The 288,358-nt window shown below is 41.6% G+C and overlaps 1 protein-coding gene, 1 pseudogene and 2 gene segments (V, D, J or C); 1 reads left to right on the top strand and 3 right to left on the bottom strand.

The window, feature by feature from the left end:
- Positions 1 to 18,862: 18,862 nt before the first annotated feature.
- LOC142189604 (uncharacterized) lies at positions 18,863 to 63,768 on the bottom strand. Its single transcript, XM_075262212.1, has 13 exons — positions 63,617 to 63,768; positions 63,397 to 63,508; positions 63,074 to 63,280; positions 57,927 to 58,049; positions 56,352 to 56,466; positions 45,132 to 45,431; positions 43,864 to 44,181; positions 42,999 to 43,319; positions 42,275 to 42,592; positions 23,036 to 23,332; positions 21,891 to 22,211; positions 21,168 to 21,500; positions 18,863 to 19,476 (listed from the first exon to the last, which is right to left on the bottom strand). The coding sequence occupies exons 1-13, from the start codon at positions 63,766 to 63,768 to the stop codon at positions 19,085 to 19,087; spliced, it is 3,309 nt and encodes a 1,102-aa protein (XP_075118313.1). The 3' UTR covers positions 18,863 to 19,084.
- Positions 63,769 to 84,372: 20,604 nt separating this feature from the next.
- Positions 84,373 to 255,133, bottom strand: LOC142206783 (Ig gamma-2 chain C region-like). The segment is given in 5 exon segments: positions 84,373 to 84,770; positions 84,930 to 85,250; positions 86,333 to 86,650; positions 87,648 to 87,947; positions 255,040 to 255,133. Coding segments are annotated over 5 exon segments (1,353 nt in total).
- LOC142190971 (small nucleolar RNA SNORA17) lies at positions 228,621 to 228,779 on the top strand (annotated as a pseudogene).
- On the bottom strand, positions 239,837 to 253,789 carry LOC142208548 (immunoglobulin heavy constant mu-like). The segment is given in 5 exon segments: positions 239,837 to 240,395; positions 241,024 to 241,347; positions 242,001 to 242,333; positions 243,438 to 243,743; positions 253,744 to 253,789. Coding segments are annotated over 5 exon segments (1,392 nt in total).
- Positions 255,134 to 288,358: the final 33,225 nt, after the last annotated feature.

Below are 288,358 nucleotides of genomic sequence, written 5' to 3'. Positions count from 1 at the left end.
TTTCTGCAGTGTTTTCTGCGGTCTTTCTATTTCATTATACCTATATAGAAAATGCCAGTGTTTCTGTAGGTATAAATGACATGCTGCGATTTGCAAAAAACAAAAGATTTTTTTCTGCAATGTGTGGATGGGATTAGCTAGAATCCTCTTTGCAAGTACTGTACATTGCAGTGTTTTTTGCTGCAGAGTTTCCACCATTTTCACAGCGTGGGGCCCCCACCCTAGAGGGATTTCTTCATCTCCTAATGCATGTTTTTCACAGGATAAGTCACCAGTCACCTGGGCTCTGCACATGCCAGCTGTTGTGTGTGCTTCCTGGCACTGATGGTGCTACAGTGGACAGGGAGTGGGTGCAGTTGACTGGCGCTGCAGTTCCCTGGAGCCACCATTATGCAGTGAATGGGGCTGAAGTTCTGCTCCTGTTACTTGAATAGGAGCAGACTGCACATGCCAGGAAGGTGCTGGAACAGTTGATGTGTGCTGGGGTCTGCGTGTCAAACCCCCACAGATCAGATATTAATGAGCTATCCTGTGGATAGGTAATCAGTACCAAACATTCATTAGGGTTTGGAAAGCCCCTTTAATAAACATGCAGTCATGGTGAATACAATGCATGGTAACACATTTATACTGACACCTCCATTGGCTGTGGCCAGAAATAGTGAAGATGGACAATCCATACACCATAGTAAATTTGACACGTTAGTCTGTTCCCCTTCTAATTAATACAAATTAGGTAAGGATAGGCCATTGTAGGTCAGATGTACATAGCCCCACTATGTATACTATAGCAGCATGATACAAAACTGTGCAGCAGCTCATCTCACAGAGGCAATATTCACACCAGAATTCAGAATGGGGATCAGAAGCTAGTGTGTTGCAGATGCCTTCAAAAGAGCTGGATGAAAAAAAGCAGTACCCTGTGCGTCCTTTAAAACGCAGGGCTCCCTGATAAAACCCATGGACCCCATGGGGTGCTTTTGGTGTCTGTCATTTGACAGTCCTGCTACATCTGTACCTTTTTTGTTCTGCTCCTACAATGGTTGTTTTGGGGGCACTGTGATTGTGGAGAATTGAGAGTAGTCCTAAATGCAGGAGAAACTATCATTGTTATGGGGTGGGCAGTACTAGGTCTTTTAACCACATGACTCAGAGAAACTTGGATTTTATTTTCAGCTTCCTTTAATGTCATTTACTTTGTGTTGTTCCTTCCCTTTCCCACTAACACCACCCAAACAGCCGAGCAGCAGTATCTAAGGTACAGGGCACACTCCAGGGAAGGCTGCTCTTCCATGCTGTTGCTGCTACTTTCCTCCAGACTCTAGCCCATGGCCTGCTGTTGTTTGGACTACAAATTTATTGCCAGCTTTGAAGTGACTGGTAGCGGGTACACTAGACCCCGCATGGGGGGTGATGCTAGCTTCCACCTTGCTGCTACTTGCCCTGCTCCAGCCCCTGTCGTGCTAGCTGCTGCTGTCTTTGAAGTTTGACTCCCCTATTACTCTTGCTGGCTCCGATGAATTGTCTGCACTGCACATGTAAATTATTAGTACATGTTCAGTGCAAATGTTAAAAACTTTAAGCTGAACAGTGCAAAAAATAATATGCTGCACCATATGATTTATATCATATAATGTGGTCTCAGTGTGGATTTTGTATTAGATGGTAACCAAGGACAGCAAAGTTACTGAATGCCTTTTCTGAACGGTTACCTAGCTGCTCCCCCCTCTACTGGTTGCTATAATGTGTATTATTTAAGCTAGGTTCACACTAGCATCAGATTTCCTGCCTTCAGGTCTGCATCTGGATCCGAAAGATGGAAACCTTGTCTGCTTAAAAATTGATGATCCACAGAAATCTGCTCACCCCATAGACTATAATGGGCTTCGCCGGGTTTCCCCCAATTTTATATTCCTTGCAGGAGACGAGCAAACACTAGTGTGAACCTAGCTTCAGTGTATGTGTGTTTTTTTTCCCTTCCCCTGGTATGTCAGGTGCAATTAACCCTGTCATACAATAGTGCCAGCTATTGATATCCAAACTAGAGCCAGCAGTGTTCATGCCTATATTATAGTGTGAGTGAGCTAGATCATTACCAGTGTAATGGAGGCTACCATGTGAATGAATGCAGTAGTAGTGGCACAGGGCCTGTAGAACAGCTTACAAATGGAAAGTAGTTCCTGAAATTATTCTGAGATGTCTACTACAATGCAGATTAAATAGTGCCTGGCACACCGTCCCTATAAAAGACACACTGGAGCAGACAAGCTAATACCGTCTAACCTTAAGACAGCGCAAAGTTAGACAAGGCATTCTTAAATGGTGCCGGATTCCCTAAACTTTCTAATGCAGTTTGGAATTCTGGCATAGTTTTAGACCTTGTAGTCTAACCTTACACCACTTATTTGTTGGCTTCGTTTCTGACAAATTTATGCCGTATTGTCCAGAATTGTGGTGTATTGGCTGTTGCAGTTTTACATGTTAAGCTCTACTCATTTTTTTTTTTTTTTTAAATCCCCTCCTTCCTGTCAGATGAAGTGCAGAAACTGTTAGAAAGTGTCCAAATGTAGCATCTACGTCAGCTTTATGGTGCAAATTAGGTATCTGGAAAGCAGACAGCTTTAAGCTATACTGGTACAGACAATAATTTCAGTAGTACAGTCATTATGTATTAATACATCAATATCACTGGACTCTAGGCATGGTACCCCAGAAAGGGGAGCTATATATGCTAGTAGAAATATAAGTACAGTCAGTACATGGCTTAAGGCTCGTTCCACTATGCCAAAAGTATATTAATAAGTCAAAAAGAGTACACTGTAAATTACAGTACCTATAACTGTCTACGGGGTAAACAATCTCAGACAAGTCTTAACAATACTCAGTACACGTATATGCCCTGCACTGTAAAAAAAAAAGTAAAAAGTAAAGTTGTAGTATAGTTATAGTATAGTTATATCAGTATAGTTTTGGCATGTGGTAAGAAACCAGAGTACTTCAAGGAAACCCACATTGAGAAAAGACAGAAACTCCATGACCATGGGTAGATTCAAACCCAGGACCCCACTGCGCTGTATAGCGATAGTGCTAAGCACTGAGCCACCATGCTGCCCAGGATTTATTAGTATAGGTATACCCAGCTCTGTTCTTTGAGTGCCTTCTGTGTAAAAGCGCATTGCAACTGTTTGTCATTTGGTAGAAACTTACAGTATATCAATTTTATAGTCTTTTTGTGTACTCCACTAAATGTATAGACTTGTACATGTTACACTTACAACTTTCTGTATCAAAACTTGATACATTTTTTTTTTAATGCCACTAAACTAGATATATAAAGTGTGCTTAAGTCATAAACACATAGTATTCAGCATTTTACACTCATACAGTATTTAGCCTGGCTTATTGAACTTGTTACTGTGTGTACTGTAGCTGTATAGTCTACTGGTAAACCTATTGGTGCAGTGAGTCTATGGAAATTGGAATAAACAATCTATATGAACCTCATTTCTTCCATCTTGCTTTAGTATGAGCCGGGTCTATGTTATACAGGTACTTCTTCATAAATCTGTTGACACGTAGTTTATGAACATAGCATACCATAAATCATTTCCATTATATATCCAATGCACCCCAATGTCATATAACATATAGTACTTTGAAAAGCAATACAAATAGGAGCTTAGTCATTGAGAAGGACAGCTGAAATAGATGCAATTTCTGAGAAACAGATAATAAAGAACTCATGAGGATGTACAGTCAAGTTCAATGGAGCAAATATCAAAATACTCACAATAAGAAAAACATCACAATCCCATACCCAAGGGCAGCTTTCAGTTATGTGTCAACCTGTGAGCTGGTCCTAAAAGAATGAGTAACTTGCAAGAACTAAGCGGACACAAACACATTCAGAGACTGCATTTCCTGTCTTGTTTATTTGTTTGTAAGTAAATGCAACTTCCCAGAAAAATCATCCAGATTGTAGAACATGACTCAGTTCCACACTATGCTATCATTCTGGAGTAAAGCGTCCCACTGGTTCAGGTTTCCTTGGAATGACATCTAGGCCTTTAATGTTTTCTTAAACAAATGTTTAATATCAAAAGTTCAAGCTACAAAGCATTTTTTTTCAGTCAAGTGTGAAAAGGAATGGGAAATATAAAGGAAGCTCTTAGACAATTCCCACTTCTGACTTTGGCTCCAAAAAACATAGCAAAACCTGCAATAAAAAATGCTCCGTTTCCGCAAAATGGGGCCTTAGTCTAAAGCTCTAGTTAAAAGGAAGGTATCAAAAAGTGACATTTTATTTTAATCAGATTTCTATTCTAAACATGTTTCATTTAAATAGTTTACCATTTTTTGTTACTTTTCACATCCCTTGAAATATTCCAGTTTTCACATTAGTCACTAGAGCAGACATTACATTATAACACATATTGGTTTTTGCAGAACCACTTTGGCGGCTTTGATGTATAGATTGAGATAGAATGAGCAGGGTTATCATTAGAGGGTGGATTTATTAAAGGGGCTCTATCAGCATGATTTTGCTGATAGAGCCCCACATATGCGTGAATAGCCTTTAAAAAGGCTATTCAGGCACCGTAAATGTTATATTAAACTACCCCCCCGTTTTAAAATAAAACCCTACTTACGCATCGTGCACGCTGGGCGGGCATTCAGGGTGCGCCTTCTTCTTCATCCACGCCTCTTCTTCCTCTGATGTCCTCCGGTCCCGTCCTCCTCCGGCGCTCGCGAACTGACACTGATAAAAAAAAATGGCCTGGGCGCCTGTGCAGTAGCTGTAGTAGAAGCCGCATGCTACTGTGCATGCGCCCAGGCCATTTTTTTATATCAGTGTCAGTTCGCGAGCGCCGGAGGATGACGAGACCGGAGGACATCAGAGGAAGAGGAGGCGTGCATGAAGATCAAGACACTCCCTGAATGCCGACCCAGGGTGCACGATCCGTAAGTAGATAACATTCTTTTTTAGGGTTTTATTTTAAAACTGGGGGGTAGTTTAATATAACATTTACGGTGCCTGAATAGCCTTTTTAAAGGCTATTCACGCATATGTGGGGGCTCTATCAGCATGATTTTGTTGATAGAGCCCCTTTAAAGGGCATCTCTCACCAGAACCCATCATATCAGCATGAATGTAATGGTGCTTTCCCCTTGCAGATCAGTGCCTCCATTGCTGAAATATCTCAAATTTTTGTTAATATGCAAACAGGCTCTTTCAAACAATTTAAGCATTGCAGTTGCCGCAAAGAGCTAAGCAACACCATGCATACTTATGAAAATGGCGAGTCATCGATTAACAATAGGAAAATACCATTTGATTCCACCCATCCTAAACTATCTATCCGGGGAGTTGGGTTAGTATGCTGGGTTCTGATGGCAAACTCCGTTAAATGACAACTCTGTTGCATTGCTGGATACCTAGATAAATCATGATACTGAGGGTGCCCATATGCAGATATTTCCCTAATAGCCATTGTCTAGCAGTGCAATGTCCTTTCATGTAGTCTGCCAATGCATGGCATTTTCCCACTAATTTTATCCTAATTTAGTCTGATTCCATGTCACCTAAAAGCTGTATCATTTCTCCAAAAAACCTGGAAAAAGGCGCCTGGACCCTGGACCCTGGACCCTGGTGCTAAAGTTCAACTTGGGCCCTCCAGTGCAACTTCCCCTCACACGGTTCAGTCACTTCACATTGGTACATTTTGGCAACATTTATATTTCCCTTTCTTTCTCTATATGGGTCTAGATAACTATAAGGACTTTATGTCGCAGCCTCCCCCACATAATCCCTCTTTAACTATATGCTGCTAGGGAACTGCTATTTTGCCAATTAAGGGTTAGTTTTCTCTTTTCTGACAGTGGAAGGCTGTGTAAGCTTCTCACTCCAGTGCACCAGAGGGCAAGGATTACACATTTACGACGCCCAGACTGCCAGCCATCAAAAGAAATCAGAAATCAGATCAAAGAAGTTTAACCAGCCCTAGTGTGGCGGACATAACCCCATTTTTTATGAGCACTGTCACATCTGAGACTACTGTTACCCCTACAGTTATTCAAGTGCATATGGGCTTCTTATGGTTCCAAATTAACCCTCTGCACCTCCTCAAGTTACACCCCTAACATGTGGGTACTGTGGGGGCCATTATGTTTCATGTGGATGTCATTATGTTTCAGGTAGGGGTGCTGTGGGGGCCATTAAATAACTGTTATGATTTATTTACAAGACATTATGAGTACTTGGTTGGGCAGTACTTTGCTTGAAAAGGTTCAGAAGCACTGTTCTAGGGTATACTAATCTTTTATTAATCCATTAATGTGTGTATGCTTCTGCATTTTACTGGGCAAACACAGAACAGTTATGATTTTATCTCTATGAAGTTTATCTCTATGATGCTCACAAAAGATTATATAATTTGTTATTGTGCTAGATTTTATGGTAGCCAATAATCTGTTGAAATCTTGGTGAAATCACTGGTGTCCTGGCATGCGGCAAAATATGTGCCCAGTTAACTCTTAACCTTTTATACAGGTCTTTCTCTTCATTCAAAAGCACAGTAATCCAGTTTTATATATTTATTGTACATTGATAGATTTAATTTAATATGATCCATAAAACTAAGAAAAAATCTACCAAAATCATTAATAAATTCAGCAGTAATGTCATGCTATGGGCACGTTTTTATTACTAGATATCAGTATACAGTATTGTTGGATTTTCTATAGGGTGTGTGCAGATTTCATTTCAAGCACTAAACCACAGACTCTTCTAGTTCCTCTTTTAGGTTAACACATCTAAAGAAAAAAAAAACTGCGAAAATGCTTAGTGTTTTTTTCTGCAGTGTTTTCATTCAGTTTTTGCTGCATTTTCACTCTCATTATTAAATATATAGGAAAAAGCTTGTGATTCTGCAGTTAAGGGGGTGTTCACACTATTGTTGGATTTCTATTTTGATAGGGCCCATTACAAAAAAATCCTAAAAACCACAGGCACCTATCAGGGTTTTTTTTGTATGTGCAGGTTTAAGGGCTGTAACATTTTTCTCATAAGTCTCATTCAACTAATTTTTGCGTCTTTTTTTCGGGGACAAAGGGCTTTATTGTTATGTTGTTTTTATTATCGAATGTCTTTTAATTTTTTTTACATCCGGAAAATATAAACATTATAGGAGGGAAACTGTGTCTGGTTTTCACTTTTTTCTTTTACTTTAATAACACAAAGTGTTACTGGAAAACTGTATAAAATAGTTTTTCCTCTAAGTTATGGTAATTTTTATTCTGTATGGTGTAATCGGGGGTGGGGCTATAACCTTTAATAACGGCATTTTATTGGCGTATTATTTTATTTATTTTTTTTAATTATTTTATTTACATTTTTTAAAAAACTTTTTTATTATTATTTTTTTTTCAGACTGTGTCCCCATAAGGTCATAAGAGACCTTTGGGGACATCTGATCACTTTTTTTTGTTAGGGAGGCTGATTTCTACTGTAACTGGGGCTGGTACATTTAGCCTCAGTTGCAGGAGGAATACTTAGACTTACAGAGCTGATCTGGATCCTGTAGCTCTGTATACACAGCAATTGAGAAGGCAGGGAAGGTAATAAACCTTCCCTGCCTTCTCTCTGGGAGCTCCAGCTGAAGTTACAGCCGGCTCCCGGTATTAGTATCAGCTGGCTACTAGTGACAGGACATCCTGTCAGAACAAGGCAACCACTTTCCGGATGTAAATACTCTATGGGCAGTCCGGAAGTGGTTAATAGGCTCTAACTGATGTTAATGTGCCCATTTTTTTTAACTGGTCCATCTAATAGTTCAGTTACAAATCTGACACATTAACATCAGTTAAAGTCCATTATGTCCAATTTTACACTATTCTTTTTTGTTTATTTTTTGTTGTGCATGCTCAGAAAAAAACGAGCAGTAATAATGAATGACTATTTGTTATCATCCGCCGTATGTCCATTAGCCAAAAACATTAAAGGGGTATTCCCAACTCGTCCGCTCACCAACTTGCAGGCTGTATGCTCTGTTAACTTCCTGGTTTTCTCAGTAAATTGGGGAGCGGGGTTTCACTTGCTATCTCACAGACAAAGCCAGCTTTGCTATCTCTCTTCATAGCTGTACATGTTTTCAGTTAGTAATGAGGGATGGCTGTAAATAAATTAGCACAGTATCACTGGAAGATGCACAATATGAAGCTGATGTAGCAGAGCTGGATTTGTTAGGTGATGAGAATCCCAAACTAACATGCTGTAGGATCAAGAGGCAGCTTGCAATAAACTCACTTTTAGGTCTGTGTTTAATGGACACCCTGTCTCAGCCCTTATCTGCAAAATTCAATTAGCCGACTGATAACTGGAAGATCCGTAGATAAACAGCTCAGAAATACAAGCTGCTCCGAGAACTCATTAGCCTTATATTGTATTCTTTTTTTTATCATTGGGGAATTATTGGTAAAATATACATTTCACTAAAAGAATTAAAATGAATTAAACACGATGGGGCAGATTTATTAAGACTGGTGTTTAATAAAGGGCCCGAGGTGCAAGGCTTATCTGGTTTATTAAAGACTTGTGAGTTATTTATAATAATTCACTATTATAACTTTCTACATTTACTATAATCCACTAATTTGTAAATACTATAAATAGGATATTCACCTCATATAATTGCTAGTCAAAACCTGCCTGAAAAGGATGATTAAAAATAACTACTGTATACACTATTAAAAAATGATATATATTAGACTAAGGTTATGTGATGACAGGGAAAGTGCCTGGTCTGCTAATAATTGGATTATTGCCAAGTAAAGGTATACAGTATTATATCACCCCTATTGGCAACCAGCTATCAAGCAACTTCTTCTTTAGTATAACTCTACGCGTTTCTACAGGCTCATCAGTGGCATTGGAAGTTGCCTGTTCTTCTTCTAAAGCGGGCTCCATATTTAAAGTGCCGACATCAACCGGAATAGTACGACTGATGTGGGCAAGTTGTTAATTAAAAGTTTTACGAGTTTTCATTTTACTTTTTGCATCATTGTTTAATACTTTCCAGACACTCTACCTCAGATCTTTCAATATGAATTTTTATTGGCTGTTTCTGTTTAAAATGTGCCCTGCTCACGTGATGGACACACAGGCGCTCCCTGTTTAGAAGACGAAAGCCCTAATAGCTGTGGTTTGGGTGCGGGAAATATTCAGTAATGTGTAAGGTTTAAAGAGGATCTGTCACCAAATAGAAAATGCTAAATAAAATACATGAATTGATTCTTGCCATTTCCCTGATCAATTTGGAGTTTTTCTTTTTAAAATCCGTTCACTCATTCAGAAGATATGGCCAAAGGAAGATTATATGTAAAAACGCAGCTATACATGTTAAAGAGTAAATAGAATACAGCAGAATAGATACAGTAGACCCTTCATCAAGGAAAGCAGACCCCCCCAAAAAAGAATTGCCCCCCCAAGAGAATCACACATTGGGAGCTATCTGTACAAGATGGCACTAGTGAGAGAATTCTCCACAACAATAAGGTTGACTACCGGTAGTGTTGGTTTCTCACTCACAGATCGGGTAGTCCCGCTGGCATGACTACGTTGTGGCTATCTCCGGTCACCATAGGGAGCCAACTGCTACACTTGGCTGCAGTAGAGGGCTGCTGCAATGGCAAGGGGCCTGAGACAGGAGTTACACAGATCTGTGTATGAGAACCCATCCTCCATTAGCACTTGCCAGCTCTAAGTTGTTTTGAGTGTAAGGGGGTCTGGTGAGTGGATTGTTGTTCATGGAAAAAAATTAAGACATGCCTTAAAAATAAGCCCTAACCTATCCTTCAGAGCATAAAATAATACAAGATCCTGTCTTATTTTTGGAGAAACATGGTAGTAAAATGCATGGAGAAATTTCGGTTTATAAATATACAGACACACTCAAATAGTTAGAGAAATATATGTTTATTAAAGAAATCTTTAACTGCATTTACTATTCATAATATATCATAAGTCACACAATAACAAATGCATCCTGTCCAGAAACCTTGGAGTATGAAGACATGTATTGTATGGTAGCTGGTCATAAGTATGAAGGATACCTGATGAAAAGCTTGTCTCACTTTACCTGGAGAGAAAAGCATCTGTAAATCAGTATGTAACCATGATACATTGCAGAGGTGATCATAAAATATTATGTCCTGGGAGTAATATCACAATCCCCTAAGGACTAAGGGGGCGTTCACACTACCGTCAGTGTCCGACAGGTAGTGTCCGCTCCTAGTGTCCGTTCAAAATCTGGCACGGACATTAGGAGTGGACACTAGCTGTGTCCGTGACACTTGTCATTCATTTAAATGGCGATCGGGTGCGTTCTTTTGCACTCCGTGCCCTTCCTTCACTGTCCGCATGTAAAGATGTCCGACTTTTCAAGCGGACAGAAAAAACCTACATGTCGGGTTTTTCTGTCCGCTTGAAGAGTCGGACATCTTTACAAGTGGACAGTGAAGGAAGGACACAGAGTGCAAAAGAACGCACCCGATCGCCATTTAAATGAATGACAAGTGTCACGGACACAGCTAGTGTCCGCTCCTAATGTCCGTGCCAGATTTTGGGCGGACACTACCTGTCGGACACTGACGGTAGTGTGAACGCCCCCTAACACTAGAGATGGGCAAACCTCTTTTGTCATAAACTGGATTTGAGCAAAATATTCTAAATTGTTTCGTTTTTAATGAAACCGAATAGACCCAAAAGAAGAAACCTCTGCAGATTTTCTGTGAAAAGCTCTGATGTAAAACTGTGATGTGTTGCTGCTGTGCTTTTCCCGCTGCGCTTTTTTGCTGCAGCCCTCTACATGGGTCCTTAGCCTGAAGATCAAGCTTGACAGTTATTTTTCCACAAGAAGAAAATTCCGCTAGAGGAAAGTTGAGTATTTGATTTCCATTGAAAAGTATGGAGGCTGATTTCAGGCAGAATTAAGAGCTGATTTTTAGACAAAATTTGCCTCAAATTCAGCACCAATTTCCCCTGTGTGAACAGCTACAGATATGATTCTTAGCTTTAAAATAAGATCCCTAATGTCTCTGGTTAGAGCTGTTTAAAGGGATCCTATCATGCAAACGCTTTTTTTTCTGAGTAAAACGTCGGTATAGCCTTAAGAAAGGCTATTCTTCTCTATCTTTCGTTGTCTTCTCCGCACCGCCGTTCGCCTGAAATCCCGTTTTTTGTCAGTATGCAAATGAGTTCTCTTGCAGCACTGGGGGTGGGTCCCAGCACTCAAAAATAAATACCCGCTTACAATACTTACTTGCAGTATTGTAAGTGGCCATTTTCTCGTGGCCTGTGGGCATGCGCAGTCTGCTCTGCCCGAGGCCTAGAAGTCTGAAACCTGCGCCGGATGAAGAGGACGTTGCTGACGAAGATGGAGGCGGCACTGGAGAGAGTTCTCTCGCAGCATTGGGGACGCCCCCCAGTGCTGTTTGAGTGCTGGAGCCCGCCCCCAGTGCTGCAAGAGAACTCATTTACATCGCAACAAAAACTGGGATTTCAGGCGAACGGCGGCGCGCAGAAGACAATGAAAGGTAAGAGAAGAATAGCCTTTCTTAAGGCTATTCTGACGTGTTACTTAGACAAAAAAAAGCGTTTGTATGATAGGATCCCTTTAAAGTGGCAATGTCCCTGTTCGGGGGCTGAACTGTAAGGGACTTTGCTCAAGCCCTAAGCAGATTTCATCCAGAACTGTAGGGGGGGGGGGGGGGGGGGGCTTAGTGGAGTCTGTGGTCATGAAATAACCCCAAGAGATCATGCTTTTAGCATTTCTCTGAGAGTACGCACAGAGTACAAAATCTGGATCATGTATTACTTACATTTACTGGACTCTATATAGTGATCCATGGTGATTGGGGTCCCTCCATGCAGCTCTACTGTATTAGTGCTCTATTATATACAGCACAGAACAGTGAAGTCAGGGAGACAGGAACTCTTAGCATCATAGATCACTTTGAGGCAGGAAGTCCAGATCTCTGAGCCAAATTCAGGCTGGGAAATATAGGTAGATTTGCTGGTAGACTAGTTTTGCAGGGGTGTCTTTTTTAGTGCGAGTACGTTAAGAATTGCAATGACATTTTTGGGTTAGAAAAATTTCCACTTGGAGGAACATTGTACTGGACAGACTGTAAGGTTGAGAAAAACTTAAAGAGCTGGGTTATGTCTGGTATTAATTTAAGGTAATAAAGTTAAACTGCAGATACAACCTATGGAAAGGAAGGTTTCCTTTTTTGTGATCTTTGTGTCTCTCCAGCCTAAAAAGGTTTCAGAGAGGGATTTCTGCAGGTTAGGTTCTCCAGAGCTACTGATATCTGAAGTAGTAGCACAAAGAGGGCCGCCATAGTCGCCGGGTGGCTGCTGTTTTATATAGCAGGCACCTGGCGCTAATGCCCGCAATTGGTGCCTGCACTGATCACAGGCATTGCATTAACCCCTTTGACGCCTCTGTCAAAGCTGACCGAAGTGCCATTTTACCAACAGTACATGGGTGCCACCATTTTTCCGGGGATTGGCTCTTTACTATGACAGCAGGAAGTCTTATGCAGCCTGCAATAGAAATGCCGTATTTGCAATGCATTATCATTGTAATACATTGCATTAGTGATCGCATTAGTGATCACACCACCTGGGTATCAAGACTCCTGGGAGGGCAAAAAAAATATAGGTTCAAATCACCCCTCCGTTCCCTAGAGCACATATAAAATCTTGTGTGTATAGCACTGATCAATATTTTAAAACATAACATTTAATACACACCCCCAAAAACCTATTAAAAGGTACAGTAGTGAAAATACAAACAAAACATGCTCCAAAATAACAGCAACAGCTTGAGAATAAATAACAAGGATTATATTGGTTTGATCTTACCCATTCAGATGTAAGTAGCCGAGGTCCCAGGGCACCTATAAAGTTCCTATAGTAGCTTGGGCAACTTTCCCTACGGCCCCAAAAGACTCCTGCCCTCACAAGGGCAGTCCCAAGCTGAGCCCTTAAACTATATACCCTGTCAGTTCCTACGCATTTCAAGGTACTGGGCACCTCTCATCAGGGGACCTATCTTAGCTATCCTTCATAGATATTCATTCAGGGCTGTAGTTAGTTAATTAGCCCCCGTAGAGTAGGTCAGAACGTGATAGCACTCTTGCTACTCCTGATCGGAACTCTGCCCAGGAGACATTCAGTGGAATGTTACCCCACCCGACCTGTAGCCTAGCATCCTCACTCTAAACGGCAGTGGCAGAGGGCTGAGTCTCACTACGTCCTAAATAAGGACCTAACTTCTCCCTCCAGCTCGCTCACCTGTTGGGGTAAATGGGGGCACATCGGTGCTCACCCTGGAAGACGCCAAACACACCTGTTCTCCCGTATGGCACCATATTTCAGATCATGTCATGGTGACAGTCGTGCTCCAACGGTCGTGAGATTCTTTAGTTCTCGCGCATGCGCTTGGGGTTACTCAGATCACATCACAGGTGCGCATGCCGCAAGACCAGGTCTCGCTTGTAAGACACTTTGCATGTGTACTTCACTGCAGGTGAGAAACCCGCATACACTCCAGCAGCACTTCCCTGCCGCGAGAGACTCCTCCCAAAGGGCTGGCATTGGGCGGCGCAGCTTCAAATGCAGCGACCCACCACCAATATGCCCTCCCCTCTCAGGATAGGATGCATAATCCATCCCTTACTGATACTGGATGTTGCATCCTTCACTTCTAAGTACATCCTAGTCCTCCTATGGTAAGATCAATAAGATGTTAAGATGTCCCTAACTGTATCAACACATATTAAACTCTGTACATTCCTTCCATGTTATCTATTAGTAAAGTCAATTGTCAACAGAAATTATTCTGCTCATTTTACCCCTCTGGGGCCAATGTACCAAGTCTGTATATCCATTGTGTCTCACGCTGTAATGTCAACTTGTTCCAGTCACCTCCTCTGCTAGGGTATTTTACCACATCAATACCCATAAAGCACAAGTGATTGACATTGCCTCTGTGGTGTGTGTTAACATGACTGGCTACTGCTGTATCTCTCTCGTTTCTTACGTCATTGAGGTTTTCTCCCACCCTTCTCCTAAGCTCTCTGTTACTTTTTCCCCACATTCTCCAGTACACATTTACATGGGTAACCTATGGAGTTTGAAAGAGGGAGAGTCAAAAACGAGAATCAAAAAATTCCTGCAGCAGGAAGGGGTTAAAACGGTTGTCCTGTAGGCACAGTAATGCTCACTCATGACATATGAGGAGTCCCAACTCCAGTGTGAGTTATGACATGTTTAATAAGATATCACCATCATATTTTCTGGTAAAGCCCCAGATCTCGTTATTTTTTCTAATTTTAGGTCCTCATAAAATGAAGATATATTGCGGTTATGTATAAATAAGTTCCCTATGAGTATCTATATGGAAACGAGTGGTGAACATCACAGGCTTTAGAAGAATATGGTTGTGCTGTTCAGTGGTTTCTTACCTTGAATATAGTTACAGTGATACTATAAACCAGACTCAGGACAAACAAGGACATAAATGTTGCAGAAATCTTCCATGGATTCTCTATGTCCTCTGATTCTTCTTCATCTACACTGATTTTGATTCCTATAGCTTCACAGCCAATTAAAAGAAGAATACATATGTTAACCAATGGTATATATTCCTAGAACATACTTATAGAAACTATATTTACTACATTCTGTAACCTGCTATATCTATAACTAGGCAATGTATGTACAATCAAAAAACAAAAAAAACAAAACACAGCTCACCGATTATCAAGACAAGATGAAATCCATGCATGAAAAAAGTGCAGGACAAAAGACTGGTGAAAACTTCAATAAATAGCGATAAAAAAATATCAGCACTAGTATATAAAAATAAAATTAAAATTTTAATCATATGAAAATTTAAAAAACACACTGTAACAAACCATGGGTACAGTGGTCAATGGTGTAGCAAGCCTACGCATTTCAATGGACCCCGTAGGCTGTAAAGGGGTCCTTGGAGTCTCCATAAGTTGCCAGGCAGGTTTCATAGTCAAAGAACCGCAGACACTTACTTTTATTAACAAAACATTAAAATGGACACAAGTTTGCATCATGTAGGATGGCTGCATGGGTTGCATTAATGGTAATATGATGTGGACTTTTTAACATTTTGATAATAAAAGTAAGTTGTATGGATCCTTCCTGTATTGGATTTTCTGTTCCCTGGATACATGTAGTTTCTGATTAATATAGTGAGTTTTATCATGGGGAACAAGGGAACAAGGTAAGCATATCCATAGTATCAGTGGGAGAACAGAGGTCTCTAGTAGAGATGAGTGAGTAGTATTCGATCGAGTAGGTATTCGATCAAATACTACAGTATTCGAAATACTCGTACTCGATCGAGTACCGCTCGCTATTCGAATGGAAAAATTCGATGCAGAATCAGCGTTGATTGGCCGAATGCTATACAGTCGGCCAATCAATGCTGGTTCTTCTCCTACCTTTAGAAGTCTTCTCTGCGCAGCGTCTCCGTGGTGTCTTCCGGCTCTGAATTCACTCTGCCAGGCATCGGGCCTGGGCAGAGCCGACTGCGCATGCCTGTGCTACAAGAAAATGGCCGCTTTGACTGTAAGCGGCCATTTTCTTGTAGTGCGGACATGTGCAGTCGGCTCTGCCCAGGTCCGATGCCTGGCAGAGTGAATTCAGAGCTGGAAGACGCCGCGGGGACGCTGCACGGAGAAGACTTCTCGGAGAATCCAGCCCGACCCTCACTCGTGGACTTGGTAAGTTCAATTTGATCGAATGTTGCCTACCCCTGAAACGAGCATTTTTCCCCCATAGAGTATAATAGGATTCGATATTTGATTCGAGTAGTCTAATATTGAGGGGCTACTCGAAACGAATACCGAAAATCGAATATTTCAATGTTCGCTCATCTCTAGTCTCTAGTAATCCACATGCACAACTTTAGCTTCCGTTACAAAGGTAAACACACATGACTGAAGCTAGCCTCCATCATGTTGTTTACATCAGTGTCAATGGGTATGGACACAGAATCAGTCTGTGTCTGTTCTCTGCAACAGTGTAATGTCTGTTTCTGTCATTCTATGATGGAAGACAGCAATGGACATTAACAACGGTAGTGTGAACCCAGCCTAAGGGTTCCTTCACTTGAGTTAATATTAGATTCCTATCACACAGATATTACATCTCATGTTACTTTATCTTATGGTGGTTCTGTGTGGTATGTGCAGATTTCCTAAAAGTGTCCGACATGTTTTTATGTGATGTTTTAGTACACCCAGTTTCTGTTATCTTTTAGTTTTATAAATCTTTTCTAATAAACATGTTAAAGCTTTTTCCAACACTAAGAATATGGCCATGTGTATTAGAAATGATGCAGAAACGCTGCAGGAAAAATGCTGCATTTTATATGACCTGCAAAGTGGATGGGATTCTGCATCATTCCATCCACACATTTATTTCATTCCATTTATTTCGAAAACTTTTTAGACTCATACACACAGCAGAAGCCAGCAAATTGCAGCATGTCAATTATACCTACGGAAACGCTGGTGTTTTCTATATATGAATAATAGAAGCAGAAAGTCATCAGGACTTTCCGTGAAAAGCACTGTGGAAAAATCCATGATGTGTTTCTGGTACAGTCTTTTCTGCAGCATTTTTTTTTCTGCAGTCCACTGTGTGGGGGCTAAGGCCCGTTTCACATCTGCATTCGGGTTCCCACTTGGGGACCCCCGAACTGAAACCTGTATGCATTAAAAAGCAGATACTTGGGAAACCTGCTGATCCGTTAGACTATGATGGGATCCGTGTGGTTTCCGCTCAGTTTCCGCACAAAACATGCGGAGAGAAAAGTTCTGCAAGCAGCACTTTCATCTCTGCATGTTTCATGTGTAAACAAAGCGGAAACCAACACGGACCTCATTATAGTCTATGGGGTCTGCAGGTTTAGGTAACCGCTTTTTAATGCGTATAGGATTCCGTTCGGGGGTCCCCAAGCGGACTCCCCAAACGGAAACCCGAACGCAGATGTGAAACGGGCCTTAGCTTAAAGCAGTTCAGATGCTTCTCAGTATAGCCTTTGTGTGCTGCCATACTTCTTTCATCAGATTGTAAGTGTATGAAGCCTTCTCCTCATAAATCATATGGATTCTGATGGAAAAAACCTTGCCTCAGGATTAAATCAGAGGTACGATAGAGGGTATAAGCTATATTATACTGTATATAAATTGAACTGTAATACTGCTGTGTGTCTTTATAGTAGATGTTCTATTTGGACTTGCTGGCCATAATATACTATGGAATGTCTCCTAAATCAATTCCTTAACACTCCAGGAATGGACTGCTCTGAAAACTGTAGTTCATTATGATTCCCTGACATCTATCAACAGAGTACATGGGGATTTAAACTGGATTTCTGCAATAATTGGCAAACTTCTCCTGCTATTTATTGTAATACTAAGAATGTGATCTTTAGGCTAGTTTGTCCACTACTGGTGTAGGCCTATTACAGCCATTCTCATCCCCCTCGGCTGCTGCCGACTGCCTCTATTATTGTTACACTGAAGAACTCATCCTGGATCAAAAGCCAACATGACATCTCAGTTGTGTTTTATTTCAGGTTACTGTACTTATCTGCCTATTTTCCCTTAGTTAAATATGAGTTATTGGACTTTTTGGCTTAAATAGGGGAAACATTGAAGAACATACAAGGTGTTGGAATTTTGTACAAATTCTCATGTCATGGCATTAAGCGTACCCATGTCATCGCTGAGACCTAATCACAGGCTTCAATATTGACCCTAGGTGCGTGACATCACAGAAGAGCGCCAGGCTCCGACTCTGGAACTCTTCTGAGCTTTAGACCCCAGACTATAAAAATTTACTTCAAATTATGTTGCAGTCATTTTAGTTCACCCAAGACGAATCTAAAATTGTTTGATTTTGGAACAAAAACTAATACTTTGTTGCAAGTAGATTCACCCAAGACTATTCACAGTGTGACTCTAATGTATATGACACCAAATGCTTGTGTATGAGAAGGTCATTCTCATGCTCTGTATTTTTAGGTCATTTATATGTTTATACTTAGATTATACAGTTAGATTGCTATTGCCATATATCTCTTTGTGGTTTTATCTTTATTTATAGCTGCTGTCTTCCTCTAGCTGTCTGAATATGTACGACTATTGAATACCGCCAGAGGGTAAAATATATTCTTCTTTAGAGACGTAAGAATGTGCTAGGACTTCATTATTAGATTGTGTACAAATATCTGCTTTGTACAGAATAACACAGAATTCACCAGAGAAAATATATACTATGGAAAGAAAGCCTACAGTATGTGGCCAAACATAATGCTTAAAGATAGTATACTATGTCAGAGTCATTAAGATAAGGGCATCATGGACTCCATATATCTAACTCTTCTGTTCAGCCCCTGTGTCACTTTAGGGATCTATTTACTAGGTATATTTGTCCCCACTAGTATAACATGTCTGAAAACAGGCTTTAACCTGCACTTTAAGACTCTGCATACACTGCACTGTATCTTCTTAGACTGTCCAATGGACAGTGGTATAAATGATTCAATAATGTAAAAGAACTGGAAGTGTCCTGGCTTTTTCCACACAATTGTCACCTCTCTATGGTTTTAACTTGGGTGCATTGTTTATGACCATCCCTGCAGTTATTGAAATGCAATGTTCCATGGGATAAACACTTAGTACTAGTCACCGTCTCTAAAATTTGTCTTTATAGGATTTATTGCAACATGAATTATTGTACAAAACAACCCACATACCATGGTAGAAGCACAACTACACAAATGGAGGTACAACCAACACAAGCAAGTCAATACAAAAGGATAAGGGGAGACATCCATTCATTCATCTATATAAAAAGACTGTTGAGCTTTAGTTCTTCTAAGTTACGTTTTGTTTATCAGTTCAGGTTTCCAGCCATTTATATCTCATACAGCAGGGGAGAAGAAGAATGGAGGATGCTACGAGTAACATTTTAAGAACAAGACAAGGTAGTATCAGACATGGAGACAACCATATTGATCACTGTTGGTTTACCAGCAGATTTGTCAATGGATTTGGTGATAAACTTCATTGGGAAAGTGTCATGTCCAACCACACAGCTATATCTCCTTCCATTCTCCCAGGAACTGCATGGAATGGTAAGTTTGCTCATAATGAAATAGGTGTATCTGTTGGTTTCAAGCTTTGGTTTGCTGCTGACAAAGTTTTCTTTGTAGACTTCCATGCCATCATCTGTCCATCCCACGTAGATATTTATTGGATTAAAGTTGGAGATAATGCATCCCACAGTGCAAGTCTCCTTCTGAGCTATTTCCTCCTCAGATGGTGGTATCATGTTAATCACAGGTTTGGACATCTTTGCAACTGTGTAGAACATATACATATTTATTTAGTCATATTAATACTAATCTATTAATCTTACTCATTTATTACATTTCACTAAATTGACTGTACATGTATATTATATAAAGTAAACTATTTGTGATTATAGAAATGAGCAGTGTTAGGACCTATTCACACGGAGTAAACGCGACACGCAATGTGCCGCGTTTAGAGGACGTTAGCGCCCCGATTTTGATGGAGCATGTTTGCGGTCATGTTAACGCGGCGCTAACGCGACCGCAAACATGCATCGTCAAAATCGCGGTGCAAACGTCCCGTAAACGCGGCGCATTGCATGCCCGTTTACTCTGTGTGAATAGGCCCTTAAAGCCTTGCTGCTCCACTTACATAGCAGATGGTCTACAATCCAGAAATATTATTACCAGGTATATGGTCATCTAGAGAGTACTATATTTATATAAGAGAATCACAAGTAAGACTAGAGACGAGATGGAGATAATGTTTGACGCAGACCTTTCCTTCACCCCTCATATTGAATCACTCGCACGTTCATGTCACCTCCACCTCAAAAACATCTTCAGAATATGTCCTTTCCTTACCAGAGATACACTAAAGACACTTATTGTCTCTCTGATTCATTCTCGCCTTGACTACTGTAATTCCTTACTAATCGGTCTTCCCCTCACTAAACTCTCCCCTCTACAATCTATTCTGAATGCAGCGGCCAGGCTCATCTATCAGGCTAGACGCTACAGCGATGCCTCTGGTCTGTGCCAGTCACTACATTGGTTGCCTATTCATTATAGAATAAAATATAAAGTTATCACTCTCATCCACAAGGCTCTCCATAATGCTGCACCTCCCTACATATCCTCTCTCATCTCTGTCTACTGCCCAGCCCGTGCTCTCCGTTCACTCAATGACCTAACACTTACATCCTCAATTATCAGAACCTCCCATGCTCGTATACAAGACTTCTCCCGAGCTGCACCACTTCTCTGGAATACTCTACCCCGGACAATCAGATTAACTCCCAATTTCTACAGCTTCAAACGCAAACTAAAGACGCATCTTTTCAGACAAGCCTATCACAATTCCTAATCTCAACCCTTCCGTACTACGATTAGAATCCATAAATTTTAACCCTCCTCTGTCCCCGCTCCCACACTACCCCACTTGATATGGTGCCTTTTCAGCCTAACTTATCTGTTCAAGCTCCATCCACATGTTAAAGGTCACCACTAGTGACGGTTCATACAGTATTATTTGTGTAATGACAGTCACCTCTATTACAGAATTGTCTGAATACTGTATAAGCAATGCCGCCCCTGCTACCTCTTGTGTCACCCCCTCATAGATTGTAAGCTCTCTTGAGCAGGGCCCTCAGTCCCATTGTGTGAAATGAAGTTCTTTGTTATGTATCTGTCTGTATCTGAACCCTACAAATTGTACAGTGCTGTGGAATATGTTGGCGCTATATAAATAAAATGTATTATTATTATTATTATTATTATTATTATTATTAAGGCAGCAGCTAGCAGAATCCAGAGCTCTGGTCGGCCATGGAAAGGAGTAAAATACACAGGTCTTTCCTTTTGTAACACATCACTAACTGACAATGGTCATTGCTGAATGGGCTTTTGACTGAATTTCGCTAAGCCCCATGGCTGTATTGACATCCCAGAATATATCAATAATCAACAATCTCTCACCATTTTCCTTCTTCATTCTCTTAATAATTGGTGTTTGGAGGTCTTTGTAACTAAACACACAGGTAAATTCTGTCTGTCTGTTCCAATCGTCTGGAGTAACAGTGAGGACAGAGGTTATACTGCACGTTCCATTGTCGTGCAGTTCTGGATTTTCATTTTGAACATTGAGTGCATCAGAGTGTGTTCCAGGAACATTCCACTTAAATGAATAGTTTTCATTGGGATCTTTAAGGTTGTAGGCCACACATAGGATACGTGCCGTATTAAAGACATAGAGATCTTCAATAGAGGGTGGCACCATAAACACATTAATTCCCAAGCAGTTCAAGCTATCTATTAAAGAAAAGAAAATATACATTATTACAATGGTATAAATTGACATTACTCCCCTAACCGTATAAACAGCTATGTGTTTGCTGTAAACTGACATAATATACTTTTTATATAAAGTTGTATTGAGAAACATAGCTGACTACACTTTTCAATACAGTTGTGTCATCTTGAAATATCCCCAACACAAACATATACCAACATGTAATTCATCTACTGTATGCTTGTTCATTTATTTCTTCAGACTTTGAATGAAATAAAATGAATCTATTTCTCCTATAACTTCTGGAGTTGTAGACAACATATTCTAAAGCCCAGAGCAGCTATCCAAGTGAATATACTTGTGCCCAATTGTTTAGGCAACAGAAGGGCAATATTTCAGTCGTTCATTACCTGAGCATTTCTTAATTGTGCCCTCGGCGGTTTTTTTTGTTATGGGGTCTGTCACATGACATTTCACAGTAGCACCATTGTTCCACTGAAACAGACTAATGGTTATTGTGCTTTTCATAGCAAAAAAGTGGTTCTGGGATTTTCCAAAGTCAACTTCATCTTTTGGGGAAGTCCTTTCCTGACCATTGATATACCATTTTATTGTGGCACCTTGGGAGGTTAGATTATACGCCTGGCAAGTGATTTCTAGTTCGCCATTGCTTTCAGGACAGGTCCCCTGCCAAATCTCGACAGATGGCTTCTCCGGGGGAGCGTCACAACCTGAGGGATAGAAGAAACACATTTATTTCTTGTTTGAGCTACACAATCTAATAAGTGACACATTTACAAATGCACATGCTAAGGCCTTATTCACATAATTTTTTTGTTTTTCACGTGCCAAATGTCCATGAAAAATTGCCATTTTTAATGACCTTCAAAAGAGATTGTCATCCAAGCCATTTCCCCATTGGGGGAGATTTGTATTATACTTTGTACGTCATTTTTCTGGCATTCAAGACATTTAAAAAAGTCAATAATTATTGCACAAACCAAGTTTTTGTACAAAAATTATTTTTTTCAACATTTTCCTGAAAGCCGACGTGATGAAGGGAGTGGCTTGGACATAGCCAATAGCCTGGCACATTTATGATAATTTATGCCAATTTACCGGCAAAAATGATCTCTGAAATCTACAACAGCTACAAGTTTAGCATAGATTTTAGTTCAGTTGCACAGCCTGGCAGAGGGTACACCTAATTCATGGGGCATTGAAAACATCAGTCTTCATAAATCTGTTCCACTGAATAATCTCTAGAATAGTCTCTTTTTTTTTTTTTAAAGATATGTGAATACATCTATACACTGTCAAATTTTTAAAATTGCCTCATACGGCTCTTTTCCCCTCCTGTGTGAATAAGGCCTGAGGCTTCATGTCAGTGCACAGTAGCTTTCCAATGTTCTGCCATGTGCTCCATATTCTGAGCATATTCATTTAGAAGCCATGCTGCTACAGAAGAATACTTAATTATCTACATCATCTGATGGTGCACACTGCATTCTTTTTCTGTTATCCCACCAAATGTATTATGTGAACTGTTACCCACCTTTGGGAACAATTTTCGTAATGCTGATGGACTTAGATATAGCACTACACTGGTAGGTCTTACTGTTAACGTTGCCATTATTGTCAGTGGCTTGACTAACAACAGTATATGGAGGACTGCCAGGTATAATGCTGATGAAGTTATTTACGTCAGACAGTTTGTCTCCATCAGTTGTGCTCCAAGAGATCGATACAATGTTAGGGTAATAGCCTCTTATCAGACATGCCAAAATAGCATTAGTGTTACTTATTTGACCAGTTGGAATCAATGGGAAGACTTCAGGGATAATTGGTTCAACTGCAAGAGAGAAAAACAATTGAAGTCATAAAGTGTGATTAAAATATGTACAAAAGTTATATAAACAAAACAAACTATTATTAATTTAGTTTTACCTATGTAGTTTCAAGATATGTTCTACACTTCTAAATGGATTATTTCCAATTTTCAGTTGGGCTGTTTCACTCCAGTCCACTTCAGTCCAGTCAACCCAATGTTAGGGTGCATTCACACTGAGTAAACGCTAGCTTATTCTGAACGTAAAACACGTTCAGAATAAGCGGCGTCTAAAGCAGCTCCATTCATTTCTATGGGAGCGGGGATACGAGCGCTCCCCATAGAAATGAATGGGTTGCTTCTTTCACTCCGTGCAGTCCCATTGAAGTGAATGGGGAGTGCCGGCGTATACGGCAAGCTCTGCTCATGCCGGAGCGTACACGCCGGCACTTCCCATTCACTTCAATGGGACTGCACGGAGTGAAAGAAGCAACCCATTCATTTCTATGGGGAGCGCTCGTATCCCCGCTCCCATAGAAATGAATGGAGCTGCTTTAGACGCCGCTTATTCTGAACGTGTTTTACGTTCAGAATAAGCTAGCGTTTACTCAGTGTGAATGCACCCTTATGAGTTTTGGATAAAACTGAAATCCAAAGGAAATCCATATACAATCTCCCTGCTGATAGTGTTTTTGTTCAGTTTAGAATCCAGGACCCCAGTGCCGTAAGGTGCCAGTGCTAACCAGTGTATCATTGTACTCATACAGGGGGTTCAAATTTTAAATTGGCATTTGACAAAAAGTGCTGTTGAAAAAATTCAATAGAAAAACATCACAGTTTTTTTCCGCATCACTATTCACAGAAAGTCCACAGAGTTTTCCTCTGCGGATTCTCTGTTCCTATTATACCTATATGTAAAACACCAGCATTTCCACAGGTATAATTGGTATGCTGCGATTTCCAAAATAGCAACATTTTTTGAAATCGCAGCTTTTCTGCAATGAGTGGATGGGATTAGCCAGAATCGCATCCACTTTACAGCTACCTTAACATGCCACCTTTTTTTTTGCCATGGCGTTTTTGTGATGTAGGGCATTGGCATCAATGTTTCTATCAACAGAATTTGACAATGCAAATACCACTAAGGGCCCCTTCACACGGCGTAAGCGCTCAGTCAGCTTTACGCACGCTCCCATTGAAGTGAATGGGAAGTGTTTAGGAGCGCTCGCGTTGATGGTTCAGAATTAGCCGAGCGCTTACGCCGTGTGAAGGGGCCCTAAGGCTGAATTCACACCTGCGCTCGTTGCCCGTTTGGGCAATCCATCTATCATTCTGCTTAAAAAATGCAAGAGAAAAGTCCTGCAAGTAGGATTTTTATCTCTGCATTTTTCTTGCAGAAATCCAGCAGACCCCATTATAGTCTATAGGTCCCTGGGTAACCGCTTTTTTAAGCATATTAGGTTTTTGTTTTTGGGATCTGCTTGGGAAAAGCTGAACGCAGGTGTGAACCTAGTGTAAGGCTGGGTTCACACTAGCGTCGGTGTTTGACAGCTAGTGTCTGCAGCTAGTGTCCGCACAAGATTTTAGCATCAGACACTAGCTGTGTCCGTTTACAATTTCCATTATTTTAAATGGGATATTATGTAATGTCCTTTAGTGTCCGTGGGTGACCTTAAGTGTCCGTTTACCAAGATGTCCGATTTTTCAAGCGGACAGCTAAATCCTACATAGTTGGAAAGAATAGAGACTGACTCATGTAGGCTGACTAATTATAGCTCTGTTATAAACTATCCTTATGCATTTGTTAATGCACTTGTTCTTATGTATTCATATGATGATTATACCTTTTCATTCTGTTTTTTTTTTTTATTTACAAAACAACAATTCATTGAAACAGAAAGTGTCTAAAATACATAGAACATGAGTTGTGAAACACATACACACATTTTTTGTTGAAAATTACCTGAGAATTCTGTTGCATTTTTATCACTTTATCACCCCCATTGTGTGACAATGTTAGTATTTTCTGAGCCGCATTCACTGACAACTACAATTTTTATGCAGGCATAAGTAAAATGTCTTCATATTTGATTCTTTTTTTAACATAAGTGTCTGGGAGCAGCTTATGGTTCACTCCCTACTGCCAACACATTTGCCAAATGAAGTACTGGATAGTCGAGAGGAATATCTGTTAGGACCCATGTAACACATTGAAATCAATGGGTTAAAAAGCCTTCCATTGATTTCAATGTGTAGCGCGCGTAAGACGGAACCCATTGAAGTCAATGGGATTCTGTTTTGAAGCGCTGATTCTGACACGAGTTTACGTGTCAGAATCAACGTCGTGTTACATCGTGTGCACAGGCCCTAACAGATATTCCTCTCGACTATAAAGGAGTATTAAACTATATACAGACCGATAAGGGGGCATTATACTGTGTGTGGGCACTCAAGGACTGGGTGGGAATGGGCAGGGTTAGTAGTATAATTTACCAAAAATCAACGCCGTGTTACATTGTGTGCATGGGCCCTTAGTCAAAAAACAGTTTAACTGGCAGACATCTAAAGTGTATGGCCAGAAAAAAAGCTGTGTAGATTTCAAAGAATGTTGATAGTCTTGAATTTCAGGCGCTGTAATGCTTTCCTGGATGGCATGTTCCTATTTCAAATCTATCTACCTCTTCAGGACACAACTCTCCATTGAATACAACAGTGGTGGAGCAGAGATCTGTCTCTCTGTGTCTGCTCTACCATATACCCTTCTGACTGTGGTTTGGAGCAGGCAGGTGTAGTAATGCAGTGATGTCATTGTGCCTATTGTACCAAACTAGAGACAGGACAATGCAAACGAGAGCTATAGATAACTATATAGGAACAAGGGCTAGGTGAGTATATTTTCTTTCTGTTATATCTTCAGTGTAGGAACCACTGAAGAACAATATATTCTATAGGAGCCAAAACGGGGCATTATACTGTGTGGAGGGGTACCTATATGCCATTGTACTGTGTGAGGACACAAAGGGAGCATTATCCTGTGTGGGAGAGACTAAGGGAGTATTAAACTATGTAAAGCCAATAAGGGGGCATTATACTGTGGGTGGGCACTCAAGGACTGAGTGGGAATGGGCAGGGTTAGCAGTATAATTTACCAAAAAATATTTCCTTCTTTGTGTTCCTAGAATAATTCTTAAAAAGTGGGATCATATGGGGCTCATTTACAAAATCTACTTTGGGCCCAAATATATGTTAAAACAGTTCTCAAATAAAAGATGAATTCTCTTCTATTTACAAAAGGAATTGATTTCATGAGACGAACCCTTCTACATTGTCACATTATTATATTAAATATTATGGCCAAGATATAATAACTAAGATAATGTTTTAAGAGTAGATTGCCACAAACATAATTTTTGGAACTAAATTTGCAGCATTCACATAGAGCTGTTACTGTATAGACATTATAGTATAGTATACTGTAAAGGCATGATAGCCCCACAACAATTTTTGTGTTAAATGCATAGAATCTCCACACATGACACAAGCTTAAAGAGGACCTTTTACCTCCTGGGGCATATGCGGAGTAATACACCGCTAGAAAGCTGACAGTGCACTGAATTCAGCGCACTATCGGTTTTCCCTTTTTGTGCCCCTGGTGAAGAATTATCCATGCCAGTATCGTAGCTCTTCACAGTCAGAAGGGCGTTTCTGACAGTCTGTCGTGAATGCCCTTCTTCACAGCAGCGTCTATTGCGCTGCACTGTGAGGGGGGTCGTTCCTCAGCCATGCCGCTGAACATTGAAGAATGCCTCCCTCCCCTCCTGATAGTATTCGTCCATAGGGGGGGCATTCCTTACCACTCAACGTTATGGCTGGGAGGTAAGGAACGACCCCTCTCATAGTGCAGCACAATAGACTCTACTGTGAGGAAGGGCGTTCCTAACAGACTGTCAGAAACGCCCTTCTGACGGTGAAGAGCTACGGTACCTGCACCAATAGCTCTTCCCCGGGGGCATAGAACGGGAAAGCTGAATTCAGCTCACTGTCGGCTTTCTAGCGGTGTATTACTCAGCATGTGCCCCAGGAGGTAAAAGGTCCTCTTTAAGCAACCTTTACAATGGCATATGCATAGATATTCATTTTTACTACTCCCGAAATTTATATCATTTTTATCAATTACCCTATAGCATCTGTAAACTACCGTATGAACAAAAACATTGTCAGGCTGGAAAAACTTAACAAGGTAGTAGTACAGCCATTTGTGACCCTTACATTCTCAGAAATGATCCTTGCCATCAGTTCTATAGTTTAATCTAGAGTTACTGATCCATTATACTCTTTGCCCACTGCAGTATTTTCCTTGAATGCAGGGAAAGGGGTGCGCGAACCATACTTTCTAGGCATGTTTCTCATGCCGATATAATTTATATGCACTTATTACAATACTTTTAGCATTTCACTATTTCACTGTACAGTAGATCAATGAAGTTATGATCTGATCTGAATAGCATCATGGTCTGAATAATAATCATGCCAGTATCATCAAAATACGTGCATGTCTCTTGGGGATTTGGGGGCCACAATTTCTATAAGGTCTTTTGAAGAGCAGTCTGCATTAAAACAGCTCCCCAGTTCAGATACCATTAGTAGAGATAATCCAGATAGATTAACCAATTACCAAAAATCGTGTGCAAAAATATGTGCTAACCATCTATTGTGGGTGGCTCAATCCCACATGCAGTTTTTTGTGCAGAGTGTTGTGAATGCTAAAATCATTTGTAGAGAATATTCTAATGCTACCTATTTATATTTAGCATATCAATCCCAAATTTATCTACTAGGTATTAACTATTAGGTAGGTACTGTATTTGTGCTACCAGAGGTCCAAATCATACTAAGAATAGATGCCACTAGACCTTAGCACTAAAGCTACAATAAAAGCCATGACAGAAATCTTGTTTGTGCTAGTCATTCATATTCGGTAGGTCAGTTAAAGAACCTTTCTGGATAGACAATCAAATTGAAATCTGTGGGATTATGACACCCAGGTCCCCTGTAGATCACCTGTCCCAAGCGGCTCTCAGTAATGACGCTTAGTGCTAGCCGCACTGCTCACCTTATGTACAAACTGTAGCTGCGAGTGTATGTACTGCAGTGCTGGCCCATTGAAATATATAAACATTTCCAAGAGCCAAGCTTTTTCGGTACAGGTGATCGGTGGGACCCCCATAGATCTAATATTGATATGCCATCAATACTACAAACTAGATGATATTTTTACGTTTGCAAGCCAGTTACTCCATATTAGCTAGCTACTATATAGTTACTACGGTAGCTTAGGTTCAATGGATACTAGGACAAGATAACCCTAAATCTCACTTGCACTGCTTACATTCAGAAGATCAATTACGCAGGATCATTAGCTAGCTATTACATGCCCACTAGCTACATAAATACTAGCATAGGTCCAATGAATTCTAGGATAGGATGGCCCGAATCCTTACCACTTAAGAAAAAGCATTAGGCAGATATCTGACCTGTGCTGTTTATATTCAGTACATTGATTGTCCAGGCTCAATAACTAGCTATAACATGCCAGCAAACTACTATATCATTACTAGCATAGGTCCAATGAATACTAGGACAAGATGGGTTTAATCCTCACCACTAAAGCTAAAACTATGGTCAGATATCTTACCTGTACTGTTTATATTCAATAAATGAATAATCCAGATTTAGTAACTATATTACATGCCAGCAAACACCTATATCATTATTAGCTCACGAGGGCCCTAATCCTCACCACTAAAGTTAAGGCCATAGACAGATATCTGGCCTATGCTAGCTATTCACACTGAGTAAAAGTTTTACCCAAGCTGGCTAGCTATTGCATACCAGCTAGCTACTATATACTTACTAGTATATATCCAACACATACTACTATACAGGGAAATAGTCCAGCCCTAACCTTTAACATTAAAGCTGAAAGCATTGACAGAAATGCTGCCTGTGCTAAGCTATTATTTTCAATAGATATTGTAAATGACTCAAATTCACAAGCTAGCTAATATATACCAGTTAGCTACAATACTGTATATATTCTAGTATAGGTCCATTGGAAACTTGGAAGGGTCAGCTCTGTTCCTGACCACCAAAGCTAAAACCATGGGTAGAGACCTGGCCTGTGCTAACCATTGGCATTCAGTAGATCTTACAGCTAGCTATGGCATACTGACCAGCTACTATGTAATGGCTAGTGAAACTAAATGCTCAGCTTTGTAACATTGATCTGTTCCATTTACTATTACTAGGTCTTATTCGGGTACACATTGGCATTGCCAAGATAAATAGCTTAAAATTGTACTGAAGTGCAGTCTGTTATCCCCAAGATGTGACATATCAACTACAAGTCTCCACACCCAAAGAACCCTACATTTCTGTATGCTATATCTGTATGTTATATTGCAGCATTCACTAGCAATGTTTCCATACAGCTTGTATATAGTTATTTATATATGGTTTCTTATAGTATATAGTAGTTATCAGAATCAATAGTTCTTCACAGAGCAATTGTAAATATGAGAATAATACATCCTGATTCCTCAGTTTTCATCCCGGGGCATATGGAGTTTTCTCTGTCAGGTTGTGTATGAATAATAGTGTACAATACTATTCTAATGGTATGAAAGGAGAGCCATTGCTTTCTCAGGAAAATATCTATGTACAGTTTATATAGCACAATATGGAGCCTGTATAGAAACACATTGAGGTCGTATGGCTCCATTGGAGGGAGCTGTATAACCTCTATGTACTGAAAAATCTACATAACTATTTCCAACCACAACATATAGATTTTATATATGTATCCCTTAGTACTACTCCTAGACTATTACAGGTAACTACTATAACACTGTTCTATATGGAAGCAGATTGTAACTACTCAACTAACAGAATTTCATTGTGTTTCAATGGCCTATTATATAGGTCCTGCTTCATATAGAGTCATAACAGAGCACTTGTAGAAGTGTATGGGGTCTTTACTGTACATCCATATGTCTGATTTTATAAGTAGCCCCATTAGATGTGGTATATACAGAACTATTAGCCCCTAGTCATATAACAAACTGTGATTTCGGTATCGGTTTCTTTCCCATCAGAGAATACCTCCTGATTTCTAGATATTATACATTAGATGTATAAACTATTAGTAGTTTATTGTGGAGCTATGTATAGAACTAATTCTTATTTTGCCACTTACCTGTTAAAATTCTAAAGATCTATGTTATTTAGTGGTTGATAACCTGGATATTGAATATTTTAACTCTCTATGCCAGACTGTTCCTTTAGAAAAACCTTTATAGAGACATCTGTAAAACTGGGTCAGACCAATATGATTTTCCCCTTTCTCAGGATTCATAAGCAATATTATAAACATACTAAATATGCAGATGTACTTACCTGAAAGTAAAATGTCACTTTCCTAAAACATGACCAATAGCAAAGTTCCTTGACCAGTTAAAATACATGAAGAGCAAAATCTGCAAAGGAAATATATTTCTTATACTATCATTGTGTGGCTGTATATCTAATATTTCGGGCAAGTCTCACCTCTGGTTTGTAGAAGTTTCCACAAGCCCGGTTCCAGACACGTTGTGATAATGCTTTTCAATTCATATGCAGTTCACATGCTACAGTATGTTGTGTGCTGTCTGCTGTTAAGAACATCTTTTGGAGATCTGAGGTGGAATTATGCCTACAGGTTGGCATAGGTCTAAGTCTATTTTTGGGAATGCTGGTGGGAGGGGGGATGTTGTATAGCATCTGTAAGTTGTTCTTGTTACTATATGGGCCTGTGGTTTATGTGGTGCTCCACATGTGTAGTCTGGGTATCTGTACAAGTTGAGGTATAACTGCTCCAGACATGTTCCTACCAAAATAAAACATGCCCACTTCCTTATTTCTATCTGATCATCAATATCAGAACTTATTTGTGGCAAAATGCTGTCATTTCACAACTATTCTACTGAACACCTGCATTTCCAAGATGAAACATGTTCCTTTGGCAATACAGCATATACCTGGCTAGAGTATTGGATAGACAATCACTGCCACCTTGTTTTTATATCTTTCATATTACAGATGGAAAGTCACCATGGGATTTGTTGGGCTAACAATATTTCACCCTTCTTTGGTCATATACTAGTGTAAGCCGATGGCTGGTCAGGTAATGGAGGGGGTGTACATCTCACCCAGACTACTCAGGTCGGTGAGATGAGAAAACTCCAGGAATGTTTGTTCTCAGCAGACAACTTTCGCCTGCTGAGCATTTTGGTAAATGCTCAGTACTGGGCTGGATTTTTAGGAATAGCAGGTAGGTTGGTAGTGGGACCTGTCATTCCACCCCCACTTTGGGGATGTTCCAGCAGCAACTCAGCTGCAGAGAGTCTCCTCGTCAAGGAGGCCTATGAAGCTAGCTCCAGCAGCAACACTTTGGCAGAGCTTGGCTGGAGAGCTGACAGAGAGGTCATATTTTTGGAGCTGTGTCCTGAATGATTCTACTTGCTTTTTGGATTGCTGTTATTCTAGGTGAGGTAACCTATTCTATGTTTAGTTAGAGCCTAGATGGGCAGGTATTTATTTTTGTATTGTTTCCTTTTGTTGCTGCACTATATTTTCGAGTGAAAATAAACTCTACCTTTGTTTTGGACTAAAAGAAACTGGACTTGTGTGTCTATGCCACCCCACCTAGCAACACCAGACCTTGACACTAGAAAATATAAAAATGAATCCTTATATGTGTACCTATATAATACTAAATGTACCTCTACACTGTTTCTGAATTTTATTTTTCCACCTAATCACTGAGTTGACATCTATTCTATCTAGTTCCCATGCATGCTTATTTTAATGGGGAAGGGGTTATAAGCTGCTGACATACACCTCTCTCAGTTTCCCTCCATCATGGACAAAGATTTCAGTATTTGTAAATCTAATTTGCCATCAGGAGAGAGTTTGGTGAACCCCATAAACATTAGTCAGCCTGTTCTCCTAAAAGCTGTCGGTTTGGCCAACTCTAATCTGTATGGGAAGCTTTACAATTACCAATTTTCACTGGAAATTTTGAGATCTAATGAATCTAAAGAGATGGAATATAGAAGTTCTCCCATCTCCATAGAATGTCCCTCACTCCTTCCTAAAGCCATCCAAACTACGGTAAACAATGACTTTGGAATAAATGCACAAAACACTTTATTTTGGGTGTCAAAATGGCCACAGCTTTAGTAAACTCACAGAAGTAAAATAATGACAGAAGGAGTCAGGTGAAGTGCTAGACCACTGGGATTCACGAATACTGTGAGATCCCCAGTTGTCTGACATACAGCACCTGGCCAGACAGCAATAAATAAATAAAGGGGGCGGCACGCTCCGGCTTGCAATTCTAGCAGAGCCAGTACACTTTAAGGGCACCAACGACCCTGTGCTTAACCACTGTGCCCGCCCCTGGATGGCGTTACTATTATGCCTGTTCACCACCATGAGGTTTACTCCTCTATTAGTTAAAATAAGTCCACAATAACTTGCCTGCAACTTCCAGCTGACTCCTCAACCGCCACCGAAGAGGACATTTGACACCTCATAACCTCCTCCCTACCTACAGTAACACACTAGGTACTATATAATCCTAAGTCTGAATATACACACATATATACTCCCAAGGCTGAATATACAAACATATATACTCCCAAGATTGGATATAGACACATGTACTCTTAAAGCTGATCCAGTCTGTATAAATCTATCAACTACTGCACAAAGAAGAAACTGCAGGAGTTATTGGTTCCCCCATCCCAAAGTCATGTCCCCCTTTGCTGATGGCTCCGGGGGTGTCTGAAAAGCCATCAATTTCTTAATCACATATAAATACATGACAAAAATCCTTCTCCATTTGAGGGACAACACGGTGGCTCAGTGGTTAGCCTTGCAGTTTTGGAGTCCTGGGTTCAAATCCTGCCAGGAACCACATCTGCAAGGAGTTTGTGTGTTCTCCCTGTGCATGGATTTCCTCCCATTCTACAAAGACATACTGATAGGATGAAAAAAAAAAGTACATTGTGATCCCTATATGGGGCTCACAATCTACATAAAAAAAAATCAAAAAAAATCCTTCTCCATTCTTTGCTCAGTTTGGCTGTGTGTTTACCTCTACAACAGGGGTCGTGAACCTTTTTGGCTGAGAGAGCCATGAACGCCACATATTTTAAAATGTAATTCTGTGAGAGCCATAATAGCAAAAATGTAATTAGTATGAAGTGGGAGCGTTACCTGTATTCAGGCACTCTCTGACTGATGTGGCTGCTAATTCCTGCCAGTGATGCTAGGCTGGGATGAGGAAAATACCAGCTGACAATGCGGAAACTTCCTGTACCTGCTGGTGAGCTCGCCTCTGGTCTGTGCTTAAAGAGGACCTTTCACTTCCTGGGGCACATGCAGTTTTATACATGCTAGAAAACGAACAGTGCGTTGAATTCAGTGCACTATCGGCTTTCACTTTCTGTGCCCTCGGGGAAGAACCGGTATAGTAGCTTTTCACTGTCAGAAGGGCGTTTCTGACAGTCAGTCAGGAACGTCCTTCCTCACAGCAGGGTCTATAGCGCTGTACTGTGAAAGGGGTCGTTGCTTACTGCTCAGCGATGACACTGAGTGATGAGGAATGCCCCTCAGTACTCATCTATGGATGAGCACTATCAGGAGGGGAGGGGGCGTTCCTCACCGCTCTCACAGTACAATGGTATAGGCGCTGCTGTGAGGAAGGGCGTTCCTGACTGACTGTCAGAAATGCCCTTCTAACAGTGAAGAGCTACGGTACCGGCACCAATAGCTCTTCACTGGGAGCACAGAACGGGAAAGTCGGTTTTCTAGTAGTGTATTAAACTGCATATGCCCCAGATGGTGAAAGGCCCTCTTTAAAAGGACCAGATAACGCCTCCAAAACATTGCTATTTTCTCTGTTTTTAAAATCCCGTGTCAATGGGTCAATTGGAATAGTGAACCTGGGTAAAGGACAATGTTATTTTTATTTTCACCCTCAGCTACTCAGACAACTCAGAAAACTTAACTATTAACGTGATCATATAGGTATCATATATAACCTGTGATAATTCTTGCTAACTCTTCTTTTATTTTTAGTTTTTTTTTATACTTGATTAATATTTATTTCTACACAATTATAATGGTTATAACATGCAATAAAGCATTACAATCCATGCGGTTAGAAAAAGCAATTTCATCAGTTACATTAGTAAAGCCCCTGCAAAAGGCCATTTGTAGGTTAGTCTTCTTGGAATCATCCTTGATAGACTAGATACATATAATCATTTTAGTATAGGTCCATACTATTTTGATATTTTTGGGATCAGCTTCTGTAGGTCCTCACTGTGTTACAGAATCCAGGACTGTTACAAAGTGCTCCTCATGTTTGTCAAACTGGAGAACTCTGGATATGAACCATTTAACCTGTGAAAAGAGTTGATTTATAGTCAGAGGCCAGACATTTAGTAGGTGCAGGTTTATTCTCCAACCACAAAGTAAAAGGAGGCAAAATTTACTTACAACATGAAATGTCATATTAAAAAAAAACTTAGATAAATTGGAGCAAATTTATTAAGACTGGCATATTGTATGTCAGTCTTAATAAACAAGAGTTTGTAGCCTCTTCATAAATCTCTCGGTCTCTGCGCCAGAGTGGAAATCTATGGCAAATAGGATCTGGCATAGATTCCCAATGTAACTCCTGCCAAAAAACTGACATAAGATATAATAAATCTGTCACACTGAGGTGAAGACACCTCAGCCCTTTCCGATCCCTACACCAAACTACCCACATCCGGAGAATATTCTACCTGGTACCTCGGGTCGATCAAAACTGTTACAATCTAAAGTGAGGTTTATTACCTCATACAATTACAGGTGGTATCAATTGAGATGGGCCTTGTCTAAACATTGGAGTACACCTACCCATGATGCAGTCTTGAAATGTAGGTGGAAAAAACCTAAAAGATCTGTTAGTACGGAGTCACTTCCAAAAGGCCTCTTCCACCATGTTATTTGGATCACAGGGACCAATAAATGGATGTCATCCCCCATCAACCACTCTTTCACTTGTCAGACTACAGGAGTAATATACTTCACTACTTGTCCATGTGACCTGGTCTATATTGGTCTCACATCCAAAGAACTACAAAGACATGTACGAGAACATATACTTGGTATCCTTAATGCCACAGTAGTAGATGTTGATAACCTGAAAACCATTCCAAAGCATTTCAGATTAGTACATGTTAGTGATCCTTCGGTGTTTAGAGTGCGGCCATTGACTGTGTAAAAATGGGCAGGAGCGGGGGGAATTAGAAAAAGATATTATCGCAGAAGGAGCACAGGTTGATACATACGCAAATACAGTGACTCCTTTTGCTCTCAACAAAACATTTAGTTATGTTCCTTTTCTATAAGACACCTTCTCCATACTTTCCTTACTTTAATATTCCCTCTTGATTATAATTTTTTTCATTTCAGTGCCCTATTGGTATTTCTATTTTCTCTGTGAGCTGTGCTTCCACAATAGGCAAATATCTATAGCCTTCTGTGAACCTACATTCCATATATAACCAAAAGTGGAAAGCAGAAATCCAGCAGATTTTTTTAAAAATTTTTATGGAAACAGTAATGCCAATAATGTTTCTTTATATTTTTTAACACTTCTTAAAGGGGCTCTATCAGCAAAATCATGCTGCTAGAGCCCCACATATGCGTGAATAGCCTTTAAAATGGCTATTCAGGCACCATAAAAGTTATATTAAACTACCCCCGAGTTTTAAAATAAAACCCTAGAAAAGAATGTTATCTACTTACGCATCGTGCACGCTGGGCGGGCATTCAGGGTGTGCCGTCTTCTTCATCCATGCCTCTTCTTCCTCCAATGTCCTCCGGTCCCGTCCTCCGGCGCTCGCGAACTGACTGATAAAAAAAAAAAATGGCCTGGGCGCCTGCGCAGTAGCCGTAGTAGAAGCCACATGCTACTGCGTAAGCGCCCAGGCCATTTTTTTTTATATCAGTGTCAGTTAGTGAGCGCCGGAGGAGGACAGGACCGGAGGACATCGGAGGAAGAAAAGGCGTGGATGAAGAAGACACACCCTGAATGCCCGCCCAGCGTGCATGATTTTGCTGATAGAGCCCCTTTAAACTTTTTTTTTACGCTATTTTAGTCCCATTAAGGATCTTGATTGTGCTATGTCCAGATAACTAGTATAATAGAATGCAATTCTTCTGCATTGCTGTGCATTATGCTGGTCAGTGTAATGCTGATAGCTATTCTACTGTGCTCTACCTCTGCCATAGCCTTATGGGTGTGCTTAGATGGGGTGAGCCCCTCCCTCTATATAACATCTCTATTGCCACAGTCGCTAATTCCAATAGTTTAAAATTGGTTAAACTACCAGGATATACACTCACCGGCCACTTTATTAGGTACACCTGTCCAACTGCTTGTTAACACTTAATTTCTAATCAGCCAATCACATGGCGGCAACTCAGTGCATTTAGGCATGTAGACATGGTCAAGACAATCTCCTGCAGTTCAAACCGAGCATCAGTATGGGGAAGAAAGGTGATTTGAGTGCCTTTGAACGTGGCATGGTTGTTGGTGCCAGAAGGGCTAGTCTGAGTATTTCAGAAACTGCTGATCTACTGGGATTTTCACTCACAACCATCTCTAGGGTTTACAGAGAATGGTCCAAAAAAGAAAAAACATCCAGTGAGCGGCAGTTCTGTGGGCGGAAATGCGTTGTTGATGCCAGAGGTCAGAGGAGAATGGCCAGACTGGTTCGAGCTGATAGAAAGGCAACAGTGACTCAAATAGCCACCCGTTACAACCAAGGTAGCCAGAAGAGCATCTCTGAACGCACAGTACGTCGAACTTTGAGGCAGATGGGCTACAGCAGCAGAAGACCACACCGGGTGCCACTCCTTTCAGCTAAGACCAGGAAACTGAGGCTACAATTTGCACAAGCTCATCGAAATTGGACAATTGAAGATTGGAAAAACGTTGCCTGGTCTGATGAGTCTCGATTTCTGCTGCGACATTCGGATGGTAGGGTCAGAATTTGGCGTCAACAACATGAAAGCATGGATCCATCCTGCCTTGTATCAACGGTTCAGGCTGGTGGTGGTGGTGTCATGGTGTGGGGAATATTTTCTTGGCACTCTTTGGGCCCCTTGGTACCAATTGAGCATCGTTGCAACGCCAAAGCCTACCTGAGTATTGTTGCTGACCATGTCCATCCCTTTATGACCACAATGTACCCAACATCTGATGGCTACTTTCAGCAGGATAATGCGCCATGTCATAAAGCTGGAATCATCTCAGACTGGTTTCTTGAACATGACAATGAGTTCACTGTACTCCAATGGCCTCCACAGTCACCAGATCTCAATCCAATAGAGCATCTTTGGGATGTGGTGGAACGGGAGATTCGCATCATGGATGTGCAGCCGACAAATCTACGGCAACTGTGTGATGCCATCATGTCAATATGGACCAAAATCTCTGAGGAATGCTTCCAGCACCTTGTTGAATCTATGCCACGAAGAATTGAGGCAGTTCTGAAGGCAAAAGGGGGTCCAACCCGTTACTAGCATGGTGTACCTAATAAAGTGGCCGGTGAGTGTAAGTGCCAGTGTAAAATATCTGCTGCTGGTGGCACAAGCTTTTGAGCCATCATCGCTCCGTGCATGTACAGTAAGTTGTTGTAAGTATCAAACGTGTATACTGTATGTTAGTAAAAGATAAGTCCTGTCTAACCCCTTTTCCTGATTCCTAAATTTCACTTACCTTCACAATTGTAATAGTTGCACTATAGAAGAAACTAAAAAGGAATAAGGTGATAAATGTGACTGCTGTGGTCCAGAGACTGTCATCATCATCCTCCTCACTGCTGCAGTCCCAGACTATGTATTCTGGTAAGAAAGAGATTGGTATCAATTATTAAAGCAGAATTAGTGTATATTATTACCAGTATATGTGCTAAGTATTGCAAAGCATTGTCCTATGATGAGCAATGTACAATATTAAAGGGGGTCCATGTAATCTGTCAATGAAATTGTCAATTTAAATAATCTCTTAAAGGGATTCTATCATTGGCTATAGTGATTTTAACTAAGCATATATTTGCATAACCTTTAGAAAGGGTATTCCGCACATACCTTTCATTCATTAATCCTTCCAGCCATTTTAGAATTATCCCGCTTTTATTGATATGCTAATGAGCCACCTCGGAGCACTGGAAGTCACTGTGATTCTGCTAGTGTGCTATGTGTAAACAGGGGGAGGTGAGAGCAGGGAATCATCATCAGCAGCAGTAGCAGCAGCCTTCCCTTCTCCCCCCCCCCCCCCACCTGTTTACATATATCACACAGTGTTTAGTGAGCATCCAGTGCTCTGAGGTGGCTGATTAACTTATCAATAAAAGCGGATAATTCTAAAATGGCTGAAACGGAATACCCTTTCTAAAGGCTGTGCAAATATATGCTTAGTTAAAAATCACTATAGAATGATAGAGCCCCTTTAAAGGTAGTCTGTCACCAGAACCCGCAATAACAACCCAGCCCTTCACATATACATGTTAGAGTCACCTGAATCAAACAGTGCTTTCCTCTGGTGAATCAGTGACTCTGATGCAAAGATATCTCTGTTTCTGGCAATATGCAGATGATCTCTTTGAAACAATGAGGATATTACTGTTTCTCCTATTTTTCCACAGTAAAATACTGTACTGTGCTGTTTTCTATATATGACAGTTTCCATATGTTTCATGGACATGTCCAATTTCAGGTATTCTGTAACATTGTTTCCTTATTGAATTAAGTGATGTATGTGTGATGTATTCTTTATGAAAATATGGTCAGAAACGCATGTTCTAGTAGGCCATTTCTGACACATTTTTTTGCCTTGGGTTTGGAAGGGGATAGCATTTTCATTGCTGAAATAAACGATAGCAGATTGTAAATGGGATTTCATAAAATACTACAGAACTATTTTTACAACTGCACATGACATAAAACCACCTTTAGGCTAAGGCCCCACGGGCCGTAATCGCAGCGTTGCGGAAAGAACCGAGGCATGAACGCATTGCGGTTCTTTCCGCAGCGCTTTTAAGAGAAAGTTCACAGAGTTTTCCTCTGCAGACTTTCTATTAACATTATATCTACGGGAAAGCCGCCGGCGTTTCCGTAGATATAATTGACATGCTGCGATTTGCAAAGCTGCAACGGCTTTGCAAATCGCAGTGTGTCCGCACTGCATTTTTTTCCGCAAAGTGGGCATGGGAGTCACATGAATCCCATCCACTTTGCCTGCACTGTACAACACCGTGATTTTTCCCGCAGCGTCTCCTCTGTGGGCAAATTGCGGCGTTTACGTCCCGTGGGGCCTTGGCCTTAGGGTCCATTCACACAGAGTAAATGAGCGCTCATTTTGGCAAAATACACGTGTAAAGAATACACGTGTAAAAGTAAGACTGCCATTGACTTCAATGACATTGTTTTACATGTGTAAAAAAAAAAACACGTCAAAAAACACGTTGGGTTTTTTACACCTGTAAAAAATGCCATTGAAGTCAATGGGAGTCTTATTTTTACATGTGTATTCTTTACACGTGTATTTTGCCAAAATGAGCGCGTGTTTACTCCGTGGGACGTTAAGGTTAAGGCCCCGCATTGTGGAAAAACAATGTTTTTGGCTGTTTTGCAGAAAAAAGAACTGCACAAAAGATGTGTTTTTGAAAAATGGTGCATGATAAATTTAACTGTGGAATCTCACCTATCTATTTAAAATGCAAGAAAAAAACGCTGAGAAAAACACTGAAAGAACGCTGCAGAAAAAAACGCAATACGATTTTACTGCATGTTTTTCTGCTGCAAATTTAGCTGTGTTTCACAAGGTAGCAGCAGAGAAAAATACAGTAAAAATACATTGTGGTTTTTTTTCTGCAACTTGTTTCATTGCATTTTGTCTGTTTTTCTTCACTTATTAAATCTATAGGGAAAACGCTTACATTCTCGCAGGTAAAATTGACACACTAGATTTATCAAAAACGCATTCCCTTCCTGCAGTGTTTTTTTCTGCAATGTGTGGATGCGAATGTTACTGTAATACTCAGCGTGATTTTCTGCTTCAACAGGAGTGGGAGCAATTTAGGAAGCCCTAAGAATTATCCCTGTAATAATACTACTGGAGTTTTTGTTGTAGCTCTTTGATCCAATGCAAAAAATGCATCCAGCATAAAGGATTTTACATTACATTTCCCATTACTTTTGATTTCACTTCTGATTGGAAAAAACTACATAAAAACTGGTGTGGACAGAGGAAACCTGACTGTACCTCCATATCTGCTGTATGTGAAAATGAGAACCCAACTTTAACTTTTTTTTTTTTACCATGGACAATAAGCTTTAGCAGCCCCTTATCTCCTTTCTACTGTTCAAATAAATATGTAGAGCCTATTTTTTAAAAAATTGCAGATGTTGTTGCTGGTGGGATTTGAGCTCAGGACTCCAATGCTGCAAGGCTGCAGTGCTAACCACTGAGCCACCGTGTTACCCCTATAGGTAGAGCCTATATGTACGATGGGACTAGCTAATCCAAGTATGCACATTTAGAAGACCTTCTAGGGAGGTATCTAGCTAGTGAAAAAACTAAGTGACAAATTTGTTTTTGTCCATGTATATAGTCATTTTAAAAGTAAATTTTTTTATCCCACCATTGTGCCTAACCAGATCTCATAACATATATCCTATGACTATGTGATCAGAGATTAGATATTGCATGATTGGTAGATTAATGTTATCACAAACAACCAAGGGCATCCATTTCTGCCATGTATCTTCCTTTGTATTCCTTCTCTTGTGTTCTTGCAACATTACAGTGCAGACAAAAGCAACAGAGAGGAAACACACACTATACTATACAGTTATCTAAGATTGGTGTGTATATAGTGTGTCGAGGTCAGTGTAAGGATTGTGCACCAGAGTGTCTGTCTATTGGGTCCTAAACATTGAACTAATGATGAGCTAACAATACTCTTGCTAATGTCAGTATATAATATAACTGGCTTTAAGAGCACATTGTACACATAAGCAAGCAGGTTTGGTTTTCTAATAATATGAACGTTTACAAATATTCCATAGAAACATAAAGGTGCCCAGAAATCATTATTAAAAAGTAACAAACCCTGCAAAGAGCATTTGATGGCATGACGACACCGTAGAGCATAAAAGACTCCGCTATATGCCTGTCTATATTCTGTATTTGCTTGCTACAAAATGTCCCCATATAGACCTTGTCTCAATAACTTATCCCAGTGACTACAGTTTTTTTTGTCAGTTTTGCCTTTTCATAAGACATTTTTTTTTTTAGATATTTGCACACAAGATTAGTATTTGCTTGAGACTCCAGATAACAAGACAATAGACAGTTTTAGTTTAGTGATATATTTCTTAACAAGAGTTTATTGAGATACAAGCACGCATGACATAAGTGACATAAGTGACAAAATCTAGTGTTCCACACACCAGACACACGAGAAGGGATACATAGTAGATATACATGACATACATTGGTTACAAATAATGGTAATGAGTAATATTAGTACAATGCAGTTATTATACTGTATGTATATGAGATAATACATTCTATGGAATGGATGGATCTTCTGCCTGGTATAAGTAAATGGAGATAACTACACTGACCTAACATCATCATCACCATAATGATCAACTATTATTGGCTGATGTTCCACACATCAAACTGATGGAAAACTCTGGTTGACAGATACTGAATAAAATATGGGGGCAAACGAGACGATAAGCATTTGTGGCTACTTCAGGATATGGACAGGTTGAAAAATCATGAAAATCATTTACCCTTAGATCGCTTTATGTCTTTAGACGTAATCTTGCTGTGAACTGCATTGCATGTAAAAGTCGCTCCTCTAATCCAATCAGATTTCTCAACTGTGAGTATACTAAACATATAATAGGTTTCATCATCTAGTGGGACAGCTGCAGTGTTTGTATAGTATTCTTCATCCAGGACAACACCATTCTTCATCCACTGCACATGGATAGGTTTAGGCTTGAACCCTTTTATTAAGCTGACTATACCGACAAAGTCTTGGTTACTAAGTTCCTCAGCAGATGGTGGGAAGATATTAACTGATGGATGTATGCTTTGATCTAAAGGGAAACAAAGATGCAACATATGAAACAGAGCTATTTCTATGTTTTATGGTCTAAAAACCAGTAACCTTGCTCCGATACCTGCACAAAGCATGCCTAGAAATCCCCATAGAACTCAATGAATCAGATTATTGCTGCCTATGGCCATGAGACTGCTGTAAGGCATATCACTAAATGCTGATATCAGAATAGAGGAGCAGCTCAGGCATGATGGCAGCCCACATAAATACGTGCATATATATGAAACAGATTAGATATTGACAAAAGTCATTTATTTCTATAACTGCTTTTAATAAATCTAAAAATTAGCAATACATTACCTTCAAGCCCAGACCTGGTTAAAGCAATGACTTCATGGTCTATATTAACTGCAGCTTAAAGTTGCAGAAACAAATATTCTTACCTTCTGAATATTTTATTGTCTTTTCTATTGGCGTTGAAAGGTCTTCGTATTGGACAGAGCATGTGAACTCTTTGCCAGTTTTCCAATCGGATAGACTTAGCTTCAATACACTTCTGACAGTGAAGCCCCCAGTATGATCTCTTTCAGGTTCTAAAGTAAATACTAGAGGTTTTTTGCCATCCTCTCGGGTCCAATTGATTGTTAAAGAATATGGAGATTCTACTTGAGACACTTGACAGACAAGTTTTGGTTGATTGGTGATTAAGATGTCTTTAGGGGAAGGAGGAAGGATTGTGACCTTTGGAATCATATTTCCTGGGGCTATAAGTCAAATTTAACAAGATATAAAGGATTAGTAAGTGATACATAGTTATTAGTTATTATTATATAACACAACATCCTATAATAAAGATATCTTTAAGTGAATCATTATTATATGAATGGTATTATACAGCAAGTCACAGCCACTTTTTTAAAAAATGACTAAGGGCAGGATTGTTGACTTGTTCTACAACGATGATATGTTGTACGGACACACATAAGAGCTGCGGCCAATAACTGACCTCAGCCCATTCTATACAAGCCAGTGGTCAAATGCACATGTATGGCATGTCATCAAGACCAGCAGAGACTGGAGCGGTTTCACTAGGTCAGTGTAAGTTATTTAATTTTATTTGACCACATTATTAACCTTTTGTAACATAAAAATAAAATCCTGGACAACTGCTATAAGAGCTTGAGATGTGCCCTTGCCTACAACATAGAACTTTTTTAACAATATTATTATACGAGTGTAATGTCATCATTCGCATCGTGATACAATTTTTACAATGTGACTGCTTTCTATTACAAAGGCCATTCTCACCTGGACACTTTTGTATAGAGCTTTCAGTTTTGGTTTTGCTTGCTGGATGATTCACTTTACATGTGTAGATATCACCAGCATACCAGTCTTCCTTTGGAACACTGACTTCACTACGAGATCCATAGGTGCCATCATTTTCTCTATAAGCAGGGGTGTTTTTGGGGATAATAGATGTCGGTTCTCCATTCAGCAGCCATTGTACATTAATCTCTTTAGGAGTATATTCGCTGATAAGACATACCAGGTCGACAGAACCACTTTCACCGCATGAAGCCTGCATGACTGATACTTTGGGTTCAATTGCTTTGACTTCACATGCTAAAGAGATTAAAAAAATTATGAAACTTCAATATCTATTGAGTTTTATGTAATATTGTGTGCTAAGTGTGATGTACTGTAATCTTATGCATTATATCCATTGTTTACTAATATCTAACTGGGTGAAATAGTAGGAGGTCGTATGGCACTCACTATTTACATTCAAGGATGGTTTTACTCACCAAGCAGCCAAGCAATTGCCTGGGACCCCAATGATCACACATGCTATCCCAGTGATCACATACCAACTAGCAGTCTTTTTTAATTGGCTGTTACCATTTGGATTGTTTCAACAGGTAGCGGCAGATGTGAATTATTACTGACATCTCCTCTCGCCTGGTTCCTCCTCTTCAGCCCAAAATCCCCCCACACATGACCACCTGGTGCTGTCAGTCAGCATCTGGATGTAATGTGCAGTATTGAAGTATGGGGCCACTAAGGGGATATTTTACTGTGCGTGGGGGCACTAATGGAGGGAGTATATTGTGTAAGGGCACCAAGGGAGCAATATTGGGAGGGGCATTTGTTTGTATTACAGCATGTCTGTCAAAATTTGACTGCTAAAAGTATATTCCAAAGACTAAGCTGCAAAGAGGAACAAACTACAGAATCACAGAAGAGACTGTCAGCCAAATGGAAACTGTATGAGGACAGCTGAAAATTAAGGAAAGAAATTTCGTGCATATTGCACTTCAGTATGGCTTGTTCTTTATTTGTCTGAAATATGATGTCACAGAGCAGCAACTTATCTTCTGCTCTCTTTGACCCTAGGAAGACTCTAGAAAGTCTAATAAATGCAATAAAATAAAAAAAAATTAATAAAAAATTAATATTAAAAATTCAAATCGACCCCTTTCCCTAGAACACATATAAAAGTACTTAAATACTGGTTTCGGAGGTGGGATTCAAAAACGAGAATGTCAAGGGGGTTAAGAAATATGTGATATTACCTTCAACCTCTTTGTCCACTTTAGTACCAGATGGTGTGTGATTTACATTGCACACATATTTTTTATTACTTGTCCATTCAGATGCAGGGATAGTCAGTAGACTCGCAGAGAGGTAGGTGCCCTGTCTTCCGAGTACTGCTGGGAAGGTCCTAATTTCACTTGTGATAGAACCTGAATTCCATGTTACGTCTATAGGAGTAGGTGTGTAGCCAGTAGACAAACACCCAATGGATACTGTATCAGACTGCAACGAATCACAGCAAGGAACGAGAGGGAAGACTGAAGGACCACTTATACTTTCTGTAAATGAAAAACAGATAAGCATCAAAGTAAAATTTTTCAGCAGAAAAATCAGAACATACAGAATTAGTACAGTAATTCATTGAAGCAATACAGCACAGATCAATAGATAGTTCCTGTGAGCGCCAATATAAAATCTGTAAGAGGGCTCACATTATTGATACTCCTGGTCTCCCCATGTGAGGCTGAAAGACTCCCTTATAATCCAGGGCGTAGGCTCTACCGCAGCTTCGGTACCCCCTATACTTGCACCTTTGTTTCTTAGAGTTATTATGTGTATACTTATATCAATATGGAAAAATGAACAGTCTTTATACTATGGAAAATATATTTACAAAGCATATTTCAAAGTTGTAATTTAACATTTACCATGGATTAGGAATTAGGGAATAGTATTATGTGGGATCCCCTAATATGACATTAACCAAATCACTTCTGATACAAGTAGATAGTAGCTACAAGTAAGGCTACATTCATATCTATGGTGGAGTCTCTATAGGAGACTCCGATGCAAAGTCCTCCTGAAATCTGTACCGAGCACTTTCCTCCGCTGATTTCATTCTTAAAACGAGAGACACCCAATGGACCCCATTATAGTGAATCGGGTCTACTGGGCTTTGTGTCTAACTACTATTAGGGCCCCTTCACATGGAGCATACGCTCGCTGATTCTGAACGTGTAACACGTTCCGTATCAGTGGCGTTAATAACAGATCCTATTGCTTTCTATGGAAGTCGGCATACGTGCGCTCCCCATAGAAATGAATGGGATGCTTTTTTCCCTATTGCTTTCAATGTGATACGCGCGTATCAGAATCAGCGAGTGTATACTCCGTGTGAAGGGGCCCTTACAGCGTTCCAAGTTTCTGATGCTAGTGTGATCCTTGTGTCACTGGGGTGGCGTGGCGGAGGAAATATTCTTCTCTTCACACGTCATTTTGCTGATTCTGTGCTGTTAACCTAATAGGTATTTTAAAAGTAAACTTGACCTTCTCTGAACTAAGCTGCCCTTAAATGGAACAGCATGTTTTCAGTAAGTTTAGTACAATTTCCCATTCCTCTTATCTCTTTTTGTGAAGTATTTTCAAAACTTCAACGTCTGGAGTCTAAAGTCCTCTTCAGATAGCTGTATTATACCTGTATCATAAAGACTGTATTATGGCTGATACCCAGACTACAGTAGTTGCATACTGGACCACTAGAGTACAGCTACATCAGGTCCTCAGACTCTTTGTTGGGATATAATTTGTGTTTGTACTACAGTCCTCATAATGTAGCCTTATTACACCATTTTTTAATAAGCCCTAAAACACATTGGGGCAAATTTATTATGCCCTTTTTCACCAGTTATCTCGAATGAAAGACATAAAAATAGTTTCCATTTTTTTTATAACTCTGGTTTCATGCAAAACAATTTTGTGGCACTTAAATTTTTTTTATATTTTAGGCCAGGACACTACATGGCGTAGACAAACGAAAAAAATGCAGCGTTTTACAGTCACTGTGTAATGGATGAGATTCTAGTGAATCCCATCTCCACAGTGCGAAAAAAAATACTAGCTGTGAACATGCTACAATTTCCAAAATCGTTGTGGTTTAGGAATTCGCAGCATGTCAATTATACCTATGGAAACGCCGGTGGTTTCCTGATAGATATGATTCAGGCAGAAAGTCTGCAGAGGTTTACTGTATTATGAGCAGGTGTATATTTTAGTGCAGGCCCACGCGGTGCACCCTCTGCTAATGCGGAAGATATGAAGACTGGCGTTGAAAAGATCAGTCTTCATAAATTTCCCCCACATTTTCTTATTCCCACAGGTATAGATATTTAAGTGTTTTAGACAATTACATTGTCAATAGCTTTTTTCTTTATTAGTTTTTTCTGTATGAAAACTAAGAAAAATCACAATTATACCCCATACACAAGTGAGTTATTTGGTAAAAAAAATATATTGTTTTACCCAGTTTATATAGAAATCAAGGCAGTGTTTAGGATGTCTTTCTTCCATACAAGGCTAAAGACAACTTTAGAATTCTGTTGCTTTCCATTTCTAATAGAGTAGTGCATTGTGGGAAGACAGATGACAGCCACACAGATCTGTGTAAGGGCGTGCATACCATGGATTCAGTACATGTGGAGATAAAGTGCCCACCCTCATTGGCCACATTACTTATTTCCATAGGTGGTATGAACCTATTCATCATGTAAAGGGATTCTCTGTAGAATGTTAGAAACAGGGGTAGGATCATGGAAAAGAAATATAGGTAACCATTCCCCAGAATCTACCATCACACTGCAGGACACTAGATAAAAATTATGTTATATGTGATCAACGTAATGTTAGACTAACACCAGGACAGGAGACTGGAATGCTGTTTTAGGCTAAGGGCCATCATGGCGGGAATTAGCAAAAAAAAAAAAAGCACTGCGGTAAAAAAAGTAGTGGAAATAAATTGCGTTTTTTTCCCGCAGTGTTTTTCACAGAAAGTCCATAGGGTTTTCCTCTGCGGACTTTGTGCTTCAATTATAGGGAAACCACTGGTATTTCACTTGGTATAATTGACATGCTGTGATTTCCAAAAACGTGTCAGTTTTGGACATTGCAGCATTTCTCATCGTGTGATGAATTTTTAACGAATGTCAAAGGGCAGCATTAAAGTTAATGCCAGTGAATCTGACATTGGCTATCAAAATATATGTCATGTCCTATTTTTGACCATTTTTTCGAATCCTGCCATACACTCAAATGTAAGGAGGACCCATATGAAAACTTCTGCCCCTTGGCTGCAAGATGGCCATGAAAAATGGATATTTTTCACTGCCATTTCAAAACTCCGTCATCTGAATGTAGTCTAATTCCTAACAATGGGGTCCACAAAACAGAGAGAAAACCTTTGCTCTGACTATAGTTAATAGAAGAGGGTTTCAAGTAGAAATTTCCTACTTCCATATTTACCAATGCCCTTTTCAGAAACAGTTAACTCATAAGGGGTTTGAAAGGATACCTGCCTATCATACCACAGTAATCGTAATGGTATAAAGATATATGTACATAAGAAAACACACACCATTACATTCTCATACAGGATTCAACAAATTCTGGATTTGCTGTACAGTTCACGCATTGCAATACAAAGGGTGAAATTGTTGTAGAATTTTCAGTGTAATTCACTACAAGAAACTGCAGATAATAAATGAAGATTTTCCTGCCAACTTTAGGACATATTTTGCAGACAATCCTAGTTTCCAAAGTGTCACTTATATTACCGTATATACTCGAGTATAAGCCGACCCAAATATAAGCCGACCCCCCCTAATTTTACCACAAAAAACTGGGAAAACATATTGACTCAAGTATAAGCCGAGGGGGGAAATGCAGCAGCTACTGGAAAATTTCAAAAATTAAAATGATCGGATTTTTTGGGTGCAGTAGTTGCTGGGTGCTGGGGAAGGGGAGGGGGTGTTTTGGTTGTCTGTCTGCCCCTTCCCTGAGCTTAAGGACTGGGATTTTTCTCCCCCCCCCACTTGGAATTCAGTCTGGCTGACTATAGGGTATCTGCAGTGCTCCTATTAACCCCTTTCTGACGGAACAGGAGCACTGTAGATATCCTATATTCAGTACAACGGGCACTTTCAGGCGCAGGGATACCTAATGTCCATACCTAATGTCCTAATGCGTATGTGTTTCATAGTAATTTTCTTCTTTTGTAAGTGTTCTAGGGAAAGAAGTGATTTAGAACTTATTTTTATTTATTTTTTTTGCACTATTTTATGGGAGATTCTATACATTAATATTGTGGCTGGTCATAGACCCCCCCCTCCTTATTTTGCTGACTCGAGTATAAGCCGAGGGGGGCTTTTTCAGCACAAAAACGGCTGAAAAATTCGGGTTATACTTGAGTATATACGGGGTACTTATAATATTTTTCTCTATATCTAAACGCACTGTTAACATTTCCAGCAGGCTTTCTATTTTTAGGCTAAAGCTCCACGTAGCAGGCCACCGCAAAAAAAGCACTATAGTGCTTTCTGCTTCCTTTATATCTATAGGGAAACTGCCAGCGCTTTCATAGATATAATTGACATTCCCTAGGCTAAAACCCCATGATGTTGAAATGCAGTGGTTTTTTGTTGTTGCAGATTTTGCTGTGTTTTTTGGAGCCAAAGTCAGGAGTGGCTTGAAAAGGAATGGAAAATATAAAGGAAGCTCTTAGAAATTTCCTTCCTTTCTGTTAAATCCACTCCAGACTTTGATTTGCAAAAACAGAAAAAATGCAGTAAAAAAACACTGCTATTCCGCAATATGGAGCCTTAGCCTTATGCTCCATTTAAGAGCAGAAAATAGGAAATTGAAAGACAAATGTGAACAGAGCCCTAACCTAACTGCCTTATATAATTTTTTTCATACAAAGTCAATAATTCCCTGTACTTTAATAGACATTCACATCTAAATATAAATCTAATATATAATGCTGGGTAGAGGTTCTGGTGCTTTTATGCTGATACTTCATACTGTGCTTTCATACTTACATACTACCCATACTACCCACACTACTTACATACAATCCATTTCTAAGTGGCGACCGGCTGAAGATATGACGACCACCTCAGATCTGACAGCTGAAATCTTAGCCAGTCAGGACAGGCAGCCATTTTACAGGCTTCTGGAGACTAAAATATATTAGCAACCCACCAACCCCTTGTTGAAGTTGTCCTTACATATTACATACATTTTTGCAGATCCCTCCATCTTTCTCTAGATCAGCAGACATTCTTTTTTTATGTACATTGTGAGCCCCACATAGAAATCACAATGTACTTTTTTTTTTCCTATCAGTATGTCTTTTTGTATGTCATGCAAACACGGGGAGAACATACAAACTCTTTGCAGATGTTTTTTTGCCCTTGGCGGGATTTGAACACCAGGACCCCAGCACTGCAAGGCTGCCAGTGCTAAACACTGAGCCACCGTGTGGCCCCCAATCAGCAGACATTCTCATATGTATGGGTGCTTGTTGAAAGTTTGGGGAGATCACTGTTTAGCTGACACTTATTTCACAATGCTGCTATATCCATGTACTTATATATAAGATCTCCTTTACACAACCATATTTTGATCCACAATTGCGGATCACAGTACAGACATTACATTGGCAAATGCACACAGCTGTAGTTTTTCTGCCTCTGTGTATAGGTCATAATAAAAAGCTGCAAAACATGGAGAAGGTCCTATACTTGTCCATATTTGCAGCTTGTTCCATTCCCTTCAATAGGTGGGTTAGTGAAAAACACAGATGACATATGGATACCAACCCGAGGGTCACCTGTGTCATCTTCACTGACTTCTACACCGAACCTAGTCATGTGAAGGAGGGCTTAAGCTATACATTTCCCTAATGGCCATTGTCTAGCAGTGCAATGTCCTTTCATGTAGTCTTGCAATGCATGGCATTTTCCCACTAATTTTCTCCTAATTTAATCTGATACCATGTCACCTAAAAGCTGGATCATTTCTCCAAATACTTGTACCCAGGCATACACAGATAGAAGGCATTATGCCAACTTGGGACAGTGTTGGGAATATCTCTGTAAAGCGCATCAGTATATGGTGGTGCTATATAAATTAGCAAAATAATAATAATGTCATGTTCATTCCTTACTATTATTTCTGTATGGTTTCACTGCATTGCTTACTTATAGCAAGGCTCAGTGGCTCTGTGTCTCTGTCCAGGCATGGTGTACATGCAGTTTACCCCAGATCTTCTATGTAGCCCTACAGAGCAATACATCATATTGCTTTAGACCTACAAAGCTTGGAAGTAAACTAACCCTAGCGATAGGTAGCCTCAAAAACCAAATATTTCCCCACTCCATTGTCCTAGGTTTGTAGAGTGGAAATAACCCCTGCTTTTCTGCTATATTGTTCTAGCCCAGTGATGGCGAACCTATGGCATGCGTGCCAGAGAGGGCACGCAGAGCCCTCCATGCTGGCACGCGTGCGGTCGCCCGGATCGCTCACCAACAGGGAATCCGGTACAGGATTCCCCGTTGATGAGCGATCACTGCCTTCAGTTGTATGTGCAAATGCACATACAGCTGAAAGCTGTCAGGGTAGGCCGCGGATCGCGCGACCGCGGCCTACACTGGCTGCAGAGTTTGACCTCTGCCCCGACGCGGGCGCGATGACGTCATCAGCGCCGCCAGTGACAAGAAGGTGGATGCCGGCGGCTCTTCAGGGGTGAGTATGAGAGTGGCTCACTGTGTATATGATGTTGGGGGGAGCGCTTATAATACTTGGTGGGGTGTATGATACTGGGGGGGAGTGTATAATACTGGGGGGGCTTATAATACTGGGTGGGGTGTATAATACTGGGGGGAGTGTATAATACTGGGGGGAGTGTATAATACTGAGGGGGCTTATAATACTGGGGGGAGTGTATAATACTGGGGGGGCTTATAATACTGGGTGGGGTGTATAATACTGGGGGAGTGTATAATACTGGGGGGAGTGTATAATACTGAGGGGGCTTATAATACTGGGGGGAGTGTATAATACTGGGGGGGGCTTATAATACTGGGGTGGCTTATAATACTGGGGGGTGTACTAAAGAGCATATAATACTGGGGGGGGCCTATTTATAAGCACACAATACTGTGTGTGGATGCCACTGTGGAGCATATAATCCTGTGGGGGGGGGACACCTACTGCGGAGCATATAACACTGGGGGGCTACTGTGGTACTGTGGAGAATATAATATTGTGTGGTGGGCCCACTGCAGAGCATATAATACTGTCTGGGGTCCCCTCACTATTTATATCACACAGTATCTGTTTTATAGCAGACGTGATATTAGTACAGGATGTAAGAATATTACACGGTAACTATAAAACAGATCCTGTGCGATGTAAATAGTGAAAATTAATTGTTCAAAGTACCAAATGCCGAGACCTTTACATTTCAGTACAACGTTGTTTGTATTATTGAAAGCTCTGTAAAGCCCCACATGACTGTAATTTTTGGTCAGTAACTGTCCGCAATTGTGGATCCGCATAGTATTAAGTCTATATTGTCGTGTTGGCACTCCGCGAAAATTTTGTGGGTTTTGGGTTGCAGTTTGGGCACTCGGTCTCTAAAAGGTTCGCCATCACTGTTCTAGCCTAATAGAGAGTAGAATTAACCCCGCTATTTAAGATAACTTTGAAAAGTAAACTTTCCCTACTACGTTTCTCTAGACCTGTAGAATGGATTTAGCTCCTGCTATTAAAGTTAGCATTAACAAGCTAAACCTTCCCCAATACATTGCTCTAGGCTTCTACACTGGAATTAACCCCTGCTATTACATTTAGCCTGGGAAAGCTAATCCTTCCCTATTACACTGATCTGAGTAAGCGGAATTAACCCCTGCTATTGAAGATAGCTTTATAAGGCTAGACTTTCTACCTTATGTTGCTCTAGACCTGCAGAGTGGATTTAACCCCTGATATTAAAGTTAGCTTAAAAAAAAGATAAACCTTCCCCAATATGCTTCCCTACTACATTTCTCTAGGCGTGCTGAGATTGGAATTAACCCCTGCTATTAAATTTAGCCTTAAAAAGCTAAACCTTCCCTTCTACATTGTTTTGGGCTTTCAGGGAGTGGAATTAACCCCTGCTATTAAAGTTAGCCAAAAAAGCTAAACCTTCTCTATTACATTGCTCTAGGCGTACTGAGATTGGATTTAACCCCCGCCATTAAAGTTAGCCTTAAAAAGCTAAACCTTCCTTTCTACATTGTTTTGGGCTTGCAGAGAGTAGAATTAATTTCTGTTATTAAAATTAGCCTTACATAGCTAGACCTACCCCGCAACATTGATCTAGGCTTATTCTAGCTACAGATTCTCAGATATCTTAAGGCTAGGTTTCCACCATCAGGTTTTGTTCAGGTTCTTGTAAAGTCAAAACCAGAAGTGGGTTGAATAAAGTAGCACCTTTCCTATATCTGAATCTGAACAAAACCTGACTGGAAAACCAGCCTTAGCTCACACATTGCATTTTTGTGGAAGCATTGATACAGTTTTTTAAACCAAAGCCAGAAAATTCACAAAAAATGGGAAGGACTTATATTTCTTCCTGTTGGTTCCATTTCTAACTTTGGTTTTTTAAAAAGGTGCGATAAAGAAGGTGTAAGAGACATAGCTTTGCACAGGTAAGCCATTCCCAAACTTGCAGTGCACACAATGTATACCTATTCTTTAAAGCATTCTTACAAAGCTAAATATGCTGCCCAATGTCTTCTGGTATGCTGGATTCGCTTGATTTTACTCCTGTTATTTCGCATAACTTTACAAAGTCAGATATTTCTCCATTATGTTTAGCTGGTATTTTAAGAGGGACTCCTAGCATAACAGTTATCTATGATTATATTACATTATTTTAGTACAGTATGCTGCTAGGAAGCAGGGACTCCTAACAGCATAGGTGAAACTTGATTATTTGAATTAGGTGAAAATTTGGTGAAATAGGTTTAGACCAACTGGTGGCTTTCCCATTGCAATCTACAGTACTAGCATTGTAAAAGAGATTTCACCAAATCTCTTCCACATGGCGTAAAAAAAACCATGGGCAACGAGACCTGCTCTTTGTCTTTTAACCCTTCCGCCTGTCAATACTGCAGGTTTTCCCGGTAGCTTTTAATCTTTGCAATGGAAAAATGCCATGGCAAAACCACTTATTTTGGGCAATTTTGGGGCACCAGCTGTCTGAAAAACACACTGCTGATAGGAACATGTGACCCCAGCCTTATGTAGTCTTGTAAAGCTGAGATTTTTTTTGTAACACTGCCCAGACTACAAGGCAGTCTTGTAACACATGATATTTGCCCCTGCTATTCCATGTAACTTTATGAAGCTTTACATTTTCCCACTACTTTGCTCTAGGCTTGTAGAGCCTGGAATAAATCCCCGATAGTTTAGGTAGCTTTTTGGGCATTTCGAGATTTTCCCTATTACCTCTCTGCAGAATTGCCATGAATGAAGGTTGCGTCTGGTACCTCCTGTACCGTTACAATCCTCACTATATTGGAAAGGCTTACAGCCTGAAACTATCCTCAGCTATTTCATGGAGCCTTGCATAGCCTGATATTTTTCACGTTGCCTTTGCTGGGCATTTTTCTACTATAGCTCTCTAGACTTCCAGAGCTTGAAGGTAACCAATGCTTTTTTGGATAGCCTTGCAAAGCTTGGCATTCTCTCCAGTGCCATGTCCAAACTTGTAATGAACGAAACATGGCTCTGTTATTTATGTAGCCTCACAAAGCCAAGCATGTTTCATTGCACCTATCTCCAAACCTACAGTGCTTTAACCCTAATCTGCCCTACAGGTCTGTTGTTGCTGCTATTCTAGATTTCCTTGCAAAGCTGATCATTTTCTTCAGTAACTCTCTCCGGGATTGCAGAGCTTGACTTTTACCCTGCTTTTTTATGTATCCTTATGACGTCAAGCACACAAGACATCTGTGTAAACATCTGTATGTTTCCATGTAGAATTAAAAGTTGGGTATTTTTTTTATTAATATTTCCATACAGAGTTGCACAGCTTGTGTTTTTTCCCTGCTATTTTTTGAATATTTCCTCTAGTGCCTTTCTCTAACCTTGCATTGCGCTAGCTATGCACCTGCTCTTTTATGTATAGTAGACTTATAAAGCTAAGCTTACAGCTGATCGGTCTAGGTTTATGGGTATGTTACACTGTGCTGTCAACTTGCAAATTGTATCAAAATCCCACCATTTTACTTTAAATTGGTGGTATTTACAGAAAAAAAGCATGTTAATAGACCCTGAAATGTACTCCTCTACATTCAGCAGTACCTTAGCCCAAGATTGTACAGCTTTAACATTTATTATAAAGCTGTAAAATTGCTTATCTCTCTAGGCTTGTAGTAGTTACAGTATATTACTTTACTTCCAAATACAAGTACAAGCATATACATCCATATACCTCTGTACCTGATTCATTGATAGCAATGAAAGGTACTGCATTTTGTCATTTACCTCTGGGCTTTATCCATTTTTTCTTATACAACCTACCAAAGTTGGCTGTATCTATACATGAGCTAGAAGAGCAAAATTACCTCTATATGTCTATACCCAACGCAGCAAGCATGGACAGCTTAGTCCTTCACCTTTATCCATCATTGCTCAGCTTGTATGCAGCCGTCCAGACTGCTAGTACACCTGCCAATAGCTAGCATGTTGTAAAGCTGGATACCCTATATTTCACCCAGACATTTCCAGTGACATTTCTAATATGGTTTTCACTGGGACCTCCCATTTACAAAGCCATGCTTCTGTATTATACTTCCTTAATGATTATATATTGAGGACTAGCATGTATGTAAAATAACAATATCCATAAAATAATGGCAGTGCTAGTACTGCACACCCACAATATCCAGCAATATTATGTGAATGAATTATGTTGCATATTCTATTGCTATACATCAATCAAAAAATTAATACTCAAGGTACAATTTAGCCATATACTACAATGTGAGTGAACATATGTAACTATACAACCATGATGTCTAGATACCTACCTGTACTGATAATTTACTTTACTTCTAACTGCGCTTTATTCCCATACTGGGATCTGTTTTTCCAAAAAAAAAAAAAAAAAAGGCAGTGAATATAGTTTTCAGATATAATTGTTTTCAGATATAATTGACTAAATCACAGAATGTAATCTAATTTGACTTCTAAGAATGAGCAAATCTATTCAAGCATACAATTCGCTGGCCTGTAGATAACCTAGTATCAACCATGGAAGATATAAACAAGACAAAAAACGGAAAAAAAAACATATCACATACCTTATACTAAGATATTTACAACCGCCATACTGTTTAGTTTAATCATGTAACTAATGTTCAGTCGCCAGGTACCTTCTCTTCTTAGAGTACATTCACAGATGGCAGATTTGTTGCTAAAATTTCCATGATGTTTCCTCATCTCTCTTTGAGGCTTGCATAAAGTCACAGACATATCAAAGAAATATCCCTATTCACATGTATGAAACAGATTTTTAGATTGCAAGAAATGTGACTTCTGTTAACATATCCTTTACTGAAGATGGCCATTATAGTGTATTTCAAATGAAATGGACCTTCCCCCCACATGCACTCCCATTACTATGAATACTACGGTATGTTGTCTCTCCTGTCTGCATAGTCATCACTTGCTAGCATTTACCAGTAGTAAAATAGGCAGAAAGACGTCTAAGGACTGTTCTAGTTTGGACAACAGATTGTAACTTCATCAAGTCTGAACACTTGAAAGCATGAAATCTTACCTCTACAGACAACTCACTCACAGCTGACTTGGTCCTATGAATCCACCAACTCAAGGAAACAGAGCTATACCATTGCCAGTAATGTAATATCCTGTTTAGTTTTTTTCATACCATTCCTAAGAAACACAAACTCATTTCTTGTGAACAGCTCATTAGAATATCGGTGCTGACTATGTTTGATATATACATATAGCTATGTTTGATCATTGTTTCAAGTTCTAAGACTGGGGGAGTATGTGAGACAGATGAAGACAGTTTCACTCTTCACATATTGCAAGCTGCAAAACGGTTGCAGAAAATTTGCAACCATAAGGTCGGGGTCGCACGTTGCGGAAACGCTGTGCCAAAAAAGACCGTGCTTTACAGTACCTGCAAAGCAGATGGAATTCTGGCTAGTCCCATGTGCACGATGCAGAAAAAATAAACTGCAGTGGAAAAAACACTCTTTCAAAAACACCTATGTTTTTGAAAATTGCAGCTTGTTAAATACATCTGTGGAATCACTGGTGTTTTCCGTATAATAGAGGCAGAAAGTCCACAGAAGAAGACTCTGTAGACTATCTTTGAAAATCGCTGCAGAAAAAGAACACAGTTTTCTCCTCAGTGTTTTTTGGCTGCGGCTTACCATGTGGGGCCTGAATCTCAAGCAGCTTTTCCGCAAAGTGGGGTCTTAGACTAAAGGTATTATCAAATAGGACAAATAGTGGACAAGTACAGTTTAGGTCACGCCCTGTCCTGTCTGAGTACCATCCATTTTTAGTTTTAAATCCACATTAGCAGTTTTATCACAGGTATATTGTGGTAGCAAGATTTGTCTGTGATGCTGCTGGTTATTCATATGAATTGCTAGATGGTCCCTGTTTTCATTTGCAGGTCAGGAGCCGCCTTGAAAGTCATATGAATAGCCAGAATTTTTCATCTCTGCACACCCCTCAGCTTTACCACAGTGAATTGTTTAATAACATTGATCCAGTGGGGAGGCAGCTGACAAGTTTTATGCTCTCATTATCTCAGAAAACTTGGTGGTACAAATGTACTACACTACTTTCTGAAGTACTGAAACAGCATACAACTTGTCTTCTGCCTTCATAATGGATCAATGTTTTTACCCTTCAATGTGATCGTATCACTCTTGATCACATTGACAGCAAATCACTTCATTGCTTACTTTCAATGTGACGAGAGTAACCACAGTCACAGAGAGTTCAGACACTATTATGTTGCTTAAGAATCCATTTGGGATGAGACAGGAATCGTTCTCATCTCCAGGTCCTTTGTTTTGTTTGTTGTGCTGCATGAATAGAAACCAACTTCAATGAACTCTGGTTTCTAATCTGGTTCGGGGGACCTGGAGATGAGACTGGATTCTGTCTCATCTCAAAGGCTTGTGTGCCTGAATGAACTAATGAAGGGACTCCTAAGCTATATAAGAGTCCTTGCTATGTGACCAGGTTACTCCTGGACAGAGTGAACGTAATCCACCGAATTGACCTATAAAAAAGGGGGTCATACACTGCAGATGGGATTTAAGGAAAAGGGGTTCATACACTGTGGGGGGTATAAAAGGGGTCTCAAACTGTGTAGGTCATAAATAGGGGGATCATATGCTTTGAGGGAGGGGTAAAAAAGTGAGTCATATACTGTACTGTGTGGAGTCCACAAAAAGGGTCAGATAATGTGTGGGGGACAAAAAAAGGAGTGATATATTGTGGGAGGCATAAGAATAAGGTCATATACTGTGGGAGGTCATAAACTGCAAGGTCATATACTAAGGGGGGAGGGGCAAAAATGTATTGTGTGGTGGGCCAAAAAAAAGGAATTGTATATTGTGTGGAGGTGATTTTTTTCTGCCAATAGAGAGTGTGTCCTAATTAGAGGGGCCTTATCATGCTAGCAAAGGTAGCTGGGCCTCCACACAATATACAATTCCTTTTTTTATCTGACAGCCAGGCTCCCGCTGTAACAGCAGGGATGGTGATTGCACCGATCCCCGCTGTTTAACCCTTAAGGTGCCGTGATCAATAGCAATCACGGCACCCTAAGTGTTTGCCAGCTATAGTGGATGCCGGCAGTGGCATCAGGAGCCCGTGTTAGCTGTAACTTACAGCTAACACGCTGCTCCTTAATCCTCCATCGGAGCGCGCTCCGATAGAGGATTTAACCCCTTGCATGCCGGCATCAAACATGACGCCAGCATGCAAAAGGTTTAGTTGTCTTGCTGTCGGCACCCCCCGTGGCGAGATCGGGGGATGCCGGCATCTATAAATTGCAGCCGGGGGTCTGCCTAGTGACCCCCAGGCTGCTAAGACCACCTGTTACCTGGTTGATCCTGCAGGGACGAGAGGAGGCTAGTCTATGCGTCTGCATAGCTAGCTTCCTCTATAGACTGCAATACACGTGTATTGCAGTCTATAGTTAGTATAGAACCAGCGATCCTCTCTGATCACTGGTTCTAGTGTCCTTATAGGACAAAAAAAAAGTTTTTAAAAAAATAAAGTGTGTAAAAAAAAAAATTAACATAGTTATAAAGCCCCAAAATGAATTACATAAAAAAAAATAAAAAATGAATTACATAAAAAAAAATAAAAAAATAAGAACAATACATATTTGGTATTGCTGCGTCGGTAACAACCTGTACAATAAAAGTGAAACAATATTTAATCTGCTCGGTGAACGTCGGGAAAAAAAAGGGGAAAAAACGCCAGAAATAAAATTTTTTGCACATTTTGCCTCACAAAAAAATGCTAAAAAAAGTCATAAAAAAAGCCATACATCCCCAAAACAGTACCAGTGAAAAGCACAGGTTGTCCTGCAAAAAATATGCTCTCAACCAACTCTGTGAACCGAAAAATAAAAACATTACACATCTCAGAAGATGGTGATGAAAAAATCATTGATTTATGTCCCCAAATGTGTTTTTGTTCTGCAGAATGACTAACGCATAAAAATATAATATAAATGAGGTATCACCGTAACCGTACCAATCGGCAAAATAAAAGTAACATGTTACTTATGCTGTACGCTGCACCGCGAAAAAAAATGAAAAGGTAAAAGCTATGCCAGAATTGCTGGGTTTTTTTTTAATCCACCAAGAAAGAGTTAATAAAAATTATTCTATAAGTTGTAGGCACCCAAAAATGGTGGCATTACAAAATACATCTCATCCCACAAACAACAAGCCCTTATATGGCCACGTCACCAGAAAATTAAGAAATATATAGCATCTAGCAATGTGAAGACAAAAAACCCCAAATCACTAAATCATTAGAACGTAACTGGCTGCGGCAGGAAGGGAATATATAAACTGTGCGAGTGTATATCAGGGGACACCCCAGATTTACAGCTTATGAGGGAAAATACACCAGAAGTGACCCCCCCCCCCCAATCATAGGAGCTACTGGGATATAGTAGGGAATGTGGTGTTTGCAATGCCCTCCGCACAGCTTATATATTCCCTCTTCACCATCCACTGTTTGTTCCCGCCTGCAATACTAATGCTCACTACACCCTCTGGTAAATTCTTTCAGGAGTGCAGTTTTCAAAATAGGTATATCTTTGGGAACTCCACTTTTCTGGTACCTTACAGGCTCATGACAAACATGACATGGCATCCAGATTCCAAACATCTAAATCTCCAAAAGCCAAATAGTGCTCTTTCAATTCCAAGATCCACCATGTTCCTATACAGCAGATTATGGCCACATATGGGGTATCGCCGCTTTCATGAGCAATTGTTTAACAAACTGTGGGGTTTTTTTTCTCCTTTAACCCCTTGTGAAACTGAAAACTTTGGGAATAAAGGGACATTTCAGTAATTTTCGCTTACACATCCCAAGGTTAGTAAAATCTGTGAAACGGCTATAGGGTCAAAATGCTCACTATATCACTTGACAAATTCTGTGAGGGGTGTAGTTTCCAAAATGGGGTCACTTTTGGGGGGTTTCCATTGTTTTGGAACTCTAGGGGCACTGCAAATGAGACATGGCGCCTGCAAACTATTCTAGCAAAATCTGCTTTTCAAACATCCAGTGTCGATCCTTCCCTTCCATGCATTGCCGTGTGCCCAAAAATCAGTTTACACCCACATGTGGAGTATTTCTGTGCACGGGAGAAATTGTATAACAAACTGTCACATGCATTTTCTCCTTTAACCCTTTATGAATGTGTTAATTTTAGGTCTAAATGAATGTATTAGTGAAAAAAAAATGAAATGTCTAAATTTCACCTCCATATTATTTTTATTCTTATGAAATGCTGAAAGAGTTAACGAACATCCCAAATGCTGTTTTGAATAATTTGAGGGGTGCAGTTTTGAAAATGGGGTGATTGGGGGGGGGGGTTTTCTATAATATTGGCCTTTATAATTCCTTTCAGAACTGAAGTCGTCCCTAAAAAATTGGTTTGGAGAATTTTCTTGTAAATCGGGAAAATCACTGTTACACTTGTAAGCCTTGTAACATCCAAAATAAATGAAAAAACAATCAAAAGATGATGCCAATAAGACAATCAAAAGATGATGCCAATATAAAGCAGAGATATGGTAGATACTATTTATTCATGTATTTGGGCGGTATGGCTATCTGCCTGAAAAGCAGAGAATTTCACATTTTGAAAATTGGTATTTTTTCCAAATTTCCATCAAATTTCCTATTTTTTTTTTATAAGTAAATACAAAAATATTGATCAATGTTTACCACTAACATGAAGTATAATGTGTTACGAGAAAACAATCTCAAAATCACTTCTGTAAGTTAAAGCGTCTCAAAGTTATTGCCATTTAAAGTGACACATCAGTTTTGAAAAAAGAGGCCTGGTCCTTAAGGCACTTTTGGGCTGTGTCCTTAAGGGGTTAATGCGTTTGGTATTCCATTCGGGGGTCCCCAAGCGGACTGAACGTAGATGTGAACCGGGCCTTAGACATTGTTGTCATATGGTATCTATTATATTTTTTAGATTATCTATTATATAGTATTATCACTTTTTGAATTGTCACTTTTCACTTGTACTTGCACTTTTTAGTTTACTTGTTCATTCATGACACTATTCTTCCCATTATTCTTCCTCCTCCCTTTTTTTTAATTGGTAACATATACATATACACATGATGAGGCTTTATTGCGTACATTTATACACTATGTTAGATGTTCTATGTTATATGTCCTAGAGGTAGCAGATATTGATGGACACACATATGGTGCGCAAGTTGGAGGTCTTTATTTTTGTACTTGCCTGATTGTGATTTTGTTGTGATTCATAAATACATGCTGCATAGAATATGCTGATTTAAAAAGTACAAATCTGATGATGTTTGTATGTCTGTTTGGTTCATTGCTTGGTGGAACTTATTTTGTGACATTGATGCTATTATAATTATCAGTATTAGGCCGGTTACTACATACATGGTTCTATTTATTGTTCAGATAGTCCTTTTTACCACTATCTTTTTTTCATTATATTTCTTGGACACAAGGTTTTTCTCACTATGTCTGTTTGTTAAAACTGATATAATCCACGGGGGATTTGTACACATGTCGGTGTACCCCCCTCTTCCCTTTTTCTTTTCCCATCTTCTCCATTGTTATGGAGATAGGATATATTTTATACCTTTTTCTGATTTATAATGTTTCATGTATATTGCCTGTCATTGATATTTATGTATTGATGTATTAGTAAAGTTTTGTAATTTGCTATTATATTTTGCACTTGGTGAGTCTTTTTCGCAGTTTGATTGCTTGAAAGACCTCTGGATGGAGAGACCACTCCTCTGGAAATGTGAAGCCTCGATTTAATTGATTCGCTATCACATTCAGCAATCCTTTGATATGTACAGCAGAGAGATGAGTTAGATTCTTCTCTGTAAAGACGGGAATCCAGCATACACCAGGCGATAATTCAATAAAAACTTTCAATCTTTATTCTTCAGTTCATATGAAATAGTCCATGATGAAGGAACATAGTTCCGAAACGCGTAGCGGTTGGTAGTACGCCTTGCCTTGCCATCTCTCCCTATGGATATGAGGACTATTTTATATGAACTGAAGAATTAAGATTGAAAGTTTTTATTGAATCATCGCCTGGTGTATGCTGGATTCCCATCTTTACAGTATTATTCTACCGGTTCAGTCCACCGGTTCCGTGCATCCTGGGCCATTTCATGGATGAAAAGATAAGGGTGAGCTGAATAGTATTTTGGTTTTTTGATAGATTCTTCTCTGCCCATCTCAAGATCTTCCCCATTTCATTTAGAAGGGGTTATGACCGAGTTCCACCCTGCTTTTTCAAGTAGAGGAAAGTTGTCATGTTGTCCGATCTCACTTGGACTGCTTTGTCTTTCAGCTGGTTGGCAAAGTGAAGAAGTGCTAAACATACCACTCGAGTTCTCTCCCATTGGATGAAAATTCCAAGACCCTTGGGCAGGAAAATTGTTCCTGTTGTTCCCAACCTGAGAGTGATGTGTCTATAGTTAACAGGGTCCAAGGAGGTTGGACTGTGAACTTTCCATCTCTTAACTGAATCCACCATCTGAGGTACAATTGGGCCCATGGGACAGGAAGAATCTTCTGTCTAACCCAATGGTCCTGTGATTTTAGGCTGAAAAAACTTCTCTCTGTAAGGGCCGAAAATGCCACAGCACCCACGGAACTACATCTTCTGCTGCCAACATCAGTCACAACACCTTCAATCCTGTTCCTGATGGTGATAGGACGAGGAACTAATTGGAACTTCACAGCTGCAACCATTCTTTCCCTTCTAGAGAGATGGAGAAAGATCCTCATTATGCCTGAATCAAGATGAACCCTACAAATTTCTTCAGAGTTGTTGGGTATGTTTCAGATTTCTCACATTTTGTTATCTAACCCAATTGTTGTAGGAAATTTACCGTGGTGGATAACTTCTGTAGTGCTGAATTGAAGGTGTCTTAGCTGACCTTCTACATCTGCTGCTATTCTTACATACTTTTTGTAAGCAGGAAGAATAGGGAGATGAAGGTAGGTGTCCTTCAGGTCCATAGAGGCAATGAAATCTGCATGTTGGAGGATTGAAATCACAGATCTCACCGTTTCCATACAGAATATTCTTTTTGTGATGGCTTTGTTGAGGTATTGCAGGTCTATTATCCTCTATTCTCCTGAAGTTTTGGTACCAGAAAGACTGTAGAATAAATTCCAGACCCTTGATGATGCAGCGGAACCTCCTCCAAGACATTCTTCTTAACATAGTCCAACACTGAGGTTTCTAGAACCTTTTGACAGACAGCAGGGAGGTGAGTGGTATGTTTAAAGGGATCCTATCTTTCAAACACTTTTTTTCTAACTCGTCGGAATAGCCTTAAGAAAGGCCATTCGTCTCCTACCTTTCATTGTCTTCTCCGCGCCGCCTTCACTTGAAATTCCGTTTTTTCTCAGTATGAAAATGGCCACTTACAATACTGTGAAAGCGGCCATTTTTCTTGTGGCTGTGAGCATGCGCAGTCGGCTTGCCCTTGGCCCGAGGCCTAGAAGTTAGAAGACACCACCGGAAGAAGACGTGGTAAAGACTTAATTCCAGAAGAAGATGGAGGCGTGCTGGAGAATTCTCTGGCAGCATTGGGGATGCTGCGAGAGAACTCATTTACATACCAACAAAAACCAGGATTTTAGGTGAACGGCAGTGCGGAGAAGACAACGAAATGGAGGAGACGAATAGCCTTTCTTAAAGGGGGTTGTCCCATCACAAGGATCCTATCTATACTGCTAGTTTATGTGGATTTAAGACTTTTCCTAAATGCATTGCTTTATCAAAACTGCTTTCTTTGTCTGCTATCTTAATTTATTCACTTCATTGTTTACACTCTGTTTCTATGGCGCTTGGGATTATCTGCTCATTTGTGAAGTGATGTAGCTGCCTGCTCTCAGGGTGGAGGGAGGGGCTGGGAGCAGCTCTGAGCTGTTTGAGAAGCTCCATTACTTAAATGACACAGATAGGAGAGGTGAGAGCTCTGGGATTTCTGAGCTCTTATCAGTCGGTTTAATTGAATTTGGCTGATAAGGGCTGAAATAGGGAGTCCGTTACCTCTGTATGTAATGCAAACTGACTCAAATCCAGCTCTGCTACATCAGCTTCACACTGTGATAATTCATTTACAACCAATCCCGTGCAAGTGAAATCCCGTGCAAGTGAAACCCCGCCCACCTATGTGCCGAGAGAATCAGGAAGTGAAGCGAGCACAACAGCCTGCAGGTTAGTGAACAAGCGTCATGGGAATACCCCTTTAAGGCTATTCTGACGTGTTAGAAAACAAAGTGTTTGAAAGATAGGATCCCTTTAAATCTGTCCTGGGGAGGCACAGATAAATCTATGCCTTATGTTGATCGAATTATGTCTAGGACCTAGGTATCTGATATATTTTTTTTCCAGAACTCTAGAAATAAAAAGAAAGACATCCCCCCACTGGAATTTAATTTCTTGGAGTAGGCTGGAGGTGATAGTCAGAAATCTGGCTTTCTGACTTTTTTGTCATCTTGAGAAAAACACTGGTTGGGATTTCCTTCATAATCTTATCAAGCTCTTGACCAATCTACGTGCCCGATTTATAGGGTAACCTAACCTTCAAATATTGAATTTGAAGGCATTATAATTTATCAGCCATCCAGGGTTTTAACAATAAGGGGCATCCGGCAACCGTAGTTAAAGCCATAGACTTAGCCAACATCTTTACCTGGTGAAGAGAGGCTTTGTTAAAGAAGTCCACTTCAAGGGATATACCCTTCAAAGAGGGAAACAAGTTGTCCTGTGATAATCACTGAATCAATTTCTGTTCTTTAAGGGATATTCCCATGAACATAATCATATCTATATTTGAAGATAATTAAATGTTAAACATTTTTGCAAATATAAGTAGTTAAAAATTCTGCAGAGTTTTAAAGATTTTCTCCAACTATTTTAGTGGCGAAAGTCTGATGTTTTGATCGTTTGCCAATGGATACGACCACAAATACAGAAACTTTCTATGGTCTGGGTCTTGTCAGGAACCCAGCTATGATGTCCTTATTGTAGCTGGGTTGTCAGGCAGGGACACTACATGTATGAGAAGATAACCTGGCCACAATAAGGAAATCATCGTGGATTTTCTGACGTTAGAAAGTTCCTGCATTCATGATCGTATCCACTGGCATCCAATTAAGACAACAAGACTTTGACCACAAGATATTTAGAGAAAATCTTTAAAACTCTGCTAAATGTTTAATTAATTATATGTGCAAAAATGTTTAACTTTTTATTATTGTAAGCTGATGGCTGGTCAGGTAATGGAGGGGGTGTACATCTCACCCAGACTACTCAGGTGGGTGACATGAGAAAACTCCAGGAATGTTTGTTCTCAGCAGACAACTTTCGTCTGCTGAGCATTTTGGTAAATGCTCAGTATTGGGCTGGATTTTTAGGAATGGCAGGTAGGTTGGAAATGGGACCTGTCATTCCACTGGGGAAGAGTTTGGCTGGAGAGTGAAAGGGAGAGGTCATATTTTTGGACCTGTGTCCTGAATGACTCAACTGGCTTTCGATTTCTGTGATTCTAGGTGAAGTAACCTATTCTGTGTTTAGTTAGAGCCTAGCCGGGAAGGTATTTATTTTTGTTTTGTTTCCTTTTGTTTCTGCACTACCTTTTTGAGTGAAAATAAATCTATACCTTTGTTTTGGACTAAAGAAACTGGACTTGTGTGTCTATGCCACCCCACCTAGCAACCCCAGACCCTGACATTATCTACAAATTTAAAAATTATCTTCATGGGAATACCCCTTTAAGAAAGAGAGATCAGAGCACAGTTTCCTAGCTACTTCACTTGTAGCAATACCAATGGAGCATTGTACTGAGGAAGCTGTATACACTCTTCTCAAGGAGTCCTTATGATCTTGAAGATTGGATCCGCCATCAGAGGGAAGTGTCTGCCTATATTACTTGGTGATCGCAATATCAACTTTTGGTGAAGGGCCCCAAGTCCCAAACTGGTCTTCAGAAATTGGGAAAAGAGTTTTAAACCTCCTGAATTTTGCTGGAATTGGTTTCAGGTGCCATGTTGCATTGGCAGAGCCGCTAAGGTATCAGCACAATGGAAAATCCCAATGAATGACCTCATTTTAGAAATTAGACCACTCAAAGACTATATTGAAGGGTATAGTCAGCATTTTGAAACCACAGCTGTTGCTTTAGCCACAATTTTTTTCAGTTTTAAAGGGAGTTAAAGGATAAAATGTATCCCACAATTTGTTACTCAATTTCTCCAATGTTGCTCCTTCACTTTCTGCGTCTTATCGTGTGCTCAAACACGTAAGCTGACGTACAGCAAGTACTTTTATTCATTTTCCAGATACAAACCCCTTCCTTTTAAGGGGGAGGTCTTTGGAGCTATAAAAGTCTGGCCGCCAATCTGTTCCACCACAGCAAATTTCCCCCAGCTGCAAGCACAGGATCAGGGGAGCCATAACCCACAGAATGGCAGTTTTCTATATATAATAACCCACTCCCCGGGACACCACCCAGCAGGATCCCAAAGACCAGCTAGACCAAAACAGCAGTTAACCCTAGGGAAAACTAACCACCATGTTTCCCCACCCCCCGAAAATTTAAACCAACTCCAAGGACCCCTCCACCCTTCCAATTAAAAATAACCTGTATACGGTATGGCCCATATATATATTAAGACCAGTATACAGCCCTGAGAAATTACATAGAAATGATTAACTTTAACCTATCCCCGGCATGACCAGTATTAGCACAGTGATGGAGGAAATATACAGGGATTATCAGTGCAGTCTCCATTAAAATCACCACACTGTATATCTGATATCAGCCTGTCCCTCTCTCATCACAAATTATCCATTACATGTGTCCTCTCAGCTCTACCATACAGAGCCCCTCAGTCTCCAGGACTCATGAACAGTCTGTATTATATAGTAGTAATCTATGATATCAGCTATGTCTGCAGTGTGTGAGGTAAATACATGAGGAGACTCTGTGACTGTATACTGTTTATCCTGAGGTAATACTGCAGTATATATGATATATCAGCCATGTGTGAGGTAAATACATGAGGGGACTCAGTGACCAGGGTCGGTTTTAGACAAAGTGAGGCTCTGGGCAAAATTAACCCCTTCCCGCTGATGGCATGTTTGCGGGACAAATTTTTCTTCATGATGTTACCATCAGGAGTAGTTTTTCTTTATGAGTAATAGTTCCTGCTTACAAATAGCCCCCCCTTCAATAAGTATTATTTTCCTCAGCTTCTTTATTAATAGTCCCTCTTTATTAACTATAAATCCCCAGGTGGCCTTACAATTATTAGTTCCTAGTTCCTCCTTATAAATAGCCCCCCTTATATACACTGCTCAAAAAAATAAAGGGAACACTCAAATAACACCTCCTAGAGCTGAATGAATGAAATATTCTCATTGAATACTTTGTTCTGTATACAGTTGAATGTGATGACAGCAAAATCACAAAAAAATCATCAATGGAAATCAAATTTATTAACCAATGGAGGCCTGGATTTGGAGTCACCCCCAAAATTAAAGTGGAACAACACACTACAGGCTGATCCAACTTTGATGAAATGTCCATAAAACATATTGAAATGAGGCTCAGTAGTGTGTGGCCTCCACGTGCCTGTATGACCTCTCTACAACTCCTGGGCATGCTCCTGATGAGGTTGCAGATGGTCTCCTGAGGGATCGACTCCCAGACCTGGACTAAAGCATCTGCCAACTCCTGGACAGTCTGTGAGGCAATGTGACGTTGGTGGATGGAGCGAGACATGATGTCCCAGATGTGCTCAATCGGATTCAGGTCTGGGGAATGTGCGGGTGTTAGGATTGTGCAGTAACTGCGGCTATGACATGGGCGTCGCCGCCTGTTCCTCTGCACAATCCAGGGCTGCAAGGGTTAATCTGCCTTGCAGCAGCCGGGCGTGGTCGACTGGGTGATCGACATAGGAGTCGACCAATAGACGCTCGGATTGGGCAGCTGGGCTATTTGCTGGTGACCGCCCCTTGCCTATATAAGGGGGCTGGTCTGGACGCCCGGTGCTCTATGATCACATTTGAAACCTGAAATGATGTGTGTGTGCATGTATGGGTTCCAGCCTGTAAAACTGAATTGACCCTAGCTAGTAAATGACCCCTGAGATAGTAATGCCACTGTTAGTCAGGCAGCATGTTGCCTTGTATGTGTGTGGTGCAACTTTGTAGGGGCAGCTAGCAATACTTCCCAGACAGGGTGACTGGGAGTGGGCTTGGCAGTAGTTGCCTGGGTGGTTGGGTAGAACTGCACACAGGGTTTACTTGGTCTCTGGCTAGTCCTGGAGTTCAGGCTAGCCAGTTTATTTATTTGTGCGGCTGCTCTGACTGCACAGGGCTCTGTGAATTGCAACAGAGCACACCTGGTCATTTAATTTAGCTGCAGTGACAGGAACTGTTAGCCTTTGTTCACACCAGGTTGGTTAGTAGTCAGTGGCCCAGAGGGCTCCGTGGGGTTTTCATTTAAGTTTTTTTTAATAAACCCTGCTGACCATAACAGTGGGCCAGTCCATAGTTTCAATGCCAATGGCGCCAGTGGCGAAGTTGCCAATCCTGGTGTTCTGTAGCAAATGCCAAGCGTCCTGCATGGTGTTGGGCTGTGAGCACAATCACCATCTGTGGACGTCGGGCCCTCATACCATCCTTATGGAGTTGGTTTCTAACTGTTTGTGCAGACACTTGCATTTTTTTTTATTTTTTTTTAAATGTAGATTGTGAGCCCCACATAGAGCTCACAATGTACATTTTTCCCTATCAGTATGTCTTTGGAATATGGGATGGAAATCCACGCAAACACAGGGAGAACATACAAACTCCTTGCAGATGGTTTTTTTTTTTGCCTTTGGCGGGATTTGAACACCGGGACTCCAGCGCTGCAAGGCTGCAGTGCTAACCACTGAGCCACCGTGTGGCCCCCAAGAGACACTTGCATTTGAGGCCTGCTGGAGGTCATTTTGCAGGGCTCTCTTGCTCAGTTCTCCTTGCAGAGGTAGCAGTCCTACTGCTGGGTTGTTGCCCTCCTACGGCCCCCTCTCTGTCTCCTGGGGTACTGGCCTGTCTCCTGGTAGCGCCTCCAGCCTCTGGTCACAACGCTGACAGACACAGCAAACCTTCTTGCCACAGCTCTCATTAATGTGCCATCCTGGATGAGCTGCATTACTTGAGCCACTTGTGTGGGTTGTAGAGTCCGTCTCACGCTACCATGAGTGTGAAAGCACAACCAACATTCAAAAGTGACCAAAACATCAGCCAGAAAGCATTAGTATTGAGATGTTGTCTATGGTCCCCACCGGAAGAACCACTCCTTTATTGAGTGTGTCTCGATTATCCTATCCTATCCTACTAATCCTACTAATATTATTGTGAAAGTTTGTGTGTTTGCATGTGTGTGTTTGTTCCTCAATCATGCAAAAATGGCAGAACGGATTTGAATGAAATTTGGCACATAGATAGATTGTAACCTCGATTAAAACATAGGCTACTTTTTATCCCGGTAAATGACATGACTTCATGACTATTATGAATTTATGTTCACATACTATATTACACTGCTCTTATCTCAGCTTCTGAGAAAGCCAGGGCTGTTATCTCTCTGTGTAGACATATGCTAACCCTGGTTTGTGTTCTTGCATTTGCATATTATCTGATCTGCTCCAGGCGCTGCTGACACACTGACATGGGCAAACACCTTTAATCCAAATTGGCAGTTTGCCAACTTTCAACATGCTTGGAAAAAGAATATCTAATTTGTAGCAAACAACGAGAGCTATGAAGTTAGTTCTCCTCAAGCGGAGCTGAGGGGGTTCATTGACGCCAAGAACACACTCATTATATGGTGTCCCAGCAAAGCTGCTGAGATGCTGGAACAATCACAGGCACAGCTCAAGGAATGAGTTCAGTGGCAGGCTGCCGAAACGCCGGAGCAAGCAGATCATCAATACCAACAACACGCTCATTATTTGACGTTCCAGCGAGGTGCTGAGATGCTGGAAAAATCACAGGCACAGTGCAAGAAACAAGTTCAGCGGCAGGCCAGCTTGAGAGCTTCCAAAACGCCGGAGCATGCGGATCGTCAACACCATCAACATGTTCATTATATGGTGTCCCAGCGAGCTGCTGAGATATGGGAACAATCGAGGGCACAGCGCAAGGAACGAGTTCAGCAGCAGGCCAGCTTGACAGCTGTCAAAACACTGGAGCAGGCGGATCATCAACACCAACAACACGCTCATTATATGGCGTCCCAGAGAGCTGCTATGATACCGGAACAATCACAGGCACAGTGCGAGGAACGAGTTCAGCAGCAGGACAGCTTGAGAGCTGCTGAAACGCCAGAGCAGGCAAACCATCAATGGCAGCAATTTGCTGAATATAGGCGGACAGAGGCTAGTTGCCAATAATTTCCATCTGATGTCTATTACATTTGTACAACAGCATGTGAAATTGATTGTCAATCAGTGTTTCTTGAAGTTAGATTGTGTTGCTTAAGTGTTCCCTTTATTTTTTGAGCAGTGTATTTCAGCTTTTTATGGTTGTGATAATTCCCTGTTTTTTTCCCATAAACAAAATATACTTACAGTAACACAATTGTGTAATATCATGTTTAAAAAGACCGGATAATGCCTCCAAAACTTTTATCAAAAGGTTACTCGGAATAGTGAATCTGGTTAAAGGACAATGTTATTTTCACTTTCATTCTCTCCTACTCGGACAGAAAAAAACACAAATGAACTACTGGTTACCGTTAACTTGATCATAAGGGATCATATATAACCTGTGATAATTCTTGATAACTTTTGTTTTGTTTTTAGTTTTTTATACCAGATTAATATTTATTTATACACAATTATAATGGGTCATATATACAATAAAGAGTTACAATCCATGCATATAAGAAAAAACAATTTCTTAAATTTGTAAAACCCATCCAAAAGGCCATCTATTTGACAAAGACCATCCCTATACTGTATATTCTGATCATGGTCATCTCAAAAAGTTTTACATAGTTGCTCATTTCTTGTTTTTATAAACTCAGTAAATAACAAAAGTGCTATTTTGTAGGTTAGTTTTCTGGCCTCATCCGTGATAGACTAGATACATATATTCATTTTAGTATAGGTCCATACTAATGTATATGAGAGTGATTTTGATATTTTTTGGGATCAGCTTCTGTAGGTCCTCACTGTGTTACAGAATCCAGGACTGTTACAAAGTGCTCCTCATGTTTGTCAAACTGGAGAACTCTGGATATGAACCATGTAACCTGTGAAAAGAGTTGATTTATAGTCAGAGGCCAAACATTTAGTAGGTGCAGGTTTATTCTGCAACCACAAACGGAATGAAGGCGAACTTTACTTATGATTAGAGATGAGCAAACAGTGAAATATTCGAGATTCAATATTCATTTTGAGTAGAGCCTCAATATTCAACTACTCAATCAAATATCGAATCCCATTATAGTCTATGGGAAAAAATGCTTGTTTCAGGGGAAACCACTATTCAACTAAAGGAGAGTCACCAAGTCCACGAATAGCAGGAGGAGAGTGTTTAGGAGGCACGCTGTGCAGTTAAAGTGCATGGACCCCATTATAATCTATGGGGTCCGTGCACTTTGACTGCACAGCGCTTGCAGTTGCGCTGATAAAAAGCCAGCTCCCTCGTAACAGCAAGCTGCCAGCTCTCCTGACTAGCAAGGATGAGCCTGTTGCAGAACCAGCGTTTATTTGCTGCAGGCTTGTCCTTGCTAGTCAGGAGAGCAGGCAGCTTGCTTTTACAAGGGAGCTGACTTTTTCTCATAAGAATGAATTGACCAGCGTTGATTGGCCAGTGTACAGCATTCGGCCAATCAACGCTGCACCTGCCGGAGGCTCATCTGTGAGGAGGCGGAGTCTAAAATCAGACCGCAATGGAGACTGCTGTGGTCCGATCTTAAACTCTGCCTCCTGACAGACGAGCCTCCGGCAGAACCAGTGTTGATTGGCCGAATGCTGTACACTGGCCAATCAATGCTGGTCTATTCATTCCTATGAGAAAAAGTAAGCTTGCTCGTAACAGCAAGCCGCCAGCTCTCCTGACTAGCAAGGACGAGCCTGCTGCAGAACCAGCGTTGATTAATCAAATGCTACACTCACCGGCCACTTTATTAGGTACACCATGCTAGTAACGGGTTGGACCCCCTTTTGCCTTCAGAACTGCCTCAATTCTTCGTGGCATAGATTCAACAAGGTGCTGGAAGCATTCCTCAGAGATTTTGGTCCATATTGACATGATGGCATCACACAGTTGCCGCAGATTTGTCGGCTGCACATCCATGATGCGAATCTCCCGTTCCACCACATCCCAAAGATGCTCTATTGGATTGAGATCTGGTGACTGTGGAGGCCATTGGAGTACAGTGAACTCATTGTCTTGTTCAAGAAACCAGTCTGAGATGATTCCAGCTTTATGACATGGCGCATTATCCTGCTGAAAGTAGCCATCAGATGTTTGGGTACATTGTGGTCATAAAGGGATGGACATGGTCAGCAACAATACTCAGGTAGGCTTTGGCGTTGCAACGATGCTCAATTGGTACCAAGGGGCCCAAGGAGTGCCAAGAAAATATTCCCCACACCATGACACCACCACTACCAGCCTGAACCGTTGATACAAGGCAGGATGGATCCATGCTTTCATGTTGTTGACGCCAAATTCTGACCCTACCATCCGAATGTTGCAGCAGAAATCGAGACTCATCAGACCAGGCAACGTTTTTCCAATCTTCAATTGTCCAATTTCGATGAGCTTGTGCAAATTGTAGCCTCAGTTTCCTGTTCTTAGCTGAAAGGAGTGGCACCCGGTGTGGTCTTCTGCTGCTGTAGCCCATCTGCCTCAAAGTTCGACGTACTGTGTGTTCAGAGATGCTCTTCTGGCTACCTTGGTTGTAACGGGTGGCTATTTGAGTCACTGTTGCCTTTCTATCAGCTCGAACCAGTCTGGCCATTCTCCTCTGACCTCTGGCATCAACAACGCATTTCCGCCCACAGAACTGCCGCTCACTGGATGTTTTTTCTTTTTCGGACCATTCTCTGTAAACCCTAGAGATGGTTGTGCATGAAAATCCCAGTAGATCAGCAGTTTCTGAAATACTCAGACCAGCCCTTCTGGCACAACAACCATGCCACGTTCAAAGGCACTCAAATCACCTTTGTTCCCCATACTGATGCTCGGTTTGAACTGCAGGAGATTGTCTTGACCATGTCTACATTCCTAAATGCACTGAGTTGCCGCCATGTGATTGGCTGATTAGAAATTAAGTGTTAACGAGCAGTTGGACAGGTGTACCTAATAAAGTGGCCGGTGAGTGTATATACTGTATAGCATTCGGCCAATCAACGCTGACTCTGAATTGAATATTTACTGTGAATAGCTAGTAATATTCGATCGAGTACGAATGTTTGGAATACCGTAGTATTTGATCGAATACCTACTCGATCGAATACTACTCGCTCATCTCTACTTATGATATGAAATATAAACTTAGATACATTGGGGCAAATGTATAAAGACTTGCATCTTGTATACCTAAACTACCAGGATATAAGTGACAGTGTAAGATATCTGCTTCTGGTGGCACAGGCTTTTGAGTCTGAGCCATCATCGCTCTGTACACGAATAGTAAGTTGTTGTAAATACTGCCAAACAGTATCAAACATATACAATGTTTGTCAGAAAGAGATAAGTCCTGTCTAACCCCTTCCCTGTTAGAATCTAAATTTCACTTACCTTCACAATTGTAATAGTTGCACTATAGAAGAAACTAAAAAGGAATAAGGTGATAAATGTGACTGCTGTGGTCCAGAGACTTTCATCATCATCTTCCTCACTGCCGCAGTCCCAGACTACGTATTCTGGTAAGAAAGAGATTGGTATCAATTATTAAAGCAGAATTAGTGTATATTATTACCAGTATATGTGCTAAGTATTGCATAGCATTGTCCTATGATGAGCAATGTACAATATCAAATGGGGTCCATGTAATCTGTCAATGAAATTGTCAATTTATGATAATCTCCTCTTAAAGGTAGTCTGTCACCAGAACCCACAATAACAGTTTAGCCCCTGCATATATACAGATTAGGGTCACCTGAATCTAACTGTGCTTGCCCCCGGTGAATCGGTGACTCTGTTGTCAAGATATCCCTGTTTTTGGCAATATGCAGATACCCTCTTTGGACCAATTTACTGTTTCTCCATAGAAGTTAGTGTCAATGCCCTCTTTGCTGTAAAGAGGTCATTTGTATATCAATTAAAATGATGATATCTCGGCAATGGAGTCACCAATTTACAAGGGCAAAGCAGTGGTTCAGATGACCCACCTATCTATCTACAGGGCTGGATTGCTATGCTGGGTTATGATAACAGACAGATGCTATCTCTGGGGTAAGTTGTTGCTGTAAACACATTTGTTGCCTGCTGAAATGTGTTTATGGTATAGTGATGCCCTTAAAGATTAGGGATATAATGTTCATAGCTTATCCTATGATATGTGGGAATCTTCACTTATAAGTGGAATGCTGTGATTCTTTTGTGCGTTGTACTTGTCATTGAGGGACCAGATGCCAGACCTCCACCAATCATTCAGATGTCAGACCACCAACTACAGATTTGCACTAATGGTAGATCCTGCAGAGTAAGTTGTGCCTACTCTATTTAATCCATACCTGTGTATATATATATATATATATATATATATATATATATATATATATTAGTACTGTACTAAAGATTTAGGCCAGTGTGAAAAATAATGCTGTAAAGTATGATATTAGAAACAGTGTTAAGCTTTTATTTTTGTCAATGAACTAAATACGAAGTATATAAACATAACTAAAATCTAAATCACTGCAATATTTGGTGTGACCATGCTGAAGGTGATGATATGGCGCCCACCAAACCCTGATCTCAACATCATCAAGTTACATGGGATTACATGAAGAAACAGAAGGATGTGTGAAGACATCTGTGGATAGTTCTCCAAGATCTTTGGAATAACCTCCCTTTTTTCAAGTGTATCTAGAAGAATTGTTGCTGAGGCACCGAATACTGATGTGTTTCAGATTTCCCTTTTGTTCATTCACTTTTAAAATTTTATTAATTGAGAAAAATTAACTATTAACACTTTTGATTTTAGGAGTAATCTTACATTTTTTTCCACCCCTGTCTAAAACTTTTGCACAGTGTTAATTGTTGCCAGGATAAATAGAAATAGTGCACAATATTTAATGATTTTACAAATACCAAGTTATAGACTTCGTACACAAGGCTGATCCACATACAGAGGTATTGTGATGACCCACAGATTTTTATGGGTGCTATATAATGGTTCGATGTAACCGAAAACTTTTAGGGAATGATATTCTGGCTAATCCCACCCACAAATTACAGGAAAAGAGAAGCTGTTTTAAAAAATAGCTGCATGCTTACGCATCTTCCCTCAATATTTAATAGGTGAAGGCCTTTTCAATGTATGTTTTTCTGCTGCGATTTTAGCCATGTTTCGCTACATAGTTGCAGTAAAAAACGCAGCAAAAATGCAGTTTTTTTTCTGCAGCTTTTTTTCATTGCAATTTTTTCTGCTTTTTTTTTTTTTTTTGTTCTCTGAGGTTTTTCCTCCCGTATTAAATCTATAGGGAAAACGCAAGTAAATCTGACATACTAGGTTTTTAAAAACGCATGCATTTCTGAAAACACAGCTTTCCTTTTTTTTGCAATGTGTGCATGAGAATATCCAGAATATCAAGCACTTTGCTGGTTCTGTAAAACTCAGCATGTGTTTTTCTGCTGTGTTTCCGCAACTTGGGGCCTTTTGAGCCAAAACCAAGAGTGGCTTCAACAGGAATGGGAGAAATATAGGAAGCTCTTAAAATTCTTCCTTTTGCTATAATTCACTCCTGGCTTTAAAAAATGCAGCAAAATTTGCAACTAAAAAATCAGCTTTTTGGCAATGTGGGGCCTTAGCGTGTAATTTGGCAAAATACATGTGTAAAAAATACACGTGTAAAAATAAGACTCCCATTGACTTCAATGACATTTTTTTTACACGTGTAAAAAAACACATCAAAATGCACGTGTAAAATGTCATTGAAGTCAATGGGAGTCTTATTTTTACACGTGTATTTTTTACACATGTATTTTGCCAAAATACATGCGCATTTACTTCATGTGAACAGGCCCTAAGTCCAAGGCCCCACTTTACGAAAACATAACGTTTTGGTTGTGACGGAAATGCTGCAGCAATAATTGCTGCTTTTTACAGTACCTGCAAAGTGGATGGAATCCAGGCTAATCCCATTCGCACATTGCAGAAAAAAAAAAAACTGTAGCAAAAAAGCTGTGTTTTCAAAAACACTTGAATTTCTGAAAATCGCAGCATGTCACCTGTGGAGATGCTGGCGTTTTCTGTATAGGATTAATAAGGGCAGAATGTCTGTATTGGAAAACTGCGAAATTGCACAGAAAAATGATGCAAAAAATACTGCAATGCATTTCCTGTGCATTTTTTTTTTTTTTTTTTTGCTGCGCTTCCCTAAATGGGGCCTTAGCCTAAGGCCGGGGCCCCACAGACCGGAAATGCCGCCGTTGCGGCTTTGGAAATCGAAGCATGTCAATTATATCTACGGAACGCCGGCGGCTTTTCCGTAGATATAATGTTAAGAGAAAGTCCGCAGAGGAAAACTCTGTGAACTTTCTCTTAAAAGCGCTGCAGAAAGAACCACAATGCATTCACGCGTTTATCACATTGAAAGCAATAGGGAAAAAAGCCTCCCATTGATTTAAATGGGGAGCGCACGTATGCCGGCATCCATAGCAATCAATGGGAGCTGTTTTTTATGTGCTCATTCTGAACGGGTTTTACATGTAACTCCGTGTGAAAGCTCCCTAAGGCATGTAACCTAAGTGTGGAGCTCCAAGACTATACAGGGTTATCTGCAATGTGAAAAAGAATGTGCAAAGCTCAAAGTGATTTAGAAATAATCTCTCCAATTTTCCATAAATGGAAATTTTGTACTGTGATCAAGGCGCCTTCATTTTACCGTGTGAAAACACTGAAGTCTGCAAAAGCTGCAGCAGTTTTGTTATCATACTATGCATAGGGGAAAAGTCTATGCCACCATAGTGCCCTTGCATAAAAGAACTAGTCAGTTGTTTATATAGATCTACTAGGTTACCATGTTTGAGATATATATTTATGTACATGAAGTGAAAATTTTCCACAAGGAAATTATCCTGAGTTGTGTAGTTTTAAGTCTGTGGTGTGTCTTTTTCTGCATGTGGAAAGAACATGGATTTGTTAAGGTTTTTGCCTATTGAGTTTAATGGAGAAATGATAAAAAATAAGACAACACAGAATTCTCCCTTTCTCAGGTACCAATGATGTATCACTACAGCCAGTCAAAAGCTTTAGTGGTCACATGTGTCATCTCTGAAGCCAGAAGTATATGGTCCAGCTGGGTATGAGGGAAGCCTCACCATAGGAGCATCAGAATGTGAGTAGACTGATTTTTGTGTTTTTTTTTGGAAAATTTAAAACATGACGTGCTATAACCAACTTGATTTGGTGGCTTTCTGTGATTTCCCTGTGGATTCTTAGTATTATCTGATTTGAAATTATTCGATACAAATACAAGTTACATGACCTTAAGCCTTAAAGCGTACCCTCAGTTATAAACTACTTTGCATAAATGAATAGTACAGGTGAATATGCAAAACTTTTGTAATATATCTGATTAAACAAATTATTTTCTTCTCCAGTCTTCAGGTAGATTTACTTTCTATATGCTATCTTGTAAAGAGGGGAGGGGGATCGAAGAGACACTTAAAGCTGAGTTCACACAGTATTTTTTAGACAGGATTTTGACGTGGAATCCGCCTCAGAATCCGGCTCCAAAAAACGCCTCCCATTGACTTCAATGGGAGCTGTTCACTTCTTTTTTCTGCTAGCCGATTTTTCCCGCTTGCAGAAAAAAGAAGCGAGCTGCCCTATTTTGCCACAGATTCCGTAGCATTCATTTGGGCCTAATCAGGAGCAGAATGCCGCCAGTTGCGGCTAGTCGCGGAAGGCATTTTTTGGACCAGATTTTCAGGCGGCCTCCACGTCAAAATCCAGTCCAAAAAACCCTGTGTGAACTTACCCTTATATAATTGCTCTCCTGCTCTCTACTACTCTGTGCACTTTTAATACTGCTATGTTTGTAGATAAGAGGCTGCTAGTGCACAGAATGAGACAATCAATCAATTAACTAGCTAGTTGGAGAATTCTATTCCACCCTTCCTTTCTCCATAGAGCTGTGTGTGAGGCTGAATACAGAGAAGGATATAATGTAAACAAGCAGTAAGGTTGAAGGAACTGGGGAACAGCTTTACAAGTGGTGAAGGAAACCGATCAATCATCAATCATCTCATCAATAAGATATATTACACATTTTCTTCTTCACATGTGATATTCATTTGTGAAAAGTTGTTTATAACTATAAGTAGACTTTGATCAAGGACTATGTCCAGAAAGAAATAGAAATGTCTGAGAAATAACAAAGACATCATCATTAAGCCAGCGTACAAGGGTGGTGCTATAGTCATGATGAACACATCAGACTACATACAGGAAGCACACCGACAACTGAATGACACGCACTACTACTCCAAGTTGGATTCAGACTCCAAAAAACTGAAAAAGGTGATCTCCGGCCTATCTGATGGAGCAATAAGCCTAAGCAGCCTCATACCAGCAAGCCCAAGGACAGGAACCTTTTATATGCTTCCAAAACTGCACAAACCTGGGAACCCAGGGAGACCGATCATCTCATGTGTTGGGACTCTCACTGAACAGATCTCTGGATGGGTGGAGGGTACTCTTAAACCCTTAGTGAAGGATACAGCCAGCTACCTTCAGGATACTACAGACCTATTAAATAAACTATCCACTATAGGTCCCCTTCCAGATGGAACCATCCTGGCCACCATGGATGTAGAATCCCTGTACTCCAACATCCCACACCAGGACGGTATAAATGCCTGCCAGTTTTTCATGGAAAAGCGAGGTAAGAACGCTGAATCGGTGGTGAAATTGACAAAATTCATCCTCACTCACAATTACTTCTTCTTTGGTGACTGCATCTATTTACAACGGACCGGCACCGCAATGGGGAGCAAAATGGCGCCACAGTACGCTAATCTCTTCATGGCCAAGCTTGAGAGTGACTTCTCTCCACCTGCACCATAAGACCTCTGGCCTACTATCGCTTCATTGATGATATCCTAATCATTTGGACCGGGTCTGAGGAACAGCTGAAAACCTTCCATGAAAAGTTCAACCAGTTCCATCCCACCATCAACCTGACGCTCAATCACTCCTTCTCCGAAATAAACTTCCTGGATGCAGTCATCAAGATACAGGACAACAAAATTGAGACATCGCTGTATCGGAAACCAATTGACCGCCCTACGTACCTAAGATGGGATAGTTTTCATCCTAAACACATAAAGAACTCTATTGTGTACAGCCAGGCCATCAGATACCATCGCATATGTTCAAACCCTGCAGATAGAGACGAACACCTTGGGGGCCTCAAAAACACATTCTTGAGGCAGGGTTACCATCCAAGATCAATTGATAACCAAATCACCAGGGCCACCAGAATACCAAGATCGGAGTTATTAAAATACAATACCAAACAGGAGAACAATCGGGTGCCCCTGGTTGTCACATATAACCCCCACCTGGAGACGCTGAGAGGAATCACACGCAAATTACATCCACTACTGCAAAAAGACAACCGTCTAAAATCCATATTTTCCGACTCCCCTCTCCTGTGCTACAGACAGCCACCAAACCTCAGGAATATGATTATTAGCAGCTCACTGTCACCTCCAACCAACACAGGAACATTTCCATGTGGACAGAAGAGGTGCAAGACCTGCCTCCACATACTGACCACCGACAGGATAGAGATACCAAACTCTAACAGGGAATATAAAATCCCAGGTGTGTTCACCTGTAACACACCTAATGTAGTGTATTTGATCATTTGCACCAAATGTTCCACTGAAAATCTGTATGTTGGAGAGACCGGACAGAAACTCAGAATGAGAATTAATTCACATCGCCATACAATCAAACAACAGAGAACTGATCTTCCCGTGCCAAATCATTTTTGCCAGGAAGATCATAACATCATCAATGACATGAAAATCTTGATCTTAAAAGGGAACTTTAAATCAAGGAAACAGCGACTGATTTATGAGTACAAGGCCATGACCCTATTCCAGACACTGGACAATGGAATTAACGTCTCACGTGGGTTTATGTCTTTTTATACAAATCATTAAGACAGCCATTAAGATAAGAACCGGGGATCTGGCAATTGATTGTTTGTTGTTATAAGTATATAGTAATAAGCCTCTTCCCCCCTCCCTCCTGTAATCCTACCCCTGTGTCCAGTTATAAATATGCAGCCTCTAGAAGGTGTTTTTAGTTATATCTGAAGAAGGAGCTCAGAGGAAGCTTCGAAACGTCATATTCTGTCATCATTATGAGTTAGCCATTAAAAAAAAAGGTATCACCTACTGAAGACTTGCAAAGTTTTTTTGTTTTTTATATTTTATAACCACTGGCTAACACGGTACCAAAACAAACATTTTCCTTTTACCAGAAAGAATGGCACATGCAAACTAAGCAAAATTGATATCTATTCAGTTCTCACCATTTCAAGGTATAAAACTGTACCCGACAAAATGGTGTATCTTGCAACTGTTTATCTAAATGAGGTTAGGGGGAATTTACACCAAGCTGATTTTGTAAACATGCCCATGAAGTTTTTGTTGTAGTTCTTTGAGCCAATTCAAAAAATGGATTTAGCAAGAAGGATTTTCCACTAAAGTTCCCATTACTTTTGATTCCATTTCTGACTGTAAAAAAAAACTGCATAAAAAACTGGTGTGGACAGAGGAAATCTGACTGTACCTCCATGTCTGCTGTATGTGGAAATGAGGACCCAACTTTACTTTTTTTTTTCCCATGGACGTTAAAGGGGTTTTATGGGCTTTTTTTTTTTTTTTTTTTTTTTTTAAAGGTCTCTTAGTACTATTAATGGGTTAAGAAGTGCACCCATATAACTTTAGCAGTCTTTTGAGCGATTTCTTGGTTTCTCTGGGAGTGCCTGGTATCTTCTGCATTTGTTTACCTGGTGTAACTTCCTGCTGCAATACATTCTGGTAGTTGTAGGCTCTCACACTATCTCCCTCTCACTGCTTTCCCTTCCCTCTCTAACACCTTCTCTCTGTCTCCCTAGTTATTCATTCCACTGCTAGCTCTTCCCAACTCAGTCAGCCCACCACCCAACCCTATTATACTTTATTTGTCTTCTTCCTATCTTCCTTCTTAACACCCCACACTGTGCCGTAGCCTTCAATACATCTCTATTGTGTGGGCTCCCAGCTTGCGCAATAGAGATGTACTGTTGGCTTCAGCGCTAAGACAGGCTCTGTTGCACATGCGTGTGCCGACGTCAAGGAAGGAGGCAGAGCAGTTCCCCGGAGAAGGAAGCGTAGACAGAAAGAAGATAGCTAAGTATCATGTAGTGGATGGGGGGACTAATAGTAGTGATCCGTTTCCAGAAAAGGGGAAAAGGATCGTCTTCGGATAATCAGAAAATGTCATGTGACTGCCTCAGGGATATTGGTAAATATACATTTTTGATTAGTAATATATTTTAGAAACTAGGAGGGTGTTTAGATTAGTGTAGGGGTTTATAGTTATCTTGGACAACCCCTTTAAGCTCTAGCAACCCCTTATCTCCTTTGTACTGTTATGAATAGCCTATATGTAGGCTAGAACTAGCTAATCCAAGTATGCATGTTTATGAGACCTTCTGGGGAAGTAACTAGCTACTGAAAAACTGAGTGACAACTTTGTCCATGGATACAGTAATTTTAGAAGGCATAGTTAGGCTATAAGAGCTTTTACCCTACCATTGTGCCTACCAGATCTCATAACTTATATCTTATGACTATATGATCACAAAGATTAGATATCATATGGTTTGTATACTGAGGTTAACATGAAAGAACCAGGGTTATGCATCTCTGCCATGTATTTTCCTTTGTATTCCTTCTCTTGTGTTCTTGCAACATGACAGTGCAGACAAAAGCAACAGAGAGGAAACGCACACTATACTATACAGTCCTCTAAGATTGGTGTGTATACAGTGTGTCGAAGTCATGTAAGGATTGTGCACCAGAGTGTCTGTCTATTGCAGAGGTTCCCAAACTTTTTTTTTGCTCGTAGACCAATTTAAAAATTTTCCTGGTTTCAGTGGACCCCCTGCTGCTACATTTTTACCATATTCCCAAAATTCATCAAAAAATGTGAATATTAGATCTAACGATGGAAATTTGCATCGCGGCTGAGACCCTGGGGGGTCCACCTGTACTACTTTGGGTATCACTGATCTATTGGGTCCTAAACATTAAACTAATGATGAGCTAACAATAATCTGGCTAATGTCAGTATATAATATAACTGGCTTTAAGAGCACATTGTACACATAAGCAAGCAGGTTTGGCTTTCTAATAGCATGAACATTTGCAAATATTCCATAGAAGAATATAGATGTCAGGGTGTAGAAGATACCGCTACATGACTGCATTCTGTATTTGCTTGATACAAAAAGTCCCCATATAGACTTGTCTCACTAACTTATCTCAGTGACTACAGTTTGTCAGTTTTGCCTTTTTGATAAGGCTGGTCTTACACGACCGTAGTTTAAGACCGCAAATGGTCCGCAATTGAGGGTTTTCAATTACGGACCATTTGCAGACACATTATATTCAATGTGACCACTTACACCACCGGATAGGATATTCTATCTGTGGTGTGCCGGGCCGCAACCGAGGTCCGCACTTTATAGAACATGTCTGTAATGGCCGTAATCCACGGCACTGCACGGACTCGCCCATAGAACTCTATGGGTGCGTGCGGCAGTTTACGGGCATCTGTGGAGTCTATGTTGATGATCAGCAACTAGTGTTGCTGATCAGCAACTTGCGGACTGTGAAAGCATTACGGTCGTGTAAGACCAGCCTAAGACATTCTTTTAGATCTTTAGATATTTGCACACAAGATTAGTATTTGCTTGAGACTCCAGATAACAAGACAATAGACAGTTTTAGTTTAGTGATATATTTCTTAACAAGAGTTTATTGAGATACAAGCACGCATGACATAAGTGACATAAGTGACAAAATCTAGTGTTCCACACACCAGACACACGAGAAGGGATACATAGTAGATATACATGACATACATTGGTTACAAATAATGGTGATGACTAATTATAGTACAATGCAGTTATTATACTGTATGTATATGAGATAATACAATCTATGGAATGGATGGATCTTCTGCCTGGTATAAGTAAATGGAGATAACTACACTGACCTAACATCATCATCACCATAATGATCAACTATTATTGGCTGATGTTCCACACATCAAACTGATGGAAAACTCTGGTTGACAGATACTGAATAAAATATGGGGGCAAACGAGACGATAAGCATTTGTGGCTACTTCAGGATATGGACAGGTTGAAAAATCATGAAAATCATTTACCCTTAGATCGCTTTATTTCTTTAGATGTAATCTTGTCGTGAACTGCATCGCATGTAAAAGTCGCTCCTCTAATCCAATCAGATTTGTCAATTGTGAGTATACTGAACATAAAATAGGTTCCGTCATCTTGTTGGACAGGTGCAGTGTTTGTATAGTATTCTTCATCCAGGACAACACCATTCCTCTTCCACTGCACATAGATATCTTTAGGGTTGAACCTTTTTATGACGCAGACTAAATCAACAAAGTCTAGGTTGGGAAGTTCCTCAGGAGGTGGTGGGCAGAGATTAACTATTGGATCTGTGATTTCGACTAAAGGGAAGCAAAGATACAACATATTATACAGAGCTTTATGGTCTAAAAACCAGCTTACATTTTATTTTCCTCCATACTCCTCTACAATTTGCAAGCAACAAAAATTCTTCTGGTAGTTATACAGAGGCTCAAAGTTGCAGAAACAAATATTCTTACCTTCTGAAAAGTGTATTTTCTTTTCTATTGGTGTTGGAAGGTCTTCGGTTTGGACAGTGCATGTGAACTCTTTGCCAGTTTTCCAATCGGATAGACTTAGCTTCAATACACTTCTGACAATGAAGGCCCCAGTTTGATCTCTTTCAGGTTCTGAAGTAAATACTAGAGGTTTTTTGCCATCCTCTCTGGTCCATTTGATTGTTAAAGAATCTGGAGATTCTACTTGAGACACTTGACAGGTTAGTTTTGGTTGCTTGGTGATTAAGATGTCTTTAGGGGAAGGAGGAAGGATTGCGACCTTTGGAATCATATTTCCTGGGGCTATAAGGCAAATGTAAAAAAACATAAAGGATTAGTAAGTGATATGTAGTTAGTTATTATAATATAACACAATATCCTATAATAAAGATATTTTTAAGTGCATCATTATTACATGAAATGTATAATATAGGAAGTCACAGACATTTAGTGGATTTCCAGGATTTTTGTTTTTAATGACTAAAGGCAGGAATTCTAACTTGTTCAACAATGATGATATGATGTACGGGCACACATAAGAGCTGCCGGCCAATAACTGATCTCAGGACATTCCATCAATGTCATGTCATCAAGACCAGCAGGGACTCGAGTGGTGAGGGATTTGCTAAGGCAGTCTAAGGCTAAAGCCCTATTTAATGAAATACAGCTAAAACCACTGCAGAAAAAATAAAACGCAGAAAAAACTCATTATGGTTTTTTCCACAGCATTTTCCAGGCTGAGGCCCCACGTTGCGGAAACGCAGCTTTTTTTGTTGCAGATTTTGCTGCGGATTTTTCAGCCAAAGCCAGGAGTGGAGTGAGCAGAAAGGAGTAGTATAAGAACTTCCTATATATTTCCATTCCTCCTGTAGTCATTCTTGATTTTTGCTCAAAACAACGCAGCAAAATCTGCAACAACAAAAAAAGCTGTGTTTCTGAAACGTGGGGCCTCAGCCTCATTGAGATTTTCTAAGCAGCTTTTCTTCCCTTATTAAACCTATAGGGAAAATGCCAGTGTTTCTGCAGGTATAGTTTTTAAAAAGATTGTTTTCTGCAATGTGTCGATGAAATTAACCAGAATCCCATTCACTTTGCAGGTACTGTAAAACAAAGCGTTTTTTTTTTTTTTTTTTTGCTGCAGCATTTCCTTAGTAGCAAAAGTGCTGCGTTTTTGTAACAGCACTTCAGCCTGAGTCATTTATTTTTATTTTACTGCAGTATTAACTTTTAATAATGTAAAAAAAAAATCCTGGACATCCCTTATAAGAGCTTGAGATGTACCTATGTCTATGTCATAGAACTTTTATAACAATATTATTATAGCTGTGATGTCAATATTTGCATCGTGATACAATTATTACAATGTCACTGCTTTTTATTCTCACCTGGACACTTTTGTATAGAGCTTTCAGTTTTGGTTTTGCTTGCTGGATGATTCACTTTACATGTGTATCTATCACCAGCATTCCAGTCATTTTTTGGAACACTGACTTCGCTACGAGATCCATAGGTGCCATCATTTTCTCTATAAGCAGGGGTGTTTTTTGGGATAATAGATGTCGGTTCTCCATTCAGCAGCCATTGTACATTAATGTCTTTAGGAGTATATTCGCTGATAAGACATACCAGGTCGACAGAACCACTTTCACCGCATGAAGCCTGCATGACTGATACTTTGGGTTCACTTGCTTTGACTTGACATGCTAAAGAGATTTAAAAAATGATATATTATGAAACTTCAATATCTATTGTCATAGAGTTTAATGTAATATTGTGTGCTAAGTGTGATGTAATCTTATTCATTATATACATTGTTTACTACTAATACCTAACTGGGTGAAATAGTAAGAGGTCATATGGCACTCACACTTTAGATTCAAGGTCGGTTTTAGCCGCCAAGCACCTAAGCAACTGCATGGGTTCCCTGCTGTTCAGAGATGGGACCCGAATGATCACATATCAACTAGCAGTCTTTTTTAATTGGCTATTACTAATTGGATTGTTTCAACCTGGTTCCTCCTCTTCAGCCCAAAATCCCCCCACACATGATCTCCTGGTGCTGTCAGTCAGCATCTGTATGCAATATGCAATATTGAAGCCACTCCATGATGGCAGAACCAGGCCCAAACACCTGTCGTGACAGGGAAGTATGGGACCACTAAGTGGCTATTTTACCGTGTGTTGGAGCACTAATGGGGAAACATATTGTGTTAGGGCACTAAGGAAGCAATATGGGGGGGGGGGGGGGGCATCATTTTGCTGGGGACTCAAGAAAAGACAAATTTACATTTGTTTGTATTACAGCATGTCTGTCAAAATTTGACTGGTAAAAGTAGATTCCCAAAGACTAAGCTGCAAAGAAGCACAAACTACAGAATCACAGAAGAGACTGTCAGCCAAATGGAGACTTGTATGAGGACAGCTGAAAATTAAAGAAAGAAATCTTGGATATATTGCACTTCAGTTTTTGTGTGTCTGAGATATGATGTCACATAAGCATTAGATTATCTTCTGCTCTCTGAAAATACCATGGACTCTCAGGGAAAATAGCTATTGAGTGAAGGTTTGTCGTGGATATGGCTGTCTTAACTGTGGTTCACAACCTCTGCTTCTCTCCTCAGCATTATCTTATGCTACTTTCTGAAGCAAATGTATGTAGAACTCCTTTAATCTTATTTATTAAGAGATATGTGATATTACCTTCAACCTCTTTGTTCACTTTAGTACCAGATGGTGTGTGATTTACATTGCACACATATTTTTTATTACTTGTCCATTCAGATGCAGGGATAGTCAGTAGACTCGCAGAGAGGTAGGTGCCCTGTCTTCCGAGTACTGCTGGGAAGGTCCTAATTCCACTTGTGATAGAACCTGAATTCCATGTTACGTCTACAGGAGTAGGTATGTATCCAGTAGACAAACACCCAATGGATACTGTATCAGACTGCAACGAATCACAGCAGGGAACCAGAGGGAAGACTGAAGGACCACTTATACTTGCTGTAAATGAAAACAAGATACATATAAAAGTAAAATTATTTAGCATAAATAAAGTAAATGCTTATAAAGAAAAATCTGAACATACAGAATTATTACAGTAATTCATTGAAGTAATGCAAATTACTTTATACCAAAATACACAAAAATTATTACCCATTCTACTAGCGAATGCAAATAATATAGCACAGATAAATAGTTCACATCATTTATGCTCCTTTTCACCCCATGTAAGGCTGAAGGGCTCCCATATAATCCAGGGCGTAGGTGCTACTTTGTTGGAGACTTCGTAGCGATGTCCTCCTGATGTCGGCCTAGGAGAAAGTCCTGCACGGAGAACTTTTCCTCCGCTAATATCAGTTTGAAAATAACAGGCAGCTGACAAACCCCATTATAATAAATCGGGTCTAGCGGGTTTCAAGTGTAACTGGTGAGGAGTGGTGGAGTCCTGAGTTGCATGGGGATGTATGGAGAGAGCTCAGGAGCTGAGCTCTCTCCATACAGGGTGCATGCCAGCTGTATAATACAGCCAGGACCCGCAGCTAACTGCAGCAATCGGTGCCTGCACTGATCACGGCTGTTAACCCTTTAGATGCCACAGTCAAATGAGACCATGGCATCTAAACTGCGCAGGCACCACCAGTGCTGCCATTTTTCACCAATCGCGCCCTCCTGAATGTCATTGGAGGGCAGTGATCAGTTGCCATGACAGTCGGGAGCCTATTGAAGGCGCCCAGGCTTGTCATTGCATTAGCTCTGCTAGAGACAGCATTTAATAGAGAGGTAGGCATTTTGATATTCACTGCAATACAATAGTATTGCAGTGAATAGTATGAGCAATCACAGATAACACAGATAACCAGATACCAATCCATGGGGTCACCTTGGCTGTTTCCTCTGACTTATAAACTGCACACAGTCATGTAAAGGAAGCCTTAAAGAGGACCTTTCATGTCTTCATGAATGTGCAGTATCCGCTAGACAGCCAACAGTGTGCTTTTCCAGCATATACCCGAGTGATGGAGATATCGGTGCCGTTAATTTCAGCACCGACATCTCCCCACAGTCAGAAGGACGGGCCTTTCAGCCTAGCATCATCACTGGGCTGTGAGAAATACCGCTCCCCCCCCTCCCCGTCTGTACTCTAACATAACCTTGTACTGTCTACTTGTTCATTAAAGGGGTATTCCCATAACTTTTGTTCTGTAGCCTGAAGGATCTGTGCTCTCTTCATTTCCTGGATTTCTCGGCACATTGGTGGGTGGGGTTTAACTTGCTCTGCTATCTGCTATGTTTTCAGTCAGTAATGAGGGATTGGTTGTAAATGCATTACCACAGTATGAAGCTGATGTGGAAACTGATGTAACAGGGCTGGATTTGAGTCAGCTTGCATTACATACAGAGATAATGGACTCCTTATCTCAGCCCTTATCAGCCAAATTCAATTAAACCAGCTGATAAGTGGAAAAGCTGAAGATAGACAGCACAGTAATCCCGGAGCTCTCACCTCCCCCTCCCCTATCTGAGGAGTTTGTCAGCCCCGCCCCACCCCTGAGAGCAGGTAGCTACATCACTTGGGAAATGAGCAGATAAGCCCAGTGGCCATAGAAACGCAGTGCTAACAATGAAGTGAATAAATTAAGATAGTGGCCAAACAAAGCAGCTTTGATAAAGCAATGTATTTAGGAAAAGTCTTAAATCCACATAAACTAGCAGTATAGATAGGATGCTTTTCATGGGACAACCCCTTTAATGCCTAGTGATGATGCTGAGCTATAGGGCCTTCTAATGCTTGGTTCACACTAACGTTTGGATTCGGTTTGGAAGGAGTCTGCATGAGGACCCCCCTGGATGGAATACAATCGGAACTGTATGCACTGAATAGTTAAAGCACAGGGACCCCATTATAGTCTATGGGGTCAGTGTGCTTTAACCACTCAGCGCATACAGTTGCGATTGTATTCTGTCCGGGTGGTCCTCATGCGGACTCCTACCAAACAGAATCCAAACGCTAGTGTGAACCGACCCTGACAGTGGGGAGATAAAAATGACAAACTTAGTGGCACTGATATCTCAACCAGGATACATGCTGAGAAAACCTGAATTCAGCTCACTGTTGGCTTTCTAGCAGTATATAAAAACAGACATTCTTGAGGACATGAAAGGTCCTCATTAAGCTATACATTTTCCTAATGCCCATTGTCTAGCACTGCAATGTCCTTTCATTTAGTCTTGCAATGCATGGCATTTTCCCACAAATAATTTAATCTGATACCATGCCACCTAAAAGCTGGATCATTTCTCCAAATACTTGTACCCAGGAATACACAGGTAGAAGGCATTATGCCAACTTGGGACAGTGTTGGCAATATCTCTGTAAAGCACGCCAGTATATGACGGTGGTTTATAAGTCAGCAAAATAATAATAATAATAATAATAATAATAATAATAATAATGTCATGTTCATATCTTACTATTATTTCTGTATGGTTTCACTGCATTGCTTACTTAAAACAAGGCTCAGTGGCTCTGTATCTCTGTCCAGGCATGGTGTACATCAGGGGTAGGGAACCTTTGGCTCTCCAGCTGCTGTGAAACTACAACTCCCAGCATGCTCCATTCACTTCCATGGGAGTTCCCAGAACAGCAGAGCCAGTATGCATGCTGGGAGTTGTAGTTTTGCAACAGCTGGAGAGCCGTCCCTACCCCTGGTGTACATGCAGTTTACCCCAGCTATTCTATGTAGCCCTACAGAGCTATACATCATATTGTGCTAGTCCTACAAAACCTGGAAGTAATTACCCCTAGCGATAGGTAGCCTTAAAAACCAAACATCTCCCCACTACATAGTCCTAGGCTTATAGAATGGAAATAGCCCCTGCTTTCCACTGTATTGTTTTAGGCTTACAGAGAGTTGATTTAACCCCTGCTATTAAAGTTACCCTAAAAAGTCAAACATTTCACACTACATTGCTCTAGGCTTCTAGACTGGAATTACCCCCTGCTAATAAAGTTAGCTTTAAAAATCTAAACCTTCCTTATTACACTGTTCTGGACTTGCTGAAAGTGGAACCCGTGCTATTGAAAATAGCTTTGAAAGGCTCGACTTTCTATTATATATTGCGCTAGACTTGTTGAGTGGATTTAACCCCTGCTATTAAAGATAGCTTTAAAAAGAAAAAAGATAAACCTTCCCGATATGTTGTTCCAGGTTTGCAGAGAATGAAATTAACCCCTGCCATTAAAGTTAGCTTTATAAAGCTAGACCTTCCCCCACTACATTGCTCTAGGCATGCTGAGATTGGAATTAACCCTTGCCATTAAAGTTAGCCTTAACAAGCTAAACCTTCCCTACGACATTTTTTTGGGCTTGCAGAAAGTGGAAATAACTCCTTCAGCTAAAGTTAGGCTTGGTTCACATTAGCGTATGTATTCTGTCCAGCTAGAGTCCGCATGGACTCCCCTGGACGGAATACAATCGCAATTGCAAGCACTGTGCTGTAAAAGCACACGAACCCATAGACTATAATGGAGTCCGTGTGCTTGCCGCACACTGCCTGCACGAATCATTCAATGGAAGGCTTTTTTTCAGCGCTGAAATTCCACACCAAATTCCTCACCATTTTCCTCCATTTGAATGGACCTTTAGGCTAAGGCCCCACGTTGCAGAAAAGCAGCTTTTTTTGTTGCAGATATTATTCGTTATTTTGAGCCAAAGCCAGGAGTGGATTGAGCAGCATGTAGAAGTATAAATGCTTCTTATATATTCTCTATTCCCTCTGTAGCCATTCTTGGCTTTGGCTCAAAAAAACTGCAACAAAATCTGCAACAAAAGAAGCTGCATTTCTGCAACATGGGGCCTCCGCCTTAGACTCACTGGTGGCTTTCCCACTGCAATGTACTGTAGCAGCAGCGTGAATTTCACCAAATTTTCTGCGGATTTTAACCCTTCAGCCTGTAAATACTTTAGGTTTTCCCTGTAGCTTTTAATCTTTGCAGTGTTAAAATATCATGGTAAAAACCACTTATTTTGGACAATTTTGAGACTCCAGCCTTATGTGGTCTTGTAAAGCTGAAATTTTTTGTACCTCTGCCCAGGCTTGCAGTACGTGATATTTGCTCCTGCTATTCCATGTAGCTTTATGAAGCTTTACATTTTCCCACTACTTTGCTCTAGGCTTGTAGAGCCTGGAATAAATCCCCGATAGTTTAGGTAGCTTTTTGGGCATTTGGACATTTTCCCTATTACCTCTCTGCAGAATTGCCATGAATGAAAGTTGCTTCTGCTACCTCCTGTACCGTTACAATCCTCACTATATCGGAAAGGCTTACAGCCTGGAACTATCCTCAGCTATTTCATGGAGCCTTGCATAGCTTGATATTTTTTACGGTGCCTTTGCTGGGCATTTTTCTATAATAGCTCTCAGGACTTGCAGAGCTTGAAGGTAACCTCTAATCTTTTGGATAGCCTTGCAAAGCTTGGCATTCTCCAAGCTAAGCATGTTTCATTGCACCTACTTCCAAACCTACAGTGCTTTAACCCTAATCTGCTCTACAGGTCTGTTGTCGCTGCTATTCTAGATTTCCTTGCAAAGCTGATCATTTTCTCCAGTAACTCTCTCTGGGATTGCAGAGCTTGACTTTTACCCTGCTTTTTCATGTATCCTTATGATGTCAAGCACACAAGACATCTGTGTGTAAACATTTGTGTGATTTCATGTAGAATCAAAACTTGAGTATTTTGTGAAATATTTCCAGGCACGGTTGCACAGCTTGTGTTTTTCCCCTGCTATTTTTTGAACATTTCTTCTAGCGCCTTTCACAAACCTTGTATTGCACTAGCTTTGCACCTGCCTTTTCATGTACAGTACATTTATAAAGCTAAGTTTACAGCTAATCCATCTAGGCTTATGGGTATGTTTACATTGTGCAGTCAAATTGTATTATTTACAAAGTGCATCAAATACCCACCATTTTGCTCTGACTGGGAATTACGAAAGAAAATTGTTAATAGACCCTAAAATATACTCCTCTAGCTTCAGGAGTACCTTGACCCAAGATTGCATAGCTTTAACATATATTGTAAACCTGTAAAATTGCTTTTGTTTTCACTAAACTTAAATTTACTGTAAGGTAATGTAAGCTACTGCATTTTGTCATTTACCTCTGGGCTGTATCCCTGTTTTCTTATGCAACCTACCAAAGCTGGCTGTACCTTTTCATGAGCTAGAAGAGTAAAATGACCTCTATATGTCTATACCCAACCCTGCAAGCATGGACAGCTTAGTCCTTCACCTTTATCCATCATTGCCAGTCTTGATATATCCCTAAGCATCTCTGCAATGGAAGGCAGAGGAGAAAATAAAATGCTTAGCTTGTATACAGCCTTCCAAAACTGCCTGTATGTCTGTCAATAGCTAGCAGAGCAGAGCTAGCACTAGGCTTACGGAGCGTCACATTTGCTCCCATACCCTAAGCCATGTTGTAAAGCTAGATACCCCATCTTTGACCCAGACATTTCCAATGACATTTCTAAAATGGTTGTCATTTGGACCTCCCATTTACAAAGCCATGCTTCTGTATTATACTTCCTTAATGATTATATATTGAGGACTAGCATGTATGTAAAATAACCAATATCCATAAAATAATAGCAGTGCTAGTACTGCACACCCACAATATCCAGCAATGTTGCATGAATGAATTATGTTGCATATTCTATTGCTATATATCAATCCAAAAATTAGAACTCAAGGTACTATTTACAAGAAAACCTTATGCAATGTGAGGGAACATATGTAACTATACAACCATGATGTCAAGATACCTACCTGTTCTGATAATTTACTTTACTTCTAACTGTGCTTTATTCCCATACTGGGATCTGTTTTTCAAAAAAAAAAAAAAAAAAAAGGCAGTTAATATAGTTTTCAGATATAATTGTTTTCAGATATAATTGTTTTCAGATATAATTGAGTAAATCACAGAATGTAATCTAATTTGACCTCTATTGAAATCTATTCAAGCATACTATTCGCTGGTCTGTAGATAACCTAGTATTAACCATGGAAGATACAGTATAAACAAGACATAAAAACAGAAAAGGCGAACATATCACATACCTTATACTAAGATATTTACAACCACCATACTGTTCAGTTTAATCACGTAACTAATGTTCAGTCACCAGGTACCTTCTCTTCTCATTCACAGATGGCAGATTTGTTTCCTGAATTTCCAATGACGTTTCCTCATCTCTCTATTGGGCTTGCATAAAGTCACTGACATATCGAACAAATATCCCTATTCAAATGCATGAAACAGATTTTTAGTTTGCAAGAAATGTGACTTATGTTACTGAAGATGGTCATTATAATGTATTTCAAATAAAATGGACCTTCCCCCCACATGCACTCCCATTACTATGAATACTACGGTATGTTGTCTCTCCTGTCTGCATAGTCATCACTTGCTAGCATTTACCAGTAGTAAAATAGGCAGAAAGATGTTTAAGGACTGTTCTAGTTTGGACAACAGATTGTAACTTCATGAAGTCTGAACATTTGAAAGCATGAAATCTTACCTCTACAGACAACTTGCTCACAGCTGACTTGGTCCTATGAATCTACCAACTCAAGGAAACAGAGCTATACCATTGCCAGTAATGTAATATCCTGTTTAGTTTTTTCATACAATTCCTAAGAAACACAAACTCATTTCTTGTAAGTAGCTCATTAGAATATCGGTGCTGACTAGGCTTGGTATGTACATATGTTTGCTCATTGTTTCAAGTTCTGAGACTGGGGGAGTATGTGAAACAGATAAAAATAGTTTCACTCTTCACACTTTGCAAAACTGATTCATCACAAAAAAAATAACAGACTCATGACAAGTCTCCATTTATACGGAACATAATGGGAAATTCCATTGTTCCTATAATGTTCTCTTTTCTATTGATGAGCCTATTTCTGTAAGTTAGGCAACTGCACATGGGAATTTTTCTTAAGGCTGAGGCTACACTTTGTGCAAATGGAGCTTTTTATTGCAGATTTTGCTGTGATTTGTTGAACCAAAGCCAAGAATGGCTAAAAGAGAAATAGGAAATATATAGGAAGTACTATGCTTCTCCCTACTGCTCAATCCACTCCACAGCAAAAGCTAAAGTTAGTTGTGGATTGAGCAGAAGGGAGAAGTATAAGTTCTCCTATACATTTCCTATTCCTTTTGTAGCCATTCTTGACTTTTGCTAAAAAAAAAAAACACAAAAATTTTTGTAACAAAAAAGCAGTTTTTCTGTAACGTGGGATCTCTGACTAAAGATAATGTCTTAAAGGGGTTGTCCTATCTCAAGAATCCTTACTATGCCGATAGTTTATTTAAATTGAAGACTTTTCTGAAATATATTACTTTAGAAATTATGCTTTGTTTGCCTGCTATCTGAATTTATTCCTCCTATTGTTTACACAGTATTGCTATAACCACGGACCTGTAGGACAAGTGATGTCACTCACTCACTGCTCTTATGGGCAGGACAATTGTTCATCTAATTGCAATTTGCTGATAAAGTCCTGTCTATTATCTCTCTACGTAAGCAAACATATAACACTGAGTTCATTCTGTACATGCATCTGCATATTATCTGACCTGCATAAGTGTTCTGTGTCCCTTTCAGACAGAGGAAAGGGGGGTGGGGTGGGGGTGGAAATACAGGAAGTGAGCAGAAGACACTGCAGGCTTAGTGCTGAAATACTGAGATGGAAAAACCCCTTTAATCGGACAAGTAGTGGACAAGTACAGTTTAGTTCACTCCATGTCCAGTCTGTGTAACATCCATTTTTTGCTTTAATTCCACATTAGCAGGTGTTTTTATCACAGGTATATTGTGGTAGCAAGATTTGTCTGTGAATCTGCTGGCTACTCATATGAATAGCTGGATAGTTCATGTGTTCATTTGCAGGTCAGGAGCTACCTAGCAATTCATATGAATAGCCAGAAATTTCCATATCCACACGCCCCTCAACCTTGTCAAACTGAATTGTTTAACATTGATCCAGTGTGGAGCCAGCCAGGAAGTTGTATGCTGTTTGTACCTCAGAAAGCTTGGTAGTACACATGTACTACACAACTTTCCAGAGTACTAAGACAGCATACAACATCAATGTGATCGTATCACTCCTTGCCAAATTGACAGTAGATCACTTCATGGCTTGTTTTCAATGTGACTGAGAGTAACCACGCTAGATTAGACACTATTAGGGTGCATTCAGACTACGTAACGCCGGGCGTGTATGAGAGCCGTACACGCCGGCATTACGGCAGACTGCCGAACACTTCCCATTCACTTCAATGGGAGCGCTCGTAACAGCGGCGTTTACGAGCGCTCCCATTGAAGTGAATGGGAAGTGTTCGGCAGTCTGCCGTAATGCCGGCGTGTACGGCTCTCATACACGCCCGGCGTTACGTAGTCTGAATGCACCCTTATGCTGCTTAAGAGTCCTTTTGGGATGAGACAGAATTCTGTCTCATTTCCAGGTCTTTTCTTTTGTTTTCTGTGGTGAATGAATCGAAACTAAACTTCAAAGAACTCTGTTCTGGTTCGGGGGATCTGGAGATGAGACTGAATTCTGTCTCATCTCAAAGGCCTGTGTGCCTGAATGAACTAGTGAAGGGACTCCTAAGTCATATAAGAGTCCTTGCTATATGACCAGATTACTCCTGAATAGAGATGAGCGAACTGTAAAATGTTCGAGGTTTGATATTCGTTTCGAGTAGCCCCTCAATATTCGACTACTCCAATCGAATATCGAACCCTATTATAGTCTATGGGGGAAAATGCTCGTTTCAGGGGTAGGCAACGTTCAATCAAATTATACTTACCATACTAAGTCCACGAGTGAGGGTTGGGCTGGATCCTCCATGCAGTCTTCTCCTTGCAGCGTCCCCGCACTACAAGCGGACGTACGCAGTTGGCTCTGCCCAGGCCCGATGCCTGGCAGAGTGAATGAAGAGCCGGAAGACGCCGCGGGGAAGCTGCACGGAGAAGACTTCTAAAGGTAGGAGAAGAACCAGCATTGATTGGCCGACTGTATAGCATTCGGCCAATCAATGCTGGTTCTGCATCGAACTTTTACATTCGAACAGCGAGTGGTAAACAATCGAGTACGAGTATTTTGAATACCGTAGTATTCGATCGAATACCTACTCGATCGAGTACTACTCGCTCATCTGTACTCCTGAACAGATAGAAAGTAAGCCATTGTCAATGTGACAAGGAGCTACCTGAAGACAATGAAGTGTCGCTACAGTTGGGGGAAGGCTGGGACTGACACCCCGGTGGGCCACGTGCCTTTAGGCAGGGCCGGCACTGGAAGGGACAGATTAGACAACTGCCCAAGGCACCCATCCCCAAAGAGACCACCCAGGATCTAGAGGATGATAACTCCAAATTCCTGAGTCAGGACCAGTGTTACGGTTCTGTGTGTATATATAAAAATAATAATTAACACAAACAGAACCGCTAAACTGCAGAACACTGCAGTGAGATCCACAAGCCCAGATGGGCAGCCGTATGCCTGAATATGAACCACCAGTTAAACTGCACTGGCAGTGATGTTGTGCGGCACCAATGTGAACAAGCTGCAAGAGACTCTCTCCAGTTAAACTTCACTGGGAAAGCGTGCCTGTGTATAGGAGTTTGAGTGAAGCCAAATGAAGCCTTGCAAGAAACACCTGCTAATTACAGCAGAGGAACCAGGCCCTAGCATATGCTTCAATCTGCTACACAATCAAGATTGCCAGGGGTTAACTTCACTCCTGGTCAGTAACACAAAGAACTCCTTAACCCGCTAGGAGCTGCAATACAATTAGACAGTGAATAGGCTTTACTGATTCCCACTGACAGAGCTAAGGAATCCTAACTTGGTCCCTAGACAGCTTCTACCATTCACAGGAACCTAGCCCTGACCTCCTGTCTCAAGGTATTTTCAGTCAAAGTGTGAGCACCGGGCTTGCGTCGGCTCACACTATATAAAGGCTAGTCACCGCCCGACAGGGGCAGTGGCATGACGTCACTGATCATGCTCAGTATGGCAAAAATGGGACTTAGCCTCTGAGCGGCCCCAAAATGTCTGAGCATGCTCAGTAGGGAAAGAATGGCACTTAGCCTCTGAGCGGCTCTAAAATGTCTGAGCATGCTCAGTGGGTCGAAAGCCGGACCTAGACTCCAGACACCTCACTGCACAACGCCGAGGGCGAGGTTTGGATTGGCCCGCAGGTGGCGCTATGCGTTGGACGGGAAGCCTGTGGGACCCCATCCTAACACCCAGCCACATCAATAGAAGCCTGCCCAGGGGATGTCTATAAAAATAACAAACATTTTAGCTCATATCTCCTGGGCATGAATCTTCATCATCTGGCCTGAACCTGATGTCATGTGTTCCTGACATTACCACTGAAATGTGATTGCGCATCAGTGGTAATGTGGGGCATGCTGGCATCAGTGCGCCCCACGTGACCACTGAGGCCCAATCACAAGCCTCAGGGGTGATGTTGGAATGCATAACATCAGCTGCAGACTTGAAGAAGCCACCGACAACGGAGCAATGCAGGGATGCGCAGGAGAGGTAAGGCAAGGTGAATATAACTGTTTGTTATTTTCCTTCACTTCCCCCGGGTATCCAATTATTTTAGAATGGGGTCTGAAGCTAATATTTGTCAAAACAAATTTTGACGCTCTGTGCAGCATATTATACTGTGTCATGTCACTGTGGAGCATTATGCAGAGGTGTCTCTGGGGAGCATATTATATTGTGCAGGGCCACTGTAGAAAATATTATATTGTGTGGGCCACTGTGGAGCATATTATATTGTGTGGAGCTACTGTGGGACGCATCCACATCTGTATTTACAATGGGGGGAAAAAGTATTTTTTCGGCCACCAAATATGCAAATTCTCCCACTTAAAAAGATGAGAGAGGCCTGTAATTGACATCATAGGTAGACCTCAACTATGAGAGACAAAAGGAGAAAATCACATTGCCTGATTTGGAAAGAATTTTTTTTTTTTTTACAAATTATGGTGGAAAATAAGTATTTGGTCAATAACAAAAGTTAATCTCAATACTTTGTTATGTATCTTTTGCTGACAATGTCACAGGTCAAATGCTTTCTGTAAGTCTTCACAAGGTTGGCACACACTGTTGCTGGTATGTTGGCCCATTCCTCCATGCAGGTCTCCTCTAGTGCAGTGATGTTTTGGGGCTGTCACAGGGCAACACGGACTTTCAACTTCATTCAAAGGTTTTCTATAGGGTTGAGATCTGGAAACTGGCTGGGTCACTCCAGGAGCTTGAAAGGCTTCTTACGAAACCACTCCTTAGTTGCCCTGGCCTTGTGCTTGGGATCATTGTCATGTTGAAAGAACCAGGCATGTTTCATCTTGAATGCCCTTGCTGATGGAAGGAGGCTTGCACTCAAAATCTCTTGATACATGGCTCCATTCATTCTTTTATGTACAAGGATCAGTCATCATGGTCACTTTGCAGAGAAACAGCCCCAAAGCATGATGTTGCCACCCCCATGCTACACAGTAGGTATGTTGTTCTTTTGATGCAACACAGTATTCTTTCTCCCGGAACACGAGTTGTGTTTCTACTAAACAATTCTATTTTGGTTTCATCTGACCATATGACATTCTCCCAATACTCTTTTGGATCATCCAAATGCTCTAGCAAACATCAGACAGGCCCGGACATGTACTGACTTAAGCAGGGGGACACGTCTGGCACTGCAGGATCTGAGTCCCTGGCGGCGTAGTGTGTTACTGATGGCAGCCTTTGTTACGTTGGTCCCAGCTCTCTGCAGGTCATTCACTAGGTCCCCCCCGTGTAGTTCTGGGATTTTTGCTCACCGTTCTTGTGATCATTTTGACCCCACGGGGTGAGATCTTGCATGGAGCCCCAGATCAAGGGAGATTATCAGTGGTCTTTTATGTCTTCCACTTTCTAATTATTCCTCCCACAGTTGATTTCTTCACAGCAAGCTGCTTGCCTATTGCAGATTTAGGCTTCCCAGCCTGGTGCGGGGCTATAATTTTGTTTCTGGTGTTCTTCGACAGCTCTTTGGTCTTCATCATAGTGGAGTTTGGAGTGTGACTGTTTGAGGCTGTGGACAGGTGTCTTTTATACGGATAATAAATCCAAAGAAATTACATTACTACAGGTAATGAATGGAGGACAGAGGAGCCTCTTAAAGAAGAAGTTACAGGTCTGTGAGAGCCAGAAATCTTGCTTGTTTGTAGGTGACCAAATAATTGATTATGATGTTAATCTGTTTTCCCTTAGTCCTAACAGCAGCACAATACTGGGGTATTTCTGCCCATGTGTGCTGGTAGGACAGATGGAACTTTTAATTAACATAAAATGAATATGTATGACTGCAACCCTATAAGAAGGCACAGAGACCTCCCCCCATGTGTTAATACAATAAACAGTAAAAGTATGACTTAGGGAAGGAAGCTTGTGCTGCTGTTAGGACTAAGGGAAAACGGATTAACATCATAATCAACGATTCCCTTATGTCCTACCAGCATCACAATGCAGGGATGTAGCAAGTAATCCCCATAGTAATCCTCCTTGCCTTATAGAGTCCAAAACAGAACGCGCAAAGGCGGTAGCCTCTGAAGCACTAGAGCTCAACCTGTATTGCTTGATGAAAGTAAGCTGATAGGACCAAGAGGCTGTTGAGCATCATCCTATTCTCTGCCCATAAGGTAGAAACAGCCCTAGTGGAATGGGATTTAAGAAATTCAGGGGGAGATAACACCTGAACATAAAAATATATCCTAATAGCCTCCCTGACCCATCTGGAAATGGTAGACTTTGAAGCCCAAAGGCCCCTGAGCCTACCAAACATATTTACAAGGTTTTCAGACCTCTTGAAGGAACAAGTGTGATCAATGTAAATACAAAGGCATCGTACAAGGTCTAGAGTATGTAGACTCACCTATTCATCAGAGGAAGGGGACGCAAAGAAGACCGGAAGGGAAACCAACTGATTGATGTTAGTAGGGGAAGGCACTTTGGGCCTGAACCCTGGAAGAAATCTCATTTGAACCCTATCCTCGAAGAAAGAAATATAGGGCTTCTCAGAAGAGAAGACCTGAAGCTAACACACCCTCTTGGCGGAAGTAATAGCCAAAAAAAAAACTTCAGATCCACCTCATCTAAGGGCTTAAAAGGAGAGTCACAGAGGGCCGAAAGAACAGAAGTCAAGTCCCACTGAGGAGCTGGGGCAGAACATGATGGTCTAAGTCTCACAGCTCCCTTGAGGAAATTACTCACCAGGGAAAGCTGAGACAAACACCTCTCCATACAGGTGGACAAAGAGGCAACATGCACCTTCAGAGTAGCAGGAGCCAGGCTTTTGTCGAAATTGTCCTGAAGAAAATCCAGGATTGCCCCAACAGGGGGGTCTGAACTATCAACTCCATGAGAAGAACACCAGGACTTGAAGATATTCCCAATTCTGAGATAATTCCTGTTGGTAGTCTCTGCTCTGGTGCAGGAATGGGTCTTCAGGATGCTTCTGACAGTCCACTAGATCTCCATAGGGACTGGTTAACCTCTAGGCTATCAGGTTGATCCTACTCAGATCCTGGCACTTCTGAGTTCTTTGGGACACCTGGTTCTGGGTGGAGGGAGCCTCCAATATGTCCCTTGACTCAATCCACCTCATTCCCCCCAACTCTGCTGGTTAGAGTCTCAATCCACTCTGATTCCCCCAAACTCTGCTGGTTAGAGTCTCAATCCACCCTCATTCCCCCCAACTCTGCTGGTTAGAGTCTCAATCCACCCTCATTCCCCCCAACTCTGCTGGTTAGAGTCTCAATCCACCTCATTCCCTACAACTCTGCTGGTTAGAGTCTCAATCTAGCCTGATTCCCTCAAACTCTGCTGGTTAGAGTCTCAATCCACCCTGATTCCCCCCCCCCCAACTCTGCTGGTTAGAGTCTCAATACACCCTCATTTCCCCAAACTGTGCTGGTTAGAGGCTCAATCCACTCTCATTCCCCCAAACTCCGCTGGTTAGAGGCTCAACTCACTTCAAGGGCCCAAACTCTGCCGGTGCAAGGCTCTACTCACTGCAAGGGCCAAACACACTGCTTTTTAAAGGCTCTACTCACTCCAAGGGCCCAAAACTCTAATGGTGCAAGGCTTTACTCACTCTAAGGGCCTAAAACTCTGCTGGTAAGAGGCTGAAGTCACCTAAAGGGCCTCAATCTCTGCTGGTAGCTCAGCTTAAGGGCCTGTAACTTGATTTTGAAGGGCTCACGTTAAGGGCCATAAAAGTGAATTTTGGAAGGTCTTACCACATCATACACACACACACACACACACATACACAATGACAGTTCAAGGTGGGTACTGTTGGATTTCCCATTGCCTATTCCATCTGTGGTTGTCATGGGCAACATGATTTAAAGGGGTGCTTGTTAAGGTTTCATTAGAGAAAAATTTTGGTTTCTGTCCATACAATTGGGGAGTAAAGAAGGTTTCCAGGTATTTTCCCACTTTCATAGAGGTTTTTTTGAGTGTGGAAAGGGTGTAGTTGATAGGCTGTGATAGTGGGGTAAAACTGTGACTTGGGCTTGTTAGATGCCCCCAGGCATGCTTCCCCTGCTTGTCCCAGTTACATTGAAGAGGTGTTGTCATCATTTCCTGAGGTATCCTGAGGTGTCACTGAGTGGACTTGATGACCCTCCTGAGTCGAATGGTGGGATCCCCTGCAACGAAGCATTTTTCCCCATAGACTATAATAGGGTTCGATATTCGTTCGAATAGTCGAATATTGAATATTTTACTATTCGCTCATCCATAAATTTTAACTCTAGTTCCTGACTTGTAACTAGAAACACTTTCTTTTTTATTTGTATATTTACATACTGTACATCTGTTGGTTCCACATTTGAAGAAGCCTCTGGTAATGGGTATAGTGGATGGATTGGTTTTGTTATTCACAAAAACACTAGGGGGTAACATGTTCCCCAAACTTTTTATCATGACCTGAATACTTGTATAAAATTTGTGTGTTTCTGGTGGGGATTTGATCCGGTGATCTTTGGTTTTCTGGTGGTTTCCTTGTCGTTGATCTAGAATTTACTTGAGGTTCTTTGGATTGAACCTCAGGTGTTGGTTGTTAACATTATCCTGTGGGACGATTCTGAGGCCTTTATTAGGAGGAGGGCTGGCTTCACTAGTTGCCAGTTTGCGTTGTAACCAACAAGAATTCGTGGGTCAGGGAGGAAGGATTGTTTTTGGAAATTATAGCTGACTTGGAAGCAGTGTGAGTGTTGCCTTGTGTGTGTGTGAGTCTGGTTTTCCCCTCCACAGTTCTACTCTGCCCTGTCCTTTAGTTCATCTGTGTGCCTTCTTTTCTAAAAAGTTTTTTCCTGTGGAGTTGAACTATGACATTGAGGACCGTGAATTATTGGCAATTAAGTGGTCCTTGCAGCACTGGCATCATTTTTTGGAGGGTGCAAGACACTCTATCAAGATCCTTACTGACCACAAAAATTTTATCTATTTGGATGCTGCTAAAAGTCTAAATGCTAGACTGGCTCGGTGAGCGCTTTTCTTTGCCAGGTTTAACTTTTCAGTCACCTATGTCCCCAGTACTAAGAATGTCAGAGCAGATGCTCTTTCAAGGAGTGTGACTCCTAACCATGAAGCTGATAAATCTGAGTTTGTACTTAAGAGGGGAGTTGTATTAGCAGTCTTAGACACTCAATTAGAAGCTCAGATCCTAGCAGCCCAAGACAAAGCTCCTAGGGGTACCCCACTGGGTAAATTATTTTTTCCTGCAGACTTACGGGGTCAGTTGCTTATGGAGTGTCACAATTCCAGTTTGGCGGGTCATCCTGGGGTCGCCGAGACTAAAAGGTTAATCACAAGGAATTTTTGGTGGCCAGGGTGCAGGGCAGAGGTGGCTGTGCATGTGGCCAAATGTGCAGTCTGTGCTAGGTCTAAGGCTTCACATGCTCAGACGACAGGCCTATTACACCCGTTGCCTGTTCCCGGTAGTCCTTGGACACATTTGACTATGGACTTTATCACTGATCTGCCACGCTCGGAAGGTTATACGGTGATATGGGTTGTTTTGGATAGATTCAGTAAGATGTGCCATCTCATTCCTTTTCAGAAGCTACCCACAGCTAACACTCTGGCAAAGGAATTTGTTAAAAATATTGTCCGTTTGCATGGGGTTCCAGTAGACATTGTTTCCGACAGGGGTTCTCAGTTTGTGGCTCGGTTCTGGAGAGCGTTTTGTCGCAGGCTGGGTATAAATCTATCCTTCTCCTCCGGGTACCATCCCATGTCCAACGGGCAAACAGAAAGAATCAGGATATTGAGAAGTCCCTTTGCTGTTTTGTGTCTGACAATCAAGATGATTGGGTGGATTTCTTACCTTTGGCTGAATTTGCTCTCAATAATCATGATTCCTCGGCGGTTCTCCGTTCTTTTGTTGCAGTGGTAAGCACCCTATATTTGGCCCCTTTTCTGGAGTAAAGTCCTTGGTACCAGAGGAAGAGTCCTTCTCGAATAAGATAGAGGATGTCTGGGTCAGGGTGAGGAGAAACCTGGTAGCCTGTTCATGTAGAACTAAGATGATTGCTGACAGGAAAAGGAGAGGTTAACTTTGTGGTGGGTGACCGAGTGTGGTTGCTGTCTAGGAACCTTAAGCTAAAGATTCCATCTAAAAAAATTGTGGCCTAAATTTATTGGTCCTTTTTCGGTGACGGAGGTCATCAATGATGTTTCAGTCAGACTAGACATTCACCCCTCATGGAAGATCAATTCAGTGTTTCATGTGTCCCTTCTTAAGAAGGTGATTTCTGCAGGTGATACATCTGTGGTGGAACCCCCTTGATATTGATGAGGAGTACGAGATCTCCCGGATCATCGACTCACGGTACTTGAGGGGATCCCTTCAGTATTTGGTTGCCTGGAAAGGGTATGGTGTGGAGGACAACTTGTGGATTCAAAGTAACTAAAAGAAAACACAAAACAGCCCCGCGCGGTACCTAGTGCATTATCCCTTATATTAGAGATTACTCAAATACTGGGACAATTGGAAAATTGCCTTTTGATAAATGTTAAGAGTGCCCAACAAATATCAACATCATATATTAAGGGACCATCAGCAGCAGAAATCCCCAAAGAACCGTAATAGTGAACAAATCAGGACCAATCATCCAATATATAGCATAGGAATGGAAAAAATAATGGTTCTGCGCTTACCCTCAGAAAAAGTTTTATTCAGACCTTCATAAAAACCACACACAACGCTTTTCGGAACTGAAGTCGTTCCTTTCTCAAGTGTCCGTTTGGTCAGTATGCTATGACCTATGCTATATATTGGATGGATTGGTCCTGATTTGTTCACTAACTCGTGGGTTCAGGCTTCTGAGGTGTCTGCTCCCAGACTGGTGGCTGCCTTCCACCGGAGGTATCCGGATAGGGCTTGGCCCAGGAATCCCTGGGGATTCCCATTGAAGAGGGGGGGGGGGTATTGTCACGACCTGGATACTTGTATAAAATTTGTGTGTGTTTGTGGTGGGTATTTGATCTAGTGTTCTTTGGTCTTCTGGTGGTCTCCTTGCCATTGAGCCATCTGTTTGGGCATTGAGTACCAGCCTTCAGAATTTACTTGAGGTTCTTTGGATCGAACCTCAGGTGTTGGTTGTTACCATTATCCTATGGGACGATTCTGGGGCCTTTATTAGGAGGAGGGCTGGCTTCACTAGTTGCCGGTTTTTGTTGTAACCAACGAGAATTCGTGACTCAGGGAGGAGGCTTGTTTGTGGAAGCTATAGCGTGAGTGTTGCCTTGTATGTGAATTCTGGTTTTCCCCTCCACACTTCTACTCTGCCCTGTCCTTCAGTTCTGGTTGCCTGTCACTGTCTTGGTGTTTGTGAGGAAGTTTGGGTTCCAGTTTGTTTTGCCCCAGTCATGTGTTAACCCTTTCTTCACCCTTCCACTATCCTCTCCTCATTCTCTTGTTGCATATTGTGTTGTGTTGCGTGTCTGTTGTCCAGCACTTCCCATCCCGTTTGTTTTGTCTGCAGCTGCACCTTGGTTTCTGTAGGCGTGACCACCTTAGCATCTCCAGTCTCTAGCTCTCCTTAGCTCTTTCCCTATCTTTCGGCTAGGTCTTCGTGTTAGAGAGCCAGGAGTTGTCGGGGCCAATCCTAGCTTGGGAACAGCTGACCACCACCCGCAGGCAGGGCCTAGCCAGCCGGCGTAGCGTCAGGGAAAGTCTCCCACCCCTGTTCCCTTAGCGGTGCAGTCTACAGTCCGTATTCTGTAGCTGGTCATAGATGCAAACATAACACTTTTACCCTTTTTTGCCACAAATCTAACTCCTGGATGAAGAATTTTTTTTAGTTACAGGGTCTGTTTTTAAGATGGATGGATTTTTGTTAACAATCTTGACTATATCTTTATATTGTGGACCGTACGCTGTGGAAAATACTATATTTGTTGGATTTTCTTTGATCTTTTTTAGATCTTTTTTGTAATAAAGAATTTCTGAATCTACTTTTAACCAGGTTTTTAGCTCTGGTTAGTGTCCCCCCTGGATATTTTCTTATTTTTAGTTTCTCCACTATCCTGATAGAATGACTTTCAAAATCATCTTTCCGTGTGCATGCACGTTTTGTTCTTATTAATTCTCCTAGTGGGACGGCTTTAAATACATGAGGAGGATGACAGCTTTCTACTCTCAAAATGGTATTACCAGCAGTCGGTTTAGTGTATAGAGAGCAGATAACCAAAGTTATGGGATCGCCTGTTAATGTTATGTCCAAAAAATTCATAGTGACAGAATCAAAAGAATATGTGAATTTAAATGAAAAATTATTAAGATGAGATATGAAGGCTGGTATGGATGCTACATCTCCAGACCAGACGATCAATATATCGTCTATGTAATTAATAGTAATTAATAGTGACAGAATCAAAAGAATATGTGAATTTAAATGAAAAATTATTGTTAAGATGAGATATGAAGGCTGGTATGGTCGCTACATCTCCAGACCAGACGATCAATATATCGTCTATGTAGCGTTCATACCAGCCTAATGAACTGAAAAATGGATTGTTATGTGTATAAATTGTCCTTTCTTCCCAAAATGCCATGGATAAATTTGCTAGTGATCATGAAATGGGGCAGCCATCAGTGCCCCGCATATCTGAAGATAGAATTGATTATTAAACTGAAAATAATTGTGTTGCAATAAGAACAAAGTGACTGTTAACCCCAGTACGGTGCTGTTGGGAAGCACTTCCCGCAAACCGCCGTACTAGTATGGCGGCTGCATGGTACGCACACAGAACCTGTGTGCGCACCATGCCCTGCGGGTGTCAGCCATATGTTACGGCTGACAATACCCTGTAACACCCGCGGTCGGAAACGGGTCCGATCGCGGGTGTTAACCCCTGAGATGCCGGCGGTCAAACATGACAGCCGGCATCTCCGGGGTTTCGGTTTACTATGGTGCGGATCGGCACCCCCCAAAACCGTCGTGGGGTTTTGGGGGGTGCCGATGTTCATAGGGGGCAGTTTGTAGGGGGCAGCCCGGGGTCTGATCAGTGACCCCGGGTCTGCCCCATAACTTACCCCCTCCACGTACCTGGTTGATCCTGCCCAAAAGGAAGCTGTCAGCCTGTGCGTCTACACAGGTTGACAGCTTTTCTATACACTGCAATACACGTGTAACACATGTATTTCAGCGTATATCTAGTGAAGCAGTGATCAGCGGATCACTGCTTCAATCCCCCATGGGTACAGGAAAAAAAAAGTTATAAAAAAGTAAAAATAAATAAGTTTAAAATAAATAAAGCCCCCAAACCCCCTTTTTCCCCATATAAAATGTTTTATTATGTAAAATAAAGAAAAATAGAAAAAACATTACATATTTGGTATCACCGTGTCCATATAACCTGAACAATAAAATGAAAACATTATTTAACCCGAACGGCGAACGTCATAAAAAAAACGTAGAAAACCGCAAAAAATAATGATGATTCACCACCTTTCCCTTACAAAATGTTCAATAAAAAGTAATTAAATGGTCAGATGAAAACGAAAATGGTACCAATAAAAAGCAGAGGTCATCCTGCCAAAAATAAGCCCTCAGCCAGTTCTGTTTACCGAAAAATAAAAATGTTATGCCTTTCGGAAGATGGCAATGAAAAAATAATTGATTTTTTTTTCCCTAAATTGAATTTTATTCTGCAGAAATAGCAATGCATTAAAAAATCATACAAATGAGGTATCACCGTAACCGTACCGACCCACAGAATAAAGGTAACATGTTACTTATGCTGTACACTACACGGGGAAAAAAATAAATGCTAAAAAGCAATGCCAGGATTTATATTTCCTTTTACATGCCACCCAGAAATAGTTAATAAAATGTAGTCAATAAGTTACAGGCACCCGAAAATAGTGGCATTGAAAAGTACATCTAATACTGCAAACACAAAGCCCTCATATGGCCACATTGCCAGAAAATAAAAATAAAAATCTAGCTTGTACAATGTGAAGACAAAAACCCCAAAAGTCGCCAAATCATTAGAACATAAGTGGCTGCGAAGGAAATGTATGTGCTGTGCGAGCATTTTCAGGGGACACCCCATATTTAGAGCTTATGAGAGAGAATGCACCAGCGCTGATCCCCAGAATGCCCCTCTTCCCCGTCCGTGTCATAGGAGCTAGTGGGAAAATAGAATAGGATTTGGTGTACCCAATTTACTCCGCACAGCTTACATATTCACTTCGGGGTTACTAATGCTCACTACATCACTTGATAAATTCTTTGAGGGGTGCGGTTTTCAAAATGGGGTTACTTTCTAGAGGTTTACACTGTTTTGACTCCTCAAGGGCTTTGTAAATGCAACATGGTTCCTGAAACTGATCACAGTCAGATCTGCCCTCTAAAAGCTCCTTCCCTTCTGCGTCACGCTGTGCATCCATATATTAGTTTACACCCACATGTGGGGTACTATGGTAGTCGGGAGAACTTGCATAACACATTGTGTGATGCGTTTTCTCCTTTAACCCCTTGTGAAGGTGAAAATTCTAGGGCTAAATGAAAATATTTGTAAAATAAAATCAAATTTGAAAATTTCGCCTCCATTTTGTATTCATGTTAAGCACTTATAGGGTTAAAATACTAGGTATATGTTTTGGCTTATGTAAGGGGTGCAGTTTTGAAAATGTAGTTATTTATGGGGGGCTTTAATACAAGGGTCTTTCAAAACCCCTTCATAACTGGATTACCGTATATACTCGAGTATAAGCCGAGTTTTTCAGCACAGTTTTTGTGCTGAAAAAGTGCTCCTCGGCTTATATTCGGGTCATTACGGTAATTTTCTGCTAGCAGGCCAGGATAGCAGACTCCGCCCCCCCCCACCGCTCCATCACACGCCGGGTGACGTAGCCACATAAACTCAGGCGCGCACCCGGTATGTCTGCTTCCTGCCCTGCTAGCAGAAGTACCGTAAGTACTTCTGCAGATTTTAATGTACAGCATCGCCGCGCTCCTGGCAGGAGCGTGGTGATGCTGTGGGCCCCGGCACCCGCCGCGGTGTCTGGATGCCGGGTCCGGATGCCGGGCTGTAAACGTAATGGCGCCGCTCTGCAGAGCGGTCGCCATAGAAACCAGCACCTCCGCTGTAATGCTTACAGCAGAGATGCTGAAGCTTATGCCTGCGATCTCTGATTGTAGGCATAAGCTGTGGCATCTCTGCTGTAAGCGTTACAGCGGAGGTGCCCTCCGGAGATGTCCTCCCCCCCTCCTAGTTCAAAATTAGCCCCCGGGGCCGGTCCCCGCCGGCCCCATACCTTTAAAGTTGCAGGCCGGCTCCTGCGCAGCGAGCTCGCAGTAGCCGACCTGTTCCGACGACAGCCGGGAGCCTAATGAAGGCTAACAGGCCTGTCATCGCTATATTACTATTACGGCTGGTCTATGACCAGCCGTAAAAGTAATGTAGAGAATCTCCCATAGACGGCAATACACTTGTATTGCCGTCTATGGAACTTGCAATCAAATGACTGCAGGTTCAAGTCCCCCAGGGGGGGGCTAAAAAAAATATAATAAAAAATAAAATAAATAAAATTTCACAGCGGGTTCACACCAGCACCTGATCTCAGTTATGCAGGTTTCCGTTTTCTGTCAGCAGAAGACAGAAACTGACATTCAGTGTCTGTGGGTGAGCAGTCTTCTGCTGCCCATGGCGAAACCGTTTTGTTTTTTACTGGACAAAAAGTCCTGCATGTCCGACTAAAAAAAAAAACAAAACTGTTTCAATGCGGAGAGCAGAAGACGCTCACCGGTGGACACTTTTCAAACCCATGAATGTTTCTCGGGCAGGAAACGGAAACCTGCATAACTGAGATTGGGCGCTGGTGTGAACCTGCCCTCAAAGTAGAAAATGACTGTGAAACACATACACATTAGGTATCCCTGTGTCTGACAGTGCCCGGTCTACTGAATATAGGGGATGTGCAGGGCTTCTATTCCGTCGGGAAGGGGTTAATAGGAGCACTGCAAATCCCCTATATTCAGCCAGGCTGAATTCCAAGTGGGGGTAAAAAACTCAGTCCTCAAGCTCAGGGAAGGGGCAGACAGACAACCAAAACACCCCCTCCCCTTTCCCAGCACTTACTGCACCCAAGAACTCGGCCATTTTAATTTTTGAAATTTTCCAGTAGCTGCTGCATTTCCCCCTAGGCTTATACTCGAGTCAATAAGTTTTCCCAGTTTTTTGTGGTAAAATTAGGGGGGTCGGCTTATATTCGGGTCGGCTTATACTCGAGTATATACGGTAGTCCCTCAAAAAATGGGTTTTGGAAATTTCTTGAAAATTTTTAATATTGCTGTTTCACTTATAAACCTAATAATGTCCGTAAAAAATAAAAGGGTGACTAAAGTTTGATGCCGACATAAAGCAGAGATCTGGGACATGAGATTTATGATATAATTTTGGCGGTCTATCTGTATTCAATGCACATCATTTCAAACTTTATAAAATGCATATTTTTCAAAATTTCCACCAAATTTCCACCAAATTTCCTATTTTTTCATAATTAAACACAAAATATATCAACCAAAATTTACTACTAAAATGAAGTATATTGTGTTACGAAAAAACAATCTCAAAATCACTTTAGTAACTTAAAGCATTCCAAAGTTATTGGAACATAAAGTGACATGTCAGTTTTGAAAAATCGAGCTTGGTCAGGAAGTCAAAAAGTGCCATCGGCGGGAAGGGGTTAAAATATATTCACATAATTCTTCAGTGAACTGAATGTAATTATATAAATGATATGCTAGTGCGTCTATGGCCATACTATGTAGTATACAAGAGTATAGCGCACATACATCACAGGCAATCCAGGTGTGATTTTGTGACCATTGAAAATATTGACAAAACCTCCTTGCTATCTTTAATGTGGGCTGGTGTGCGTAGAACCAGAGGTTGGAGTATGCCGTCCAACCAAGATGCCAATTTCTCTCCAATAGATTGTTGGGGGCACAAGACCCCCAGAGCTTATGTTGTTGTTGTTTCAAATTAAATAACAGGCCTGGATGGGCTACACCCCTCCTTTAGCCTGGAGAATCACAAAGACACAGATGGTGGTGTATCAAAATGAATTCTGATTTTAATGGTGCAAAAAGGTAGTTTAAATACAATACAGACAAAAGCAGGTTGGATTATTCTAATTGCATGATTGGTTGAAGAGTTATAACATAAGGTGTGGCACATGACTATTGGATAAGGCCTAATGTAATCTGCATCTCATTATTACTTTCCAAACTGGGATGACCTTTCTCATGAAATAAAGAAGAATTTAAAATATTTATGTGTAAACCAGGGGGGGCGTGGCCTAGCTGTCAGGACGAGCAGACGTGCTAGATAGAAGCTCTGCTAACTACAGACTTACTCCATCACCATCTACCCGATCCAAGCCACTAAACTCAAGACCTGTGCTCCAAGGGACATCCCCCAACCCTACAGCTACTTTTGGGGCGACTTCAGGCACCTCCGAACAGAGCCTGCTGTCTTTGAATCTCCGGCCTACCTGTCCGGATTGAAGCCTTCCGCCATCTTGATTCCGGCTGCTGCACACACACGGAGAGCCCTCTCGCAGCACCTCTCCTCCACTGCACTGCCTTGCTGTTCCGTTCTCTTGTCCAGTGACAGGGGGACAGTGGGCCTTCTACAGACTGCACTGCTTCACTGGGACATCATCCTCAGAGAGGGAATCCTGCGGAGAGGCCTGCTGGAAGTGTCAGCCTGAAGGCTCTGACCTGCATCTGACCCCAGCCTGCTGAAGCGCTCAGGTCGGTAACACACGGGGAGAGACACAGACGCACCACCATCCTCCCAGGCTGCATAGTATACTAACAAGGCTCTGCTACATAAACGTCACCTGCAGCAGACACCAGGAGCCACTGCAGCTACAGCCTAAGGGGGGAGGGGAACCTGGATGTACGGACTGATACTTCTCCACTCAGGACAACAGTAAACTTGCTATACTAGAGGGCCATAGCTGAAGGTCTGAGAACCCTTGCTCTGTCTGCACTATTGATGTGAGCCTCCCTCCCCCTCCCTTTACATCTGGCACACATAGACAGTGTCCCTTGGGACTAACTGACAACACTTCCACTGGTGAAGGGGTTAATGCAGTGTGTAAGGGAACTCTTCTGCTCTCTGAACCCCTTGCTCTACCTGCTGCCTGGCCTCCCTGCATTGCCTGAAGTGGAGACACCTCACCCCCCCCCTGCTGTTTTGGCTCCCATCCTGACACTTTCTGCTGGGACATTCTGCTAACTCTGTGAGTACTCCCTACTGTTTTTTGGACTTTCTTACCCTCTTCAGAGACCTTTCTAGCAGGGAAATTTTTTTTTTTTTTTTGTTGTCATGCACTGCAGTGGTGTGAAGGGAGTGCTGAGCCCCTACTCCACCATCAGGGGGGGCTCCTCACCTTCCTCCACTTGCTGTGTGTTCCACGTTCTGCAGTATATCCCCACGGAACTAGCACTTCTCCCATTGCTCCTTTTGCACCTCATGGGTACCAGGTTTGATTATGGAACTGTGTGACCGCCTCATGTAAGGCCTGGTGATACTGCGAGTGTACCTTCCTTACCTTCTATGGTCGCTTCTCATTGTGATATGTCCAGAAGACGTCCTAACACCTCTACTGCTCCTTCCCGCACGCCGAGTCGCTCTCTTACTCACTCACCGTCAATCTCTACCTTCCTGTCCCGATCTGGAACCTCGGCTACTGGGTCTGGCACTGATGACATGGCTCCTCCATCTCCTCCGCTTCGCCAATCGCAGCCACCTCCTTCACTGTCTGCCACCCTCCCTGGACTTGACGTGCAATCCATGGATTCGGCCTCCCTGCCCTGCTCGGCAGCCCATATTGCCTCTGCGGACTTTCAGCTACTTCGGGACCTTATTCAAGCTCTGCCCACTAAACAGGACCTGGATGCTGTAGTTTCCCGAATGGAACAATCCCAGGCACAGGCCCTCGGTGCGATCCAGTCTGATGTGTCTCAACTTACTACTAGGGCTGACGCTACTGATCAAACACTGTCCTCTTTGGAACAACGCCTGTCTGCAGTGGAGAGCAATCAAACCCACTCTGAGGCCCGCCTTCAACAAATTGCCTTGCTCCTGGATGACCAGGAGAACCGGGGTCGCAGAAATAATATTCGATTACGAGGAGTGCCAGAAAAAGGCCCTCAGGATGATCTGATCAGCCGTATTAATACCATTTTCAATATGGCGACTCAACGCCCGCTGGATGCTACCTTCATGATGGACCGTGTGCATAGAGTCCAACGTTCTGGCCCGCTTGACCCTGCTAATCCTAGAGACGTTCTGTGTAGACTACATTACTTCACGGACAAGGAACACATCTTGAGGTGTGCCTGGGATATGGGATCGGTGCCTTTTGAGAATGCCTCTGTCAAGCTCTACCCAGACGTCTCATCCCGCACATTGGCTATGCGCCGTGCCCTTCAGCCGGTGTTGACTCTGATTAAGGACTGTGGAGGTCCCTATAGGTGGGGTCATCCCTTCCATTTGATTGTTCATGTTGGCTCGTCTTCGATTGTTGTCCGTTCCCCGGCGGACTTGCCTGATTTGTTTGCCTCCCTGGATGTGCGCCCTGTCTCAGTCCCGAACTGGCTTGCTCTGGATTCCTCCCGCCCTACTATACCCAGGCGCGGCCGCGGTTCCAGGCGTTCTTCTTCGGCTGCTTCCAGAGAGAGACCTCGGCGAAACTCATCTCCACGACGTCTTCCAATACCGGATCCGCCTGGGTCTCCGCTCCGCCAACCAGATCTCTCAGCTCAGCTTCCCATTGAAGCATGATCCCTCATGCCGCCGGTCTTTGATCTGCCCACAGGACAGTGTTAATATCCTTTTATGTTGAGTGGTCTTGGACTTGTTTCGCGGTTGGTGGACATTTTCACTATGTTTATTTTGTTTTGTGACTACTCTGTTCCTCTTGATCCTGTTCCTGCTGGGCTTTATAGATGGCCCTTGTTGTTGGTATTGCTGTGTTTTTATACAATGTTGTTATTTGGACCTTAGAGTCAGTTTGTAGCCCTGTGCTTCCTATCCCTTTACACTTTGTTGGGGGTGGGGGCATAGGGTCTTCCTTACCAGGTACACTCGTGGTGCTTGCGGGCCCACTTCTCCCCCCATCTTTTCTTACTCCCTCACTCCTTCCTGTCTGTTGTTGTGCCCCTGGCCCATTTGTCTAGGGGTAGTTAGATTTGTTCTACTCTTGGTTCTTTTTCCCTTTCCTTTCTCCCCCCCCCCCTCATTCTTTACTGCTCTCCTTCCTCTACTCTGTTACTTTTCTCTCTTTTTTTTTTTTTTTTTCTTTTCTTTCCCTCCCCTTTACCCTCTTCAATTCTTCGCCCTCTCCCCTTCCTTCCCCCCCCCTTTTTTTTTTTTTTCTCTCTCTGCTCCTAGGGTGTGAGCTGGGAAAGCCCATCTCCCTCCATGCCTCCGCTTGATCGCCTTTCCTCCATCGCCGTGGGCTCCCTCAATGTGAGAGGCCTTCATAGTCCAGAGAAGCGCTCCGTACTCTTCAATCTGCTCAAAGGTAAGCGCCTTCATGTTGTGTTTTTGCAGGAAACTCACCATTGCTCTACCAAGCCATACAAGTTGACTAATGCTTGGTTTCCTCATGCATATCATAGCTCTTCTCCTGACCCGAAATCCAGAGGGACTAGTATCTTGATTTCTCGCTCCCTGCCTTGGGAACATTTGGAGACTCACACTGATTCTGAGGGGAGACTTGTTATGGTCAAGGGTCGTATCTCCTCTCAGCTTTTTACTTTTGCCTCTTTGTATTTGCCTAACTCGGGACAGGGTCGTGCCCTTAGTTCTTACTTAGGGCTGTTGGACGGCTTTGTGGAGGGCTTCCTGGTGGCGGGGGGTGATCTTAATCTGGTCCTTGACCCTTCATTGGACTCTTCTGCTGGCGTCTCTTCTCACCCTTACTCGCTCATCAGGAGGATTAAGAGGGACCTTCATTCCCACCAGCTTGTGGACTCCTGGAGGTTACTCCACCCATTGGATAGGGATTACTCCTATTACTCTCCGGTCCATCACCGATACTCTCGTATCGACTACCTCTTTATCCGTCACCAACATCTCCACTCTTTGTTGGCTGCGGAAGTCGATAACATTACTTTCTCCGACCATGCTTTGGTTACTTTGTCTGTTTCCTTGTCCTCTCCTATTCCCTTCCAGCGTCAGTGGAAACTTAACGCATCACTTCTTGATGACGTAACCATCCTGGATGACATTAAGACCCGTTTGGGGGAATACTTTGAGAGGGAGGAATTGTCGGGGATTGCTCCTCCAATGGTGTGGGAGGCTCACAAATGTTTTATCCGGGGTATCCTGTTGCAACATGGTTCCCGCTTAAACAAGGAACGCCGGGCTTGTATTGAATCTCTGCTGCAGCGGATCCGCTCATTGGAACTTCTTCATAAACGCCAAATCACTCCTGATGTTTATTCCCAGCTTGCCAGCGCCCGAGAGGAATTGCGTACGCTCGTCACTGATAGGGTGAAGGGTACTCTAGCTAAATGCAGACGTCATTTTTATGAGTTTGGAAATAAGAGCGGGCGTTCACTAGCTAGGGCCCTTCGGGTTCAGCAGTCCTCCACCTACGTTCCATGCATCAATTCCGCCCAGGGTACTCGATTACACATGCCCCTTGATATTGCAGCTGCCTTTCGGGACTACTATGCCTCTTTGTATTCTGTAAACTCTGGCCCTTCTCCTCTCCCTGAAGCGGAGTTCCGAGATCGCATTCGTTCTTATCTCTCCTCCTCTGGTCTCCCGTCGTTGTCTCTAGAGGAATTGACGGCCTTGGAATCTCCTATTGTTGAAGAGGAAATTTCTTTAGCTATCTCCAGTATGGCAACGGGTAAGGCCCCAGGCCCAGACGGCCTTACCTTGGTATACTATAAGAAACTTGGCCCTGAACTCCGCCCCAGACTGTTGAAAGTTTTCAATTCTCTCACCGATGGCTCGGCCCTTTGTCGTGACTCCCTGTGTGCTCACATAGCGGTTATCCCCAAACCCGGAAAGGACCCTCTTCTGTGCTCTAACTACCGCCCCATTTCGCTAATCAATGTTGACCTAAAAATTTTAGCCAAGATCCTTGCGACGCGTTTATCGCCCTTGTTAGGAAATATTGTTCACGCGGATCAAGCTGGATTTTTACCCGGCCGTGAGGCTCGAGATAATACTACCAAAGCTATCAACCTCATGTATGGGGCTAAACAATCGGGCTCTCCTCTCATGCTTCTTTCAACTGACGCTGAGAAAGCCTTCGACAGGGTCAACTGGCGGTTCATGGAAGAGATCCTGTTACATATTGGTCTTGGAAATCGCATGATGAGTTGGATCATGGCTCTATACTCTCTCCCTACAGCGATGGTTAGGGTGAACGGTTTATTGTCCCAGTCCTTCCCTATCCGAAATGGCACTAGGCAAGGATGCCCCCTCTCGCCTCTCATTTTCGTCCTGACTCTTGAACCCTTCCTCCGCCAGGTTCGAGCCGACCCGAACATCTCAGGCGCTGCTCATTCTTCCTGTTTATACAAAGTGGCGGCTTATGCAGACGACTTGCTATTTTTTCTCTCCTCCCCTCATGTTTCTCTTCCAGCTCTGATGTCTGCCTTTCAGGTGTACTCGACCCTTTCGAATTTTAAAATCAACTTTTCGAAGTCGGAAGCCCTTAATGTGACCCTTTCCTCCTCGGCGGCCACCTCCTTGAGTCAATCTTTCCCTTTTCATTGGGCCCCCACTTCTCTCAAATATTTGGGGGTTTATCTTACTCCGGACCCGAAAGATCTCTTTCGTTGCAACTTTCCCCCACTTCTGGGGTCTATCAGGGCTGATTGTACTCGATGGTCCACTGGAGCCTTTACTTGGTTCGGGAGATGCGCGATTTTTAAAATGAACATTCTCCCTCGTCTTCTCTACTTGATGCAGGCGCTTCCCATTCACATCCCTCTGTCTTTTCTTAGATCCCTCACTTCCGTCCAATTGAAGTTCATCTGGTCGGGCAGACCCGCCCGAGTGAGCAAGGCTTTTCTCTTTCGTCCCAAGAGTTGCGGTGGTTTATCGCTTCTGGACCTGAAGTCCTATTACTTGGCTACCCACCTGACTCGTGTCGTGGACTGGTGTAGGCATGCTGTTTCTAAACCTTGGGTCTACATCGAACAGGCATTCTCTCCGATCCCTTTGCAGGTTGCCCCATGGCTGGACTCCTCCTCATTGTCATCTCTCTTTTCTCACCCTACCCTTGGTCCCACGCTTCGGATTTGCTCCAGGGGCCTTGTTCGCTCCACTCTCCTCCCTAAGGATTCCGCTCTTTTCCCAGTGCTGGGCAATCCTGCCTTTCCACCTGGAATGTTTGACCGAGTTTTTCGTAATTGGCGCCGTCATGGGATTTTCCGTGCCTGTCACTTCCAGGACGCTGGGGGATGGACTACACTTCTGAATTCCCAGGCCCCTCCTGAGCTGCCCCCTTTGGATGCTTGGCGGGGGATGCAACTTCGTCACTTTTTACATTCTCTCCCTGCTCCTGCAGAGTTCCGCGTCGAACCTACCCCCTTGGAGAAGATTTTTGTTGGTGCTGGCCCCCTTCGCCACTCCCTCTCGCTCACTTACCGGATCCTGGTTGAACCTCCGGAGGACTTTGTTCCGCCGTTCTTGTTGAAATGGGAATCTGACTTATCCCTTTCCCTCTCTCAGGAGCAGCGTAGGCGCATTTTTCGCCTTTCTCATACTGCTTCCATCAGCTCTCGCCACCAGGAGGCCAGCTACAAAATCTTGTCCCGATGGTATAGGGTTCCTACGAGACTCCATGCTATGTTTCCTCAGGTCTCCCCATTATGTTGGCGCTGTGGCGACGAGGAAGGCACGCTGCTACACATTTTTTGGTCCTGTCCTGCCCTTTCGTCCTTCTGGGAGGGGGTCAAGCGGATAACCCTCCAGCTTACTGAAACTTCTCACCATTTGGGCCCTGCCCTGTTCCTCCTTAATCATTGTGAGTCTTCTGTAAAGGTCTTTAAGCGTTCCCTACTTAGATTCCTGATCCTCGCTGCCCGGGCTTGTATCCCCCTTTTTTGGAAATGAGTGGATCCTCCTCCTCTCTCCCTCTGGATTTCGAAGGTCAACAAGATAATGCGCATGGAAAATCTCACGTCTTTCCTGCATGGCACGACTGAGGCGTACATCAAAACCTGGTTCTACTGGTTCAGGTTTCAACAGTCTGCAGAGTACCGGACGCTCCTGGGCTCTGACCCCTCCTCTGATTGATACTCTTGTTGTTCGTCTCAGGTATTTGACCAGTGGTTGCTCCCGAGCCCTTCCCAACTGGCTGTGGTATGGATGACCTGGCGAGCGCTCTCACTGGTTTCCTGACTCACCCCTACCTACCCTTTCACCCCCCACATTTAGTCCTCTCCCCCACTCATCTGTCCCACTAACCCCTCCCTCCCCCCCCCTTTTTTCCTTTTTCTTTTTTTTCTATGTTGCTTTCTTTGTCTTTAATTTTTTTTTTTTTTTTTTTTTTTTTTTTTATTCTTCTGATTGTATTTTGTGTTGCACTGTGTGCTTTTTCTGTTCGCAGGGCGGGCGTTCGCCTTGTAACTTGTAATTGTTTTTTCTTTTCTTATTGTTTAAAAAAAATTTCAATAAAAATTTGAGTTATAAAAAAAAATTTATGTGTAAACCAACATCTTACACTAATTCTAGATGTATATATCACAGCAAGAGAGATAATGATCACATGCTGGTCTGACCACTCCGGTCTTGGGCTAACGATCAACAGGTTATAGAACCTGTTTCTATACACACCTTCAAAGATGAGACCCTTACCACAAACAGATAAGGAGTTATAACCTATCCATCAACATTCCACACACCTTATCCCCTAAAGGGGTCTCTTAGACTCTAACCAGACATTCTTATAAAGTTAGAAAAAGGTTACAAGATGGCTGACAAAATACAAGATGGAGGATGTGATCCTAACAAGATCCAATACTGGAGATTATTGGTCTCATAGGTAATGGTGTTTCATTTTTATGGGTTTTGGGTAACCCATAGAATATAGGTATAATGGGATTTGAATTTATAAGGTGTTGAGCTTCATATGGTGTGAACACTCCCAGAGCCACCCCCTCTGCCACCAGATCTTTAATTGATGAAGCAAATCAACTGGTAGGATCCATTTTGAGTGGTTCATATGTATTTTTGTCCTGCAATATTTTTAGACAGCTCAATTCATAGTCATCCTTGTCCATCACCACTATCTTTCCTCCTTTGTCCGCTCTTCTAATAGTGATTCTATCCATATTGATTAGTTCTTCTAATACTTGATGTTCTAATTTGGTCAAGTTGTTATGATTGATGTTTTTCCTATGGAATCCTCAAAACATTTTAAGTCTTCTTCCATTTTTTTGTTGGAATAGTGTGTATCCATTTCCTCTGGAGTTTATTGGATAGAAGGAGGGGTTAGATGTCTTGACCGCTATGTTTTCGATCTTTCTGATCCTTTCCAATTCCTTACTACTTTCAAGTTCTTGTAAATTAATGATGGCCATCTGTTCTTTAAAAGAGGTGTTTGGAAAAATCCTCTGTAAAATCCAATATATCATAGTTTGTGTCATTTTTCTTATTGAAACCGTCTCTATTCTCCTCATGAAAATGTTTAACTGTTAACATCCTGATAAATTTATTTACATCAAGTATAGTCTGAAGTAAATTGAAGTTTTTTGCAGGCACAAAGTTCAATCCTTTTTCTAATATGGATATTTGTTGAGTTGAGAGCGTTATAGATGATAAGTTAATAACACTGGATTTTATTTCTTTTGACGTATTGGATATCTCCTTTGAGGCTCTTCGTTTCCTCCTTGTTTTGCGCTGTCGTTTTTTGCGCTATAGTGTTTTCTATAAGAGCTACTAGACGACGTATCCAAACCATCTGAGGATATATCAGATCAATAATCATTGTAGAAAGATGAATCTACATCTGTGTCTGACGTAAAAGATACATTCCTCTGATGTCTGTACCATGCACCCTCTATTTTATTTCCTTTCAATATTAGATTAGAAGAACTAATTAAATTAGAAGAACTAATCAATATGGATAGAATCACTATTAGAAGAGCGGACAAAGGAGGAAAGATAGTGGTGATGGACAAGGATAACTATGAATTGAGCTGTCTTAAAAATATTGCAGGACAGAAATACATATGAACCACTCAAAATGGATCCTACCAGTTGATTTGCTTCATCAATTAAAGATCTGGTTGCAGAGGGGGTGGCTCTGGGAGTGTTCACACCATATGAAGCTCAACACCTTATAAATTCAAATCCCATTATACCTATATTCTATGGGTTACCCAAAACCCATAAAAATGAAACACCATTACCTATGAGACCAATAATCTCCAGTATTGGATCTATTGGAGAGAAAATGGCATCTTGGTTGGACGGCATACTCCAACCTCTGGTTCTATGCACACCAGCCCACATTAACCACTTCAGTACCGGGCCAATTTCTGGTCCAGGACCAGACACATTTTAGGTTTATTTTGTATGTGTGGTTTTGAGGTCTGTAACATTTTTCTCGTATGTCTCAGTCAACTAATTTTTGCGTCTTTTTTCGGGGACACATAGGGCTTTATTTTTATGCTGTTTTTATTTTTGAATGTGTTTAAATTTTTTTTATATCTGGTAAAATATAAACATAATAGGAGGAAAATTGTGTCTGGTTTTCAATTTATTTATTTTTTTTATTTAATAACACAAAGTGTCACTGAAAAACTTTATAAAATAGTATTTCCTCTCCATTACGGTAATTTTTATTCTGTATGGTGTCGTCGGGGGTGGGGCTATAACCTTTAATAACGGCGTTTTATTAGCGTATTTTTTTTAATTTCATTTACATTTTTTTAAAAACTTTTTTATTTTATTTTTATTTTATATTTTTTTCAGATTGTGTCCCCATAAGGTAATAAGGACATCTGATGACTTATTTTTTTGTACTGGAGGCTGATTTCTCCTATAACTGAGGCTGCTACATTTAACCTCAGATACAGGAGGAATCCAGCCTCCTGCACACTGTATACACAGCTTACTGAGCTGATCTGGGGTCCTGTAGGACCCAGCAGCTCTTGTAAGATGCTGCTCCCAGCGGATCACGTGACCGCCGGGTCAGAGGGCAGCTGAGTTATGGCAGCGTCCATAGCTGTGTATACAGAGCTCATTGAGCGCTGTATACACAGCGATCGAGAAGGCAGGGGAGGTAATAAATCTTTCCTGTCTTCTCTCTGGGAGCTCCGGCTGAAGTTACAGCCGGCTCCCAGCTTCAGTAGCTGCACGATCTCTGTGCAGCTACTGTGTTCTGACTGGACATACCGGTACGTCCTGTCAGAACAAGGCAACCACTATCTGGACATAGTCTATGGGCGGTCCGGAAGTGGTTAAAGATAGTAAGGAGGTTTTGTCAATATTTTCAGATTTTCAATGGTCACAAAATCACACCTGGATCGCCTGTGATGTATGTGCGCTATACTCTTGTATACTACATAGTATGGCCATAGACATAGGCACTAGCATATCATTTATATAATTACACTCAGTTCACTGAAGAATTCTGAATATATTTTAACAGTCACTTTGTTCTTATTGCAACACAATTATTTTCAGTTTAATAATCAATTCTATCTTCAGATATGCCCATCGGTGCCGCATTTTCACCATCACTAGCAAATTTATTGATGGCATTTTGGGAAGAAAGGACAATTTATACACAATCCATTTTTCAGTTCATTAGGCTGGTATGAACGCTACATAGACGATATATTGATCGTCTGGTCAGGAGATGTAGCGTCCATACCAGCCTTCATATCTCATCTTAATAACAATAATTTTTCACTTAAATTCACATATTCTTTTGATTCTGTCACTATTAATTTTTTGGACATAACATTAACAGGCGATCCCATAACAACTTTGGTTATCTGCTCTCTGTACACTAAACCAACTGCTGGAGATACCATTTTGAAAGCACAGCTGTCATCCTCCTCATGTATTTAAAGTCGTGCCACTAGGAGAATTAATAAGAACAAAACGTGCATGCACACGGAAAGATGATGTTGAAAGTCATTCTATCAGAATAATGGAGAAACTAAAAATAAGAAAATATCCAGGGGGGACACTAACCAGAGATAAAAACCTGGTTAAAAGTAGATCCAGAAATTCTTTATTACAAAAAAGATCTAAAAAAACATCAAAGAAAATCCAACGAATATAGTATCTTCCACAGCGTACGGTCCACAATATAAAGATATAGTCAAGATTGTTAACAAAAATCCATCCATCTTAAAAACAGACTTGTAACTAAAAAAATACTTGATCTAGGAGTTAGATTTGTGGCAAAAAAGGGTAAAAGTTTGGGGAACATGTTATCCCCTAGTGGTTTTGTGAATAACCAAACCAATCCATCCACTATACCCATTACCAGAGGCTTCTTCAAATGCAGAACCAACAAATGTACAGTATGTAAATATATGAATAAAAAAAAGTGTTTCTAGTTACAAGTCGGGAACTAGAGTTAAAATTGCCTCTTTCCTTAACTGTAACTGACATCATGTGATATACAACATTAAATGCAAGCAATGTGAACTAGACTATATAGGGTGCACGACAAGACCCTTGAAAATCCACATAGCGGAACACATTGCTGACAGCAACAAAACATTTTCTGAACATATGTCTGGAATTTCCAGACATTTTTCTACTGTACATAAATCCAATATGTTATCATTGGAATTCCATGCAATAGAAATGGTACAAAAACCGCAGCGAGGAGGCGATTGGCAAAAAAAGAGAAGCTGTTAGGATCGGGTCTCGCAGGTTTCCATCACGGCGCACAGCGCCACCTGCGGGCCATTCCGAGCCTCGCCCTCGGCGTTGTGCAGTAAGTTGTCTGGAGTCTAAGTCCAGCTTTTGGCCCACTGAGCATGCTCAGACATTTTGGGTTCGCTCTGAGGCTAAGTCCCAGTTTGGCCATACTGAGCATGATCGGTGATGTCATGCCACCACCCCTGTTGGGCGGGGACTAGCCTTTAAATAGTGTGAGCCGACACCCACCGTGCTCACACTTTGCTTAATATTTGTTGAGACAGGAGGTTAGGGCCAGGTTCCAGACAAATCTAGAAGCTGAGTAGGGATCCAGCTAGTTCCCCTTGGCTCTGCCCTTTGGAACCCGTCAAACCCATTCCCAGTCCAACTGCTTTGTTTCTCCTTGCAGGATAGGAGTTTGTTGTTTTGACTGACCAGGAGTGAAGTTAACCCCTGGCAGTCTTGTGTCAGCAGTGTAGTGTAGCACATGCAAAGTCTGGTTCTCCTGCTGTAATTAGCAGGGGCTGCTGACAACTTCATTTGCTCAAACTGCTGTACATTGTCACGCTCTCCCAGTGACGTTTAACTGGAGAGAGTCTGTTGCCGCCTGTTCACATTTGTGTTGCACAACATCACTGCCAGTGCAGTTCAACTGGTGGTGCATAGTCAGACACACGGCTGCCCATCTGGGCCTGTGGACCTCGCTGCAGTGCTCTGCGGCTTAGCGGTTCTGGTTGTGTTTATTATTCTTTTTTATATATACACAGAGAACCATAACAGAAGCATTTTGGATATTAAAATTTAATTGTAGATACCCATTGGGAATGAATGTTAAAACGGATTTAATTTATATATACTAAAATTATTCCCTCATATATAATCATATTTATCATCATATTTATCTAACTTTCCTGGTATTATATGATTCTATCTACTTGTAAAATGATATGTTTAGAAATAATTGAATGTCGGTATGCATTGAATTATTCTATACAAAGTAATAATATAAAAGCATGTAACCTATCGCACAAAAAAGAAAAATGCGGATTTAAGTGTTTACTTGGTTGGCCCATAATGTTAAGTATTCTCCCTGGAAATTAATCCTTTTTACAGATGGTGATAAGAACTATGCAAGTTTACAAGCTTTTACATGATTGGATAGAAAGAGGTCACAAGTGGATCACGTGATCATGGCATACTGAATTAATGGATTAGTATAATATGTGACCCAAATATATTACGGTAGATGTAAAAATATAAATGCAATTAAACCTGATGCAATGATGAGCATGTAAGGATTGGAGTCAGGGTCAGGCAGTGCAAAGTGACACAGCTGGGAAAGCAACACTGTGCAACTAATGACAAAAGGGGTCGCAGGCCCTGCAGCTATAACTATGCTGTAATATCTGAGATGAGGCAGACCAATGCACTTCCTAATTGAAGTGCGCCTACCACGACTCCTTACGCTTCTATCCGGCGGCTAGGATAAGGGGAGAGGAGGCCCTGAAAGTCCTAGGGACTGGAGTCACGGGGTCACACCTAAACAGAAAGCACAGTGTAACTGCAATGCAAAACAAAAGACTAAACAGCATGGAACCAGGGAGGACCACAAGTCCCAGCAAGACACAGAAGAGAAGGCGAGGTCAGACGAGCAAGAGGTCAAGCCAGGAGATATAATAAAAGGTACCAAATTAAAAGACAAGGGATAGTCAAAAATACAAGCCGGGTAAATAAACCAAGAAAACAGACTGAAGACGAAAAGACAGAAATCTGACTGAGCAGAGGACCAGGAAACACAAAGTGAATGGCTGGCAAGGATCCATGCCTGGGTGGAGTTTAAATAGCAGCAGAGAACACACCTGATGGCTAATGACATGGAGACTGAAAGCAAGGAAAAGATTAACCCTTAATGACCTAAGCACACCCAATAGAACTCCTAACACGCCTCCCAGGGAGACGCCGCGCAGCAAGGAGACCACGGCGACTCCGTATCCTGACAGAGCATTATTTAATGCAATTACCTGTAAAAAGCATTTTTTCAGTGGAGATTAGTCCTCTCTCTCTAAGTATAGTGATTCATACACAGTGGAAATAGATGTGAAGGAAATATGTTAACATGATTGGACAAAAGCAAGTCACAAGTGCATCACATGACCGGAGCATATTGAATGAATGTAGTAGAACATGTGACCGGAGCATATTGAATGAATGTAGTAATAGAACATGTGACCAGATCATATTGAATGAATGTAGTAGTAGAACATGTGACACAAGTGTATATAATAGAACAGTATATGTGTTATGTAATTATTATTCAGTCACAGGTACACCATGTGACTGTAGTAAAATATATGAATGGAGATAAGTGCAATAGGTTACACGAATGAAACCATGATGTCATAAAATTAATTGATAATCACTCCATCGATCAGGACTGCAATGAGGGTCGTCAGCCTGATGTCATCCTCGGCCATGGCGGTCCCTTGGGCTTTATGGCATTTTTGTTCTCTCCAGGAGAAGGTCTTGAAAGCCTGGAACAGGTCGCCCCGTGGCCTCGACAAGAAGATCTGCCTTTCTCCCAGTACCCGTCTTTCCCTCAGATGGTGGATACACCTGATGGAAGGTCCATGGTCCAACCTTGTTTGACCCTGTTGATAACTGATGCATCCCTTGTGGGATGGAGAGCCCATCTGGGTGACAGGACCATGAATGGTCGATAGAGAAAACAAGATGTGGGAACAACATCCAATTGGAAAGAACTCAGGGCTGTTTACCTTGCATTACTTCACTTCTCTCCTCTTCTCAGAGGGAGGGCTGTCAAGGTCCATTCAGATAGCATGACTACAGTAATGTATCTGAACAAGGAGGAACCAGGTCTCTATCTCTCCTCAGAGAGGCAAGTTTGATTTTTCACATGGGCAGAAAGAAATCTGTCCCATCTATCCGGGGTTCACATCAAGGGCTCTCTGAACATAGTAGTGGATCAGTTGAGTTGTGTTTCTACCATATCAGGCAAATGATCCCTCAATCCAAAGGTGTTCAAATAGATCATCTTGAAGTGGGGTCTTCCAGAAGTGGACCTCGTGGCAACCCTGACTCAATGCCAAGGTGGAGACATTCTGCTCACTATACCAGGAGGACAATCCCTTGGCCGTGGTTGCCCTCTCCATCCCTTGGAGGTTCAGGCTGGCTTACATCTTCCCTCCACTTTCCATGATATTACATGTATTAATGAAAATCAGATAGGACCAAGTCTGTGATAGCCATCATTCCATTCTGGCATAAGAGCTCTTGGTTTGCCCAACTCATGGAGTATGGAGTAGGAGGGGGAAACAGGAAAAAAAAAATATATATTTTTTTTTATGGGCTAGGACAGCAATTCCCCAGTAGCTGTTGAAAACCCTGGGATGGGACATGAGACAGTGAGCCCTAAGCTGAAGCCCCCTACTGTCCCTTCCTATTGCCAAGCCCTATCCTACGTAATAGGCGGCAACCACGAAGACGATCCCTTACTGTATATGTGAGACACAAAACGCAGACAAGACAGACAACAACAAGGAGAGGTCAGCTAGCCAAGGGTCAGTAACAGTCGAGCGATGCAGTGCCTAATTGGAGTCCAAAGAATAGTCAGTAGGGAAAGCCAGAGATCAAGGATTAGAATTCAAGCAAAAAAAAAAAATTAAGTTGAAGTCCACCACTAAGGGTGGCATTTTTATTGAGCACTTAATTTGTACATACAACAAATTAATCACAACTTAAAATTCATTTTACATAAAAACATCAACAGGCACCTAAAACCATAAAAGGGTACATGGTGGCTATATACTGGAGTTCCATTCCCTGACAAACCATTGTTTGTTTATTCGGGGGGAATTCCTTTTTTTATCAATTAAATAATATAAATACATCTCACTAAAACATAAGCGTAAAATATCAGCAGTGGATAAAACATCCTTATTAAAAAGCATGATATTCCTAGGCTTCCAGAGTGCAGCTTCTACGCAGTTCATGGTCTTCCATGCCGTGGCCTTCTTGGTTTGTGATGTACAATTAAAATGTCCATATAAAACCATTTGTGAAGATAAGTCTGTTATGTCTGCCATTTTGGTGAGTAGAAGGAGTATTTTTTTTCCAAATGTTTCTTTTTCCAAAGTTGTAGTCCCACATTATGTGCATGACACTTTCGTCAGCCTGGCAGCCCTCCCTCGGGCAGACAGCAGTTGTTGCGTATCCTCTTCTATGTTGGAAGGTCCAGCTCGGAAGAAATTCATGCACACAACTCCAGACCAGGTCCATCTGCTGATTAAAAAGAGGGAAACAGACATTTTCCATAATTGTTTGGTTTGTGTTTCGTTAAAATTCCCAACTGGTAGCATGGTTTCCCTCTGTCTAAAACTTATTATTAGAGATGAGTGAACACTGTTCGGATCAGCTGATCCGAACAGCACGCACCCATAGAAATGAATGGAAGCACCTGTGACGCTGACTTTGCCGGCGGCCGGCGTCACAGGTGCTTTCATTCATTTCTATGGGTTCGTGCTGTTCAGATCGGCTGATCCGAACAGTGTTCGCTCATCTCTACTTATTATCAGCTTTCTGCTCTGTTTTAGTTCATCAGCACTTCTAGTTTGCAGGTTAAAAAGATTTACAATCTTTTCTAAAATCATATAGTGTGAAGGGAGGCTAAAAGCATAAGGTGAGTTAAGAATAGTTTTAAACCACCCAAACCTCCTCATAAAAACACTCGCATTATAACGTATAAAATATGACCAAAAGTGGTTTTTAAAAAGGCCATTAAAAACATAACTAAAGTATTTGATTAAAAGCAATGGAAATCCTTCCCCCCTTTGGTTTTTGATCTTACCACGTATTCTCTTTTAAGCTTCTCTGCTTTGGAACTCCAAAAAAAGGTGAAACAGGCCCTGGTGATCCTCTTTAATAAAACCGTAAGGGGAGGGAACACCAAGCTCAGATATAAATGTATGGGGAGGATCACCATTTTTAAAATTAACACCTTACCCTCCATGGACAGTTTGTGCATATTCCACATTAAAAACTTCCTGTTCACCTTTTCAGCCACCATGTCCCAGCTAAAAGCGCTATTATTAACCTTACTGAAGGAGACACCTAAAATTGTAACAGAGTCAGACACTGGCACAGGAACATCCGTAAAAGCCATACCTCCAATGTTTAAAATGCTGCTTTTGCTGTAATTCACTTTAAAACCTGAGGCAAGGCAATAAAAATCAAGGTATCTAAAAGCTCTCTGGAGAGCAGGGGCATAAAATCGTGACATCGTCCATGTACCCCACTGCTCTAGCCTCGACCCCTCCTCCTCCGGGCAGGGGCATACCACGGACCACTTTGTCATTTCTTATAGCGCATAGGAGAGGCTTTAGGGCACATATGAAGAGCAGTGGGGACAAGGGACACCCCTGCTTCACCCCTGACTTTAAAATAACGTCCTGTGTCTTAAAACCATTGACTAAAATCTGGCTGCTACAATTATGGTAAAATGCCTTTAAAGATAATAAAAAGCCTTCCGGTATACCCATGTGATCTAAAACCTTAAAAAGATGAAAATGGGATACCCTATCCAAAGCTTTTTCAAAGTCTATACTTAAAAGGGCCAACTTACTTTTGTGTGTTTTTGTGTCTTCTATGGCAACCTTTAAAGAGGACCTTTCACCATATCCGGGCACAGGCAGTTCTATATACTGCCAGAAAGCTGACAGTGCGCTGAGTTCAGCACATTGTCGGCTTTCCTGATCTGTGCCCGGTGTGAAGAGCTTGCGGCCCGGTACCGTACCTCTTCTATGGTCAGAAGGGCGTTTCTGACCATTAGCCAGAGACGTCCTTCTGCCTCGCGGCGCCTATCGCGCTGTGCTGTGGAGCCGGGAGGAACGCCCCCTCCCTCTCCTGATAATACTCGTCTATAGACGAGCTGTGTGAGCAGAGGGAGGGGGCGTTCCTCCCCGCTCCACAGTACAGCGCGATTGGCGCCGCGAGGCAGAAGGACGATCCTGGCTAATGGTCAGAAACACCCTTCTGACCATAGAAGAGCTACGGTACCGGGCCGTAAGCTCTTCACACCGGGCACAGATCGGGAAAGCCGACAGTGCGCTGAACTCAGCGCACTGTCAGCTTTCCGGCAGTATATAACACTGCCTGTGCCCGGATATGGTGAAAGGTCCTCTTTAAAAGATTTAGGGTATCCCATATACTCCTGCCTGGCACCCTGCAAACTTGATTAGAGTGGATGATTTAGGGAATTACAGCTTTTAGTCGATTGGCACATATTTTAGCCATAATTTTGTAATCAACATTTAAAAGGGTGATTGGCCTCCAGTTCTTAAGATCATCCCGGTCCCCCTTCTTATATAAAAGGGAGACCTCACCCTTCTTCCAGGCCTTAGGGACCACTTTTGAGTTAAAAACCTTTTTAAAAAGGCTTAAAAGATCACTTTTAAAATATCATAGAACTATGAGTAAAATTCTATGGGCATACCATCGGGCCCCAGCACCTTACCTGCCTTAAAATTTTTCACTGTCTCTAAAACCTCCTGCTCCTTTGGTACCTGCAATAAAAACTGTTGGGAAACAGGGGTTAAAACAGATTTAATCTAGAGATGAGCGAACAGTGTTCTATCGAACACATGTTCGATCGGATATTAGGCTGTTCGCCATGTTCGAATCGAATCGAACACCGCGTGGTAAAGTGCGCCATTACTCGATTCCCCTCCCACCTTCACTGGCGCCTTTTTTGCTCCAATAACAGCGCAGGGTAGGGACAGGAACTACGACACCGGTGACGTTGAAAAAAGTAGGAAAAACCCATTGGCTGCCGAAAACATGTGACCTCTGATTTAAAAGAACAGCGCCGCCCAGGTTCGCGTCATTCTGAGCTTGCAATTCACCGGGGACGGAGGTTTCCGTCCATTTAGCTAGGGCTTAGATTCTGGGTAGGCAGGGACAGGCTAGGATAAGAAGGAGAAGACAACCAATAGCTGTTGTAAGAGCTAAATTCCAGGGAGAAGCTTGTCAGTGTAACGTGGCACTGACGGGCTCAATCGCCGCAACCCAGCTTTCCCAGCATCCTGAATGGAATACACTGACAGTGTATTCCCGTATACCCTACATATACACCCCCGATCCCTGTTCCAACGGTGTGCCCCCCCCACCTTCACCCCAGAAATACACTGGAAATCCCCTAGCAATAGAATTGGGGCTATATACACCCACTATTTTTGCTACTGGTATATACTGCCATTTTCTGACTGGGAATTCAAAGAATATATTGGAGTTACAAATACCCTCAAGTGTTGCTAATGCCATATAGTGCCAGTTTCAGACTGGGAATTTAAAGAATATATTGGGGTTACGTGCACCCACAATTTTTTCTACTGGTATATAGTGCCATTGTCTGACTGGTAATTCAAAGAATATATTGGGGTTACGTGCACCCACAATTTTTGCTACTGGTGTATACTGCCATTGTCTGACTGGGAATTCAAAGAATATATTGGGGTTACGTGCACCCACAATTTTTGCTACTGCCATATAGTGCCATTTTCTGACTGGGAATTCAAAGAATATATTTGGGTTACAAATACCCTCAAGTCTTGCTAATGCCATATAGTGCCAGTTTCTGACTGGGAATTCAAAGAATATATTGGGGTTACGTGCACCCACAATTTTTGCTACTGGTACATACTACCATTGTCTGACTGGGAATTCAAAGAATATATTGGGGTTACGTGCACCCACAATTTTTGCTACTGGTACATACTACCATTGTCTGACTGGGAATTCAAAGGATATATTGGGGTTACGTGCACCCACAATTTTTGCTACTGCCATATAGTGCCATTGTCTGACTGGAAATTCAAAGAATATATTGGGGTTACAAATACCCTCAAGTCTTGCCACTGCCATATAGTGCCATTTTCTGACTGGGAATTCAAAGAATATATTGGTTTACAAATACCCTCAAGTTTTGCCACTGCCATATAGTGCCAGTTTCTGACTGGGAATTCAAAGAATATATCGGGGTTACAAATACCCTCAAGTCTTGCCACTGCCATATAGTGCCAGTTTCTGACTGGGAATTCAAAGAATATATTGGGGTTACAAATACCCTCAAGTCTTGCCACTGCCATATAGTGCCATTTTCTGACTGGGAATTCAAAGAATATATTGGGGTTACAAATACCCTCAAGTTTTGCCACTGCCATATAGTGCCAGTTTCTGACTGGGAATTCAAAGAATATATTGGGGTTACAAATACCCTCAAGTTTTGCCACTGCCATATAGTGCCAGTTTCTGACTGGGAATTCAAAGAATATATTGGGGTTACAAATACCCTCAAGTCTTGTCACTGCCATACAGTGCCATTTTCTGACTGGGAATTCAAAGAATATATTGGGGTTACAAATACCCTCAAGTCTTGCCACTGCCATATAGTGCAAGTTTCTGACTGGGAATTCAAAGAATATATAGGGGTTACAAATACCCTCAAGTCTTGCTACTGCCATATAGTGCCAGTTTCTGAGTGGAAATTCCCCAAATAATTTGGGGATACATTCACCCTACATCTCAGGCTCTTGCCATATTCACCCAGGTTGTCAGTGCTGCACCAGCTCGTTCCCAGACAGCTCGGCCCGAAAAACACATTACCTATATAGAGGATTTTGACAATGAAGACAACATGTTCTAAATCTAATCTGTCTGCACCTTCTCCTGAAATAAAATGAAGGCAGCTATTAACTTTCAAATAGCACTGCACAAAGGAAGATCTTATCAGCTTGTCTCATGACATGCTACTAAAAAGTGTCATTTGTGTATCTTAATGTAAATATAGTTGTATAAACTTGTTGGGTTTTAGGCACTGCCAAGTTATTTATTACCACCCACTCCCTTATAATGATGACACCAAAGTCACTGTGGGTGTTCAGAGCTCACAGCTTTTGTTGACATTTGTCTTGCTCTCTGTCGGTACCAGCTGTCTTTTTGGATACTGTAAAGTTATGTTGACTTTATTAACAGCTATAGAAGCTTTAGCCAGGTTGTGACGGTGTGTAACCCTAACAACACTAAGTGGGGTACACATTAATAGTCAGTCTATGTACGCTAAATGCATCACTGAAGTAATTTTTTTCCCCTCTCCCCTAATATAAGAAAGGAACAGACATTAGACCTAGACCGTGGTTCGAGGCTTGTAAAAATCCAGTATTATTTGTTCTCCATGATGTGAAGTATGCGTTAGACTCTTGAAAAGCAACCCAACATGAAGTCAGCCATGTGTGCCAGTGTGTTACTTGGCATGCCTTTGCTGGCCCCAACTGTAAGGGTCACTCTCCATTTCCTCCATTTTCCACTCCCCTTCACACCATTTGTGGTGAAGCAATGGGATGCACTGAAGTGCACCCTCTAGCCTCGTGACAGGGACATCAGATGCCACTCCAACCCCCTCATCTTCCTCCGCCAGCCAACGGTGCGAAGATGAGAGGAGTGTGCTCTGAATGTTTTCTGCCTAGCAGAGGCTAGTTCTCACTTACGAAAATGGCCCCACTTTGACCTGTATATCAGGCACAATGGTGTAGGTTTCAAAGAAACATGGCACCAACAAGTTGAAAACGTGGGCCATGTGTGGACCGTGTTTGAGTCTTGCAAGCTCCACATCTGCTACCAGGTTCCGTCCATTATCACAGGTGCAAATATGCCAGGCCCCAGGTGTAGCAGGGAAAAAAAAATGCCATCTCAGCCAGGATGGCATCCCTGACCTCAGAGGCACTGTGCTGTGGGTGGTTAGCGGTGTATTTCTGCCGGCGCTCCAATATCTGAGAGATGGTGGGTTGTTGTAAAGAAGCGCCTGATGGTGCCTTTGATGGTGCAGGAGAAGGAGATAAGACAGGAACAGGGGAGGATGAGGGAGAAGTCAACAAAGTGGCGGAGGCAGATGAAGTGATGTCCTGGCTCATCCTCTGGAGTGCATCGCCAGCACTGTCAGCAGAGGCAGTGGCATGAACGGCGGGCGACGTTTGTCCTGCCGTTGCTGCCTGCCACTGATTCCAGTGCTTGGATTCCAAATGACGGTGCATTGAAGTGGTGGACAGGTTGCTCTTCTCAGAGCCCCTACTCGATTTCGACAGGCAAATTGTGCAGACGACACTATATCTGTCCTCGGCGCATTCCTTGAAAAAACTCCACACCTTTGAGAAACGTGCCCTCGAGGCGGGAGTTTTTCGGGGCTGGGTATAAACTGGAACATCTTGGGAGATTCCCGGTGTGGCCTGGCTTCGCCTAAGCTGCTGATGTCTGCCTCTAACTACCCTTTTTGGTGCTGCACCTGCCTCAACATCCACACTACTTTCCCGGCTTGACATCCGCCTTGTCCAGGTGGGGTCGGTGTCCTCGTCGTCCACCACCTCCTCTTCCAACTCCTGTCTCGCCTCCTCCTCCTGCACAATGCGCATGTCAACTGGCTTCCCTGACAGCAACTGCGTCTCATCGTCGTCGATGAGGGTGGGTTGCTGGTCATCCGCCACCAAATCGACCGGAGATGGAGGAGACTCTAGTGTTTGAGCATCTGGACACAGATACTCGTCTGTTAGGTCCGTGGAATCGCGAAATGGAGGGGCAGGTTGCGGTACAGTCAAAGGAAGGGAGAACAGCTCTGGGGAGCAGGGACAGTTGGGGTTATTGTTCTGGGAAGATTGGGAATTTTGGGTGGAAGGAGGACAAGACTGTTGGGTAAGAGGAGGAGAGGAGGTAGAGGCTGACTGGCTGGTGGACAATGTGCTTTAAGCGTTATCCGACAGCCATTGCAAGACCTGTTCCTGGTTCTCGGGCCTACTAAGGTTTGTACCATTCAGCCTAGTTAATGTGGAACTTTTGTGCAAAGCGCAGAACTTAGGGCCCGCCTGATATTAAGGGACACACGCTGGTACAAGGCTGAACTCACCCTAAGGGCCAAAAACACTGCTGGTGCAAGACTCTACTCATGCCAAGGGCCTCAATCTCTACTGGTAGCTCAGCTTAAGGTCCTGTAACTTTGTTTGGAAGGGCTCTTGTTAAGGGCTAGAAAAGTCAATTTTGGAAGGTCTTACCACATCACACACACACACACACACACACACACACACACACACACACAAAATGACAGTTAAGGGTGAGGGCTTTTGGATTTCCCATTGTGTATTCCATCCGTGGTTGTCATGGGGAACGTGATTTAAAGGGGTGGTTGTTACTGTTTGTTGAGCTTAAATTGGGGTTTGTGTCCATCCATTTGGGGAGTAAAGAAGGTTTCCAGGTATTTTCCCACTTTGATAGAGGTTGTAGTGAGTGTGTATAGTATGTAGTTGTTAGGCTGTGATGTTGGGGTAATAGAGGGTCTTTGGTGTGTTAGATGCCCCCAGACATGCTTCCCCTGCTGTCCCAGTGTCATTCCAGAGGTGTTGGCATCATTTCCTGTGGTGTCATAGTGGACTTGGTGACCCTCCAGACACGGATTTGGGTTTCCCCCTTAACGAGTATATGTTCCCCATAGACTATAATGGGGTTCGAAACCTGTTCGAACACTCGAACATTGAGCGGCTGTTCGAATCGAATTTCGAACCTCGAACATTTTAGTGTTCGCTCATCTCTAATTTAATCTCCTTCAACGAGTCTTTTAAAAAACTATGATCCACAGGCTTTGCGTTAAAAAGATCAGTATAAAATGCGTGGACTTTATCTAAAAGACCCTATACTTCTGTCACCCCGTCAATGTTATCAATAACTGCTTTTTTGTTGTTAATTTTCTTGAAGTACCTGGAGCAGGTCTCATTCTCCTCCACATGTTTTACTTGGCTCCGGAATATGATTTCCTTACCCTTTCGCTCCAGGTACTCCTCTATCTCATCCTTTAGCGTCTGGATGTCCGGGGTGACATTTAACCCTCCATCTCGCAGTTTGTACAGGATCTGCAGGCAGTCATTGAGGGTCTGGTAAGCAGCATGTTTTTCCTTGGCTTTCTGGACACTGACCTTGATGAAGAAATGTTTAATTTTTACCTTCATCCTCTCCCACCATTTACTGATGGAGACCTCAGACCCTCTGAACCAGGTATGTCAAACTCAGGGTACCCCGAGGGCCACATGAGTAACAAGAGGTTGTTGCGAGGGCCGAACACAGCAGCTAATGTCACACACGTATTTTAATAGCAGTCATGAAAACAAGATATTAAGTAGTAATATGTAACAGCAACATATATTTGCAGTGCGCAACAGCAACTAATATATTTAACAAAAATACAGCAATTAAAAACTAAACATTTATTTGCTATCATTTTTTTCAATCTTTTTTAGTGTTTTGTCCTGAGGCTTGACACCAATTTGTGGTAACAATTGTTGGTATATCAGGCTGAAATGACAACGCAGTGCCTACTTTGATCAAAGATGATAAGTGCTGATCAGCCAGCCTTGTTCTCTGAGAAGATTTTGTTAGTTTCATAAAAGAAAATAACTGTTCGCAAACATAGGTTGAACCAAACATTGCCATAATCTTTGTGGCAAACTTTTTAAAGTTGTTAAACTTTTCAGGAAGGTATGAAAAGAAACCAGGTATTCCCACTTCAAGATACTTTGCTCTGAGTGTAGAATCAGATTGTATTTCTAAAAGTTCCATCTGCAGGCTTTCTTCTGCCTTTGCAACATCAAAGGTGAATGGTGCTGAGAATAATGCAAACTGATGTTCAAAAGATGAGAAATCACAAAATCTTTCCTGGAATTCCTTTGACAATAGTCAAACTTAGCAAAGATAAGTACAGACTCAGTATTAGCTATGTTTTTTTAACTCTTTGCACGTAGGAAAATGAACTAAATTTTCATTTGACAACTGCGACTTCCATAAGCTTAGTTTTGCAAGGAAGCACTTGATATCATCATACAGATTAGTGATGAGTTTGTTTTTACCTTGTAATTTCAGATTAAGATCAGTTAAATGTGCAGTTATATCCACAGCAAAAGCCAGGTCTTGTAGCCAGCCTTTATCTGTTATTTCATCCGTGTTTTGACCTTTCATCTCCAGAAACATAACTATTTCTTGTCGCAACAAATAGAATCTTTTCAGCACTTTGTGACATGACAACCAGTGAATTTCTGTGTAGAATGGAACGTCTGTGAACTGATTATCCATATCTTCCAACAGCTGACTGAACTGATGGTGGTTGAGAGCACGACCTCTGATAAACTTTACCGTCTTTGTCACCAAGCTAAGCACATGATCCAATTTTAAAATTTTTGAACACAAATTCTGTTGATGAATTACAGTGAAAATGTACAAATGATGAATGTGTATGTAAGTTTTCAATTTTTTTTCGTAACTTGGCAGCAACACCGTTATGTCTGCCAACCATATTCGCAGCACCATCAGTAGCTAGACATACAAGCTTACACAAATCAAAGCCATATTCAAACAGAACCTGATCAACTTTCTCAAAAATGTTCTCGCTTGTCGTAGTGTCATGCATGGGTACCAATTCAAGCAGTTCTTCATAAATTTTAAATTCGCTATCACAGGCCCTGATGAAGATTGCAAGTTGTGCTATTCCACTGACATCAACGGACTCATCAATAGCAATAGAAAAATGTTCAAATCTTGATGATACAGCCTTCAACTGTTGTTTCACATCAACTGACATTTCATCAATCCGTTCAGCAACAGTGTTCCTGGTTAATGAAATGTCTTTGAATAACTGTGCTTTCTCTGGACATACAATTTCAGCTGTTTTTACAAGGCATTGCTTTATAAAATCCCCTTCACTATGGGACTTTCCGGTCACAGTGATCATTTGCTGAGTTCATAGCTTGCAGTAACGGAAGCGACAGTCCCTTTCTGAATTTTCGTAAAACAGGTCTGTTGTTGCGTCAAATTAGCCTTCAACTCCTTTAATTTTGAAACACGCATTGGGCCTTCAAATTTGTCATAAACTCTGTGGTTCGTTTCGTAATGTCTTTTCAAGTTGTACTCTTTTGGTGTGGCAATGCAAATGTTGCAAATTAGACAGTGTATCTTACCTCCTACTGTTATGCAAAAATATTACGACTCCCATTTCTCTTGAAATACTCGTCTTTCTTCGATCAATTTTCTTTTTCTCATTGTTGGGGGCGCATTGGCCATTTTATAATCAGAGTTTTCTGTGAAGAAAATTATCTGTTTGCAAACACTGGATTTCTCTAGCCTAAGCACACAGCTTGCCAAAATGCAGTTAATGGTCACATACAGGAGGGCCACTCACTTGCTTGGACTTTGCCTGTGCGGCAGTGGGTCCCTTCTTCCTCAGCACGGTCACAGTATCCCAGTCACTCTCAGCCACGACTCTTCCTCCGCTCACAACAAAACTGACTTAGGTGATCAGCAGCCATGCGAGCCGCAGATGTACAAAACTCACCATCAGCACTTCCGGATTGTCATTCATTGGCCCATATCCCTGCATATGACCTGCTTACGTCATCAGCAGCCGACCAAAGTACACACGTCATGGATTGACACGGAGCTAGTTGGTCGGCTGCTGATCACGTAAGCAGGTCATATGCAGGGATATGGGCCAATGAATGAAGAGCCGGAAGTGCTGATCGTGAGTTTTGTACATCTGCGGCCCACACAAAAGTCTCAAACTTTGTCTCTGAACTTTAGAGACAAAGTTTGAGACTTTTGTGCGGGCCGCAGATATGCCTGTAAAGGGCCGCATGCGGCCCGCGGGACGCATGTTTGACATGCCTGCTCGGGACCGCCTGCATCTGGAATAAAATTGAATAAAATCATTTCAAACCTGTGAATCATCTAAAAAGGAGATATTTAACTTCCAGGACTTACGACCTTTAAGAGAATTATTAAGAAGTTTGACTTTAGAACATAAAACTCTATGGTTGGATAAAACATTGGATAAAACTTTACAAGAAACTGGCAATACACACTGTGATAAAAAGGTAAAATCAATCCTAGAGCTGCATATCGCGTTACTCCAGGTAACGCCAGCCTCTTCCGGCATGCCTACATTAGTTTTATATGCATCAATCATTCCATGGTCCAGGATGATGTTCTTCAGCATGCCGGATGTTCTGTCATAGTTCTGTGAGGAACTATTGGTCAGCTGGCGTTCACCCCTTAAAATACAGTTAAAATCCCCTGCAAGGATGAGGGGCTCTGAGGTATTTATAAAAAGCGGTAAAATTTCCAACATCCTTGCGCGTTCATTTTTATCCGGGGGAGCATATACGTTTAATAATTGCCATTTAAAACCATTAATAAAAGCTTTAACCAATAAAACTCGTCCTGGAATAATCTCCTGAGTAAAATAAATTAAAACGTCACCTCGAAATAGGATTGCCATGCCAGAAGCTCAGTTTTCATTGGATCCTGACCAGACGGAGGGTCCAAGCTCCCAATCCTTTTCATACTTTTTATATGAGGTGGCGTGTGGGACACCACACTCTTGGAGGAAGAAGACAGAGGCTGCCAGGCTAGAGAGATAGTGGAATAGAGCAGCCCTATGCACCTTTGACTTGGCACTCCGCACATTAAAAGTGATTCCTTGTAACTCAGCCATTGGAAAGGTTGAAAAAAGAAAGTCCACATCAAGTTAAAACAATAACTTAATGACAAATCTGAAGTAAAAACCAGCTTACCTCCCATCAGCGAGCCATGGCCTCCAGTACTCCAAACAGTCTTCTTCATCAGACACCGTCTGCATGGACGCAGCAATTCACCGCCAATGGCCCCCATATGGGCAGCTGCATAATGGAAGGGGTACTCAGAGGTTTGGGTTCCCCTAATTTAGGCATTAAGGTCCTCCTCTTTGGTGACCCTCCTGACCCACCCGAAGGGTCTGCCGATTATCTCCACCTCATCCCTTGGGATATCCTTTTCAGGCCTGTCTACAGGGTGAGGCTGGGCACATGGGATGGACACCTCAGAGTCCAGCAGGGAGCTGGGGTTCTCCCCCCCCCTGGCCTGTTGGGGCTGGGAGAAAGGTTTCAAAGTTGGGGTCACCTCGGATCTCTCCGAGGTGTTCATCCCTTCCTCTTCCTTCTCCTCTGCCTTCTTATCCTCAACCTTCCCTTTTTTCTGGCGACCCTCCTCTGCCTCTGAAAACTCATCAGCACTTCCCACAGGGGAACCCATATTTTGTGCAGATTTAAGCCCATTCTCTCGCCCCGCTTTCTTTTGCACATCCTTTTGACTCTGATCATTCCCCCTTCCACGCTTAGCCACTTTTGGCTTATCGCCTTTTTTTGACCCGCGTCTTTCTTTGGGGGCCGTCGGCTCAGTGGAAACCTGGGGTTCTGGCCTAGAAGAAGCCTGTGGATCTGGCACATTACCTGAGGACTCTTCCTGCTTCTCCCCTCTTGGCCAACCTGGCTCCACCGATGGGGGCTGTGAGGGTGCCTCCGGTTTATTTTCTTCCTCGGGCCGCTCACCTTCGTCTGCTTCTTCCTTCCGATGCTTATTGGGACACTGTGAAAACAAGTGACCAGTTATCTGCCAAAAGGTACACTTTTTAGGTTGAGAACATTCCTTAATAAGTTAGTAAGTTTAACTTCTGTGGTGGGAAAGATATTTGAGGGCTTTCTAAGAGATGCTCTCCTGGAGTATCTCAATGTAAATAATCTTATAACACCAAATCAGCATGCGTTTATGAGGAATCGGCCCTGTCAGACTAATCTGATCAGCTTCTATGAGGAGGTAAGTTCAAGACTAGACATGGGTAATGCAGTAGACGTGGTGTATCTGGACTTTTCAAAGGCTTTTGATACTGTTCCACATAAAAGGTTGGTATGCAAAATGAGATTGTTGGGACTGGGGGAAAACATATGCATTTGGGTTAGCAACTGGCTCACTGATAGGAAACAGAGGGTACTTGTTAATGGTAAATATTCAGACTGGGCCACAGTCACCAGTGGGGTGCCGCAGGGGTCAGTATTAGGTCCTCTCTTGTTTAATATCTTTATTAATGACCTGGTAGAGGGTTTACAAAGCAGGGTGTCTATATTTGCAGATGATACTAAACTTTGTAGGGTAATCAATAATGAGGAGGATAGTAGAATATTACAAGGGGATCTAAGGAAACTGGAAGCATGGGCGGAGACTTGGCAAATGAAGTTTAATACTGACAAATGTAAAGTAATGCACTTTGGGCGACGTAATAAAATGTATGATTATGTACTAAATAGTAAATTACTAGGTAAGACTGTCAATGAAAAAGACTTAGGGATTTTGGTGGACAGAAAGCTTACCTTTAATGACCAGTGTCAGGCAGCTGCTGCCAAGGCAAATAAAATTATGGGATGCATCAAAAGAGGTCTAGATTCTCATGACAAGGACATAGTTATGCCTCTATACAAATCACTGGTACGGCCACACTTAGAATATTGTGCACAATATTGTGCACAATATTGTCCCCGATATACAAGAAAGACATAAGTGAACTTGAAAAAGTGCAAAGACGGGCAACCAAAATGATTAGGGGAATGGGTGGACTGGAGTACAACGATAGATTAACAAACTTGGGGTTATTCAGTTTAGAGAAAAGACGTCTACGGGGAGATCTAATAACAATGTACAAACACATGAAGGGACAATACAAAGAACTTTCTAAGGATATTTTTACTCCTAGGCCAGTGACAGTGACAAGAGGACATCCTCTACGTCAGGAGGAGAGAAGGTTTCACCAGAAACATAGAAGGGGATTCTTCACAGTAAGAACAACGAGGCTCTGGAACTCTCTGCCCCAGGAAGTGGTGATGGCGGATTCACTGAACAAGTTCAAAGTGGGCCTGGATGCCTTTCTTGAAGAGAAAAATATAATGGGTTATGGTCTCTAGATTTTAAGGACACGTTGATCCAGGGTTTTATACTGACTGCCAGATTTGGAGTCGGGAAGGAATTTTTTCCCCTGAAATAGGGCAATTGGCATGAGCCTCATGGGTTTTTTTTGCCTTCCCTTGGATCAACACTGTAGGGGATTGTAGGGTTATAGGTTGGACTTGATGGACTCATGTCTTTATCCAACCTCATCTACTATGTAACTATGTAATATGGTGCTCCTTACTTCCACAATTCCTACAGGTTACGTCACAGTCTCTTTTTAAATGCCCATAAACACCACAGGCCCTACAAACATGTGGCATCCCGTTATAAAACATTTCCCCATTCACCAAACCCAGCTTAAACCGAGTAGAAGGTAGTTTTACCTTGCCGTCTGCATCACGCCTCAGGTTGGCTGCGAAATGCCACTTACATGTCCATACTTTGTAAGTATTGACCACTTTGTTTTTAAGTTGGACATTATAAAAAAATACCTCATGAATTTGATCAGCAGACCTTCATCAATGAATGGGGAAAACATTTTCACCGTTATAATCTTGCCAAAATCTGGGTTATGCCAGATCACCCTCATCTTCATCTGGTCCAGTTTAGCATTTTCCGCGGCGGCAAATTGGGCTGCACTTTCCATGATGGCTTCAGAAGTCAGGGTGACGTCATATACTCCTCGTCTCGGATAATCCTGGATACATATTATATCACGCACCAGAACATGCAGCAACTTCTCCAGGACATCTTCCACAACCACCTTCAGACCGTGGGTTTCTGCCACGTGCCCCACCAGGAAATAAATCCTGAGGGAATTCTTTACTCTTGTCCATTCTGGGACAGGGTCAATATCCATTTTGAGCTTGGCACCTGAACGCAAGTACCGTACTCGCTAAATAATGCAACACTGAAGCTGCACCCGGATACAGATTGCTCTGCACCCAGGCCATGGGGATCGCACCCCGCTGTCTGGGGACTAAGCCCCCTCCCGATAGCAGCACCCAGGGGCCCAGAGTCCAAAAGAATTTAAAACTCCGGGACACCCTGAAAGGCAGAGAAGGGGGCACCCCAGGCACCGAGAGCCAAGACCAAGGCAGTCCTGAAGATAGAATCCACAGAACCCTTTTTTTTCAGTTGGTTTCCCCCAAGGGGAAGCTTTATTGAAAAAAAATAAGTATTGACAATCATATCATAACATTGTTTCAATACATGAAATATTCAATAAAACCAACATTTTTATATATATAAAAAAAAAACAATACAATAGAGTTAAAAAGGAACCTGGTGGCAATAAAATCAAATAGCACCCCATTCTCTTAAAAACCATTTTCTCAGTAAAAGCAGATGATGCTTCTGTTCTAAAAGATATTTGTGCATCTCACTAAAAACAAGCTTTAAAACGTCCCCGACAGTTAAAAGTTCGTGTTTTAATAGTAAAATGTTCCGCGCCGCCCACAAAGCAAGTTTCACACAGTTCGTGACCTTCCGTGCCATCATCTTGTTGGTTCTGTTGGGGCACTCCAAGCACCCGTAGAGGACCAAATCCAGAGACAAGTTGTTGACTGAATAGATCTTTGTGATTAAGGGCAGGATGCGGTTCCATACAAGAGTAGCAAAATAGCAAATCCATAGAACATGTTCTGAGTCCTTCTTCTCCCGGCATCCTGCCCTCGGACATTCTGGTGTTGCTGTTAATCCCCTACGGTGCTGGAATGCCCGGCACAGAAGGCAGCCGTGGGCGGCGCTCCACGCAATATCCTTCTGTCGGTTAGAAATTTATATATATTTTATATTAGTATTCTTCCATATAGTGAGACACTTAGTTTCTGTAAAATTTTTAACTGGGGTGCAGAAAATCCTGGATTGTAAAACATGAATAATTTTCTTACTACTTACTACTACTACTTACTTTTCTTTAAGATTATCTTTGCTAAAACTTACTAGATTAAAAGTAGACACGATTTTACCTAAAATGTTATAATGCTCTGGCTGGCTAAAAGCATATGGTGCACTTAAACCCAGTTGGTATCATCCATGCCTCCTTATAAAATACCCAGTAAAATAGTGTAAAAAATATGAATAATGATTTTAAAAATGGAGTTAAAAACATAACAGAAATATTTAATATAAAGGAAAGTTTTAAAATCTGGTACGCCTTTACCGCCCATTGCTTTAGTTTTTGTTACCACATCCCAGCTCAGTTTTTCCATCTTGGATCCCCAGAAGAAAATAAAACAAGAACGGGTGATTTTCTGCAGCTTCCATTCTGGAGGGAACACCAAGCTAAGATATAATAAAATAGGTAAAAGCACTATTTTTATAATTAAAACTTTTCCTTCCATCATTAAACTCCTCAGATTCCACATAGCAATTTTCTGGTTAATTCTTTGTACCACCAGGACCCAGCTGTTAAAACCATTGTTGGACTCATTGAAAGAGACTCCTAGGATCTGTACCGGGCTAGACTCAGGGACAGGTATGTCTTTAAAACCATATTACCAATGTTTAAAATGCTGCATTTGTTAAAATTTACCTTAAAACCTGACGCTAAGCAAAAAAATTCTGTCTGTCTTAAGGACCTTTTCAGCGAAGTGGTGTCCCTGCATAAAATCGTGACATCATATATCCAACCACTTTAACCTCAAGTCCGCCCCCACCCGGCAGGGGGACTCCACGGACCAGCTTATCTTTCCGTAAAATGGTTAAAAGAGACTCTATAGCGCAAATAAAAAGAAGTGGGGATAAGGGACACCCCTGTTTCACACCTGATTTTAAAACCACGCCCTGAGTCTTAAAACCATTCACGAAAATCTTACTCGTACAGTCATGGTAAAAAGCTTTCATAGAATCAATATAAAAACTGCGGCATGCCCATTCTCTCTAAAACTTTAAAAAGGTAATGCGAGACCCTATCAAACGCCTTTTCAAAATCTAAAGATAACATCGCTAAAGTACTTTTTTTCTCTTTTGTGTCACATATTGCGTCTTTTATAAGATTAAGAGAGTCCCAGGAGCTCCTCCCGGGGATACCACATGCTCTGGATGACCTTGCTGATGACTGCCTTTAGCCTACTGGCGCAGATTTTGGCTAAAATTTTATAATCGCAGTTTAAAAGTGTGATAGGTCTCCAGTTCTTTATTTCATCTTTGTTACCTTTTTTAAACAGCAGAGAAACTTCACCTTTTTCCAGGACCCCAGGAGGATTCTGTGTAAAAACCTCAGAAAATAAAACAAACAGGTCATCCTTTAAAACTCCATAAAAGGTAATATAAAACTCTATAGGCAAGCCGTCAGAGCTGGTACCTTTCCCTTTTTAAAACTACAGACCGTGTCTAAAACCTCACTCTAAAATATTTTGTTTTAAGAAGGTCTTAGAAATAGGATCTAAAAACGGGTCCATCTCTTTCAATGAGTCCGCTAAAAAATTAAAATCAACATATTTTTCATTAAAAAGATCCGCATAAAATTCATATGTCTTTCTTAAAATGCCGGGTATTTCAGTTTCACCTTCTAATTTTTCTATCAGATTGCGATTACTGTTAATTTTTTAAAAAAAATACCTGGAGCAGGTCTCGTCCTCGTCCACGTGTTGTACTTTTGATCTGAAAATTATTTCTTTACCCCTCTGCTCCAGGCACTTTGAGATCTCAGCCTTAGCTTCATGGATCTCTTTGTCCATATTCACACCCTGACCCCGCAACTTAAAAAGAGTTTGCAGGTGGGTATTTGAATTAGTATAAAACTTACGTTTTTCCTCAGCTTTTTTTATTACTTACTGACATGAAGAATGTTTTTATATGTTTTTTCATCTTTTCCCACCAGGGAATGATAGAGGATGTTAAAGGTCTCACCCACCTGCATCTCTTATAAAAGACAATAAAATCTGATAAAACCTGCGGATCTGATATAAGGGGGATGTTCAATTTCCAAGTACTTCTAGCAACATTTCTAGGACCACCAGTCTTGATTTTAAAACTTAAAACTTTGTGATCTGATAAAACATTACTAAAAGGCTGGCAATAAAAAGGCAGTAAAGAATGAGAACAAAGAATAAAATCAATGCAAGATTTACAGTTAGAATTACTCCAAGTTATACCGGCTTCCTCTGGATTACATTTTCTGTACACATCCTGTAAATTAAAATCAGTTATAATATTTTTTAAAAGTCCCGGGCTTTTATCATAATTTACAGAAGTGGCACTAGAGAGCCAGCGCTCCCCTTTTAAAATACAGTTAAAATCACCTGTGATCACTAGAGGAACAGAGTCATTAATACATAGTGGTAAAATCTCCAGCATTTCAAGCCTTCGTTTCTTATTAGCAGCTCCATAAAAATTTAAAAACTGCCATTTTTGTCCATTAATACATGCCTTTATCAATAAAATTCTGCCAGGTAAAATTTCATTAATTTTGTTTATTAAAACATCTCCCTTAAAAAGTATTGCAACTCCACCTGAGTGCGGTTCATTCGAACCCGACCATATGGAGGGTCCATTGATCCAGTTCTTCTTATATTTTTCATAATTCAACTGGTGCGGTATACAGCATTCCTGTAAAAAGAAGACTGTGGCAAGCAGGGTTGATAAGTAGTCTAAAACAACAACTGTCCTTCTTTTAGAGTGGATGCTTCTAACATTCAGAGTGATGCCCTGTAATTCCTCCATTTTAAAGGACGGGAAGGGATGTGGTGTACAGGAACAAACTCTTTATCGGGAGGCTACATAGGGATTCTTCACTCCCAGAGCCCCCGTCAAGCCCCATTTCATTCCCTTCTGAGTGAACCGTTTCAAAGGTACATAGGAGGAGACAAAGGAAACTGGAGAACCCATGCCCTCCTCCCCTAGCAGACCCCCCACCATACTAGAGGCTATATACGGGACAGCATATACCCCGGGGGGCACACCAACAACATCAGGGTTATACTCTGGTACTGTATGTATTTCACCACTCGGGGCATCTCCCCCTATCTCCTGTGCAGGAGAGGGATGGAGAGCCACCTCAGTGGTTTCCTGAGGAACAACAGGGGTTTTCACCGGGGTCTGCTCCACAGGGGCAGAAGAGACACCTGGCTGCTCCCCAATTACAACACTAGCGTAAGACATACCCTTTTTCTTTTTGGCTGTCTCAGAGTGGCTTTGTGTGCAGGCGGAATAGCTTCATCCGGAGCACCCTCAATCGAGGCATCCTCCGTCGGCTGTTCACCGCTATTCCTCCGTCTAAACCTCTGTTTATTTTTTACTTGGTTCCCGGGTCTGCTAGTATCCATGTCATCGGATTCCGAATCGGCACGCATCTCTGCCCTCTCCTCCCTCACGGTCTGGGGTAAGGTCTGCTGCGTATTTTTGCGACCAAGGGGCTCTGGAGGATTTTCATCATCTGAACACTCACCAGCCTTGTCTTCCATCGCCCAGGTCTTGATGATGGCTTTACATTTCTCCATTTTCTCCGCTTCCTTTTGGGCTTACTGTACAAGACAATCTCAGAACAAGTGAAAGGTTAATAAGCAGTAGCTACATCTCTTCCCCACTAAGCAATCAGACTGCTCGTGATCCTCGCTGCCACATTTTTTTGCACTTGCTATTACACTGCTCCTGGATAAGTCCATGGCACCTACATTTACAGCAATATGGTGGCATGTCTGAGTAGAAAAAATCTCCTACATAGTCTCCAAATTTAAATCTGGCTGGGGGAATTTCAAAACCGGCAGCATGTAACAGATTTCTTTTGCAGGCCACTTGGAACCTCCATTTAGAGGTCCAGACCCCCTCATCATTATAAATGCGGTTTAAAAATTTTACTTTTAGAAAAAATTTCCCCAAGTAAGCTGCAATTTCTTCCTGTCTTGCCAATGGGCTGCACATTTTAATGACAACATTCTTGATTAACTCCAGTTCATGACCAAAGATGATAATGTTAGACAGTCTTGGATCTTCAAAAACATTGTGAAGTTTAAGAAGGACAGACTGCTGAATACCTGCACCAGTGAGGGTCACATCGTAGATGCAGAGTCTTGGGTAGTCCTGGATGGCTAGTAGCTCATTTTTGCGAACATCAAAGACGTCCCTCAGAATAGTCCCTCCAATAGCAGCAAAAAGGCCTACAGACACTGAAAGAAATTATCATCTGCAGGACACCAATGGGGCCGAAGGGAGGGTACCCCAATACTTAGCTCAGACCAGGCAGTACAAGACTATACCTGATCTTGGCCAGCTAGTGCACAAAAGGCAGTAGCAAGCACTGGTGTGAATGAGAGCCAAGACTAAATAGTAAGGAAGAACCTGCCCCTGGAGTTGACAGGAAGGCAGGCTGTCAATCACAGGGCAAGGCCAGCTTAACCATTAGAGGAGCAGAGAGAAATGAAGGTGAAGGAGATGGCTGTAGTGGAAAATCAATTACCAAGGTGAAAGAATAGGGCAGTGTTCAGACAGTACAAGAAGAAAAAGTAGTAAGTAAATATGGGCTGTATCTTACCACATCCTTGGCTTGCCTGGAGGTGCAAAACCTTATCTCCGGACTGTGGAGGAAAGTCAAACTGTGATATATCAAATGGAGAGATGGTCTGCAGACACTCCGTAGCCTTTAAAAATCTTCAAACTTTATTCCATGAAGGTTAAAATAGTAACACACAAAAAAGACAGATATGTGTAAAGTCAGGAAACACACATAGTGAATTCAAAAAGCCGCTGACGCGTTTCGAGGTTTGGATCCCTCTTAGTCATAGCGCACTCTAAATCTGGGCTTAGCCCTTAATAAACTGTTTGAGCGGGTGTAGCTCATCAAACCCGTAATTGCTGCAACTGTCTACTACATAAGAATACTAATAAAGTTTATTTCAACCAAAATGTTGCGTTTTTTACTAATAACTCGTTCTACAATCATGTATCTTACTAAGGTACAGAAGATGATGTTTATGCTGGGAAAAAGACATATTAACCCCATCTTTTCATTAAATTGGGCTATTCTATATTGTCATTTACATATATGACTTCTCGGCAATTCCTCACCCCATAATTCCGTCTGCTTGGTCACGTAATTTAATTAGACCAATGGCTATTAAGCCAGTGGTTCCCATATCTTTAGTTATCCTGACAATGCTTGGCTCCAATATCATCAAGAGGGAAACAAATGAAGAGACTCAATTTCTCCCATTTAAGCTGCATTTATCAAACACTGACAACACGAAATCATACCCACATTAAAGTACCCTGTGGATCTTTACATCGCCAAGGCTCACTTGTTTTTATTTCGTCAATAACCTATACAACTTCTTTGTTACCACCTCCCTTTAGGTCACATGACTATTTCTGGCCAATAGTGGACGTTTACTCCTCCCTCATAGAATACGATGTTAAATTGTCGCGAGATATCTGTTCTTACAGTAACCCAATAGGGCTCGCAGCCGCTATCTCCTCGATTGTATCTTCCATCCTCCCATTCACCATTTTGGATATTATGACAGTATCACAGTACAAGAAGCCAAAGGAATAAATCACAACTGAACACATCTCCTGCTTCGCAGCATGAGGCCGGATGATGACGCCAAAGCCCAGACGGGCAAAGATGTTACAGTGCCATAGGACTTTTTTTTTTCAATAGAGTAAACCCAAATTGTGCAAGCTACTTGCAAGAGAGTTACATTCTTCTTGATTTATTTATTTTATTTATATGTTACAGAACTAGCTGCTACATTTTGAGGCCAGAACTAATCCTAAATTTGTTACAAGTTAACTACTCTAAAATTGCTAATAAATTTGCAAGAAATTTTCATTTTACTACATGGATAATAAAACTAGCTGTTACTACTTAGTAAAATCTTTTTGGAAATCACTCTGGATTCCCAGTATGTAGAGATTAAAAAATATATATATATTCCTATGGACAGTGATTTTCTTTTAGTAGTATGATAGAAAGTCTAGATGTTGCTCAAGCTCTGGTAGGAGGATAGAAGCAGGGATTCTTTAGATCTATAGTTTATGTGCATATACTTTTACAATATCAAAGTATTATATTATATTATATTATATATCTATTACATGTTTAATATATTTCTGCCCCCCTGTAGTTCAGATCATAGCTATAGAGGATATAGTCTCACCTGGACCATTTTCACTGAGGAGGCATAGAGTATTATCAGGGATCATCAAAATAAGCCATATCTGCTTTAGATGTTCTGCCATGGAACTACGACACCGGAGGCATCGAAAAAAATCGGAAAAAGTCATTGGCTGCCGAAATCAGGTGACCTCCATTTTAGACGAATAGTGGATTTCAAATCCGGGTCATATGAGAATGTGAACTTTGTGACTAAGAGACAGGGATAGCTGTACAGGCAGGGATAGCTAGGGATAACCTTTATTTAGGTAGGAATGTTATTAAAAATAACTTTTTGGGGCTCTATCGGGTGTGTAATTGTGATTTTTGTGACATAAACTTTTTCCCATAGGAATGCATTGGACAGCGCTGATTAGCCAGAGTACGGAATGCGACCAATCAGCGCTGGCTCTGCTGGAGGAGGCGGAGTCTAAGATCGCTCCACACCAGTCTCTATTCAGGTCCGACCTTAGACTCCGCCTCCTCCGGCAGAGCCAGCGCTGATTGGCCGAAGGCTGGCCAATGCATTCCTATTGGTAGCAGTGCTGAGCCAGTTCTGCTCAACTACACCGTGTGCCGGTCAGCCCTTCTGATATAGCAGAGCCGAGTGTGCACTAGAACCCTTATGCACACTCGGCTCTGCTACATCAGATGTAGCAGAGCCGAGTGTGCACACTCGGCTCTGCTATATCAGATGGGCTGACCGGCACACGGTGTAGTTGAGCAGAACTGGCTCAGCACTGCTACCAATAGGAATGCATTGGCCAGCCTTCGGCCAATCAGCGCTGGCTCTGCTGGAGGAGGCGGAGTCTAAGGTCGGACCTGAATGGAGACTGGTGTGGAGCGATCTTAGACTCCGCCTCCTCCAGCAGAGCCAGCGCTGATTGGTCGAATTCCGTACTCTGGCCAATCAGCGCTGGCCAATGCATTCCTATGGGGAAAAGTTAGCTTGCGAAAATCGCAAGCTGACAGGGATTTCCATGAAATAAAGTGACTTTTATGCCCCCAGACATGCTTCCCCTGCTGTCCCAGTGTCATTCCAGGGTGTTGGTATCATTTCCTGGGGTGTCATAGTGGACTTGGTGACCCTCCAGACACGGATTTGGGTTTCCCCCTTAACGAGTATATGTTCCCCATAGACTATAATGGGGTTTGAAACCCGTTCGAACACTTGAACAGTGAGCGGCTGTTCGAATCGAATTTCGAACCTCGAACATTTTAGTGTTCGCTCATCTCTAGTCCTGAACAACTGCAGCATTTTGCAGTTCCAGCAAAGTCAATGAGATTCTTCAATTTTTTATCCACCCAGAGCATAGACTTTATGTGAGGAACATAAAATCTGCTGTAAAATACACGTAAAAAAGCACATTGTGAAATCCATAAAAACAATCAAAAGAGGAAAAGGGGAACTGTGGATTTAAAGGGATTCTACCATTAAAATCACATCTTTTCTTGGTCACACGTAGGAATAGCCTTAAGAAAGTCTATTCTCCTACCTTTAGATGTCTTCTCCGCACTGCCGTTCATTAGATATCCCAGTTTTCGTCTTTATGCAAATGAGGTCTCTTGCAGCACTGGTGGTGTCCCCAATGCTGCGAAAGAACTCTGCAGCGACACCTCCATCTTCTTCAGGAATGCCCTCTCCCTGTGTCTTCTTCCGGCGCTGGGTTCAAACTTCTAGGCCTTGGGAAGAGCCGGCTGTTCATGCCTACAGGCCACAAGAAAATGGCCGCTTACACAGCTTACTATGTAAGTGGACATTTTTCTTGTGGCCGCGGGCATGCGCATTCTGCTCTGCTTGAGGCCTAGAAGTTTGAACCCTGCGCCAGAAGATAATGCGCAGAGAGGGCGTTCCTGAAGAAGATGGAGGCGGCTGTTTGAGCGCTGGGGACAGCCCCCAGTGCTGCAAGATAACTCATTTGCATAACAGTGAAAAATTTTAATTTTAATTGAACGGCGGCCCGGAGAAGAATAGCCTTTCTTAAGGCTATTCCAACGTGTGATCGAGAAAAAAAATTATTTTAATAATAGAATCCGTTTAACATTAGTCACATGATGTTACACTGCAACATTCATAATAGATTCACATGTAAAAACCTCCTGGCTTATTTTGGTCCTGAAAAAAATGCTTCCTAATTAGGAAGCTTTTTTTGACCTTGATGCCTTTTTTGGAGAATTTTCTGTAGCAGTTTTTGGTAAAAACTGCTTCAGAAAACGCCAGGCGGTTTTCCCCTCCCCTAAAGTGAATGGACTGTAAAAAAAAAAAAAAACGCTAGGCGTTTTTCACCTCCCATTCACTTCTATTACTTTCCTCAGGCAGAATCCACCTTAATGAAGGTCTTGTCGCTTCTTTTTTCTGCTAGCAGAAAAAAGAAGCTGGCTGTCTCCATAGACCACCATTGTATGGTGGAAGATTTTGAGGTGAAATCTCTGGCTCATTGCCCCCGTGGGAACTAGCCCAGAAATGCCAGTATAGAACCTTAAAGGGAATCTACCATTAAAACCTCTTTTTTTGTGGATAAGACGTCGGAATAGCCTTTAGAAAGGCTATTCATCTCTTAACTTTAGATGTGATCTCCGCAGCGCCGTTCCTTAGAAATACTGTTTTTTACTGGTTTGCAAATTAGTTCTCTCACAGCCATTGAGGCGGGCCCCAGCGCTGAAAATGCGATGGGAACATCCCCACTGCTGCTCGCGAACACGATCCTGCGATGCCTCTATCTTCGGCTGGATCCTCCCCTTCTCTGTCGTCTTCCTCCTGCGTCACCTCCGACGCCTGCGTAGTTGGCTCTGCCAGTGAGACACCAGCAGAACCATGTGCGAATGCTGGCCGGTGGCCATTTTTGGGAGGCCGCTCCTGCATTGAACTACAAGAGCAAGAGCGCCCTCCCAAAAATGGCCGCCGGCCGGCATGTGCAGTCGGCTCTACTAGTGTCTCGCTGGCAGAGCCAACTGCGCAGGCATCGGAGGAAGACGGCAAAGAAGGGGAGAATCCACCCGAAGATAGAGGCATCGCAGGATCGTGTTCTCGAGCAGCAGTGGAGACACCCCCATTGCATTTTCGGTGCTGGGGCCCGCCCCCATCACTGCCAGAGAACTAATTTACATACCGGTAAAAACCGGTATTTCTAAGGAACGGTGCGGCAGAGATCACATCTAAAGGTAAGAGATGAATAGCCTTTCTAAAGACTATTCCGACGTCTTATCCACAAAAAAAGAGGTTTTAATGGTAGAATCCCTTTAAAAAATTCTGACTATTCATCTATAAAACTAAACAGACATTACAGTTTTATCAAGTAAGGTCTTTCCATAACATAGGCAAAATACAAACCCTCTGAAAAGGGAACTACTAAGCATCTTTACCTATTCTGTCTTATGCCGGTCACAATAAACAGCCCCTAATACGACAATACTTTGAGTATCTAAGTAAACTACAGTTATAATATGCATAACTGATTGACAAAATGAATATTCAAAAATATACAGAAAGTAAAAGTTTCACAGTACCAAAAAAAGTAGTCTAGGAAAAAGACACTTCATATACCATGGCTATATTACCATGTTCTCTCATCTTACCTACTCACTGCTGGGTTATGGCTCTTGACTGATCTGTGACCCTTTGCGTCTCTATGTCACCCATATGGAGTCATCCAACATTGAGTAGTTCTGTTATTGAACTACTTACCTGAGTCAGACTCTGTCCCAAAGGTATAAGGATGGAAACTCCTCTTCAATGACTAAGCCTCTGAAGACTACAGGGTATGTATCATTGAGCACGTCAATATTTGGCTTCCTGTAAAATGATAAACAATCACAGGTGGCCATATTGGGTGAAAGTGAGGAAAACAGTTGACAAACTTCTTATTTTGTTGCAATATTGTTCTGACCATGTAATGTCCATTTTTAAAAAATAAGTTTACAGAATAGGATATAGAAATACGTTGCATTAGAACCTAAATAATAGAAGTGTAACAGCTAACTGATAAAGTAAGATTTTTCATTTTTATTAACTTAATTTATTAGCCCCTTAAGTCACCATTATGTCATAAATAGAGATGAGCGAACACTAAAATGTTCGAGGTTCGAAATTCGATTCGAACAGCCGCTCAATGTTCGTGTGTTCGAACGGGTTTCGAACCCCATTATAGTCTATGGGGAACAGATACTCGTTAAGGGGGAAACCCAAATCCGTGTCTGGAGGGTCACCAAGTCCACTATGACACCCCAGGAAATGATGCCAACACCTCTGGAATGACACTGGGACAGCAGGGGAAGCATGCCTGGGGGCATCTAACACACCAAAGACCCTCTATTACCCCAACATCACTGCCTAACAACTACACACTTTCCACATTCAAAAAAACCTCTATCAAAGTGGGAAAATACCTGGAAACCTTCTTTACTCCCCAAATGGATGGACACAAACCCCAATTTAAGCTCAACAAACAGTAACAACCACCCCTTTAAATCACGTTCCCCATGACAACCACAAATGGAATAGGCAATGGGAATTCCAAAAGCCCTCACCCTTAACTGTCATTTTGAGTGTGTGTGTGTGTGTGTGTGTGTGTGTGTGTGTGTGTGTGTGTGTGTGAGATGTGGTAAGACCTTCCAAAATTCACTTTTCTAGCCCTTAACATGAGCCCTTCCAAACAAAGTTACATGACCTTAAGCTGAGCTACCAGCAGAGATTGAGGCCCTTGGCATGAGTAGAGCCTTGCACCAGCAGTGTTTTTGGCACTTAGGGTGAGTTGAGCCTTGTACCAGCGTGTGTCCCTTAACATCAGGCGGGCCCTAAGTTCTGCGCTTTGCACAAAAGTTCCACATTAACTAGGCTGAATGGTACAAAGATTAGTAGGCCCGAGAACCAGGAACAGGTCTTGCAATGGCTGTCGGATAACGCTTAAAGCACATTGTCCACCAGCCAGTCAGCCTCTACCTCCTCTTACCCAACAGTCTTGTCCTCCTTCCACCCAAAATTCCCAATCTTCCCAGAACAATAACCCCAACTGTCCCTGCTCCCCAGAGCTGTTCTCCCTTCCTTTGACTGTACCGCAACCTGCCCCTCCATTTCGCGATTCCACGGACCTAACAGACGAGTATCTGTGTCCAGATGCTCAAACACTAGAGTCTCCTCCATTCCATCTCCGGTCGATTTGGTGGCGGATGACCAGCAACCCACCCTCATCGACGACGATGAGACGCAGTTGCTGTCAGGGCAGCCAGTTGACATGCGCATTGTGCAGGAGGAGGAGGCGAGACAGGAGTTGGAAGAGGAGGTGGTGGACGACGAGGACACCGACCCCACCTGGACAAGGCAGATGTCAAGCTGGGAAAGTAGTGTGGATGTTGAGGCAGGTGCAGCACCAAAAAGGGTAGCTAGAGGCAGAGACATGTCCAGAGGCAGAGGTCAGCTGCTTTGCCGAAGCCAGGCCAGACCCGGAATGTTCGAAGATGTTCCCTTTTGTACCCAGCCCAGAAAAACTCCCCCATCGAGGGCACGTTTCTTGAAGGTGTAGAGTTTTTTCAAGGAATGCGCCGAGGACAGATATAGTGTCGTCTACACAATTTGCCTCTCGAAATCGAGTAGGGGCCCTGAGAAGAGCAACCTGTCCACCACTTCAATGCACCGTCATTTGGAATCCAAGCAATGGAATCAGTGGCAGGCAGCAACGGCAGGACAAACGTCGCCCGCCGTTCATGCCACTGCCTCTGCTCACAGTGCTGGCGATGCACTCCAGAGGACGAGCCAGGACATCACTTCATCTGCCTCCGCCACTTTGTTGACTTCTCCCTCATCCTCCCCTGTTTCTGTCTTATCTCCTTCTCCTGCACCATCAAAGGCACCATCAGGCGCTTCTTTACAACAACCCACCATCTCTCAGACATTGGAGCGCCGGCAGAAATACACCGCTAACCACCCACCCACGCAAGCCTAGAACGCCAACATCGCTAAACTGCTGGCCCAGGAGAGGTTGGCGTTCCGGCTTGTTGAAACTCCCGCCTTCCCGGACCTGATGGCAACTGTGGCACCTCACTATGCCGTCCCTAGCCGTCTCAACTTCTCCCGGTGTGGCGTCCCCGCCTTGCACCAGCACGTGTCACTCAACATCAGGTGGGCCCTTAGTTCCGCGCTTTGCTGCAAGGTCCACTTGACCACCGACACTTGGACAAGCGCCTGTGGTCAGGGATGCTGCAGTGCTTATCTTTAATGACAGGCAGGGTGAATGTGGTGGAGTCTGTTCCCCGGGTGCAAACTGGGGTGGCCTATCTCCTCTCCCAGGCCAAAATTCATGGCAGGAGTAGACTGAAACCCTACGACGCTGCAACCTCCACCACAGCTACTAGCGGCAAACGCTAAAACACTGGTGTGGGGAGACGTCAGCAGGCGGTGCTGAAGCTCATCAGCTTGGGGGACAGACAGCACAGTGCCTCCGAGGTCAGGGATGCCATCCTGGCTGAGATGGCATTTTTTTTCCCTGCTACACCTGGGGCCTGGCATTTTTACGCCTGTGATAATGGCTGGAACCTGGTAGCGGCTCTGGAGCTTGCCAGCCTCCAACACGTTCCATGTTTGGCCCACGTCTAACCTAGTGGTGCAAAGTTTTTTAAAAACATACCCAAATGTACCGAAGCTACTGTTGAAAATGCGGCGCTTGTGCGCCCACTTTTGCAAGTGCACAGGAGTCGCTGCTAGCCTAAAAACACTCTAGCAAGGCCTACATCTGTCCAAACACAGGCTGTTGTCCGTCATTCACACACGCTGAAACCCTACAATACCATATCTTGAGCAGGGTGTGTGAGCTGCACAGACCTTTGATGGAGTTCCATCTACAAAACCCAAGGGTTCCTCAAAGTCAGCAACCAAAGTTTCTGCACCATGAGTTTCCAGGGGTGGCAGAGTTATGGCTAGGGGAAGAGGCATGGATAGGGATGATGTCTAGGGGCAAAAGCAGTGTGGATGTGGAGGCAAGCTAAGCAGGAAAAACTGGGGGTACAAGCTAAGGCATGGACTGGGGTGATGTCTAGGGGCAAAAGCAGTGTGGATGTGGAGGCAAGCTAAGCAGGAAAAACTGGGGATACAAGCTAAGGCATGGACTGGGGTGATGTCTAGGGGCAAAAGCAGTGTGGATGTGGAGGCAAGCTAAGCAGGAAAAACTGGGGGTACAAGCTAAGGCATGGACTGGGGTGATGTCTAGGGGCAAAAGCAGTGTGGATGTGGAGGCAAGCTAAGCAGGAAAAACTGGGGGTACAAGCTAAGGCATGGACTGGGGTGATGTCTAGGGGCAAAAGCAGTGTGGATGTGGAGGCAAGCTAAGCAGGAAAAACTGGGGGTACAAGCTAAGGCATGGACTGGGGTGATGTCTAGGGGCAAAAGCAGTGTGGATGTGGAGGCAAGCAAAGCAGGGAAAATGGTGGCTAGAGGCAAAGGGATGTCCATAGGCAGCAAGGGCAAAGATGCAAAACTCTCCCGTTTCAAGAATTTTCCTGACTTTTTTCCCCACAAAACATTCCTGGGAGGAGGGCTGAAACACCACCCTCCTCCTCCTCCGCTGTTAGATTTACCCCAGCTACGAGCTGAAAACGCTGCAACACTGGTGTGGGGAGACGTCAGCAGGCTGGGCTGAAGCTCATCAGCTTGGGAGACGGACAGCACACTGCCTCTGAGGTCAGGGATGCCATCCTGGATGAGATGGCAATTTGTTTATCCCCGCTGCCCCTGGGGCCAGGTTTTTTAGCTTGTTGGAGGGCTCTGGAGCTTGCCAGCCTCCAACACGTTCCATGCCTGGCCCACATGTTCAATGTAGTGGTGCAATGATTTTTAAAAACATACCCCAAATTAGCTGAGCTAAGGGTGAAAGTGCGGCACTTGGACACCCACTTTCCCAAGTCTACAGTACCTGGAGCTAGCCGCAATACACTCCAGCAAGGCCTACATCTGCCTGAAGCACCTACTGTTGTGCGAGGTCACCACACGCTCTAACCCTAGATACCGTATGTTCAGCAGGGTGTGTGAGCAGCAGAGACCTTTGATGGAGTACCAGCTACAAAACCCAAGGGTTCCTCAGAGTCAGCTCCCTCACTTTCTGCACCATGAGTTTCCATGGGTGGCAGACTTATGGCTAGAGGCACAGGCATGGATAGGGGTGATGTGTAGGGGCAAAAGCAGTGTGGATGTGGAGGCAAGCTAAGCAGCAAAAACTGGGGGTACAAGCAGCCGGTGACATCATCACTGACAAGCACAGCTGTCTGTCAGCTGACAGGCTGACTTTCACCAAAATGAACAGACAATGGATAGACTCATCATATACATGTCAGTTACATGACAAATTTAGTGCAATTTGCAAGTCCAAGATGGTTTGGAGATCTGCGGAGAGGAATCTCACCACCTCTTGCGGGTGCCATCATTTGGAAGGCAAGCCCTGGGCTCAGTGGGTGAGAGCAAGCGCAGGATAATCGTCGTTTGGCCTGGCGGCCACTGCCTCTTCCACTGTTGACAGGGCTGGCGCTGCAGTCCAGACCAGGAGCCAGGACACCTCCACATCTGCCTCTGACACTTTGGGGAGTTCACCCTTATCCTCACCTTTTCCTGCCATTTCTCCTTTTGCCCGCGCCATCATGCGCCTCTTCCCAGCAACTCCCCATCTCCCAAGCCTTTCATTTCATGCTAAAGTACAGCGCAACCCACCCACATGCCCAAGGCTTCAACGGCCTCATCTCAAGAAATCTGGCCCAGGAGATGTTGGAATCTCGGCTGGGGGACACTCTGCCCTTTTTGGGCAGAGTGTCTACTGCGCCACCGCACTGTGCCGTCCACACCAGCACTTTCCCCCAAACATGAGGCGGTCCCTAAATTCAGCGCTTAGCCCTAAAGTTCCATGTGACCAGTTACGAATGGACAAGTGCATGCGGACAGGGACGCTACCTTTCAATTTGGGCACAGTGGTTGAATGTAGTTGAGGCGTGGACCGGGTCGCAAAATGTGGTGGCCTGACTTGTCTCCCCACACAACATTCCTGGGAGGAGGGCTGAAACACCACCCTCCTCCGCTGTTAAATTGACCCCAGCTACGAGCTGGAAACGCTGCAACACTGGTGTGGGGAGACGTCAGCGGGCCGTGCTGAAGCTCATCAGCTTGGGGGCCAGACAGCACACTGCCTACAAAGTGAGTCATGCCATCCTCGATGAGACGGCAATGTGGTTTTTGCCACTGCACCTGGGCCCAGGCATGTTGTCATGTGTGATAATGGCCGTAACCTGGGATTGGCTCTGTAGCTTGGCAGCCTGCAACATATTCCATGCCTGGGCCACGTTTTTAACTCATTGCTGCTAATCTTTTGAAAAAGGTACCCCAATGCTCCTGAGCTACTGGTGAAAGTGTGGCGCTTGTGCGGATAGTTTTTAAAGTGTATAGTTGCCGCTGCTAGCCTCTATGCACTCCTACAACGCCTGTACCTGCTGGAACAACGGCTGTTGTGCGACGTCTCCACACTGCTGGCACTAAACATATCATGTGTTGAGCAGAGTGTGTGAGCAGCACAGACCTTTGATGTAGTTCCAACTCCAAAACCCTCGGGTTCGTCAAAGTCAACTCCCTCAGTTGCTCAACCATGAGTGGCCATGGGTGGCAGACTTATGTGAAATCCCATCCCATCCATTGCACTGGACACGAAACATTAGCATGCGCTCAGCACAACTTCGGATATGGCAGATGCGTTAAGCAGGGTGCAGGGTACAACACAGACCAGGCCCGAGCACCAGGAACAGGTGTTAGAAATACTGCAGCATCTGCCATTTCCTTCCAATTTTGGGGTTTTGGACCCGCCACCGACTTGTCTGGACCTAAGTGGGGATCATGAGACACAGTTGCCATCAAGGCAAGCTGTGGTCATGTGCGGTTTGCAGTAAGGGGGCAGTGCGCAATTGGAAGAGGAGTTGGTGGATGACGAGGCCACCGACCCCACATGGACAGGGGTGATGTCTAGGGGCTAAAGCAGTGTAGATGTAGAGGGAAGCTAAATCAACAAAAAACCTGGGTAGAAGCAAAGGCATAAACTGGGGTGATGTTTAGGGGTGAAAGCAGAGTAGATGTGGAGGGAAGCTAAGCAGCAAAAACAGTGGGTAGAAGCAAAGGCATGCAAAACTCTACCCTGTTGGAAGACTTATTCCTAGGTCTGGAACACGTTAATGGCCCCCCTGGACAAATTACTGCCACTCAGGGGCCTAGTGTCACCAGGAGGGACAAGTATAGGCGCATGTTGTGGGAATACCTGGCCGACACCAGCTCTGTCCTCTCCGATCCCTCTGTGCTCTACAGCCTAAACTTATTTTCTCATCTTTTTTTCTGAACTGCACATCTCTTGCCTGCTTCCTTTGGGATCTTAGAAATGGTGGTCCACTTCCACAGATGGTAACTTCAATAGACAGTGTAACGGGAGTAGCTGAGGGATCGCTGTCTTAACCACTTTTTGGCACAAAATTAACTTCCAAAGCCAAATATGGTGCAAGTATATGATGCAAGGACACCTACACACCTATCTCTGACTCATTGGGGAGTTCACCCTCATGCGCCCTTTTGGCCTGCACCATCATGCGCCTCTTCCCAGCCACTCCACATTTCCCAAGCTTTTCATTGCAGGCAGAAGTACAATACAACCCACCCCCATGCCCAAGCCTGTAACAGCCTCATCGATAAACTGCTGGCCCTGGAGATGTTGGTGTTTGTTTATGCTTCTGGAGACCCAGGCCTTCCGTCAGCAGATGGCAGCTGGGGCACCTCCCTATGCTGGGCCTAGCCGTTACTACTTCTCTTGGTGTGCTGTCTCTGCCTTGCGCCTGCATGTGTCCCATAACATCAGTCGGGCCCAGAGCTCTGCACTTTGCTGCAAGGTCCACTTGACCACCGACACATGGACAAGCGCCTGTGGTCAGGGATGCTGCAGTGCTTATCTTTAATGACAGGCAGGGTGAATGTGGTGGAGTCTGTTCCCCGGGTGCAAACTGGGGTGGCCTATCTCCTCTCCCAGGCCAAAATTCATGGCAGGAGTAGACTGAAACCCTACGAAGCTGCAACCTCCACCCCAGCTACTAGCGGAAAACACTAACACTGGCATGGGGAGATGTCAGTAGGCCGTGCTGAAACTGATCAGCTTGGGGGACAGACAGCACAGTGCCTCCGAGGTCAGGGATGCCATCCTGGCTGAGATGGCATTTTTTTTTCCCTGCTACACCTGGGGCCTGGCATTTTTGCGCCTGTGATAATGGCTGGAACCTGGTAGCAGATCTGGAGCTTGCCAGACTCAAACACGGTCCACGCATGGCCCACGTTTTCCAACTTGTTGGTGCCATGTTTCTTTGAAACCTACACCATTGTGCCTGATATACAGGTCAAAGTGGGGCCATTTTCGTAAGTGAGAACTAGCCTCTGCTAGGCAGAAAACATTCAGAGCACACTCCTCTCATCTTCGCACCGTTGGCTGGCGGAGGAAGACGAGGGGGTTGGAGTGGCATCTGATGTCCCTATCCCACACGAGGCTAGAGGGTGCACTTCAGTGCATCCCATTGCTTCACCACAAATGGTGTGAAGGGGAGTGGAAAATGGAGGAAATGGAGAGTGACCCTTACAGTTGGGGCCAGCAAAGGCATGCCAAGTAACACACTGGCACACATGGCTGACTTCATCTTGGGTTGCTTTTCAACACATATTTCACATCATGAAGAACAAATAATACTGGATTTTTTCAAGCCTCGAACCCCGGTCTAGGTCTAATGTCTGTTCCTTTCTTATATTAGGGGAGAGGGAAAAAAAATTACTTCAGTGATACGTTTAGCGTACATAGACTGACTATTAATGTGTATCCCACTTAGTGTTGTTAGGGTTACACACCGTCACAACCTGGCTAAAGCTTCTATAGCTGTTAATAAAGTCAACATAACTTTACGGTATCCAAAAAGACAGCTGGTACCGACAGAGAGCAAGACAAATGTCACCCAAAGCTGTGAGCTCTGAACACCCACAGTGACTTTGGCGTCATCATCATTATAAGGGAGCGGGTGGTAATAAATAACTTGGCAGTGCCTAAAACCCAAAAAGCTTATACAACTATATTTACATTAAGATACACAAATGAAACTTTTCAGTAGCATGTCATGAGACAAGCTGATAAGCTCTTCCTTTGTGCAGTGCTATTTGAAAGTTAAACGCTGCCTTTATTTTAATTCTGGAGAAGGTGCAGACATTAGATTTAGAACATGTTGTCTTCATTGTCCAAATCCTCTATATAGGTAACGCGTTTTTCGGGCCGAGCTGTCTGGGAACGAGCTGGTGCAGCACTGACAACCTGGGTGAATATGGCAAGAGCCTGAGATGTAGGGTGAATGAATCCCCAAATTATTTGTGGAATTCCCAGTGAGACAATGGCACTGTATACCAGTATTAAAAATTGTGGGTGCACATAACCCCCATATATTCTTTGAATTCCCAGTCAGACAATGGCACTGTATACCAGTATTAAAAATTGTGGGCGCACATAACCCCCATATATTCTTTGAATTCCCAGTCAGACAATGGCACTGTATACCAGTATTAAAAATTGTGGGTGCACATAACCCCCATATATTCTTTGAATTCCCAGTCAGACAATGGCACTATATACCAGTAGTAAAAATTGTGGGTGCACATAACCCCAATATATTCTTTGAATTCCCAGTCAGACAATGGCACTGTATACCAGTATTAAAAATTGTGGGTGCACATAACCCCCATATATTCTTTGAATTCCCAGTCAGACAATGGCACTGTATACCAGTATTAAAAATTGTGGGTGCACATAACCCCCATATATTCTTTGAATTCCCAGTGAGACAAAGGAACTGTATAGCAGTATTAAAAATTGTGGGTGCACATAACCCCAATATATTCTTTGAATTCCCAGTCAGACAATGGCACTGTATACCAGTATTAAAAATTGTGGGTGCACATAACCCCCATATATTCTTTGAATTCCCAGTCAGACAATGGCACTGTATACCAGTATTAAAAATTGTGGGTGCACATAACCCCCATATATTCTTTGAATTCCCAGTCAGACAATGGCACTATATACCAGTAGTAAAAATTGTGGGTGCACATAACCCCAATATATTCTTTGAATTCCCAGTCAGACAATGGCACTGTATACCAGTATTAAAAATTGTGGGTGCACATAACCCCCATATATTCTTTGAATTCCCAGTCAGACAATGGCACTGTATACCAGTATTAAAAATTGTGGGTGCACATAACCCCCATATATTCTTTGAATTCCCAGTGAGACAAAGGAACTGTATAGCAGTATTAAAAATTGTGGGTGCACATAACCCCCATATATTCTTTGAATTCCCAGTCAGACAATGGCACTATATACCAGTAGTAAAAATTGTGGGTGCACATAACCCCAATATATTCTTTGAATTCCCAGTCAGACAATGGCACTGTATACCAGTATTAAAAATTGTGGGTGCACATAACCCCCATATATTCTTTGAATTCCCAGTGAGACAATGGAACTGTATAGCAGTAGCAAAAATTGTGGGTGCACGTCACCCCAATATATTCTTTGAATTCCCAGTCAGACAATGGCACTGTATACCAGTAGTAAAAATTGTGGGTGCACATAACCCCCATATATTCTTTGAATTCCCAGTCAGACAATGGCACTGTATACCAGTATTAAAAATTGTGGGTGCACATAACCCCCATATATTCTTTGAATTCCCAGTGAGACAAAGGAACTGTATAGCAGTATTAAAAATTGTGGGTGCACGTAACCCCCATATATTCTTTGAATTCCCAGTCAGACAATGGCACTGTATACCAGTATTAAAAATTGTGGGTGCACATAACCCCCATATATTCTTTGAATTCCCAGTGAGACAAAGGAACTGTATAGCAGTATTAAAAATTGTGGGTGCACGTAACCCCCATATATTCTTTGAATTCCCAGTCAGACAATGGCACTGTATAGCAGTATTAAAAATTGTGGGTGCACATAACCCCAATATATTCTTTGAATTCCCAGTCAGACAATGGCACTGTATACCAGTAGTAAAAATTGTGGGTGCACATAACCCCCATATATTCTTTGAATTCCCAGTCAGACAATGGCACTGTATACCAGTATTAAAAATTGTGGGTGCACATAACCCCCATATATTCTTTGAATTCCCAGTCAGACAATGGCACTATATACCAGTAGTAAAAATTGTGGGTGCACATAACCCCAATATATTCTTTGAATTCCCAGTCAGACAATGGCACTGTATACCAGTATTAAAAATTGTGGGTGCACATAACCCCCATATATTCTTTGAATTCCCAGTCAGACAATGGCACTGTATACCAGTATTAAAAATTGTGGGTGCACATAAGCCCCATATATTCTTTGAATTCCCAGTGAGACAAAGGAACTGTATAGCAGTATTAAAAATTGTGGGTGCACGTAACCCCCATATATTCTTTGAATTCCCAGTCAGACAATGGCACTGTATACCAGTATTAAAAATTGTGGGTGCACATAACTCCCATATATTCTTTGAATTCCCAGTCAGACAATGGCACTATATACCAGTATTAAAAATTGTGGGTGCACATAACCCCCATATATTCTTTGAATTCCCAGTCAGACAATGGCACTGTATACCAGTATTAAAAATTGTGGGTGCACATAACCCCCATATATTCTTTGAATTCCCAGTCAGACAATGGCACTGTATACCAGTATTAAAAATTGTGGGTGCACATAACCCCCATATATTCTTTGAATTCCCAGTCAGACAATGGCACTATATACCAGTAGTAAAAATTGTGGGTGCACATAACCCCAATATATTCTTTGAATTCCCAGTCAGACAATGGCACTGTATACCAGTATTAAAAATTGTGGGTGCACATAACCCCCATATATTCTTTGAATTCCCAGTCAGACAATGGCACTGTATACCAGTATTAAAAATTGTGGGTGCACATAACCCCCATATATTCTTTGAATTCCCAGTCAGACAATGGCACTATATACCAGTAGTAAAAATTGTGGGTGCACATAACCCCAATATATTCTTTGAATTCCCAGTCAGACAATGGCACTGTATACCAGTATTAAAAATTGTGGGTGCACATAACCCCCATATATTCTTTGAATTCCCAGTCAGACAATGGCACTGTATACCAGTATTAAAAATTGTGGGTGCACATAACCCCCATATATTCTTTGAATTCCCAGTCAGACAATGGCACTGTATACCAGTATTAAAAATTGTGGGTGCACATAACCCCCATATATTCTTTGAATTCCCAGTCAGACAATGGCACTATATACCAGTAGTAAAAATTGTGGGTGCACATAACCCCAATATATTCTTTGAATTCCCAGTCAGACAATGGCACTGTATACCAGTAGTAAAAATTGTGGGTGCACATAACCCCCATATATTCTTTGAATTCCCAGTCAGACAATGGCACTGTATACCAGTATTAAAAATTGTGGGTGCACATAACCCCCATATATTCTTTGAATTCCCAGTCAGACAATGGCACTATATACCAGTAGTAAAAATTGTGGGTGCACATAACCCCAATATATTCTTTGAATTCCCAGTCAGACAATGGCACTGTATACCAGTATTAAAAATTGTGGGTGCACATAACCCCCATATATTCTTTGAATTCCCAGTCAGACAATGGCACTGTATACCAGTATTAAAAATTGTGGGTGCACATAACCCCCATATATTCTTTGAATTCCCAGTGAGACAAAGGAACTGTATAGCAGTATTAAAAATTGTGGGTGCACATAACCCCCATATATTCTTTGAATTCCCAGTCAGACAATGGCACTATATACCAGTAGTAAAAATTGTGGGTGCACATAACCCCAATATATTCTTTGAATTCCCAGTCAGACAATGGCACTGTATACCAGTATTAAAAATTGTGGGTGCACATAACCCCCATATATTCTTTGAATTCCCAGTCAGACAATGGCACTGTATACCAGTATTAAAAATTGTGGGTGCACATAACCCCCATATATTCTTTGAATTCCCAGTGAGACAATGGAACTGTATAGCAGTAGCAAAAATTGTGGGTGCACGTCACCCCAATATATTCTTTGAATTCCCAGTCAGACAATGGCACTGTATACCAGTAGTAAAAATTGTGGGTGCACATAACCCCCATATATTCTTTGAATTCCCAGTCAGACAATGGCACTGTATACCAGTATTAAAAATTGTGGGTGCACATAACCCCCATATATTCTTTGAATTCCCAGTCAGACAATGGCACTGTATACCAGTATTAAAAATTGTGGGTGCACATAACCCCCATATATTCTTTGAATTCCCAGTGAGACAAAGGAACTGTATAGCAGTATTAAAAATTGTGGGTGCACATAACCCCCATATATTCTTTCAATTCCCAGTCAGACAATGGCACTATATACCAGTAGTAAAAATTGTGGGTGCACATAACCCCAATATATTCTTTGAATTCCCAGTCAGACAATGGCACTGTATACCAGTAGTAAAAATTGTGGGTGCACATAACCCCCATATATTCTTTGAATTCCCAGTCAGACAATGGCACTATATACCAGTATTAAAAATTGTGGGTGCACATAACCCCCATATATTCTTTGAATTCCCAGTCAGACAATGGCACTATATACCAGTAGTAAAAATTGTGGGTGCACATAACCCCAATATATTCTTTGAATTCCCAGTCAGACAATGGCACTGTATACCAGTATTAAAAATTGTGGGTGCACATAACCCCCATATATTCTTTGAATTCCCAGTCAGACAATGGAACTGTATAGCAGTAGCAAAAATTGTGGGTGCACGTCACCCCAATATATTCTTTGAATTCCCAGTCAGACAATGGCACTGTATACCAGTAGTAAAAATTGTGGGTGCACGTCACCCCAATATATTCTTTGAATTCCCAGTCAGACAATGGCACTGTATACCAGTAGTAAAAATTGTGGGTGCACATAACCCCCATATATTCTTTGAATTCCCAGTCAGACAATGGCACTGTATACCAGTATTAAAAATTGTGGGTGCACATAACCCCCATATATTCTTTGAATTCCCAGTCAGACAATGGCACTGTATACCAGTATTAAAAATTGTGGGTGCACATAACCCCCATATATTCTTTGAATTCCCAGTCAGACAATGGCACTATATACCAGTAGTAAAAATTGTGGGTGCACATAACCCCCATATATTCTTTGAATTCCCAGTGAGACAAAGGAACTGTATAGCAGTATTAAAAATTGTGGGTGCACGTAACCCCCATATATTCTTTGAATTCCCAGTCAGACAATGGCACTGTATACCAGTATTAAAAATTGTGGGTGCACATAACCCCCATATATTCTTTGAATTCCCAGTGAGACAAAGGAACTGTATAGCAGTATTAAAAATTGTGGGTGCACGTAACCCCCATATATTCTTTGAATTCCCAGTCAGACAATGGCACTGTATAGCAGTATTAAAAATTGTGGGTGCACATAACCCCAATATATTCTTTGAATTCCCAGTCAGACAATGGCACTGTATACCAGTATTAAAAATTGTGGGTGCACATAACCCCCATATATTCTTTGAATTCCCAGTCAGACAATGGCACTATATACCAGTAGTAAAAATTGTGGGTGCACATAACCCCAATATATTCTTTGAATTCCCAGTCAGACAATGGCACTGTATACCAGTATTAAAAATTGTGGGTGCACATAACCCCCATATATTCTTTGAATTCCCAGTCAGACAATGGCACTGTATACCAGTATTAAAAATTGTGGGTGCACATAACCCCCATATATTCTTTGAATTCCCAGTGAGACAAAGGAACTGTATAGCAGTATTAAAAATTGTGGGTGCACGTAACCCCCATATATTCTTTGAATTCCCAGTCAGACAATTGCACTGTATACCAGTATTAAAAATTGTGGGTGCACATAACCCCCATATATTCTTTGAATTCCCAGTGAGACAAAGGAACTGTATAGCAGTATTAAAAATTGTGGGTGCACATAACCCCCATATATTCTTTGAATTCCCAGTCAGACAATGGCACTGTATACCAGTATTAAAAATTGTGGGTGCACATAACCCCCATATATTCTTTGAATTCCCAGTGAGACAATGGCACTGTATAGCAGTAGCAAAAATTGTGGGTGCACGTCACCCCAATATATTCTTTGAATTCCCAGTCAGACAATGGCACTATATACCAGTTGCAAAAATTGTGGGTGTATATAGCCCCAATTCTATTGCTAGGGGACTTGCAGGGTATTTCTGAGGTGAAGGTGGGGGGGCACACCGTTGGAACGGGGATTTGGGGTGTATATATGGGGTATACGGGAATACACTGTCAGTGTGTTCCATTCAGGATCCTGGGAAAGCTGGGTTGCGGCGATTGAGCCCGTCAGTGCCACGTTACACTGACAAGCTTCTCCCTGGAATTGAAGTTATATGTAAGCCCAATATATTCTTTGAATTCCCAGTGAGACAATGGCACTATATGGCAGTAGCAAAAATAGTGGGTGTATATAGCCCCAATCCTATTGCTAGGGGACTTGCAGGGTATTTCTGGGGTGAAGGTGGGGGGGCACACCGTTGGAACGGGTATCGGGGGTATATATCGGGTATACGGGAATACACTGACAGTGTATTCCATTCAGGATCCTGGGAAAGCTGGGTTGCGGCGATTGAGCCCGTCAGTGCCACGTTACACTGACAAGCTTCTCCCTGGAATTTAGCTCTTATAAGAGCTGTTGGTTGTCTTCTCCTTCCTATCCTAGCCTGTCCCTGCCTACCCAGAATCTAACCCCTAGCTAACTGGACGGAAACCTCCGTCCTCGGTGAATTGCAAGCTCAGAATGACGCGAAGCTGGGCGGCGCTGTTCTTTTAAATTAGAGGTCACATGTTTTCAGCAGCCAATGGGTTTTGCCTACTTTTTTCAACGTCACCGGTGTCGTAGTTCCTGTCCCACCTACCCTGTGCTGTTATTGGAGCAAAAAAGGCGCCAGGGAAGGTGGGAGGGGAATCGAGTAATGGCGCACTTTACCACGCGGTGTTCGATTCGATTCGAACATGCCGAACAGCCTAATATCCGATCGAACATGAGTTCGATAGAACACTGTTCGCTCATCTCTAGTCATAAATAGGCTTGACAATAAGTGTAACTTATTTTTTTTCTTCCTATTGTGTGTGTCCTTCTATGTTAATATTTTTTTATAATACAGTATATTTAATTGAAATATGATACATCTATGCACTTTTTTTCTGTATCTGGTTCATTTCTTTGGGTTTTCTATACTCACTGTGCACATAATGAGGACGTATCCTGACTCCTGTGATGATTTCCCTATGCAGTGTGCCATCAAGTATTGATTTCATGTGAGACACACGCCATTTCTCCCTGGTCAGTCCTGCACTTGTGCGTATGGAGTAATAACAAGATAAACCCCTTACATGGCCTCCAATAATTGAACCACCAATGATATTAATAAATGAGCGCACCTATCACAAATACATGTATGTGTTTTCCTATGTGCCCTGTATCTTGTTTGCCCTGGTTCAAAACATAATATGTAAATAGAATGCAGCTCCCTCCTCTTCATCCCTTATACATAAAAATTAATGCACGTATATACCTTACAAGTTACACATTTTGGATGAAGAGGAGTAAAATCCAAAATATTGTACATCTTATAAATTACTAGCTTCTGCTTGCAACTTCGTCTGCGTGTTGTTGGCGTTGATGATCCGCCTGCTCCATCTTTTCAGTAGCTCTCAAGCTGGCCTGCCACTGAACTTGTTCCTCGCACCGTGCCTGTGATTGTTCCAGCATCTCAGTAGCTCGCTGGGATGCTATATAAAGAATGTGTTGTTGGCATCAATGATCCGCCTTCTCTAGGTTTTCAGCAGCTCTCAAGCTGGCCTGCCACTGATCTTATTCCTCGTGCTGTGCCTGTGATTGTTTCAGCATCTCAGCAGCTCACTGGTATATTTAAAATTGGGAAACTGTAAATTTGGATTACAGGGGTTTTCTCATCTCAGTGTCTCAAAAGTAAAGCCTGGTTCACATTTTCATTCGATATTCCATTCGGGGAGCCACATGGGGACCCCCCGAACGAAATACTGAACACATTGACATGCAGTGAGCATATGAAAGTACACAAACCCCATAGACTATAATGGGGTCCATATGCTTTCTGCGCGGTGTCCGCACTGAACATGCAGGATGGAAATGTACTTTATGGCTTACTTTCCTGTCCGCAGGACATGTGCGGACACTGTGCAGAAAGCACATGGACCCCATAATAGTCTGTGAGGTCCATGTGCTGTCACTGCTCACTGCTTGTCAATGTGTTCCGTATTCCGTTCGAGGGGTCCCCATGTGGACTTCCCAAATGGAATACCAAATGCTGATGTGAACCAGGCCTTAGTCTTCAGTGTCTGCTCTTCTCACTTCATGTATTTCTCTGCCCCTCTTCCCTCTGGCTGTACAGGACACAGAACACTTATGCAGATCAGATAATATGCAGATCTTTGTACAGAATGGACTCAGTGTTATCTGTGTTTTTACATAGAGAGACAACAGTCCAGGTTTTATCAGCAAAGTACAATTAGCTGATAGTCCTGTCAGCAACAGCAGTTTAATATAGTACAGTACAGTACAGTATAGTATAGTATAGTATAGCAGTAACCCTAGAAGAATTGCCCAGTTTTGCCCTGGTCTATTTTGTATGTCATTTGTGTGTGTGTCCATAAGTGTCATGTGATCATGTTGGATACTAGTCAAAAACCTGCGATGGGTTGTTATGGAAACCTGGAGTAAAGATGTAGGCCTTTACCTTGCTTCCAATGGTTCTACGTTCAAGTCTTGTGCATCTGAGGAATTTTCTGGTGCGACTGTAAGATACTCCCCTCGTAAAATAGGAGGATCTAAAGTAAGAGACAAGGAGAAAGTTGAGGATATTGTGTGCTTAGACGATAGAGCTAAAGGGGAAGCGTATGTTTGCTTTGAGGACCCACTTGGAGCACACTTGAAGCAGGTCAGGAAAAAAATTGGAAGGGGAAGAATGTTGAGATTTTCTCCCTGCTCCCCTTGAAAAAATTTAATTTGGATAAAGTGAAGCCGAGTGATAGTAAAAAGGAGGATGAGGAGAAGCACTGGTATCGCTTAATCCCGCGGATGTTTGCCAGTTGGCGAGCGTCATTGGTGAAATGAGCTATAGGGTCTCCGGAATGCTTAGTGTTGTTGCAGACAGATGAGCATGTGGTGGGGTTGTTTGGGGTTCCATTGGTGCCTGAAAAAATGGAGAGTCTGGCATCTGTTATGACGTTTTTGGGTATAGAGTTGGATTCAGTGCTTATGGATTCACGGCTGTCGGTGGACAAGCTGGAGGATTTGCGGTCGATGGTTCGTGCTTTTCATTGTTTGGGTAAGGTGTGGTTGCAAGAGGTTGAGTCGCTGTTGGGATAGTTAAATTTTGACTGTAAGATTATGCTAATGGTTAGGGTCTTTTGTCAAGGCCTGTTGGCATTGACGGCTGGTGTGTGGTAGCTTCATCACTTCATGTGGCTTATGGCAGAGGTGAGGGCGAACTTGGTGGAATGTGATGTCTTCTTACAGCAGTTCAATGGGTGTTCGGTGGTGAGCAGTAGGGTGTTGGATTTGTATTTGGATACTGCAGGGTCGTCCGGTTTTGGGGCATATTTTTGGGGGCGGTGGTGCACGGGCATCTAGGCGCTGACTGGGTGTCAACTGGTCTGGTCTCCAATCTGGCGCTGTTGGTGGAGTTGTGCGGGTCAGATCTACGTTATCAGAGAGTTTGTTTTCACTGCGATAATAGTGCAGTGGTTTTTGTTAACTCTCAGTCTGCAAAGTCTCCTCCGGTGATGTCACTTAAGTGGCATTTGTTTTTGCGGTGTCTGGAATTGAATGTTTGTGTTTCTGCATGTCATGTCCCAGGAGTGGAGAATTCAGTGGCTGATTCCCCCGTCTTGGTTTCAGTTTGTCAGGTTTCAAAAATAGGTTCCAGAGACAGTGGCGGTGGGCGAGGTGTTTCCAGCACACTTGTGATCCCTGGTGTCCACACTGCAGTGGACGTTATCCTGAACTCGGTATCCGCAGATTGTTTGTTAGGTGGTTGGTGGTTTGTCTTCTGATGATCAGTTGTTGCTTGTTGTTTCTTGGATGGGGGAGGCTGTTGCTGTGGGTCATTCAATTTAAGTTATATCACAAGAACTTTCAGGCTGACCTTCTGGTTTTGCTTGCTGGGCTTGTGTGATATCACACAGGAGTTTGTGGTGCTTCAGGCTACGCATGGTTTTTGGCAAGGGGTAATGCAGCGTGATAGACGCCGGCCAGTTTCTTTTGTGCTCTTGCACTGCTTGTTGTCGTGTTTGACATCTTTGTGTTTTTCTGCATTTGAAGTGTTTCTGTTCCAGACTGCTTTTGTTTTGATCATCTTTGGCACCTTTCGGATTGGTGAGTTGGTTAGTGATTATGTGGTGGCTCAGGGTGGTTTGCGGATATTGCACTGTTCAGAGATCGCATAGAGGGTTATCTGCAGCACTTTAACGCTGATGTGCTTGGTCGGGGGCGTTTGGTGGTTTTGCACTCCATCCCAGGTACTGTCTGTTGTTTGGTGGCGGGTGTCACAGCTTGGTGGGGGAAGTGCCCAGGGATTACAGTTCTCATTCTTTTTGGAATGGGGACACTACGGAGGCATCTCATCATCATCTCATGATGATTTTGTGCGGTGGTTGGGGAGGTGGGAATCTGATTGGTTCCACCTCTATGTGCTTTCTTCTCTGTTGCTTTGAGTTTTCAGTAAAAGGGGGAGGGGGTGTGCAATAGTAGATGTTATGCTTTGTATTGCTATGTTTTGCTTCTTTACCATTTTCATGGGTTTTTTTTCCTTCTGTTTTGCAGGACCCTGTCTTATTTGGATTTTTGGCTACTCATAAGTGTTCTGGGGTGCCTTGTGGGCTGATGTGCACCCATACAGTAGCTAGGTCTTCCTTGGGATGCTGCTGTGGTGAAATGGATTGGTCTGCGTGGCATGGTTTGGAGTCGGGTGCTGCTGGAGTTTCAGTTTTATTGTTCCATTTGAGTTCAATTTAACGCATGTAACACATTGAAATCAATGGGTTAAAAAGCCTCCCATTGATTTCAATGTGTTACACGCGTTAAGTGGAATCCATTGAAGTCAATGGGATTCTGTTTTGCAGCGCTGATTTTTAAGTGCGTTATTGTGCCAGAATCAGCGCCGCGTTACTCTGTGTGAATGCCCCCTTAGATAATGGGCCATTGTTATGTATCATTTGTTATTATAAAGTCATACTTGCATGCCAGGACATAAAATACAATACCAAGGAAAGTTAAAATGTTTTATTAAAAGGCACAAGCACCATGACATATACATGATCAAAAAGCAACAAGCTCAAGGACTAACCTTATTTCTATCATTGAGTATAAGACAATTACATTATAGCAGTGCTGCATATGTACAAATGGGTTTATGGTACTGTTCAGAACAGGCGTTGAGTTGTAGTACTAGAATGGCCATAAACAGCCAGCAATATAGTCATTCTGGTGTTATAGGGATATATTACTGCCATACCATGCAGCCAGATTTCAACAGGCAGTTTCTGAAGTAAGAGCTTCCTTCCACCTTTCTCCACGGTGTTTGTTAATGCTGTTCTATGGAATTCCAGTCCCACTAAATATGAATTCAGGTATTAATACACAGTGTTATTGACATATTCATAGCTATTCAAGTGGATATTTTTATGACAGTATATTCATCTTAGGGGAATCATCTCTCCAGAAAAGGCAATTGATGTGTAGACTCTATCACGCTTTCTTCTTTCATTTACTTGACCTAAAACAAGAGAATTATTTTCATTTTTTACAGTGAACACCAGAAAACAATTTATTATTCATTTAGTTTTTAAAATTCTTATTGCTATCTGGAAACCATCAGTAAGCAGACAGCTGCTATTAACTGGTAATTTCATGTCTTTATTTTTATGCTAATAACGACAGATTAATATCAAAGAAGTTCAATTAAAAGGTTTTTCTGGATATTAATATTGATGACTTATTCTTAGGATAGGCCATCAATATCAGATCAGTGGGAGTTCAACACCCAGCACCCCTGATGGTCAGTGGTTTAAAGCAACATGTGCGCTCAGATGAACACAGTTTCTTCTTTAAAAGCCTGTGCAACTCAGTCCCAATCAAGTGAATGGGACTGAGCTGCGATACCAAACATCCCTGCTACACAATGTAAGGTAATGTGCCTCATTGAAGAGGCTGAAGCGCCACTCCACTAGCTCCTCTCACAACATGCCGCTACTCAGATCAGGATTGAGAAAAGTCATGTATTGACCAAAATGTCACCAGTCGCAATTGGTCTAAATTTGTTGATTTAGGTTTCATTCAACTGGAGAAAAATGGCGCTGAATTTGGCACTGAATTTCAGCGCTGAAAAAAAAGCCTCCCATTGACTTCAATGGGTTACTTTTTCTGCTAGCAGAACTGTTCAGCGCCATTTTCCTCCGTGTAAATGGACCCTTACAATTTTACCTATTGGCAGATGGATTTACATGTGATTCTTGCTATTCAGTGATTTCAGTTGTACTTTAATAAATGTGTACCTTGAAAGCAATAAATATATATAATAAATAAATATAACAATAAGTGACACGAGGTTCACACCTGCGTTTGGGTTTCCATTTGGGGGTTTGTTTTGGGTCCCGCAAACAGAAACCTAATCCGCTTAAAAAAGCAGTTACCTTCGGAAACCCGTGGACTCCATAGACTATAATGGGGTCTGCTAGGTTTCTGCCTGGTTTCTGCCCAAAAAGGGCAAAAAATACAGAGATAAGAGCGCTGCTGGCAGCTTATGGGGAATGGAAGTCCCAGACGGAGACCGGGCGCAGATGTGAACCTAACCTGAGAATGAAATAAAAATAAGAAAGATATATTGCAAATATGGCATATTTTACCTATACACAGCAACTTTTCTAGCTTATCCCATATACATTGTCAGCCTCATGGGGTAGTACTGCTGTTGCCTATGATTTATAACTGAGTGTGATATAATATTGGTGCACTACTAGTATAACCATAGTGATATTGCTTCACAAACCTAAGGTTGGGGGACACACAATGTAATTCTAAATGCATTCATCAATACTATATATCACACTTACCTTGACACATGTAACCAAGCTGCTGTAGATCAGTGTTACTAAGAACAGGACAATAAATGTAGATGTTGTTGTCCACACATTGTTGATCTCTTCTAGCTCTCGTAGTTCCTCCCCTCCATCGTCTTCATAGGCAGTATTTACATCTGCAGGTACATATCCATCTGTAAATGGAGAATATTGTAAGTCTTTTATTACGGAGTACCTGCAGATATATAAAAGTAAACATCCAGTAATAGTGATGAGGGAAAGTTTGCAGAAGTTGGGAGGAGCCACAGCCTGGAAGTGGATGCAATATGTGGCCTCAGCCTAAGGCTAAGGGTAAGTTCACACAGGTTTTTTTGGTCAGGATTTTGAGGCCATATCCTCCTCAAAATCCTGACCAAAAAGACAGCTCCCATTGAAATCAATGGGACCTGGTCAGTTATTTTTTCCGGGAGCCATTTGTCCCGACTCCCGGAAAAAAAGAAGCAATATGGTCATTCTTCAGGCCATTTTGCCTCGTGATTCGGCCTGAAGGCACTCCCTCCTCCCAACTAGGCCCATTTATTGGGCCTAATCCAGAGCGAAGGGCGCGACTGGATGCCGGTGCAGTGCCCTGGCATTCAGTTGCAGCTACCCGTTTTTTGGTCCGGAACCTGAGGTGGCCTCCGCCTCAGGTTCCGGACCAAAACACCCTGTGTGAACTTACCCTTAGGCCCTATGTAGTGAAATGCAGCAAAAAAAACATGTATCAAGTTTTTTTTCAACAGCTTTTTTAATTGCGTTTTTGCAGATTTTTCTCAGCAGATTTTCTTCTCTTATTATACCTACAGGGAAAACACCAGCGTTTCCACAGGTATAACTGACATGCTGCAATTTTCATAAACATGAGCATTTCTGGTGCAGATTTTACAATGTATCTATGGGATTAGTTAGACAGGGTTAGAGAAAAAATTTGCAACTGCAGCGGAGTGGAGGGGCACCTATTGAAGAACGCAAAGAGTTGGTAGGGGTGGTGAATGGTTCTCTTAATCCTATTTGTGTTCAGAAATAAATGACTACGCTTAAAAATACAGTCAATGAAGATACAAGTGTTTTATTTGGTTCTCAGTCAGTGGAAAAGTCTCTGTAGATCTAGTCAATGGCAAATGTCTCTAGATCTATGTTTTAATCCAGAATATACAACAAGCCACATGGTTTAATGGTACATAATTTAATGTAAATCATGAGTTACATTTCTGCATACAGTAGGTTTACATATGGTAAGGAAACAATTACACATGGTAATATAATAGTGTTAAATAGTGTTTTACCATTTGCTTTACTGATGTTTGAAGTGATATAATATTTAGATGAAAAATGAGCGACTCGGCACGCATAGCTCATTCCTCCAAGCCACTGTTCTTTTAAGATGGATAAATGGCTGACATATGAGCACAATTGTTTCTGAGGGTCACAGCTAACATCCTTCTGTTGGGGAAAGTCGTATTTGATTGTGGAACCATTGATCCTCCAAGTCACAAAAACATCTTCTGGATAAAATCCATTGACCAAACAAATCAATGTTAGATGTTCCTCTTCTGTGCTTTCATTGACAGGGGGTAGTAGGTAAACCTTTGGCTTTTTTATCATATTGGGGTCTGTAAAGTAAGCAAGTACAATATGATAAATACAGCAAATGAAATGTTTTATCTAAGGCATATTGAAGGGAGGAAAGAGGAAAGTCCGCTGCTCAGTATCAGGAGGGGTGGAGTTACCCAGGGGTCAAAGCTCTGCTTCCAATAACATGACCCAATGGTCATGATGAGACCAGAACTCACATTGAATCAGGTGAGTGATTTTAAGCTCCCTGGACAGCCCCTTTAAGGAAAAGTGCAAGTATGACATGTTCTAGCATCTGTGAAGCATTTGTAGAGTCATTTACCTGTGGCGTTAGAAAATTTGTGACTGCAATTTGCTTCCCATTCTTCCACTGGGATTTGTATTGTGACTTGTACTGATTCCACATCTTTGTACAACATTTGTTCATTTCTCTGCTTCGGTGCAGGTACTTCTGTCACATTTAACAACCAACTTATATCACTGACGCCAACACTAGTTCTACAATGAATGGTGGCATTTTTGGAAAGAAGCAACTCATCAAAAGACTGCTCCTGTACATCAGGTTCCGAAGTGTCAAATACCTCTTCTGAAAAGAAAATAGGTTTAGATTTATACATATGATGAAACTTTTGATATGTAGTGATAAAATAACATACGGCTATATTTACCTGATTTGTTTTTAACACCGCTGATATTCTTCACGATATATGTATCCAAAGAGATATGGGCTACAAGGCATGAGTAAGCTGTGCCTTTTAACCACTCACTCCGTTGTGTTAATAGCTGACTTATGGCTGAACACTTTTTCGCATTGTGGTTACAGGAGACTTGACTGGAAATTGAGACATCCTCTTTAACCAAAGAATCATTGATCTTCCAGTTGACAAAGTGATCTTCTGGATAAAACTCCATCACCAAACAGGTCAACGTGAAAGAGTCACCGGTCAACATGTCTTGGTCAGGAGGCAGCAGATGTACGACTGGAATTATCTCATCTGATTTTGGAAAAATTGAAAATAAATATTTTTTATTGAATGGGGTAGTTCTCAAATATAACAACATAAACCTCAATGTAAAAATCTTAAACTATAATGTAATGTAGCTTGTAATATAATAATGTATAATGTTTCCAAGGGACTGACTTATCAAGACAGGCATTTTGCATGCAGGTCTTAATTATCCCTGCCCAGACAGAATTTGCACCTAAGTCATAACTTAGGTGTATCCTGCCTAAAGAGAATTCTACACCAGCTCCTCGATGGCGAAGATTTGTGGCAGAAAACTGGCGTAATTGATGATAAATTTGATAGTGCTGAGGACTGCCTACCATGACCTCTGCACACCCCTTTGAGGACAGCAGATTATGGGGCACAAAATTCAAGCAAAAAATTTTGCCAAAGATTCTCACTTGCAGAAACTACAACTTTTTTCTTGCCTCTTACTCCAGTTATCTGCCCACAAGCCATAATAAATCAGTCCAAAGGTGAATATTGTTACTAGTGAATAGACCTGTTCTAGCCTATTTAGACAATGAATGTACAAGACGGTAACTTGCAAGGAGTCTTACCCTTTGTCCTGACAATCGTCATCTTTTTATGGAGATGCTCCTGTGGTGGATTCAGTTTACAGGAGACAGTTGAAGCTTCTTTCCAGTCCTCCAAGGTGATGGTCATTGTGCTTTGCACCCATGTTGTGTTGTTATATTTGATCTCACTTTTGTTGCTTTTTACTTCTATGGGTTTCCCATTCACTATCCACTGGATGTCAGCAAATACCATATTAGATTTACAAGAAACTGTTGCATTCTTAAGAAGAAAGAGGTCCCTAAAGGATGGTTTTAGTATATCACCATCAGGCACTGGGGAAAAAAACACAGTAGCACATTGAAGATCAATTACTTGGGATAACTTGGGCATTGACTGACCAGCTGTAAACAAAGAGGGGAGAATTGTATCTGTATCAGGCAAATAGATCAAGATAGATAAAGCTAACTTGTTCTTATTATGGGAACTAGTAAAGACTAGCATGGTGAATTTATTTTTCCATGATAGCATGGCCAGAAATGATCTGGGGCAGTGTTATTTTTCATTTTTCAACTGTAAATTGCTAAAATAGCTCTAACTACAAGCGGCATTTATCATGATCACAGCTGAACTGGATCTAGTATGATATTGTTGAACTAGTACAGGTACATAGGAGGGTGGATAAGGGAACGGGAAGATTAAAGAAAAGTCATTAAATTTTGGGTTATTAATTTGGATACAAGATGGCTTAAGGATCACCTAATTACAATTTACAAATGTAAAGATTTTTGCAATGTTCTCTTTACACCGAGGTTTGCAAACATGATAAAGGCGCATCATCTACATCTAGAGGAACGATGGTTTTACCATCAGCATAGAGGTCTCTTTACTATGAGAATAATGAACATCTAGTGATGGCAGATACATTATAGAAGTTCAAGTTAATATTAAAAATATGGGAACTAGATTTTTAGGATGTGGTATGGATCCATAGATTTAGTTTTATTTCAATACTTGTAGTATATTTGGAACAAATTATTTCCCCTAACATGGGGCAATGAACTTCTGCTTCATGGGGTTTTTGACCTCTCTTGGGGTCGGTTCACACTAGCTTATGTGATCTGTCCGGAAGGAGTTCACATGAGGACCCCCCCAGACGGAATACAAGCGCAACTGCAAGCGCTGTGCAGTTAAATCACACAGACCCATAGACTATAATGGGGTCCGTGTGCTTGCCGCGCATTTTTCACAAATGATTCATGCGGGCAGTGTGCGGCAAGCACACGGACCCTGTTATAGTCTATGGGTCCGTGCGAATTAACTGCACAGCGCTTGCAGTTGCGCTTGTATTCCGTCCGGGGGTCCTCATGCAGACTCCTTCCGGATGGAACATATAAGCTAGTGTGAACCGGGCATTAGATCAACATGGTAGACTGAACTATAGACCTTTGTCTTTATGAAACCTTATGAACTATATTCCTATTTATAACAAAAGTAAATAATAATAAAAAGTTAATTCATTACATATCATGTAGGATAGATATATAAAAGATAGAAAAGATATATATGCTGATGTGTGTTCTGTAAAGGCATGTAAGGGCTCGTTCACATCTGCGCCCAGGTGTCCGTTCTGCAGGTTTCCGTTTCCTGCATAAAACAGAGCAGGAGACGGAAACCTGCAGGACTCTTTGTCACCCATTCATTTGAATGGGTGAGAAAGCTGTCCGGCCGTGAGTGGCGGTGAGCGTTTTATGCTCTCCGCTGCGAACCCGGGATTTTTAATCCGGACACAGAGTCGGACATGCAGTACTCTGTGTCCGGATTTTAAAAAAACTGTTTCGCGGCGGAGAGCATAAAATGCTCACCGCTGCTCACGGCCGGACCCGGTCTGTGCTTTCCGTCTTCTTGCATGCAGAAGACGGAAAGCACAGAACGGAGACCAGAACACAGGTGTGAACCTAGCGTTAAACGTACAAATTGATGAAACACACACAAATACAGTATATGTAAGTGTGTAATGATTTGTGCATGCTTCTCAAATGAATCAGTTTGACATACAATATACTTTATTTTATATACTTCACTTGTGTTGCCCAAGTATGATGTAAAAGTTCCAAATTTGAAAACAAGTTTATTGCAATGAAAGCTAAAAGTTGAGATAACGAGTGATTATGAAGATAATCTTGTTTCCCTTAGTCCTAACAGCGGCACAATGTGGGGTATTTCTGCCCCTGTGTGCTGGTAGGACAGGCGGATATTTAATTAGCCAATAAAATGCGTGGCTGGCCCTATAAGAGGGCACAAGAACCTCCCCTCTGCGTGTTAATACAAAAGTACCTCCATAACATTTATATACAGTTTTATACATAAGATATGATTCCCAGGGTGGGAAATCTTGTGCCGCTGTTAGGACTAAGGGAAACAAGATTATCTTCATAATCACTCGTTCCCTGTCGTCCTCAACAGCGGCACAATGTGGGGATATAGCAAGCAGGTCCCCAAGATGGGTGGGACTACTCCATGACCGAGCTTAAGACAGTCTGGGCAAAGGCAGTGGAATCTGCCACCCGGTCCTTCAGACGTTAATGCCGGATGAAGGTGGATTCAGATGCCCAAGAGGCAGCTGCGCATATTTGGTCTATAGACAAAGCTCTCCTTTCCGCTTGTGAGGTGGACACTGCCCTGGTTGAATGGGCATGAAGAAAGGAAGAAGCCGACAGCCCTTGAGCGGTGTAGGCGACTTTAATAGTCTCGGTAACCCACCGTGATATTGTAGCTTTGGCGGCTTTAGCGCCTTTGTTTTTCCCCGTGTAGCTGATCAGCAGGTTTTCAGCTCGCCTAAAAGGACGAGTGCGCTGCAAGTAGATCTGCAGGCATCTGACCACATCCAGCTTGTGCCATCTTTCTTCTTCAGGTGAAGAAGGGGAAGGAAAAAATACCGGAAGGGAAATCCGTTGATTCCTGTTTGTAGCAGATGGAACCTTGGGACGGAACCCCGGGAGGAACCTAAGCTGTGCATGGTCAGAAAAGAAGATAGTGTATGGCTCTTCAGCAGACAAGGCCTGTAGTTCACTAACCCGTTTGGCAGTTGTGACTGCCAATAGCAGCGCCATTTTGCCGGTTAGTGACTTGAGGGAGATTTCCTCCAGAGGCTCAAATGGTTGGTCACATAGAGCGTTCAGGACCGGAGTAAGGTCCCATTGGTGGACGGGGGTGTTTACCACCGGTCTCAGCCTAGTTGCCCCTTTAATAAAGGTGCTCACTAAGGAATCTTGAGACAAACGCCTCCCCAGATAGGCGGACAGGGCCACTACGTGTACTTTGAGTGTGGCCACAGCAAGACCTCTGTCTAGTCCGTCTTGAAGGAAGTCCAGGATCGCCTCCGTAGGGGGATCGGTGGAGTCCACTTGATGCTGCAGACACCAGGCATTAAAGATGTTACTTATTCGACGGTAGTTCTTGTTAGTCGAATCTGCTCTGGCGCTGGATAGGGTCTTCAAGACGGCTTGTGACAGTCCTCTATTTCTCAATAGGGACTGGTCAACCTCCAGGCTGTCAGGTTGAGTCTCCTCAGATCCTGGCATCTCAGCTCTCCTTGGGTTACCAGGTCTGGGAGAGGGGGAAGCCTCCAATATATGCCCTGATTCATTTGTATGAGCTGAGCAAAACAAGCCCTTTTTGGCCAGAACGGGATTATGGCTATTCCCGAGGCTTGGTCCTGTCTTATTTTTATCAATACCTTCGGTATGATTGGAATTGGAGGGAATATGTAAAACAGCCTGAAGCTCCATGGGATGGACAGGGCATCCACTGCCAAGGGATTGTCCTCCTGGTACAGGGAGCAGAAGGTCCCTACCTTGGCGTTGAGTCGGGTAGCCATAAGATCGACCTCCGGGTGACCCCATCTCTGGACGATCTGTTGAAATACGTCTGGATTGAGAGACCATTCTCCTGATACGGTAACACCCCGACTCAGCTGATCTGCTACTATGTTCAGGGAGCCCTTTATGTGAACAGCGGATAACTGGGCTAGATTCTTCTCTGCCCAGGCAAATATGAAGTTCGTCTCTCTCAGCAAGGTTGGTGACCTGGTGCCCCCTTGTTTGTTTATATAGACTACCACCGTCATATTGTCTGACCGGATCTTGACAGACTTGCCTTTCAATTCCGGGGCAAAGTGTACTAGGGCCAGGTACACTGCTCTGAGCTCCTTGAGATTGGATGACCCCAGCTCCGGACATCTCCATCGTCCTTGTACAGTTTTGTCTTGACAATGGGCTCCCCATCCCCACTGGGATGCATCTGTTGTCAACAGGGTCCACACTGTCGGGACCATGGACCTTCCGTCTTTCAGGTGTATCCACCATCTGATGGAAAGACGGGTAGCGGGAGAAAGGCAGATCTTCTTGTGCAATCCCCGTGGAGACTTGTTCCAGGTTCTCAACACTTCCATCTGGAGGGGACGCAAATGCCATAAAGCCCAAGGGACCACCCTGGCCGAGGATGACATCAGGCCGAGGACTCTCATGGCAGTCCGGACGGTTACACGCCGAGTGCGCAATAGGAATCGTGCACTGGCTTGGATCCTTTCCTTCCTTGGACTGGAGAGGAAGATCTGCATCGCTTCCGAATCCACTATGAATCCGAGGAATTTTCTCCGGGTGGATGGAACGATTTTGGACTTCTCCCAATTGATGATCCATCCTAACTCTTGTAGGAAGTTGATGGCAAGGTTGAGCTGCTGGAGGAGAGCAGCAGGAGACTGAGCTTTCAGTAGCCAGTCGTCTAGATAAGGGACGATGAAAAGACCTTGAAGTCTGAGGGCCGCAGCGACCGGAGCGATCACCTTGGTGAATACTAGTGGGGCGGATGTGATGCCAAACGGCAGAGCTGTGAATTGATAGTGCTCCCTGTGGCCGGCCATAGAGACGGCAATCCTGAGGAACTTCCTGTGGGAACGAGCAATGGGGACATGTAAATAGGCGTCCTTCAAGTCGAGGGTAACCATCACCTCTCCTGGCTGAAGAAAAGTAGTCACGGAATCCACGGTTTCCATACGAAATGACCTCTTCCTGATAAACCGATTGAGGTACCTCAGGTCTATTATCATCCTCCAGCCCCCGGTGACCTTGGGGACCAGAAAGACGCGGGAGTAAACTCCCAGACCGTGGTCTGAGGCTGGTACCTTCTCCAGGGCGCCTTTGGTAACGTATTCGGCGACCAAGATCTCTAGACTGGCCTGCTGAGAAGGTGGAAGAGATCGGGTGGAAACGAACCGATCTGGAGGTGGAAGATGAAAGTCGATGTGATACCCGTGCTGTATGATCTTCAACACCCATGGGTCTTGGATATGGGTGAGCCATGCTCTGGAAAAAAAAAGAAAGACGTCCTCCCACAGGAAGGGGGGCCACAGGGAGCTGCCCCATGTCAAAACTCCGGTTTCCTCTTGGAGTCCTCCCTGGAAGCGCCTCACCCAGCTCCCCTAGGGCGGTACCTAGAACGCCGCTGTTGAGATGGGCGTCTATAGTTAGAGGAGGACCCTCTGCCTCTAGAGGGAGCACGTCTGCCCCTGGATGCTTGAGGTAGGGACTTTCCCCTACCTTCAGCTAACCTCTCCATGATGGCGTCCAAGCCTTGGCCAAACACTCTTCCCGGCTCAAAGGGGAGAGCACAAAGAGCAGCTTTGGACGCAAAGTCCGCCCGCCAAGGCTTTAGCCATAGGGGTCTACGGGCCGCAGTAGACAGTGCCATAGATTTGGCAGAGATCTTTAATTGATGGCAGGAGGATTCCGCCAAATAATCTGCCGCCCTATGAAGATTTTTCATAGAGGCCAGAATCTCATCTCTGTCAACGCCAGAGTCTATATCCCGCTCCAAAGCGGCTAAACGGCTGCGCAGAAAGTCACCAACCGTGGTGGAGGCTATGGCCACTGAAGCTTGGGCAGAACAGGCGGAGTAGACCTTCTTTAGAACGGAGTCAGCCCTGCGATCCAGGGGGTCCTGAAGATTTGAACCATCTTCCAGGGGCACCAGCCAAACGCAGGCTAAACAACAAACACCCTCTCTCTTGCAGGACAAGAAGATGAACTTCAATCAAAGATCCTGAAGAAAGAAGATGATACTGACGCTCAGAGGGTAAGTGACCCTGCTGAGCCCCATAAGAGGACACAAGTCCTCCCACCTGTCCTCTGTCCACACAGGACAGAAAAAAACACGCAGAGGGGAGGTTCTTGTGCCCTCTTATAGGGCCAGCCACGCATTTTATTGGCTAACTAAATATCCGCCTGTCCTACCAGCACACAGGGGCAGAAATACCCCACATTGTGCCGCTGTTGAGGACGACAGGGAAAGAGACTTTTATAATGATGAATTTCTGTGAAAATAGATATCGCCATTCTATGGATTTGCCATAAATATCTGTTGCCAGACGTCCTTTACTCTGTTTTCATCTGTGTTTTAAAATGACTGTAAGACTAAGGCCCCACAGAGCAGGCAGCAGCATAAAAGTGCTGTGGGAAAAAATGCGGCGGAGATGCATCTCGTTCACAAAAACAGGAAACCTCTGCGGACTTTCTGCTTCAATTATACCCATAGGGAAACAACTGGCATTTCCGTAGGTGTAATTGACTTGCTATGATTTCTAAAACCACAATGGATTTGGAAATCGCAGTGTTTCCACTGTGCATATTTTTGTACATAGTGCGGACGGGATTCACTAGACTGTAAAATGCTGCGGTTTTTGCCGCAGTATTTTGCCGTGACCAAACTGCGGCGATCACGCCACGTGGGGCTAAAAAGCACCGTGTGGTAGATTTATCATGTGACAGTAAACTCATAATTTTATGGACAAATTGTGTTTTTACACCACCCTCGCCACTTTTTAAAAATGGGACGTGGCATGCTTATCACTAGTGGAATTCTCATTGTTTATGCTTGTTTTATGGCATCAATAATGAGTGAAATATGCGCCAGTTCCAAGGTTATGTACATTTCAGTTTAGGTGCATGGAATGGTGGATGTACTTCGATGGAGACATCGCCTGTGCCTTGTCATCAAATAAACATCTTCTGAAGGTGGGGGCCTACCATGACCACTGTTAAAAATACTGGTCTTGATAAATCCTCTATGTGTTTCATGTTTTTTCCATGCATCTTTGGAGGATTTTTCTTTAAGGTCATCTTGCATTAGTTTTTTAATGTAATAAATAATGAAATACCTATACCATGTTGCTACAATAAAGCTGCAAACCAAAAAGCTGTACACGTTCTGCAGACATCCTCATATTTCACTTTAAACCTCAATGTAGCATCTGATCATAGTATTTTTGCTCAAGAAAGATGCACAACACGCAAAAAATGTGACAAAAACTAACTGGGGGAAATTAAGAATGAGATATCTAAAGTAGGGTTAAGGGGATATCGTCACTCCATAGGGAGAGACCACCAGATTGGTATGTGGAGTCTTATTAAGCCATGAGCGCTCCACTGCAAAGGAACATGGGAAGAATATGCAAATCTGACTTCCATGATGTAATTAGGATGCCAGTGCCTCAGGTATGCACACCAATAGAGGGCGCTGACTGAGAATGTGCAAGTCTGTCTTCCATGATGTAATTAGGAAGACAGAGTCTCAGTCAAACAATCCTATAGAGGGCACTCCCTTTAACATCATGCCGACCTTCTCAGAGGCCTTTGTTTGCAATGATGTTGGGATTCTACCAGATACAGTCTTCTCAGCCAAAGACAGCCGTTTCGATGTATTTGCATCTCATCAGCTTGGCGTAGAGAGGACTGATCTGGCAGAGGTGAGAGGCTTAGACAGGGTTAAGGGGATATCGTCACTCCATAGGGAGAGACCACCATATAGGTGTGTGGAGTCTTATTAAGCCATGAGTGCTCCACTGCAAAGGAACATGGGAAGAATATGCAAATCTGACTTCCATGATGTAATTAGGATGCCAGTGCCTCAAGTATGCACACCAATAGAGGGCGCTGACTGAGAATGTGCAAGTCTGTCTTTCATGATATAATTAGGAAGACAGAGTCTCAGTCAAGCAAGCCTATTGATCTTCCAAAAGGTAGAGATTTTTTTCCCACCATGGAGGACTTATTTGCATATTCCTCCTGTTGAAGAAAATTACTGATAGAGGTACATCTCCCTGCTGAAATAATAATTGACACCTAATATGAGCATGCATGTTTATAAGGAAGTAAGGAGAGATACTCTAGGTGATGGCAGTGAGTCTTTCCTAGACAACATCTGCTTGAACATAGGTTTCCCGTGTTTCCTCAATTTTTCCCATATTTCAGAAGCAAACGTAAAATATGGCAATCAGCCATGACAATGCTCCCATTGTAAAATGTAGTTTTCGTCCTCTGCTTTTAATAAAAAAACAATATCAGCTGGCATTTCATAAAAAATTCCTTAGTACAATATTATTTGCTTATTCTCGAGTTCTAAACACTTTCACTACTAGCGCGACAATAGTTTAATGCTCTATAAAATACTGTATATCCTATTAATATTATAAAGGTGAAAGTTTGTGAGTATGGATGTTTGTGTGTTTGTGTGTTTGGATGTTTGTTCCTCAATCACGCAAAACCCGCTCCACCGATTTGGCTGAAATTTTCCACAAACATATTTACTACACTGGATTGTGCAATAGGCTACTTTTTGACACAATAGCGTACATACGTTTTTCCCAGGACCCCCACAAAACCCAAACTCACATCACTATCTCTGCAATCTCACACACCTTGGACCATAGCAAGCCACAAAATTCATATTACCCTCTACAGCAGAGGTCAGCAACCCCTGGCACACGTGCCAAGAGTGGCACTCCTGCCATATTTCACTGGCACGCCAGCAGCACAGGACCTGCAAGAGTTAAATGAAGTCGGAGCGTCCCTTCAGTGCTCTGCTAGAGCTGAGGCATAAGGACACTTCCCTTCTCTCACTGCCCTCCAATGAGAGGGGTGCAGGAAACCCAGGGGGTGGAGCTTAATCGCTCAGGTCTCTGCCTGCTATAGTGATAGCTCCTGCCGTCTGCATCCTGCAAAGGTTCCCCGAGGAGGAGAGGAAGCTGCTAGCAAAATTAAAGTAAGAAACACACAGGTTCCTTCCTTTAGTTCCTATTCTCATTAATGTCAGGCATTTGGGGTTATTAGTTTAGTATTTGTAACTCCATGTGCCTCACATTAATAGGAATAAACCCCATCATGTCCCTCATATTAACCCGTGTGACTCATATAAAGGTTATAAGTGAGACATATGGAGGTACTAATAAAAGACCTCAATAATGAAGATACTTAATTATTACCTCCAAGTCTCTCACATATCAGTAACTCTTACACAAGGGTTAATGTGAGGGACATATACCAAATAATTTCCCATTTCAATTCAAATGACTACAATTTCCCCTTAAGTTGGCTTTTACAATGACCATTAATAAATCCCAAGGACAAACGCTGAAAGTAGCAGGAATACATTTGGCCACACCAGGCTTCTCACATGGACAACTTTATGTAGCTTGCTCAAGAGTATCCTGTGCCCAAAACTTACATGTACTGGCGGAAAATAACAAATCATACAATGTCGTATATTGAAGTATATTCACTTGACATACCTCTGTCCCAAAGACAGTTTTTCAGAACACCGTATAGCAGCTGAAATACAAATTACATTCAACACAAAAGTCTCACGTATTCTCAGAATTACAGCAAAAACAAGATACAAAGTTACATTTCATATCCCATACCGTCTACACACTACTAAAACCTTACCCTCGCCTGTATTTACCCACTTCTACAATCTCCGCAGACGAAGTCGCGGGTACCAGCTAGTTACACATATAAAGTAATAAAGGATTGAGGCACTGGTTACAGTTTTAGTGGATCTATTTTCAAGCAGATCCCAACAGATTCCACTGACTTAATGCTTGGACAGGTGTATTGATATCCACAACCTACAGAAGAAGAAGATCACAAAACCGCTACTCCTTAAAATAATCCTACACATACATCAGATTTCAGGGTTTCCCTTGGTTTTTATGATGCAAATGGCACTTCAGAGTGCGCTATTCTAGTCATCAAAAAGCAACAAAAACCCAATGGAACCACTATGATCAGAACCATGCAGGTCAGTGTGGGCGGAGCTTTTTGACATAGTGTAACATTCATGTACAGTATATACGTGCAATGCAAAGAACAAGATAAAATCAGCATTAAATGCAAGCAGCTTTCATACCTTGGGGTTTTCTAATAGTCTCTTGGAAGTTTTTGTTCTGATGGGTCACATGACATATATAAGTGTCTTTGTTCCAGCTTTCTATAGTCACATTCAGAAAACTGTTTCCAGAATACATTCTGCTTTCCATCTTCATTGATGTAAATACAGAATCCTTTTTATCTAACTTATTCCCATTTTTCAACCACACAAGGTTAACGTTCTGTGGCCAGTAGTTTGAAATGACACACAACAACGTGATAGTGCCTGTTTTCATATTGCTATTTCCAGAAGATGTCATAATGTCGGGAAACCTTGGCTCAAGGATTTTATCTAGTAGTAAAAAAAAAAAGCATAAAACAGACTGTTATAGAACAGCAGGATGTTGGTGAAATTTGACAATGAAACGTATCTCAACTATAGCTCATGCCTATAATTCATGCATATGTTATGTGGGTGGCAGTATGAGCCCTGTCCAAGTGTTTACTTCTCAGTGTGTACATAGACACAGGAAAGACATGTTTGAAATCCTTATGAAATAAATGTAGACCTGCTTAACACTGCCAACACCTGCCATCATCTTGTGAATTAAGATAGCCATGCACTTTAGATCACAGTTGACCTGAACTTGTCAATGTGGGCAGGACTGGCCAGCTATCTAATATACATTTTTCCTGACTTTTTCATAGTAGATGTTACTCCCTTCTCTCCATTCATAATGCAGACACAGGCTGAGCTGAGCTTGCATGTGAATAGAGCAGTCTAAAGAGATAATGTGTAATATTCAAGCAGCTTAACCCTTTCTGGAACAAGCGTCATTGATGCCCCAATGCCCAGGCCAAATTAACACTTTGGCATGCATTGCTTTACTCAGCAATATCTTTTTAACGCCTTTGCTTATTCCAACTATTTTTCCACATTTTTTCAGGACACATAAGGCTTGAAATAACTAGTCTTGTTTGTTAAATAAGTTGAATTTTTTTTTTGTTATAAATAGAAGAATGATATAAAATGTTAAAAAAAATGTAAATTTTGCTTCTTTTACCTAAAACAAAATAGTTTTTATATATACTATTGCATGTAAACATATTAAAATTTACTTTCCTAGTTCTTCTGATCACAGGGGCTACACATTTATATAGTTTTTCAACAAAAATGAGGTTTTATATGGATTTATATGCAGTATGGCTTGTTTTCTGAACGTCTGTGTAAATTAACCAGTAGTTTAATATAGTAGAGGGCTGTAAACTGCTTGTGTTATCTTTAACTAGGCTCCCTACTGAGACAGAGCAAATATCCAGGAAGTAAGTGATGGTTGGGAGCTGGCAGAGGACCAAGATCTAATAGTACAAATGGGAATGAAAAGACAATTTCACTTTCCAATGATCGCTATAAAGAGTTTAATTTGTAGCTAAAAGTGATAATAAAAGTCCTAAAAAGTTCTCTTTTCACAGTGTAGCCTCCGGACAGTCTGGATCAGTTGTAAATCACAGCTGTTTGACTTTATATAACGTGACTTCAGCAGCGGGCATCGGATACAGCAATGTAAAAAGGTAGATTAGCGATATCTAGGGGTTAAAGGAAATCTGTATCAGAGCAATGTGGGCTGTAGCAAGAAACATGACCAAATGTGTGCAGGTCCTGAAGCCAGTGGGCAAAGTTCCAAAGGTAGATTGTGAGCAAGGTCTGTAATAGTATCTGTAATAGGGTCTGTTCTAGGGTCTGTAATAGTTTAGTGGGTGTGTTCTATTATTTATATTCGTAGAGGTCACTGGATTAATAGAAAATCTGTCACCTCTCCTGACACACTTTCAGTTTCGAAAGTACTGGTACAATGGATACCAATCAAAAGTGACCCCATTTTAGAAACTACACCCCTCAAGGATTTTCTAAAGGGATTTTATAACTTTGAGCCTAAGAGTGCTTCACAAAAATTAATGCACAAAGTGAAAATTTAAATTTTAAAAGAAATATACAATATAAGCGTTCACACACGCACTCCTAAAATTATTAAGTGCTACAAAAAAGTTGTATATGTGGGTGTAAATTGCTTTTTGTGCACATAGCAGGGCTCAAAAGTTAAAGAGCACTGCCCTATTTATCTTATGTTGTATAGATTAACAGGGATTTTTGCACTGGCCAGAGTGGCCAGTAAATTGGAATTCTTCAAGAAGTGATCCCTTTTTGTAGTCGCAATTTTAGGATCTATGTAAATGTGACATGGTATCCAAAACAAAGAACAACAATCTAAATCTGCACTCCAAAAGCACATTAGGCTCCTTCACACCTGCACCTTCCTGTGTACTCAAATAGCAGTTTGTGCCCACATGTTGCACACTGTTGTATTCAGGATAAAGTACTTAACAATGTCATATGTCACAGCATGCTGCTGTGTGCCCAAACATCAGTTTACACCCATATGTGGGGTACTTCTATGATCTGGAAAAATTCCATAACAAACTGTAAAAAACAAAAAACTTGAAAGTCTTCAGTAGTTGATACCTTTTTTAATGGCTAACTCATAATGATGACAGATTATAACATTTCAAAGCTCGCGACTTCTTCAGATATGTCTAAAAACAATTTCTGAAGGCTGTATATTTATGTACAACAGGACACTAGGAATAGAATTTTAGGAGGGAGGGGGAAGAGGCTTATTGGTATATACATGTAAACAATTACACAGTTCCCAGGTTCTTATCAGGTCACAGAGTGGATTTATGGATGTCTCAGTTCAGTGATTTCTGTAGGATGCCATGAACCCATGTGACAGATTAATCCCTTTCTTCAGAGTGTTAAATAAGGTCATCAGCTTGTACTCATAAATCCGTTTGTTCTTCCTGGATTTAAAATTCCCTCTTAGGACCAAAATTTTCATGTCATTGGTGATATTATGATCTTCATTGCAGAAATGTTTTGACACAGGAAGGTCCATTCTCTGTTCTCTAATTGTATGGCGATGTGAGTTTATCCTCATTCTGAGCTTCTGACCAGTCTCTCCAACATGCAGATTTTCAGTGGAACATTTGGTGCACATTACACACTACATTAGGTGTGAAATATAAAAAAAAAAATAAAAACAAAAAAAACTTGATAGTCTTCAGTAGTTGATACCTTTTTAATGATGACAGATTACAACGTTTCAGAACTGTAGGCTCCTTTCTTTATGTGTTCAGGAGAAATTGTGTAACAAACTGTGGGATGTTTTTTCTTCTTTAACCACTTGCAAAAATGAAAACTATGGCGCTAAATGGACAATTTATTGGAAAAAAAGTAATTTTCATTTTTACGTCCCAATGTTAATAAAATCTGTGAAACAGCTGTGAGGTCAAAATGCTCACTCTACCCCTAGATAAATTCTATGAGGGGTGTAATTTCCAAAATGGGCTAACTTTTTGTGGTTTCTATTTTACCGGTACTTTAGGGTCTCTGCAAATGTGACATGGCACCCAAAAACTATTCCAGCAAAATCTGCCCTCAAAAACGCGAATAGTGCTCTTTCCATTCTGAGCTCCACCATGTACCCATACAGCAGTTTAAAACCACATATGGGGCATTTCTGTGTTCAGGAGAAATTGTGTAATGAAAATTACAGAGCTTTTTCTCCTTTATACGTTTGTGAAAATGAAAAATATGGGGCTAAATTGACAGTTTATTTGAAAAAAAGTAATGCTTAATTTTCATGTCCCAATGTTAATAATCTGTGAAACAGCTGAGCTGTAGTGTCAAAATGCTCACTACACCCCTTGATATGTTCTGTGAGGGGTATGGTTTCCAAAATGGGCTCACTTTTAGGGGGTTTCCACTTTATTGGTACTCAAAGAGATCTACAAATGTGACATGGCACCTGAAAACTATTCCAGCAAAATCTGTCCTCCAAAAGCAAAATAGCGCTCTTTCCATTCTGAGCCCCATCATGTACCCATACATCAGATTATGACCACATACGGTGTATTGCCGTGTTCAGGAGAAATTGTTTAACAAGCTGTGGGGGGCTTTTTCTCTTTTAACCCCTTGTGAAAATTAAAACTTTGGGGATAAAGTGACGTTTTAGTAATTCTTCATTTACACATCCCAACGTTACAGTAGTAAAATATGTGAAACGGCTGTGTAGGTCAAAATGCTCACTATATGCCTTGATGAATTCTGTTTGGGGTGTAGTTTCCAAAATGGGTTCACTTTTAGGCTGTATTCACACTGAGTAATGCTGGCGTTTTTTGTGCTTATTTTTTTCTTGTAAAGCTGGAAAATCGCTGTTACAATTGTAAGCTTTCTAACATCCAAAATAAATTAAAAGTTGATCAAAAGATGATGCCGATATATAGCAGAGATATGGTAAATGATATGTATTAATGTATTTGGGTGATAGGACTGTCTGAAAAGATGAGCATTTCACATTTTGAAAATTGCGATTCTTTTTCTCTAAATTTCCTATTATATTTTTATAAATGAATACAAAAATATTGATTAGTGTTTATGACTAATATGAAGTACAATATCTCACGAAAAAACAATCTCAAAATCACTTGTGATAGTTAAAGCTTCTCAAAGTTCATGCCATTTAAAGTGACACATGTCAATTTTGAAAAACAAGGCCTGGTCCATAATTCACTTTTGGGCTGTGTCCTTGAGGGGATAGTATCCAAGAAAATGCCAACAAAAAGGAAGGGAAGTGATTAAACTGATTTGGGAGCTGATATACTCCATTTAATCCCCTGTCACTTTAAAATTGCAAAAACCCTCTCAAAATATTGATGGCACATAACTGCGGTGCCTTATGTGCATTTTAATCCTTTAGTGATCGAAAACATTTAAGCATTAACCCCTTAACGCTAAATCACGTACCTGTACGTCAGGGAATGTGGTTAGTTCCCGCAATCCCACGTACCTGTACGTGATTGAGATTGCACGGGCTCAGAAGCAGAACCCGTGCGATCTCCACGGGAGGCCGGCTGTATCTGACAGCCAGGCTTCCCCTGTAGCAGCAGGGACGGTGATTGCACCGACCCCCGCTGTTTAACCCTTAAGGTGCCATGATCCATAGTGATCATGGCATCCTAGGGGTTTGGCCGGGCTATAAAGCAGTCTGCCGGCAGCATCAGGAGTCTGTGTGAGCTGTAATTTACAGCTACACGCTGCTCCTTAATCCCTCCCCCCATCGGAGCGAGCTCTGATGGGGGGAGGGTTAACCCCTTGGATGCCAGGACGAGTGGAAGCTAGTCTATGCATCTGCATAGCTAGCTTCCTCTATAGACTGCAATACACGTGTATTGCAAGTCTATAGTTAGTATAGAACCAGTGATCCTCTCTGATCGCAGGTTCTAGTGTGCTTACAGCACAAATTTAAAATTTTTTTTAAAAAAAAAAAAAATAAAATAAGAAAGTGTGTAAAACAAACAAACAAAACAAACATAGTTAAATTTCTTGTAAATCTGGAAAATCGCTGTTACACTTGTAAGCCTTGTAACGTTCAAAATAAATTAAAATACAATCAAAAGATGATGCTGATATAAAGCAGAGATATGGGAGATACTATTTATTACTGTATTTGGGTGGTATAACTATCTGCATGAAAAGCAGAGAATTTCACATTTTGAAAATTGCAATTTTTTCCAAATTTCCATCAAATTTCCTATTTTTTTAATAAGTAAATACAAAAATATTGATTAGTGTTTACCACTAACATGAAGTATAATGTGTTACGAGAAAACATTCTCAAAATCACTTGTGTAAGTTAAAGCGTCTCAAAGTTATTGCCATTTAAAGTGACACATGTCAATTTTGAAAAAACAGGCCTGGTCCTTAACATACTTTTGGGCTGTGTCCTTAAGAGGTTAAACCAGTAAAATTGTATCCCCCTCTGCACTCCTGCTTTCTTAACTTACTACATTTTATTTAAATGTAGCTTTATGAGATTTTGTACTTTATGGATACAAATGCCTTTTTGCCCAATATTTGATTACTTTTAACTTTTGAGAGGTGAGATGATTATTGCATCTGAATTTTAAGGTTTATGGCATTTATTGTGTAGAACAAATAACATGCAAATTTTACTTTAGGAGTTGCTATGAAGGTGGTGATACTAATTGTGTGTGTGTATGTCAATAAGAAGGGGAAAAAAAGTTTTTTTTACTTTTTTTTTGCCCTGTAAATGACCTAGGTCCTCCAGTCAGCTTTGACTGCAGCATATAAGGGTTTAAATAGCAAGAATGCTTTCTGCTTGATAAAGGAGGGGGGAGGGGTGATATAACAAACAAAAGTCTATGGTATGGCCACTGTAAGCTGCACATGTTCTTCTACACACTGCTTTAAGTATATACAGCTCCACTTTAACAAGTGATATCTCAAAAGATTCTTGGCATTAAATAAGACAAGATCGTGGCACTAGCCCTATTAGTGATGTATTTGTTTATTTTTGTGGCTCGATGTGTCAACTGGCAGATGATAAATCAATACAATTGATGCATGCTAGCATTCGTGCTAAGATTGGTGGTAGTAGTCACATGGATATGCAGCACATCATCACTTCAGGAAAGTAAAGCAGGAAGCATTGGGTACCAATAAGTAAAAGAAGATCAAGAAGTGCAGTTGTATGTATTTGCTTTATTTTTCTCCTACAACTATTACAAAGGTTACTGTATTGTATATATTTTATTGTAGCCCATTACAGCTTTTCCTTCTATAACCACACCACTCCTCCTTTACACTTACCAATTCTCTTGGATCTCTCTACTGATAGAGCAGAACAAGGCTGCTTCACCATACATGTCACTGTGTCTATCCCTTTCAGTTCATCCCGGGTTACTGTAAATGTTGCTGTATATGTATCCTTTAGCTTGTTATTATCAGTTTTTATTCTTGGAGTTTTCTCTTTTTTGCTCTTATTAAACTTTAATGACACTTGACTGGCATCCAGTTTGCTTATCCGAACTGAGCATGTTATTGTAGCGTTGCCATTTAGTAAATCTTCATTGGAAGGTAATGTCAGGTCTGTAACACATGCTTCATAATTATTTTTACAAGCTGTAGATATAGAAAGAAATTTGATTAGGATCACAAGAAAGAAGTGTCTGCATTTACTCTCCATGTATTTTGGTACATTAGAAGTGTACAGTTGTTTTACCCAACAGTAATATTTTAACTGCAAAGAAATGTCTTAAGTAGACTCCCCTTTTCTGACATAACCCCATCATATATGAAACTTCTATATGATCACTGCAGGCAGCAGCAAGGACAGGTAGACAAACATTTTTTATTTATTTATTTTAACTCTTCAAGCCTCTCTCCTACTTCCATCAGACAGGCAATCTTCTGCGTGTGGTAAATGTATAGGGAGAGCAAAGGAGATGAACAACATGTGAAATAGATATGAATGTTTGATCATCAGTATCATGCACAATCCTGCTCGGGTTATGTTCACGTTTTAATCCAAAATTTGGAAAACTGCATGCATTTTTGAATAATGCATGCTGTTTTTAAAAATACATGTGCAGGTTTTCTGATAAAAGCACATACTTTTATTGAGCAAAAATCAACATAGTGATACTAGGAAGTGTATCACAGGACTAGAGATGAGTGAGTAATACTCGATCGAGTAGGTATTCGTTCAAATACTATGGTATTCGAAATACTCGTACTCGATTGAGTACCACTCGCTATTCGAATGGAAAAGTTCGATGCAGAACCAGCATTGATTGGCCGAATGCTATACAGTTGGCCAATCAATGCTGATTCTTCTCCTACCTTTAGAAGTCTTCTCCGTGCAGGATTCGATCAAATTGTACTTACCAAGTCCACGAGTGAGGGTCGGGCTGGATCCTCTGAGAAGTCTTCTCCTTGCAGTGTCCCCGCGGCGTCTTCTGGCTCTGAATTCACTCTGCCAGACATCGGGCCTGGGCAGAGCCGACTGCACATGTCCGCTTGTAGTACGGGCATGCGCAGTCGACTCTGCCCAGGCCCGATGCCTGGCAGAGTGAATGAAGAGCCGGAAGATGCCGCGGGGACGCTGCAAGGAGAAGACTTCTCAGAGGATCCAGCCCGACCCTCACTCGTGGACTTGGTAAGTATAATTTGATCGAATGTTGCCTACCCCTGAAACGAGCATTTTCCCCCATAGACTATAATAGGGTTCGAAATTCGATTCGAATAGCCGAATATTGAGGGGCTACTCAAAACGAATATCGAACCTCGAACATTTTACTGTTCACTCATCTCTACACAGGACCAGATTGAGTGATTGTGCTTTATAGTCATTCTCAATATATATCCAAATACACATGCATCTCTTTAGATACGTGTCACGATACCTGGTGTATGATGCTACTGTTTGAATAAAGAAAATTCCTAATAGGCTTTATATGGTTGCTGGCGGACTGAACTGCTTTTCTTCATAGATATATATAGCTAGATAGCTGTAAGCTTCCTCATCCTACCATCCCGCTATTGACCACAGAACAGAACTCTCGCATGGAATATATCAGACTCCGAGTGCTGTTATTCCAGGTGAATAATGATTCTCCTTAGCAGCATTGCCAACAAGAAATTATTATTATTATTATTAAATAGGAGGAGCCAATATTTTTATAATGTATAGTAGAAAAATGGTAAAAGACATTCCCCTACACATTTATTTAAAAAATTTTTTTTTACCCAACCCTTATCACAGGCTTCTATTATACTGAGGCTAAACAAGTGTTACTTTGGTCTCTGGCTTGGTTCACATCTGCGTTCAGTATTCTGTTTGGGAAGTCTTCTTAGGGAACTCCCTGAACGGAATACCAAACACATTAAAAAGTGGTTAGCCAAGAAAGTACACGGACCCCTTAGGGTCCATTCACACAGAGCTTTTTGGCACTCATTTTGACGCTGAATCTGCATCAGAATCCACATGGAAAAAAGTCTCCCATTGACTTCAATGGGTTCCTTTTTCTGCTAGAAGTCAATGGGAGGCTTTTTTGCTACGTGGATTCTGACGCGGATTCAGCGTCAAAATCAGCACCAAAAAACTCTGTTTGAATGGACCCGTAGGCACACACGGGATATTTTGGTTAGGATTTTGAGACCATATCCGCCTCAAAATCCTGACCAAAAAGTTGGCTCCCAGAGCAGCGTTCTGAGAAGTAAATATAGTTTCAATGGGAGCCGGTTAGTTCTTTTTTCCGGGAGCCGTCTGCTCCGGCTCCCGGAAAAAAGAAGCAACATGCTGATTCTTTCAGGCGGATTCGCCTCGCAACATCCACCTGAAGATGCTCCCTCCCAACTAGGCCCATTCATTTGGGCTTAATCCGGAGCGTAGTGCGCGACTGGATGCCGATGCACTGCCCCGGCATACAGTCGCAGCTACCCATATTTTGATCCAGAACCTGAGACAACCTCTGCCTCAGGTTCCAGACCAAAAAACACGTGTGAACCTGGCCTTAGACTATAATGGGGTCTGTGTGTTTTCCGCACAAATCATGCGGAGAGAGAAATGCTGCTTGAGATGGAAAAAAGTGTTCTTCAGTGCTCCTGCTGTAGCTAAAGCATGGCTGCTTGAGCTTAAGTCTAGAGACACGTAATCTAGGTGCATAACCTGGGTTCAGATTTAGTTTTGTATGGTCCGCTTAAGGATCCCACAAACAAAAACCTAATTCACTTAAAAAAAAGTGATTACCCATGGAAACCATAAGGGTAATCGCCTCATATTACGGTCCAAAATATGGGTAGCTGCGACTGGATGCGAATGAGCCTATTCAGGAGGGAGTGTCTTCAGGCGGATGTCACGAGGCGAATCCACCTGAAAGAATGAGCATCTCGCTTCTTTTTCTGGGAGCCAGAACATACCGGCTCCCAGAAAAAATAACTGACCAGCTCCCATTGATTTCAATGGGAGCTGTCTTTTTGGTTAGGATTTTGAGGCAGATACGGCCTCAAAATCCTGACTAAAAAACTCCGTTTGAACTTACCCTCAGAATTCTGCAGGGTTACTACCCAGTTTCCACCTGAAAAAGGTGGAAAAATGCGGAGAGAAAATGATGAAACCCTGAACGGAGACCAATCGCAGATGTGAATCTAGCCTTATCAAGAGACAGCTTAACTGGCATTTGGATCCTGCATTGGTTCAACAATTTGAATATTGTACAAGCCCTAGCGGTGTGGGCAGTCCACTCAGACAGCTGCATTGCTCTTGCAGTTTGTGACGGAGCAGGAGCCAGTCTCATTGTCCCTGCAAACTAAAAATCCAGGGATCTGGACAAGGCATGGCATCTTACAATTTTCAGTTTCTCACAGTAGAACATGGCCTTAGAGGCAGTGTGTCACACCATCCAACCTGACCAACACTTTGCTGTTCATACTGTTACAATAATTTGATTAATTACCCAGCTCTAATAGATAGCTATATTTTTGTCTGTAATTTTTTTTAATGATTTGATGGAATAAAGATATTTGTGTTGGATGCTTTCCCTTTTGTACATGTGCTCTTTTTTGTAATTTGTGATGATAATGTAATTAATTTATGAATTATAGTATAGTATAGTATAGAATTTATTATGATTTATAGTAGGGCATGCTCAATATATATTGGATATTACGCCAGTGCTCACGTGACACTTATGAGGGTCAATTGACGGAGGCCATGTTTAGTCCTTTTAGTCTAACTATGGATGCATTACAGCAGACTTCAACTTTAGAACATCCCATTAGGAAGGCAAGTGAATCTCTGCTTTCTACTTCCATACGAATTTTTTTCTTTCGAGACAGACTAACTCATTAATAAAATAAATAAAAAATAATTTAAAAGAATGTATATTACAAAAGTGTAAGATATTCTGTTTTCCACACAAGTCGTTCCAAAACTTTTTGCGGCTGGGACCTGCTTTTTGGTAAGACACTCTTGCTTGTGACACCCCACATACCGTTCTTAGTGCTATTTGAAAAATAAGTCCTTGCAACATTAACCCCTTCCCGCCGATGGCATTTTTTGATTTTCGTTTTTCGTTTTTGACTCCCCTCCTTCTAAACCCCATAACTTTTTTATTTCTCCGCTCCCAGAGTCATATGAGGTCTTAATTTTTACGGGACAATTTTTTCTTCATGATGCCACCATTAATTATTCTATATAATGTATTGGGAAGCAGGAAAAAAATTCAGAATGGGGTGGATTTGAAGAAAAAATGCATTTCTGCGACTTTCTTACGGGCTTTGGTTTTACGGCGTTCACTGTGCAGCCAAAATGACATGTCCCCTGTATTCTGTGTTTCGGTACAGTTCCAGGGATACCAAATTTATATGGTTTTATTTACATTTTGACCCCTAAAAAAAATTCCAAAACGGTGTTAAAAATTTTTTTTTCTAAAAGTCGCCATATTCTGACGGCCGTAACTTTTTTATACATAGGTGTACGGGGATGCATAGGGCGTCTTTTTTTGCGGGGCCGGGTGTACTTTTTAGTTCTACCATTTTCGGGAAATGTTATTGCTTTGATCACTTTTTATTCAAATTTTTAGCAGAAAAAAGTGCGGTTTGGCACTTTTGACTATTTTTCCTGCTACGGCGTTTACCGAACAGGAAAAATATTTGTATAGATTTGTAGAGCGGGCGATTTCGGACGCGGGGATACCTAACATGTATATGTTTCACAGTTTTTAACTACTTTTATATCTGTTCTAGGGAAAGGGGGGTGATTTGAACTTTTAATACTTTTTATATTTTTTTTATATTTTTTTTTAATTTTTTTTTAATTTTTTTTTTGCATTTATTAGACCCCCTAGGGGTGTTGAACCCCAGGGGGTCTGATCACTAATGCAATGCATTACAATGCTAATGCATTGCAATGCATTGCAAAAAAGCATCATCTCTTTTGCAGGCTGTATACACCAGCCTGCAAAAGAGAGAATTTGCAGACTGGCTGGGAGCCCTTAACAAGGCTCCCGGCTGTCATGGCAACGGGGGGTCGGCCCTGGAGCATGCTCCAGGAGCCGGCGATCCCTGCCAAAATGGCGGCGCCCATGCGCCGCCGGGAAGATGGCGCCTCCGGCGCCTTTGACAGCAGCGCCGGAGGGGTTAATGCCTCCGATCGGTCCGGGGACCGATCCGAGGCATTAGAGCCGGTTGTCTACTGCTTGAAGCAGTAGACACCCGGCGGCTATGACGGCCGCCTGGCTCCCGGGCGGTCGCCATAGTTACAGACCCGACACGCGCCGTACTATTACGGCGCATGTCGGGAAGGGGTTAAAAAGATCTAATCTGCAACCTCCCAATCTCCTGTATTCTGCTGCTCATTCCCTGTACTCTGCTTTCCATTCTCTGGTATTATACCTCCCATTACCATTCTCCTTTCCTCCGCATACACAGTCATGATTGATGCGGGTGCTACAATCAGCACTTCACTGCAAACTCAGCACCGTGATGGAGGATTCTCTATGTAGAAGGAAGCAAGGAAGTGAGCCAGACATTATGTGATCACAGCCAATGTTCATTGGCTGTTACTGCTGTAAGATGGGTGGGATATGACATTGATTGTACACTAAGGCAGCTGGGAAGATTACACATTCAGACAGGGGGGGCCTAATATGTGCATTGCCAAGGTGAAGATATAGCATCTGATAGAAGGAGATGTGACCTGTCTTTTCCATAAGAAGCCATATTGCAATAATGGAGTAGTGCATATCTTGGAAAATCCCCCCTCCCCTAGTGCTTTACATACTGCTTCAAGTGGTTAATAGAGATGAGCGAGTAGTACTCGATCGAGTAGGTATTCGATCGAATACTACGGTATTCAAAATACTCGTACTCGTTCGAGTACCACTCTCTGTTCAAATGTAAAAGTTCAACGCAGAACCAGCGTTGATTGGCCGAATGCTATACAGTCGGCCAATCAATGCTGGTTCTTCTCCTACCTTTAGAAGTCTTCTCCGTGCAGCTTTCCTGCGGTGTCTTCCGGCTCTTCATTCACTCTGCCAGGCATCGGGCCTGGGCAGAGCCGACTGCGCATGTCTGCTTGTAGTACGGGCATGCGCAGTCGGCTCTGCCCAGGCCCGATGCCTGTCAGAATGAATGAAGAGCTGGAAGACGCCGCGGGGACGCTGCAAGGAGAAGACTGCATGGAGGATCCAGCCCGACCCTCACTCGTGGACTTGGTAAGTATAATTTGATTGAACGTTGCCTACCCCTGAAACGAGCATTTTCCCCCCATAGACTATAATAGGGTTCGATATTCGATTCGAGTAGTCGAATATTGAGGGGCTACTCGAAACGAATATCGAACCTAGAACATTTTACTGTTCGCTCATCTCTAGTGGTTAACAGATTGTAATTTTAGTAAAAAAAAGACAGTATAATGGATATTTTATTTCAAAAGGTGCTGGTTAACTTACCTGAACATTTACTGATATTCTGCTGATAGTGTTGACTATGATGTGTAACATTACATGTGTAAACATCATTTTCATTCCAGTTTACGCTTATTTCACTCTTTCCAAAGTACTTGTTATCCTTTCTGTTTAACAGGGCAGTGAAATCCTTGCCTTCATTTGGAAGTATTTTCCCATTGTGTAACCAGGAAATGGAAGCATCACTTGGCCAGAAATCCGAGACTAAGCAAGTTAATATTGAAGGTTGTTTATTCTCATTCTCGCAAGATGCAATGATTTGAACGCTGGAGGGCTTGCTGACAATGGGAGTATAATCTGACAGAATGAAAATACAAAACAGAAGTATATTAATATAACCTTAATATAACATACCACCTTCTGAAATATTATTTCCTCTCTCCCTTTCTCTTCAGCCGTGATTTTTTTGCCATCCCTTGGCTGAAACTGATGGATTTGTTTTTTTTTTTTCAACTGTATCAATTATGTAATACAAATACAACTGATCATGAAAGAGAAATTTTAGGTGCACTTATGTACCTATGTTATAAGTATATGGAGCCCATATGAAAACATACTGTATTGTCAGTATCAAAGCTGTGGAAGATCGGACCACTCAACACAATTCGTTCATTCGGTGACTGTGTGTCATTATAAAAGGGGAGGATGTTCCAAGTGGAATGGATTTTGTCTTTAAGGCCGGGGCCCATGTGGAATCCCATTCCCACTAGTGAATCCCGTCCCCACTTTGCGATAAAATATAGGCATTAGAAATGCTGTGATTTCCAAAACCTTTGCAGTTTTGGAAATCACAGCATGTCAATTATACCTATGGAAATGCTGGTGGTTTCCCTATAGATATTATTGAAGCAGAAAGTCCACAGGAAAACTGCGAACGTTCTGTGCAAAGCGCTGCAAGAAGAACCGCGATGCATTGATGCCACAATCTTTCCCACAACACTTTTTTTGCTACATGAGGCCTTAGCCTCAAAAGGTATTTAAAAGGATCCTAAACCAAAAGTATATTGTACAGTCAATGAGATTCCTGTCAGGATGTAGACAAAATGTGTTTGCTTCCTTGACCACTATGTTATCTTCAGTGGCGTAACTAGGAATGGCGGGGCCCTGAGGCGAACTTTTGACATGCCCCCCCCCCAACCGACACCGTCGCCGAAGACCTCGATCGACCCCCTCCTACGCATTCCTCCTCACTCTATTATGTCCCTTAGTAAGCCCTGCACACAGTGTTATGTCCATTAGTGGCCCCTGCACACACTATTATGTTCCTTAGTAGCCCCTGCACACAGTATTATATCCTTTAGTGGCTCCTGCACACAGTATTATGTCCCTCAGTGGCCCTGCACACAGTATTATGTCCCTTAGTGGCCCCTGCACACAGCATTATGTCCCTTAGTGGCCCCTGCACACAGTATTATAGCCCTTAGTGGCCCCTGCACACAGTATTATAGCCCTTAGTGGCCCCTGCACACAGCTTTATACCCAATAGTGGCCCCTGCACACAGTATTATCCCCCATAGTGTCCCCTGCACACAGTATTATAGCCCATAGTGGACACCCATAAACAATTATTATACTTTGGGGTCTTTTCTGACCCCAGAGTATAATAATCCGAGACCCGGGGGAATAAAGGTCTGCAAAGACCCCCGAGTATAATGATAGTATCTGTGGGGCCCGCGGTGTCACTTACCGATCCCGGCCCAGCCAGGAGCCCGTAACGGCCTATTAAAAAAAAAAAAATGAGCGGTAGCGGCTGTCACCAGGCCCCCTAATGGTTCGAGCCCTGTGGCAGCTGCCTCCGCTGCCTCTGCAGTAGTTACGCCACTGGTTATCTTATATCACCAGTGCTGAGAGTCCCTACTTGTTTTCCTTTATGGACAGATGTTATCACAGAGAATGCCTTTGGTGGATGCACATCTCCAAATGTAGCAGTGCACCATGCCCATTTATAGCGTAAGCTAACTATAAAGTACAGTCTTGTGGTAAGCTTCCAGAGAATAGGTCATCCTTTTCCTGGTGACAATACTTCATAATAAGGCATATAGACAGGAGTTGATCTTAATGGACAACACATTTAATAATACCTAGAAATAAAGGCATGGGGGATTCTCAGAGCAATGATGATATAATGACATGGAATGCTTAGCAAATAGTAAATACATTGATAAAAGCTACAAGGCTTTCTGACGTCTGATAAACATTAGCTAAAATTGGGATGTTGGTTTTATATGAAAATATGCCATGGCTCTGTCTTTGGTTCTCCTCAGTTGCCACTTTTGAGAATTAGTATGTATAGTAATGAATTATATATAGCAAATCCCCCTATATGGAATGCAGAGTTCCTAAAAAGGTAACTCTAATCTCTAAACATAACACCTATGTAGTAAATGTGAGTTCACTTAAATTAAGCTGCCTCACACACTTACCAACTTGTTTGGAAACTTCAGCTTTGATAGTAGGGCAGGGAGATTGTGCCACACACGAGACTTTTTTGACAGATTTCCAAATCTCTTTGGTAACACTGTAACTGTATTCAACACTATTAATCTTTTTGTCTGCATTTGCAATCTTGTTCTGATCGTTAAACTTTAGGGAGATTGTGTATGTATCCAAATTGGTACCCAACACAGTACAAATAACTCTGCCATTGCCAAGCATCAAATCTTCAGTGGAAGGTAATTCCAGGATGACAACTGGTTCCAAAAAACCTCCTACAATGGATTATAAGAATACATTTGTATAAATATTTAACTGAAAAAAATTGTATACTATAACTTTTATATGTCTTATTTAATCTCAATTAAGGAACTTCTGAATACTCATGTTATACTTACCTGTTCTGAAAGCAATCCCCATATCAACAAATTTTTCATAGCATTTCTCCTAAGGTCTGACAGGTCGGGGTGCCACCTCTGAAATTCCCTCCATATGACATCTGGCATGATAAACCTGCTCCATTACAGTCTATATCCAACTCCTCTGACTAAGCGTGATCTCTTTAGCATTACTTACTCACCTTTGTTTCACAGGATGAGAACAATGGACATTAAACAACAGATGAAGAAGGTGCACCCTCCACCCCTCCATTTGCATTCACCCCATGTTAAAAAAAAACACAATGCAAGCCTACATAATGTTTTTTCCTTTTTTTGATGAAAGAAAAAGTCATACATGCAGGTCTTTTTTTTTTCGGTTACTAAAGTAAACAAACATGATGGAAGAAAGCATCTGTCAAGTTTTTTACATTATAGTCAACGGGAATGGACAGATTCATGTTTATTGCACTCATCTTATGATGGATGACAGCAATTAGCCCCAATAACAATAGTGTGAACATATTCTAATATGAATGAGGTGGAAAACCTCTTTAGGCTAAGGCAGCAGGTAGCAAACAAAAACGCTAAAAAATGCTGTGGAAGAAAACTCAGTGGAAACACATCACACTTTTTTTTTCTCACCGTTTATCATTGTGTTATTCCTGAGTTTTTCTCTGCTGTATTTTTTGTCTTATTAAACTCATAGGGAAATCGTTTTTTGCAGCATTTCTGCATCAGCAAAAAGAATGCGTTTTCGCTAAGTGGGGCTTTTGCCTTAGGGTCCATTCACACAGAGTAAACACACACTCATTTTGGCATAATACACGTGTAAAGAATACATGTGTAAAAATAAGACTCCCATTGACTTCAATGACAATTTAAACATGTATTTTGACATGTTTTTTTACATGTGTAAAAAAATGTCACTGAAGTCAATGGGAGTCTTATTTTTACACGTGTATTTTGCCAAAATGAGCCTGTGGTTATTCCTTGTGAATGGACCCTTAATCTTATTTATAGCTGAGTTTTCTACCTGTCATTATATTCTACTTTAGAATTCATACAATTTAACTTACATAGTACCTAAAATAGTCTTGCCACCTAAAGTACATACTGTGCATTATACAACACGAATTTCAAGATGGCCAATTAATATGTATGAATATTGAGCCCTCCCTATTAATTTGTCCAGACAGTGGAAGAAAAGAGACACTACGAACGCACTAAGAGTAGTATTTAACCGTATTACGATGAGTTTTGAGTATCAATAACGGGTTGACCAGATGGCCTCTCACTTTACAGGGTTATGAATTTGTCACAACACCCTTAATAGAATGTAGAAAGTGGAAGTTGTAGGTGAGAGTGGCAGCGGCTCAGCCTGTAGGTACCGGAAGACCGGAGAATGTAATGCACTGTAGGAGGACCAAAGGACCAACACAGGGAATTCGCACTCTCTGTTTAGGCAGGCAAAACACAATCCAAAGGTTTCGGAGAAAACCTTTTTTATTGAGGTAATAATAACAGTTGTAGGCACAACGCGTTTTGGGCTGCTAACAAGCCCTTTATTAAGTGCAAAGTAACAGACACTGTCAGGCCAGATGCGAACGAATGGTCAGCAATGGGTAGGCTGCTCTACAATAGTTTGTGAAAATCCCTCACAGACTAAAAGAAGGTGGGGATAACGTCACTCCTCGCATCATGCAGCAAAGGCTTCTGGGAAGTCGGGCATGTTGTTCAGGGTTGCTTGCTATAGAGGGCAGCAAACAGAGGCACTGTCTCCCTGTTTACATCTTGGGAGACAGATTTGCATATTCTTCCCATAGAATAAAAGAAGGGAAGACCACAGAAGTAAACTTCTACTCAGCAATTAGTTAACAGATGGCAACTTAGGAAGATTAACCCCTTGGGGTCACAATTGTGATGCACCTATTAGGGTTTTGGAGGTTTACGAGAGATAGTGATGATAATTACCCCACCTACCAATATGAACTCACAAACAGGTCCTTTGAAAGGCAGAGCACTAAGCCCAGGGAACAGTGTGTACTCCCCGATATCTAGATTGATATAGCAAAAATTAGTGAAAACCCCTCCATTAAACTCCTATCTCAATAAGGAGAGCTAGCTCTGACAACCATTCAAAATAAAATCAGAGAGAGTAAAGAGAACTGGGTAGTTCATAGAAAAAAAGAAGCTCTCTTAGCCAGATGTATGCAAAAAGAAATGTAAGCGGCACTACTACTCCAGTGAAAACTTCTCACAACCCAGGCTAAATGGACAACTATGGTGGTGTCAAAATTAGAATCACTCCCTTTATTTCTTTTTGTGCAAAAATAGGTGGTGCCACTGCATTAACAGCATAATGAAAGTCCAAAAATAGAAAAAAAGCAGAGCACTCACCAGAGCGATTCATCTAAAATCAATGATTCTTTATTACATACTTCTTAAAACCATTGGTACATGAAAAGAGGAATGGTAGCACATTCAAGCAACGGCCGTTTCGTGCGTCTTGCACTTCCTCAGGCTTGCTACACACCAACTTACACATTCTAGAGCTATAAAGTTGTGCTGACCAATCAACACTCTGGTAACACGTCAGTCCAGATGAAACTACTAATTGTGACTTACAATATTCCTCTATCTTACTTAAAACCATTAAACTTATACAGTGTACAAAATTCACTTTCACCAACAACATTTAAAACAAAATTCTTATACAATGTATAGAGAAATAGAATGTATATTCAGCTCACCCCTTAATCATGAACACCTGATCCTGGGCCGCACGGATGTGGATGGACCTTGTTCCACTTGTAAAGCCAGCAAAAAGTAAAGAATATCCAGCGTCTCCAGAAGGTAAAAATTAACTTTTATTTCCGCATTAAAAAAATATAAGCATCACAGGTAAGTACACCCAGCGTACAGAGATTGTTTAAGCTACGCATAGAAAACGCGTAGCTTAAACAATCTCTGTACGCTGGGTGTACTTACCTGTCATGCTTATATTTTTTTAATGCGGAAATAAAAGTTAATTTTTACCTTCTGGAGACGCTGGATATTCTTTACTTTTTGCTGTATAGAGAAATAGGACGAGAAAACTTTTCACAGCATTAGTATAGACATATTCATTATTCTATCATATTAGTTTCTTTTCTCATCGGCAAAGATCTTTACAGTTATTCCCATTTATATTTATAATATCCTCAGATATCATTTAATAAAGTTTAATGCACTTCACATCACTTATTTCTTTATTACTACCGACCTAAGTATAGGTAAGTATAGGTAAGTATAGTATAGTAAGCTAGTAAGCCTACTCAACACCAATTGATTTTTTATCGTCTTGCACTTCTTGAAAGTAATTAACGGGTGATTTACTGCCTTCGAAGCAAGGATAGGATCTTTATTAAATGCCAGTTTTTATAAGTAGCACTCTTCACAAAACTAGCCATAGGGCTATTCTTGAAAGAAAAAACAAATCTCTCATTTTTTATCTTAGATTTCGTAACTTCCAGAGACTGTTTTTATTCAACTTGTTCGTCCTGTGATAAGCATTTTCAATAACTTTATTAGGGTATCCCCTTTCCTTCAATCTAATTTTCAATTCTGATGCTTGTTGTTCATATATATCTAGATTATTATTCACTCTTGTTAATTGTATGAACTGGCCGTATGGTAGAGACTCCTTGACATGATTTGGGTGATAACTCCCATAGTGGAGTAGGGAGTTAGTGGCAGTCATTCTATGATGTACCTGAGTCTGTAGCCTCCTTTCCCTCACTGTTAGCAATACGTCTAAAAATTCTAAAGAAGAACCCCCTAGGTTATAAGTAAAATTCATATTAAATGAGTTGTCGTTTAGGTATTCAATAAATTCAAAAAATTTAACATCTGATGATAACCAAATAATGAAAACGTCATCGACATACCTTAAATACATCTTTATATATTGTGCAAAGTTGTTATCCTTTATAAAGATTTTATTTTCTTCCAGAACTGCCAGATAAATATTGGAATATGTACAAGAGACAGGGGTTCCCATTGCGGTCCCTGACGTTTGGCCATACCACTGCTCATCGAAGGTAAAAAATTTATTATTCAAAATGATTTCTAAACCCTTAGTTATAAATTCTATTAAATCCCGATTTTTAATGGCCGACCTTAGAATTCTCTCCACTGCCTGTTAGGGAATTGCTAGGACAGCAATTCCCCAGTAGCTGTTGAACCCTGGGACGGGACACAAGAGACAGTGAGCCCTAAGCTGAAGCCCCCAACTGATCCTTCCTATTGCCAGGCCCTATCCTACATAATAGGTGGCAACCACGAAGACAGTCCCTTCCTGGATATGTGATACACAAAACACAGACAAGACGGACAACAACAAAGGGAGGTCAACTAGCTAGGGTTTGGTAACAGTCGAGCGATGCAGTACCAAATCGGAGTCCAAAGAATAGTCAGTGAGGAAAGCCAAAGGTCAAGGATCAGAATGCAAGCAAAAATAGGGACAGTAAGGAGCAAGTATGCACACGGCAATAGCAAGCACTGGTGTGAATGAGAGCCAAGATAAAATAGGGGAGGAAGAACCCGCCCCTGGAGTTGACAGGAAGGCAGGCTGTCAATCACAGGCAAGACAAAATTAACCACTTAATGGACAGAGGCAACAAGGGCAGAAGACGGGTGTGGTGCAAATACAATCACAGAACTAGAACTGAGTTCACACAGTGCGACCAAAAACTTTAAGCCAAGAACCAAACTGCACACACCTCCTGCGCCACAGCACGCGGCAGTGGTGCAGTGACCCGAACAGAGATGTTACACTGCCTCTATACCTTTGCCATGAGTTATCCAGAAATATAAACCTTCCACGTCAATTGACATTAATCTATAATTTTCCTCCCAGTTTACATCTCTTATTAGTCTCAAAGAATCTTTAGTGTCTCTCACATATGAAGGAATACTAAGTAATATTGGTCTCAAAATCCAATCAATGTATTGGGACAGTGGTTCCGAACTAATATTAATGCTGTGAAAAGTTTTCTCATCCTATTTCTCTATACATTATATAAGAATTATGTTTTTAAATGTTGTTGGTGAAAGTGAATTTTGTACACTGTATAAGTTTAATGGTTTTAAGTAAGATAGAGGAATATTGTAAGTCACAATTAGTATTTCATCTGGACTGACGTGTTACCAGAGTGTTGATTGGTCAGCACAACTTTATAGCTCTAGAGTATATAAGTTGGTGTGTAGCAAGCCTGAGGAAGAGCAAGACGCACAAAACAATTTTAGGGCTCCCCTAATTACATATGATGCAGACTCTACCCCTACTCCTAATGTGTGCTCTGGCCTCTTCATGAATCAGTGGCACTTCTGTGTGCCTAAATGGAGATCTATGCCAGTTAGGAACTGGAGTACATTATAACTGGTGCCATGAGCCCCACCCCACTCACATTTTCACAATGTGGTAAACAAGGTGAAGTGCATGGTCTGTAGCACACACTTGCCGCTATAAAGGACCTTGTGCCACACTTGAGCCACAAAATCATTCCTCTACCCCAGAAAATTGACATAGAGGGATTAATAAATTCCTACCAGTGTCTCCTTCACTATCCTATTCTCCCTGTTAGAGCTGAGGTCATCCATCTCAGTCACTGCAGGATATTGTATGACCTTTGAGAGAAGGTAAAGCTGGAGGATCAGAATAGAGAACCTAAAGGTAGTATCTACTAATACTGACTACAAATAAGACGGCAGTCAGGATCCCATATTTCTTTACAGCAGTAATTAATATACTCAGAAGTCAAATATTTTTGACAATAATATATTACCAATGGCACTTTTTCATACTCCACTTCCATTTCTTGTTTACAAAGGTGATATATGCAGTAAGTGTAACTATATTTCTGTAGCTATAAATAGTGGGGTCTTCTTACCTGGACATTTGCTGATATTATGCATAAAACTTTCTCCTTGTATTTCTGTCTTGCAAGTGTATTTGTCTCCTTTATTCCAACTTTTTCTGCTGACACTAAGTTTGCTTGTTCCTGAAAGTAACCCATCTTCATCATGTAGGACTTTAACTGTACTTAACTTGGAATCCTGCTCCTTACCATTCAGAAGCCAAGCTACTTTGATATCTTTGAGTGTAAAGTCAGACAAAAAACAAACTAGGGTTATATCTGTCTCCATGTTATCATCCAAAATAGGCAGCAGAATCTCAATGTTGGGGGTTCTGACAGGACCGATGCAATCTGGAACTGAATGAAATCCATGTTATTCCAAGTGAGCTATGTAAATGCGACACAGTATAACAAGTGAATATGATATAAGCTGCTAGAAATTCCAATAGGAGCTTTCACTGACTGATGCTGAGTTCACACCAGCGTTCGGTCTCCTTTCAGAGGTTTTCGTCTTCTGCAGGCAGAAGACGGAAACCTGTCAGACCGTGTCCAGCCGTGAGCGCCGGTGAGCATTTTGGGCTCTCCGCGGCAAAACCGTTTTTTTTTTTAAACCGGACACAAAGTCCTGCATGTCCCACTTTATGTCCAACAAAACGCTCACCGGCGCTCACGGCCGGACACTTTTCAAACCCATTCATTTGAATGGGTTTGAAAAATGCCTGCAGGTTTCCGTCTCCTGCCTAGTTTCGGGCAGAAAACGGAAACCTGAAAGAGGAGACCCCGGGTGCAGATGTTAATGAGCCCTAACATGCACACTTTGATACTTTTTGTGTTACCTATGTCCTACTGCCATTACTTCCAGTAAATATCATTGTAATATATTTAGCAAAAGACCAAAGTGTCAGTGGGCTGCTTTTAGATGCCCAAAATCAAGGTGGCTATACACATCAGATTGATGTACAGAAGGTAAAGCAGGATGCAGATTTGGAGCAGAATCTGCTGCTAATAGGGGGCGGAATCTGCTCCAATATCTGAGGCACTTTCCTATGTGTTAATGTATCCTAATGTATGTTTAAAGCATATTCTCATGTCAGTCCTATGTTACATTTTACATTATAAGTCAGAGCTACATTTACATTTCTTTACATTTGTAGAACTGACTTCTCCTAGCATTGTATAGTGGGTCAGTAGTGGGTCAGGTGGGTACATATCAAATAACACCTCTCAAAGCATATTTGCTAGTCACTACAGCTGTAGTAGATCTAGGCATTGTTTACATTTGGTTGAAGCCCCATGTTGTGACAACCTGCAGCGTTTTATAGTGCCTGCAAAGTGGATGAATTCTGGCTAATCCCATCCACACACTACACAGAAATATCTGCAGTAGAAATGCTACGATTTCAAAAAACATTGTGTTTTGTAAATCGCAGCATGTCAATAATACCAACAGAAACGCTGACATTTTCTGTATTGGTATAATAGGAACAGAAAGTCCACAGATGAAAACTCTGTGGACTTTCTATGGAAAGCGCTGTGGGAAAAAATATGATGCTTTCTGCCGCAGTGTTTTCTGCAGTGCTTTTTGGCTGCAGCTCGCTATATAGGGCCTTAGCCTAAAATTATGTTCAGAAAAGAGAGGGTCTGGAGAATGGTCTAATAAAAAGCTTGTACTATAGTTCTTTTCCATGTTAGCTATAGAAGCCAAAGCAAGACCAGGGCCTCACATGTTATAAACACTGCGGTTTGACTAGCAAATCCCATCTACACATTGCAAAAAAACGCACAGTGCTATTTCCAAAACCGTTGCGGCATGCAAATTACCTATGGAAATGCCGGCGTCTTCCCTATAGGTATAATAGAAGCAGAAAGTCCGCAGAGGAAACCTTTGCAGAGTTTCTATGAAAAGCGCTGCAAGAAAAACTGCTGCAGTTTTTCCCACAGTGCCTTTGTGCTTCAGCCCACTATATGGGACCTTAGCATTACATTTTGAAGTGCTTTTTCAGCCTCAGAAACAGTGTCAAACAGAGGCATGTTAAATTAACAAACGTGTACACACTACTCAACAATCCCCAGCTACACAGGATACCAGGTCCCTGCTGAGCTGTTTTTAGTGTATCCAGACACCATAGGAAAGACTCTGAAATATTGAGCCAATCACCAGACAGAAATGTGACCTGCCTCAGTCAGACTTTAGCTAAGTGGGCATCTCCGTGGTGTCAGGAGACACTAGGGAATGGAGTTTAGGAGTAGAGGCATAGATAAACATTTCCTACTTTAGCATGCCCCTATTAAGCGTTAATATGCATTATTTGTAATTGTATAATTTTCAAAGATCATTATATGATTATAATTCTATATATACGGTTAGAAAGATATACATTAGATACAGATGTAGCAGTCTTTACCCAACAAGCCTGGTGCACTATGCCTTTAATATAGCACAGTCACCTTTGATTTTGTATTTCAATAACTGTGCTGTGCATTTCCATATAGCCACATGATGCAATACATTAATACCATAATGTGCCTGCTGTTCAGGTGATCACTAATACATCTGTAGATATTCCATTAACATCTAGCTTATATTATGATAAATGAACATACTTTTAACTTCAGTTTCTTTCGGATTATTGCTTAGCTTTGTAGAGCAGGTCAATGGCTTTTGCTTCCAGTCTGCACTGTTGACTGTCAGATAGCTGCTCATTGAATAAAGTTGATTGACTTTTATTAACTTTGCATCTTTTTTATTTTCTTGGTTCCAATCTATATTTGAAGGAAGTGGTAGAGCATTTTTAAGAAGGCAGCCAACAGTTACTTTGTCTTTATCCGTGATATCTTTACAGCATGGAATCAGTGGCAGGAGTTCAGTGTTTCCCAAAGTATCTACAAAATAAAATAAAACAATAATCAGTAAAATCCAAGACATTTATATATGTTGTGTTTGATTTAAACATATATTGTTACAAAGAACATAAAAAGGAATGTAGTTATATTGCAAAAGACTTGTGTCATCAATGTTGTACATGAACAACCATTCCTTTATATCAAGCTCACTGTGGCATTGCTCTGAAAAATCACTTGGGTCTTTGGAGACAAACAACATATTAAAATGTTTGGTTGTGACGTGACAATCTCTTAACCCCTTAAGGACGCAGGGTAGTTTGGACCTTAAGGCTCAGACCCTGTTTTTCAAATATGACTTCTTTTACTTTATGTGAGGATAGCTTCATATTGCATTCACCTATTCTGTGATTCCAAGATTGTTTTTTCTTGAAACATTGTAGTTGGTAAATTTTGGTCATTATAATTTGCGTTTGTTTGTTAAATAAAAAAAGGACAATATACTGAAAATTTCATAAAATTATCGATTTTGAAAGTTTCTGTTATTCTCGTAAAAACACAGACAGTCCTATCACATAAAATTATTCCTAATTAACATTTCCCATATGTCTACTTTATATTGTCATTGTTTCTTCAATGTCCTTTTACTTTTCTAGGAAGTTAGAAGTCTTATAACTTTAGCAGCAAATTTTAAAATTTTCAAAAAGTTCAAGATTTTGTATTCTAGGGACCTATTTAGTTGTGAAGTGACTTTGAGGGGCCTATATAATAGAAAACACCCATAAATGACCCCATTTTAGAAAGTATAGCCTTCAAACTATTCAAAATTGTATATAGGAACTTCATTAACCCTTTAGATGTTCCACAGGAATTAATGCAAAATGGAGGTGAAATTTCCAAATGTCACTTTTTTATACTTATTTTCCATTTTAAACCATTTTTTTCTGTAAGAAAGAAGGGGTTAACAGCAAAATATACCATAATATGTATTACTCTGTTTCTGCAATTTGTAGAAATATCCTGCTCACACCGCTTATATATTCCCCTCCTGACGCAACCATTTTTTTTCTAATGATTTGGCGATTTTTGGGGGTTTTTTGTCTTCACATTATTCAAGCTATATTTTTTTATTTTTGTGTTGATGTGGCCATATGAGTGCTTATGTTCTTTCCGGGATATGATGCATTTGGTAATGATACCATTTTTGGGTGCCTATAACTTATTGACTATTTTTTATTAACTCTTTTTTTTGTGGATAAAAAAAACAAAACATCAATTCTGGCATTGCAATTACTTTTTAAATGTTTTTCCACAAAATTTTTATTTTTCAGTTGACAGAGTTGGTTGAGGGCTTATTTTTTGCGGGACAACCTGTGCGTTTTATTGTTACTGTTTTAGGGTACATATGATTTTTTGATCACTTTATATAGCATATTTGGTAAGGTGAGATGGCAAAAAATTATTTCCGGCATTTTTTTTCTGTTTTTTTCCCCGATGTTTACCATATAGGTAAAATAATGTTTTACTTTTATTGTACAGGTTGTTACGGACGCGGCGATACCAAATGTGCATTGTTTTTATTAATTTTTAGGTTTTTTTATATAACTCATTTGATATAGGAAAAGGGAATTTTGGGGCTTTATTAATTAATTTATTTCACAAACTATTAATTTTTTTTTTACACTTTTTTTTCACATTTTTTATTTGTTCTATAAGTACACTTGGACCAGCAATACTCTGATTGCTGGTCCAGTACTATAGCCTGCAATACACGTGTATTGCAGGATATAGAGGAAGTGTGTTTATGCAGTCGCATAGACACACTTCCGGCAGCACGGCAGGATCAACCAGGTACACGGGGGTGCTAGCAGCTCGGGGTCACTAGCCAGACCCCGGGCTGCATAAAATTCATCAGGGCACCCACCGATCTCGCCATGGGGGGTGCCAAGGGGGTCAGTATATCGTGCAACCGTTTAGATGCCATGGACATGATTGTCCGTGGCATTTAAAGGGTTAAAAACCGGTGATTGGAGCGGCACTCCAACCGATGGTTTCATGTAAAGCAGCCGGGTGCCGGGAGTAATGTTGCAGGCATAGCTTCTGTGCCCGTGCCATTACCTGTCAGTAATAGTACTGAGCTGAGCGTCAACGTGACACTTGCAGCGACGTACTATTACTGAGCTGAGCTTTAAGAGGTTAAAGAAGACTGTTCACCATTTCCACCAACTCCAACTCTTTGCATCCAATAGGAACCATTCCACTCCATTCGTGGGAAATTTCTGTTAGTTCCAGCACAGTTTAGCTCTATATTGTCAGGTAGGTAGTCTTTGGCTCTCTGCTCCAGCTGAGGGCAAGCCCATCTGACAGTACAGGGCTTGATTAACATATCTGGTGCTAAAACTAATACAAGTGATGGCTCAGACATGGCAGGAGCTAGAGAGAAAATGTTAACTGTACCAGAATCTGTGGAGCTTTGCCTATTGAAAGGTACAAACAATTGGAGAAAAGGTCCCCTTTAAGTTAAAAGGTGGTACTGTACTGTAAAAGCATCTCTTATAACCTATGTTACATGTTCACCTTGGTGTAAGGTCTACAAAAGCTTTAAATACTAAAGTTCTTCTATAAATCAAATAAATCAAAGTTCAGAACATATGTTTCAAAGGTTTAGCTGATAAAATCCAATAGTATAAATCTTAGGCTTATGATCACACATAAAGAGGACCTGTCAGATATCCTGTGTGGCACAATACAGACCTGTCAGATATCCTGTGTGGCACTGTACAGAGGACCTGTCAGATATCCTGTGTGGCAAAGTACAGAGGACCTGTCAGATATCCTGTGTGGCACAGTACAGAAGACCTGTCAGATATCCTGTGTGGTACAGTACAGAGGAACTGTCAGATATTTTGTGTGTGGCACATTACAGAGGACCTGTCAGATATCCTGTGTGGCACAGTACAGAGGACCTGTCAGATATCCTGTGTGGCAAAGTACAGAGGACCTGTCAGATATCCTGTGTGGTACAGTACAGAGGACCAGTCAGATATCCTATGTGGCACAGTACAGAAGACCTGTCAGATATCCTGTGTGGAAAAGTACAGAGGACCTGTCAGATATCCTGTGTGGTACAGTATAGAGGACCTGTCAGATATCCTGTGTGGTACAGTACAGAGGACCTGTCAGATATCCTGTGTGGCACAGTACAGAAGACCTGTCAGATATCCTGTGTGGTACAGTACAGAGGACCTGTCAGATATCCTGTGTGGTACAGTACAGAGGACCTGTCAGATATCCTGTGTGGTACAGTACAGAGGACCTGTCAGATATCCTGTGTGGCAAAGTACAGAGGACCTGTCAGATATCCTGTGTGGCACAGTACAGAAGACCTGTCAGATATCCTGTGTGGTACAGTACAGAGGAACTGTCAGATATTTTGTGTGTGGCACATTACAGAGGACCTGTCAGATATCCTGTGTGGCACAGTACAGAGGACCTGTCAGATATCCTGTGTGGCAAAGTACAGAGGACCTGTCAGATATCCTGTGTGGTACAGTACAGAGGACCAGTCAGATATCCTATGTGGCACAGTACAGAAGACCTGTCAGATATCCTGTGTGGAAAAGTACAGAGGACCTGTCAGATATCCTGTGTGGTACAGTATAGAGGACCTGTCAGATATCCTGTGTGGTACAGTACAGAGGACCTGTCAGATATCCTGTGTGGCACAGTACAGAAGACCTGTCAGATATCCTGTGTGGTACAGTACAGAGGACCTGTCAGATATCCTGTGTGGTACAGTACAGAGGACCTGTCAGATATCCTGTGTGGCAAAGTACAGAGGACCTGTCAGATATCCTGTGTGGTACAGTACAGAGGACCAGTCAGATATCCTATGTGGCACAGTACAGAAGACCTGTCAGATATCCTGTGTGGAAAAGTACAGAGGACCTGTCAGATATCCTATGTGGCACAGTACAGAAGACCTGTCAGATATCCTGTGTGGTACAGTATAGAGGACCTGTCAGATATCCTGTGTGGTACAGTACAGAGGACCTGTCAGATATCCTGTGTGGTACAGTACAGAGGACCTGTCAGATATCCTGTGTGGTACAGTACAGAAGACCTGTCAGATATCCTGTGTGGTACAGTACAGAGGACCTGTCAGATATCCTGTGTGGTACAGTACAGAGGACCTGTCAGATATCCTGTGTGGCAAAGTACAGAGGACCTGTCAGATATCCTGTGTGGCACAGTACAGAGGACCTGTCAGATATCCTGTGTGGCAAAGTACAGAGGACCTGTCAGATATCCTGTGTGGTACAGTACAGATGACCTGTCAGATATCCTGTGTGGTACAGTAAAGAGGACCTGTCAGATATCCCGTGTGGCACAGTAAAGAGGACCTGTCAGATATCCTGTGTGATACAGTACAGAGGACCTGTCAGATATCCTGTGTGTTACAGTACAGAAGACCTGTCAGATATCCTGTGTGGTACAGTACAGAGGACCTGTCAGATATCCTGTGTGGTACAGTACAGAGGACCTGTCAGATATCCTGTGTGGTACAGTACAGAGGACCTGTCAGATATCCTGTGTGGTACAGTACAGAGGACCTGTCAGATATCCTGTGTGGTACAGTACAGAGGACCTGTCAGATATCCTGTGTGGCACAGTACAGAAGACCTGTCAGATATCCTGTGTGGTACAGTACAGAGGACCTGTCAGATATCCTGTGTGGTACAGTACAGAGGACCTGTCAGATATCCTGTGTGGTACAGTACAGAGGACCTGTCAGATATCCTGTGTGGCACAGTACAGAAGACCTGTCAGATATCCTGTATGGTACAGTACAGAGGACCTGTCAGATATCCTGTGTGGCAAAGTACAGAGGACCTGTCAGATATCCTGTGTGGTACAGTACAGATGACCTTGAAAGGTCACTGTAGGAGTAAATCTATTAAAACATAACCTTTAATAAAGTTTTTTAAAAAATGGCCTATAAAATTGTAGCACTAATGCAATATAACTTCAAATAGATATAGGCAATCATCAGTCACTTTTGTATTGCCTTTCCATGGAGTCATTTGCAACATTTATCCCTGTGCAGCTACCATTAGATACATTGAAAGCCACACATCATTAACCCCTTGATGTCTGGGTTATAATTTACAAAGGAGTTAGTTAGTCAAATAGAAAGGTATTTCTCCCTATGCAGCTCACAATAAATCTTTTAAGAGCCGCACATTGACCCTTTGATATCTGGATCATACTCTTACAGGGGAAATATCTTATTTAGTCAGGCAGCTTATTGTATTTAACCCCTTAGCGACCCTTGACGTAACTGTACGTCATGGGTCGCATGGGGATGTATGGAGCGAGCTCACACGCTGAGCTCGCTCCATACACGGCAGATGCCGGCTGTATAATACAGCCAGGACCTGCCACTAACAGCAGCGGTCGGTGCCCGAGCCGATCGCTGCTGTTAACCCTTTACACACTGCGGTCAAACGTGACCGCAGTGTGTAAACGGCGCCGGCGGCATGGGCGCCGCCATGTTTCGCCGATCGCCACCCTCCTGAACGTCACAAGAGGGCGGTGATCGGTTGCTATGACAGCCGGAAGCCTATTGAAGGCTTCCAGGCTTGTCTCTGCACTAGATCTATTAGACGATGCCAGAGGCATCGTCTAATAGAAGTGCTGCGATTTTCCTATTCACTGCAATACTGTAGTATTGCAGTGAATAGTATGAGCGATCAGACTCCCTAGGTTTCAAGGTACCTAAGGGGTCTGATCATAAATGTAACAGAAGAAAAAAAAAAGTTTTTAAAAGTATTAAAAAAATAAAAAAAATATAAAAGTTCAAATCACCCCCCTTTCCCTAGATCAGCTATAAAAGTAATTAAAGAACATTAAACATAAACATATTAGGTATCCCTGCGCTCCAAAATGCCTGAACTATTAGAATATTAAAACATTTATCCCGTACTGCGAACGGCGTAGCGGCAAAAAAAATAAAAACAGCCAAAAAGCGTTTTTTTTCAACACTTTGCCTCCTATAAAAAATTGAATAAAAAGTGATCAAACCATCGGATCTTTCCCCAAATGGTATCAATAGAAACGTCATCTTGTCCCGCATAAAAAGACACCACAACCAGCTCCATACATGGAAATATGAAAAAGTTACAGGTGTTAGAACATGATGACACAATTTTTTTTTTCTATTTTGCAAAGTTTATCATTTTTTTAAAAGTATCAAAAAATTTCAAATACTATATAAATTTGGTATCACCGCGTTTGTACTGACACGTAGAACACAGGTAACATGTCATTTGTACCAAACAGTGAATGCTGTAAAAATTAAACCCATAAGAAAATGGCGCAAATGCATTTTTTCTCCAATTGCGCCTCATTCTGAATTTTTTTCCAGCTTCCCAGTACATTGCACAGCATATTGAATGGTGCCATTACAAAGTACAATTTGTCCCGCAAACAATAAGCTATCATGTGACTCTGTGAACTGAAAAATGAAAAAGTTATGGCTCTTGAAATGTGAGGAGGGAAAAACGAAAATGCGAAACCAAAAAATGGCCTGGTCCTTAAGGGGTTAAGCAGGTGATGAAAGCTCTGTGGTCTAAACAATATAATGCAGTCTTTCCACAAGCCATAGTATCATTCCCCCTGTATATAGTAACAATTAGCCATCCCTAACTCACACATGGGAACGGTATAATGCTAGTTAGCTGTCCCTCAGTCAGCACCAGAGCGATATAGTGCTAAAGCTATGACTAGGCTAACTCCTATAGCTCATTTAACCAGGTCCATCCTAAGTGTAAGGCCCCTGGTTTCCCCTCTACGTGTTTTGCTAGATATACTAGCTCATCAGGAGGATTGGTAATCGGGATCGATGTATTTTGCAGTTAAAACTGCATTTCCCGCGCCCTTGGTGGTAGGACGCGGTACCTATTGTAATGCCCATACATATATACTATTTGACTAACTCCTTTGTAAATTATAACCCAGACATCAAGGGGTTAATGATGTGTGGCTTTCAATGTATCTAATGGTAGCTGCACAGGGATAAATGTTGCAAATGACTCCATGGAAAGGCAATACAAAAGTGACTAATGATTGCCTATATCTATTTGAAGTTATATTGCATTAGTGCTACAATTTTATAGGCCATTTTTTAAAAAACTTTATTAAAGGTTATGTTTTAATAGATTTACTCCTACAGTGACCTTTCAAATATATTGAGTAAATTACCCGTCAGTGACTCCAGTACAGGTGACCTGTCAGATAGCCTGTGTGACACAGTATAGAGGACCTGTCAGATATCCTGTGTGGTACAGTACAGAGGACCTGTCAGATATCCTGTGTGGTACAGTACAGAGGACCTGTCAGATATCCTGTGTGGCACTGTACAGAGGACCTGTCAGATATCCTGTAGTACAGAGGACCTGTCAGATAGCCTGTGTGGCACAGTACAGAGGACCTGTCAGTTCTCTTATGTAATAGCCCTCCTGTGTCTTATTGTATAGCTGATCTGTAGCTCTCTTGTGCAGTGTTGAAAAAAAACATCAGTTATCCTGTGTAGTACAGTAAAGACAGCTCTTCTATGTGGTGTATTATGGAGGAACTGTAATTTCTTTTACAGTAAAGACAACCTGCTAGCTTTCCTGACATTTTAAGGAGGACCTGTTAGTTCTTCAGTATAGTACAGTAAAGAGTAGCTGCCAGGTCTTCCATGTAGTGTAGTAAATAGGAACATTTGGTGGTATAATAGAGAAGGGCTGTCAGCTTTCTAGTTTGGTGCAGAATCTCATATCAATATTAGGTGGTGTAGTCAGGAGCTTCCTCTGTGGTACTTTATGGGTCTGTCAGCTCTCTTCTGTGGTACTTTATGGGCCTGTCAGATCTCTTCTGTGGTACTTTATGGGTCTGTCAGCTCTCCTCTGTGGTACTTTATGGGTCTGTCAGCTCTCCTCTGTGGTACTTTATGGGTCTGTCAGCTCTCTTCTGTGCTACTTTATGGGCCTGTCAGCTCTCCTCTATGGTACTTTATGGGTCTGTCAGCTCTCCCCTGTGGTACTTTATGGGTCTGTCAGCTCTCTTCTGTGCTACTTTATGGGTCTGTCAGCTCTCCCCTGTGGTACTTTATGGGTCTGTCAGCTCTCCTCTGTGATACTTTATGGGTCTGTCAGCTCTCCCCTGTGGTACTTTATGGGTCTGTCAGCTCTCTTCTGTGCTACTTTATGGGTCTGTCAGCTCTCCCCTGTGGTACTTTATGGGTCTGTCAGCTCTCCTCTGTGGTACTTTATGAGTCTGTCAGCTCTCCTGAGTGATACTTTATGGGCCTGTCAGCTCTCCTCTATGGTACTTTATGGGTCTGTCAGCTCTCCTCGGTGGTACTTTATGGGTCTGTCAGCTCTCTTCTGTGGTACTTTATGGGTCTGTCAGCTCTCTTCTGTGGTACTTTATGGGTCTGTCAGCTCTCTTCTGTGGTACTTTATGGGTCTGTCAGCTCTCTTCTGTGGTACTTTCTGGGTCTGTCAGCTCTCCTCTGTGGTACTTTATGGGTCTGTCAGCTCTCTTCTGTGGTACTTTATGGGCCTGTCAGCTCTCCTGAGTGATACTTTATGGGCCTGTCAGCTCTCCTGAGTGATACTTTATGGGCCTGTCAGCTCTCCTCTGTGGTACTTTATGGGTCTGTCAGCTCTCTTCTGTGGTACTTTATGGGTCTGTCAGCTCTCTTCTGTGGTACTTTATGGGTCTGTCAGCTCTCCTCTGTGGTACTTTATGGGTCTGTCAGCTCTCTTCTGTGGTACTTTATGGGTCTGTCAGCTCTCTTCTGTGGTACTTTATGGGTCTGTCAGCTCTCTTCTGTGGTACTTTATGGGTCTGTCAGCTCTCTTCTGTGGTACTTTATGGGTCTGTCAGCTCTCCTCTGTGGTACTTTATGGGTCTGTCAGCTCTCTTCTGTGCTACTTTATGGGCCTGTCAGCTCTCCTCTATGGTACTTTATGGGTCTGTCAGCTCTCCTCTATGGTACTTTATGAGTCTGTCAGCTCTCCTCTGTGGTATTTTATGGGTCTGTCAGCTCTCTTCTGTGGTACTTTATGGGTCTGTCAGCTCTCCTCTGTGGTACTTTATGGGTCTGTCAGCTCTCCTCTGTGGTACTTTATGGGTCTGTCAGCTCTCTTCTGTGCTACTTTATGGGCCTGTCAGCTCTCCTCTGTGGTACTTTATGGGTCTGTCAGCTCTCTTCTGTGGTACGTTATGGGTCTGTCAGCTCTCTTCTGTGGTACTTTATGGGTCTGTCAGCTCTCTTCTGTGGTACTTTCTGGGTCTGTCAGCTCTCCTTTGTGGTACTTTCTGGGTCTGTCAGCTCTCTTCTGTGGTACTTTATGGGCCTGTCAGCTCTCCTGAGTGATACTTTATGGGCCTGTCAGCTCTCCTCTATGGTACTTTATGGGTCTGTCAGCTCTCCTCGGTGGTACTTTATGGGTCTGTCAGCTCTCCTCTGTGGTACTTTATGGGTCTGTCAGCTCTCTTCTGTGGTACTTTATGGGTCTGTCAGCTCTCTTCTGTGGTACTTTCTGGGTCTGTCAGCTCTCCTCTGTGGTACTTTCTGGGTCTGTCAGCTCTCTTCTGTGGTACTTTATGGGCCTGTCAGCTCTCCTGAGTGATACTTTATGGGCCTGTCAGCTCTCCTGAGTGATACTTTATGGGCCTGTCAGCTCTCCTCTGTGGTACTTTATGGGTCTGTCAGCTCTCTTCTGTGGTACTTTATGGGTCTGTCAGCTCTCTTCTGTGGTACTTTATGGGTCTGTCAGCTCTCCTCTGTGGTACTTTATGGGTCTGTCAGCTCTCTTCTGTGGTACTTTATAGGTCTGTCAGCTCTCTTCTGTGGTACTTTATGGGTCTGTCAGCTCTCTTCTGTGGTACTTTATGAGTCTGTCAGCTCTCCTCTGTGGTACTTTATGGGTCTGTCAGCTCTCTTCTGTGGTACTTTATGGGTCTGTCAGCTCTCCTCTGTGGTACTTTATGGGTCTGTCAGCTCTCCTCTGTGGTACTTTATGGGTCTGTCAGCTCTCTTCTGTGCTACTTTATGGGCCTGTCAGCTCTCCTCTATGGTACTTTATGGGTCTGTCAGCTCTCCTCTATGGTACTTTATGAGTCTGTCAGCTCTCCTCTGTGGTATTTTATGGGTCTGTCAGCTCTCTTCTGTGGTACTTTATGGGTCTGTCAGCTCTCCTCTGTGGTACTTTATGGGTCTGTCAGCTCTCCTCTGTGGTACTTTATGGGTCTGTCAGCTCTCTTCTGTGCTACTTTATGGGCCTGTCAGCTCTCCTCTGTGGTACTTTATGGGTCTGTCAGCTCTCTTCTGTGGTACTTTATGGGTCTGTCAGCTCTCTTCTGTGGTACTTTATGGGTCTGTCAGCTCTCTTCTGTGGTACTTTATGGGTCTGTCAGCTCTCTTCTGTGGTACTTTATGGGTCTGTCAGCTCTCCTCTGTGGTACTTTATGGGCCTGTCAGCTCTCTTCTGTGGTACTTTATGGGTCTGTCAGCTCTCTTCTGTGGTACTTTATGAGTCTGTCAGCTCTCCTCTGTGGTACTTTATGGGTCTGTCAGCTCTCTTCTGTGGTACTTTATGGGTCTGTCAGCTCTCCTCTGTGGTACTTTATGGGTCTGTCAGCTCTCCTCTGTGGTACTTTATGGGTCTGTCAGCTCTCTTCTGTGCTACTTTATGGGCCTGTCAGCTCTCCTCTATGGTACTTTATGGGTCTGTCAGCTCTCCTCTGTGGTACTTTATGGGTCTGTCAGCTCTCTGTGGTACTTTATGGGTTTGTCAGCTCTCTTCTGTGGTACTTTATGGGTCTGTCAGCTCTCTTCTGTGGTACTTTATGGGTCTGTCAGCTCTCCTCTGTGGTACTTTATGGGTCTGTCAGCTCTCTTCTGTGGTACTTTATGGGTCTGTCAGCTCTCCTCTGTGGTACTTTATGGGTCTGTCAGCTCTCTTCTGTGGTACTTTATGGGTCTGTCAGCTCTCCTCTGTGGTACTTTATGGGTCTGTCAGCTCTCTTCTGTGGTACTTTATGGGTCTGTCAGCTCTCTTCTGTGGTACTTTATGGGTCTGTCAGCTCTCTTCTGTGGTACTTTATGGGTCTGTCAGCTCTCCTCTGTGGTACTTTATGAGTCTGTCAACTCTCCTCTATATATATATATATATATATATATATATATATATATATATATATATATATATATTTATTTATTTATTTTACCCATTCAAAAAAATCCAAAACTTTGCTAAATAAAATTTCTTGGAGACGCCATATTGTGACACCCATAACTTATTTTTTTTCAATTTTTTTGGCATCAACATAGACCTATGTAATACTCAGTGCTGGCATGGAGGCAGTGGTACAAGTGCTGCAATGGGAGCGATCACAGCAGGAATATCTGAAGCCAAGGAAACTGTATCTCACTTCATGGAGACACAGATGGGAATCAAGTTATCAGGATAAGGGAACTAATGCCCAGCAGTATAAGGTTTAGGGACCCTCAAAACTGGCTATAGTTTGCTTTTCAGGTATAATTTACCTTTCTTGCCTGTCCTCTTAGCTGGACAAATCAAATATGTTTATCATAAATAATCAATGGTTTTTTTTTTGTTTGTTTTTTTTTTTTTTTTTTTAAAAAAACATTGCTTTTTACAGTGTCTAGAAAGTGAATGAGAGTCTGGTTAATCCCATCCACACATTGCAGAAGAAAATCTGCTGTAGAAAACCTGCATTTTCAAAAACATCTGTGTTTTTGAACATCACAGGATGTCAATTATACCAGCATTGATGCTAGCACTTTCTCTATAGGTTTAAGGCCAAAGCTCCACGTAGTGGGCTGCAGAGAAAAAGCGCTACAGGGAAAACTGGTGGAAACACATCACAGTTTTTCCAGCAGCGTTTTTCACAGGAAGTCCACTGAGTTTTCCTTTGCAAACTTTCTGCTTCAATTCCACCTATAGGAAAACCACTAGCATTACCGTAGGTATAATTGACATGTTGCAATTTTCAAAAACAAAATCTCAGTTATTTCCGGTTTGCATATTTTTCTGCAATGTGTGGATGGATTCTGAATTCATTCATCAGAACTCAAATGATTATTTAGAGGCAATTACGTTATAGTACATGAAGTATTAAAAGGGACGTTTCTTAATGATTTATACAGAAGCATGGTGACAAAGCTATGACACAGCAGTATAATGCCAGGGTGGTGGTTTATGGTAGCAAAATTAATTGGCAGCTTCTCTTTAAAGGGTCTCTGGCTCTGCCATTGGTATATGGTCATTTGAGATATGCATATGCCTGAATAGCCTTTAAAGAGGCTATTCAGGTGCCACTGCTCGATTTTTCAAATACCCCCCCGCCGTTTTTATTACATATCGGTAAAACCGATATGTAAACGATCCACTCTGTGCACCCTGGGTGTTCCCACAAACCTCTCTGCACCTCCCTGCATCATACATTGCTAATGCCCCCTCTGTAGATTGTGCTCCAAGTTGTCCAACTCCTCTGTTCAAGTAATCGCCTCTAGTGTCTGTATTCGCGAGCGTACGCAATTTAAATCTCGGGCATGCGCAGTAATGCTCCCTTCTGAGCGCTACTGCGCATGCTTGTGTACCATTTTCTTGTAGAGAGCTGCATGACCGTACTGCGCATGCGCAGCGCGCTTGCGTATTTCTCAGGGCAACTGAGCTACTGAGCATGCTGCTAGATTTCAATTGCGAAGGGGCCACACGGTGGCTCAGTGGTTAGAACTGCAGCCTTGCAGCGCTGGAGTCCTGGTGTTCAAATCCCGCCAAGGGCAAAAAACCATCTGCAAGGAGTTTGTATGTTATTATTATTATTATTATTGTTTATTTATATAGCACCATTAATTCCATGGTGCTTTACATTTGGGATTCTCCCCGTGTTTGCATGGATTTCCATCCCATATTCCAAAAAAAGACATACTGATAGGGAAAAATGTACATTGTGAGCTCTGTGTGGGGCTCACAATCTACATAAAAAAAAAAAAAATAAAAAAAAAAAAGATTTCAATTGCGTACGCTCACGAATACAGACGCTGGAGGCGGTTACTAGAACAGAGGAGGAGGACTACTTGGAGCACAAGCTACAGAGGAGGCGTTAGCAAGGTATGATGCAGGGGGGTGCACGGAGGCTTGTGGGAATGCCCAGGGTGCACGGAGGGGCTCATTTACATATTGGTTTTACCAATATGTAAAATAAACGGGGGGTCTTTGAAAAATCGAGTAGCAGCACCTGAATCGCTTTTTTTACAGGCTATTCAGGCATATAAATATCTCAATTGACCATATACTAATGATAGAGCTCCTTTAAGGCTAAAGCCGCAGATAAAAAGTGCTGCGGGAAAAACTGTGGCGCAAACAAATTACGTTTTTTCCCACAGCACTTTTCACAGAAAGTCCAATTTCCTCTGCAGACTTTCTGCTTTTATTATACCTATGCAAAAACCACCAACATTTTCCATTTGTATAACAGACATCATACGATTTACGAAAATGTGACATTTTATGAAATGGCAGCATGTCCACTTCAAATAATTTTCTGCAATGTGTAGTTGGGATTAGCCACAATCATATCCACTTTGCAGTTATTGTAAATGCTACATGCAAAAACGCAGCATTTACACTACATGGGGCCCTGGCCTCAAGCTATATAACTTAACCGGTTGTAAAATATCCTATAAAAAAAAAAATTGTTATATACAGTAGGATTAAAGCAAAACTAAATTTTGAAACAACTTTTGATTTTCTGCCAGTATTTGTGTCATTAATATATTTTGTAATATACCTTATTAACAAATTCTGGTGCCTTTTTGCAAAATCCTGCATTTCTTTAATTTTTTTCTCTGTTTCTTTGTTGAGAGTTTGTCACTTTGTACAGTATATGAGCGTGTGTGTAAGGGCTCATTGACACGTGAGCAAAGGGGTGGATTTTGACAGCGGTAAAAGAAGCGACATGCCCTTTCTTCAGGCGGAAGCCGCGGCCCAGCGCGCCGCGGCTTCCGCCTATCGGCAGCACCCTCCTGTGTCGGCTCATTCATTTGAGCCGACATAGGAGGGGAAAGCCACGACCGCAATGGTCGCGGCAGGCGGATTTTGACCAGAGAGAGACGCGGCTCGCCACATCTCTCTCTGTGTCAAAACCCACGCGGACGGTTCACATGTGAACTGACCCTAATAAAGATAAAATAAGGATGGGGGATGGTCACTTCAGACAGTTATATCTTAGGCATCATAAAAATGGTGTCTGATTTCCTATGAAAGAAGAGATTCCCATCATCATATGACATCAAGATTGCAGTTCTACCTATATTATTTCCAGAGATATCAGTTGAATATGCAGTCTTATGAACTGTAAGATCTCATTCACATGACCGTGCACATTATCAGTGTGCTAGTCATGTTTTGCTGTCCATTTTACGGCACAGGCTCACAGATGTCATCCATGTGCTGTCCAATCATTATGATACATAATTTAAAGTTCATCAGTTTAAGTACAAGGCGCCATATAAGCAAGAGGCAGCAAAAAAACAAAACGCTGCATCATTTTCTTTACGATTTCAGAGTTTTCCTCTAAGGACTTTTTGCCTCTATTATACCTATAGAGAAAAATGCCAGTGGTTCGATAGATATAATTGACATGCTGCTAGGGTTGAGCCGATCTTGACTTTTCAGGATCGATTTTGAAATCCGATTTCTGATCATTTTTCATTTGAACACGATCTCGATCCCAATTCCGATCCCAATGCAAGTCAATGGGATTTTTTTGCTAATCGGGGATCGGATTTTAAAAACAATCCTATTCACTATACAGCATGGAATCTAACAATTGAACGCTTCAATTGTACCTGCAGAGATGGCTGGTCCGGTGCCCAGTGTTCTTGTTCTTCTTCACCTCGCTGCCCCCTGCCTCCCAAGTTAGGAGAGTGTGGGCAGGTTAGGAGAGTGTGGGCGGGTACTGGGAGGGGAGACATCACATCTCCCCGCCCTGTACCAGCCCACATGCTCCTAAGCCACAAGCCCGCCTTCTTACTAGCTCTTTAACACTAACCTGGGAGGCGGGGGCAGCGAGGCGAAGAAGAACGAGAACACCAGGCACTGGACCAGCCATCTCTGCAGGTAAGTAGCTAATAGAGATGTTAGCTAGTCTCCCATTAGAATGAATGGATGCAGCCGGAGCACAGGGGGGTTAAAGGCTGTGTGCCGGCTGCTTCCATTCATTCCTATGGAACCGCAGCGGAGCCTTCACACTGAGTATAGACTCTGCTCAGAGTCAGGGCCGCCGATAGGCCAGTACTACTGCTACTGGCGTCAGGGGCCCGGCCAAATTTAAAAATGGGGGGGGCCCGGTTTTGGCCCGCCACCGTGTGCCGGCCCCCTGGCGCCCGCAGCAGTCATTGTATGTCCTGTTTCAACTCAGATCTGCGTCCAGAGGACGCAGATCTGAGTTGAACACATACGCGGCTGAAGCGAGGAGCTGACACAGGTCAGCTCCTCGCTTCGCCACTGCACGCCTCTTTCGCTGACACATATGCGGCTGAAGCGAGGAGCTGACCTGTGTCAGCTCCTCGCTTCGCCGCTGCCGCCTCTCTCGGTGACACATATGCGGCTGAGCCGGAACCCGGCTCAGCCGCATATGTGTCAGCGAGAGAGGCGGCAGCGGCAAAGCGAGGAGCTGACACAGGTCAGCTCGCTTCAGCCGCTGAAGTGAGGAGCTGACCTGTGTCAGCTCCTCACTTCGCCGCTGCCGCCGGCTACCCAGCAGTGTAGACGCGATGTGATGACGTCACATCGCGTCTACAACTGTGCGCCAGTAAGAGAGAGAGGCGCGCAGAGAGCAGCGGGGGAACGAAGGAGAAGGTAAGTGTAATGTGGAACGTGAAAATGGGGGCAGATGAAGGAGAGGACGGCATGACAGTGGGGGCAGAAATGGAGGGACATGAATCTGGGGGTAGAGATGTGAGGACATGAATCTGGGGGCAGAGATGTGAGGACATGAATCTGTGGGCAGAAATGGAGGGGACATGTATCTGGGGGCAGAGATGGGGGACATGAATCTGGGGGCAGAGATGGGGGACATGAATCTGGGGGCAGAGATGGAGGGGACATTAATCTGGGGGCAGAGATGTGAGGACATGAATCTAGGGCAGAGATGTGAGGACATGAATCTGTGGGCAGAAATGGAGGGGACATGGATCTGGGGGCAGAGATGGAGAGAACATGAATCTGGGGCAGAGATGGAGGGGACATGAATCTGGGGGCAGAGATGGAGGGACATGAATCTGGGGGCAGAGATGGAGGGGACATTAATCTGGGGGCAGAGATGGGGGGACATGAATCTGGGGGCAGAGATGGAGGGACATGAATCTGGGGGCAGAGATGTGGGGACATGAATCTGTGGGCAGAAATGGAGGGGACATGAATCTGGGGGCAGAGATGGAGGGACATGAATCTGGGGGCAGAGATGTGGGGACATGAATCTGTGGGCAGAAATGGAGGGGACATGAATCTGGGGGCAGAGATGGAGGGGACATGAATCTGGGGGAAGATGATGGGTGTATATGAAGCTGGGGGAGAGACGGAGGGGGGACATATAATTTACGGGTGACTGTAGGAGGATTATACAGTGTGCGGGCAAATGGAAAATTAATGAGTGGGAGGAGTCAACATAACAGTGGGTGGGACTAAATTTCCCACGGCGCGCAAAGCGGCAGCACATTTTGTCCCTCTTTTGGTTCTTCAAAAGTTGAGAGGTATGGGTACAGGGGGCAATGGAAACATGTTAGAAGGTGGATGGGGGGGATTATTGGGACATCGGATGTGCGGCACTGTGGAGAGGGAACTGGGGCAATAATATATGATATGTAAGTTTTTAGCTGGAGAATAATAATGATGTAGGCTATACTACTAGCATAGCAGCCTGTTTGGGGGTGGGACTTTCACTTTAAAGGAGTGTTCACATTGCGTTTTTGGCCTCCCTTGCCGGGATACGTTGGTAACCAGTCACAATCAGCTCCCCACTTATCCCTGCACGGAGAACTGCAGGCCCCCCCTTTTTTTTAATGGCCAGTTCTTCGTGCAGGGATAAGTTGACAGCTGATTCTGACTGGTTACCAACAGATCCCGGCAAGGGAGGCCAAAAACGCAATGTGAATAAGCCCTGAGGATTTATTAGGAGGACTCTTATAGATGGTGTTGGCTCTCTAGAGGCGCTGCCACATGTAACAGATTATACCTGCAAATAGAATCTGATTAAGCCTTGTAATGCTGCTAAATAAAGGGAAATGTAATACATAATTGGTATGTCGCAAAATAAGGTAGTTTTAAAATGGCGGGGGGGGGGGGGGGCAGACACTTAGGCTGTATGGGGCCCCAAAATTGCTGATGGCGGCCCTGCTCAGAGTGAGTGGAGCATATACTCAGTGTGAAGGGTAACATTGTTAGCTTTTCCCACAATGCTTGGTCAGTAGCAAAGCATTGTGGGAAATAATCACCAATCTTGATCCCACCTAAAAAGATTGTGTTCGGAATTCCGATCACGATCGTGAAATTTTCTTGATCGCCAATCGGAATCCGATCTTTTCCGAACACGATCGCTCAACCCTACATGCTGGGATTTAAAAAAAACATTTTTGAAAACTAAGCTTTTCCGCTGTGGACAGTTTTCCGCAATGTTGGTCAGAATCCTATCCACTTTGCAGGTACTCTAAAACAGGGCATTTTTTGCTACGGCGTTTTTGCAATGTGGGGCTCTGGAACACACAGTTGGGATAGGGAGCAACACAGTTGGGAAAAGGAGCAGCTGCATAGAAATTTCCCAATCCTGACTGTGTATTCAACTGATATCTCTGGAAATAATACAGGTAGTACTGAAAAATTGGTGTCATATGATGATAAGAATTTCGTCGTCATGGGAAAACAGATACAAGTTTTTTTAATGCCTGATATATAAGGGTAAGTTCACACAGAGCTTTTTGGCCAGGATTTTGAAGTCGTATCTGCCTCAAAATCCTGACCAAAAAGACGGCTCCCATTGAAATCAATGGGCGCCGCTCAGGAGTTTTTTCAAGCCGGCTCCCGGAAAAAGAAGTGAGGTGCTCATTCTTCAGACCGTTTTGCCTCGCAATTCGGCCTGAAGACACAACCTCCTCCGGACTAGGCCCATTCATTGGGCCTAATCTGGAGCGGAGTGCGCAGCTGGATGCTGGTGCAGTGCACTGGATTTCAATCATGTCTACCTGGCTTTTGGACCAGAACCTGAGGCGGCCTCCGCCTCAGGTTCCAATCCGAAAAACCCTGTCTGAACTTACCCTAAGTGTTGGAACTGATCCTCCCCCTCCCTCATTTTCTCTTCATTACACACAAGCCTGTATGGTGAGAAGTGGGGGACAGCTCTCAATAGAGAAACAAGGAAAAGAATAAAGTTATATTCACACAACAGTGATAATTGACAGTGTGATGGTCATTTTTTATTGGCTGTCACATGGCTGCATTAAATTCACTGTATGTAAATGGGGGCTAGTCACATGACCAATATTTTGATAGTCATTTTTAAATGGACCGTCAAAAAATAGGTCATGTCTTATGTTTACCAATTTTCAAAATCTCTCAATACACTAAAATATATTAGGGATTAGAGATGAGCGAACACTAAAATGTTCGAGGTTCGAAATTCGATTCGAACAGCCGCTCACTGTTCGAGTGTTCGAATGGGTTTCGAACCCCATTATAGTCTATGGGGAACATAAACTCGTTAAGGGGGAAACCCAAATTCGTGTCTGGAGGGTCACCAAGTCCACTATGACACCCCAGGAAATGATACCAACACCCTGGAATGACACTGGGACAGCAGGGGAAGCATGTCTGGGGGCATAAAAGTCACTTTATTTCATGGAAATCCCTGTCAGTTTGCGATTTTCGCAAGCTAACTTTTCCCCATAGAAATGCATTGGCCAGTGCTGATTGGCCAGAGTACGGAACTCGACCAATCAGCGCTGGCTCTGCTGGAGGAGGCGGAGTCTAAGATAGCTCCACACCAGTCTCCATTCAGGTCCGACCTTAGACTCCGCCTCCTCCGGCAGAGCCAGCGCTGATTGGCCGAAGGCTGGCCAATGCATTCCTATGCGGATGCAGACTTAGCAGTGCTGAGTCAGTTTTGCTCAACTACACATCTGATGCACACTCGGCACTGCTACATCAGATGTAGCAATCTGATGTAGCAGAGCCGAGGGTGCACTAGAACCCCTGTGCAAACTCAGTTCACGCTAATAGAATGCATTGGCCAGCGCTGATTGGCCAATGCATTCTATTAGCCCGATGAAGTAGAGCTGAATGTGTGTGCTAAGCACACACATTCAGCACTGCTTCATCAAGCCAATACAATGCATTAGCCAGTGCTGATTGGCCAGAGTACGGAATTCGGCCAATCAGCGCTGGCCAATGCATTCTATTAGCCCGATGAAGTAGAGCTGAATGTGTGTGCTAAGCACACACATTCAGCACTGCTTCATCAAGCCAATACAATGCATTAGCCAGTGCTGATTGGCCAGAGTACGGAATTCGGCCAATCAGCGCTGGCTCTGCTGGAGGAGGCGGAGTCTAAGATCGCTCCACACCAGTCTCCATTCAGGTCCGACCTTAGACTCCGCCTCCTGCGGCAGAGCCAGCGCTGATTGGCCGAAGGCTGGCCAATGCATTCCTATGCGAATGCAGACTTAGCAGTGCTGAGTCAGTTTTGCTCAACTACACATCTGATGCACACTCGGCACTGCTACATCAGATGTAGCAATCTGATGTAGCAGAGCCGAGGGTGCACTAGAACCCCTGTGCAAACTCAGTTCACGCTAATAGAATGCATTGGCCAGCGCTGATTGGCCAATGCATTCTATTAGCCCGATGAAGTAGAGCTGAATGTGTGTGCTAAGCACACACATTCAGCACTGCTTCATCAAGCCAATACAATGCATTAGCCAGTGCTGATTGGCCAGAGTACGGAATTCGGCCAATCAGCGCTGGCCAATGCATTCTATTAGCCCGATGAAGTAGAGCTAAATGTGTGTGCTAAGCACACACATTCAGCACTGCTTCATCAAGCCAATACAATGCATTAGCCAGTGCTGATTGGCCAGAGTACGGAATTCGGCCAATCAGCGCTGGCTCTGCCGGAGGAGGCGGAGTCTAAGGTCGGACCTGAATGGAGACTGGTGTGGAGCGATCTTAGACTCCGCCTCCTCCAGCAGAGCCAGCGCTGATTGGTCGAGTTCCGTACTCTGGCCAATCAGCGCTGGCCAATGCATTCTATTAGCCCGATGAAGTAGAGCTGAATGTGTGTGCTTAGCACACACATTCAGCTCTACTTCATCAGGCTAATAGAATACATTGGCCAATCAGCGCTGGCCAATGCATTCTATTAGCTTGATGAAGCAGAGTGTGCACAAGGGTTCAAGCGCACCCTCGGCTCTGATGTAGCAGAGCTGAGGGTGCACAAGGGTTCAAGTGCACCCTCGGCTCTCCTACATCAGAGCCGAGGGTGCGCTTGAACCCTTGTGCAGCCTCGGCTCTGCTACATCAGAGCCGAGGGTGCGCTTGAACCCTTGTGCACACTCTGCTTCATCAAGCTAATAGAATGCATTGGCCAGCACTGATTGGCCAGAGTACGGAATTCGGCCAATCAGCGCTGGCCAATGCATCCCTATGGGAAAAAGTTTATCTCACAAAAATCACAATTACACACCCGATAGAGCCCCAAAAAGTTATTTTTAATAACATTCCCCCCTAAATAAAGGTTATCCCTAGCTATCCCTGCCTGTACAGCTATCCCTGTCTCATAGTCACAAAGTTCACATTCTCATATGACCCGGATTTGAAATCCACTATTCGTCTAAAATGGAGGTCACCTGATTTCGGCAGCCAATGACTTTTTCCAATTTTTTTCAATGCCCCCAGTGTCGTAGTTCCTGTCCCACCTCCCCTGCGCTGTTATTGGTGCAAAAAAGGCGCCAGGGAAGGTGGGAGGGGAATCGAATTTTGGCGCACTTTACCACGTGGTGTTCGATTCGATTCGAACATGGCGAACACCCTGATATCCGATCGAACATGTGTTCGATAGAACACTGTTCGCTCATCTCTATTAGGGATCCATGAAAATGGGCACACCTCAGGGGCAAAATGGCCAAGAAAATGTCCATTCACCCAGCCGTTTTGTACCACGGTTGTGCGAATGTGGGTTAAAAAATGCAGGATTTCACAGAAAGTAGCAACAATTTGTTAATAAAGTATATTACAAAATGTATTAATGACACAAACGTCGTCAGAAAATCAAAAAGTTGTTCAAAAATTTAGTTACGCTTTATATGTTTGCTTTTTTCAGCAACCTGGGCTTGACCCTAAAGAAAGAAACATAAAAAAAATTAATTGCATTCTGAGCTACATTACGTTTTCTGTTAAAACCCATAAAATTAATATTTTTTTCCATTATAATCAATAATAAGGCAAAATCTTAACACTAAGAAGTCACGCATGTACCTTTCCACTATACTACAGCCTTCAACCAGTGCAGTGCTTAAAGTTAGTCAAAGAAGAGAATTCAAGCCAAAGCCATAAGTAAGATTTTATAGATATATAACAAAAGAAGAGATGGAAACAATGGTGTTTTGTGTTCACATAAAATATCTTTATTGCACTTATATCATTACAGTAACAGTTAAAAGCACAGTAAAATAGGATATTAACAATACTGTGTTGTATACGGGCGGGGAGAGGAAAGTATGTACATAGCTTGAGCAGATAGATCCTGGATAACATAGCATTGCTGGACAGAGCACAGGCCTGTTCCAGTGGTTTTATTTTACCTACAGACAAAAAACAGAAGAAAAAAGGAATACCGTTAGCAATAAATAGTTATTTCTTACTACCATATAGTCAGTTGCAAACTATTATAGTTAGAATATAAATTGGAATACCAAAAGAATATTAGTGTTTCTCGCAGTTTCTCATGGATAGCCATTCTACATATCTGGAAGCTCCTAATGGTCCATTCACATGGAGGAAAATGGTGAGGAATTTGGTGTGGAATTTTCCACGCTAAAAAAAAAGTCTCCTATTGATTTCAATTGAGTTATGAAATCAATGGAAGGCTTTTTTTCAGCGTGGAAAATTCCACACCAAATTCCTCACCATTTTTCTCTGTGTGAATGCACTCTAATACATTAGTCACTATTGATGAGAATCAAGTAAATAGCCCAATAAAACCTGTCATTGCCAATGTTGTGTATGGGGAGGGGGGGGGTGCTTGATTCTCCCAAGATGTTAGAGGAAATAAGGAAAAGATTAGAACTTCAACTACCTGATCCTTTTGGAGAAAAACCAACCACCAGAGGTGTCCAGCAGTGGCTTCCTAATTTTTCACTGAGTACACATACACCGCTTTCCGAGTCTAGGGTGCATGTCTATAAGATTTTGAGTGAGTCAGCTCTCAGATGAGCGATTGTTTGTCTGACAGCATTCTTATATGTATTGCCAGCTTTAGGCTATTTCACTTGACTCTCCCCCATACATACTCAGTTCAGAAAAGTATGCATATATTGACAGAGGTGTAAGAGGCTCCTCTGTAAGCAGGTTATCTTTGCTGAGAACAAGAGGATCAGGTATATTGAAGGTCAACTGCTTGATGCTTCTTTTCCCTAAAATTTGGCACCAGGAAGAATCTAGAATCTCCCCTACACATTAAATGGTCATCCAACCCCTCTGAAATTGGCTGGCTTGACTGATATACATCTAATGTGCATGGCAGGGTTAAGTGGATATTTCAAATAAGGAAACCTATAGAACATTGTTTTATTCTACGAATATACTTTTTTGAAGGGGGAGGGAATTTTTTTTTTTTTATAGAAAATGATGATACCAAATAATAACTCATTATGATTTTTTAAAGGAATTTTTCCAGGAAGTCTGTTATTCTGGAACTCTTAGGGAGCCTTTACATGATGTAATGCTGTGCTCATTCTGATTGTAAAAACACGTTCAGAATGAGCGCGTAAAAAGCAGCTGCCATTGACTTGAATGGGAGCCGGCATACGTGCGCTCCCCATTGAAATCAATGGGAGGCTTTTTTCCCTATGCTTTCAATGTGATATGTGTGTAATACATTGAAAGCATAGGGAAAAAAAGCCTCCCATTGATTTCAATGGGGAGCGCACGTATGCCGGCTCCCATTCAAGTCAATGGGAGCTGCTTTTTACACGCTCATTCTGAACGTGTTTTTACGATCAGAATGAGCGCAGTGTTACATCGTGTGAAGGCTCCCTTAGGCGTTGAACCTAGGAGTTCATGACTAGTTGTGACACTGGGTCACATAATCGGAAATAGAACCTGGCCCTGAGTTTCTTTCCTCTTCCTCCTTTTCCATGTTTACAGGTTCAGCTGTTCTTTGGGTGCTGATTCTACTATTAGTGTGCACAGTACAGGTAACTACCTGGGGACACAGAAAAGGAGGTAGAGTAATGCTAGGTTCACACTGGCATATGGGTCTCTGTCGTTGGATTCAGTATGGGGACCCTGTCCCCTTAAAAAGCAGTTATCCATGGAAAACCAATAGACTTGCAGGACTTTTCTCTCTGCTGATTTTTACGTAGCAGAGACTCCAAAGCAAATGTGAATCCAGCCTTTCTGAGAGACTGGGAGTGGTGTTGCTCAGGTTGGAACCAGTCCAGAACTCCTAGGTTCAATGCCTAAGAATCCCAGAGGAAGTAATTACTTCCCATGCCTAAACCCTATAGGAACACCTTTAATGAAATCAGTTATGTTCTAGGTATTCCCAGCAAATACATTTATCACTTGGGATCCTTAATCTCTCGTTCCTCTTTGTCTGCATGACCACAGTGAGAAAGGTGTACTGAGGGTGCTGCTTACAGTTTTTGTAACGCCATCATTTAAAGGGAGTGGCAGCATACATTCAATTTAAAGGGAACTCTTTATCAGAGTTTTGGCTATTAAACTACAGCCATAATTCTCAAGTGCTTATAAATATTGATTCATATATTATTTGGTGTATAAAGTCAGCAGTAGTTGTGCCAAAGGGGACGTCAATAAATAAAGAATGGGCATGTTAAATGAACAGGGCACCAGGACTATTCACAACTTCAACACCTCCCAGGTAACTATTTGTGAAAGTTGTCTGCTGTGTTATCAATTTTTTTCTCTACTTTTGTTAATTGAGTGGTTTCAATGGGGACATGTCTACAAGCCCTACTGAATCATGACCTTGGTTTAATAACGATAACGTTGGTAACCAGGTCCCTTTAAATTGTTATTCCATGATAAGGAGAACATCTAAGATATTCTTTACACAAAAGTGTTCTTTTGACATTTCATAATTATATCTTAGAAGATCAAATGAATGGTCGACGACCTTGGATCATCTCTATATCCTAAAACTTTAGCGCAACTGAACTTTCAAGTATGTAAAATAACCTCAAGCCTCAATAACCAAAAGCCTAAATTAGTAGAACTAGTGGTGTGGAAACTGTACAGAGTATTGCAGCCCCATGTTCTGGAAACTTGTGGTGACTAGAGATGAGCGAACACTGTTCGGATCAGCCGTTCCGAACAACACGCTCCCATAGAAATGAATGGAAGCACCTGGCACGGCGACCGGCCGCCAGCAAAGTGTACGTGCCAGGTGCTTCCATTCATTTCTATGGGAGCGTGCTGTTCGGAACGGCTGATCCAAACAGTGTTCGCTCATCTCTAGTGGTGACCCAAGTTTAACATTATTTAATAACTACTTGACGGTTTATTTTATGTACAATTTATGACATAAACTGAATAATTATTACTCTCCATTTCTATGAATCGCACCTTGAACAAAGTAACAGTAGCACTGTAGAAGAGACTCAGAAGAAAGAGCACTATGAATGTGGAGGCTGTGGTCCACAGGTTATCAATATCATCATCTTCCTCTATGTAAAGTATATGGGCTGTTGGGATGTGATAAAAAATATGAAATATTAATACTATTCAGTACATAATCTGACAAACACTTACTGATCTGTACACTAAACACACTTCACATACATGCACATATACATATAGTCTAGTCAGTCATATCACCTTTCTTCTAAAGAGAACCCTGTTCATCTACAGATTATATGTCTATCACCTTGTGTACTAGGGCTGCAGTAAAAGTCACTGCTTGTTGTGTGTTCTAATTTTTCATACAAATCAATACAATAATGTGGATTTTTTTTTTATTTGGTTGAAAAGACCAAGCCAATATTGTCCTACAAACAAACTGAGCCTCACTTAAGTTAGATAGGTGCCATGGATTCAAGTGGCCTTTCTTGCCAAAGGGTTTCATCATTATTTGAGGCCATGTCAGAGATGTATTATTTTGGTATCTGTTCACCCTATGAACATCACTAGTCACACTAGCGCACCATACTTTAGTACAGTTTTTGCTCTAGAAGTGTACATGGGTATATTTTCTGGTACAAAATCTGCTAGTTTTTACTCATATACAGTTGAGTTTAGGCTCCAGATTATAATAGAAGCACCTGGTGTATTTCTATTTTATGGGTCTTGTGTCAGTAAAGTGCACAGCAGCAATGTTTCTTTCAGTAGACAAATCAATTTCTGTTGTTTTTATTTCTGTTTATTCTGTATTTCGTCCATTTTTTCTAGAACGTGGCCCCAACGGTTTAGTTATAATCTGGCACACTCAGTGGATTATTATACTGTTAGAATGTGTAAACCAGTGCATGTAATTTTATGGGTACGTTGGAATTTAGTAAATGTTCTTGATAGAAATATATTAGCAAGACCTGCCAAATGTATTGGGAATACATATCTCCTAGATCTGTGGCTACTGCCAGTATAGCTGGAATACATATGGACCAGCAGGGTCATTCAATTTGGCCTCTTTAAATTGGCTTTTTTTGTCATGACAGAGCGGTGGTGAGAATGATTGAAATGACTTTTCCCATGTGTATGTATATATATATATATATAGGTGTGTGTGCGTGTGTGTGTGTGTGTATATATATATATATATATATATATATATATATGTATATATATAATACACATTTATCAGATGAGGCTTGCACCATCGACCACCCATACTGTTGATTTTAAAAATCAATCTTATTCAATGTCTTTTATTAACACCTTCAACCCTACTATAGTTTGATGTATTTGTTTTATGTACATTGACAACATATTGGCTGTGCTTCTACAGCTGCTGAACCTACAGCATTTACCTAAGAATGTAGCCCTGTATGGCCTGAATCCTGTATGAATTTATATGTGGTTGCCTATATCTTGAATAATATAAATGTAGTTATCATTTATTATCTCCAAACTTTATATTTTTGATGCTACATTTTGATCATTTGTGTATTTCATTTAAGTATATAATCCATATAAAAAGTCTTTTCAAGTTCAATTCTATGTAATATGTATTGAGTAATATTTTAGTATTGAAAGATTAGGTAGACCATGTTTTGGGTTGACTATATTACATATCCTTTATTTTATTTTCCTTTATGGCCCCAAATTTATGCTAAGCAACTGTACATGGATAATCCAGAAGTCCATATGTAATATAATTTTATGAATGCCTATATGTACTCTTGGTCTCATGTATATTAATTCATAGATGATTTATTCTAATATTACATATAGAGCTAATGAACCCTTGTACAGGAATGGAAGCACTGATACAAATGGTGCCAGATGATATTCTACTTGTAACCACACAAGTAATACAGATACACACACTCCACACATAAAAACAAACATTTTATATATATTTTTTTATTTCTACTTTTCAATATGCAGACAGAATTCAATGACGTTAATGTACAAAAAAGGACTAACAAACAATAAGATGACACTTCCTCCTCCTTTTCATTCCACACATGACATAGGGAATAACAGGAGGCAGAGTTATTAGGTCTTATTGTACAGACTGTTAACAGTTATCAGACAAAACAAGGGACACATTCAGGGGAGATGATTTACCAGTAGTTTTGTCAATGCTCCTCTGGATGGCCTGTAATGGTAATGATTCATGACCAACCACACAGTTATAAGTTTTTCCAGAGTTCCATTCTTCAAAGTTTACAGTCAATGTGCTATATAGGATGTAGGTACTCCTGCCATAAGAATAAGATTCCTCCATAGGTTCAGTGGTCACAACATATTTATCTACTACTTCGTCATTGCAGGTCCACCTGACAAATATGTCTTTTGGGGAAAATCCCTTAACAAGACATGTCATAGAGACTCTTTCTTTCCTATTTAGTTCATCTTGATGTGGTGGGAAAAGTAAAACTGCGGGTGTCTGAGGTTCCTGGCCTAGAAGCAAAATGAAAAATATATTTGTATTATTAGTGTAATGAAATGTTTGACATATTCAATCTATTGCTGAAAATGTTTGTTTTTTACTTATAAATTAACATAATACTATAAGTTTCTTAAATATTGGGGCTTGTACAATATGAAGATAAGACTGTTTTCACACTGAGCTTGCAGTGTGCATTTACCACATGTACCGGGAAAACTCCTGACACATAATGTAGGTTAAATTGATCCATAGGCCCCATTGTCAAATGACTGAATGACGGTCATATTATCCTTAATGTGACTAGTAGAAGTTGAGCTTTCTATAGTCTTTGCTGTATGGAGTATTGCAGCAGAATTTGCATTTGTTAAAGATATATGCCAAAGGTTGAGTTGAACAGTTTTTTTTTTCATGCTCTATAACATTCCCTGAAAGTCTTGCAAAGTGACCATGCATCAGCACACAGAGTTTCTATGTAATGCAGACCCACAGGTAGTCGACTGGCCACCAAACAGGATCTGTGCATGTGACAATGCCATGTGCATGGAGCCTTAAATCACAAATAGAGTCATCTAAATAGGTCTTTTGTATGTTTGGACTTCAGGACACAAGATAAGTTCATTGTTTCTTTAGACAACTTACCATTATCTTTAGCCAGAACTTCTCTCTTTGGGGATGTAAGATCAGGATGTCTTACTCTGCATTCAAATTTCTTTTTAAGCCAGTCATCAGCACAGACCGTAGCTATGGCCTTGGTAGAATATCCACTGTCGTGGTAGACAGAGTTTTCAATAACGGTAGTAAGCTTGATTTCAGTCCCATATTCGTACCAAGAAGCTTCTAATCCATCTACGGATGCCATGTTGGAGATTATGCAGGTGAGTGGTGCCTTTTTATACAAAAATATGGTCTCAAAAGATGGAGGAACAACAGCTACTTGGATCATTCCAGGAGCAACTGGGGTTTCTGCAAATGTAAAGAACATTTCATATAATAAGAAGTTTTAAATATTCCATTTAATGTAACATTATTGTTAAAGTGCTAAAATTTGATTATATAGTATATTACTGTATAGAGAGTTAAAGGTGTGTTTTGGGATTATGATATTGAGTTTGACTTCCTCTTCTTAGGCCAGCGAAATCACATCTGTTGGTCTCATGGCTATGCTGAAGCTTAGTCCCATTCACATGTAGTATTGAAGAGACCACAGCAAACAATGTCACAGTCCCAGAATACATCTTTAGCAAGCGTCAACCAAAAGACACTGCGGAAAAGACCACAGAGGAAACGCGTTGTGTTTTTTTCCGTAGTTCTTTTCACACAGTCTGCAGTTTTCCTCTGCGGACTTTCTGCCTCTATTATGTCTATATTAAAAACGCCAGTGTTTCTGTAGGTATAATTGACGTACAGCCCTTTTCTGCGTCAGATTTTTTTCTGCAATGTATGCATGGTATTAGTCAGAATCCCATCCACTTTGCAGATAATGTAAAACACAGCATTTTTTGCAGCAGTGTTTCCGCTGCAGCCAAAACATGGCGTTCTCACAATGTGGGGCCTTAGCCTTAATGATAACCAATCTTTGCTGAAAGCTTTAACTCATAAATTGTAATCTCACTCACCACAAGCTTGGGATTTGCTCAAATTCCTAATTTCAAAAGAGCCAGTTGCATTATGTTCTACCACACATGAGTATACGGTGTCTTCGTTCCACTCTTTCTTAGAAACTGTGATATAGGCACTTTTTATATATTTTCCATTCTCATTTACATTGGCTTTGTCTTCCATGGTGCTGAGGTTTGTCTCTCCATGGTTTTTGAGCCATTTCACTTTGATAACATCAGGATAATAATCACTCATGACACACACAATGGTGCCGTTACCATTCATATTCATGTCTTCTTTTACAGGAGCATGGAGGGTCACTGTTGGTCTTGAGGGTTTTGGTTTATCGTCTACTGAAAATAACAGAGTAAGAATGTGAGTTGTGTTAGTAATAGCTTAATTATTAAATAGACCTTAAATCTGTACCCCATTCTAACAGAGGGGGTACAGTTTTTTGGTCTGATGCCCACAATATTAGCTAGTTAAAGGCCCATTTTATGATTTTGAGGTTATATGTTATATAAAACTAGATAGTGTCGTAGGCGTCAATATCACTAAATAGCAACATTATTCTCTGTTGTGGGCAAAGTATTCACACATCTCCAAACTGGTAAGATTACTATACAATACAACATATGATGAGATGATGTAGGATTAGTATTTTATTCTAAACAGGGGTTTAACTATTCTCCTGTACTGCTATGGAAGTAATGATACTAGTGCAAGCATAACCCCATGTAACCCTTGCTTAACTGTTAGCTTAAATGTTGGCCTACCAGTTTTTGTCCCACTAATTCCAACTATTTAGAAATACCAGAAGCTTTGCATGAAATAACAGTCACTAGTAGCTGGGTGATGTAATTCTGTGCAAACCAAGGCATTGCACATTGTGACTGTACATTCTGTTAAAGCTTTATTCACACAACAGGGCCATTTTATATCCTTCCATTTTTCTGTTTTTGATGGCTGAATTTCTTTCGTTTTGTATCCATTTTAAAGGAACCATAAAAAATGGACGCATTTGGATACATTTTTTGACACAATCCATGTATCTGTTTAAAATGGATGTAACTCAGATGTCAGTTTGTTTATATCTGTTAAAAACAGATCCATTGATTCATATTGGGTCTATGTGTCAAAAATTAACAAATATAGAGCAGGTATATAAAAACAGACATGTGAATACACTCATTCACTTCCATTGCCCATGTGATGGCTGCTAAAATGGCCGTCCCATGGCTGTTTTTTCACTGTTGTGTAGATAAGGTCTATGGGCTACACAAACTGGCCCCAATGGACTACATGTTGTTAAACCATATGATAAACCAACCCAATGTTCTGTCACTAAACAGAAACATATTCTCAATATATATCAGACACTCACATATTAAGATTAATAAATCATTAGCTGAATACTGTAATGTTACAAGCTGGGAAACATTTACCATTCTTACTTGGATTCTGAAGTTTCACGGTCTTGCTGTTCAATGAATGTTTTGCCGTGCAGTAGTATGAATCCATCTTCAGCCAGCTGTCAGATGTCACTTTGATTTGTGAGCTGCTCATATAGGAACCACTTGGTTGCAGTACCGGTGAATATGCCTTGAAGCCTTCCTTATAGCTGTTATTGGTCTTGTCATTCCAGCTGTAAGTAAGTTCACTTGGAATATAATCTCGGGCCAAGCAACCAATGATGACGGAGGAGTCCGAAGATGTCCCGCAAGAAATAAGTGGAAAGAGAGATGGTGCCTGCGCTGAAGCTGAGAATACAAGCATAAGGTGGAAGCAATGAGTATTTGGTTAGGAGGTGAAGTTTAGTATAAGCTAAGAGGAGAAGGTTTGAAATAAGCTTTAGTTCAGGTTAGTTGTAAATTTGGAATTAGTCATAAGGATGGACTACAAAGTTAAGGACAGATCTGAGATTAGATTTTTAATATATTTAGTAGTAAGAACACATCATGTAATCAAAAGATAAACACTGCACCAGATGAAAGGCTGACACTGACAAAAATCATAGAAAACTCACTTTCTTAAAACGCTAAAATGTGGGTGTTATCTGATGTTATAGATCACCAGATTTTATATATATATATATATATATATATATATATATATATATATATATATATATATATATATATATATATATATATATATGTGTGTGTTACCACTATACACATGTTCTCATTGTATAGACAACACCAAGGATGAAGAGAAACATATGCATGCACATAATAGGTCATGTTGATGTATAGTATGATGTGTTGTCCTCTTTACACATGTAGTAATGTGTGCCTTATAGTATACTATTACATTATTCCTAGCTCTTCTATAGACTGTATATTGTTCTTAATATGTACTCTTTATAGAATACATTGCATAAATATATTTTGGTAGAAGCCATGGTATATTTTGTTGAATATTAAATTGTACTTTCACTGTGAGCAGAGTATTGGAATGGTTATATTCCCATTGTAGTTTAACACGAATAACCGTCAGATCATTAGAGCTCTAAGGTCTACAGTCTACTATCAAATTGTAAAACACTAGATTTACTGTATATCACATCTAAATACAAACAATTACCCCCTGTTCTCTGTACCAGATTTAGCTATACAACTCACAGATTCAAATGGTTGCTTAGAGTAGCATGCGTAGGGTATGTATATGACAATGGATCAGATACGAGGATAAATAACGAGATTGAGTATAACACACTCATTGAACATACATTACATTTTTACTTTAGTTTTACCACAACACTGTACTTTTTACTGGCTAGATGCAATAATACTAGCTCATATAAAATCTTATGCATTCTAATGGGGAATTTTCATGACACATTGCGTATTAAGCCTATGTCTCGGATATATAATGGTATATGCTCCCCAGATACAGTCAAAACATAATATATCCATAGGTATCAATTTACCAATGGTACAAGGTAGTATAGTTGGTATATATAAGTATACTGTTTTTGTGGTATACAATTATTACAGTAGGCTACAGTATAGTTTATTTTTCAGTGGCAACATATCCTACTATATGCCAATACGATGGAATAAGAGCTATACATTGTGAGAGCCTCCTGACTTCCACTGTGCATCTGAATATACACGTGGTGTTAACAGGTTAAGTTGTAATGTACATGATGTGACTTCTACTATACTGTCACTGCTGTTTTCTGATGAACTATACTAGACATGATAAGGTTATGTTCCTGCTAAGCTGTACTGTACCTGTATTCTTTCTGCTCTAGTATGCCCTACCTGATCATTTTCTGCTCTACTGTCTCTATGCATTCTCTTGGGTTATACTGTACATTTTATTCTTTCTGTTACACTATGCCATTACTGCAATGCTTTTGTTGAGCTTTACCTATTAAACTTGTACCATACAATACCTGCTCTGATTTATCTACACTGTATATGCAATGCATTCTACTATAACTGTACTGCATCTATGCATTTTGCTTTGCTATATTGTACCTGTTGTTCTTTTTGCTGAGTTATTCTTAACCCTCTATGTTGTCCTCTGTGCAGTATTGTACCTGCTTTGCTTTCCACAAGCTGTACAATAGCTGATATGCTTTATGTTTAAATATACTGCATCTGTTATACCTTATGCTAAAATGTACTGTGCCCGCTATACTTTTTGCTTAAATATACTGTACCTACATTACTTTCTACTGGGCTAATCTGTAGCTGCTGCACTTTCCTCTAGGCTATATTGTACATGTTACTGTCTTCTTTCTGCTAGGCTTTACTATAGATTGTTATATTTTCTGGTTCTATGGGCGAGTCCGTGCAGTACCGCAATTCACGGCCATTACGGACATTTTCTATAAATTTCGGACCTCGGTTGTGGCCCGGCCACACCACGGATAAAATATCCGGTGGTGTAAGAGGCCACATTGAATATAATGTGTCCGCAATTGAAAACCCTCAATTGCGGACCATTTGCGGACTTACATTACGGCCGCGTAAGACCAGCCTTACTGTAACTGCAATGTACCTGCTCTGTTTTCTGATGAGCTGTACTGTACATGCTCTGCATTCTGCTTAGATAAACGGTAACTACTATGCTTTGCTCCCAGCTATTCTGTAACCGATATGCTTTCTGCTACACTGGACCTGCTATTCCTTGTACTTAGATATAGTGTACCTGCTTTGCTTTCTACTAAAATGTACTGTACCTGCTATACTTTTTGCTACACTGGACCCCTATGCTTTATACTTATACAGTGCGTACTATGCTTTCTGCTAAAATGTACTGTACCTGCTATGCTTTCTGCTACACTGGACCCCTATGCTTTATACTTATACGGTACATGCTATGCTTTCTGCTCAGATATTCTCTAACTGCTAAGCCTTTTGTCCAACTGTACCGCACTTGCTATGCTTTTTGCTACACTGTTCACACTATACATTCTACTGAGCTATACTGTATTGTTCAAGATTGTTTGCAGTGGTTTCTGTGATACTGTATCTACTATGCTAAAATGTACTGTAAGTGCGATGCTTTTTTGTTAGCTATACCATACCTATTATGCTATACTGTACTAGCTACGCTATACTGTACTGGCTATCTTTTCTACTGAGCTATGTTGAACCTTCTAAGCTTTTTGTTTAGCTATTCTGTAACTGCATTACCTTCTTATGATCTATACTGAACCTGCAATGCTTTCTGCTAAAATGTGCTGTACCTCCTAGGCTATATGGTACCTGTTATGTTTTCTGCTGAACTGTATTATTTCTATATTGCTTTCCACTTAGCTATACTGTGCCTACATTGCTTTTTACTTAGCCATACTGTATCTTCTATGCTCTTGGCTGTGCTATTACATACCTGCTATGCTTTCTGCTCAGCTATAGTGTATCTATTATGCTTTTTACTTAGCTATGCCTGCTGTGCTTTCTGCTGAGCATACAGTACCTGTTGTTTTCTGCTGAGCTGTGCTGTACCCGCTATGCCTTCTGCTTACCTATACAATACCTGCTATGCTTGCTGCTTACCTATACTGTACCTGCTATGGTTTTTGGTTAGCTATACTATACTTGCTATGCTTTTTGCTGAGCTGTGCTGTATCTCCTATGCTTATTGCGTAGCTGTGCTATACCTGCTATGATTTTTGCTTAAATATACTGTTCATATGCTTTTTTCCTGAGCTATACTGTACCTGCTATGCTTTTGGTTACCTATACTGTACTTGCTATGCTTTCTGCTGAGCTATGTTGTATTTGCTGTGCTTATTGCTTAGCTGTACTATACCTGCTATGATTTTTGCTTAAATATAAGTATATTGCTTTCTGCTGAGATATTCTATAGCTGCTGTATTTTCTGATTAGCTGTGCTATACTAGCTATGCTTTCTGCTTAGCAGTACAGTATCTGCTATACATTTTGCTTACCTAAACTGTAACAGCTATGCTTTCTGCCCAGCTATACTGTATCGGTTATGTTTTTTGCTTAGGTAAGCTATACCTGTTGTGCTTTCTGCTTAGCTATACTGAATGTGCTATGCTTTCTGCTTAGCTATACTGCACCTTCATTGCTTTCTGTTTAGCCACACTATCTCCTATACTTTCTGCTGAGCTATACCGTACCTGTTGTTTTCAGCTGAGCTGTGCTTTACCTACTGTGCTTTCCGCTTAGCTATACTGAATATGATATGCATTTTGTCTAGATATGCCGAATATGCTATGCTTTTTATCTAGATATGCTGAATATGCTATGCTTTTTGTCTAGCTATACTGAATGTGCTATACTTTCTGCTTGGAAATACTGAATGTGCTCTGCTTTTTGCTTAGCTATACTGAATGTGCTCTACTTTCTGCTTAGCTATACTGAATGTGCTATGCTTTCTGCTTAGCTATACTGAATGTGCTCTGCTTTCTGCTTAACTATACTGAATGTGCTCTACTTTCTGCCTAGCTATACCGAATGTGCTCTGCTTTCTGCTTAGCTATACTGAATATGCTATGCATTTTGTCTAGATATGCCGAATATGCTATGCTTTTTGTCTAGCTATACTGAATGTGCTCTGCTTTCTGCTTAGCTATACCGAATGTGCTATGCATTTTGTCTAGATATGCTGAATATGCTATGCTTTTTGTCTAGCTATACTGAATGTGTTCTGCTTTCTGCTTAGCTATACTGAATGTGCTATACTTTCTGCTTAGCTATACTGAATGTGCTATGCTTTCTGCTTAGCTATACTGAATGTGCTATGCTTTCTGCTTAGCTATACCAAATGTGCTCTGCTTTCTGCCTAGCTATACCGAATATACTATGCTTTCTGCTTAGCTATACCGAATGTGCTATGCTTTCTGCCTAGCTATACCGAATGTGCTATGCTTTCTGCCTAGCTATACCGAATATACTATGCTTTCTGCTTAGCTATACCGAATGTGCTATGCTTTCTGCCTAGCTATACCGAATGTGCTATGCTTTCTGCTTAGCTATACCGAATGTGCTATGCTTTCTGCCTAGCTATACCGAATGTGCTATGCTTTCTGCTTAGCTATACTGAATGTGCTATGCTTTCTGCTTAGCTATACCGAATGTGCTCTGCTTTCTGCTTAGCTATACCGAATGTGCTCTGCTTTCTGCTTAGCTATACCGAATATGCTATGCTTTCTGCTTAGCTATACCGAATGTGCTATGCTTTCTGCTTAGCTATACTGAATGTGCTATGCTTTCTGCTTAGCTATACCGAATGTGCTATGCTTTCTGCTTAGCTATACTGAATGTGCTATGCTTTCTGCTTAGCTATACTGAATGTGCTATGCTTTCTGCCTAGCTATACCGAATGTGCTATGCTTTCTGCTTAACTATACCGAATGTGCTCTGCTTTCTGCTTAGCTATACCGAATGTGCTCTGCTTTCTGCTTAGCTATACCGAATGTGCTCTGCTTTCTGCTTAGCTATACCGAATGTGCTCTGCTTTCTGCTTAGCTATACCGAATGTGCTATGCTTTCTGCTTAGCTATACTGAATGTGCTATGCTTTCTGCCTAGCTATACCGAATGGGCTATGCTTTCTGCTTAGCTATACCGAATGTGCTATGCTTTCTGCTTAGCTATACTGAATGTGCTCTGCTTTCTGCTTAGCTATACCGAATGTGCTATGCTTTCTGCCTAGCTATACCGAATGTGCTATGCTTTCTGCCTAACTATACCGAATATACTATGCTTTCTGCCTAGCTATACCGAATGTGCTATGCTTTCTGCCTAGCTATACCGAATGTGCTATGCTTTCTGCTTAACTATACCGAATGTGCTCTGCTTTCTGCTTAGCTATACCGAATGTGCTCTGCTTTCTGCTTAGCTATACCGAATGTGCTCTGCTTTCTGCTTAGCTATACCGAATGTGCTCTGCTTTCTGCTTAGCTATACCGAATGTGCTCTGCTTTCTGCTTAGCTATACCGAATATGCTATGCTTTCTGCTTAGCTATACTGAATGTGCTCTGCTTTCTGCTTAGCTATACTGAATGTGCTATGCTTTCTGCTTAGCTATACTGAATGTGCTATGCTTTCTGCCTAGCTATACCGAATGGGCTATGCTTTCTGCTTAGCTATACCGAATGTGCTATGCTTTCTGCTTAGCTATACTGAATGTGCTATGCTTTCTGCCTAGCTATACCGAATGGGCTATGCTTTCTGCTTAGCTATACCGAATGTGCTATGCTTTCTGCTTAGCTATACTGAATGTGCTATGCTTTCTGCCTAGCTATACCGAATGGGCTATGCTTTCTGCTTAGCTATACTGAATGTGCTCTGCTTTCTGCTTAGCTATACCGAATGGGCTATGCTTTCTGCTTAGCTATACCGAATGTGCTCTGCTTTCTGCTTAGCTATACCGAATATGCTATGCTTTCTGCTTAGCTATACCGAATGTGCTATGCTTTCTGCTTAGCTATAACGAATGTTCTATGCTTTCTGCCTAGCTATACCGAATATGCTATGCTTTCTGCTTAGCTATACCGAATGTGTTCTGCTTTCTGCTTAGCTATACCGAATGTGCTATGCTTTCTGCCTAGCTATACCGAATATACTATGCTTTCTGCTTAGCTATACTGAATGTGCTCTGCTTTCTGCTTAGCTATACCAAATGTGCTCTGCTTTCTGCTTAGCTATACTAAATGTGCTCTACTTTCTGCTTAACTATACTGAATGTGCTCTGCTTTCTGCTTAGCTATACTGAATGTGCTATGCATTTTGTCTAGATATGCTGAATATGCTATGCTTTTTGTCTAGCTATACTGAATGTGCTATACTTTCTGCTTGGATATACTGAATGTGCTCTGCTTTCTGCTTAGCTATACTGAATGTGCTATGCTTTCTGCTTGGATATACTGAATGTGCTATGCTTTTTGCTTAGCTATACCGAATGTGCTATGCTTTCTGCTTAGCTATACCGAATGTGCTATGCTTTCTACTTAGCTATACTGAATGTGCTATGCTTTCTGCTTAGCTATATCGAATGTGCTATGCTTTCTACTTAGCTATACCGAATGTGCTATGCTTTCTGCTTAGCTATACCGAATATACTATGCTTTCTGCTTAGCTATATCGAATGTGCTATGCTTTCTACTTAGCTATACCGAATGTGCTATGCTTTCTGCTTAGCTATACCGAATATACTATGCTTTCTGCCTAGCTATACCGAATATACTATGCTTTCTGCTTAGCTATACCGAATATACTATGCTTTCTGCTTAGCTATATCGAATGTGCTATGCTTTCTGCCTAGCTATACCGAATGTGCTATGCTTTCTGCTTAGCTATACCGAATATGCTATGCTTTCTGCTTAGCTATATCGAATGTGCTATGCTTTCTGCTTAGCTATACCGAATATGCTATGCTTTCTGCCTAGCTATACCGAATGTGCTCTGCTTTCTGCTTAGCTATATCGAATATGCTATGCTTTCTGCTTAGCTATATCGAATGTGCTCTGCTTTCTGCCTAGCTATACCGAATGTGCTATGCTTTCTGCTTAGCTATACCGAATATGCTATGCTTTCTGCTTAGCTATATCGAATATGCTCTGCTTTCTGCTTAGCTATATCGAATGTGCTATGCTTTCTGCCTAGCTATACCGAATGTGCTATGCTTTCTGCTTAGCTATACCGAATGTGCTATGCTTTCTGCTTAGCTATATCGAATGTGCTATGCTTTCTGCTTAGCTATACCGAATATGCTATGCTTTCTGCTTAGCTATACCGAATATGCTATGCTTTCTGCTTAGCTATACTGAATGTGCTCTGCTTTCTGCTTAGCTATACTGAATGTGCTATGCTTTCTGCTTAGCTATACCGAATGTGCTATGCTTTCTGCCTAGCTATACCGAATATACTATGCTTTCTGCTTAGCTATACTGAATGTGCTCTGCTTTCTGCTTAGCTATACCAAATGTGCTCTGCTTTCTGCTTAGCTATACTGAATGTGCTCTGCTTTCTGCTTAGCTATACCGAATGTGCTCTGCTTTCTGCTTAGCTATACCGAATGTGCTCTGCTTTCTGCTTAGCTATACTGAATGTGCTATGCTTTTTGCTTAGCTATACTGAATGTGCTATGCTTTCTGCTTAGCTATACTGAATGTGCTATGCTTTCTGCCTAGCTATACCGAATATACTATACTTTCTGCTTAGCTATACCGAATGTGCTCTGCTTTCTGCTTAGCTATACCGAATGTGCTCTGCTTTCTGCTTAGCTATACCGAATGTGCTCTGCTTTCTGCTTAGCTATACCGAATGTGCTATGCTTTTTGCCTAGATTTACTGAATGAGCTGTGCTTTCTGCTTTGCTTTTGGTTAGCTATATTGTACTCGCTATGCTTTCTATTGAGCAAGTATCTGCTATGCTTATTGCTTAGCTGTGCTATAGCTGCTATGCTTTATGCTTAAATATACTGTAGGTATATTGCTTTGTGCTGAGGTTAACTGTAGCTGCTGTATTTTCTGACTAGCTGTTCTATACCAGCTATGCTTTCTGCTTATCAAAACTGTAACCGCTATGCTTTTTGTTTAACCATACTGTAGACGTACTAACAATACATACTTTTTCTCAAGCTATATGGCAAACATTTATATAATGTATACTGTATACTAATAGGTTAACAGAGCAAGCACAGTGTAAAAATATAAACTAATATAAAACTAATGTAAAGCCAACATGGAAACAATCAATAATGATATTGTATACCATAACAAATAATATAAACATTCATGATTGAATGCACACTATGCAGTATATTAATATACAGTATAGATCTATATCTATGTACAGAAACAATATTATATATTATTATTATATTATTCACAGTTATATACTCATACTCTTATTAATATATTATACATATATATAATCATAGTAAATGTAATGCCTTTTTATAACAAATAGTATATATAATTATATAGTTATGTATAATATTATATATACAGCAGTCAAACATAGGCACTTAACACTGACATTTATATAAAATAAATAAAATAATATGCTATATTTAACTTTAAATTACTATCTTTCAACTAAGTTATCTATACTATTATTTCATATGATGAATGATAAAGTATTTTAAAAATAAGATCTGTATATTTATATATGTTTAAATGTTTCACTCCTAAAAATATGTACATATATTCTTATATAGATATAAATAATGAAGATTAAAATACTTGAATAAATAAGCTTATATACTGTATTTTACACTACTATTTGTAATACATTTTAAATATATATTTTTTTTATTTAAATGAATAAGTACTTTATTAGGAAAGCTAAATAAAAATATATTAATACTTATTACTGATTTAATGTTCTATATAAAAAATTGATTATAAGTTAATAGGAAAATTAATCAACTAAAAATAAAATTTGTGGTTCCGTTGTTTTTTTCGAATCTCTGCCAGCTGTGAACATTGAGTCATTGAGGTGTGACTTTCATATTTAATTTTAGATACTGAATCTTGATCAGAACACATCTGGAGGTTTCAGTTACCGCCCAGAACATCTGCTAGTTTCAGTTCCCATTTATGGAACAAAAACTAAAAATTATAACAATAGTAGGTTTTCAGGCTTAAAAGTAAAGTAGTTTTTAAAAATATATATTATATAGTATTTAATTCATAATATAACAATAATTAACAGATAAACAATTATTTTCAAATTAGTAAATAGTTGAATTTAGCTTCATTTTACCTTTCAGAAATATGATCATTTTTTATTTAAAAGAATTATTAAAAGATCTAAAAAAATTTATTTTGGTCATATTAAATTGTGGACAAATTATTAAAATAATGTGTATAGAAAACTACAACAAATAGTATTAATAATAATCTAAAATAAGTACATGATATAAAGTATCATTTAGAATTGATTAATAATTAAAATTAAGATTTTCTTATATTTAAAATGCTGGTAAGACTTAGACATATTGTTTTATATTTTCTTGTAAAACATTTGTTTGTTTTTTTAATGGTTGAATACAAACTAACCTGAAGTATAGTTTTAATCCTATTAAATGTAGAATGATTGACTACAGTATGATAACCATTTAAATTTGGGCGACTAAACTTAAAAATCTTATTTAATATAGTTGACAATTAAGATAATCCACTTTGTACAATACGACAATATCTAAACAGTCATAAAATACCTTTTTTAGAATTTTATACAGAAAAAAAATCATCTTAAAAATGATCATTGAAGGCTATTATTTCTAGAAAAATAGAAATTTTAATGTTCAGTCTGACTTACCTGCCGTCACTGTGACCATGACCCCTGGTCCCCACACATCCATAGCATAGTAGCACATTAAAAAAATCCTACACTGACACTATACAAATTTCTGTCTATTGTTCACAAGTTTAATGACTTTAGTATAAGTTACTTTTTCCAACAATATCCTGAGTCTACCTAAAAAGTACTGACAAATTAGAAAATAAATTACAGACTTAAAACTGTATTATAATTTATGAAGAGGTTTGAAAGAAGAAATCTATTTTAGGATTGTCATAGAAACGTGTATTTGGCATTAGAGTAACAATAATGTTAAAAAACCTTCATATCAGCTTAAAACATCAACATTTTCCCATATGAATTTTAGTAATAATATTTAAAAAATAAAAAGAAATAAAAAGGATTTACCTGCTGAGACAGTGAGCGGCGTTCCAGGTCCCCATATATCAAAAGCCCAGCTCACTGTGTCACCATTAACTGAGACCCCATTACATAAATTTCCCCAGACACCCAAATAACAGTCTAATGTTATATCACAAATACTTGATGTGCAAATATTATCATTTTAATTTGTATATGGTGTTTAAAACAACTTTTTGTTGAATCTAATCTAAGTAGGATATAAATCATTTCAATCTAATTTCTGTAATTTTTAGTGAAACAACTTGAAATAAGGTGCATTGTTATTACAATTTCAAGAAGAGTGAAGGTAAATAGTTCTTACCTGCTGTGACAGTGAGAAACGTCCCGGGACCCCATATATCAAAGTAGTCACAGTGACACAAACAGCTGCCAGTAACTAGCAAATACTGCTTGATTTATCTGAAGTGACTGCTTAGTGGCTTTTAGTATGTCACTGCCTATTTTAAATCATGATATGGATCATTTTTATAGAAAATATTGTAAAATATGATCTCCATCAATTGATCTCAAGAACTCAATGAATACAACACATCAGTACAATTCTACATTAGAAAAATCAATACAATTCTACAACTTATTTATTATCACAGTTAACATCTAATTGTAGTATATAAAATACCAAAGTGAGCAAAAAAGTGAATACCTGCAGTTACTGCAACTTGAGTTCCTGGCCCCCAAATGTCGAGGTATGCGTAGCCCACAGAGTAAAATGTGATATTTTTCACTGCACAGAAACTCAAGTCTTCCTATTTAATAAATGTCTTTTTTTCTATTCCATAAAACTACTGCTTATACAGGGGAGTCTAACCATTCTGAGACATGGATTTTTAAGTCACAAAATATTGAAAAATAGAGCAAGGGTTAAAATAAGAATATGAAACGTTACTGTACCTGATGTGACCGTCACGAAAACTCCTGGTCCCCATAGGTCAAATCTGTTGTACACAATGACACAGCTTGTATCTTGCCCTTTTAAAAATAGCATGTGTTCTGAATTTCTAAATTTTCATGAGACATTGTCAGTTGCCCCTCTCCCCTCCCAAATCTTAGGGCCCCTTCACACGGAGGATACGCTGGCTGATTCTAAACGTGTAAACATTCCGAATCAGCGGCGTTTAAAACAGATCCCATTGCTTTTTATGGGAGCCGGCATATGCGCGCTCCCCATAGAAATGAATGGGCTGCTTTTTTCCATTCATTTCTATGGGGAGCGCACATATGCCAGCTCCCATAGAAAGCAATGGGATCTGTTTTAAACACCGCTGATTCGGAACGTTTACACGTTCAGAATCAGCCAGCGTATCTTCCGTGTGAAGGGGCCCTAACTCACGGGGTTTTAAAAGAAAAGCTTAATTTGCTAAATATTTCTTTTCCATTTTTATACTGCCTGAAAGATAAATAAAGAAGAATAACAACATGTCTAGTGCTAAATTTAACACATTGGCCCATGCTGTGTGAGATTTAGAGCATTTAGCTAGTTATGTTACAAACTTTTAAACGAAAGGATAAAGGGAACACTTCATCAAATTTTGTACCATGAAAGTACTGTGGGACTTTTAAATACTATTCCAAAATTGCTCTAATTTGTATCCACTAATATATTTATTTTACTGAATAAAAAATGTAGTATTTGCAGGCAGTGCTAATAGCATACCTGAACTTGAGATCATTAGGTTGGTGTAGCAAATTAACAGAGTCGAGCCAAGGCCTCCTTCACATCAGCGTTTTGATTCTGCCTGGCGCAGTCCCCATGAGAGCCCCTCCGAACGGAATACGAAACGCAAGTGTAAGCGCTAGTGCAGTAAAAGCACATGGACCCCATAGACTATAATGGGGTCCATGCGCTTACTGCCAGATCTCCGCAGGGATCTTGCGGACAGGAAAGTACTTCACCATCTACTTTCCTGTCCGCATGATTCATGCGGGCAGCATGCGGCAAGCACACAGACCCTATTATAGTCTATGGGGTCCGTGTGCTTTACAGCACAGCGCTTGCTATTGCGTTTGTATTCCGTTCGGGGGGGTCACCATGCGGACTCCCCTGGACAGAATCCAAACACTGATGTGAACGAGGGCTAAGAAACATGTCTCTTCTTGATTCATTAATAAACATAATGGCCTAGATATACTAATACTGTCTAAAAGGTAGACAGTCCAAACTCAACCTAGACAATGTTAACCCTTAGGGTAAGTTCACACCGAGTTATTTGGTCTGGATTTTGAGGCCTTATCCGCCTCAAAATCCTGACCAAAAAGACAGCTCCCATTGAAATCAATGGGAGACGGTCAGTTCTTTTTTCCGGGAACTGTTTGTTCCGGCTCCCGGAAAAAAGAACTGACCAAAAAACTACATGTGAACTCAGTCTAATAGGTCTAACAAAAAAAGAAACAAACAAAAAAGAAACATTTTTTGCAGGTTCAGGTCCCCTAGAGGGGCTAATATGATAGTAAAAAAAGCATCCGCCTTTCCTTAAAATACATATAAGATAAAACATTACAGAGAAATCATACACATTAGGAGTCCCTGTGTCCAAGATGAGCAGTCTCCAGTAAAAAAAAAATTCTTGTATGGCAAGCGCGAAAAAAAAAAAAAATCTGCTATTTTTTCACTGTTTCACCTTTAGTGAAAATTTGAATAAAATATGATCAAAGTAATAAACATTCCCCCAAATGGTTTAACTAAACATTACACCTGGCCCCACAAAAAAAGACACCCGCGACGAGTGTTAGAATATGGCAACTGTGCCAACATATCATTAGGGATGCAGAGTGAACGCTGTAAAAACTAAGCCTATAAGAAAGTCGTACAAATGCACTTTTTCTATTAATCCACCCCATTCTGATTTTTTTTCCAGCTTCCCAGTACACTGTACAGAATAATATATGGTACTATTATGAAGAACAATTTGTTCCGCAAACATTAAGCCCTCATATGGCTCTGTGAACGGAAAAATAAAAAAAATTATGGGGTTTAAAATGTGGGGAGTCAAAAACAAATATTGAAAATAAAAAATTGTCACCAGCAGGAAGTGTTTTCCCATCCTACAGTCTCAGCGGTTTGCCTGCTGTCCCTTCTTCTCACTTTGTGTATTCTTCAAGAAGTTGGTAGATGGGCTTTGACAAACAGGACACTATGAAGAACCTCACTAGATACAGACATTACAATTTTTTTTTTTATATGTGTCGATGGGATTAGTCAGAATGCCATTCACTTTGCAGCTACTGTAAAATGTTGCATTTTTGCAAAGGGGGCTTCAGTCTTAAGGAACTTTTAGGCTGTGTCCTTAAAGGGGTATTCCCTTGACAGGCTGATCAGAAGGGCCAGCTCTGTCCTGGAGAGCCCCCTGGACCCAGTACAGGTGGTGGGTGACAGAAGGATACTGTCTGTGGTGACCTCCATGCGGGAGAACAAATCCCACCCCATGTATGGGACCCTGATGGGACTTGGCAGCACTGTAAGTGACCGTCTGCTTCACCCCAAGTGTGAGAAGGAGCGCTATCACAGGTCCTTCCTTCCAACCGCGACCAGGCTGTATAATCTACATCAGACCAAGCGAAGATCACTCTGCACAGAAAACTAATGATTATGACTATGAAGTCTTCCTTCTTTCGTTCCTTAGCTGCTATGGACTCCTAGTATATCTTCTCTTCTCAGCATATGTGTGTCTACGTCTGTAATATATTACTGTGTATTATCCTGTATCTGTATTACTATGCTGCTGTAACATATTGAAACTTCCCCACTGTGGGACTATTAAAGGATTATCTTATCTTATCATATAACTCTTGTTCTGCAGCCTGCAGGGCTCTGTGCTCTCTTCACTTCCTGGATTTCTCGGCACATTGGTGGGTGGGGTTTCACTTGCTCTGCTATCCGCTATGTTTGCAGTCAGTAATTAGGGATTGGTTGTAAATGCATTACCACAGTATAAAGCTAATATGGAAACTGATGTAGCAGAGCTGGATTTGAGTCAGCTTGCATTACATACAGAGGTAACAGACTCCTTATCTCAGCCCTTATCAGCCAAATTAAATTAAACCAGCTGATAAGTGGAAAAGCTAAAGATAGACAGCACAGTAATCCCGGAGCTCTCACCTCCCCCCTCCCCTATCTGAGGAGCTCCATTTCTTGTCAGCCCCTTCCCCCCTGAGAGCAGGCATCTAAGTCACTTGGGAAATGAGCAGATAAACCCAGTGGCCATAGAAACGCAGTGTCAACAATGAAGTGAATAAATTAAGATAGCGGCCAAATAAAGCAGTTTTGATAAAGCAATGTATTTAGGAAAAGTCTTAAATCCACATAAACTAGCGGTATAGATAGGATCCTTGTGATGGGACAACCCCTTTAAGGAGTAAAACTGCAAAAGATTTATAAAAGTGTCTGATGCTGTGATAAATCTAGTATATTCTTAGACTGTCTAGTCTAAGTTTACATCTACTATTAGCTGGCCTAAAATTTCTTAGTGCATTTCTGGTACATTTTTGTCACAAAGAGGTGCAAGTTAGATAACTACTCCCACTCCCTGAAAGGAACACCCCAATTCAGTCAAGTCGGAAAATTGGCTAAAAATTGTATTTTGCTTAATAAATTCCCCCAAGTATTACCTGCACACTATGTTTGGTGTAGATGGTGCCTGTGCAAGGCCCATCATGGTCAGAAACATCAGGTATAGGGAAATTCTCGCCACCCAAGTTAATGTAGAATTAAATTAATTAAATCTATAAAATCCCATCTTGAGTTTCAAGCATTAGTCTTATATTTTTACATATTTAGGGTAGATAAGTTTTTTATGGTGTTTTTGGAAATTCTATAGAGCAGGGAGTTAGCATTCTTCAACTCTTTACCTGTTGTAAAACTACACTTCCTAGCATGAACACTTGCTCAGCTGTTCTCACAACTCCCACATAAGTGACCGAAGCATGCTGGGAATCCTAGTTTCACAATAACTGTGATGAAGGTTGCTGATAGGAAAGTCTAACGGCTTTCAATTAAAATGCTGCTGAAATTATTCTCAAAATTTAAGACTTTATTCATATTTCTCAGAATTTTTTTTAAATGTTACTGCTGTTTTTTTCCACTACCTTCCTTTAGGAATTTAAATGTAGTCTTTTTTATATTGTTTTCTTCTTTGTCCTATTATTAACACATTTTCCTTCTTTTGACTTGACACTGAAAAATGGCCATGTGAAAATCTATGGGTGTATTCATATTTTTTAACAGATTATGAATAACATCCTTCATGTTATCTTTTTGGTCATTTTATCTGCCTGACAGATCCAATACAACGAAAAATTGGGGCCGGCCTGATACAATGCTCAGCCTGAAGAACAGCGCTCACCCAGAAGATGACAGAAATTTCTTTAATAACAAATGGAACAGCACAACGCGTTTCGGACATATGGTAGTCCTTCCTCAAGTGCACAGTCACTGGCCTGGATGGCTCCAAACATCATGTTTGGAGCCATCCAGGCCAGTGACTGTGCACTTGAGGAAGGACTACCATATGTCTGAAACGCGTTGTGCTGTTCCATTTGTTATTAAAGAAATTTCTGTCATCTTCTGGGTGAGCGCTGTTCTTCAGGCTGAGCATTGTATCAGGCCGGCCCCAATTTTTCGTTGTACGTTCCCGTTCGTGTAATGGTCCTGCAGCTGTTGCCCTCCAACTTATTCTACATACCCTGGACTTGCTTGCTCTCAAGGTTATTTGGGTTGTTGTGACTTCCTCACAACCCACCCAGGTGAGCAAGCACTTGTCTCTACATTTAAACCACATTTTCTTCCAGTGGTAATACACGAGGATCGGCTCGGTGTTGTTTGTTTTTTGCCTTCCAGATCCAATACAAGTCAGGATCAGTTTTAAACATGCATAAAAACATTGTTTTTTTTTTTATTGAGGGACAGTCATTACAAATGGATGAGAGGGTTGGGTCAAAAAATTTGAAACATGTCAAAATGGCTCTTAATATCTGGCCCCTACATGGATGTTAAAATAGCACTGGCAGAGAAAGTGAGAAAGATTGTGTTACTCCTTCTCCCCATAATCTTCTGCATAGGCAGGCCACATCTACACCTAGCACTAGGTTGTCATCATCATCATCATCACAAACTGTTTCTCTTCCTCTTTCTTTTCCACACCAATGTCAGTCCTCCATAAGGGAATGTATGTCCAGGAAACAGCAAAAAGCTCTCACTCAGACAGTGGTTTTGCAACTTACCTCACACCTGAGCAAGCTTCTGGCGGTGCAGTCTATGCCATACCACAGTGGGTGCCACAGCGTTTCATGTGATGGCATGTACTCAATCTCAATGGAAGATACTTAGCTACCATTATTTCCTTAGAAATAATGTCCCTGCTTTATACATATTGTCATTTGTCAGAGAATGTGGGACTTTCCTTGCGATATGACAGTTTGGGGAAAGGTGCACACCTCAATTGAAATGTGGAGTAACAGTTATGGACAAGGACAATGCATAGCTTTTAAGGGTCAATGTTTTGAGCAGCAGGGGCCCCAGTCCAGAAATGTAAAAAGGCCAGGTGCTAGTTTGATCCCGATGGTGTCTAGTTCCAACACCTCATCTGGATCCTCCTCCCTAGACTATTTCCCACCACTATCTTCAGCAGAGCAAGCCCTTGTCTCATAGGTGTAAGGTGAAGTACTGGACCAGAGGAGCCAAACAGCAGAGCTGCTTTGCTGTATCCTGCAGCAAATATCCCACTGGATGGCTCCTTACCAACTTCAACTAGGCAGTGTTGGCAGCAACAATGGCACTAATATTGTAGCTGTACTGCAATTAGTACAGCTAACACATTGCCACTGCATGGTGCATATCATAGTGACTTAGAAAAAGTGCTGTTTATGGCCAGAAAAGTCGCTGTGCATTTCAGCTGTCAGAAAAAATACCCTGCTCTATTTGCAATTAAAAAACAGTCTGCTTTTGCATGTCCTTATCTACAACGTTCTAACTTGGTGGAACTCCACCTTAAACATGCTGGGACCTATGTGTGAGCAGCAGAAGGTCAGTGAACAATTATTGTATGTGGCAGACAACAGGGACAATGTCCTATTTCAAAATACATCATTGGAGGCTCATGAGATGGCCCATTGAAAAAGCCACTAAATTTCAGCAGGGAGGACTGCAGCATCACCTAAGTGATCTCTGTATTGTATATTTTACAGGAAACTCTTACATTCATGCAACATGCGATGGAAGAAGAGGAAGAATTTCCACTTCTTAGTCAACGTCATTGTCCTGTTTTGATGGAGGAGGATAAGGATCTAGTTCAGGGTCATTATGGTTGAGGAACTGGGACTCCTAGACTGGAAGAGGAGGAAAACTCTCAGGGTCCATTCACATGGAGGAAAATAGTCAGGAATTTGGTGTGGAATTTCAGCGCTGAAGAAAAGCCTCCCATTGACTTGATGGGTGTTAGGACTGTGCAGCAACTGTGGCCGAGGGGTCGGGTCACAGCCCGTCTCTCTGTGGTAGCATATTGCCGCCTGTCACTCCCTCCTTGTGCCGGCAGTCAGGTTTAGCAAGGGTTAAATTCTCTTGCAGCCAGAGGTTGTGGTCAGGCTGTGACTGACAGTCGTATCGACCAATCACCTCCGCCTTGGGCAGCTGGCCTGGCTGAAAGTGGACCGCCTTTTCCCTTTATAAAGAGGGAGGTTCCTCACCCTGCTGCCCTAATGTCAATTCACAAATGAACTGCATGTGCTTAGGCTAGCTAGTTACAATTTTTTTTAGGCAGAATTGTAGTTCAGGTAGAACTCTATTTCTTAAAACTTTAGTTGTTAGCTTCTGTGCTGTGCCTCAGGAAGTCACTGTGTGCACACTAGCTAATTGTGGGCAGTCTAGAACAGGAGTGCTGTCTAGACTGATTCCTTGTGTGGCTGCTCTGACCTACACAGGCCGCTGTGATTGTACAGAGCGAACTAGGGTGTGTAGAGGGCTGGCAGTGGCGTTAAACTGTCAGACCCTGTTCACACCAGGGCGCTTCTGTGGTCCAGAACCAGGCAGGCTCCTTAGGGTTTCATTTGTTTGATTTTTTTAATAAACCCAGCAAACCATAACAATGGGTTTCTTTTTCTGCTAGCAGAAAAAGGAATCAATTGAAGTCAATAGGAGGCTTTTTCAGCGCTGAAATTCCACACCACTCAAGTATTAGGAATAATAAAAGCAGCAGCATCAGCATCAGCCAAGCCCAATACAGTATCTGGAATCTTGCAGCACCAACCCGTACCACAACAGCCAGCTGACAATCACTGGCTACACCAGCAGGTAAAGTCGTACCTATTCCAGCAGATAACTGTGATTCCATGGAATTGTGGGGGAATAGGTTAGAGCAATGGAACGAGCTGGACCTGTTTGCCATGGGAGTTTTATCTTGACCAGCCTCAAGTGTAATGGCCGAGAAGAAGTTCAGTTGCTGCAGCTACCACTGCCACCACTCAACCAGACATCCTGGAGCCTGTGGGTCTCACACTGTTAGCATAAAAAAACCAAACCTCTCAACAAGGCATAATGTGTTTGTTTTTGAAAAGCCAATTCTTTATCACTTTTCAACTATACCACGTTCCAGATTATTATGCAAGTCAGAGTTAAGTGTCATACAGATTAAATTTTTTGCTTTTTCAGTTAAACTCACTGCTGGAACTCAATCTCAAACACCTGCAATAATTAGTTTATCAGATGAGGGCAATTAAAGGAAACCTACTTAAGCCTAAAGCCCCACGTTGCGGAAACGCAGCTTTTTTGGTGTAGATTTTGTTGCAGTTTTTTGAGCCAAGTTCAGGAGTGGATTCAGAAGAAGTTAGAAGTATAAGAACTTCCTCTATATTTCCCATTTCTTTTGTAGCCATTCTTAGCTTTGGCTTAAAAAAACAAAACTAAATCTGCAACAAAAAAGTTGCATTTCCACAATGTGGGGCCTCAGCCTAAAGGGTTTTGCCAGGCAAAAAAATGTTTTCTTGTTTTTTTAAACAAGTTAGTGCTATTAATGGGTTAATAAATGCACCCACATTTAACAGTGTTTTTTTTGGTATCTCTGGGAGCTCCTGGTATCATCTGCATTATATATAATTGCCTCTCTTCCTTCCTTGCAGTCTTCTTCCTGCGAGATGGCCTATCCTTCTTTTCTGTCTGCCAGAAAGAGGGAGGAGCTGTCCCACAGGAAGAAACCTGTAAGGAAAGCATAATGGAGTGGATGAGGTGGTGGAGTAGTAGTGACGTTCCGTTTCCGGAAATGGGGAAACAGATTATTATTATTATTATTATTACTACTATTGTTTATTTATATAGCACCATTAATTCCATGGTGCTTTACATTTGGGGGTTACATACAGTACACAAAATATACAAGCAGATATAAAACTAACAGTGACCGACTGGCACAGTGGGGTAGAGGGCCCTGCCCGCAAGGGCTTACAATCTATGCCGGATAACTAGCAAATGTCTCTGGGATATGGTTAAATATACATTTTTGATTAATTATTTTATTTAGAAAGTAGGAGAGTGTTTAGATTAGTGTAGGGATTGCCATTTATCCTGGACAACCCCTTTATGGCTAAGGCTCCATGTAGTGAAACGCACCAAAAAAATGCTGCAGATAAAAAAACGTTGCAAAATGCATCAGGTTTTTTCTGCAGCATTTTCAGGTGCATTTTCTGCTGCAAACTTTCTGCCCCTATTATACCTACACGGAAAACATCAGCGTTTCTACAAGTACAAGGACATGATGCGATTTTCAAAAACGTTGTGGAAAAGCTTAAAAAAAGGGCTTCAACCACGAGAGAGATCACACAAAAAGTTCCATAAACATATAAAAATAATTCATATTTATTAAACACTAGAGGGAGGACCCGGCTTCGCACGGGTATATTACATGTTATGTTTGTGTAGTGGCCCCATAAGAATTGTCCAATTTTGCACTGATGTATTTTGTATGTTGTTTGTGTGTATGTCCATAAGCGTCATGTGATTATGTGTATCTCATTTTGGATATCAGTGAAAAACCTGTGATCAGTTGTTATGGAGACCTGGAGTAAAGCTGTATCTAATCCTTCCCCGTGTAGTACTGTGTTTAGACGCAAGTATCTAATCCTTGTTGGTGTGGTACTGTGTGCAGATGTGTGTATCTAATCCTCCCCCGTGTGGCATTGTGTGAAGAGGCACGTATCTAATCCTCCGGTAAATTAAAGTGTGTGCAGACGTGCATATCTAATCTTACGGCATATGGTACTATGTGCAGACGCGTGTATCTAATCCTCTGGCGTGTGGTACTGTGTGCAGACAGGTGTATCTAATACCTGGCGTGAGGTACTGTGTGCAGAGGCATGTATCTAATCCTCCCCCGTGTGGTACTGTGTGTAGACACGCGTATCTAATCTTCCCCCGTGTGATACTGTGTGCGGAGACGCGTATCTAATTCTCTGGCTTGTGGTACTGTGTGCAGAGGCATGTATCTAATCCTCCAAAGTGTGGTACTGTGTGCACACACACGTATGTAATCCTCCCCTGTGTGGTATTGTGTGAAGAGGCACGTATCTAATCCTTCGGCGTGTGGAACTATGTGTAGACGCGCGTATCTAATCCTACTGCATGTCGTACTGTGTGCAGACGCGTGTATCTAATCCTATGGCGTGTACAAATGTGTGCAGACGCACGTATTTAATCCTCTGGAGTGTGGAACTGTATGTAGACATGTGTATCTAATCCTACGGCATGTGGTACTCTGTGCAGACGTGTGTATCTAATCCTATGGCGTGTGCAGATGCGCGTATCTAATCCTCTGGAGTGTGGAACTGTGTGTAGACGCGCGTATCTAATCCTACGGCAAGTGGTACTGTGTGTAGACACGCATATCTAATCCTACGGCATGTGGTACTGTGTGTAGACGCGCGTATCTAATCCTACGGCATGTGGTACTGAGTGCAGACGCGTGTATCTAATCTTATGGCGTGTACAACTGTGTGAAGACACGTGTATCTAATCCTCTCCTGTGTGGTATTGTGTGAAGAGGCGCGTATCTAATCCTATGGCGTGTGGAACTGTGTGTAGACGCACAAATCCAATCCTCCGGGATGTGGTACTGTGTGCAGACGTGCATATCTAATCCTATGGCATGTGGTACTGTGTGTAGACGCGCGTATCTAATCCTGCCCCGTGTGGTACTGTGTGCAGATGCAGGTATCTAATCCTCCCCTGTGTGGTATTGTGTGAAGAGGCGCGTATCTAATCCTTCAGTGTGTGGAACTATGTCTAGACGTACGTATCTAATCCTACTGCATGTGGTACTGCATGTGGTACTGCATGTGGTACTGTGTGCAGACATGTGTATCTAATCCTATGGCGTGTACAAATGTGTGCAGGTGTGCGTATCTAATCCTCTGGAGTGTGGAACTGTGTGTAGACGCCTGTATCTAATCCTTCGGCATGTGGAACCATGTGCAGACGCACGTATCAAATCCTTCAGTGTGTGGAACTGTGTGCAGAAGTGCGTATTTAATCCTCTGGTGTGTGGGACTGTGTGCAGACCCGTGTATCTAATTCTACGACATGTGGTACTGTGTGTAGATGCGCGTATCTAATCCTATGGCATGTGGTACTGTGTGCAGATGTGTGTATCTAATCCTATGGCATGTACAACTGTGTGAAGACACGTGTATCTAATCCTCCCCTGTGTGGTATTGTGTGAAGAGGCACGTATGTAATCCTACGGCGTGTAGAACTGTGCGTAGACGCGCGTATCCAATCCCCCGGCATGTGGTACTGTGTGCAGATGCGCGTATCTAATCCTATGGCATGTGGTTCTGTGTGTAGATGCACGTATCTAATCCTCCCCTGTGTGGTACTGTGTGCAGACGCGCGTATCTAATCCTCCCTCGTGTGATACTGTGTGCTGAGACGCGTATCTAATTCTCTGGCTTGAGGTACTGTGAGCAGAGGCATGTATCTAATCCTCCAAAGTGTGGTACTGTGTGCACACACACGTATCTAATCCTCCCCTGTGTGGTATTGTGTGAAGAGGCGCATATCTAATCCTTCGGCGTGTGGAACTATGTGTAGACGTGCATATCTAATCCTACTGCATGTGGTACTGTGTGCAGACGCGTGTATCTAATCCTATGGCGTGTACAAATGTGTGCAGACGCGCGTATTTAATCCTCTGGAGTGTGGAACTGTGTGTAGACGCCTGTATCTAATCCTTCGGCATGTAGAACCATGTGCAGATGCACGTATCAAATCCTTCAGTGTGTGAGACTGTGTGCAGAAGTGCGTATTTAATTCTCTGGTTTGTGGGACTGTGTGCAGACCGGTGTATCTAATCTTGTGGCATGTGATACTGTGTGCTGATCTGTGTATCTAATCCTCTGATGTGTGTATCTCAGTTTGGATATCAGTGTTGTATTGTGCATGTGGAGTGACCGTGTGTATTGCAGTTGGAATATGAGTGAAAGTCTTGCAGGCTTGTATTGGCTAAGGGGGGGGGGGGGGGGCACTGTGTTTGGAATGCTGTATCCCAGCAACGGTACGACCGAGCGAGTTGGAGTCTCGTCTTAAACCTTCCCGGATATCTGAAGTATCTCTGTACCAAATTTGGTGAAGATCGGTCCAGTCGTTTGGTTCGCATTAGAGAACAGGCAGACAGACAGACAGACAAGAATTCATTTTTATAAGATAGAGAGAAGAGATACGTAAAAACAAATAAGTACATCACATAAGGGGGAAATTGTGAAATCCACATAAATGATGCTAAATGGAGGAAAGTATGGGAGAATAAATAACAGTTTTCATAGTTTATATATAAATCTGTATTAGCTGGAAAGTATTTGTCAATGCTATAGTAATACACAAATTGCATAAAGCTAAGTGTGTGATCCAAACAATTCTGAACATCTACAAGGCAGCTTAGCAGACACATGGTAAAACCAAAGATATCCTACTAATATTTTAAATGTGAAAGTTTGTGTATTTGGATGTTTGTTCCTCAATCACGCAAAAACGGCTGAAAGGATTTGAATGAAATATGGCACATAGATAGTTTGTAACCTCAATTAAAACATAGGCTACTTTTTATCACGGTAAATGAGATGGCTTCACGATTGTTAGGAATTTATATTCACATATTATATTACACTGCTCTTGCAGCAGCTTATCTCAGGTTCCAGGTCTGTTATCTCTCTGTGAAAACACACAGCTAACCCTCAGTGGATTGTGTACATGCGTTTGCTTATTATCAGATCTGCTCAAGGCAGTGCTATCACACTAGATGGGAAAACACCTTTAATCTAAATTGGCAGTTTGCCAATTTTAAACATAGGGAAAAAGAAAATCTAATTTGTCGCAAACAGCAAGAGCTGTAAAGGTAGCCAGGAGTCAACAGAGTTCTCCTCAAGGGGAGCTGAGGGGGATCATCGGCGCCAACAACACATTCATTATTTGGCATCCCAGCGAGCTGCTGAGATGCCGGAACAATCACAGGCACAATGCGAGGAACAAGTTCAGTAGCAGTCCAGCTTGACAGCTGCCGAAATGCTGGAGCAGGCAGATCATCAACGCCAACAACACGCTCATTATATGGCGTTTCAGCGAGCTGCTGAGATGGCGGAACAATCACAGGCATGGTGCAAGCAGGCCAATTTGAGAGCTGCCGAAATGCTGGAGCAGGCAAACCATTGACAGCAGCAATTTGCTGAATATAAGCAAATCATCGATGACAACAACATGCAGACGAAGTCACGGGCAGAGGCTAGTACAATATACAATGAGCCCATAATGCAAACCTTACCAAAATAACATGTACCCGTTGTGCATTTCGCCGTAACTGGTTTCGTCCTGGGGTACTGGCAGGTGAGACTGAACTACACTTTATATACCCCACCCACCAATCAAAACTGTGCTGCATACATTATTTACAATTGATGTAAAGCCACATAATCGAGTCACCTTTGTAGGACATCATCAGTATTAGGCAGTAATGTGTACGTATATATACTGAGGTCTTGCTGATGGAAAAACAAATCTGCACATATGCGAGATGTCCACAACATCACAATATCAATATAGAGCCCAGAGCACGTCGGCACATTATGCACATGCGCAATAACAAGAGTCCGGCAAAGAGTTGCAACCTTAGAGTACAAGACACCTGCATATGAGCATTCCTAATATAATAACATGTAACAGCACAGCTATAGGGCCGTGTATCATCCAATATATAAATATATATACTGTATATGCAGTGGCGTAACTAAGAATGGCGGGGCCCTGTGGCGAACCTTTGACATGGCCCCCCCCCGGCTGACGTCGAAAACCCCGATCGACGCCGAAAACCCCGACCGACCCTACTCCCCGCATTCCTGCACACACTATTACGCCCCATAGTGGCCCCTGCACACAGTATTACACCCCATAGTGGCCCCTGCACACATTATTACACCCCATAGTGGCCCCTGCACACAGTATTACACCCCATAGTGGCCCCTGCACACATTATTACACCCCATAGTGGCCCCTGCACACATTAGTACACCCCATAGTGGCCCCTGCACACATTATTACACCCCATAGTGGCCCCTGCACATATTATTACACCCCATAGTGGCCCCTGCACACAGTATTACACCCCATAGTGGCCCCTGCACACATTATTATACCCCATAGTGGCCCCTGCACACATTATTACACCCCATAGTGGCCCCTACACACATTATTACGCCCCATAGTGGCCCCTGCACACAGTATTATGACCCATAGTGGCCCCTGTACACATTATTATGCCCCATAGTGGCCCCTGCACCCAGTATTATGTCCCATAGTGGCCCCTGTACACATTATTATGCCCCATAGTGGCCCCTGCACACAGTATTATGTCCCATTGTGGCCCCTTCACTCACTATTATGTCCCGTTGTGGACACCCATTAACAATTATTATACTCTGGAGTCTTTTCAGACCCCAGAGTATAATAATCGGAGACCCAGGGGAAGAACAACATAAAAAAAAAACCCACTGTAACTTACCTGTCTCCCGACTCCCCGCTGGCGGCCATCTTCAATGATGTCAGGGACGTCATGTGACCGGGAGCCTGCGTCGCGATGCACAAGGACGCGGGCCCCGATCATGTGACGTCTGAGACGTCACACAAGTAGGCCGATGCCTGCGCGGAGCCTGCGTGGAGAGGTAAGTATATGTGGCCCGTTAGCGGCTGGAGTAACTCCAGCCGGTAACGGCCTATTAAAAAATAAACAAAAAAAAAACCGCAGCGGTGGCGGCTGTCACCGGGCCCCTAATGTCCCGGGCCCTGTGGCAGCTGCTACTGCTGCTACCACGGTAGTTACCCCACTGTGTATATGTATCATCCAAGCACACAGATGCAAAACCGGCACTACTCACCAGTTAATTCCAGCGATTCAAAGCATGAATGGCACATACCAGATGAAACAAACATAATAAATAGAGTGGATACCGGTAATAATGAATAATAAACAACACAAATCAATAAAACAAATAAAAACATATCCATGATAGTACACATAAATAACTAAATACTAAAACAGAGACCATAAAAAAGAAAAGGAAATTATACATACAGTAACAGCAGTATATTAGCATAAACCCAATCCCTGAACATAAATGTATAAAATACAATAAATATGATTGCTCTGTATGAATTAAATAAGAGGGGAGACCACCCATTAAGAGCTGCAACGAAATGCATCAAATGTGCAAAATATGCTAGAAGGTCAGTATATATTCTTAGTTAGATGAAACAGTCCAGGACATATATCTATATGAAGCAAAGTATGTAATCGTTAAGTGACTTGGGAATTAGGTTTTTGTACAGGGATGCAACACTGTGCTGCCACCCCACACTTCAAAAAGGAGCTGAACAATAACCTCATTTAAGTTTCTCAGCTCTGCATCTGTTTTTAGCATGAGTGAAGAAGGAGGAAACTAGAGTGTGTTTACCAGAATAATCTTATGGCTGGTTCCCTACAGATAAGCCCTTTCATATGGGAAATGGTTGTGTAATGCTTGGATGGCTCCAGTCTGACCAGAGCAGAAGCTGCTGTTACAGAGGTCCCACCATAGTAGATTTCATACTAGTCTAGCAAAAGACTCCATTCTTTATTTACCTGTATTCTAATAAGGTGTATTAATGAAGGGATGTCTTCACGAGGCAAGCATTTTAAAGAGAGATCTGATTCTTCTACTTAAAGCGTTCCTCCAGTTCTAAACAACTTCATAAACGGATAGTGCTTGTGAATATAAGAAACTTTGCAATCGATCTTATTAAAGGGATTCTACCACTAAATCTCTTTTTTTTCTGCTTTAGGCTTCGGAATAGCCTTTAGAAAGGCTATTCGTCTCTTACCTTTAGACGGCCGCTGCGGAGACCATGTCTAAAGGTAAGAGACGAATAGCCTTTATAAAGGCCTTTCTGACGTCTAAAGCAGAAAAAAAAGCGATTTAGTGGTAGAATCCCTTTAAGGATATTGGATTCCTTCTCTGCTTAATAGGCTGTTGTTCTCAGACATAGATCACTATGGCACAGGGAGGGGTTGAAAAGGGACTGCTGCCAGATAGTTAATTGATTTATTGCCTTATTCCTTGGACTCCTAGCCTCTTATCTACAAACCTAGTAGGGTTAAAAGAGCACAGAGCAGCAAAGTGTAACAACAGCAATTATTTTATTGTCTTTTGTAGCAGCCTTATCCTTTCCCTGCTCTCTTCATAGACTAATATGTAGAAAGTAACAGAATGAAAAGTGGAGAGAAAACATATTTCTATAATGAAAATGTTAATTGTTAAGGTGTTAATGAATGTGATGCGCTGGGTAAGAAACTAGTGCATTGTCAAGATTATGGCAAGTAAATACTTCATAATGTGTAATATGCTAAATAAACAAATAATAGTATTCATAAACTGATGTATCTGCTTTCCTAATCCAAGCACAAACCACATGGCTGCTTCATCCAATAGAGCTATTAAAATTAGTGCATACGAGTCAGAATTTTTTTATATATATATTTTTTATTTAGAATATATTTATTTATAAAATTACAAATACAATACAAAATATTCCATACAACAAAGAATAAATCCCAGCATCCCACTAACTCTACCCAACTCTGGTGCAGGAGAAATAGATAGATAGATAGATAGATAGATAGATAGATAGATAGATAGATAGATAGTTATTAGATACAGTCTGATCTTTGAACGGTTGTATTTCCTAGCAATGGAGGTGGAGAATATTTAAGTTGTCATTTTGCCATTAAGCGCTGACCTCCAACCATGAGAACTTCAGTTTTGTCCTGGTTCTGCTTTAGCCAGCTGTCATTCATTCTTGTAGTTCAGCTAGGCATGAATTTATAGCTGTAGATGGGTCACTGACACTAGGCTTGAAGGATATATATGTAGTGGAGTATCATCATCATAGCGGTGATATGCCAGGCCATGACTCTGGTTTAATTTGCCTAATGGAAGCATGTAAACTGCAAAAAGCTTTGGGGATAGCACCGAGCCCTGTAGAACTCCATATGTTAAGAGGATTGATGATGAAGATGATGAGCCAATAAATACTCTGTCAGCCAGGAAGGAACTAAACCACTGAAGAACTGTGCCATCAATTCAACAAAACCCCTTGAATCCATGTATTGAGAAGTTATGGCCAACTGTATGAAATTCTACTGAGACGTCTAAGAGAATTAAGATTTGTCTCTTTCTCTGGCCATGGGCAGGTCATTAAGTACTCGTATGAGTGTTCCCTCTGTCTCTGGCCACGGGCAGGTCATTTAGTACTTGTATGAGTGTTCCCTCTGTCTCTGGCCACGGGCAGGTCATTTAGTACTTGTATGAGTGTTCCCTCTGTCTCTGGCCACGGGCAGGTCATTTAGTACTTGTATGAGTGTTCCCTCTGTCTCTGGCCACGGGCAGATCATTTAGTACTCGTATGAGTGTTCCCTCTGTCTCTGGCCACGAGCAGGTCATTTAGTACTCGTATGAGTGTTCCCTCTGTCTCTGGCCACGGGCAGGTCATTTAGTACTTGTATGAGTGTTCCCTCTGTCTCTGGCCACGGGCAGATCACTTAGTACTCGTATGAGTGTTCCCTCTGTCTCTGGCCACGAGCAGGTCATTTAGTACTCATATGAGTGTTCCCTCTGTCTCTGGCCATGGGCAGGTCATTTAGTACTCGTATGAGTGTTCCCTCTGTCTCTGGCCACGAGCAGGTCATTTAGTACTCATATGAAAGTTGATTCAGTGCTATGCGGGAGTGTAATCTCAGAAGATATAGTGTGTTCCATTAAAGCCAATTTGCACATGTGCAGTAGGGCATTGAGGCTGTCAGTGCCATCTGTACAGACATCTAATGGTGTGTATATTGTTTTCTAATAGTGAATTGGATCCTGAAAGATACTACCAATTAATAATGTTTACACATGTGAGTTAATGCTCATTTAGATTTTCTATTGTATTATTCATCTTAATTTTTTTCACACACGTTTTTTTATCACTGTATTTTGTCAATAAGCTATTACACATATTTTTTGTACTGTTTTATTACATACACTTTTTGATTTATTGTAATTATTAATCAATTGAAATGACGATGGTTACGCTGTCTGTTTGCTTGAGAAATGCTCATGTCTGAGCTGAAACGTCACATGGGGCAATAAACTTTCCTCACTATTTGCACATCATATTGGAGTGCTGCCTGTTTTTTCTTATTTGGATTTCTACATTTGGACAGAACCTATTCGCAGGGGTAAGCACCCATTCCTTGTACCGATGCAGTCTAATTTTTTATCTATCTATCTATCTATCTATCTATCTATCTATCTATCTATCTATCTATATCTCAAGAAAACAGGCAGCACTCAAAGCAGGTGGTAGAAATCGAACTGTATTGACTATTTTTTGCATTATAATTTCATATATATCAATAAAGATATCAAAATGTATGTATGACCTACTCTATACAACTTTAGTACCATATTATGGCCTTAGTATACCGCATAAACAAAACCTTAACTTCTAAACAGTTCTGCTTCAGTGAGAGTGATAGTATCAAGGGAGGACAGATTGGGATAAGGAGAGAGTTTTTGTATCACAGTATAACAGAGTGAGCCCCAGCTATACACACTGATAAACGCTAATACAAATATTCCTAAATCCGATTTAGCCATTATTATATTTCAAATTAAATAAAATTAATTGTATTTGCTGTTATTCCATAATACTATTAGCAAATATATTTTATACCATGCCACTATTAAATAAAATAAAATATACTCATTAATTAATTAATTAGTTAAAGAACACATAACACATTGTAGTAGAATTGTAGTGTAAATACAATAAACAGATAATACCCTATGTAACAATATGTTCAAACAAGTATAACACCCAAAATGCTATTTCCTTGTACTTTACAAATATTTAAGAAATACAAAGTACTTACTTTACGGTGGTTTCTTTCTTCCCTTTCCTGAGTATAATCCAATGTAGAGACAGCACAACATTGTGCCTGGTACACATAAAAATTCAAAGGATCAGCTAAAAAGAATACTTCTATCTAGGGATTTCAAGTATTATTTAGGTTATGTATGTTTCATCCCCATGAATGAAACTTTGACAGAAAAAACAACATATGGCATTAACTTAGTGTAACCCTAGTGCAGAAACCAGAACAATGGCAATTAACATAGTGGTTGCAAAACTATACACACAAAGGTTTTAAGAAAAGTTTTGCATTTATGTAAATTAGCTGATTTTATATACTATACCATGTGACAAGTATTGAAAATCCTACACATGACCATGGCATACTTTGTGTCATGGTAGCACTGACTTAGCAGGTGAGAGAATAAAGCTAAACTCTTTCCACAGAATATAGCAAAATAAAAACCCTTGCTCGGGCCCTATGGTAGCAGGGCCCCACTGGGACAGTCCTACATTTGCTGTCCCGCTATTATGGTTGCCCCAATTTTAGCTTATAGGCATCCATAGGACACCAGTGAGTTGCATACAATGATAAAGCAGGGAGTCGTCCATTCCCTGCTTAACCATTTATTTCCTTTCTTCCTTGGGAGCTGCATGTGCAATGTGATCACGTCATTTACATCCCGTCTACAGCTCCTTGAGGACTCCAGACACAAGGCAGCAGGGGAGGGAGGAGAAGTGAGTATTAGTGGGGGGTTTTTGTGTTTTTTTTTTTTTTGTTTTTTTTTTGGGGGGGGTACATTACATTTTGGGGACATCTGTTTAACCCTTTCTCTGCCATCTGGCCAGAGTGGCACTTTAGTTGCATAAGATTTGTGTAATATGGCCTTGCTACTAATGCTGATTTCTCATTTTAAAGATAAGAGTCTTATCTTTCAACTGATAGCAACATCATGATTGGGAGCAACTCACTGGTGAAAACACTATTGGACATTATAATTCCAAAGCAGAGCTCAATTCCCAAAAGCATTTTTAATAGCAAATTGCTCTGAATATGTAAGGGCTATCATGATGATCTTGGTAATCTATAAAATGAATACAATGTCATCCTCATAGTCGTAATAGTTCCTGAGATATGGTCTCTATATTATCCACCCCCTCCAGTCTCAGGCAGCATCTGATTGTCACATAGACATATAATGTAATACTCCTCCAAGCCTAATTGCAGGGGCATTATTATGTAATACCCCTCTAAACATAACCAGGAAGTTATTGACGCTGTGATCAAGACGTTTACCATTGTCCAGGTCGTATTGCCAAAAGAGTTGCACCAAACAATTAAAACACATAGACAAAGTCATCAATAAACTTTACATTTTTCATTGTATCTGTCCCATCCATAACTGATCTTTATAGAGTAAAATATGCCGACCACCTCTCTAGAGATATCGGTTACAGGCTAAAATAATAGCAATAGCGATTATCACTAGAGATGAATGTATAAAATTATTCTGACAGGTATAAAAGTTCCAACAGTCAGATAACACATTTTCACCCATTGAATGTCACCATATGGACACAAAGTTGGACATGCAGGACTTTGTCTCCATGCTAAAAAAAAAAAAATGGTTTCATGGCAGAGAGGCTGCATACAGACACTGACAGTTTGCTTTAAAAACCCCTAGAAATTAATGGGTTTTTAAACTGACCGCCGGCAAGCTACCCTTAGGCTGTATTCACACAGAGTAACGCCAGGCGTTTTTTGTGTGTTTTTTGCACATAGCGCCGCGTTTACGTCGCGCCGCGTTAACGCCGCGTATACGCAGCGTTAACGCCGCGCTATTTAGCGGTGGCGTTGCCCGGCGTATACGCGGCGTTAACGCGGCGTAAACGCGGCGCTATGTGCAAAAAACACACAAAAAACGCCTGGCGTTACTCTGTGTGAATACAGCCTTAGGGTGCATTCACACTAAGTATACGCTGAACTGATTCTGAACGTAAAACACGTTCAGAATGAGCGCGTACAAAGCAGATCCCATTCATTTCAATGGGAGCCGGCATACGTGTGCTCCCCATTGAAATGAATAGGCTGCTTTTTTCTCTATTGGTTTCAATGTGATACGCACGTATCACATTGAAACCAAAAGGGAAAAAAGCAGCCTATTCATTTCTATGGGGAGCGCACGTATGTCGGCTCCCATTGAAATGAATGGGATCTGCTTTGTACGCGCTCATACGTGTTTTATGTTCAGAATCAGCACAGCGTATACTTAGTGTGAATGCACCCTTAAGCTGTTTTTACTGCCATTTCAGCTGAATCACGGCAGGTGGACAGCAGCGCAAGTATGAGCGCCCCCTGATAAATCAGAACAATGTCAAGTTTATGGCTCAAAAGTTCACAAGTATCTGACAAAAAGGCGTGAATCCAGTTACCGGATGTTACTTCATGAAAGACACTGTCAATAGTGCCATTTTTGCAGAACCCTCACCACTTTTCTCAAAGTGGCCACACCAGATACATCATCATGTATGCCAGAAATCTACAGAAGCAAAGAAATGGGGTAGGTTTTCTTCTGCGAGTAGGGACTCTCAGAGGTGACATCTAACTCATTATGGGCCATGTGTCTCACCATGAATTAAAAAACTGCTGGGGTAACAAATCACGGTTTTTCACATAGAGCTTTTGACGGAAAGTCCACAGTTTCTTCTGTGGATTTTCTGCTTCCATTATACCTTTAGGGAAACTACCAGTGTTTCCGTGGGTATAATTGACTTCACAAGAATCCCATCCACTTTGCAGTAACTGTAAAATGCCACAGCATTTATATCGCGGCCAAACTGCGGAGTTTACGCCACATGTGTACCGGCCTTAAGGAGTTTTCAAGCTCATTTTTAATTGATGGTCTGTCCTTAGAATAGATCATCAATAAGAGATCAATGACTCCCATCCCTGAATAAGAAGTTTAAAGGGAACATGGCACCTGTTCATATAACACGCTGTCTGTTTATAGTGACCGTGTGATGTAATTCCAGCCTTGTCATGCAGACGAGTATAGGACGAGAAATGAATGGAAGCACCTGGCACGCAGACTTTGCCGGCCGCTTAACCCCCCGCGTGCCGGCTGCTTCCATTCATTTCTATTGGAGCGTGCTGTTCGGAATGGCTGTTCCAAACAGTGTTCGCTCATCTCTAACTTGGTGGTATTATTCATTATGGGGGGATTATATTATATATTTTATAAATGAGGATAGCAGCAGGATGGGTGTGCAGGTAAAGACAATGTGGGTCAGGTGCATAGAAAAGTGAGGAGCCAAAGATGTCTATTCTGAAAACTTTACAGAGACTGGAAGAAGTGGTCATGACGGTCCAGATGGAAGAGATGGAAATGTGAACGATTAGATGAGACGTCACCTGTAAGTGACTAAATGTTACTGCACTGTGTTCATCTAAATTGTCTTCATAGGCCTGCATAGAGCTGATATCTACCACTATATGATCACTGTATAGTGATAATATTGGTATAACTAAGTTTGGGTCTCACTTAGACATGTTTTCCCCCCTGTGCTGAGCCCATAGCTACGCCTCTGACTAATACAGTAGATAAGCCATGTTCGGTTTTTGTTGTTGAATGTGTCATTGTGGTAGTTATAGTCACAGTGATGTAGTCTTTTACAAAAAGTAGAGGAAGGCTGGTTGTAAACCATTCCCATTCCATGTAATATTCATAAAAGCATCTTGCAAGAATTTACAGTTTAGAATTTGTGGTCATATTCCATTTGATTTCAGCACAAAGAAAATTGAAATGTTGGGTTGCCACATCCTATTCTTGTTTCCTGTAGGCACCAAGTTAAATATAGCATTATGTTAACAGTAGTGACAACTTAGTAACTGTCTAAACTTAGAACTGAAAATACATTTGTAGTGCAGCTTTATAGTCATTACAATTGGCTATGATGAACATTGGCTCTGCCACGCAGAGAACAATATGGGTTTGTAGTACAGCCAGTCCATATGCTGTCAAATGCTTACTATCCCTATATCAAGTCTTTGTAACTCCATATTAGTTTAATTTATACAGACATTTTAATAAGGAAAAGACATATAGATGGAGTATAGGTTAATTTAAGCTACTTTCACACTTTCTTTCAAAGGATCAGAACAATGGACTGAAACTTCCATTTTGATCCTTCATCATTGAATTAAATGAAAAAGATGGAAGCTTTGGTATCCTTTATTCTGATAAATGTTCAGTCCATTGTCCTGACCCTATGACAGATAAGAACAATGGATAGAACTAAAGCAGTGTGAATGTAGCCTTAGTGTTATACACAATAGCCTCCAAAATTGTGAGATGCCACATAGCATTTTCTTAATTCATTCTTGGTTCAAAAAACCACACCTTTTATATTTTAACACTTGTATGAAGTTACATTTTTCAACGTCATCATTTAGTGTTACACATCATTTATTCAATAGACTTTATTATTTTTTATGGGGAGAGGGAAATCTAAAAGCCTTTCCCCCCATGGCATGGCTTACAATTAGGTATCACTTTTTATTCACATCCATTTAGTAGATTTGTTTAATGGATCCAAAACATGGTTGGCCATTCATTTACATAGAGATTAGAGTTGAGCGAGTAGTACTCGATCGAGTAGGTATTCGATCGAATACTACGGTATTCGAAATACTCGTACTCGATCGAGTACCACTCACTGTTCGAATGTAAAAGTTCTATGCAGAACCAGCATTGATTGGCCGAATGCTATACAGTCGGCCAATCAACGCTGGTTCTTCTCCTACCTTTAGTAGTCTTCTCCGTGCAGCTTCCCCGCGGCGTCTTCCGGCTCTTCATTCACTCTGCCAGGCATCGGGCCTAGGCAGAGCCGACTGCGCATGTCCGCTTGTAGTGCCCAGGAAGATGCCGCGGGGACGCTGCACAGAGAAGACTTCTCGGAGGATCATTCCCGACCCTCACTCATGGACTTGGTAAGTATAATTTGATCGAATGTTGCCTACCCCTGAAATCAGCATTTTCCCCCCCATAGACTATAATAGGGTTTGATGTTCGATTCAAGTAGTTGAATATTGAGGGGCTACTCGAAACGAATATCGAACATTTTACTGTTCGCTCATCTCTAATAGAGATCAATGTATATCCTTTTTTATCCATTTTTTTTAAAGGAAACAAAAATGCAGTATACCATACTTTAGTGTCAATATTGAGCTCTATGGAAGCAAATGCACATCTTTTTTTTTTGTTTGCAAGGAGTTTGCATATTTGCCCCTTGTTTGTGTGGATTTCCTCCCATACTCCAAAGACATACTGATAGGGAAAAATGTACCTTGTGAGACTATATGGGACGCACAACCTATATTTTTCCCTATCAGTAAGTCTTTGGAGTATGGTAGGAAATCCACACAAGCAGGGGGCAAACATACGAACTCCTTGCAGATGTTGTCCTTGGCAGGATTCAAACCCAGGACTACAGCGCTGTTTAACACTGCAGTGTGTTGCCCCCAATAGCCATCCATTTTTTGTTTCCATTTTTGTGTCATTAAACAGACCTGCAAAATGGATGCAAACATACATTATGTTAATGGACGCTAACTGTTAAAGAATGAAGGGCATGTCTGGCAAGCTCAGCCAAGTTTCCTGGAGTATGCTAAAATTGTCAGAAAAATTTGCCTTTCCGCTAGCATGTGTCAGACTGTCACCTGCTGTAAAAGACTAATGAAAGTAAAACACATTCACAGCGTGTTCCTGGTTATACTGGTTGTGAACATTCAGAAAATAAAAAGCTACTTTTATAAATATTATGACTTAAGTTTTTGTATCACTATATATCACTGTGCTGTACCCGCTATATAGCACTTCAATACAGACTCATACAAAAACCTACTAGAACTTGACTTCTTAAGTCTTAGATCACACCTCCTATACACTACCTAAAAGCAGTAGAGGACAAATAATTTAGGCTATTAAATCTTACTTACTAAAGACATTACATTATAAAACAATACACAAATATTTGGATGCATAAAAAATACAATATCATTCCCTATACCAACATAAAGTGTAAAGATTAAAGGGTATGTATTTTTTTTAAATATATACAATATTGCTTTCATTAAAAGAGTGTATAATGAATATACTATACCTTGTAATCTATGGCCTCCACAACGCTGACAAATAGATACAGATTTGGATATTATTTGTTCTTGAATATTTGACAATGTCTTTTTCATGGTGGTAAATAGCCTCACAGTGTTAAAGGCTTGTACAAAAACCTCTTGCACATTGAAATAGTCAGATCTATGTATTATTCGTTAGTTTCAGCTATCTCTAGTAGTATGCAGACTTGTGGTTAGTTTCTAACCACAAGCCAGCTTAGTGTTGACTTCCATAGAGTACTTTGTTCTGTTCTTCCTGTGTTCCTTCATAGGAAAACTGGCTTTAAATAAACAGTTTTACTTCTCTGGCACTTGCTGAGATAGTTATAAAAAATATTTGTGTGCAGTTTATACATACTATATTTTTGGACTTTTTAACTACTAAGTGTGTGCAATAGAAGGTGATTAGAGATGAGCGACTACTATTCAAAACGGTAGTTTCGAATAGCATACTCCCATAGGAATGAATGAACGCCGCTGGATGCTCCCATTCACTCCTATGGGAGAGTGCATTTTGAAACTACCATTTCGAATAGTACTCGCTCATCTCTAAAGGAGACCAACAGCAGATACCCGCCTCTTCCAACCTCCATCTCCCTTCCCACTACTACCCCCTTTCCGCTCCCACCCCCCCACCTGCTCCTACCTCACTTCCCATTCCTACCCCCTTCTAACTCCCAACCTCTTTCCCTCTCCCAACCTCTTTCCCACTCCTACCCCCTTCCAACTCACAACCTCCTTCCCACTCCTACCCCTAACAACTCCCAACCTCTTTCCTACTCCTACCCCCTTCCAACTCCCAAACTCCTTTCCACTCCCAACCTCCTTCCCACTCCTACTCCCTTCCAACTCCTGACCGCCTTCCCAGTCCTAACCTACTTCTCACTTATTCTCTTCTTTTCTCTTTCTTTAACTTCCTTTTCATACCTTTAAAGAAACCATGTACACAAGACAAGCAAAAGTAAAGATAAATATTGGTATTTAAAATGTTGTGGCAGATGAAAGAATTAAAAAAAAATTACTTACAGGACTATAATCATTCAGACTTTAACGGCATATTCGACTGTCCTTTAAAAAAAAAAAAAAAAAAAAAAAAGGCCAATGAGAAACCTAAACCATTCCATCCTGCCAGTCCATCCAAACTGCATTGGAAAGAAAATATGCAAACTGTACTGCAAAATTGTCCTTCGTGTGGCTAACAACCACTATTGATCTTGGGCCAGATGAGTCCAGATCATGGGTGTCTAGAGATGAGCGAACAGCATACATGTTCGATCGGATATCAGGCTGTTCGAGATGTTCGATTTGAGTCGAACACCAGGTGGCAAACTCACTAAAAATATGATTCCCCTCCCACCTTCCCTGGCGCTGTTTTTGCACCAATAACAGCGCAGGGGAGGTGGGACAGGAACTACAACAACGGAGGCATTGAAAAATAATCAGAAAAAGTAATTGGCTGCCGAAATCAGGTGACCTCCAATTTATATGAACAGTGGATTTAATATCCAGTTCATACGAGACTGTGAACTATGTGATTGTGAGACAGGGACAGATGTACGGGCAGGGTTAGCTAGGGATTACCTTTATTTAGGGGGGAATGTCACTCACCCAGATCTTTGGGGCTCTATCTGGTCGGGATCCCTGTCAGCTTGCTATATGCGCGAGCTGACTTTTTCCCATAGGAATGCATTGACCAGCGTTGATTGGCCGAATGCCATACAGAGTACAGCATTCGGCCAATCAACGCTGGTTCTGCCGGAGGAGGCGGAGTCTAAGATCGGTCCACAGCAGTCTCCATTGTGGTCTGATCTCAGTTGTAGCAGTGTTGAGCGCACAGCTCTGCTACACCTGAGATGTAGCAGAGCTGGCCCTGCCCTGAGCTCTGCTACACCCGAGATAGATGTAGCAGAGCTGGCCGTGCACTGAGCTCTGCTACCCCGGAGATGTAGCAGAGCTGAGTGTGCGTAGAGCTATGCTACACCAGAGCACACGGCCAGCTCTGCTACATCCCTGGTGTAGAAGAGCTCAGTGCACACTCAGCTCTGCTACATCTCGGGAGTATCAGAGCTCATCGCACGGCCAGCTCTGATACATCTCAGATCAGACCACAATGGAGACTGTTGTGGACCGATCTTAGACTCCGCCTCCTCCGGCAGAACTAGTGTTGATTGGCCGATCAACGCTGGTCAATGCATTCCTATGGGAAAAAGTCAGCTCCCGCATATCACAAGCTGACAGGGATCCCGACGAGATAGTGGCGTAATACAGGTACTTGGGCATGTTAGATGCCCCCAGGCATGGGGTGTCATAGTGGACTCGGTGACTCGAAGTGTGGCTTCCCCTGAAATGAAGCATTTTTCCCCCTATACTATAATGGGGTTCGATATTCGTTTGAATAGTCGAATATTGAGGGGCTATTCGAAACGAATATTGAATATTTCACTGTTTGCTCATCTCTAGTCTATAAGCATTTTTTTTTTCCCCAAGATATAATACAAATATACTGTAAATATGTGCATATATCGGTATATACATACATAGGTGTGAGCCCAAAGATAGGAAAGTATAAGGATCACGCATGTGTCCTTTTTACAGATCCATGTTGTATGGATCTATAATACAGCTCCCATTGACTGCATTGGACCCAAACTGTGCATTCACGTGCCTCTTGATTTTATTCAGATACTTAATTTTTTTACCTAGTTTCTTTAGTTTTACTTAGGCTAAAGTTCTGATGTTTAAAATAGTAAAACATTATATCTTTATAGATAGAGTCTTGGTTTATAGTGTCTTTAATGTCAGTAGACTTTATTTTATTAGAACACAATATGATATGGCTTTTCCCTATAAGTTTCCCAATAGAAAGGAAAAAATAACCAGAATAAAATGACTAAAAATAAAAAATGCCAGGAAAAATGGCAAGTTTTGAATGTGCTAAAATGCTATAAAATGAATAATCAGTGATAATCTATGAAGCCCAACCATTCATGGCTTTGCTATATTAGAAGTATATGTTATAATCACTTATTGTCTGTTGACTATCAATTTGTTCTGTGAAAGCAGTAAAAATAGTTAGTATCAGTAACTACATGTGACTCATTATGTCCTATAGGAAAAATAAAGCCGCAGCAAACTTGAAACAATTTCAGAATTTTCAACTAAAATTTTCAGCTTTCGGTTACATCTAATTATTTGGCATTGTATAGCCTAGCAGTAAAGGGAGTCTATCACCACTAAAGTTACTTTTAAATCATTTGTATGCTATTGCTGGGGCAGTGACTCACATACGGCACATATCCTTGTTTTGTAAAACCGCAATTTTGCTACAGACAAATTCAACTTCTATTCCATATTCAGATTAGCTTTTTTGTGCACCCAAAGCATTGCTGTATGTACTGGAGTACCAGTTTACTTTCTTAGTCACTGTCCAGTGCCCTCCATTAAACAGAAAACCTGATGCCTTTTAAAGAGGACAGATCCCTTTTAGGAAATACTTTTCTAAAAAAGTATTGTGTATATAATGAAAATTTGGAGATGAAGAGTGGCATACAAAGTCTGACAAATTCCACCTGATGAGTCCTCCCCAGTATAGGGCATTTTCAGTAAGATCGTTTATCTTACAACCATACACAAAAAATACAATAAAAAATATACAACAGCTTTCTAGCCACTTAGACAATGGTGGAGGTAGACCATACTATTATTATTCTCATTGGGTTAAGGCGCACATGCCCACAAATAATATAGTTTAGTTGTACATTAAAAGCTCTGATTCTGAGTGTTTAAAGGGATTCTACCATTAAAAAACTTTTTTTTTTTCTCGTTGACACGACGGAATAGCCTTAAGAAAGGCTATTCTTCTCCTATCTTTAGATGTCTTCTCCGCCCTGCTGTTCGGTTAAAATCCCGTTTTCGCCAGTATGCAAATTAGTTTTCTCTCAGCACTGGGGGTGGGCCCCAGTGCTTAAACAGCATTGGGGGCGTCCCCAATGCTGTGAGAGAACTCTCTACTGCCGCCTCCATCTTCTTCAAGAATGGAGTCTTCACACATCTTCTGGGGGATGGCTTCAAGCTTCTATGCCTCGGGCCTAGGGCAAAGCCGACTGTGCATGCCCGCCGGCCACAAGAAAATGGCCGTTTACATTACTGTAACAGATCCTGTTACCTGTTACTTACCTGAAGCACCTAACAGGTGGTGGCAATAACTAAATCACACTTGCAGCCAGTTGAAATTGATTAAAGTTGACTCAACCTCTGTCCTGTGTCCTTGTGTGCACCACATTGAGCATGGAGAAAAGAAAGAAGACCAAAGAACTGTCTGAGGATTTGAGAAGCAAAATTGTGAGGAAGCATGAGCAATCTCAAGGCTACAAGTCCATCTCCAAAGACCTGAATGTTCCTGTGTCTACCGTGCGCAGGGTCATCAAGAAGTTTAAAGCCCATGGCACTGTGGCTAACCTCCCTAGATGTGGACGGAAAAGAAAAATTGATGAGAGATTTCAACGCAAGATTGTGCGGATGGTGGATAAAGAACCTTGACTAACATCCAAACAAGTTCAAGCTGCCCTGCAGGGTACAACAGTGTCAACCCGTACTATCCGTTGGCATCTGAATGAAAAGGGACTGTATGGTAGGATACCCAGGAAGACCCCACTTCTTACCCAGAGACATAAAAAAGCCAGGCTGGCGTTTGCCAAAACTTACCTGAGAAAGCCAAAACCGTTTTGGAAGAATGTTCTCTGGTCAGATGGGACAAAAGTAGAGCTTTTTGGGAAAAGGCATCAACATAGAGTTTACAGGAAAAAAAAGAGGCCTTCAAAGAAAAGAACACGGTCCCTACAGTCAAACATGGCGGAGGTTCCCTGATGTTTTGGGGTTGCTTTGCTGCCTCTGGCACTGGACTGCTTGACCGTGTGCATGGCATTATGAAGTCTGAAGACTACCAACAAATTTTGCAGCATAATGTAGGGTCCAGTGTGAGAAAGCTGGGTCTCCCCAGAGGTCATGGGTCTTCCAGCAGGACAATGACCCAAAACACACTTCAAAAAGCACTAGAAAATGGTTTGAGAGAAAGCACTGGAGACTTGTAAAGTGGCCAGCAATGAGTCCAGACCTGAATCCCATAGAACACCTGTGGAGAGATCTCAAAATGGCAGTTTGGAGAAGGCCCCCTTCAAATCTCAGGGACCTGGAGCAGTTTGCCAAAGAAGAATGGTGTAAAATTCCAGCAGAGCATTGTAAGAAACCCATTGATGGTTACGGAAGCGGTTGTTCACAGTTATTTTGTCTAAAGGTTGTGCTACCAAGTATTAGGCCGAGGGGGCCAATACTTTTGTTCGGCCCATTTTTGGAGTTTTGTGTAAAATGATCAATGATTTGACTTTTTTTTTCATTCTCTTTTGTGCTTTTTCATTGCAAGCAAAATAAATGAAGATATTAATACCAAAGAGTTTGTGCTCTGGAAGAAAATGAGTATCATCTGACAGAATTGCAAGGGTGCCAATACTTTTGGCCAACACTATATATATATATATATATATATATATATATATATATATATACACAGACAAGTCATATTAAGAAGTGGCAGTGACCCAAATGTTACAGAGTTTTAGAAATAGCATATTTCACAGTGGCTGTAACTGCTCCAACTATAATAATACACAGTGATAACTACTTATACATAAACGTATCCTTCAAATTGTTTACATTCTATTACTTTTTTATTTTTAGTACAAACCACATCCTTCTTTATTGGAGACATCTGTGTTTTTAATATTTTTGCAAAGATATATGCTTCTGTTTTTTTTTCTTATAATCTAGTAATGAAAACACAACATAGTTTAGCTTTCCAGAAATGCAAATGTGATCGCCAAAAGTTCTCATACAGTAATGTAACTAGAGTCCCAGTGGCATTGCTGGGGTATATAAACACATTTTTTACTTTCCTCAAGATATAATACAAATATAAACATACTGTAACCTCCTTGCCAGTTTGGATTTTGGCGCCATCCTTCGGCCGCATGCGCAGGAGGCGTGTCCGGCTATGATTCCTTGCTTTAGGTTCTTGATGCTCTGTCTGAACACAGCTCCATTCCCTCACCTCTGTAATTGCTTTTCCACCATACCCATCTCTTACACCTCAGAGTAAGTTCACACAGGGTTTTCTGGACCGGAACCTGAGGCGGAGGCACACTCTGCTCCGGATTAGGCCCAAATGAATGGGCCTAGTCGGGAGGGAGTGTCTTCAGGCAGATGTCGCGAGGCGAATCCGCCTGAAAGAATGAACATGTCGCTTCTTTTTTCCGAGAGCAGGATTTGATCAGGATTTTGAGGCGGATGCGGCCTGCCTAAAACTTAAAGATATATGACCATGGTACATGGTATATGACTCCCTTTTTCTGTCCCCCACATAGTATATGACCCCTTTTTCTTGCCCCCACACAGTATATAACTCTGCCTTTTTATAGCCCTCAAGTATGATTCCTTTCCATGGCCCCCCAAAAATAACCCCTTTCTTATGCCCCAAAAATATATGACCCCCTTCTTTGCCCCAACACAGTATATGACCTCTTTTTATGGCTCGCACAAAGTATTTGACCCCTTTTTTAGCCCCCACACAATAAATGACCCACTTTTCTAAATCCCTCCACAGCATAAGATCCCTTTTTATGGTCCCACACAGTTTATGACCCTTTTTATACCTCTCACACAGTATATGACCCCTTTTTATAGCCCACAAGCAATATATGACCCCTTTTTACACCACACACAGTTTAGGACCCCCTTTTTATAGCCCACAAGCAGTATATAACTTTTTTTTCCTCACCCACCACCTCTAAGTGTAGGACCCCCTCCTCTCATAACACACACAAAGTATATGCTCCCCCTCCAGTATATGTTAGGCCGCTACATATTATAATATTGCAATAGATAGCGGGCGATAAATTTTACTCAACGGTTCACGCTCCTGTCTAGGCTGGCTCTGCTGCCTCTGGAGTGTGCTGGAACTGACGCTGAAGAAAAACTGGATGCTGTATATAGTGTCCTGGCATTTATCAGTGTCGTGACTAAGGCCGGATTCAGACATGGTTCCCGCTCGCAGAAAAAAAGAAGAGACATGTTCTTTCTTCGAGCGTATTCCGCCTCACGACATCTCCCTCCTGACTAGGCCCATTCATTTGGGCCTAATCCAGAGCAGAATGCCCTGAATGGATGCCATTGCACTGTGGCAGTAACCAAGCACGTCTAGCCATTTTTTGGCACGGAATCTGAGGCGGCCTCTGCATCAAATTCCGGACCAAAAAACCCCATCTGAACTCAACCTAAAGGCTGCAGAGGAGGGTGGCCTGGACAGGAGCTTGGACAGGTGAGTGAAAAGTATCGGCTGCTATCTATTGCAATAATACAATAAGTAGCACCAATTAAAAAAATAATGCCGCTCCTCCCCCGTTTATTCCATGAGGCACTGACTGAAACCATCACCTCAGATGGCCTCATGGAAGATACGCTCCTGCCTCTCCCTACTGCTGGATACCTATATGTGTTTGACAACATGTTTCTCTATTTAAAGTTAACTTGTCACCAAGGAAAAAATGCTAAATGACATTTCTCACAGAAAATAAAAGGTCACCACTCACTTAAAGGGGTATTCCCATGTACATAATTATTTTTAAATTTGTAGATAATTAAAAGTTAAACATTTTTGCAAATATAAGTAATTAAATATTTTGCAGAGTTTTAAAGTTTTTCTCTAAATATCTTGTGGTAACAGTCTTGTAGTCTTGATCGGTTGCCATTGGATATGACCACCAATGCAGGAGCTTTCTAAGGTCAGAAAATCCGCCATGATGTCCTTATTGTGGCCGGGATATCTTCTGATACATGTAGTGTCCCTGCATGATAACTCAGGTACAATAAGAAAATCATAGCTGGGTTTTTGACCAGACCATAGAAAGTTTCTGCATTGGTGGTCGTAACCATGGCAACCGATCAAGATAACAGACTGTCACCACTAAGAAAGTTAGAGGAAATCTTTAAAACTCTGCAGAATTTTTAATTACTTATATTTGCAAAACTGTTTAACTTTTAATTATCTACAAATATAGATATGATTATGTACATGGGAATACCCCTTTAACACAAAAGGTTTGTGTTTGCATTTTGTACTTGGTGACTGCTGTTTCTTCTAGTCTCCCTGTCTATTGAACTAACTTCTATCTTCCTTGCAGCTAGTTAGTTAGTAAGAGGTTAGTAATAGGTAAGGGCTAGACAGAGATCTGCCTCTATATATTACCGTTGTTATTAGAGATGAGCGAACAGTGTTCTATCGAACTCATGTTCGATCGGATATTAGGCTGTTCGGCATGTTCGAATCGAATCGAACACCGCGTGGTAAAGTGCGCCATTACTCGATTCCCCTCCCACCTTCCCTGGCGCCTTTTTTGCTCCAATAACAACGCAGGGTAGGTGGGACAGGAACTACGACACCGGTGACGTTGAAAAAAGTAGGCAAAACCCATTGGCTGCCGAAAACATGTGACCTCTAATTTAAAAGAACAGCGCCGCCCAGGTTCGCGTCATTC

Source organism: Leptodactylus fuscus, chromosome 1 (genome assembly GCF_031893055.1).
Source record: "Leptodactylus fuscus isolate aLepFus1 chromosome 1, aLepFus1.hap2, whole genome shotgun sequence".
NCBI classification, from domain to species: domain Eukaryota; kingdom Metazoa; phylum Chordata; class Amphibia; order Anura; family Leptodactylidae; genus Leptodactylus; species Leptodactylus fuscus.
This window is presented reverse-complemented; position numbering and strand designations above follow the sequence as displayed.

Coding starts and splice junctions, on each gene's coding strand:
- LOC142189604 (XM_075262212.1), bottom strand. CDS start 63,768: ATGGACCTGAAGGACACCTACCTTCATCTCCCTATTCTTCCTGCTTAC. Junction 63,281..63,396: donor GCAGCAGAAGATGTAGTTCC/GTGGGTGCTGTG, acceptor ATTGTACCTCAG/ATGGTGGATTCAGTTAAGAG. Junction 56,467..57,926: donor TTACTCTCGTCACATTGAAA/GTAAGCAATGAA, acceptor ACATGTGAATAG/GGATATTTCTTTGATATGTC.